The sequence below is a fragment of the Corvus hawaiiensis genome, chromosome 7 (assembly GCF_020740725.1).
Source record: "Corvus hawaiiensis isolate bCorHaw1 chromosome 7, bCorHaw1.pri.cur, whole genome shotgun sequence".
NCBI classification, from domain to species: domain Eukaryota; kingdom Metazoa; phylum Chordata; class Aves; order Passeriformes; family Corvidae; genus Corvus; species Corvus hawaiiensis.
In genome coordinates, this window is record NC_063219.1 from 31,313,842 (window position 1) to 31,519,460 (window position 205,619).

Consider the following 205,619-nt stretch of genomic DNA (forward strand, 5'->3'; position numbering starts at 1 on the left):
CATGAAAAACAAATCTTGTCAAATTAATTCTCATTTTAAGAGATCACAGTTTCCTTGATGGAGCAATAGTATTAATGCAGCAATCCACCACATCACAGCTCTCCTCACTCCGGTTGGGCCAGTCCTGCTCTGAATCAGAAAGCCAGCCTAGCATTCCTTAAAATAAACTAAAATCTGGTCAAAGGCTTCAGGATGCAACTGGAAATGGGAACTCTTTGGGGAAGCAGGGTCCTGCTGTGTTCTCCCATTGGCTCTGTACTGGTCAGAGTCTTTACTGACAGCCTGGGCAGTAAGAGCATTACTGAAATGGAGGTGGAAAGGATTAGGGAGCCACTGGAAGAAGAGGAGGCTGTGCTACTGGGAAGCAGTGATGAATCACCTGATGGAAGCAAGGAGCAGGTCAGTGGTAGGCCCTGCACGGCTCCAGGCAGCCCCAGTGTGGTCAGGCTGGGGGAAGAGCCACTCTGAACACAGCAGGAACACCAGAGGTAGCTTGAAATGAGCAGCATGACCTCGGTGGCTAACAAAATCCACAGAGGAGTGCAGGGAATGTCACACAGGAGTGGGAATGCTGCTGTGGCTGTTGCAATGCCCACTCCAGGTTGGCAGATGCCAGAGGAGGGGGATGTACAGCTCTGTCATGTGGCCTAGGAGGGACCTTGCTGCAGCTCAAGGAGCCCACAGCTCTTCCCTACTGCCCTCTGAGCATCTAGTATCTGTGGGGCCATCAGAGGTGAGCAGGCAGAAGCCACCAGCACCTCACTTGGAACATAATCAAAACAAAAGAGACTGGAAATAAAGTCCGTCCTTTTGGCCCCAGAAACAACCATCATGAGACTTTGCCTCTCTGCCACCAGAGAACACACACTTCAGGAAAACCTCATTCAAAGCAGCACTGGGGCAGGGTGACTTTGCCATCTCTTACACAGGACTGCAGCTTGCACAAGTGGTCATGGATCATTCCTTCTGACCATGCAGCTGGCACCACATCCAAGCAGTTATTAAAAATAAATAAATTTTTAGAAATACTGCTAGCTCAGAAACCTCTGTGTCCAACTCACGGCAGTGTTTGTGCAGTGTGAAAGGCACTCAAGCTGCAAATCACAGTGTTACACACTGTGTTATTAACAGCAACCTACAGCAGGACACGAGCTCAGCACTAAATCCTGCATGGAAAACTGCTCCAGATCACCCATCCCTTTGTATTTAGGCTCCCATTACACCATGGCTGTTGCACTGCTCCCATATCTCCGCAGGCCAGGAGGAGAGAAGGTGGCCTTGACCTCCCTCCCGCAGCGGGATCCCGGATCCCGGGCCCTGCGAGCTCCTGCTGGAGACCCACCAGAGGGCGGTCGGGGTTGCCTTTTCCCTCCGACGACATCATTTTCCACCTTTGCAGCCCGGGGAGCCTCACCACAACGTCGCTTTTTATCTTCTGCGGCCACTTACAGCTGCTTTCCGAAGAGAATATAATTGGTGTTATCACATGCCACAGATAGGTACAGATAGCAGAACTGGCTACAGATGAAGAAGCTATTTATTATTTGGAGTCCCTAGGATGATGGTGGTACATGGGACAGCCTCTTTTAGAGCTGCATCAGACAGCAGGCCCCCACATCCCATGGTTAATTATGCTGGTGTTTATAGGACTGGAGTGCCCACAAAGTTTGTGCTGGGTTTTTGAAGTCTGAAGCTTCTTCTCCTGTTTTATTTATTCAGAAAGGTGAAAAATACGATATTAAATATAGATACAAGATATTAGACAAAATAATATCTCCTTCTGAGCTATATTACACCATAATCAGTGTTGATCTCAGCTGCAGGACCACAGCCATCATGACAAGTTTCAGTCAGATCATTATCATTATACTACCATTAGTATTATATAGCTGCCTTTGACAGCTCTTGAAACCTCCTTTACCTCCTGCTTTCATCTTCCTTACTTCTCCAAAACAAGGACAACAGTGCTGCTTTTTCCTTCTCCTGCACAGCCCAGCCTGCAGGGACAGAAGCTTTCCATCTGTTCTTCTCTCCAGTTCCATCACCCATCCCATCTCTGCTGTCCTTCTTCCCTGCCTCATCTCCTTACCTCCTCACCCTCTTGTGTTTCTCTCCTCAAAACCTGTCTGCCCTTGTGTGCAGCTTAACCCCATCCTTACCTGTCCGAGCAGGGCACCATCTCTCCTTACCTCCAAATACTCTGTACTTCCACTATCCGAAGCTGTTTTCCTCCAAAACAACCCCAAATCCTTTCCAATTTGTCTTGTTTCATGTTTTAGGTATGTTCTACAACCAGTCAGAGCAAAAGATTCTTTTTGAAGAAAACACAGCATTAGGAAGGCCAGTCTAGGTAAGCCATTCAAAAGCAACCAAAAGGCAACCAGAAAAAAAAAAAAAAAAACAAAAAAAAACAAACAAAAAAAAAAAAAACACCAAAACACCAACCCCAAAAATGTTTCTCCTCTGCATTGGACCTTCAGAAAGCCAGAATCACAAAATCACTTTGGTAACACTGTATCACACCAGGAAGCATCAGAACACAGCAGCCAGAGAGTCACAATCCTTTGCTTACACAGGAACTTGAGGTTCTCCAGACTGCACAAGGTACCCGTGGCAGTGCTATTGTGAAGGGGACACAGGTGACCCCCCTGTTTCAGCTGGAGGGACAACCAAGCCTCTGCCACTCAAGAGAGACATCTCTCTGCTCACGGCTGAAGTCAGCATCCTGCCTGCCCCAGGGGCCGCCCACAGAGGGAAGCGGCTCACACCACTTTCTGTCCTGCACTGCCAAGGGTCTCTCAGGAGATGGGATCCTTAGGGAGAAGCCCCTGTCCCAGGAAACACAGCTCTGCTGGGGAAGCAGGTGGGAGCACGCCAGGCAGGAGCAGACAGGAACTCATGGCAGCAGCAAAGCGAGTGCTTACAAAGGCAACTGCTTTTACTGGTGACACACAAGTACTTGGATTTCACACCAAGGCCTGTGCTCCAAGTTTCCCAGCTCCCATTCCACTTGCTTCCTCTCTTTGCATTATTTCTAGAGCAGCCCTGTGTGGGGATTTTCATTACACATTGTGCCTCCCCACAGAGCTCTGCAGGCAAATACAAGACAGAGGCACCAGGGAAGGGCAGAACAGGAGGCATAAGGAAACGTGGATTAGAGCCCAGCCCTGCCCTGCCACTGTGTGACAAGCACAGGGCATTCCCTGTAATCCTTTAGGCAACATTAGAAAGTGTTTCTTAGTTCTTGAACCAAGATGAACAAAGGAATTTCAGTGGTAGGGAGAGTGATACAGGAAGATATCCTGAGCTGCAGTGCTTCCAGCCCAGCCAGCTGCTCTGGGACTGCAGCCTTGCTCTGCTGGCTCTGCTGCGTGTTTGGCCACAGCCAACACTTTCCTCTGGCTCACCTGCACAATGCAAGCTCCTCAGTGTGGCTCGAGCTCCAAGATTTGCTCTGCGCCTGCCAAGGCAGTCCCTGCACACGGCTGCCAGGTTAACAGTGCTTGGGCTGACGTGCCAGATACTGAAATAATACATTAAAAAAAGAGAGTTCATGAAACTCTATCTTTCCATTGCAGTTGGCTCCCTCACCCCTGCTACATTTCAGGAACAGATAACAGTAGCAACTAAAATGCACCGACAAGACAAGGTCCTGCTAGCAATGGGGAAGGTCAGAGATAGCATGAGCAGTGATAATCCACCCAGCAAAGCTTCCTGCAAGAAGCAACAGAATCAGCAGATCTGATGATCCAGGCAGGTGAACATTTTCATATACAAGTGTTTTGTCAAGATTAAGTTAAAATGTTCTTCCTACCTGCTACTATTCTCAAGGCCTTCCACCAATTTTTGATGTTTACTGGATAACTGGTGAAGTGGAACAAGTTACAGGAGTTAAATCCACACTGTAACTGGAAAAAGGCACACTTTGCAAGTGTACATCTGTCATGTGGGCTCTGTTACCCACATGGAAACAGCCAGTAACTGACTGGTTTCACCTTAAAATGTTGAAAAGCTAAAAGAGGAGAAGCCTTCACTGGTTGCTATGATCCCCAAGTACACAGACCACATGCAATGCTTTTCTGGAAAGACAGAAGTACAAGAAACAAAGTTATTGCAAATTACCCTTAATTTGCTTTTCATATAATTTCTGTCAAATAGTGCAAACTGTTTTCAAAAGCATCTTCTCTTAACCAGACGGAGACACACACAAAATTCAGACAGCTGACTGGTAGCAAGGATCTAATTTTGGCCTTAAGCACTATGTTCCTCACCTAAAGGGAAAGCTGTGCACAATTCACCGAATTTTAAACCAAAATTTGGAGGCTGCTTGAGAGCTAAGATGGACAAGAACCACAAGAAATCAAACAGCACTTTTCAGAATAGGAAAGACAGAGTTTTTTACAAAAAAAACCCAACATAACAAAAATATCAAAGAGCAATTTTATTTATCTTATTTGGCACAAAACTTACAAGAACTGTTTTGTTCCCTTCTTAAATTTAGTAGAACTAGCAAGGAAAAAAAAGGCATACTAATACATTTAAATGAGCTGTACAGCAAGTGACATGTGGAAGGAGGCACCAGAAAGATCTACCAAAAATCAAAGTGCATGAAAAATACCTACTCTGAGCGCCTCATGGTATTGTATTAAGGCACCACTCTTTTAGAAGGTTTACTGAATACATCAAGTGTGCAACTTCTTGGTTTGGAATGTAAGAGTCCTTCAGCCTGTATCAGGACCAGATACTGCAACCTCTGAATGGAACAATGTTTCTCCTTGCAGATGTTAAAGAAAGAGACCTCTTTGTGCCCAACATCATCTCTCAGCTAGGCATGTCACTGTCATATGCTTTGAAAGAGCCAACACAGGTTATCAGAGTACCAGCATTTTACTTCAGAGTTTTAAGCTGTAGTGTGCACCAGACCTATGCATTCTTTACAATGGTTTTATAGAAAAGAAAGGTTGAAGAGACAAAAGTAACATACGACATACCAGTAAATACATTTAGATAGTTTTATCAAAAGAACATTTAAGGACTTTCTGGAGTATCTCTTAAAAAAAAAAAAATCTGAGTAGTGTTATAATCCAAAATAATTAAATACACTTTTCAACAGATTATTACAAAGCTTCCTTCAGGACTAGCCATCAAGTCTGACAAATTCCACAAGACTTCAGGAACTTTCAGTAAGGATGTAGAAAAAGCCCAATATTAGACAGTGGTAAGAGATTTTCATAATTGGAAACATTTAATGCAAACCCTGTAACTGCAAATCATGTTATACAGGTGTGTATATACATACACACATACACACACACTCACACACACTGAAACATCATTACAAGGGCCAAACAGACACCCTGGTTCATTGTGGGTTCTGCACATCACCACTCTGAAGTATGACAGAAGCTGCACTAGGTTTGTTATTTCAGCACCTTCATTAAGAACTATTTGTTTAAGAACCAAACCACTTCAGTTACAAGCTGCCACAGGCCAGATTCACACCAAGTGTAAACAGGTTCCAACTGCATCTGCTTCTTATCAGCTTTGACTTTGGTTTTTCTGCTCAGCTGGATCACCAGTCTCCTTTACTTGCAGGAAGTAGTTTAGTAAGAAATCAATGCCCATATCAAAACTGAAGTGGGAACCAGTAAATGCAGAATATTGTTATCAAACCACTGTACAACACCTCTACTGTAGAGAGTTTCAAACATCTCAGGAGTTTGAGACTGCTTAACCTGAACTCTGGAAAAACATATTTCTCTATGGACATGCAAAGGCATTTAAATATGAACTCTAGGCATTACAATATTTCATTTTTTGCCCTCTTATGGTGTAGACCTCGAGAACACGACTGTGTGCCCCATTATAAAACCAAAGCACCCTTGAGCATTAAAAATTCTAACAGTAAGGGTTGGAAAGAAGGGCATCTGGAAGTGATCTACACATTACAGAGCATGGTGTTTCACAAGTCTCAGAACAGTTTAGTTCATACTTTCTGAGATAACTTTCCCAATACCTTTGTCCCAATACAGAGCTGTAGTTTTCAGTAACTCTTTTACCCCTGCATTATTTGCTACCACATATAAAACATGCCACAGAACTGGCAGTCAGGGCTAAACATTTAACAACATGTCCTTTTCATCCTTTATTAACAATTACATTTATTTCATGATTTGTATGTAAGTCATGTAGCAATATAACATTGGTGTTATACACTGTGCTTCCGTTCTCTGGCACTTGGAGGAGGAATTCATTTCCAGATAGTCACATCTTGCTGAAGCATTCCTTTGCATTTGTCCAAACCTGAATTCCCTTTTAAAAGAACAGTTAAAAATCAATGGGCGGGAATATATTCTATCTGCAAACCTCATCCACAACTTTCTTCAACAGAAGACTCTACAAAGAAGTCAAATAGAACTTCACAGAAGAATAAGGCAGAGACCACATTGAAATTGGACCACACTGTCTATTTTATATCTATATCTACATATATCTCAACATTAACATGTCACTGAGTTCAAGTAGGATGGAGTATGTGGGAGGCTTTATGCTAGTGACTTCCAATCTTCTGTGACTGCCATGTTCCCAGTTACTGACAGGCTGCATCTCCCCACAGGACAAATACACTGGGCCAGCCTTATCCAAGCCACACGTACCTTTTTGCACATGCTAATCTGCATAACAGCGTAGCTTATAAGTGCCTCCTTCAAATCATGATTCTTCTGCTCTTTAAACCGTTCAATGTCAGCCCAGGCACTTTTCACAAAGTCTCTGAAATTAAAAGCAATTATTTCTGTTAGGAAGTGTTAGACAGTGTTGCACCCCCAGCTCTGGACACTCAGCAGAGAAGCTATGTATGACAGAGTGCTCCATCTTTCAGTCAGTAAATCCAGTCCTGCAATTATTATGCATCCCTCAGTGTCCTCATTTTACAACTGGCACCGCTACCTAATTCCCCACCTTCTTTTTAAGGTTTTTAACCTAGAGAATCAGTTTCACAGGATACATTAGGATGTTTGTTTGGTTTGGTGTTTTTTCCTGAGGAAGCATCACTGCCATAGAACTAGCATAAGTCAGAATATACTTTTTTCCTCCAGATTCTGCTGGTGTAACTAATTATCTCTATGCCAACATTCAGCACACAACACTGCGTGTTTCTCCTTCAATTGTCAAGCCAGAATCTTCATGTCTTCAGCATGAAAACTCACTTGTCAGGATGTGAGACAGTCAAGCACAATCAACATTTACAATGTAAATTTAACTTGGACAATTAATTCACTTCAGAAATTAATTTTGCTGGTTTGGTGATGTGTAGTCAGGTCTCCTTAACTAAAATGGATGCATGTATCTGTAATTCATGCTTTGATTCGTGCTGGACTAGCATTCACTCGGAAATTGCTTCCAGAGCTACAAAAGCACATCTCCAATACATCTGCCAAAATTATTAAGATACTGCATTTACTGAATGTCTTGTTGTTTTGAACTAGTCATGAACTAGTCTTATCTTTCCAGCTCTAATGCTAACATATCCGGAGATACCACGTTTACCCTTTGTGTTATATGACAGACATGCTTTGACAAAATCCCATTGCTTTAAGAACTTTAGTTCCTATTTTTCATTTTTGCACACCTAAAGAAAATTTCATTAGAGTACCAAGAAGCAGTTACTCAAACACAACACCCCAGACCTTCTAATCTCTTTCAAACAGGAGTAAGGTGTCCCCCATATGAGAAGCTGCAGAATATGGGCTCAGGACCCTTATACATAAACCAAACCGAATACTGTATTTGAAGCAAATCAGCTTTTGTGTCTCAGCCTATTCAGCTGCAGACCTCCAAGCCCACCTGCTAAATATATTACTAGTGGAACATAAAAGCATGCAAGTCAGCTATTAGAGTGGGCTCAGGAACTGGGAAAGTCATCAGGTTTTACATAAGCCATTCACTCAGACCAGAAGCTAACTGCATGTACTGCACTTTATTTCACAACTTGCAGCTGACAGGAGCTTTTATAGACAGCTCATAAACACCAAGAATATATTAAAAACACTTATAAAATGCAAACACCTTCAAGAGCATCCAGTCAAGGACTTTTGCTAAGACAAGCCCTGTGTTTTCTTTGAAACAGTCAAGCCCATTTACCTGCCCTCCAGATTTTTAGACTTCAGTTGCTCTTCTCCTTCCTGTATCTGCTCTTCTAGAACCTTTATCTTGGCTTCCCTCTGCTCAGGGGTCTCTTGCCCAAAGAGCTTGCTGGTCATCCCCTTCAGGGAGAAGGTTCTCACAGTCTACAAAAAACAAGGATACTCTAGGTTTGGGATTCCTGAGCACAGCCACAGGACATCAGGTGACATTTATCGGCATTTGTGCTTATTTGGCTGATTTTTTGCTTTAACTTCCATTTCATTAAATGATAAGTAGCTCTGGTGACTCAGGTTAGACTAAGCAAAGTGGGGGGGGAGGTAATTTGATGTTCGAATGCTTTAAGGCTGACAAGGGTGAACTTTCAGAGCAGCCTTCCTAGTGAAGTAGGAAAGAAACAAAGAGAAACAAAAGCCATAAAGGTGTTCCATAAAGAACACCAATAGATCCAAGAGCAACATTAAAAATTCTAAAACTGTCAGTTACCATTTTCAGATAATATTTTAGGTAATGTTATCTCCCATATAAAATGGGCTAACACAACGTATCAATAACACCCACTGTTCAAAAGGCAAAGGAAGCCTTTCAGAATTCCCAAAATTTTCATCTTTAGGATAGAGTTGTCTGTGTTATTCTGTTCCAGTCATATTTACTGCAACTCTTTACTTGCTCAGTATTCAATAAAAGAAGTTTGGCACAAACAGCTTATGTCACCAAGAACCAAGTTACTTTAAACCTCACATGTCTCCAGCTCACATGATACCACTTCTCAAAAGCAGCAGCCAGCATGCTGGTGCCATTTCAATATCATTCTAAGTAACTTGGCTCAAGTAAAAAATAAATTCAAAAAGAGGCATCTTGGAGAAGAAAGTGGAAAAAGACTCACTCCTGTTGCCAGCTCCTCACACTGCTGTTTCTTAGATGTTAAGTCCTGTGCAGCCATTTCCAAATCATATTGCATTAGTTCATGCTTCCTGCAAACTGCCCTGAAAAGTAAGTAATGAAAGATCTGTCATGTAATACTTTGCTTTGCTACATTTCCTTCCATTCACACTTTACAAATAGCATCATGTTTTGTTTGTTTTTGACAGGAAGCACCTCCAGTTATTCATCTAGCCCAAATTCAACAGCCCTATCACAGACTCCATAACTCTGCAAATGCCATAGTTAAACAAGTTTGGATCAAAGTATAAATAAAGTTCTTGGTACAGCAGCATTCTTCTCCTCTTTTTAGACTCATTCTGAGATACACTCAGCAATACAAGCCCTACCATCTCCTTAAGGACACCACTGTAAAATAGTTTAATTCAAAATACATTACAGAAATATCACAGCTTTAACAAAAGATACCTGGAGATGGTACCTGTCACAGCAGCAATCTATCAGTCAATCATAAAATTCATCACATTTTCTTTTTTAAACAATGAAACAAGAAACTGTTTCTAGATTCATACAGTGCCTTTCATCTGGAAAAGAGGAGTTTCCTCTGACCACCTGCAGTAAGTCCCAGTCCTGTGTGGGCTGATGATGCTACATCCGTACTCCACAGCCGGAGGCACATTCACCTCCCAGAAGAGGCTACCAGTGCTCCAGGTTCCCACACAGCAGCCCTCACACTTGCCAACCCAATCCTTTACTGGACCTCTCCAAGAGGTTCAGAGCCAGCCCTTGCAAAGCACAACAGCTTTAGGTACAGTCTTACAGTATAAAGCAATTTGCTTTTTTGTCCATGCTTGTAAGGGGTGACTGACAAAGACTAACGTAAAACAAACCAAAAAGTTGGTATTTAACTGTGTAACACTGTGCAGCCGATGGAAGTTATACTGGGCACTTTGAAAGCTCCTGGGATTTATAAGGGCTGGAGCAGCTCTGTTTGGCCCATTGCATTTGAACGCTGGAGCTCTTAGCACATTGGGGCACTATTACACCAAAAGCCAAGGAAACAGTGGAACCAAAGGAATAAATAGCATTTTCTCCCATAGTATACAGATTTTAACATTTCTGTCTTTTCACTTCTGATCAGACCAGCTCTAATTTGTACTGCCGCTCACACAGCAATCAAATACAAGTAAGCAGTATAAGAAACAAGAACATGGAGACCCCACAACACTGAAATTTTCCCTTCTCAGAGAACAGAAGAGGATAACAGACTAAATTAAGCATCAGCACCACATTAGAGAAAAGGACTACAGCTTCCTTTTGAGCTTAGACTTCTGCACATACCGCAGTGCTTCTGCATAGAAGAGATATTCCTTCAGCTGATCTGCATAGTGTTCCTCTTCTTCCAGTATGTCATCAATAGAAGCTGCATATCTAGTGAAAAACAGCCACAGTTAAATGTAAAGCTGATTAATTTAACCTTTAAGGATACACATCCAGTAACAAGGGAGACCTGTTTGACAGAAACACCCATGGACAAACAGCAAAGAGCTTCCAAACTTGCAAAAAGGTTTTTTCCTTTGTTTTTAATTAAACTCTGAATCAGCTAATGTCAACATGCCCGTGGGCCTGCTTCTTTGGTTGTTACTACAATGAATCTTTCAACAAATACAAAACCTATCGTAAGTCTCCTGCTGAAGAGGAGGCAGCTTTTGTTACAGGAAAAAAACCCCAATTTATTCCTTTTCTTCAGTAGGCAGTCAATAGGCAGCACCAAGACAAAAAAAAGACATAGTGCAGAAGGAATCCTTCAAGGCTGAAAGCACTAAGGCCCAGGAATGTGAACATCACACCTTCTGAGAAGCAGAGGCTGCTTTCATGGCTCATTATTCAGCATGAGTACAAGATAACTCACAGTGGTGCCCTGAACACCACAACATTAAGTCCCTTCAGCTCCTTCAAAGTCTATAGCTTTGTCTACTGTGTAAGTCAAACATATTAATTCAGAGCAACAGCAAGTTTAACCCTCTTTTTAGGGAGAAATCTGAAGTACAAGGGCTTGGACCAAATCTGCAGCTCTTGCATTCAGTAAGAGTTTTGTTATTTAGACTGATGTCTCCTACAAATGGCAAAAAGCACTTTATTTTTCTAGTTGATACTGCTTATTTGACAGTATTTAGTATGTTTGTGCTGATCAAGGTGACTGTCTGGGACACATTTGCAGGGACAGCCTACAGCTAAGAGGTAACTGCTCATCTCACTTGGCACAGGTACAGAAATCAGATTCCACTTTAGCCCGGCACTCAGGGCATGTGCCACTGGAGATAACCAGGATGAATGACATCCCACACAAATACCTTCATCTATTCTGCTAACTCAGTCTGGATTCTCAGCTATGTGGCAATCTCTCACACATCTGCAGGCTCTCTGAAGTGAGCATATGTCCATTCTTCTCTAGCAACCAGCACAATGTGACCCAAATGCTAATTATGGTACCTCTTGGCTTTCAAGTTTTTGCAAAATCTTTGCATTTTTCCTTTTCCTGGAGAGGATATGCCTCTCCAGTAATTGGCTCTATAGAAGAAGTGGCAGAGTCCCAAGCTGAAAGGGAACTGGTAACATGAATTTGGGAAGCTTGAAATTATGATGAGTTGTTTTGATGCTCTGTGAAATCAAAGACATGGCACATCCAGGAAAAGCCCTATCAAGGCTCTTGGTGATGAATAAATATAACATATGAAGTGGTCAGCAACAGCAGACCAGTTTAAGTAGAAGGGATAAAAGAACAGAGAGAACAAGAATTCACACCATGAATCAAAGGAATAAGTCAAAACTGTTGAAAAATACACTTGTTCCGAAAAAACCCTGCAGCCACACAGGTCATAAATGGCTTACCCTATTTTAAGTTCTGCAGTGCAGTAATTTTAGTATAGTGGTTAGATTTCTCAGGGCAGCAGATGGACTACATTTCATTTTCAAGTAAAATCTAAGTTTAGAGCAGTGCTAGAGCTCATCTGTGGCAGATGACTCTCAGAAAAAAAAACCAAAACCAAACAACCAAAAAATCTCACCAAACAAAATGCTACCTCTTACCTAGACAGTTTTTTAAACTGAGTTTAATTTGGGAAAAAAAAAATATTATTAAGACAAGCTACATTTCTGACTGCCTAACTTAGGTAAACTAGGAAAAGTGTTAAAGAGAAACATTGCAGTAACTTCTAAAGGCACCTGACATGTTCTCACTCTTTGTGTAAGCTGTCAACTAAACCTTTGTTTTGGTTTAGACTGGTTCAATATATAATGACAGTCTAGTTGATGCAGAGATAAAGGGTCACTCATTAATGGAAAAAAGGACAGAAGTCAAAGGTCTGGCATTATTTTCTTTCATCTTTTAAGTGCTAGTTAAAGCCATTCACTCCAACTTTCTCAGCATACTCTGTCACTTTAGCAAGCCTCATCTTGTAACACAGCCCACACCCAGAGAAGCTTTGGGATGTCTTCTCCAAACATTTAGCAGTTATAGATCATACTAACCAATAACAACTCAAAAGCTTAAATAAACATCTAGTAAAGACTACAGCATATGGGGCAGATAGAGAATAATTAAATTAGTTTTGAAGTTTAACATCTATATTAGGCAACCTTCTAGAAGTAGCTTTATGTTGCAATAAATTCCTGCCTGATATTATGGGAATGGTAACTGAACTGGTAAGTTGTACTTTAAAGAGATTATAGATATGAACCTTATTGGTAGGAGACCACATGGGTCACTGAATGAGTTCCTGAATCTCACAACTGCTGCTTCCTGCTTGGTGGTCATCACTGAGGGATTACTGTTGTACAAGAGTGCCAGAGCAGAGGAGATGACAATGAAAGCTTCATGCAGTGGTTAAAATTACCCAGAATAGCAGTTACCCACTGCTATTACTCTGGATCTTTAAGCCCTAACTGTGTTACAGACAGAAATATAAATATTAAGAGTGTGTGAGAAGGTTCGACCTCCCAATTGAGAAGTGAGACAAGTTTCTTTTAATTGGTTATGCATTTCCAGGTGTTTGACATCATGGCGTGGTGTATCTGAACCACTGAAAACCTACTTGCAATTCCTTAACTCCACTATATTATACCAAGTTTTCATAATCTCTTCAATTCCTGCCTGCCGCAGAAGGTGCTTAACACCGTATTCCACCCCTACTTCAATTATTTTTCTTCTGAAAGCAGAGTGCATTCTCCATTGCTTTATTCTCACCAGAGCCCTCTGCCTTGAAAATATTACAGCTTTTCTTGGATGGAAGCCACCCCATGAGCCAAAACACAGAAATGTGAATAAATTATTCAGAGGGGGTCAAATTCTTAAAGATTTGATAAAACCAGAATTACTCTGAAGAAGATGAGGGCATGGCTCTTCAAACCCTTCCACTTGACAAGGCCAGTAACAATTGACAACCTGTTAACTTGACAACACCAAAACAATCAGGCAGCAGTACATATGTAAATCTGTCCTATAAACTAAACCTGAGAACTTTATTTCCACACCAATTACACCTTATTGGTAAAAATATTGCATGAAGTGTCAAACACCTTCCATCTCTTGCTGGAGTTGTTACTTATCTGTTGTGTGGGATCACAGAAGAGGAATCAGAGTGGTAAGAAATGCTGTTTCACTTGCTATATATGACTACCTGAAAAGCAGAAGTCATGAGCCTAGAATACCACTTCTGTGAGCACTCTCAAGTGCTAGACTCTTATTTTGAAGGCTGTGCTTCACATACTCTGCCAAATGACTCTAAAGATGCAAAGAGAGGATTCTTTACTTTATTATATCCAGTCACCGTTTGTTTCAAGAATCCACTGGAGTTTTGGTGCCGATTAATTAAATTTCTTAACTCCCTGTAATTAAGTCCAAATCTGTGTACCATCTACTGCATGGTACAAAATGCTGCTATCAAAACCAAATGGATCTCATCAGGTCTGCAGCACATTAAAGTTGTATTCCACCAGTTTCTGGCATAGTAGCTTAAAAAAAACCTGGAAGGATTCCAAACACTTCTACGATTTCAAAATAATAATAAAAAAAGAAACCCCTCTGGTTCTCCTGAGGCTTTTTGAGCTACTTAATACAGTATATGGATGCTAAAACTGTGCCTGCATCCAAGTCACAGAAACACTGTATACTTAAAAACAATGCACCCCCAACTTTCTCGGTACTCATATGTACTTTGGGGTTGAGGGAAAAGAGAGGAAAGAGGGAGAGTTCCACATCTGGCTTACATCAAACTATCAGATATTCAGTCAGTACTTACACATCCATGTGGTGGCCAGCACTCTGCAACCCATCCCCCATCTCCTTTTCTATTGCACTCCACTCACTGTAGGAAAAACAAATGAGAAACAACATCACACATGAAGGGTAAGGAAAGTTAATAAGCTGCATCCTGTATAGTTTCTTTCCAGGTGACACCTGAATGGAAACTGCCTCCAAGTTAGACTTGGTCAAACTGTTTTCTTTCTTTAAGGAACAGCACTAACAATGTGACAAGGCCATTTATGGCACTCTGTAATACAAACAATTGTCCCTAAACTCATCATCACAAATATATGTAGTTTGGGATGGGTTTTGAGCATAATCTTGTTTAAATAGCTGAAACTCTATTTAAAACAAAATCAAACAAACAAAACCAAACCACCTAGCACTTAATATAAATGAGACAATGACAATGATGAACCTTCTGAAAGAGATTTTGGTCTCACCAAGAAGAAACTAAGCTTTCCAGATTTACAGGATATCAGATAGAAGCCTCTCATTCCAAAAACCAAAGGGTGGGATTTGACTTCTGTAAGCATTTTACTTCTCCTGAAACTATTTGATGTATGTAGCTTTATGTTTTCATAGTAGACTGCTGTTTAGTTCTAGTCATGAAAAAAATACCTACTTGCAATTGTCTCAACTACCTATTTACATTAGGGGGATTATTTAGATAAAGAAAGAAAGAGAGCTACAAAAAAGATAGCAACAGACTTGTTCTGGACATCCTGGTATGTACACTGCCATTTTAATTGTGTTCTTAGCTTTGAGAAACCTTATGAGAATTCTTAGTTACAAGAATTACACCCACAACTCCTTTTACAACAAAAAAAGAGGTTCCCCTTATATTTCACATGATTTATGTGTAATGCATCTATTCTGTCCTTTACTTTTTCATACACATTCCACTCTGCTGATGTTGATATTTGTCTTTGTGTTATTACAGAACTGCACCTAATTTCATTTAAAAAACCCCAATGAGAAAGACATCTGCAATCCATTAACCCAGAGAATTAAATTTAGCACTTGAACAGTGTGTAGAAGCAGGAGGTTTCCCTTAACCAGAAGTTTAGATTCTTGAATTCTCCAGTGAGATGGAAAACTTGAGCATGCAATTCCCTCATATAAATCAAAAAAATTATTGGCAAATTCACTTACAAAAGATACTAAAATTGGATAGATATAATTGTTGACTTTTATCCATTAAAAGGACCTAGAAGCTTTTCAGAGACAACTGCATGAAGAACAGTGAGTTACTTTCTGAAGAAACAAAATGCCAACGCAGCAGCAGAAGGCCCGAAGGTCTGGCATACAAAGCAAAGCTGAAGTCTTCCACTAGAGACTAAGCTCAGCAGATCCAGAGATCTCTGCATGCAGCACAGAAATCTCATTAGCACTACAATACAGAGTTTTTCAAGATAGACAATGAAATGTTTCAGATATACTTTTCAAAAGCATAAAAACATAACCAAGAAATTCCCTTCTCTCTCCCCATAACTGTCTATGTATGTATTTCAAAACTAGATGAACTCTTACCTGAATACTCTTCCGTAGTTGCCATGGACTTTATAGACACCATAAAGCCGGTCTGCTACCCTCTAAAACATTTTAGAGACAGGTTTTGGTCATCAACATTAAGTGTAATTGCCTTGTGAAAACCCACACACACAATCCAAGTTAAAGCCCTAATGTTCTTACACAGGTAAACAAGATTAAGCCTAAATCTAACCTAAGCCACTACTGAAAGAAAAAAAAAAAAAAATCAACAGCTTTAAGTCCTGGAAGACTGAAGTCACAATCAAGGCTATGTTGAAAATTAGCATTTCAAATCTATCTTTGGAAGTGCTCATTGATAGGATATGTCTGTGGAGACCATAATCAAGTTCCTTTCAGTTTTTGATAACCAAATATAAGGCATTCTTCATCCAAATAATGCCAAATTTATGCACACACTTGTTTATTTAATTTAGAGATGGCAAGCCAGAAGTCCATCTTGACATCAAGATTGTAGGGAAATCTTTAGTAAAATTCTAACAAGTGATCCGATTTTTCCACCCAGCTGAGTGAACTGAGGGAAAGGAAATGAGCTATCCATTGCAGAACTCATTGCTCAAGCTAGAGGTCATTTCAGCTGCTTGGAGTGCCAGTATCTGCTGCAGCCAGCACTACAAAGCTGGCAAAACCTCAGAAAAAAAGACACGTGTACACTCTGAAGTGTGAGTTGTAATCCAGATAATGCCCTTGCAATCATGATGTACCAAAGAATGAGAGTGAAGTTCTGCAAGAGCTACCATTATTATTATTATGTCTGTCACAGCAGTAGTAAAAAGGAAACATAAACAAATTGCCCAACAGATCTCACACACACAACCCTGAGAAAACAGGACTGTCTGTAGAACACCACTCTTCAGAGTGATTAATTCTCTCAAGAACCTGAGTTTAGCAGGGCAATCCATTACCTCTCTGCCGCACAGGTCCATCAAAAATTAAATCCCTGTTGAACATACTAAAAAGAAGTATCATGCTCTCATTATTGGAATTTAAATTTCCTATTACCTTTTTGTGTCTTTAAAAAAATAACAACCTTCCACTCTCAACCCACAGAGTATCTTAATGCACAACATAATTGTTGCCATCATTAAAAAGACTATTATTCATTGCAGATCAATGAACAAGCCAAAAAAGAAAACACATACTGGAAAGCATAAAGGATTCATACTACAAGCTCAGGAAAACAATTTATTATATGTCTGACCAGAAAACTGTGTTGAGGCCCTTCCCAAACCAAACATCCAGCAAAAGTAACTTGTCTGCTGAGCAGAGAGAAGCAGTCACCCCAGTCCTCTTTAAAATACCTCCCTGCGGTACGTGACCATCACAGGACAGGGCCGATTAGCAACATGCACTGTCAACTCAACCATCATATCTGGAACTCTTTCCCCCTCCCTAATCTCTACAAAGTCAGTGCCCTCACCTCTTGCTGTCTCCTGCTCCACACTCCAGAGACAGACTCCCTCAGGCAAAACCGCCCTTATTCTAGAACACATATACCACTTCTCTTGACTAAACAAGAAATACTGCCTTATAAATAAATCATACTATTTGTCACGACACACATGGGAAATACTTACAGCTCTGACTCGCAGAAGGTGTGATATGACGGACTGCAGTTCATCGCTGTAGTGTTTTAGCTCAGTAAATCTCCTGGGAGCAGGAAACAGATAGTACATCATTAGCCATCATGAAAGCAAGCTTTCACAGCATGCACAATAGAGCCACAGCCCTGCGGCCAGCGAGACGGAGCCTGGGCTGTGTTGGAGTGGAATTAGCTGAAGACTCCTGAAGAAGTGACTGCTGAGTTTAATTTCCCCAAAGTGAACAAACACCCCAACACTTGCATGTCTGCTGGTTTTCTAAATGCAAATGTTGAAGGCTCAGATCAAATTAAGAGATAAAATTTTATGAAATGAAAGTAGTTAGCTGAAGTTATTACATCACTGGTTTGTTGTTTGGGTTTTATAATGGGATTTATAAAAGCAAGGGTTAGTGAATATGAAAGCTTCAAATAAAAACAAAGCCAAAATCTGCTGAAGCATATTTCTTAATAAAAGCATGTTTGCATTTCTGACCTGACAAAGATACTTCACTTTCAAGTTGCCTCTATCCAGTTTTGGGCACAGCTTTTCAGGGATTCAAGGAAGCATTCACAATTCCAATTCCCCTAAGGCTAATCCTTGTACAGTAACATTACATGTGAAATCCTACTGAGACTTGTACCTGCACAGGAGCCATGCATGGCTGAAGGCCATCAAATCACTACACCTCAACAAGGTACCAGACAGGGAAGCCACTGCAAGTGACATGTGCACACTGCTGGCTTGTCACTTCTGGAGAAGAGGCATTTTATCAGCCAGCCCAGTTAGGTTTCAAAGGCAATTTAAACTGACACCTTTAGCTCTTGCTAATAACAAAGGTGAATCGTTTGCCACAGCTTTGCTACTGACAGGTAACCAATTAAACCACAGCAACAGCCTCTTGTGTGCACATAAATCCTCCCTACTACAAACAAGTCTAGCTCATGACCTACTTTGGTACACAAGAATGTATTTATTTCATCCAGATGGGAAGCCAGAAACAGCTTTACCTAAATGACTAAACAACGACCTGAAAATAAACACAGAAGAATGCAACTAGAATTAAGGAACTGGAGACTGAGATTAGTGTTTCAGGTTGATGTTCAAGAATGAAAAAAAATTTCATCCCTCCTCCCACCACAGGCACACAGTCAGGCTTTGTATTTCAGAATAGCTTGTACCCAAGAGGTCTTACTGAAATGAGTCGGGTCACTTGTTTTGGGTGACCAAGTATGAAATTCCAGGGTTTTTCATTTAACACTTCTTCCTCCCCTGCCAGGAAGTCTTCCCCTAAAATATTCCCATTCTTACATTCAAGAAGTAGAAGCTTTGTTATGACTTCTAATATTTTTGATTTCCAAGAAGCATTTTTTATAGTATTATGACACACACAGGGTTAAAGTACATAAAAAGATTTAAAAGTTAGCAGAGAAACTGTATGGGGAAAAAGAAATGTAGTTGCTGATCTGCATAGTGGGATTTAGAGAGCAATCTTTTCAGTTTACACTTCATAAAATATGCACCAGGGCTGCATGTCAGACAGCTGCAGACACGTACAGTGAAGATATTTGAAATAATTGAAGTAAAAACAAAAGATTAAAAAGTATGCCTCCAGCTCAGGAAGACTCCCCTTTCCACTCCAGAAATTTATAATGGGAAGTTTTATTTATCCTGTTTTGCCACAAGAAATCTTTTAGGAATGCTGTACTCCCTGAAGGCAAGAGTCAGGAACCTAGGAGGACTTTCAGTATCCTGGCCTCCAGCAGCAATACATCTTCTCCCAGACCAATTCCTCCTCAATTAAAAAAAAAATTTTTAAAAATTACTACTTCAGAATCAAGCTCTCTTCTATTTTGTCTCATAAAAGCATAAACCAAAGTGCTGCTATTTTTTTCCCAGTCTTCTGTAAAAGTTGATAAATTTACAAATATAAATTTCAGGAAAAACTGTTTTTAAGAGACCAGTGGTGTTACAGATCAAAAGTTTATTTCTCAAGTATTTGCTTAAATCCTACTCATTGCTCATGTAAAATAAAGTTACATAATTATAAAGTAATTTCCAAACAGAGCTCAGTGACGCACACAAAGGGATGTTTACTTTCCAGTGTATCCTAAGAGTAGAAGTGTAAAACAAGACACAGTTTCAGCACTCAGTAATTGAGGCTTTTTTAACTAGCACTTTTCACTTGGTTTTACTCGTTCTGCAACATTACCAACAGTCTAGATACTTAGCTGAGTTATTAAATAGAACTTGAGACACAAATGAAGGACTGCTTGGGTCACATTGGTGTAGGAACACCAGAAGGTCTCTCAAAAATATCTATTATGATACAGGCAAAGAAAAAATTTTCCTTTACAGTAGACAACATTGCAAAGTAAGTTGTTTACTCTGTGCATTTTACACAGCAGTACTCCTCCCTGCATCAGGGGGTGGCAGTGCCAGTCTCCTGTTTTGTGAAGGGAGATACTACAAGAACAGAACTCTTCACTAAAAAACAAGCCACTTGTCTGAATAACCAGACAAAAAAAACCCAGAGAGCTACTTTAAAAAAAAAAAAACTGCCTTAGGAAAGAATTTAGTATTCTCTAAAGAAATCTTTCACCAAAAACCAAAAGCTATGGTTTTGATTAAAGCCCAGAGAGAGAAAGAAAGGATGAGTGCCATGAGGCCAAATCAGAGAGGTCTGCAGTAGATAAAAATTCACCTCTGAGTACCAGAATACCGTATTTTTATCACCATTTAATTCCACCATTGAAACTATAAATTGCTTCCCACAGGAGAAGGTTTAGTTTTCAGTCTACATTTGACCTCAAAGAGCAGCCTTGTTTCAGCTGTATGAAGCTCCTCACGTTGCCAAGCTGAAGGATGCAGCTCCATGGCACCGCAAGGCAATCCCAGCTGGGAGCTGCAGCTCTTCCTCGCCTGTACCTCCGCTGGCCCAGGAACCCAAAAGCCTACACTCCACACAGCAGTCACACCTTTTGTTTCAGCAAGGTGAGCTTGCTGAACCACTTCACCAGCCAGCCACATAAAAGCACCAAAGGTAAAGCAGAGAGGCCAGGCATCACATTCCAGGCAGCTCAAGCACAAGTGTGCTGGGCAGAGCAAGGCACTGTCCCTCCTGTTAGAGCCACACATGCTACAGTGAAAGGCAAACAAACAACTCCTGCTCATCAGTTATTTATTAAACAATTTGTATCCCCAAGTTCAATTTGGAAGTTATGTAGCTGGCAGAATACAACAGAAAACATGTGCCATCTCTCACGTGGCTCTACCAAGGCACACACACTCAAGGACTGTTTTTGTTAGAAGCCCTTTGCTCATGTTTTCCTTGTATTAACTCTTTTCCTGCTTTTTAACAAGCTACTTCTCACAACAGCTTTGCTTTCTGAAACATTGTTACCTCAAAAGATAACAAGGATGCTCCTTAAACAGTCTTGCCCACCTGTGCCTACAGTCAGACTTCTGGCAGTTTCCCTGCTGTGAGAGCAGGAAAAGATAACTCCTACTGGCCACAGAGGAAGATGACTGAGGATGAAGCAGTCAAACAAGGGACCATTTTCACCTGCAGATACAGAGAATTGCTGTCTTCCAATCTCATTCATGAATGTTAGCCTTTATATTAAACCCTGGCTAAAAGCTTCCTGGCCACCAGAGAAGGCCCTAAAAACAAGCACGATAAAAAAGGAGAGACTGGGCCAATTCACAGGTTAAGTCTTTGAAGAGGTTCAGAAAGGTATGTACCCTCTAACACCGTTAATACAATACCCACAGATCCTATGGAAGTACAAAGGGAACAGACAACAGAAAGCAGTCTGGCACAGCATCCCCTAGGGCCACTGCTGGAGAGCAGGTGCACCCAGAAGGGCACTTTGCACAGGTCTCCATGGCCTGTGGATGGCAAACAGCAACACCTCTTGGCCCCATCGCTGCACACTGATGCTTCTAACTACTGCACAAGTAGAAACACCCATTTTACCCTTCCCACATCACCAAGGGTGTGATGAACCTCCCACTATACACACTTACAATTCTGAGCAGTTTTTCCATCCAGCAGACTGCTCTAGTGCCTGTCCCAGAGCTCTGTAAACCACAACAGAGCTGAACTGACCTCTGGACCTCCAATAGCATCTGTGAAAATTGGCAGCTTGGAGAGAACTATGAACTGCAACACCAGGGTGCATGCATCCAGAACTGTACACTAGCAGACTTTTGGAAAGACCTACTATCAATCTGTACTCTGTTCATGCTTGAAAAGATTTCCTGAAAACAAATATTAAGAGGTTCTTTTTCTGAGTCTGGTTTTGGGGGTGTTTTGTCCCTTTGTGTTAGTCTAGCTAAAATGGAATACTTGTTTTACATAAAGTGATGGAATTTTTCTGAATGTTTCCTGCTTTTAGAAGCAGGATTTATCAAATCTTTTCACACTACCTCTTTACTGAGCTTCTGTTAAGATTTGAAGTGCAGAAAGATAATTTTTCTTTTCTGAATTTATACTAAAGAGATAGAATATTCTGTCACCTGAAGTAATAGCTGTAACTGAAAAAGGGAAAGGGAGGGAAGAAGGATGTGGAATCTTACTTGTCTGGGTTTTTCACTCTGAATGTTGCATTAAGAGCTTTTAATCTGGAATCTGCCTGAAAAAGGGGAAAAAAAGCTTTGTTAATTTAATGCAATTAAATTTCAGTGACAAAAAAAATCTCAGCCTTCTGGCAGCACCATTAGAAAAAAGTCCTGCCTTCATGGAGTATTTATATCTTCAAACATTGAACAAGTTGACACCAGCTGCCCTGAATGTCAGATATTTTTATTAAAAAGTCAAAAAACTAAGCTATTTTTGTGAATATGATGTAAACAGTAACCACTAAAATAAAGCTGGTATAATCCACGTCCCACAAAAATAGCCCCTTCTTAAAATGCTGCACAAATCATGGAGTTAAGATACACAACCCCACATTCTTTTTAGATGAAGCAATTAGGTAACTTAAGACCATATGGACAAGCTATTTTATATTTTTCAAACCAAATAAAACCAGTGGTAGAGTGACCTCTATATGCTCTTTATTACCAGGAACAGTTCCCCAGTGAAATCAAAATCTTATATATGGTGTTCTCTTATTTTATGACTTGCTTTACAGAAAATATGTAATTTGTATATCAGAATAGAGCCCTTTTTAATGCAATGTTCTTCTCTATAGTAGAGCATATATAAATCTCTACAGAATAAAGTTCAATACCTAATTAAAAAGCTAATTGACTGTTTTAGTTTTTGAGATGTTGGTTTACCAATTACTGCAACAGTAGCATTGAACATTTCTAAGGAGATGGAGGGGGTTTTTTTCCAATTTTTTGAATATTAAACTGTGCAATGGGTATTTACTCCTAATAAGACACCAACAGATGAGAGAACCCAGCCTCATCCACAGAGGTCCACATCATTACAACTCTTCATTTCTATAATGCATTTTACACACAGCTCGCTCAGGGCTCATCTATACTAAAGAAAAACTCCAATTGTGGGTAAATGGCTGGAGTTTACTTTTGATCAAAACATCCTTCTCTTCAGTAAAAGGAAAATAAATCAGCACACCTTGCAAGGTGTAGAGATTTCCTATAGTGTACCCCTTTAGCTAACAGGCTGTGCCACAGCTGCAAGCAGTAAGTTACTTCAGCAGTACTTGTTAGTGCTGGTGTAAGACAAGAGAATATTTTGTGCCCTGTTACAGAAAACTCAGAGCTTGAAGAGCTATTTTGAACTTGTCAGTGAAGAGAACACAGTGTTTTCCCAAAACAAGGAGAGAGTCCTTCCTTTGGGGCCCTTGCAACAGCCTCTACAGATAAGACTGGCACAGTCTGAGACTCTTTCACCTCCCACTGCATTTGGGCTGAGTAGAAGATGCCCCAAACAGCCTGGAGAAAAGGAGGCTCAGGGGAGACCTTACTGCTCTCCACAATTACCTGAAAAGAGGTTGTAGTGAGGTGGAGGTTGGTCTCTTCTCCCACATAACAAGCAATAGGACAAAGTTGCATCAGGGGAAGTTCAGATTGGATGCTAGGAAAAAATCTCTTTACCAAAAGGATTATCAGGCTGCCCACAGAAGTGATGGAGTCACCATCCCTGGATGTGTTTAACAGATATGCTGATGTGGCACTCCAGGTCATGGCTTAGTGGTGGACTGGTAGCAGAGTCAGGTTAACTTTAGCTGTTCTTCCAATGACCAAACCACCAAAACAAAACATAACCCACAAAGCAAAAGGTAAGGGAACAAAACCCTCCACATTATAGTAGGAGAAAGCAGGTTCATTGCCACCACTGCATGTGACACTTCTCTAAGAATATCTTGCAAAGGGAAGACAAGGCAGCATGGGGAAGCATGTCCCAGATAGCACAAGAAACATAAAACACTGCAGGAGCTCTAAGTCCCAACCTTTACGCTTATTCAGAGCACTTCTGAGGCTTGTACAGTCTTGAATCTCCACTGCTATACCCCAACAAGTCAATACACAAGCCAGTTACATTTTGGGCTGTTCGCAAACACCTGCAGGTACTCCTCACACATTCTCACAGTACAAACATCATCTAGATACACTGACATTATCAGAGTCCTTCCTTCTAAGCAGCTATTTCACAAAACACTGTATTTATGTTGAAACAGCAGGCACCAAAGCCATTTGAGTCTGTTGGGGCAGCATGCACATCCAACAGCTTTACACTTGGAAAGGACCACTTCCTACCCTACAGTTACAGGACAACTTTTCGTCTTTTGTCACAGGCACACGCAGTGCTCTGAAGAAAGAGTTCAGTAAATTCACACAAGCACTATCAGGCAGGAAGCATGAGCCTGACAATGCTCAACCATGTCATTAGAGCTATTTCCTTCTTGCCAGTTGTAGCACAGTAACTCTCACACACCGCTTCTGAGCATTTACACCAGAGTTAGGCTTCTTGAGAAACATCTGTCCAATCTTAGAATTGATTTAAGAGTAATACGCACAAGCATTTTAGAGAAGAACCACCTATCAAATGAGGTACAGCTGAGGAGTTTTCAGACAGTTAATGCCTACTATGATCCTATAATCATTTATGTAAACTAAAGAGAGATGGGAATTTTCTCTTTCCTACAGGAAGGGTTAAAATCCCAAGTGACAAATCCCTTAAATATAAAATTAAGTGCTGGGATTGGGAGGGAGGAAAGGCATGATTTAATGATACAGCTGGCAGAATAAACAAAGTCTCCAACATCAACATTCAGCTACAGCATGCTACACTGCATTAATTCCTAATTTAAATTTTAGTTAGAGGGTTCAAACACTCTCAGACAAAAGACACGTCCTGCTTAAATGCAGCAGAGGCAGCAGAAACATAAACAAATGGTCTGATTCTAGTCTAAAACATGCACTAAATAGAAGTTTTCCTTCCAGTGTAGTGCTAAGTATTGAGGGTTTATATTTCAGATGTAGAATAAATGGAAGATTCTTTTCACCAGGCTTTTGAAAAAGTTATTTTTCTTTCCTAAGGAAACTGGAACTGTAAAAGGGAAAACATACACAATCAAATCTAGAGGGAAAACAAGACTTGCTCATCTCTCATTTGATCTACAATGTGGTTTCAGGGAGGCAAATATTCTCAGCACTCTGCTATGAGTTTTCTTCCATAAACACACTACTGTGTGCTCTCCTGAAAACACCCTGCCAGTACAAACTTTCTGAACTCCTATGAGTGTATGCAGCTTCAGAGCTTTACATTGTTTGCACTGTGAATACTAGGAGTATGCAAACCCAGCTGTGATGGAAGAGAATTATTGTCAACTTAAGTTACCAACAGTAAGTGTCAGTATCAAAGCCCCTTGGACACTGAGGATAAGAGCACCAGGGATTTTCTTTAGCTCTCAGTATTTAGAATAATTCTTCATAATCCACCTAGTTTTCAGTTGTGATTTCATGAGAGCAGATCACATTACAATGAAACAAAAAGCTCAGTATTTGTCCCCATACAGTAATTCTTCCAGACACAGCCCAGCAATCTATCAGCTTCTCAGATTCTTGACCTGTACAGACACACGACCTTTGATCATTTATTCCTGCAAGTCTTCCACCAGTTTACCCAGCCATGAACTCGCTGATGTCAATGGGGATAGGATTACTTCAAGACACATTCTGTTAAACAGTTAAGGGGCACCAAATCCATCTGTCTTAGTCCCTTTCACCAACTGCTCCTTGCAAAGAAGTCCTACAATTCAGACCTCTTTGCTTACCCTTTTTTGACACCTTGCACCTCTTACCAGACTAAATCTGACACCCACCTTTAAAAATGCTAAACTAAACTGAAACACAAAAACCCACTGGTATGGCCTCAAGTTCATTACTTTTAAAGCTTATAAGGATCATACTTCTCATTACCAGCAGAATTACATAGGCACGTAACAAGCCTGCTAGAGAACTTAACTGCAATCCTACCTATCACATGCCAAGAACATGGTTTTTGTAATAACAAGTAACCATAAAGAAATGCCTTTGACCCATTCTTACAGCAAACATCCTTTCATAAATAGCCTAAAACATGTTTGCTGGAGTATGTCTGTGTCACAGCAAGCATGAGACAAACAATTACAGTCATTACCTTCAACTGAAATCCAGTCTCATTCACCATTTCTTTCCATCCACCTTCCTAAAAATACAGGAGAAGAATGTTCAGTTAGAGTGATTTAAGAGTGCTGCAGCTTTTGCAAGCCCCCACAAAAGCCTGTATCAAAGGAGCTTCTCCAGTATGCCTGGCTTCTGCCTCAGTTACCCTCCCTATGTCTTTTCAAGAAGATGGGTTAAGAATAACCAATCATTATGTTGTGCTTACATACTAATCTCCCCCCAAAAACTCTCTTCTCTTCAGTACTTAATTACCTCAATCTATTGGCCAGGGGCAGAAGCCACACAGCTTTGTCTAAAGACGTAGCTTAGGTCTTTAGAGAGAAGAGTAGCTATCATCTGTTGCCTATGAGATTACCAGCACCTCCAAGGGCCTGTGTGGCTCAAGGCAGAGAGCAGACAACACACAGGTGACAACAGTTTGCAGTGCACATGCCATCACCCAGCTCAGGTGTACTGGCTGATTTTCCACTATTTTCAGGTCCCATACATTGGTTCACCTACACACTGTACTGTGCCATGGCAAACACAGCTGCTCAGTCCAGTATTTGGGAATCTCTCATCCAAGTACAGAAAAAAGAACCATCCAATATCTCCTAAAGTTGAAAGCTGCAGAATGAAATGCTTCAGCTCACAACTGGACCACAACTTTCATGACAACGTATTGTACTGGTTTTGGACCACGACACATGAATGGATCATGATCCAAACCACAAGGCTGAAGAAACCATGGATATCCAAAGAGTGAACTGGAAGCCAGTGCTGTCTGTGCAGTCAGCTTTAGTCCTATAGAAGCTTTTCCAACCAGCATGCATTAGGTTCCCAAAAGGCTGTTCGAAGAGGTGGAAATTCTCTCTTAGGAGCCTTACAACTTGACTGGAAAAAAGTCGTAAGGTACATTAGAAGGGCAACTGTACAACTGCAGTGTGCTGTTAAGAAGCTTCACATTGTCTACCCTTCCTCCTGACATAGAGCAAGCTATGGGTCAACAGAAAGGAAGAAGATCAAAAGGACATTATCTTAAATAAATAATCACTAAATAATGTATTTAGAAATAACTTTACTATACCTGCGTTAAAAAAGCATAGAAGATTTTGTCTTGGCAAAGAACAGGATGTGAAGCCACACGTAACAAGAAGTTTTCCAAACCAATTCTTCTTCTTTCCACAAAATCTGGATCCATATTATCTGCTGATAGCTTATGCCAAACAAAGTCAGCCTAGTTAAACAGAAGAGTGTCAAGAGTAAATTAAAAAACAAACAAAACAAAGCAAGCCACAGTTCCGGTTTCCTTACCCTTTTTTCTGGCAAAGGTGGAACAACAATATGTGGGTAGGTAACTGACAAATAATTCCTCAGCAACTCAAATTCACTGTAACGTCGCCACAGGGAGTCCACAGGGGCACATTGTCCCTCGCTCTGGGACTCAACAGCTCTGAAAGATAAAGCAGCAGATTTGAACATTAGTGAGCTACCACCTACTCCCTCAAACCATCAGTGCAATTATAGCAAAGGCCCCAGGAATAGTAGTGATTACTGCATGACTTGACCATAACCTAAAGCAACCTTAATTCATTTCATGTCTACATACTTAATTTAAAAATATTTATAGTTTCTGCCTGATAGCACTCAAATTTTCTAGGAACACAGGAAAAGTCAACGCACTTACACATCAAAAACAAACAGGTGGGTCACAATTAAGTAAAGAGTCACACACGTGACTTAGTCTGCACCATTATAGAAACAGCCCAATTTCTCTTGAAACAGTGTTAGGTTCAAAGTCAGTAAAATTTCATGAGTACCTGAAGGATACAGAGTATTGTAAGAAGAAATTTACTGTTCAGTGGGAAAGTCTGCACTTCAAAGGACAAAAATTGTCTTGCATACAACAGTTGATACAGTTACAAATATAACTTTAAAATATCTTAATATTTTTAAAGGATATTTTTAGAAAAAGAGCAAATTTCAAAGCACTTCCAATTTTCTTTTTGTTCAAAGTGACATATTTAAGGACAAAAAAATGTAACAAACTAGCCAGAGCAAATGGGTACAAAATTGAGATGCATCTCAAAAATTCATTGAAGACTTAAAACCAACATCACCTAGCAAGGTAATAAAGGATTTTATGTTACTATAAAAGGAGAAATCATTGAATATTGTAGGATTGGAAAGTAATACAAAAACTTGACGAGAAAAATAATTTTTCATACAAGACATTCAAAGCAACAGAATCATAAATCAAAAAATCAATATCATAAAATAAGCATTGGGTAGTAACACTTCTTGGCAGTTAGCATTTGCCAGAATACAGAGAGAGAATTCACACAAGACACTTAACAGAAAACAGTGATGTCTATATCTACTTTAGTTCTTCATTGAAGTGACTAATTAGCATAAAAGCACTGGTATAAACCTACACGGAACAGTACTGACTGCTGAGTTTGGAAGGCACCTCTGCATGTCTGTGATCCAACTCCCTTGCTCAAAGCAGGCTGCTCTGAGCCACATCCAGCTGGGTTTTGAGTATCTCCAAGGACAGAGACTCTACCACCACACTGAGCAACCCATTCCCATGTTTGACAAACCTCACAATAAAAAGGGTTTCTTACTTTTAAATGGAATTTCCCATGTTTGAATTTGTAGCCACTGCCTTTTGCCCTCTCTCTGCATGACAGGAGTCTGACTCCATCTTCTTTACCTCTCCACCAGAGAAAAAAAAAAATCAGCTGTCTCTTGCACAGGCTGAACAAGACCATCTCTCTCAGACTCTCCAATCAGAGGTCAGACAATCCAAGTCCATAATCATCCTCATGGCCCTTCACTGGACTTGCTTCACTAAGTCCACATGCTTCTGGTGCTGGAGAACTCAGAACTGGGCACAATAAGTTATGAACTACAATTAAGTTACTCATGTGGTACTTAGTAGAATAGAGTGCTACATTCTTTTTTCCAGCAAAAGTCAGGCTTTACAGTTCCTGAATTCATAAGAACTTTCTGAAGTTTTAAAACATCTAAGTAGTACACAAATTATTGATAATTTTAAGCTATACTTAACCTACAAGGTCGGATTTCTAATGATCTAACTGAAAAACAATCCCCTCCAAAGCGGCCTCAATTATTTGATACATTTAAACAAAATATGAAATGCCTCTATTTGTGAACTCTCATTAGAGAGGAACAGTCTTGATATATACTTTGGTTTAGTTACATCTTAAGGTGGAAATAATATCACATAGAAGAATGCAAAAGATACTTTTTTAACTTAGTAAGCTGGAACATTTTTTATGTATCTACCCATGCCTTGGAGAAAGAACATTTATTCCAGGTGACTGAATTTTTAGGGAAAAAGAAACTTCACAACTAAGAAGAAAACAGGATAAATTCATAGCATTTAACACAAACTGCTAGAGATTAAAACTATTTGAGAGCGACTCAAGAGAAAAAGGCGAGCACACTGCTGACAGCCACTATTCACACTGCCAGCATCCTGCAGAATTCTTCCCTATTAGAGTATTTTAATTCAATGAAGCTGCACCTGCAAATACTGAGTTCTGAACAGGGTAAGCTCAGCCTAGCCTGCAATGACAGGCTGTGAAGCATTCCTCCCCACACTAACTGCTGCACCATTTAAATATTTCAAGAACACTTCGGCTCAAAGCAGGTATCTAGTGATTGAACTATTGATGAGTAGAGGTAAATTTGAATAGATAAGGAATTGAGCTACTATGCCTCAAAAGATGAATTGTTTAGTCGAAAGCTGAAGGCACAAACATTGCATTCCTAGAGCAGAAACTCCCAGCAGGTTTGGTAAACAATCTGGCCATTCAAGACACATGAAAGTACTTCAGAATTACAGATTCTTTTTATCTTCAGCTTCAGCAGCTGTGCTGATTTACACCATGGGATTCAAGAGCACTACTTTCACATGGGTTATCATCACCCCTTAAGCAAGACTGCTACCATCCATACATGATAGTATTATGGGGACCCTGCCTGAGAACAGGCTGCAAAAGCAAACGTAAGCAAGAAGGCAAGAAAAACACAGGTCAGGACTGTCCTGAGAACCCAGCCACGTCCCAGGAGGACCCATCTGTGCTGCAGATACAGATGGTGCTGTGCCAGCCTTCTGACAGGAGAATGGTCCACTCTAAATTATGCTTTTAATGCTCTGAAATTGTTTTGCAGAGTTAATTAGAAAGTAGGAGCAGCAAAGACCATGGTTGAGCCTTAACTGCCAAAAAAAAGAAGCCCTTTCTAAACATGCCTGCTTATCAGCTATTTGTTACAATTAATAAGAATCCATCAGTTATTTTAAAAAAACCCATAGTAGTAACATCTCAGTCTACACACATTAAGCAGAAAACTAAATTTTAATCAAAAATTTTAAAAGGTCACTTGGGAGCACAGCACTTCAGCAAGAAAGGACCACAGCTTTATAGAGAAGCCTAGTCCTACATCAGCACAAACCACTACCTTGTTACTTGAAATTTTATGCCCGCACAGGGCCTCAAGAACTCCAGGAGGAAGGAAGCAGACTGCCAGACCAGTTCATACCACTCACTGCATCTTTCCTGCCCACACTGAAGACACTAAGGAAGTTTACTACATCTAAAGCCTACTGTCAATTTATTCTGACAAAGCAGATCTGTGGACAACAGCTAGGCTTTCCTCAGTCTAAGTTAATCATGCTTTACAACCCTTGTGAGGGACACAAAACCTCACACTATACCCTGAAGAAAAAGATTAAATTACTACCAGAGGATCTTGAAGGTCAAACCTGCCTGTGTAGTTTATTCTTTCTTAACTAGACAGCATCTGATACAACTCCTCACTGTAGTCTGTGTTAAGCAGCCTGACATTATTCTCATCTCAGATCATACTTGTTTCCTTTATTCTAACATGCATTTATTCTCACTGTCTCAGAAGCGCAAACACTGCCTTTTACAGCTTTTATCTTCATCAGAAGGGCACCTATGTAGCACCTAACAAAGAAACCATGCTTCTTTAATTAATTGGCTTGAATACATTTAAGACATTTTGAAATTATTAATATCAGTTTCAGATTCCCCCTTACACCCAGGCTCACAGTAAAGCTCCCAGATTGTGCTTTCTAGAGCACACAATGCTGCAGAGTTGGGTAAAGGAGGGGAGCAGCAAAGTTCTTTGCAAAGCTGCGGTGGGAAAGCATTGCACAGCCCTCAGTTAGGAGCCTGTGTCAGCACCATTACCTTTTAAACGAGGTAATAAGAGTTTGAAACTGCACGGATGGATTTGGGACAAGCAACCAAGATGAGAGAAATCTTTTTTTTAAATCACACCAAAAATGTCTCCACCTGGTTACATATGAGGTCATAAAATACCACCAATTACAAGAGCATTTCTCCCCAGGAACACCATTTCAGAACGGAAGTAGAAATCCACAAAGGCACTCATTACACTTAATACCTTCACTACCATCTAATTTTTTAGACCACATTATGAACTCCCCCATTAAATGCAAGTATTGCAGACCAGTTTCAATTAAGATTATAATCACTTGTTGACATTCAGTCAAACTTCTCAATTTGTTTTGGTTCTAAAAACACAATATAATACTTGTGCAGTCTTCAGGCAGGAAAACCATATGTTTCCCCTTTAAGTACACTTTTAACAATGCAAGTTATTCATTGAATGAACCAACCTGCCTGAAAAAATTAAAAAGACAAAATTGAAACCTTCAGCTTTTACATTTATAACTGATGTTATCATAACCAATTCAAAGATTACATTACTCCATGTCTCATTTATTTGCCTTAACTCAAAGTGTCAGTGTGAAAACTTTAGTCCATCTAATTAACCTCTTCTCACTTCCCATTTAAGACTAATTATCTTAAATGAGCCATTAAACAATTCTGAAAGCAATAAAAAGACGAATGGCTGCAGAGTACTAAATCAGACAAGAAGGAAATACACAGGTTTATTTCCTTGTAAAAGCAATCACCTCTTCAACGGGAGAGGCAGTAACTTTGCTTTCAGCCTTTGACCTTCCAGTGTACGAGAAGTGACACTTCCTAGAGCGGGCAAGGTTCACTCCCTGTGCAGAGGAACACCATTTTAGAGGGATGGGCAACTTTTTCCACCAGCTATTTAGAAATAGTTTCTGTATTCAGGCCTCTCAGACAGCTGATGTCTAATAATTGCTCTTCACCTGGCAAGCTGTATGACAAGGAGGCACTTCTCTTGCCAGAAGATTTTTCACAGCCAGGTGATTCTTTGGTTTTTTTACACTGTCACACAGTTTACTGTATTTAACTAAAACATACATTTGTTAGGCAGATGAATGATTCACAGTATCAATCAAGCAAAAACCAACAGAAAACTAAGTTCTCAAATCCTCTGTCTTCTTTCACCTCCCAACTCTCGCCTGTTTAAAGCTCAGGCTGAATTTAGACTTTTTCCCCTCATACCTCCTTCGGAGTACTTTGGACAAATCTTCCTGACTCCCATTTGCCAAAATCTGCCTTTTGCTGTTTTATCAGAACACAACATACCTCTGTGGGCATTCATCCTCTGCCTCTTCCAAGGAAACCCATGCCTGGGCTTTCCACCTAATCCAGTGTGAAATAGGAAATGTTGAGAAGGGGATTAAACAAAAGCAACAAAGGAAAAACTCCTGAAATCCCACAATGCAGCACTGCTATCACTGAACTGTGGCCTGGCCAGCTACTAATTTCCAAGTTCATTTCTTGCACAGAAACTTTCTTTAGAAGTTCTCACACATTGGATGGGCAAACCAAGGTCTTAGCAGAGAAGCAGGTATCACTCGTGTAACAATTTAACTTTTGGAAAACTTTCCAAATACTGAAAACAGAAATACGACTAGTAACTTCCCAGCCATATTGGGGAAGTAAAAAGGAAATTAACTGAGCCCCCTTGTCAAATTACTGCAAGAGGAAGTGAAGACTAGTAGGGCTGGAAACTAGGGATCCTGCTATTAAGTGGTCAGATACCAGGCTGCACAAACTTATGCTACTTTTTCCTAAAGCCACATTTAAAACAGAACAAAAAAAATACACTCTAGTCATCATATTGTTTGATCAGGAAGAACAGGATAGAGACCTTATAGTCAGCAGGGATGAAAGGAAAGTGAACTAAATGGAAGTGTCCTACTACTACAGAGGAAATTGTTTACTTTAAAGGAGACCACGAAAAAAAAGGCATTCCCTGTATGTTCTGTAATTAAAAGTGCAATACTACAGAGCACTGTAGAGTCTGATTGACTTTCAGCTCTGTCATGAAAAATACCAGGTACAAGGCCAGGAGTCAGATTCAGGGGTTTATTCTACCTGAGTTCTTGTAGTTTCATGCAGACTCTGATATACAACAAAGCTGCCGAAAATTCTAAGAAGTAAGTCTGGGTTTAAGTGATGTCCTGAATATTTGCTACTTCCCTTATAGAAAGCAAGTGATATGCTGAGCACATCTCATGAAGGAATATTTAGCTACACATCCTAAGAATTTGTACTTGCCTTAATGCCATTTCCCACAAATAGGTAGAAGTGAACTCTGTTCTCACCGGGGGAATATAAAAATTGATTTATTTTTAAATAACTGTATCATTTAACAGAAGCTGTGAAACAAACCGACATCACGACGGGTTGAATGGAAATAGCTCACCATAAAAATCGAATTAGCTAATGCAGAAAGGTGTACACCAAGAAGACTCTTTCAGGAAGCACAGCCTTTGGAATTGGCTGAGGCTCTGCAGTCTACAGCAGTGAAGTTTGTTTTGTCTCCAAGAAATATATCTACATCAAGGTATAATATCACATTAAAAAAAAAAATCAACAAAAGTCACACAAAAATGTGAGCATAGTAATAAATCTTTTCATTTTAAAAAGCAACAACATCACTTGCATTTTGAAAACATTTTCACCAGCACCAGTGAAACCTACGTGTTAAAGGTTTAAGCACTCAGCTCCTACTCTATAACAAATATACTATGGTCGTAATTGTATCCATCTTGTGTCTCTTACTCACCCAGATAGAATTCCTCAATTCAAACTGAAATTAAATGCTAGATAGCAATAATGGTGGAACCCCAGTTCACATAAACATAATGCAACTATTATTAAGTGGTCTTCCCTTTATATTACTACAAACAGTTTCATTCTTCAGCTACAAAATATCTTATTACCCACAGACAAATTACTGTGAAGCCCACCTACAGCTACAGGCCCAGCAGGAAGCACATTTAATAGCCACCAATTATATTTATGCAAGAAATTTTGCCTTCTCAGCAAAAGGAATAGAGAACCTATTTTATTAGAGATGTGACAAACCCACATTTTCAATAGCTCTGTGACAAACATGTAATTGGTCTTGGTATTTGCTGACTACAGAGTAAAATAAATCTTAATGAAAGAACACAATCTGGCCAGCAAAGTACAGTTTTGCCACTACGAAAGAACAACTGGGAAAGACCAGTGGGAGCAAATCTAAAGTAATGCAAGGATGACTGGAAAAGGAGATGCAGTCAGCATGTTCTGGGGCTGCATAAATCTGCCCCCAGAGTACACTTCATATCACAGTTAGGCCCCACTGATTACAATTTTCTTCTCTTTTCCTTCAGAAATACCATTACAATAAAAATAACACTACTTACATGAGAGGGTGTGATCTTTAATATCAATACGCTGTAGAAGGATTTTTAAGCATCTGCGCAACTGTCAAAGAGTTACAATATTTGAAAAGTACATGTCTATTTTGGATTTCATTCTTTAAGTTCAGCGGAAATATAATAAACTTATCCCAGCAGGCCTGCAGTCGGTGTGACTGGTGTGTCCATCAGTTAAACAAGCGAAGAAGCCTTTTAACTAGCAGATAGAAGGCTTACGTGACAGTATTACAATTTGAACTGCTCAGAGCCTTTGCAAAATGAAACTGCTTCATTTCAGAAGGTTTTCTTTGTACAGCAGATCATTCCAAAGGCAAGGCCCAAAAGTTAAAACTAGTAATATAAAGAAGAGCAAAACAAAACTCCCAATAAAGTCTAATTCTGAAATTCTTGTTTCTAATTCTGAAAATCTGAGTAACATGATCCTGCTTAACAGGAATTATCTGTGACTGTTTGGGAGGTAACGATACGTTAGAAGAGATTTTAAAGCTTTGCTCACTACTCAATACTTGAAGTTTTGTGTTTGTGGTACTGAGAATGTTTATCATACCAGTAGTATTAATCTTGTTAACACAAGAACACTGGGAGCAGTAAGTTCCCCAGTGAAAGTTCAAGCTAGTATGAAGAAAGGAAATAATTAACTCTAACCCTTAAACCATCTACAAGGAGTATGTGGTAATCAGATCAAGCAAAACACTTAAAATATAAACTGAGCAGTAAATTTTGACCACATGACACAAGTCACAAGACTTCTTTCTTGTCATCTCAAGCAAGCCTAACCGTTACATTAAACCTCTCTCAAACACAATCTCACAAATACACATATAAATTTGTCCAGCTTATGTCCAAAAAATAACCAAGCAGTTGCTGACACTATATTAACGCAACAACTTTCAAACACACATTTTTCCACCTAGCCCCAAATGAAGAATCACAGTACACAGTTACACAACACCAGCGCTAGTACTGGAGATCAGCTGCCAAATTTTCACAGGAAAAGATCCTCCAGAGTGGGTTGATAACCACATAACAAAGCACAAAACAGCTAAATCCTCTCATCAGCTGTACCTGATTATTTTTAGGGGTGGAAGGAAGGAAAATCTGTTTAGAGTGGCACATCCATGTACTCTTGAGAGTGAGCTCTCATCACCCACCTAGTCTCAATGAGGTAAGCAGTATACGTTTCTTGTATGTTCATGGCATTCCTCCCAGTCCGTTTTTCAGCTTCTGAAACCGTGATTTCCATTTTCTTTGCCAAACAGTCTTCCATCTTTTTAGAAGAGGAAAATAAAGATTCATGTAACATTAACCACACAAGGCAAAGGCTACTAACCCTGCCTTCCCTTCTCCTACACCACATTCGTTCAAATAAGACAGGTCTCTGTGGGATAAAGGCCTTGACAGGGCTTTGCTTTATACCTATGTTCTGTATCATATTTTCAAGTGAAAACTGGAAACCTGCTTTAGGGGGAAAACAGAAAGTCAACAAACTGACAGCTTCAGGTACCAAAAACCACCCTGAGCCGGGAGGATACAGAAAAAAAAATATTTTTCTTTACAGGTAACAAAGTAACCGTTTTAAAAAGCCAAACTAAGCCGAGTACTTTCTATCCAAACACTTCCCAAATACCAGCGAATTCCTCCTCAGGACACCCGGGACACATGTAGTCACCTCTCCCCTTTCACAGGAAACAGAATATATCCGGACCAAGATGTTTTTCTTTTAATCTCTCAGAGGAGGATCGTTATCTTTTATACACTGGCCGCCAGAAATCAGTAAGGACCACACGCCCACCACGGAAAGGCAAAGCTGCACTGACCAGGGAGGGGGAGTCACTTGTGAAGTTAAGAGGGGAGGGGGAGACAAAAAGATATTTGATAATTATAAATAATAATCTGACACTAGGGACGAGGATAGAGGGTGCACAAAGCTCTCTGACAGCGGCCAGAACGGGGCTGCAAAGAGAATCCCGCAGTTCAGAGAGTCGTGGTGCACAGCTCTGCCCCGCACTCCACCGAGCAGGGCTCGGCCCCAGGCAGCGGAGGAAGGGCTCGTCCCACCTGTAGCCCCTTCCCGCCGCGGCGGCCAGCGCTGGGCGAGCGCCCGGCCCGGCCCCCCCGAGCCCCGCCGCGCTCCCCGCCCGGCCCGGGCACCGCGCTCAGGAAAGCCCGGTGCTCGCCCGGCGGAGCAGGCCGTGAGCCCGGGGAGGGGGACGCCGCCCCTCCGCCGCCGCCCCCCGCACCCTCACCGCGGCCAAGGGCTGCTCCGGGGGCGCGAGGGCGCCGTCGTCTTCCTCCTCTTCTTCTTCCTCCTCTTCCTCCTCTTCCTCCTCCTCCTCCTCCACCGGGCGGCTGTCGCTCGGCTCAGGCTCGGTGCTCTCCATGGGGCTCGGGGGCTCGGCCGCGGCGCTCCGCGCAGGCGCTAAGCCGGGCTCCGGGCAAACCCATGGCCGGTCCTAGAGCTGGGCCGGGCCGGGGTGTGTCCGCGGGGCGCGGGGCTGCGGGCGGGGGCGAGGCGAGGCGGCCCCGGCCCCGGCCCCGGCCCCCGCCCTCGCCACCCTCCGCCGCCGCCGCCCGTGCCCATGGAGAGGGTCGATCCGGGCGTGCTGAGGGCGTCCTGCCTACCCTGTGCCCAAAAGAGGCTCGTTCGTGCCCCTGTGCACGGACACCCCTCGCTGTGACAGTGCTCCGCTCGCCCACAGGCAGCCTTGAGCCTGCTGTCCCTGTCTGGGACAAAGCTTCCCCCGGCCCCTCACCCGCACTCTTACAGCTGGAAATGTTTATTTCTAGGATTTGTTTGTGGTGTTGTTCCCCTCTTAGTTCTCAGGTCACCGAAGAGTTTCTTGTGCCATGCTTGGCACACCTTTCCTGCTTGTTTGTTTGGGTTTTTTTGACACCCTGTGTTATTATAACAAATAGCACACCTTAAACAAAAAATACATTCCATATTAACGGGAAATATTTCAGATATTTTCTCCTCTTTCGTCTATAGTAGGATTTGTCACTTTCCTTTATTGAGCCTCTTTCAGCAGCCATTAACTTTCCCACAGGATGTTTGTTAGCATTAAGCAGCTCGGGTTATTTTTTTAAAGCCCACCAGTCCATTATTGTCCCACTCACTCCTTCACTCGTAGTGAACGACTCAGTCGTGCTGTGCTCCTTTTGCCTTACCCTCCTGGCTGCCAGCCTTTTCCACCAGCTCCCTCCAACACCAACAGTGGCTGGACATCCAGAAGTGCATTTTCCTGCCCACCATCTCTGCTGAGCAACACCCAAGGATGTCCCATCCTGCCACACTTCCTCAGGAGGGAATGGAGCAGGTAAAATCTGCCAAGTTCATCTCTGGGGAAGCCTCTGACATTATATAATGAAAACTCCAGCCGTCCCATCTCTTTTCACTGAACAGGAACAAACCTCCCTGTGCATTTCTGTCAATCCTTATCTGTCGTTTTAGAGACATTCAGCAAGTCCACCCTGCAGCCCCTACAGAACATCCCCGCACTATATATATACATATACATATACATATATACACACACACACCCCTTCACTGTTGGGTTTATTCCCTCATGATCCCATGGTGCCTACACAGACCCTGTGGGACTGGCAAACTGGACAAAGAGGTTGCTCCTCTTTATTTCTCATTCTCCAAATGCCATTTTGGACACTCAGGAACAGTGCCATTGTTCCCTGGTTTACATATCACATCAGCCCTTGAGATTTCCCATTTTTGCACCAGATTCATGTCCCTTGATTCAGGCACTACATTCCTTATTATTCTTATGTAGCTTTTTTTCTTTTCCTACTCTTTTCAAACCCAGGTTAAAGGCCACTTTGGGGGATTACAGAGTTGATATTACAGGTTTCTTTGCTTTGCTTTTTTCTGCTTTGTGTAGGAAATGGGGTTTTTTTAGTGTTGACCAGAGATGAATTTGCATACATTTTTCATCCAAAAATTAATCTTTTTCTTTCAACAACAATTAAAAAAAACTCAAAATCCCCTTTGAAGACCCCATGAATTAATATTTGGCGTCTGGTTTCTATTCTGTTGTCTTCAATGTTTATTCAACTTTTTCCTCAGATTGTTTGAACTGATACCTCAATCTGTCCTTTCCCACCCCTCCACCACTGTAGCTGGATGGAGTTTCCCAAGCTTTTCCACAAAAGGCTTTCCTAAAACAAAAGTTTTTTACAAGTATGTGAACTGTGATTTGTCCTCTGAATAGGACTGATTTAAGATTTGTTTTCTAAACCCGAGGTCCAGTTTAGATGTAAAAGCACGATTGCACATTGTAAGACACAGTCTGTTTTTCATTAAGCTATGGTTTTCTTATGTTTATTCAAGATGTACATTAAGATACATACCTTGTATCAATTACACTTGCATTTGCAGCATGTGCATACTGAAATTTTTCTGATCCATATCAGTGATATAATGGAAATATTTATGTGGAACTCATGCAGGATATCATAATTTGTACTAAATATTTTTATTATGGAAACAATATTATCAATAAAGTACAGTAATATATTGTTGGTCTAACATTCTATAATTTCAAAAACTATTTTCACCTTTGAATTTTCTTCATACTACTAAAAGATGTGGAGAAGAGTTAAAACATTACATATATAGGATGAGGGTAGTGATAGAAGTGCCCAAATCAAGATGACTGGGACCCTGGGTAGCCTTCACGTACATTACAGCCTGGAGAGTTTAGAGGAGAGTGAGATGTCTTGAAAAAACCAGTGTGCAATGGAGAGATCTTCCATAAGCACCAAAGTCTCCAGCAAAGTGCTCTTCCTGAGCCACGTCTCCCTTCCTCAGCCTGCAAAGAGGGATAACAGTATTTTCTCACAGCACAGTGCTGCTCTCAGGAGAACTTGTGCTACTTTGGTCAAAATAAGCTGTAGTGCTTCCCCCCTCACTAGGCACAACCATTCATGCAGCCAGGGTCTCCCTGTACCCCCTCTTGTCAGGATGTGAGTCCAATTTCCTGCAGGTCAATCTGGCCAGGACACTCTCCTGCTCTTCAGCATCTTCACTAGGCAGCATGTCTCATATTCTTCAACTTTAAGAAGGCAAACTCTACTCAACTTCCTACCTACAAGTCACTTCAGTCTCTGAAGCCACCCTGACTCCAGCTGCAGTCTCTAGAAAACAGGGAATTTCATATTTTCTATTCTGTAAGTCTATTTGTTTTAATCCTACTGTTACACTGGATAAACTCCTTTTTGATGGAAAAAAGCTAAGCAAGGTATATTACCTTATAAACTGGCTTCTTGGTGGTTTTTGTAATGTTGTGTGTTCTTATTGGATCTTTCAACAGCCTGTGTTGCTCTAGCAAATAAAACACCTTGAAAAAAATGTATGCCATATTAATGGGAAATATTTCAGTTCTTTTCCCCTTTTTCACAACATTATTTATCAGTATCTTCATTTAGAGTTCCTAAATGAACATCCTTCAACTTCTTAGAAGTAGTTAGATTTAAAAGATAATAAAACCACCAACAACAACCATTGTGCTACTGAGAACTAGAATGAAAACACCTAAAGCAGTGGCTCTGCTTTGCATCTATCCTGCAACACCCGCAGCATTTCAGTAACCTCAGGAAGAGAGAGTAAACCAGCCAATATTCCTGCTGACTGCATATCCTGTGCAGGATCTGGCTGTGCCAGTGCTCGAAAGCAGGGAGGTTCAGGACAAAGTAGATTCATGGAGTGACATCCTGGAGCTGTGGACCCACCATCCACATCATACATATTTTAGCTGATAATTTTTAGGGTGCCTCTAGCCCACTCCCAGGGACTGACCACCCTTCACACCTTCCAGTTTAGCTGCTATTGAAAAAGAACACCGTGTATGCCTGCCTTAAGACTGCCTTGTAACACAAGCCAAAGCAGGAAGGCCAGGAGTTTCTCTTCAAAAGCACATTCCTGATCCATGGTTCAGGCTCCTGGATCCTATCATAGTTTCACTACCAGTAATAATAATACAAAGATCATGAGTTAGGCTGTCAAACTGCTCCTACTTCCCTCTACAGAGTAATTCCTTCAGAACTGAAGGTATTTGCTTTCCAGAGGCATCCGGCAGCCAAAGTGATGCCAGGTTGTGCTGTTGGTCTTCAAAGGCTGATCCTCACTGAAGACCCTAGCATCTGATCTGTCTGTATGTGATGTCCTTGGTGTGATGGATGCCGCAGAAAACAGTGCTTGCTTAGGATCCCTAAGAAAATACAGAAGAGGAATTAATGTCAAGGAACTGTCAGTAAAATGCTTGAGTAGCTGCTTCAGCACGGCAGAGTGCAGGAGGAAAAGTAGATGAGTTCAGACTGGTCATAGACATATTTCTATCATCTAAATATCTGAGTGAAATAATCACTAAAGAGCAGGAAAATCCGCATTTTGTTAATTTTCCAGAGAAAGAGTGGAAAAGAGATATGGGTGACTTTTGGGGTGGGGAAAATCATTCAATTTCACTCAGTCTGAAATTGGTAGCAGTGGTTTCCATCCATTTCAGCAACAGCATATCTCAGTCCACAAATAAAAACAAGAAAACCAAAATTAATCCACTTTTTTGAAAGAATCTGTACAAAACAGTATGAATGTAAATGTTTTGAAAGTGGCTTCAAAAGCGGCTCAAAGTGAACCATGAGAAAACTTCAAAGGAAGAAAGCCAGACGATTTGGGACAGAATTGAAGAGAAAAACACAACAAGCCAACTCAACAACATTGTAAATGGTAGAGATGGATAGACCTTTAATCTTGATGCAGCTTTGGTCAAGGAACCTGTTACACACAGTCTGTGAGAAGTTAGAACTCAGGCCAGTGTATCTGGACTATGCAAAGACTCCAGTAAAAGTCAAGCATCACTTAGAAAATGCAATTATCCTGTGTGGCTACTGAAACAAGCATTAGCTGAAAGGCTGGAGAACAGGGCTGAGGAGAAGAGGTTGTGGCAAAGCAGACAAGGCCACCTGTGCCCAAAGAAGGTATGGCTGTGTCCCTCAGGATGCAGTGCTGGATTTGATTGCACTGCTCATGCCATCGGATCATCAAAGGTTACCACTCCACCACTGGGACAAGCTGTAGCTAGAGAATGGAAAATGCCAAAGGCCACCATGGTATTTTTCCTGAGTTTGTAGCAGGGATCACAAGCCATAGCATCACATCCAAGATCTCAAACATCAACCCAGTGAAACTGAGACAGTGCAAGGTAATGAGAACTTTCCCCAGAGAGTGATGGGCACCCTCGGTGCCACCAGGTGATGTTTGAATTTAGTCGACACTCCCAGGACTGGAGCCAGTGTCCTTGTGAATGCAGGGTGGAGGCAGTGGCTGGATTGGATCCACACTGCAGGGTGCACATCTTTCTCAGGCAGCTGTTGCTGATGGCACAGTGAAACCAAGGTCATGCTTATAAGACTCAGAAGAGATGACATTCCTGGGGTTTAATTAACTGCCAGGAAAACTTGGGGTTAGTTCAATATAAGCACACAACATAAAAACAAATCCATACTCATAGATTTGTGCTCACTAGTAGAAGCTAAGTCCTGATCCTACCAGGTAGATATTTTCCTTAGACCTGTCATTTAATACGTCAAAGTATGAAACAGATTCTCCTAACAACAAAAACCCTCATGGATCTCATCTGAAGCCCAACATCACTACTGATATAAACAGATTAAAAAAGAGCAATGCAGATGCAACAGATATTAGTCCAGTCATGTATTGTGTGGGCAATCAAGAGGGCCAAGGGGATATATCCTGATTGAACAAGTAAACCTAACACCTTTTGTTGTAGGCAGTCATTTTAAACTCGGTGCCCCTGCTAGCATCTCTGGGGCCTAGAAAGCACGGAGGAGGTCCAGTGAAGCTCAGGAGCATTGGCCCTTGCATTAGCACTGTCTGGGGCATGGTTACATGGTTCCCTTCTCTCTCTCCTTTCACATTCCCTGTCCCATGAAGGTGATCTTCACCTCAGGGAATAATAGCAGGTTTGACTCACCTGGGCCTGGCACATGTTCATCATGAAGTTATTCTGTGCAGGGGTATTTAGTGCCTATCTTGGGAGCTTCAAATCTATTGCTTGATTGCTGAGCCTTGCCTCCCACAGTGGAAACCCAGGCTGCTTGAAAATTTCGTTTAAACATATGCTATATTGTTTCAGGTGTCCAAAGTTTTATTTTACTTCTCTAGTAAATATCTTCCAGCTCCTAAACGAGAACTTTGGGAAAACTGCTCCCACAATGCAACTTAAAAATCACCCTGTAGAGACCCTACGTTCCTCAGCTTAAATCCAGCCTTCAGTGTGTCTTGAGTTATGAGGCTGTCCAGACCACTAATAGAGGAGCAGGGGAATTTACACCGAAAGGAATAAACAAGCCAACAATAAAAATAACCATTTATCTCTTCTTCCTCCCCAGTGTCTTACTCAAAAGGTCACTGTGTTCTTTCATGGAAGCAAAGCTCGGTAATATGAGTTTAGGCACTTTAGGCTAAACCCCAGAGTTCTTACTCACTTTTCTCTAAGTAACTTTGGTGGATTTTTAATTTGAATTTTTTCCTTAGATAAGGTCTAAGAAATAACCAGGTTCTCCAGAACAGAGCTGGCAGTCAGAGAAAAGCCTGTCTCAGTGGGACACATGCTAAGGGGCTCCCCAGTTGACCTCGGGTGACTCATGGCGTAGTGTTAAGAAACAAGATCCCAGCCTCACTTCTGTTCTTCAGATGAGGTTTGCTTACAATAGCTTCAGCTCAGTGGACTACAAATGCAGGTTGCAGGAGGATACATCTAGCTCTGTGCAATCTTACGCAGGGGCTGAACAGACAGGCAGGTTCCCCTTGCACAGAAAGCAGCCGGCAGTGCCCAGTGGCCAGTTTAGGAAAGCAAACCCCTGCCCATGTCATCATGGCAGCTTGTTTTGCCAAGCAGAAGGTCTAACACCATCTAAAATTATGTACAACCATTTAGGAAGAGCAGGACATGCATTGCTCCCCAAAAGTTTCCTCTTGCACAGCTTCCTGTAGACATCCAACTGCCTTGTAGAGATGCCATTGCATGGGACAGCTACTGCCTTTGCTCTCATTTCAGTGAGATCTGGCCCCAAATGTATCCATAAGATTATTCTGCAGACAGGACAAAGCATTTTATAGGGTTCAGTCTGGCTCAGAAGTTGTTTGGGATTGCCTGGAATTTTGGAAAATGCAGATCCTGCAGCTCAGGGTCCCTGGCTACAGTGACACTGTGCAGGCTTCCTGCTGCCTTCCCAGGTTCTGCTGCTAAAAAAAATAATACTCCATGCTTCCCTTGCACTTCCAAATCACACAGCATGTTTTGTCAATGTCCACCATTGTTTAAAGCCCCTCTGGGCTCCTGCTGGGGACATTATTTCTCTCCAAGTTTCATAGGCAGCAGGGGTTCCTTCCTGGTTTTAAAGAGGGCTCCCATGGATCATGAATAATCTGTGATGTTGCTAACACAAGCCTTATCCAGTTGTCTTGTAACACACACAAGAGTTCACATCTGAAAATCCAACTGGCAGTCTGAGAAATCCATGGGCATTTTGAAATTCTCTGAATCTGAGAGAGTTGGCAGATCACCCCAAGAAATCACCATGCACAAAGCAGTTCCAGTATGAGCAGTTCCACTATGTTTATTGGAAAATAACATCTTTCTGAAAGTTTGCTGGACATTTGGTCATTCTTAGTCCTCAAAGGCCATATTTGGTCTAGGACATGCAGGCATTTCCCCATGGAAGACATGCTGAGCTGATTTGCATCTGGGCAGCCTGAAGCAAGTCAGAGCAGACCAAGCAACCCTCTGCAGAGTCATGTGTGTGTCACCATGGCATAAGAGACACACTTTATGTTTATCAGCTGTGTCTGTACCACATCTCACATCTCGCCTTTTTCCTTTTTAAAAGAAGAAGGGAAAAGAGATACCATAATTTAACACCCTAACAGAATAATTTATATAAATAGTTTCCAAAACAAGTGGGGACACATTATCAGCAAGATGGATACAAAGAAAGGGCCTTCAATTCCGATGGAGCAAAACATTCACTGTAATGAATACACACACAGGCATACATTGGTACACCACATATCCACCTCAAACTGATTAATGAACCAAAAAATTCATTGTAAAATGGGGTAAACAAAAAGCTGGAGATTCACTGAATTAGAGTACAGTGTATGCATTAAAAATTAGTCAATATATTTATCAGTAACTATAAAATATTATCTTATTTTTTGGCTGCAAAAAGCCTTAATAACAACATCTCTTTCTCTGCCACACTCAAATACATCGATCTGAATGATTGGGGTAGATCATAGGGCAAGAGTTGGAGGATTTTACTCCTCCTTTTGCCACTGATTGATTGCGTTAACCACCAAGGCAAGTCAGAATTCTGCTACATTTCACAGTTTCCCTTTTGTAAGTGGGATAATATTTCTTACAAGTTTTTGCAGAGCAGTTCGAGATCTTGGGGAGAAAGCAGATATTTAAATGCTCTATGTTATTATTTTAGGCCCTGATTCAGGAAAACATATAAGTATATGTTCAAATCCTGCTGCTTTAATGGGTCGCAAGCACCTATTTTAGGCTAAGCTCACACTGATGTGGTCTTTCTGAAAAAGCTGCCCTAAAACTTCTAATTATCCCAATTAAAAATATAGCTCATTGAAGCTTATTTAAAAGATAATTTCTAAAATAGAGGGGGGAAGCAGTGAATTAATGGCAGCTCAGCATATTGAGGCATTACCTTTCGTGCTTTATTCAGATGAAAGACTCATGCAGGAGTACCCATGCCTTTTTGATTAGATGCATGCAGCAGGCTTTAGGTCCCCTTCAAAGATCCTCGGGCCGTATGGAGCCAGGAGCAGCTCCGCACTGACATCGGGGGGAAAAAAAAAATCAAACTCTTTTTCTCAGAGCCTGACTTCTTCCCCCAGCTCCCCCCTCTCATATTTGTATATATTTCGAGAGGAGAGTCAGGCTTAGTTTGTTCATAAACTGCAGTTCCTGGGCGGACCCCACGCACAGCTGGGCTTTAGCGGCTGGATCCGCCTTCCCGGCAAGCCTGAGCCGGGAGCCTCGCAAAGAGGGGCTCCGGGCTTGACAGCAGAAACGCAGGAGACTGGCTCCACCGAGGGAGGATGACTTGGTCAACGCCGTGAAGCCGGGCTTCTGGTTGCCAGTGGGATCCAGAAATGGGGTACTGGAGGAGACCGGGTCTGCTTTCCTTACTGCTGCTCTCCTTGTGTGAGTAGAAAAACATTTCTGGTTAGGCAATGTTAAGCAACATACTCAGAGAGGTGGTTTATTTTTCCTTCCTCCAGCAAAACAGCTAATCTTTGATTTCTCCCCTGACAGCAATTAGCCAGAGGATTGGAAATAGCAGAGGGTTTAGTAGAATACTCTGCTACGACTGCATGAGCTGCGTATTTCTTATGGCGAAGGGCGAGCGATTGCTTGGTGGAAAGTGCTGCGTGCTCACTTGGAGCTGCTCACAGATGTCAGTGTTTACAGTGCAAAAATATATATAGGTCAGCATTACTTGTTGGAAATTTTTATTTTATTGAGGGAGATTAAAAGCAACTGAAGTGCACCGCTGAACGATCTGGCTTCGACAGTGTCCAGATGTGGTGAAGTTTGCAGCTTAGAACTTTTATCAGCCCTGGTTTATGCGCAGAATTAATCGAACTATTAAAGAAGGAAAGAAGTGGGGAGAGGGGGAGGAGAAGTGTCTTTGCAACAACATCTGGTTATTCAGCAAACCTTTCCAGCACTTACGTAAAGATTTCTTTGTAATAAGTGCCCTGTTTCAGTTTTGATAGCACTTCTTCAATACTGTAGATAAAACCCTCCAGCAGCACTTGAAAATGTGCCCATCCATGGTTTAACTTTTTCTTGTTTATATCTTGATGATTGTTTCATAACAGGGAATGGATTTGTATATAAGTGAGTGTTATATACACATCTCCTAAGTATGTGTGTGTGTCTTTCTGTATATGCAGAGCCTATGTATGTGTATACATGCATATATCCCTACAAAGCACGTATTTATATATTTGCGTGGACACTGCTTTTTAAAGTGAACTCTTACAAACACAGACCTCTTGCCCTTGCTGTAGAAATTTCAGTGCAACTAAAATCACTCTTTGCTCAAAGTGATGAAGGAGGATTATAACTCCAGTATTTTTGCATCCAAATGAAACAACTGGGGGCAAGGATCTGTATCTGCATTCACTTTACATGGGTCCCCCTATCTACAAGACTAGGGAATAAAAGAATGATCGGTCAGTAATCTGTGTGTAGGCAAACAAAACCATGGGTGCAACTGTTGGAACAGAGATGAACCAGATGGGGAGATTTAAGACATAGAATATTACTGATTTTTCAAAAAGTTAGGGAAATCTACAGTATTCATTTTTTTAGATAATACCCTAAAGTGTGGTTTGAAATGTAGGATGTTATACTGATAACATCCTGCTAACTTAATCACATTTGGAGCAGGAATTACTACAAGTTATTATTTAAAGCACAGTCTTGGGTTGTTTTCAGTAAAGAAAGAAGACCACTAATTATCCTTCAGAAATACCTAATTTTGGAGTTATTTAACTTACGGTTTCCTTTTTCTGAAAGGCAAGGTTTTAATCTGAAAGAAACCAAACCAAAACATATCATGATTACTAAGTTCATCTGAAAGGTTATGTGAGTGATATGATGACAAAATTTGCCTCAGCACAGGGTAAAAAAAATAAGCCAGGGCTTGCTCTCTGTGATTCAGCTCATCAGTGATAGATGTTTCCTGGGACTACATCCACTTCCTTTGCATTTGGTGTTAAGATCGACCCTACAGTCATTCTGAGAAAGTAAAGGTACCCAAGGAGCCCACTTTCCACTGACATTAAAAGAGAAAGGAAGAGCTAGTTCCCCAAATTCCCCAAATTGACAGAATATGCACATTCAGCTGTTCTTCAAGCAACAAATTGTACCACTCATCCAGCCTCTCTTTAAAGAGTGACAGCACTGGCTTGGTGACAGCAGCAAAATTGCTCCTCTTAGCACAGAGATTTAAGACTTGCCACAGAGAACATGGCCCAGACTGTGGCTCTGTTACCTCAGAATAACTCCAGCTGAGCGTTTGTAGGGACCTTGCTGCTGTCCCTAGGAGTTTACCCCAGGGCAGCAGAGACCCCAGTCTGTGCTCCATGCTGCCTGTGTCTTTAATCCCCAACATGACTGAATGGCCATCACACAGCACATCCAACCATTTCAGTTCATATGCAGTGGAAAAATGGGCTCTGACAGACCACTGAAATTCAGCTACTGGATTTTCCTAATTCTCCATGGCCAGCCCTACCAAGGCTTCAAAATATCTTCCCTTAAACTTCTCCTCAGTGGCAGTGCCTGCTGGAGGGCAGCATTTTTACATGGCTTTCTCAGCAGAAGGTGCAGACAGGAGCTGTAGTTTCACCACTGCTAACACAAACTCTCACACAGGTGAGCAGAGAATCCTTCCAGGACAGAGAGCTGGGGCAGCCCTGGATTTTAACTAGACTGGGACAAGAAAATACAAGGATCATTCAGAATTGGAAAACTGTCTTACAGGATGGGGAAATGAAGGCTTTCAGTGCCTTTAGTTTGACCAGGAGAGAGCTGAGAAGTGAGCTGGCCATCTACAGCTGGGTCCTGGGAAGATGTTTTCTGGCAGAGGGCTTCCTCTTCTATGGAACAGAGATAAAACAAGATGTACACACTGGAAGCCAAAATGAGGCACTTTTGTGTTAGAGCACCACACAGTAAAGTTGTTCCAGCAGGTAATTACTCAGGCTTGGGATGTGGTGGATATTTGTTGCTCAAAGCCTTCAAGATTGCAAGACTACCTGCTTGGACCTCTATAACCTAAACAGAAACAGACTTGATATCAGGATTACTGTATTGTGCACATGGAAACACTTTGGCCTTAAAATTAAGAATTAGGAGTTTTCCTGCCATTTTCTACTAATATTGGGAAATTATCCCTTGTGCTCCATCTGTCAGGAACAGGGCTCACATCTGGACAAACAGGCATGGGGCTGAGCACTGTCTCATCTCACAGAGAGGACCTCAAGAATGTGAGTGTCACTGGTGTGACAACAGCTCTCAGGGCTGTGAACAGCCCCAGGAGCCAAGCAGAGTCTTTGTGCATCCAGCCTCCAAAAGAGGACATGAAGCTCCAGATCTGCCAAGGCACATAGCACTTACCAAGGGAGAGCAAGATATACCCCTTGGGCTCTGATGAGGCTCCAAAGAAAGAGAAAGAAGATTTTTGAAATGAGGTGAGGTTGCAGGTCTGCTACCCTAAGTCCAGACCTCCCACTTCCTGGGGTTTGAGTGTGCTTCCCCAAAACTTGGTCTTCTGTTAAAAATGCTGGTCTGCTAAAATATCCTGATATTTTTACCAAGTCTCCTGGGCTCCTTTTGCCATGGTTGATGGCTCTACAGAGAGTGCTTTTGAGGGGTTATCTCCTGGTAGACAGTGGCTTTCTGAAGTCACATTCTCTTTCCTGCTTGCAAAAACTGTTCCCCCAGTGAGCCTCTTCAGCTAAATATATAGAGCGTATAGAATTCATAAATCAGGACAGGGAGCTCCAGGGCTGTCAGAAAAGCATCTCTGGCTTTTGATCTGCTCAAGAAATCTCTGACCTATCCCAGGCTCCTCAGGCAGATTGTTCAAGAAGTTGGCCTCTTATTTCTGAGGTCACCGGAGCTAAAATCAGGGGCTGTAGTGCCACCAAAATGCTTGCCCACTCCTCAGGCAGGGGAGATATTGGGATTGCACCCCAATACCAGTGGACACACAATTCAGGAAAACAGGTCAAGCCTGAGCTGGTGAGAGGATGAGAGAAGGAAAAAGACAAAGGAAGAGTGATGCTCCATTTTACAGGCATTTGTAGAAAAGAGCTTTTCTGGTCCAAGGATGAGCCAGAGCAGCCAACAAACCTCTCCTCTCAGGCTATGCAGCATGTGGAGGTGGGCACTGCCCACCCCAGAACACAGGTCTGTGGGGCTGGTTATAGCAATCCATCTCAAGTAGCACCATGTTTTGCTCTAGTATTGATTTAAGACACCAAAACACCAAGGAAGAAATTACCACCCTCAAAAAACTCCAACAGGCTACAAGAGCCCTACATCAGCTCAGTGTAGGTAGCTGCATTGGCAGAAGGCACAGCATCCCACTGCATGAGGGAGAAACTTGTGCATCCTACCATGAGGCTCAATAAGAACAAAGCTGCAACAATTTCTCCAGTTAGGAAATAAAAAGGGAAAACACGAGAAAAACCCTGACAATGCAGAGCTGGAGTCCTCTGCAATGTTGCAAGTGCCATGAGACTCAGCAAGAAAAGTGATGGCTTATTTTCCATTCACCTTTACCCATCTCCAAATCTAATGCTATGGTTTCAGTCCTTGGTGTAAATTAGATAACCTGAAGGTTAAGAAGAGTGGCAGTGTACAGCTATGTCAGAAGAATGAAAACTGGTATTTCCTCTCCCCTTGCACCTCCAGCTTTGCTCAAACTTGAGACAGTCTAGTCATCAGTAAAGCTTCACTCTATATTTTAATTGAGGGCTTTGTTGAAAGAGGTACTTTTTTTAGATATTCCATACAACTTGAAATTAAGACACATAATTTTCTAACAAAAAAACCCAAACAACAAACACAAAACTGATGTTTACTGGTATTTTACTGGTTTTATCACTATTTAATGATGGTCAGAAAGACATTTTTGTGTACTAGTAGTAAATAAGTTCAGCCAGCTGCAATCATGATACTTGTTACTCCCATTAGAGACAGAGTTCTGGGCAGATGTATCCCACGCATTCACTGAATATGCAGAAAGCAAACACTGGCATTAAAAACAGGTGACTGGGGGCTTTTATTCTGAGAAAGAATTCTGCTCTACTGCCTGTACTCCACAGCTTTATATTGCTCCACGATTTGCTCTGTTGAGTTTATTTCCTCAGGACATTGTTTTCCTCTCCCCTTAGTGATAACTCTTTGCAATAACATTTGCTTTCAGCCAGGCTCCACAGTGTTGCAACTTGCCATAAACTAATGAACTCTCCCATAGATTGTCGTGTTTTCAAGGAAGCGCAACATCTGATCCTTTTATTAAAAAAAAACAGTCCCACCAAGGAGACAAAATCAGCAGCTCCCACACACTCTGCTCTTTTCACATCCCCAGTTTAGTGCTGTGTGCCAAGTGAAAGCCTCACACTGGAAGGGGCCTCTGTGCAGAAGGGAGATAACACCACTGATGGCTGCCTGCCCTATCAAACCTTCATTATGTCTGTGCTGGATCCCAACTGTGGGATAACATTTCCTTAGGGATCTTCAGGGGGAAGTGAAGGAGTGGCTGAAAGCTGTCTTGGCCCTGTTTGCATGCACATCCCTGAATTCAGAGTCAACTGTTGTGATCCTGCCTCTGGAAAGGATCTGTAGCATCCATCAGGGTCATATTTCTTCTTCTTCAGTTGGTTCATCTTTTTGTTACAGCCCATGTAGGGTTGAAACTCTGCTGCCAGCTTCTGGTAACTGTCAAAATTTTAGGAGAAGTAGGAGAGCCTGCTTATCATGCAATCCCCTCTGCAGCCTGTGCTCCTACCAATTAAGTGGCTCCAGAACTTAACCTTTCATGGAGCTGTTCCACGGCAGTGTTTTCCTTCCCATTGATAAGCCAGGAACAAATGACAGCTGATTTATACTACAGCAAATGTGTTGTGGCATGTGGGTCATTAATGTGTCCAGCTGTGACTGCAGTCTGCCAGGCTGTGCTGGACAGAGGGCTATGGCCCATGTGGACTCTAGCAGCCCAAGGACATGCCTACATCCAGCTGCTACCCTGGACTGCACAGGGTCATTTGGATTCAAGATTAATTTGGTTTTTAAAGGACATTTTCACTATTTGTGCTGAGTGATTTGAGGCAATCAGCCTGAGCATGCTGTAGATGGGGGGCTGATGTGCAGTTCCAGCTGTAGTGGGGGGCTGAGGTGTGGTTCCACCAGTGGCAGCTGCAGAGTATCACTTTGCAGGGTCTTGTGCTCCATTTCCACCCATTCCACTCTCAAAGTGGGCCACAACTCTCAAAGTAGTTGAAGCAGCATCATATTGGACACATACTGCCTGCAGGAAGATCTCTCAGCTTCCCACACTGTGGGTGGAGATGTTCCCTTTAGCTCCAAGTCAGTTACTCTCCGCTGGACCTAAAACTCCAGTCTTTCTGGATAAGTAGGTGTCCAAACAAAGCTGTCCCCAGCAGCTTCTACCACAGCTCCAGACTCAGTTCTGATGAGGCCTGAAGGTTTCTGAAGGAAATTCCAGACTGCCTTCACTCAGCCTGCAAAGAGCTGTTGTCCTGCCCCTGCAGCACATGATGGCAGGTCCTCTGGCCATGCCTTGGAGCTGGAGAGTTCAGCCCTGCAGGGCCATCACACACCCTCTAATGCATGCCCTGCAGGCAAAGCAGCACAGATGTGTTTGTGCCAGCAGTGGGAACCAGCACAGCCATGGCAGCCAGCAAACAGGGCTGGTTTATCACCTTGCTCTGGGGTCCAGGCAGGGCAGAGCGCTGAAGCAATCACCTGAGGTGACACCCACTGATGTCTGATACTGCCCCAATATCCAAATCTCTCCTAACCTCCTCAGTTCCTCCAACACCCCTGTGACAATGTTCCCTCTGGGAAAAACCCACTTACATCTTTGCACCTGGAAGGCGCAGAGACATCTGCTGAAGTTCCTGGCCACTAAGAAGGGCCTTTTCCTTAGATCAACAGTGCAAAAACTTGGGATTTTGATACTGATCCCTTCTCACTTCAGGCATCCCAAACCAGAGTGCTTAGCTGTATCTTACATAGCCATAGTTCACCAAGTACTCCACCAGAAAGATGCTGTTGCCAATGGGGATTCATACCGTGCCCAGCAGTGAAAATCCAGAGAAAAATTTCTTTGTTTTTCCTGCAAAATCAGTAACTCAGGCCCCTTCCTGGCAACAGTTTTTGTGAGTGCCGTGATTACAAGTGCTTCTGGTGCATTTACAATGAACACTGGTACAGATATTTCTTTTAAAAGATCCTTTGCTGTTTCCAGGTGGAGCATTTAATAAACTGTCGTCCATGCAGAATGAACATCTGTGTCCTCCTCAAGTGTTTGACTGAGCAAGTTGCCAGTCAGTGCAGCTGGAACACGATGAGGAACATCTGTTTGATGTTGCTTGATAAAACTTCCTTCCTTGGACATTCTAAGCACCAGCATCCAGCATGGAAGAAACTGAATTAGCCACTGTCTTGCTGTGTAAAGCATTTTTTCCATGCTAGGTCTATACCAAAATTAGCCCCAACCAACCAACCCATGATAGCAAAGAAGACCCTTCTTCTTACAATGGGAAGTGACACACAGAGCCATAAGCTCCAGCAATTGAATGAATCATCCTTCTTCAAATAGACCCAGGGTACAAGCATCCACAGAAATAAGACCAAAGGATCCCCTGGGATCTCAATTCCTGCCATGTCTTTAGTATGTCAAGAGGCACTCAGTGAAAGAAAATGCAGACATTCCCACCAGAGGCAGAAGCCATTAGCTTGGGAGTGAGACCTCAGCAAACATTTACTGTGGTTTTGTATATGTGCCCTGTGCTCACCTGTTTGTAGAACAGCATCATCACATCTGAGCCTTCCTTTCACCCTTGCCAGGGCTATCAGCTTGGCAACAGGCTGTGGCTTGGGAGGCAGCTCTTGTGCAGAAGTGCTGCTTAGCATTTCCAGACCATGGCATGTCTCAGGAGGTGTCCAGAGGCGGGATGCTGAGGTGAAAAGACAAGCAGCTACTGCAAAATGATGAGATCTTGGAGCAGGAGATGGTGAACAGAGAACATTCCCAGCTTTGCCATTTCTTCCATGTTGGAAGAGCAGCTTTGCTCCCTGAACCCCATCTCCTCCAGCTGCCGAGTCTCCCTGGAGCTGTGCTGCAGCTCTGCCCCGGGGCTGGGACTTGTGGGAACCTTCTCCTTCTCCTGCAAGGGGGATCTCTTGAGAGGCACTGCAAAGACACACAAGCTCCCATTACTTCCACTTGCAGAGAAAATGCACTTCAGGCTCTGTCAACAGGACTCTTGGTTCTGTTCCTGAAAAAAATTCCTTTCCAAAACCCTGCTCCCGTGCCCTCCTCCCATAGCTCTCTTCTGCTTTAAAAAATGGAAAATCAATTTGAATTCAACCCTATTGGGCAGTGCTTTTTGGTAGGTTACAACACAAGCTCCTTAACAGATATTTTTTAAGAGATGAAGAAGGGCATGAAAGAGAAGAACACACCATCTATTTATGCGCTAAACATGGGACACTTCAGGAGAAGGGGCAAAGTTCTTAGCATCTGTAACCCAGGCTAGCCTCAAGTTCCCTCTAACAGCACAACTTACTTACTGTTAGATCTGGCCTAAACGAGGGCAAAATCTAATTCTACATAATAATTTTAGCAGAGAAGCTCTGGCATTGTTGAAAGCACATGGATGGAGAATTCACAGAACATCTCTGCCCCAGCTGCTTATCGCACAGTCCTTGCAAGCCCTTTTTCTCTTTGGGAATCAAAGTAATACAAATGCAAAAAAATACACACTGGTCAATCGTGAGAAGTCCAGCCAGAGACAAAGAGCAGCAGCTCCAGTCTAGTGTCTCTTTGTGGGCTCATCAAAGACCTTCTAGCAGATGGAAAACCGAATGTGTGCCAGGAATTTCAAACACTCCTCAGGAAGTTCATCTAAATCATCAGTAACCCATTTGCACTTAAAACAGAGCAAACCCTGTTGCCCAAATGTGACCCAGATAATGTTTCTGACGTGTTTACCTACTTGGATGGTATCCTTAAATTTCCATTCCGTCTATTCACGGACATCCAGGGTTCATGCAGAGCCTGAAAAATATACAGAAAATTGAATTCCAGAGCATAATATGATGAATAGTAAAAAAACCCTGACTGCTGCACAGTAGTTTTACTTGAACGGCAGTAGTTTAGACAGAGCAATGTCTGCTACCGACTTGCAGCTCACGTGCTTTTGCTGCTTGGTTCATTGCTGTTGCTGCCTTTCCTGTGTAAAAGGGGGAGACTCATGGCTGCTGCATCTGAGAATGAGCTGCAGAAGCTGCAGTTAATTGGGATACAGGAGAGACTGTTGATGCCTCTGCAGAAACAAGAGCAACAAAAATTATAGCAACAGCATTGTGGAGTCGGTTGAATCTTGCCTTCTGCCATTCAGCTCCCAGTCCTAAAAGTACTCTAAAATCCTCAGCAATTTCTGCAGCAACTTGCAATAAGATGAGCTCAAACCACCCATGCATGGCCAGGCAGTGACTCCTGCTCCCAGGCAGTGTGGGAGGTGGGAGAAGGGATTTGTTTTTAAGACAAGAATTTCGTTGAAACCAGATCACTGCAAAGTGCTCTTCAAAGGGCTGAAATCTCAGAAAACATGGCATGCAAATCCCCAGTCATCAGAAGGCAACTTCCACTGGGGATGTGCCAGCTTAGCCCTCTGCAAACCCCACTGGCAACCCACGGGCCCCAGAACGTGATGCGCCGATAATGCATTGCCTCACCCTGCAAGGCCCCAGATAAGCAGAGGTGCTGGCAGAGCTGCTAAAATTACTTATGAACTGCTAAAACTCAGCATTTCCCCACCTCCTTAGACCTTGAATAAGTTGCTTTGCTTTCCATCTCACCAAGAGGAGTGGCACGTTCTCCTCGCGTGCTGTCTGGGCTGGTGGGAGTTGCTGTGGCGGTGGGGCCATGATGCTGGTGCAGGTCACCACACTGTATCCATGGTTTTCTCTTGGGCTGACCCCTGGCTGTGGGGTTTTTTTCCCTCCCAGACACTTCAGGCTGTGCTGCTGGCTTAGCTTGCTCTCTCAGGGCTTTTCCAATACAACACAGGGTAGAAAGGACAGCACAATATAGGAACAAGAAAGAAATGGGGACATAGGTGCAATAAAAGGGACTTGTTTCCAGACAAGGTTGCACCCTCAGACACAGGATGGCTGCAGAAGTTGATTTGTGTCATAGCTCCTCACATCTGACATTCATAGCCCCCTACTTATCCAGTGGCTGACAAATGCCTAAAGGGATAAGTACGGGTATTACCAGGCAAACTCACACCTGCTTTTGTCTGCCAGGGAAGCTTTTGCCTGGCCTGGTAATGGCTCTGGAGGTACTGGCTGTAATTACACAGTGACCCACAACATCCAGCAGGCATGGAGTGAAAAAACCTCACTGTTAAGCTGCTGTCCTGGGCAATGTGAGGGATTCCTGTGCTAACCCTCTGTTCTAATTCTCAGCCCTCCCTCAAGCCATCTTTTTAAAGAAGGATACAGAGCATCCCTGCTCATCTCACAAAGGAATAAACCAGAAGAGGGGACAACCCCCTAACTTGTGAGTTTTCTCCTTGTTTTAGGACAGCTTTCCTCATCTAGCAAGTCAGGACAAGGCTAGGAGCAGTGGTGACACCCACATAGAGCTGTGAACTTGCCCACCAGCATTGCCTTCAGGGCTGTCCCATCCTGCCCCTTCACCACCATCATCTGTCCCTGGATCACGGCTTGGTGCCACCCTTTTGTTCAAATTGCAGCCCAGCAATTGACAAATGATGTTACATGATCCATGAGCCCAGCCAGGTCTAACACAGCATTTCAGCTTAATTGCACTTAGCTTCTTACCCAGGTGAAGCTGGTGCTTGGCTGCCTCAGGGACTTAGTGAAAAATAATGCAAATAACATGCAACTAGGTAACCCCCAACCACCAACTTCACTGATATTTCAATGAAGTGTGTCAGTGAAATGGATCCAGAAATACACACAACATTTTCAGGCATTGCTGAAAGTTTCAGAGACACTGAGAAAAACAAATGAAATAGTGCGAGGCCACTGCTCTTTTATCCATTCCACATTCCCCCATCCTCAGCTCAATGTCTCTGAATGCAAACTGGTATTACTGGGAAGGATGTTGTCCATGACACCAGAAAGAAAGTGTTCCTGAAAGAGCTTGAGTTCAGAGTCTAATGGGGGTGTATTTTTTTGCCTCACCTGATACCTACAGTTCTTCCAAAGCTCAGCAAGGGCAGAACATCTTCCTTGTCATGTTGGGCTGGGTCCTGCTGGGCTTCAGGACCTCAGGACTGCAGGGCTGGCTTGCCTGATTTTTCAAACTTCAATGCCAAACTTTCTTTGGCGAGTAATTTTCACATTTGAAGGAATTCCCCAGCTAAAAGACAAAAAATAGGCAAGTGTTATACATTTCAAGGAACAGCAGAAATCAACAAACTTGCTTAAAAATATTTGAGTAAAATAAACTTCATCTTAATAATTTTTCCTCATAACACACTGTCACGTCCTATGTGCAATTTTTCCATAACTCCTTTCTAACGGGTTCCATGAGAGCTTGAATGCAAATTAACCACGAGGAGATGGGAGAGATCCTCCAGGAATTGCTCTGCATGTGGAAATGAATTTCAGCTCAGCCACTTCAGAGCAATTTTTTTGTTTACTTTCCACTGACATGAAATCAGCCACGATTGCATCGCATGCGGGATTGGTTAGCCAGTTACATAATGCTTAATAAATCCAAGAGAAATAATATAAAACACATCACCCAGCCTGGGAAGAGGAACAGTATCTCAGTCAGTGTCACCAACCCACCCGGGCCAGGCATCAGTGAAGCATCTGATCCAATGCTGGGGAGATGAAGGGTTGTGCTGTTGCATGATAAATGTGATTAGGAAAAATGCTTGTGGCATGTGTGGAGGCCTTGAAGACAGACAGATTGCGTGTGATGGTAAGGGTCTATCAAGAAGCAGAGCTCACACCCTCTCGGGGAGGGCAGCTCACCCCGTCCCTCGGGGCAGAGCAGGCACGTGTTCGCACGCCCGGCTCCAGCTGGAGCTGCTGCTGTGTAAGGTATTACCTCACCCTAATAATGTTCCTCGGAGTACTTCGTAAAATCATAACGGCCCTGTAAACAGAAAGAGCAAGATTAGGTGATTAATTATTTACCACAGATTATTTCTGCAGTGGCGTGTGGAGGAGAGGGAACGTTTTGCTGGTGGCCCCAAGGGGGTGAGAAGGAAGGGAGGTGACCCAGAACGGGGCTGCCAGGCTAAACACAAAACGGTGGTGCTGATTTAAACCCCCAAAAAGGGGGGGGGGCGTGTAGGAGGACTGAAGATACCTCTGGCCCTGCAGTGCCAGAACCCTGGCTCTCCCAGGAAAGCTGCCGGGCCCATGGGTGTATTGCTCCAGGCACTCACCACTGCTCTGCCTGCAGCAGCTCTTGGCCTCCTTTCCCACATTTCCCTGCCTGCTCTGCTCCCCTGCTTTGCTCCTAGTCCCAGAGACCTGCTGATGTCTTCACCCACGCCGTGGCTAACTTCCAACAGAGGAAAAGCTAGGGATGAAGGGGTTAATTACTACAGGCACAGCACAAGCCAAGCCTGTAAGTGACTCCCTATTGCTATTTCGAAAAGAGGCTGCCTAGAAAGGGAAAGGAAAAAAAAAAAGAGAGGTTTACTTTACAATCATCATTATTTCATCTGCAGAGTTTATACAATGGAAAATAAAAGCCAGGGTACGCGAAGTCAAATAATTTCTGTTTCATTAATGGTATGGAAATCGTTTTGTTTTTATAGGGGAAAAACAAATGTGAACTTGATGTGTGTGTGTGTGTGAGAGAGAGAGAGAGAGAGCGAGCATACAACTCCCTTCATTGCAAAGGGCAGAGCAGTGAAATCCAGAAATAAAAAATGACTCAGAGGCCGTAGGATCTATGAGTCAGTTTAGCTGTTGTTGTTTTTAAACACAAGTGAGAGCACAATATGGCAAATAATTGCCCCTGCAACCCCCCTGCCACAGGCGTCCCCGCTGGCCCAGCCGTCCCGTGGCACAGGCTGCTCCCTGCCAGCCCCTGTGCCGGACACCAGCACCCAGACCCCCAGGGGCCCAAAGGGATGGAGTGGGGTGGTCCCAGCAGAAGCAGCTTTGGGGGTCAGAAAGTGAAATCTGTGAAGGAAACTTGAGATCCTGCCATAGTGGATGGGGGAGACAAGTGGCTGTGAGGGCAGACAGAGGAGCGCAGGCCCAGGTGCACTCCCCTGTCCTCACCCAGACATCAACTGACCAAAATCAAAGAGAAACTGCTCTGGCCAAATTCTCCCTGTCCAATGCCAGGCATCTCCTCACTGGCCCCTGGCATTCCAGCTTGCCTGGACTCTGCTGGCTTTGTTGGGGCACAACCCTGGGGTACCTCAGTATGAAACATCCCCACACCCCAAAAGCGGAGTCTTTGCACTGATGCACAGAAAACTTGTGAAGGCACCCGAGAATACTGGAGATTACCAAAGCAGAAGGACAGACAGTAATCTGCAGAGCTTGCCCCTCCCGTGGGTGAAGTTAGATCATGATGTAATTTAAGCATCTGAAAGAGACCGGAGAAGCCTGCTGGTATGATCCATACCCAATTTATTTTGTTATGGGACTAAGCAGTATTTGCTAAACACTGAATTTAAAGGGATATTTTCACAAAGGAAAAAGTAGTAGAATAAATCAGTTACCAGCCTGTTTGAAGAAGGTCCAAGCAAACCAGAAATGTATACTGCATGTCTTCCTGGCACTGGAAGCACTGGTGTCTAACACAATCAAAATCAGTCCTTTTTTATGCACTAGGAAACATTTCTGGCTCATTCCTTGCTCCATACTGTACTCTGCCAAATGCACTATTTATTATGCAGGACTATGTGGGACCACATACCTGAGGGTGGAGCCTGGGTCCCCTGATCCGAATGCAGCCTGGGCACTGATGGATTTCCTGGGGGAGCCAGTGGCTTTTGCCTTGCAGAGGCAAAAACTGGGATAATAAGTTTTTTCAGCTTCATTTGGTCTGCTCTACCTCTCCTATGAAGATACAGTGTAAAACACATGGATGGAGGAGAGCAGCCTGACACTAAAAACCTCTTTGGTTCAGCAGCTGAAAGCATCACCAGACCCCATCACTGGAGAACAGGAGTCTGCTGGAGGAAACTGAGCTGCGTCCAAAATAGAAGTACAACATTTTGAGGTCTGGTTCTGGGGAGATCCTGTAGCACAGCAGGATGCTGCAACGACACCAGGCATTTTTGGCAGGGCAGACCTACCTCCAGCTGACTGCAAGAAATCCAGGATCCCTGTTACACAGGTAGTGCTGAACAACTGTGTGGGAACTTCTGACCCTACACAGAATCTCCTGGAAATCAGGGCATAGGAATTACCCTGATGCCCATCTGTGGCACTGGTTGTTGCATCATGGAGAAGGCAGCTCGGGAGTAACCTGGTGATGGGGATCACCTGGTGCTCTCACATGGGTCAGCGAGAGAGCAGAACCCATCAACTCTGCTGTTGGATTAATCTTAAAAACAAAGTACTGCATATAAAAGGGAAGGAATTTGTTTGTTCTCATAATAATTTTATGAGAGGCTCTGTTATTGCGGAGTTGTGTCATTAACCATGGATAAAAGCCCAAAGCAAAACCTAATCCTAAACTTGGCGGCAGGCGCAGGACTCACCGCGGAGCCCAGGCTCACCCAGGTGGGAAAGCAGGTCCCAGTGCAGGTTGTGTTTCCATCAGGGCACATATCTGGAGGTTTCCAGGAATAACAGGGCTGCAGGGTTGAGTTAGAGCTGCTCCCCAGTCCCGTGTTTAAGTGCTGTTTAGGGAAAGCATATTTAGGGAAAGCTGCTGATTAGGAAAAGCAAAGAGCATCTCAACTAATCTCCCTGGCCTTAGTGTCTGCCAGTGCAAAGCCTAGGGACTACAGGTTGATTGACCTGCATGGAAAAGATGATGCAGGAAGCTCCCAGAGCCACTACAGTAACAGCAAGCTGGGCAGCCCTCTGTGACAGCTGAAATAGCCTCAGCCCCATCCCAGGGTGCTTGGAGATACGCGGAAAGGAGGGGATAGACCTCACCGTAGAGCATTTGTGACCTAAAAATTATCAATTTTTCTTTGTCCTTGAGAAATACCAGCAATGTAAGGACAGTTATCACTGCAAGACAAAGCATGATCTGAAGGTCCTATAATGGAGGTCCTATGCAGCAGAGGCCTTGGTGCACTTCCACCTTGGGAAGGGCAGAGCTGGGAACAGGGATAAGAGCCCCAGCATCTCACTCCAAACATGTTCCCTTAAGCCCATCTGGTGTTTAGCTGTCCCAAAGCAGCATGTCAGGGAGAATACTTGAGAACTCTGCCCCTCAGTGAAAATGCATTGCCTGCCATCGCTTGGGCTACAAGGTGCTTTCTCCTTGCCTGTAACAAATGTGCTGTGCCTGCACCCCCAGGCACCCCCAGCTTGCTCCTTAGTGGTTCCCCCTCCTTGGGGACCACAGCGTGGAGAAAGCTGGAGCCAGAGTTAGGTGCTGGATGACCCACCTGCTCTCTGGGGCTGCAGTGATAGAGAGGGGCTCACAAAATCCCCCTCCGTGTTCCTCCAGCCGCAGTCCCTGCTGGCAGAAAGCTCATCTGCTGGGGAGGCTGCTTCTGCGGCTGCAGCGATGGGACTGGGGTGAAATTCTCTTGCAGAGCTGTTTTCAATGACTCCAGTATGGGGAAGAGGGTGAGTTATTGACTACAGCAGTGGTGTTTCCATGGGTCTTGCAGGTGGCCAAGCTGAGGTTGTGGATGCCCTGTGGACAATGAGAGGCTGGGGGGCTGCTCTGGCACGCGTTAAAAAATATCCCGGTGTCCTTGGGTGGTGGTATCACCCCTGCTGCTATTGCAGGAGAGACACAGGCACTTCTGGCATCATTTTCCCTTTATTCCCTGACTTGAAAATCATCTCATATTCTCTCAGTAACCTCTCTGGGGTCCCAGTTATAGATACCAGAAGATTTGATCCCACTCTCATGCACAGGAGAACAAGCCTTCCTATTGATGGGAAGCCAAGCTTGCTGTGAGCCCACCTATCGGTGGCTTCAAACCATCCCTCCAACTGTCGTTCCACAATAACTTTGACTAACTGTACTATTTATTGGCTCACATCACATCCTTATGGCTTCAATTTATTTTTGGAAAACTCAACCCACATTTAATTAGTTTACAGTTTGTTCCAAGTTTTGCTTATCCAGCTTTTTTTTTTTTAGCTTTTTTTTTTTTTAAGTTTGTATTTTGATGTTTAGCATTTGCCTTGGCAACATCTGGAACCCGTTTATGGAAGTGTATTGTTACTTTTACTGCTTGTGCAGCTTTATTAAATCATCCGACTATTAATATTGAAAGTGTTCATCTGGGTCTAATCAGGGCCAAGATGAGTGATGTGGCAGTTAAATTGTACCTACGAGCTGATGGGTCAAGGACACACAGTCCTGAAGAAACTTGCAGTGGGCTTTGTGCTCTTCTTTTTAGCTCCCTAGGACAAGAAGGAGTTGAAGAGGGGGGAGAAAAAAGAGATATTCCTGCTCTGACCTTTCTTGCAGAGCAGATAACAGAATCACAGCCTGAGTTAGTTTAGAACAATTTGTCTCCAAAGAATTTTGTCCGGTTACCGCTATATTTCTGGATCTTGTTTCCATATTTAACTCCTTCATCTGTCCTGGCTTCCTCCCTGCACAGCGCAGCCAAGTCAAGATCCCCACCACACACACCAGTGCAATACTGGCAAGTCTGATGTTCTGCTCTGAGATCTCAAGCAAACCCTTGACACAAATAAGTAAATAACATACCTGGTGGGTACCAGCAGCATCCACAACCTGGATTTGTCCTTTTGCTGCTCCTCTGCAGGGCCTCCAGGTATCCCTGGAGTGATGGTGCTGAGCCAATCCCACATGAGCCTGTGTGAGTACAGCATGAACCGCGGCATGGATGGGTTGAGTTGAAGAGGTGAAAGAGGAACTATGGCAGTGACACCACCAGAGCACAGGCCTGGGTGTGGTAGGGCTTGGCTTTGGGGCAAGAAACCAGTTTACCTTCAGTTCTCTGTTCCCACGAAATAACGCAAATGGAGTTTGTAGGGTGTGGTGGCTGTTGCTGTAGGTTGAAGGCTGCACACAAAAAATGCTGGGCTACATTTCTGTTCCACACCCAAACCTCTCATCCTCCAGTGGAGTTTTGCCTGAGATTCTGCAAGCCCTGCCCCAGCCGAGCAAGGCAGGGAGGTGAGGGTAGCTCATACTCGCTGCAGGTGCTTCAAATCCCAGCTGAGGCCATGGTTTCAGTAGCTACACCTTGGATGGACGTGGGTCATTGGATCTGTTGAGATCACCCACAAAATCTCAGGGTAGCCCAGCAGGGCCAGAGCAGCCCGATGGATGGGGAGGATGCTGAGCAAGAGGTTGTGGGCAACATCTTCACCTACCCTGCTCCCAGCTACCCCAAAACCTGACACAACACAATCCCTGCTGAAATGCATTTTAAGCCTGACATGGGTCATTTAAACCAAAATTTCCTCCTTCCAGCCTTCAGATGCAACAGGCTTTTCCTCTGCACCCAGGTCTCCCCCCCTACATACAAGGCCATGGGAGCTTGTAAATGGTTTATTTCTGTGTGGGAGCCTTCCAGCAGCTCTTTACGACTGTCGCAGGGAGGGGGGTCTGGGCCAGTGAGGGAAGCAGAGCCCGCACGTGGGATGCTGTCAGAGCAGGCTGCATGCCCTGGATTTGGGGAGCAGAGAAATTAAAAACCCCTTTTTGCTGTTGGGACAGTACATGCATTTAAAAGGGTCCATGGGCTTGGCTGTGGAACACGGGCGGGTCACAGAGGTGACCACAAAGAACGTAACAGTTCCTGCATGTTGCTGACAGACCTGGGGTGCCCATGGGTGTGCTGGATCAGCAGGGCCTTGTTTGCAGGGGCTGAGGCTTCCCAAGCCACAGTCAGGGATTTTGCAATTTTTTTTTCTTCAGACTAACAGCTGGTGATGGAAAACTCTGTGAGGGCTGTGGCAGCACAGTGAGCCATGACTGCCATGGGGGCTGGGTGGTTCGGGCACATGGCAGCCAGAGAATCACAGACAGCTCAAAATTTAAAAAAATTAGCTACTGTAGTTTGAGTTCATACCTGAACACTTTAGAGTACACATATTTACATAAAAAAAGTATAAATATATATTTCAACATAAGCCACTCAGTGACTTTTTTTTTTTAAGCCATTTAGCAGCCTTAAGACAGGAAGTTTAAATTTAGCTGGGATTTATCCCTTAACCAAGCATGGTTCATGCACCCTTTCTATAAAAATAGAGATAATGCTATGCCTGTGAGATACAGGCAGAGCAGCTCCCCACAGGCAGCAGTTATTCCTGCTGCTGTGGCAGATCCTGGCCTCCAGAGGTGGGAGAGCATCTCATGCTGGGATGGGGCACAGCGGGCAATGAAGCCCTGGAGGGAGCAGCCCCTGTTGCCACAGAGCTTGAGAATTCTCAGCCCATCCTTTACTGCAAATACACAGATGCTTGGGGAGTGGGTAGCAAACACATTTCCCAGCTTGGCCTCATTGAATAGGAAGAGGGAGGTCAAGGAGACAGCAGGAGAGGAAGGAGCTGTCCCTGCCTGGCCATACATCCCTCCCCAGCACCTCTCTTCCTGCTGGGAGGGGAATAAATGAATTCTTCAGGCACACAGAGACTGGAGATGTCCCATTTCCAGCACCAAATGTACTTGGGATGAGGGGAAATGCCAATTTGAGCCTAGGTTGTAGAGGAAGAAGTAAATTTCCCCTTGATGATAAATGCTACGGCAAACACAGAGGGAAAACGTGGTTCTCTGCAGTTTCCCAGGCTCTTGTCTGGCAGGACCTGCCTGATGGGAGCACCCTCCCATCTCCTCTAGGCTTTGGAATAACACAAAGCACAATTGACTGGGCAAAGGAGAGCAAAAAAACCTTTAAAAAAAAAACCGCATGGAGAAATAGGGTCAATTGAGGCTCCTTCTCCCCTGGCTGTGTGAATCACTTGGAATGGTGGTTGTTCTTCCACGCTCACCCACAGCCCCTCTCTGCTCCCCAGCCTGCAGCGCCGGCGCCCGCCGAAGCCTCAAGACCAACCTGTGCAAGTGGTGCGACTCCACACCGCCGGCCTGCGAGGAGAAGGTGTGCTACAGCAACTGCAACCTCAACTCCTACTGCGAGGACCCCTATGAGATCTGCGTGGCCATATGGTGAGAGAAAATTCCCTCCCCAAGGGGAGACGGGGGGAGGAAGGGGTTCAAGTGTGTACACCTGTGCTTGGATTACTGATCACTGCAGTAATTCAGCATTTCTCTTCCTCTTTCCTTGACTCCACTGTAATTAAAATTACAAGGCACAGTAAAAAAATCATTTGGTCTGCCCTGTAATTAGTACCAGTTTATTTTCTAAATAAATTAAGCTTTTGAGTGCCTGACACAAAGAGTAGCAAGTTTGCTGCAGGACCTATAAACTCCCATAAACCTCTGAATTTAGCTTTACAAGCTGAACCCAAGGGCAAACCAGCAACCCTGACCTCCAAACCTATGATGTCCTCTTGCATCAGGCAGGTGAATCCTCAGTTCACATGCAGGGGTGCAGCCAAGGTCAGTCCCCATCCAGAACATGGATATCTGAGCTGGCACCACACTGGGGTTAACCCACTGGGTTTATCCCACCTCTTTCCCATCCCCTGGAAAAAGCCCTTTTCTGCTCCTGCGAGAGGTGCCTGGACAGGAAACGCGATCTTGCCTTTCAGGCCAAGCACACACTGCCTGGTTTGGCCCGGAAGAGTGCCTCCCCCAGCTTTTTGGTCCCCATGAGCAAAACTTAAAAAACATCCATTTGGGTCTGCCCAAAGTGATTTCCCTCCACTTTCCCTTTTAATTTGGCTGCCAAAGTGAAAGCCAGCCAAGCACTTATCGCTAGGCTTTATCTCAACCTGCTAATTAGCGTGAATGCTGTATGCCAGCTTTCAGTAGGAGTTCGCCTCAACATAATTGTTGCATTATGGACTTTTAAAAAAGCCAAACACAACAAGAAACCTAAACAAACAAACAACAAAATCCACCCCCTGCCCCAAATTCTCCTACACACACTTGGAGAAGCCACCTTAAATCCTGGGTAAGCAATCTAGCATGTTGCTGGGTTTTTCCCATTAACAGCTTACATTTACAGGAAAAAGCAAGGTCCCTGCAGCAGGAATCCCCCTGCCAGGGAAGCAATCCCACTGCACAGGATGGGGCTGCACCCTGCATCATGTACCAGACGGGGTGAGGCACCTACGCAGTCACAAATAACCTGCCAACCCCTCCCAGCATCTCCCATCCCATTCTAAGATTCATCCAGAGAATAAGATCCCTGCAGGCAGGGCTCACCTCCAGGCCAGCCTTGCTGCTTGCTGCTCACTCTGCTTGCTGCAGAGACTTATGTGGATCATCCAAACTTGTCCTGAGTGGGTATCTCAGTCACAGCAGCAGCTTTGGCCCCACGCTCATGTCCTCCAGGTGCCCAGCCTTGGCAGCTCATGGAGAAGGGATCTCACCTTCCAAGGACTCTTCAGCTGGAGCTCCTCTGTCAAATTACCTGGTAGCCCCAAGAAAATGTGGGGAGCACTGAAACCAGGGGACTTCACCAGGGAGAGGGTGACAAATTTAGGTTCTTTCCTTGGCTTTTATGTCTGATTGCCCAGCTGACCTCAAAGACATTGTGAAATCTCTCCATACCTTCATCCTCCCGCTTTGCACCACCAGGTCATGAAGCAGAGGCTGTCCCTGGAAAAGTAATTAATTGTAACAAAAAGTAATTAATGGTTGTAATTTCCTTTGAACGCACCCAGGAGTAGCTGCAATGCTGTAGCCTGTGCAGGGCCAGTCATCCCCCATCACCGGTCCTGTAAGTACATGTAAGTAGAATTATACCAGAGCCACAGCAAACAAGTCATTCCCTACATACCTTGAAAGAAATGATCTTAGAATCGGGTTTAAGGTGACACACAGGCTGAGCTGCCAGGCCAATGCTGTGTCGGTTCATTTGTCACACGCAGGAGACAGGACAATGAGAGCATCAGGATCAGCACGCTCTGCCACAACCCCCACCGCCCCATTGAAAACCTCATGGTCCCCAACTACAACACCTCACGCTGCATCATGAGCCACCAGCCCAGCGAGGATGGCATCATCTACATCTGTGGCTGTGTGGACGAGCAGGAGTGCAACGACAAACTCATCTTTGAAAACCACACTAATGGTGAGTGCTTTTTTTAATGCTATTTATGGGGGGAGCAGCACCCAGTGCCAATGACAAATCCTTTGTGTTTCCTGTGGAGTAGGAGATGCAATGGCAGAAGAGGCTCTTTCACCATCTTCTTTGACCCCCCTCTATAAAAGCCAGTTAAAATCGCTACCCTGTTACTGAGCTCAGCATTTTGTCTATGGCCAAAGTGTTCCTCCCAGCAATACCTCCAGCCTTTGCCTGGAAGCATTAAGTGACGGAAGATCCACCATATCTCTCAGTGGGCTGTGCCTTCAGCACAGGGTAAATCAGCTGGGGAACCCAGGAGCTGATGTAACCAAGTGTGAGTCAAAAGCTCTGAAAGCTTTAAATAAATTGCGCCGGAGGAAATCCTGCCCCAGAACACACCCACGGGAACTGCTGGCACCCCTCGAAGCTGTAACCTGAAGAGGTGGAGGCGCTGGGGTGCAGGGCTTGGCATGCAGGAATGCCTTCTCTGCTGCTCTCCTGGGAATTCTTGCAGTTTCTCCCGGGAAGGGGCAGCTGGAGCTGCCCCGGTGCTGAGCACACACGTGAGCGTGGCTTGGCTCGCTGCTGCACATGGCTGGAGATCCAACGGGAGCTGTAAATCCATAGGAGGGAAAACTAAGAGGCAGCTTATTTCTGTACCTCAGGAGGGTCGTATACTTTGGAAACATTTCCAACCAGACCCTGAGCCTTTGGGGGTTTGTCCAAACCTCCTCAACTCCAAGTGGACCAGGTTTATCCAAGTGTCCATCAAGAATGTGATCTGTAACAAAAGCAAAGTGAAACACCTCCAATTTTCCATAATCACAGAACAAGGAGAGACTGAAGATGAGTCTAAGCAGAACCTGCATGCCAGTAGCATAGCTTCTCCTGCAACATAAGGAAAAAAGAAAAACATCACATGAAATGTAAATTCTCTGAACAAACAAGCCACTTTAATGGAGGCAAATGATGCTAAATTTGGCGGTTCTTTGCTGCTTCCCCAGCCAAACATAACAGGTACACACACTTCTAGAGAGAGATAGTCAAATCCCAAAGCTGATGCTGGGATATGTAATTTCACACAAAAATGACAACTGGCTCATTGGAAATGCCGCCCCCAGTGAAGGCTCCATATCCAGCCTCCTCCTGTCAGCCGGCGCAGAAAGTGCTGGAAGTCGGAGCAAGAGCAGTGCAGGTCTTTGACAACTCTCTCCTCTTAGATATGGGCCACAGGACCAGCTTAGGCAAGCCCCAGGCTCACACACCCCATTGTTTACCTCCTTTTCTTCTGCTTTAAGGGATCATTTGCATTCTAAATATTTACTTGTGGTCATATTCAATGGTATAGACAATTCCTGAGCAGAGAAACATCTAACAGAGACAAGCACTTCTCCAGCAGCGGAAGCAGGCAGATTTTTTCCTGTTTCTTGATTCCTTAAGTTCTGCTTTCAGGTCTGGGCTGCTGGGTGGCATTGCCCTCACACTGGGGCTGCAGGGGACTCCATCAGAGCTCAGAGATCACAGTAATGAACACACAGAGCCATCATTTCCTAAAGCTGTGCACACAGGATCCCAGTGGACACCTTGGGAAGATGCTGGGTAGGGTGGATCATGCCAAGTTCTTTCCACCTCTACCCCAGCTGAGCCTGGCCCTGGAGGTCCATGTCCCCTCCACAGGGATGGATAGACCCAGGCAGCAATGCTCAACACGATGTGGGTTTACAGACCTGTGGTCATTGCCAGAGCAACTACATTTGCTCTCTGTAGAAGGGGTCTAAATCCTGCTACAGCCCCTGTATTGTATTAAATGACTTCCATAAGGAAGGGGCATCCTCATGAAGGAATTTCCTGGAGTTGTGTTAACTTCCCCTTTTTGGGACTTGTGCACGCAACTCCCTTAAAAATATCTTCTCTTTCTTCAGTTTCAAAGATGGGATCCAAAGCATCGGGTAAATCCATTAAAGCAGTAGGTGATATCCAAGCCCAACACTTTCCAAAATAAACATATTCCTGAGTTAGTTATTGATTTATATCAGTTTAGGTTGATCTTGTGGTTTAAACCTGATGCCTATTTTAGAAACGCTTTCACAGCCTCGCAGAAATTAGCTGCAGCACATTTTTTTGAAATTTGCCAAGGAAAATAGCTAAATGCTCTGTTTTTCCAGAACCTGAATTATGATCTCCACACACTGAGGTCAAGCAGCGAGAGTTTTGCTTATGGAATGATTCTTATCCCTCTTCCCCTGGGTTATTATACTTGGCAGAAAAACCTCTGAGTAAGATTTTACTTGAATATCTCTACTGAAGTCAGCATGTTTATTCCAGGAATCGCGAACATCAAAGGATCAGACAATTATATGTTGTGTGAGGGTTATGGCTTTGTGTGCATGTCCTCCCCCCAGCAATCTGAAGGCCAACAGGGGGTTTAACAGAAACAAAACAAATGCAGCCATGCCCTGGTGATTTTTGGGGTTGCTGTTGTAACGGGCTGAGGAAGGAGATGCCAGAACTAGCAGACAAGTGCTGAAATGATGCTCCTGTGTGCTAATTATCCTGCAAAGCGTCCCAGCACTCCCCTGGGCTGGTGGTCCTGCACACTGCCCACCCCCAGCATCCCTCCTGGCTCTCTGTGTACCACAGGAGTCCAGCAAAGCTCCAGCCCCAAGCCCTCTCAGAGATTTGCTGTGTTCAAGCCTTGCCTTGGATTTATCACTGTTCTTTCCAGCCCAGCTCCCCTTGCCATGAGCACAAACAGCACGTGGGACCCCCAAAAGGCCCTTTGCAGTCTCTTGTGCCACAGTACCCCATCCAAATGATGCTGGCCTGTGTCTTCTGTTGATAAATGGAGCTGAATTTGAGACCAAAACCAGTCAGCCCCCCCTCTTGCTAAGTGCCTACATCTGGGTTCTGTGCCGGGATGGGCCCTTGTGCGGCCCCACAAAGGGCTGCGCTCCATTAACAGCTTTGCATATTTTCCTCCTCCGCGTGATGAAAACGAGCTGCGGCAGACCCGCAGCAGCAGCATCTCGCCTTTGCTTTCCTCCCCTCAGGCTACTCCATGCTGCAGAGCAAAGAGGTGATCCCAGTGGCTGCCATCAGCCTCCTGCCCCCGCTGCTGGTGGCGGTGATGATCACGGTGATATTTTACCTCTGCCGCACGCAGAAGCGACTCAAGAGGGCCAAGGCGTGGGGTGGGAAACAGGGACAGCCCCCGGCGCTGCCAGAGCCGGGGAAGGCAACCGAGCGGGAGGAGAAGTTGTCCGTGCTGATGGATGAGAGCCCAGCCGGCACCAGCCCCGGCTGCGCCAGCAGCCGCCCCGCTGAGCTGCTCCCCATCGAGCTGGACGAGATGGTGGGCAAAGGGCAGTTCGCGGAGGTGTGGAGGGCCAAGCTGAGCCACAGCCGCTCAGGGCAGTACGAGACGGTGGCCGTGAAGATCTTCCCCTGCGAGGAATACTCCTCCTGGAAGAACGAGAGCCAGATCTTCACTGACACCAGCCTGAGGCATGACAGCGTCCTGCAGTTCCTCACTGCCGAGGACCGGGGCACGGGGCCCCGCCGGGAGTACTGGCTCATCACCGCCTACCACAGCCGCGGCAACCTCAAGGACTACCTCTCCCGCCACGTGCTGAGCTGGATGGACCTGCAGAAGATGGCTGGGTCCCTGGTGAGCGGGGTGGCCCACCTCCACAGCGACTACACCGCCTGCGGCCGCCCAAAAATCCCCATCGCCCACCGTGACATCAAGAGCACAAACGTCCTGGTGAAGAACGAGCAGGAGTGCGTGCTCTGCGACTTCGGCATCGCCATACGCCTCGACCCCTCCCTGACAGTGGATGACTTTGCCAATAGCGGGCAGGCAAGTATGACCCACCAACCCTCTCTGGAGGAGCCTTTGCCAGCCACGCCCCTGTCCTGTGGCCAAAGTCCTTATCCACCGCTGCTAACACCTCTCTCCTCTCTTCGGGCAGGTGGGCACCGCCAGGTACATGGCCCCAGAGGTCCTGGAGTCCAGAGTGAACCTGGAAGACCTGGAGTCTTTCAAGCAGATGGATGTCTACTCCATGGCCCTTGTTTTGTGGGAAATGGCCTCCAGATGTGAAGTAGTGGGAGGTAGGAGCACTGCACCATGGTTGTTGTGTGCCTTTTTACTCCCTTACTGCCACATACCAACTGATGGCACAAGACGTGACTTGGGGTGGCCGAGGTCTCTGCAGGGCTGCCAAGAGTTGGTGACAGTTTCCCCTGCTCTGTGTGCCATGGCTTAAGGGGGGTGGTTCAGTGGTCAAGGAGCAGGACAGGACCCCATGGGGACATCCGGTCCAGCCCCTGCTCAAAGCTGCCGAGCTGCCGAGCCCCATGGAGCCTGTGCTGGTGATAAAAAGCAAACCAAGCAGGAAGAGCCAAAGGTGTCTCTGCCTCCTCAAAACCATTTTCTTCTTCAGACCATACCAGAGTGCTTATGTTGCAATGGGGACTCACAAACCCCAGCCCCTGACAGTGTGACATCCCCTGTCATTTCCCAGAGTCACACTCTGGCATCTGAAATTGTGTGTAGCAAAACATTTAATTAACTGCCCTGGAGTTAGCCCCTGCCTGGCTTCTGCCTGCTCCCCTTTCCCTTCCTTCTCTATCCCAGCCACTCACAATACAAGCCCATAGAGCTGCAGAAACCTCCAACCCTTGGCCAGAAAGCTGCTCCAACTGCACTGCAAGCCCCATGGTTGGCCCTTGCCTGGCTCAGATGCCCCATGCATCCTTTGTTCCCAAGCCAGCATCCCAGGCCATCTCTCTCCACTTGTATCTCACCTGAATTCACATCTGGGCAAGACCTGGCAGAAACCAGGATGGCCTCTCACCTCTGCCAACAGCCAGCTTCTCCTTGGTCTCCCACGACATGGGGTTTCTCTTCTGGAAGGGCCACTTCTCCTCTAACCCATTCCATCCCTGCTGCAGAAATCCAGAAAATATCATATGATAGTCACCCCTCCCATCCTTCACCAGCACAATACTTTCTGCCTGCTCAAAATATGTCACACCCAAAGACAAACCATGTCCTTTGTACTGCATCTTTAGGGTTCAGGGAGAAGGTCAGATCGTTCCTCGGTGCTGTCTCTGAAAAGAACCTTTATGTGAAAACCCAGCACTACATTTCTGTGTTCAAATTCTCAATTGTTTCCAAATTAGCTTATTTTTTTGCAGACTGCTAAAAACAAATCCATTCTCATCCAGTGGGCCATATCAAAACAAAGCAGGGAATTCATTAGAAACATCCTGTGATGCTGCTGTTGCTTCCTTGCAGAGGTAAAGAATTATGAGCTGCCTTTTGGGTCGAAAGTCCAGGAGCAGCCTTGTGTGGACACCATGAGGGACATTGTGCTGCACGGCAGAGGCCGGCCCGAGATCCCAAGCAACTGGCTGGTGCACCAGGTAAGCTGGGAGCAACTGGTTCAGAAAAGAGCAACACACGTCCCTCCTCACTAACGCAGCCTGAAAAATTAAATTTATAGTCAAAGGAAAAGCAGGCAGAACTCCTGGGCTCTACTTCCAGCTCCATTGTGAATGGCTGGGCCCACACAAGTCCCACTGGACTCATTTCCTTGTTGCACAAAAGCCACCAGCCATGGTACATCAGCATTTGTTGATCAATAGCCATGGTCAGGAAGCTGTGAATGCCAGGTGATGGGTTTCAGCTACCCTAAGGATAACAGGAAAGTGGAGCACTTCAGTGCAGCTCTTCTCATGAAACAGTAAACCATTGGAGTTCACTTTGCTTCTCCCCTAAGCACCTTGTCTGGAACACTGAGGAAACACACAGCTCCTCACACACAGCCATTCGCAGCAGGCACAGAGGGCAAGAGAGCTGCATCCAGCCTTCTGCCTGCTTGGCTGTGGAGGTTTCAAGCTCCAAAGTACCTTTAACATGAAATTTCCATTTCTACAAGGAAGAGCAAACCAGGAAGCATGTCCTTCCTGTGAAACACTCAGGAAAAGGGTGTGAAGCTGAGAGCAGGGACTCCGCAAGGCTCGAGGCTTGTCAAGGGAGGTCTTTCACCAGCCTTCAGAGGGTCTGAAAGCAAAGTGTGTCAGCACAGAGGGCATAACCCAGTGTTCTAGAACAGGAATATTTCAGCAGTAACAAAATGTGCTCTACTAAAACCACCCACAAGCACACTCAGAGCAACCAGCTACAGAAACAGAGCTCCCTCCTGGCCCTGACAGGGTCCTCTGCCCCAGGCCAACACTTTCTGCCACACACTAAGGACACGAAGGGTAACAAGCATGGTGATTGTGATTTCCACATCTTGCCTGACTTTGGTACTTCCTGAATTTCACATGTCTCGTGGAAAAACACCATCCGCTGATCAACACTCCCATTCACCTGAAAATCAAGCTGGAACATTGAGCCTGCTGGCTTTCAGAGCCTTGCAGTGCTCAGTGCATCATTTTGCAATATCTACCCGTAAAACACACTGCCTCTGCTCCCACTCTGCCCTGCTGGCACACAGAGGAAGGCTTTGCAGAGGGAATGAGAAAATTTCTCGACCTTAGGAGGCCACACATCCCCTACAACGTCTCCTCTCAAAACCATATTTGTCCAAAGACTCACAGCTGACCTGACTGCCCAAAACTGCAAACAGCATCAAATGAATCCGTAGCTTCTGTGGGACCCCCGGGACGTTTATCAGTCAGTGAGTCCATTTCTGAAGCTCACCCAGCCCTTTACATTGACAAAGGCAAATACAGGAACTTCAATCAGCAGTGCCACATATTTCAAGCCTTTTGAGTAGTCACCTCAGACATTCACCTCCCAGGGTCTCCGAAAAACTTTGAAACCATAGAAAAAATATACAGAGGCTTGGGTTGTCAAAAATCCTACTTTGATAGAGCATGAGCATAACTGTGCTGTTCCCAGGGCTGAAGGGAGGCTGACTGCAGTCACCTCCCAGAAATAATGCTGCTGTAGTTGGACTGGTCTAGCAGGCAAACAGAGCAAAGCTTGTAAGGTGGGAACTTTTATTGGACCATCTGATGGTCACTGGGGAAGGGGAACAGCAAAGCCACGTTGTGTTGCTGAAAGTTTTTCTCTGACTAATCTCTGCTGGTGTAATAAACATCTCTTTACAAGCCTGGCTTTACAGCATTTTCCGGGCATTTTGCAACCGGTCTCCCTAGGATGAGGAATTGGGCAGCACCATCTGCTGGGAAGCAGCAGAAAACCACCGGCTTGTGCCACTCCGGGGGTCCAGGCTTCCCTTCCCGTGTGAGGAAGCATTGAGTGACACCGAGAAAGAGTGACAAGTCACTCACCTGAATGGGAGGCACCCACAGGTGTTCCCACCCATAAGTTTGCTGCAGAGCTCCAAATGCTATTTCCGCGTTTCAACCATCAGGATTGCTCTCAGTCAAGTGAAGACCATGGTTTGATTTTCAGCAAGTGTCAGCACTAATTTCCCTGACAGGCCTGACTCACCCAATAGCAGCTTCAGGGCATTTGCTTGCAAAGCCCCACAACAAAAGCCAGCCAAAGAAATTCATCCCCAGTTTCTCAGATAACTTACCTTGTTTCACACACTACCACACTAAAAAAAAAATTTTTTTTTAGGCCAGGTAAATTTCTGAATCTGGTTCACAAAGCAGCCGAACAGACTGATGTACTGGCACAACCAGAGGCTGGGGCAGGACAGGAAGGAGCAGTGGAAGCTTAAGTCAATATTGCCACTAAAAATACACTTGCACAACTCAGCATTCTTTGGAATCTTGGAAAAACAGATATCAAATATAAAAGCCAAACTAAGTCCATTTTGTAAGCCAAACAAGATGTTCCAGTTATACCATTCAAAAGAGCATCATCACTACAAGGCAAACTGCAAATAAATGTTATGATTTCAGGGAAAAATAAGTACAGAGAATCTTGGATGTCCTGTTGGAGAACAGGCTGACTTAAAAAGATTCACCTAAGCTAGCTCATTTTTGCATGTAATCAATTACCCTCAAATCCTTTCAACTAAGCTAGTAAGTGAGTGACGTCAGAGGTGCTGAAACACACCACCTGTCAGTTTTGCTGTACAATCCTGTTCTCTCCAATTTGTGTCCATTGTGGAAGATTTAATACAACAAACCTTAGCACAGAGTAGTGAGTTCTGAGTAAGGTGCAGAAGGGCAGATGGCACTGACCCTGTATCTCTGTAGGACTCGGATTTTCCCCGTGTGGGTCCACATGAGACTTTAGGGTTCTCTTAATTACAAATTATGAAATACATAAAACCCACTGAAAAACATGAAGCTTTATTTAGAATAATGATTTTTCCACTGTGTTCCAACTTTAGTTGACAATGATGCCAAGAGCAATAGCACATGATGGAATTACATGGGCGAGGGAAGGTTCAACACAGCTTCTGGTGCTAGCTGTGTTACTAGCTAAAGAGTGGGAAAAGCACCAGCTGAATACTACCATTTATTTTCTTTCTAAGCCCAAAATATTGTGGCTCTTTTCAGAACCCTACACAATTGGACAAAAAAAAATAGTTTTCTGGGAGACATAAGCATTGTAGCTGAGAGGAACTCTGTGTGCTCTGGAGCAAACTGGGAAGCACCTCATCCCATCTCAACCAAAAGGCTGTTTTGTGATCAGAGAACAAGGTTCAGCTGCACACTGCAATGAGTGTTTGGCACAGCACACCCTTCCAGAATGCCACTAAAACAAGAAGTCAGATTTAAGAAATTATTTCCAAACCTACCTTTGAAAACCACCTCCCCCAGATGTAACAGGCAGGGTGCAACTCAAACCCCAAGGCCTGGGCTCAGCCAGCAGCCTACAGGTCACCATCCACATCTCCCCTGCCCCTTGTGATTTTAGATTCTCTGATCCAAATGGGCAAGGTTGAGACAGGAAATAAATAGGGGCTGGATGGAAACAGGCTCTAAATCTCACAGCCAACACAAGCCAGTTTCCAGGGAGCATGGGGAATGTTTGGGAGCAGATGCCGGGGGAGCCGAGGCTGCTGCTCTAACACAAGCAGTGCCAGTGGAAGAAGCATCAGCACTTCCACAACTTACCGAGGCTGACTCCTCTTGTGCTTAAGCTTGGCCAAAACCAGCCTTTATGCAGGAGGCTGTCAGAAGTGTGGTAAACCACCGAGATTGTGTTAGATCCTCCTCTTCCTGCCTTCCAATCCTAATCTCAGCCCTTCCGACTGCAGGGAATGCGCTTCCTGTGCGACACCATCACGGAGTGCTGGGACCACGACCCCGAGGCTCGGCTCACCGCCCACTGCGTGGCTGAGCGCTTCAACCTGATGGCACAAATGGATTGTGATGACATCCTCAACAACAACACGGACAACGAGGCCAGCAAAACAGCTTCTCCAGGTGGGGAGCACCAGGACAGTGACGGGAGCAGAAACATTCAGTGATGCAGCAGGCAAAAGTCCTCATCACGAGGAACAAGAGGATAAGGGAGAAGCATTTAGCTCATGAGGGAAAAAAGCCTCACTGTTTTTCAAAATGGAACTAAGATCTAGTACATAAATTATTTATAAGATCTGTTTCCTCCCACAGATACAGTGAACTGTGGAATCAATATTTTGGTTAAAGTGCAACATTATTATATGAACTGACTTTGTACTTACTTAAAATGTATAATGATGCAAAGCATTCCTTTTATTATTTTTTAAAATAATAATGTTTAATCTTTTATTAATAAGCACCTGAATTCCATGTCTTTTTTTCCATGTCATTCCTTCCATATTGTCATCATGAGTTTTTTTCTAACTTATTCTGCAGTGATCAAAACAATTTTCCTTTTTTTAATGGCCTATACACACATACAAAATCTGTTGTAGCAGCAAAAAAAGACATCATGAGATATACCACACCCTCAATGGAAGAAATGCTGACATCCAAGAAAATCACTCATTCAACATTATGCAAAGATCCACAATAATCCAGTTTGTAAAAGCCTGATACAATGCAACTACAACATACCTTTCCTCACTGGGGAATTCCTGGGTTAATTGATAGTTCAGGTGGGTGTGTGATGCTTCTTTGAGAGAGAAAGAAGAAGTCACCAGTGTAGACATGGTTGCTTCACCCTAAAAACTCTCCATGCAGGATATGCAGGCAACCCTTTCCCCCATCAGACCAGTCTCCAGTCACCTCTAGCCAGACCTGTGCCACAGTAACAGTGTCAACACAAAGGGGTTGGCCAACTCTTCTTGCGACTCTCACACCCCCCTGCTGGGTTACCCCACCTGGGGAAACACGATCAGAATGAACTGAGACCTTAATTCCCATGATCACCACATCAACCCAGGCTGCCTCTATCCTGGAAAGCAGTTAAGGAAAGGTAAGTCACACCTCCCTCTGAACCCTGGTACTGTGCAAATCCCTCCACCCTTGGGATCAAAAACCTCAGGTGCTCCTAAGCCCTGCAAGCCCATACCTGACACCTACACAGAGCTGTATTTTTTGGGATGGCACCCGAGAGGAATATATTGCTTGCCACCACACAGCTGCATGCATCAGCCCAGAAAGAAAGGGAGCAAACCTTCCAAGTTTTCTACAGCCGAGGCTCCCCGATGTGGAGCAGGAAAGCAGACCTGCAGGGCTGGTTTGGTTTTCTAAAGTGCTCAGCTATGACAACACCAACCCATATAAAAACCTTTTCTTCTCTAGCTATTGTTTCCACCTCCTTGGACTGTTTTTACAGTTGCTAAATTAAAAGCCTAGAACCAAATTGTCTCTAAACACTTCAAAGAAGGACAGAAGGGGAATGAATTAGGTTGCATCAAATCTAAAAAACAAAAAATTTGCTTAGCTACCACTTATTACACCTGCAACTGTGACCACACCTGTCATTCTCAGTAATCTTCACCTGGCTGCTACCTCCTGACACCTTACAGTTTTTCAAGTTAACCCTTTTCTCTTGAAGCACACCCTCCTCAGTTCCCCACAAATACACATTTTCCACCCACCTGACTTCAGTCTCATTTCTTGACTGTAATAACCACTGCTCTGGCACAAGAGAAACAGAGCATGAGGCAGCTTTTCTGTCAGGGAGACAAAAATCTACAGGAAAACAAACCAAACTTCCCCTGCCACCAACTGCCCAATCTTTCATTCCCATAGTATTTTGTGCAGAATTTCCACACCAAGTTCTGCACCAAGTTGTTTGGACACACTGATGAATGTGTTCACTTGTTCTTCCAAGCTCAAAAGGATTTAAAAGACACTCTGACCTGTTCTTCCCACAGGTGACAGGGACAGAGGGGATCAGTCTGTGCAAACTAGACATTGAAGCCTGCATCTCTGACTCTGATGGCTGAAATCCAAATTCTCCAGGGTAGACAGACTTCATAATTGGCTTAAGTTCATATTATAAATATGCTGAAAAACTTTATCTTTTCCCCTACCCATGCCTAAAATCTTGAACAAGCTGATTTGCGTAGTGCATTTTTTTCCATCAATCCATCAGGATTACACACCTGAATGCCTGTGTTAAACAGGGGTGACTTGTCACACTCTGTTTTCCATGAGCAGCAGGCTGCACAGCACCTCTAAAGACAGCCACTTATTTAAGATCCAAGATCTGTTTATGATTCAGGGAGCCTAAAACCACTGAGATCAATGAGAATTCTGCTCTTAATTTCAGTGGGGCCCAATCAAGCCAAGAAGACAGAAGGTAACATAAGCCAATTTTGCCATGTTCCCTGTTGGAACACACTGTGGTTCTAGCAAGTATCTACACAGGAAGCAGCACTGAGCCCTTCCCTTTGCTCCAGAAGGTACAGGATGGAAACAACATCAGTTATGCAAGAGAATCAAATCTGGTCAGAGTTAAAAATACATTCATTAGTCCGCAGGGTGCTTGCCACTCTCAGAAGAATCACAATTACAATTTAAGCTGGATATTCAGTGGCTCATTTTTCTCTTTTTAAACTGTTTTCAACTATGTCCTTTGTTTCTAGAAGTAGAAATATGCATCATAACTAAATCCACATCAGGAACCATTCCAGTTCTGGTGATCACTTGAGCAAAGGAAGGTTTTATGTTCTTTTTTCCTAGAAACATCTTCATGTTGAAAGAAATCACTTCATGGATTTTATCAAAATATTGCTTCAGCATTTGGTCTATTTTTACACAACAAAATTAGTAACAGCTTTCTCAGTGTGAAACCACAAGCATACCAGATGAGAGAGGAAGAGAAATAACTTTACTAATAGTATTTTATAAGGAACACAAATGAGTCTATGATCAACGTGGGAGCTTTTCAGTCTCATTTACAGGCATCACCTTGACAAATTCCCAAATCAAAATTTTAAGGTGAGTTTAGTGACTGAGTCATAAGTCTCTATTTCAGTAAGCTTAACTTTGATCCCTGGAGTATGCTCAGCTGAAAAAGGTTTGGTTTTGCTCTGATCACTGCAATATTAAAAGCTGGACCTTGCACCACAGCCCTTGCTGTTCGTTTAAAGCAAATGTGCCATGTGACACAGGTAAAACAACCATGAAACGTATACAGTGTTAATCTGTTTCTCTACCAGCCCCAGTTTGGTGCAGGTACTGATGAACCGTGGAAGAATTCCACACATTGCCACCATGACTCCTACCCCAAATCCTGGAACTGGCCAAAGAGCACACCCCAAATGTGCTGCAGACCCAAAAACAAGGAGGAACTAATCCCACTGTTTCAGTTTTTATTTTTATTCCTGGTTAAACATGAAAATGCCCAATGGATATCCAAAACTATCACAACAGGATGGTTGTATAGAATATCACAAACAAGACAAGCAGGGCCTAAAACATTCTTCTGCTGGAGAATAGTTACCACTCAAGCACACAGTGCCAAAATATCCCACTTTTAGGACCAAGGAAAGCCCAGACAGATCTCCAGCATGAAAGAAAACAACCACCTACTCTTTCCTGGTCACCTGATCTCTAGGAAAGCAGACAGAACAAATGAATCATTTTGTAGCTTTATTATCCCCCCCCACTTCTCACAAATGGACTATGACTCGCCTTGAGATCTCAGTGCATTTCACAGCAAAAAAAAAAGTACAAGAGGATCAAAACAGCTGTGCATAAACCCAACTCTTTTTTTTTGTTGTTTTTTTGCATGATTTACAGTTTGTGTTGAAAGTTAACATGGGTATTTAAACCTTCTGATGCATTCTTACACTTGCATCCTCTCTATGGAAAACATCTTACCAGATCATACAGTTGTGAGTTCTCATGATGCTGGATCAGGTGCAGCCATTGCCATGGCTGGGAAGTGGCAGATAATGTTATATACACTGATTGGAAGACTACATCAGAAGAAAAAACAGATTAAGGCACCACTGTTGGAAAAATTAAGGTAGCTTGTAGTTACAACAATAACGAAAGCCATAGTAAGTACTATTCTTAATTGCCAGCAATTCTTAGACTTCAATAAAATAGTTATAAAAAGGAGAAAAAAAAAAAAGAAAAAAGGATGTTTGTACCTGAATACAGTTTCCTGATATCTGATTGTGTTTCAAATCAATACCCAGTCCTCAGCATAATCAGTTGTTTGTTTGGGTTTTTTTACGGTAACATGAAAAACCAGGACCTACAGTCCATGTATTCAAGGTCACATTTCACTGCTTTGCTCTGAACACCACCACAGGAGAAAAAACAAAATAACCCAAAGGACAGTTTGTAACACTGATACTTCATCTCTGAGACAATTAGATGGGCAGAGAAATTTAAATACAAAACTGTACGTTTTCTGTTCATTTTGAAAGCCTTAGTCCTCAAGAAGAGAAGTTGGAGGAGAAAAAACAGGCCAGATCTCATTACATTATAACTTGAGAAAAACCAGTCACTCAAAGAGATTTAATAAAATTAGAGCTGAAAAGTGTTCAAATTACTTTTCCAATTCAAGTCAATTATTTCAAGTATATTAAAATGTTTCAGAGGAAAAATTTCTCCATGGTTACACTTCTAATTGCTTTTATAAATCCATAAAAAAGAAAAGTAGTCTCTACGTACATCCCATACTCCTCCAATGCATGCACGCATTCTCTCCGAAGAAAAGGTCGTCATGATCCAGTTGTTTCTTAATACTGATTTCAGGCACATCTTCCAAACACCCTTCCAGTTTTCGCCAAGAAGGTTAATTACTGGGCATAAAAGCAGCAATTTTTTGTTGCTGTTGTCTACATGTGTACTGAGGAGGTTTCAGTGATTAAAGAGCTTGACACAGATTCCAAAAGAGTTCCTATGTCACTCCGAAATCCAACAGGTTCCTTCTTCTCTCAGGCAGCTTTTGCAATCTGATCTACTTAGAAGAATCTTACACAATGCAGGTAAAATCTCTTGGATCATAGAAAAAAACAAGTTGGTTGAATGTACCTGGCAAGTCTGTCTCTACAACTTGGATTTTTACCTTTTTTTTTAAATAGCTTTAAAGTGCCCTAGTATAGTTATTTCTTTATGCTCATTTAAACTTGCACAATTACATAAAAAGGGGAACTCAGTGTAATTACTGTGTTCAGAGAGACAGAGGAAAAGGAGAGGAAAATCAGAAAACTCAAAGCAGCTTTTTTCTAGTTACTGTCCGTTTGCTGAGTTTGTGCGGCAGACACTGTTTTCCAGAGGGGTTTATGATAAAGCCAGCCATCTCCCTGCAATTTAAAGAGAAAGTACAGTTATAATAAAGACACTGCCCTGGGAGAACTGCCTTCACAAAACTATTGGACTGATGGCTGTGAACAGCAGAGGGACAGAGCTGGTATCTTTACCTCCCACAGATTAAGGCACAGAGATCAGCACTGCAGGCTGCTGACACTGCTTCAGAACACGTGCAGGCTCCTGCCAAGCCACTGTGCTCTCTGGGAGCTGACTGCACTTATAATTAACCCAGTCAAAAAGCCACTCTTGTGAGGTGTATGATCCAAATTACTTGAAGAAGCCACATAAGCAGACAGCAGAGAGGCAGCTACCCAGGATTATCAGCTCTAACACAGCCCAACAGCTTACCCAGAAATGAAGTGCTCAGGATCACATTTAAACGTTTTCCGAGTACATCTGTATCTTGAACTAGCGACAGAACTTCATCTTTTGTAAATCTAACAATACTAATAATGCAACTACCTAACTTTGAGCTAATTATACTAACACAGCTTTAGAGAACAAAAACCATCATGGGAGCTAACTTGTCCTGAACTTCACAAAACAAACCTGGAAGATATCCAAGAAAAGGTAACTTTTTAGCTGGTGTTCTAAACCCTTCCCATCTCTGTGATCTAGTAAGAAGAGGGGGAATTACATTACTGCACTGTAACAGATAAAGCTTGCACTGTGAGGAGAATCTAAACTACAACAGCATAAATTTTACTCAAGAACTCTCCTGTTGCAAAGGCTCAGCAAAGGTCTCTACACTAGCAAGGTCTCACCACGTGGATCACAAGAAAAGCCTATTTCAAAGTTATCATAGCAGCATCCCCCAATCCTCCTGGGCAGGCTGTAGTTCACTTTGTTAAAAGTCTTACTATATTATTACTACTACTACTATTACTGAAGTACAGATTAAGACACTGAACAAATAAGCTCTAACCAAAATGTAATGTAGGAGAACAAAAGAAGTGTAAGTTGAGAATGAACTCTCATTCCTGCTGATGCCATGAAGATTTTTTGCCTTTTCTTTTATACCCCTGTTATATCTTTTTTACAACTTCTGTATTCTTAGTGCTTTTTGCCTACATTCTTGGACTGGTTTGTCAAGCTAAGAGACTAAACATTTTAGAAGCTTTGTAGCTAGGGATCAGTGTGCCCCAGACCCCAAGGCTCTCTCCAGAACACATTCTGTAAACTAAGATAGAACCATCCAGGGGAAGGTTCCTTGGGGAGGGGGGCTCACTTGAGCCTCTCATTGGGGAATTTTTGATTGATATGCTAATTAGTAAAACCTGTAATGTTATACCCGATCTTTTGGGGGTGTGCATTGCGGGGTGCATTTTGGTGCATTTGACCTGGACGTGTGCACCTAAGGATCCTTGAAATAAATACCAAGGTAAAATTCCTTTTCCCCTTCTAACCGTGTTTGACTCTTGATTTTAAGACCAGGAAAAGGCATCACTGTTTGCTAACAATAACATGTTGGGTACACACATACACACACACACCACCTCAGCAAAATTAGTACTACTGATTATTTGCTTTGAGCATTTACTGTTACAGTCTGCTTACATGTGTATATGCAAAGCTATTTTCCATGTGCCATTGAGGACTTGCTTGGTAAAAGAAACTGGACCAGAAAACTGGCAAACATTTTGATGCAAGGGCATCACAAAATCCAAGCATTTGGAAAGTGGAGAATGAAGTCATGCCTTTACATGCTTAAGAATTCTTATGTCACCTTACCCCTAAGGATCCCACAGAGCTAAACTGTAAGATCTAAGGCCAAATATTCTGACAGGACACAGACCCATATGTGCACCTGCTTGCTTATAACAGCTTTGCTTCTGCCTTCATTAACAGCAGCTAACTGCTTGAGAACTTACATCTTTAAGGAAATATTTAGTACACCAAGGTGTTTCTGTTTCAGCACGAAGTCTCTCTTCATTCCTCTGCCGTTCTTCCAGGGCTCGCTTGTGCTCTGTAGCCTTATCGATGTCTCCATCCCGCAGAGACTCTGTCACATGCTGCCACAGCCTCCTACAAAATAAACTGGTAACTTTACTGTTCCAAAGGTTTCCCAGCCTGCCACCTCGAACTGCAAGATCACTGCAGGCAGTTCTTGTGGAACAGGAGCACTCTCTCCACATACACATGACAAATCAGCCCAGGTCAGAGAATTGCAGCACAGGTGAGGGCTCATGGCCAAGTCTTACAGCTACACCAGCAACTGGGAGCATGTAGGAATGGCTCTGAGGTTCTGGCAGTGCCAATCTAATGTCTGTTTGCAAACCCTTTAAAACTGCCATGGAAGTGTTATTCAACAAGCAGTTTCTTGTGAGGATGTCAGGAGCTGCCCTGCTATGTAGCTGATGAGTAAAAACAAAACTAACAGGGAGCTTCTGCTCTGGAAAGCACTTTGTGAACTCAAAGAAACACCCTCTGCTCATAAATAGGAGACAAACACTCATGTGCCTGCACTTGGGTTGTGCACTTTTTACTATGCTCTTGACTTTTATTTTTAAAAAACATAAAAAATAAAGATCGGTGCTGCTAAGCGTTATCCACAAATACTATCTACATTTGCAGGTTTTCCTAAGGCACTCACCAGACTGCTTAGGACAAAAAGGGTCAGACAAGAGCAAACATATACTCTACCTAGATTCAAAGGGGCCTTGCTTCTCCAGGGGCCGGACTCGTTTTCTTGTCACGGAGAGCTTTGTCAAATCCACGTATTTGGTCTCCCCGTTGCTGTAGGTGAACTCAAGCACACTGTTCCACTCCCCCTGCACTCTGCACACCACCGTGTTCGTCATGTTCTGCTTCACTTCACCTGTGACTCTAGGAAAGAAATTTATTTTTAAAAAGCCATGGCTGAAGAAACCTGAGGACTGTTCCTTGCATAATCACTCAGTCCTGGATGAGTTTGCAAACTTGTCACACTGCCTAGAAAAATGTTAGTTATTTGAATTGCATTTGTGTGGAGAAGCTCAAAGAGCAAAGTGGCTTTCACTCGCTGCTCTAGTTCTCTTCAAGTTACCCAGGAAACTCCATTTTTGGGTTCAGCTTGTTTCAAGCCTCTTAAGGAAACTGAAAATGAAAAAGAAACTAACACAGGCGGATTCACATATAACAAGCAGTTGATCATTTCCACTTGAAGTATCACATCAGATACATAGTTCAGACTTAAAAAATAAAAATTAAACTTTCTAGCAAGAATATATCTCACTACCTGCTGGCACGTCATCTCGCATCTTTACATGTCAATATTCTCCTTATGTAGGTGGTCTCATTCGCATGTTGCTCTCATAAGCAGCAGACACAAAGGCAGAAAGCAAGGTAGGAAACTAGAAATCAGGAGAACTGCTTTTGCTCCCTGTCTCTTTCCCAGAAACCTCTACCAATAACAAGATAAGAAAAATGTCTTTCTAACATGCAGTATTTCATTCAAGGTGTAGCATAATGCTCAAGTATCACCACAATCGCACACACTGATGCATACTTTTCTTCTCAGCTTCAAGACCTGTACAAAGACCTCCACAAAGACCTCCTGACACCCACTTCATCCTGACCCAGTGTTTGAGCATGGCTTGGCAAGCAAATTGCCAGCCTTAAACAGACGGTTTCTCCTAGAAACAAAGAAACAAGAGTCTGTGCACTATGCAAACCAGACTTGAGAGATTCTTACTTGTAAGGTGCTGCAGGATTCACAAAAGATACTTTCTCCAGCTCCAATTAAACTGAAGTTATCTGTACACAACCTCCCTAAAACTCACCACTTTACAGCTCCCCTTCCTGCATTTCACCAGTGTTCACACAAAGCATAGGCTCATCTCCTTCCAGAATTCTATTGTGAGCAGCTGAGAACAGCTAACTTGCACACCACTGGCTTGCTCTGACGTCCTTTGAACAACTGCATCCAGGAGAGTGGAAAGCAGCACTTCTGGTGCCACACTCAGAGGAAAAGGGAGCACAGGACACAAGTGCCACTTCCCTTCTTCCACCCACACTAGTCACTTCCCACTGTGCCTGCACCTAACTGTCCTCCCCAGTCCTGGTATCAAAATAGAGAAATTTATCTCTCAGGCAATGAAACAAGTATCACAGGTCAGACCCGCCAGCACAGAGATACTGGATGCCAGCCAAAGCAGAGCTGCAGGGAATCTCCAGGGCAAGGGGGGAAAGCTCACAGCCAGCTCACAGCAGGAGGCAGCTGCCAGGACTTCTGTCACACTGTGATCCAGCAGCTCGAACCTAAATTAAACTCATGAGAAATATCTTAAAAAACCCAAATTGATAAGCATGCGCTGCTCACAGAGCACAGAGTTTTCCACTACAAAAATTTAACAGTTGTTGAAAAAAACAGGAGCAATAAAAGCACATTTACAATATTTTTTTTGTGGACTTTAAGAAGCACTAACAATTACTGAAAACAGCAGAAAGAGCAGCTGACAAGCAAGCAGCCTTAATTTTGTGCTGCTTCTCATCCTGTGACTTCCACACCTCACCAAAGCTATTACACATGGCAGAGTCCCTGTCCTCCTCCCAAGAGATCTCTGAACAGCCTGAATCCACAGGATGCCAGGGATCAGCCAGGTCAGACTCTGCAGTTACTTCCCCACAACTTTAACAGCTTGATTTTTTCCAAGCATTGTATGGTAACAAGACAGCACTGACATCCAGTATTTTAATATCAATCACAAAATTACTGCCTCTGCTCAGCTGAAAGTAAACAAAGTTATATCACTCACTACTGGGGTGCAGTATTGAATTGCTCCATTAAACTCTCATTACCTTTATTTCTCCAGGTTGCATTGCTCTGACACACAACCTCTGCCAGCACTGCAGACCACAGTAGCTGCCTGAACCACTATTAGTAATAAAAACCTGCTGGCACTTATTTGTAATCTTGGCATGACTGATACATGTCTAGCTGTTCGTTATCATTATCCTCTATTTCATCCAGCTAAAGAGGTACAGGACCAAGGAGCCAACATCCAGCTGAGGTCTAACAACAAGGGTCACTCTACAAAAAAATCCATACCATTGCCATAGCAACTCCCGTGCACTCTGGGTAACCATGACAACACTGCTGCTTCCCATCAAGAGATTCTTTTGGCAATGTCCAATCATCACCATGTCAAATTTTCAATAGTTACAGTACCTTGAACAGATCTCTCTTTAAAAAGCCTCTACGTCTGTGACTAACTTCAGAGACACAAATAACAACAGCTTCCAAAATTAAATCACTGAACTAAAACTACATCCTCTAACTTATCTTTTATGACGCAAGAGGAGCTATTGCAAAGTGGAAGATACATCATGAGCCATAGAAAAAACCCAAATGATGTGTCACTTTCAAACTGCACCAAGTGAAACAGAACTACTAATAAGCTTCAGTTCTCCAAATGCCATTGGGACAGGGAAGCTTTGCTTGCAACTTAAATTCAGACCCTTTATGGAAATTTAAAGAGCAAGGTGGATTTTTTTGTTTTCTTTGAGCAACAAATATGGCCTAATCCTACTGCTTCAGGAAAAGTCATTCAGAGAAAACAGCTGATTTTTGCAACCTGTGACAGCAACGCACATCTAGGAAATTCTGATGTTCTAGGCTGTTACATATTTCATTATGATCTGCGAGATATTTAATCTAAGAAACATTTAAATAAACTCTATTCAGTAAATAGCTGAGTGCAAAATGCTCAAAATGCTCTGCAAACATATTCTTTGTGAGACTACGACTTAATTTTCTCCTTCCTCAATTACTTGTCTATATTAGCATGAGGTTAATCTACAGCAGTCTTACTATAAAATGTCTGAAAAAAAACCAGTGCTCTTTTGCATCAACTGTGCATACTTCCTGGAATCTGCTAAAAGCAACCCCATGCAAACTTTCCCTGGATGTCCTTTACCTGTACCTATAAACATGCATACAGGTGAATAGCTACCACTATAAGAATTACCATTTTTGTCTTTACAAAAAGGTATTTTTACCTAGATATTTTCTGTAAGATGCTGAAACTTGATAGTGTTATATTTCTTATAGAGAAATCCAAAGACAATGATGCCAGCAGAGCACTTACAATGCACATTGCAAACAACACTCAACCCTTTAAGACAGTGAGATCGATCTCATTTCAAACAAACAAAAATGTTCTCACCGATGCAATTTGCCACCGTAGAAGGGCTTGGTGTGAAAGTTAATACTTGCAGAATACCCAGTTTTTGCACAGTTAATGTTGACTTTTCCTCCCAGCTCTACCCAGGGAACAGTTAAAATTGAGCGGGCATATGCGCAGGGCAGAGAGAATGTGTATTCTTCCCCGTGTTCCAAGAGGTGTAAGACACCTGTGTGAAGAAACACAAGAATCTGTATATCAGCACCACCTCAGAAAAGGCCAAACAAGTTGTTGAAACAAATAGCCAATACTACATCTGGTTACTTTTCCTCATAGCCCCTCACACAGAAAAAGAAAATTAAAAAAAAAAAAAAACAACAAACCCCAAAACCACAAAAGTGACATTTATTAGATTATAGGTAAAAACATTTTCCTGGAAGTACTAACTTAAGTAATGGGCATTTAAGCTTCTTTTGGGAAAAGACATTTATCCCAATAATATTGTTCCATAAAGTACAATACTGTGCCATGCACATACTTTTCAGCAGTACATATAAGGGCTGCTCACTCTCTTACTGATGGCTCTGGAGCACGGCAAGACAAGACTTATGCTGACAAAAGGAAGTAACAAATGAATCCCCTGAACTGCAGATCCTGAGGAAGGCTAATACTCCCGTTTTCCCTTCCTATAATACACCTTACCCAATCTCAAGACAGGTAGCAGAGACAATTCTCCTTACTGCATCTCTCTGCTAAGATAAACCCAATTCTTTCCTGACAGCAGTTCTTGCAATAAATGTCAGGAATCTCTTAAAATACTAGAATTTTTATTCAGCTTTCAGCTAAGTGGATTTGATTCCTATAAAGAACCCAAAAGCACAAGATCTGCCTTTTGCCCTCAGAAGAGCACAGCACAACGTCTGAATGCTGCCTGCCCCAGCCCGTGCCTCTGGAGCACAGTACCCCTGGGTGTCTGACATCAGCACAAACAACATGGGAAATTCTGAAAAAAGTTATGATCTGATTTGAGAAAGATCCTGCAAGAGATATCAGCTTCAGAGATTACCTGTACAGCCAAAGATGTGCCTTTGACATACCCTGGCATTCCCCTGGTCATTCCCTTGTTCAATGAGTAATTTACGTGCAAGTGCCTGGAATCCCCAGGTACTGGGCAATATACACAGGGGACACAGAGTGGGAGAGGCTGTCTCATCTTGTGCAGTAAATACACATAACTAAAGGGAAAGTACAGTTTGAGGGCAGTTACCCTTCTCTGTCCCTAAAGGATCCCATTTTTCTAGTTAAAGAAAATCGAAACATATATAGAAAGATTAAGTGCAATACATGGAAATGCAACAAGACTTCTATTTAATAAATGTATGATGCAAATTAATTCACAAATATCAGTTTACATTGCAGAAACTGACCTTAGGTTTAAAAGGCAAAATTTTACTTCCAAATATAATTCTGATTTTTGGCAAAGCATAAACCTAATTATTTTCTTCTCCCATAGGAAAAGTTGCTGTTTACAATGACAACTTGTATCTTCGGAATATAACATCAAATTTGCCATCAAATTAACAGTATTTTAACAAATTTCTAAAATGAACGAAGGACAGAATTTGCACTTACCCTCACCAACCATTGTCACTCCTATTGACATTCCCAGGAATTTACTTTTTGTCCAGACGTGGGCATTGACACACATCTTCCGCTCTACACACTCAGCATAAAACCCTGAGACAGGAGGATGGTGGGACACTTGCTCAGCTACAAATTTCACTGTGTAATAGTCCGGCTCTGCTTGGCCTTCTGGATCTTTAGGCAGAGTTACTTGCTCTGAGGGGGAGTGAGCAGAGGAGTTGGTGCCAGCTTCGGTGGCCACGTCACTCTTGGGCATCCTCCAGGAGCAGTGGAAGGTCTCCCCGATGATGGGATTGTAGGGCTTCTTGGCAATGGCTCCCTTGCGGCCCTCGTGGAAGGAGGTGAGGTAATACTCCACAAAGCGGATCATCCTCTCCTCGGGGCTGCCGCCGTTCGTGATGGCAACGAAGAGATCGGGGTGGGACATGAAGTCCGCGTACATCTCCAGCAACGACCGCTTCTCTAGAATGAAGGTGGGAAGAACCACCTGAAAATAAAAGAAAAGCCATGGGGCTCTAGTAAGGGAAACAGAGACAGGCATTTTATAAGGGAAGTCCTTGGGAGGAGGATTCTGTGCTGTTTGGGACACCACACTTTCAGAGTGCACTTTCTTGTCCTTCATGTAAGATGTGAGCAAAAGACAGTGGTCAGAAGTTCCAGAAAAGCAATTTACAAGGCAATAAAAGCCCAATGAGTATTATTAAGACTAAAGAGGTCGAAAGGGACTGAGCACCAGTTTAAAAAAAAAAAAACAAAACATACAAGAGTTGCAAAGAGATAATGTGTCCCATATGCCTGTGAAAGAGAAAACAAGCATGAAGGAACTCAAACTATAGCAAAGAAGGTTCAGAGCAGAAGTTAGGAAAGGTATGGTCTAATGGAGAAGAGAACAAGGAAGCTATACCAGCTCTGGAGAGCTTGGAGAATCTCTCTCAACACAGCAACTAGGACAAGCATCCATGAGAAGCAGCATAGTATGGGTTGAGCCTGTGCCTCTGAGCAGAGGTACCTTACACTCTCCCAGTTACATTCAACTCTATAAAAACCAACAATCCTGTCCTTCCTGAGCCAAGGGCAATGCCTTAGAGTGAAAGGCTGTGGATATCATCAGTGTTTTCCTTCTCTGCTGTGGGAACTAGCCTCACATAACTAACTAAACACACACAACTCACAGAACTAACTGCTGTAAACAGCAACACAGGGTGTCTCAGCCACGAGATCAAGACAATCCACTTAAATCAGCTGCATTCAAAGAGAAAAAGCACAGACATAAGACTTAATAGACATTCAAGTTAAACTGAATACACTTGCCATGTTGTTGCAACACCAACCTTGAGTACTAAGTGGTTTTTTACTTCAGTACATAATGAGTTAAGTACAATTCTAACAACTTCATTACCTGTTTTGAAGCCAGGTTAGTCCACTTCAGTGATTTGCCTGCTATATATAAAGACAATTCTCCCCACACAGCCAAAAGTCACAACTGGAAAACAGGCTTAACAACTTGTTCCAACTAAGAGAAAAAGATATCCTAAATCAAATCTTCAATGTAAGTGAAAGAGTAACTTCATCAGTTTCTGGTACAGCAGCAGCGGTTTAAGTCTGACTTGCAGACAGCAGGGCCTGTTCATATCACGTTTTTGTTTTCCCTCTCAAGTTGTGAAACATAAGCTGCACAATACAAGTTTCTAAGGGCTATGTAGCTCGTGCTCAAAAAACATAGGGTTAAAAAAATGTAATAATCCATAATTCCAAGAGAGAGTGTTTTTCTCATTCCATGCTACTGTAAAATCCATTTTCTGATTTCAAAGTGCCTAGTGCTTATGGCAAGAGGTCTTTACAGGAGTGAACTGAACATAAGCTGGTAGCAGCCTGCTCTTCCCAGATTTGCTGCCCAAGTTGTCTAATGGCACCTGAGCGTTAATTTTTCCAAGCTGCTTGCTTTTGAGTTCTGCACTCAAGTGTCAAATCCAATTCTCTCCAGTGCAACTTTGTTCCTGCTTGCTTGTGAACAAACACAGAAATGAGAATAGAAAAGAGGCTTAAACAGGCATCTAAAGGTAAGGGGGAACCAAAAGAAAACTTCTTTTCAGAAGCAGCATGCACACAGGTGTAGGGTTATACAAGCTGTGCGAAAAAGCATTATCAAGATAGAAAAGAAATCATGGAAGGAAAGAAGAAAGAGAAATACGAGAAGGCTGTAGAAAACAGCACAAAAAGACTAAGGTTCAAATACAGGAAAGAAAACAGGCCATTACAGGAAAGGCAACAAAAACACGGTAGAAAACACAAAGAGAAGGTAATAAAAAAGATAGGTTTAGGTGAAATGTGCTGACCATCTCAATCTGGGACATCAAATCTTGGGACCTGAAGTTGCTACTGGCCACAGTTTCATACTAAACTCCATACTGTTCAATACAGGAGCTGAGTTTTAAACGATACTTCACTTTTACTGCAGCCAGTCTTCACACTTCAGTTACTTACTCTTGTTAAGTCCATGCCAAGTTTCAGCTGAGACAAAAGGTGCAAGATAACACTGCGCTGCTCTTCCACTGCTCCTAGATCATCTTCTTTATCGTCACAGATATCCTCTAGCTCCTCATCTGGATTTATTTCTTCAGGTTCCTGCAATAAGAGCCATAGGCTTAGCTCAAAGATGGAACTGGCCAGACAATATTCAAAAAGGACTTAATATTGTATTTAACTGTCCATGTATGAAAAAGGCTAAATAAACCCCTGCAGAGGGCTACACAATGGAATCTACTCCCAAAATAAACAACAGCTGAAGAATTTGAATGGATATGAAGATAACTCAGTGCAGATTCCATCTGGAGGATTCAGGCTCAGATTTCTCACCCTCTCCCACACGGGTCATGGAAAAAAAGAAAAAAAGCTTAAAAGAAATTCCTGTAAGTTTTGTGAGTTCACAGAATGTCAAGCATCTAACACATACACAGAAACAGCAAAGCAAAAGCTAGCAGCAATTCCAACCACTTCAGTAACCCCTTTCACCTCCACACTACTTCAGCCTTTCCAGCGTTGCCATCACTACTCCAAAGGCTGTTATCAGACTGTAGTTCCACGTTCCTTGACTACCATCCTGCCTAGTATCTACAAGCTGCTCCTCACAAGCATTATCATGTTGCTGTGAGTGCAAATATATAACAGCAAAAGAAAAAAAGTAACTTGGAGTAGTTTCATAAAACAAAACCCCACACATACAAACACTGCAGGTGCCGGTGTCTGTGTAACTAAAGCAGACAGACTGGAAATTATATCAGCAACGATTTAACAACTACCACATCACAAGCAGAAAGTCAAACACTTCAGGCAGAAGGGATGGTGGCATTCCTAGGGCTCTGAGCCGCATCCTCCTGGGGCAAGCAGCTGGAGGGAGGCAGATGCAGAAGGGAGAGGCACTGAATGCCACGGGAAGGCAGCAATATGCCTCTGCCTAAGCAAAGCCCTTTGTCCTGAAGCAGCTGCCCCGGCCCAAAGCAGATTTATGAACACTCAACCACCAAAAACAGGGGGCCAAGCCCTCACACAGAGCTCAAATCCTGATGACAATTGCAGTATCACAGAGGTGACTCCTTTCCAAGGATGCTATGCTGATCTGCTCTCAGAAATAAAAGTTGAAAATACCTACAGGGAGTGATAACACCATTCATACCTCAAACACACTAAGTACTCAAACTGTAGCTTGCTTAATTATTGAAAGGAAGGAATTAAGCGATTTAGTTGAAAGCTCCTAGTTTTGTTTCATCTTTTCTTTTTTTAACTTAATAGTAACTACTCTGACCCATTTAAAAATCTATAAACTATAGCAACTGAAAAAAATCTTTTCCATTTTGATTTTGCTCTAAGACAGCCCAGTGCTATTGCAGAGACCTAAACTAGCACATTATCTTTTCACAGTGACACAGTCTCAGCCAAACAACTGTTTGAAACCAACTAGCATAAAGAGGATGTGATTATGATTTTCTAGCTTAGTTAGGAAAACATGTTCTTCATCATAATCCCTGCTGGTTTTTTACTTCAGTGTTTTGCAATTCAAATCCATTTTGTCAGCTATAATGATACAGACTGTAGCTGATAATGATACAGACTGTAACTGCATTTCAAATGCATTAAGCCATCCTGCAGTCAAATAATGAGAGTTGCTCAGATTAAGAAAAACAGATGCAACAAGACCTAGAAAGAAAGGGAGATGTAATAGCTGAAAGACCAGCAATTTCGTCTTTTGTCTACTTAGGCAGTTCTTCTTGGGCCTATTTTGAGAGTGTCATGAATTTCAGTTAGGCAGTATTCCCTTGCATTTTATTTTAGATAAGTAAATAATGAAGTGCAAAAAACCTATTTCAATGCCTTGCATTACCACCCCAATTGCCTCCCTCCACTTGACAGCAAGTTACATAAAGCAGCAAAAATTTCTTGAATAAACAAGGTAGAGAGTTTCATCTACTGCAACTGTCCTCACTTCTCCTCCTACACAGCTAACCAATAGTATGAGAATAGCTGTCACTAAATAATTTTCACATAATACGATTGAAACATTTACAGGTATTCCTCCGAATAATTCCCCACAGAAATGGGATGTTCACATTACCTTACCCTTGTTAGCTGGCAGGGCTCTGCAATGGACTGCTCTTCTCTGACAGATGCTGGCTTGTTTATCTCTGCTGGGAAATTCTGAGCTGCTCCATTTTTGAAGTGGTTTGCCAGAGAGATCTTCGGTTCCAACCAACTGATCGTGGTTCCTGAAGCAAAGGAAAGTTTGCGCTGAAACTTGCTCATCCTCTCCAGGGTCAGTAAAAAGCAGTTTCCAAAAGAAGAGCTATTTTTAATGGAATAAGCTGAAAGCAGCCAATTCCTCCTGCAGCCAATGCCTCCAGCAGCCACTAAACAAAGGTGGTGCAATGAGACACCACCTTCAGTGATCATTAGCACAAACACTGGGATTGGTGAGCTGTAATACATGCAACTTGGACTGGAGAAACTAGTTGGTGTCATGAAAAGTGTAATCAGACACCAGAGGAGGAACCCAGTATCATGGGAATGTTAAGCAGCCCTTACACTTTTCTTTAACTGGTACCAAAATAAAAAAGGGCAGCTTTCCACTTATCAGCTTCTAAAACTCAGCTCTGTTCTAGACTAAAAAGACCTAAAGCAGAAGTTTTGTTGCCAGTGTGTTCTCTGGAGAGGGTGCTTGTCCTTTCTCAGCTGCAGAGAAGGCAGGCACACACTGTTGAATAAATAATAGCTGTCCAAAAAAAAAAAAAAAAAAAAAAAAAAAAGCTGCAGGGTTTGGAAAGCTATTATCCACCTGATGATTCCGGCATCTCTAGTTACTCCCAGTTAATTTATCAGAACAGGTCGGGTTCCTCATTAATAATACAAATGTTCCATTCTTTTTCAAAGGGTAATAATGTACAGGTGATTCCAATCAGTTTTTACTGAAGAATACACAAACTGACAAACCATCTTGGGTGGATTGCAAACACAGAAATTATTAGGAAATTCTGAATTTCTACCACCCAATAGCAGTTCCCTGTGCTATACTAAGACACCTATACTAAGGTGTCTGCTGTCTCTTCCCATATGATACACAATCCTTTATTACCAGACCCCTGTTACCTGCAACTAGGTCACATCCCCAACCACAACAGGCAGAGTAAGCTTAATTCAGATAAACAGCAGCATTTCTACCAGGAAGACAGTGGGGCAGGAAAAAAGTTACTATTGAGACAAGACAACTTTTCCACAGCAAGGTAGCTTATTTTCATCATCCATTACTCATTAATTCACTACATCCTAAGAAACAAGAATTCCTGACCACACTAAACTTAAGCTATTTAAACAGAAGTGTCAAAGAAGTCAAAAAGTAAGATGCTCAGAATGTCATTGTCACACCTTTTTGAAAAGGTTTTACTTGTCTTTAAAACCTCCTCATGACACCTGCTTTCTAAGCTGTAAATTTCAACACACTAATCTCTAACTGCATGTTCTAAATTGCATTTAATCCACACTCACTTGCCTCTGTACTATCTTGAATTTAACCCACAGCATCCCTTTTATATTTTCTATCAGAAACCTCTAGAATAACCTTATTTATTACATTCTCTGTTTACTTTTGCTGTTTGGAGGGTATTTTTGAAAGATTTGAGCTCCCAGCTGTGTTTTAGTCTTTGTGAATGGACAAGATACCACCTTAATACTTCTCTTCCACTGGAAAAGCATATACAAATCTGCTCTTAGCTATTTTGCATAGGCACAAGCCATTCTCTTTACTTGTGACCTCTTCCTCCCCTAAAGTCTTCACCCAAATTCTTTTTAAACAGTTGTCAGCACTTCCCCTCTGCTACAGGGCAGACCTCTTGAGTTTTCACTTCCTACATTTTTCTTCAAGAGTTGCAAATTGTTGTTGCACAGCACTTTTGACTTGAATTTAGGAAAAGTTAATGGGTGGAACTTTCTTGTTCATCTTTGTGATTCACAATACACTTTGATGTGTTGGGGCAGTATTTTCAGTCTTCTGCTTTTTTTCTTTATTTTGTTTGTTTGGGGGGGGAGCAGGGTTTGTCATTTAACGATCTATAGCAAACTGGCACTCTTACATAATTTCTAATCCTTGGTTTTTAAGCCTGGCTCCAGCAGCTGAACCAGAAGGATCCCTCCTGAGTCAAGAGGAGAAATCTAAGCTAAATGGATTTAAAAAAAAAAAATTTAAGAAGTTCTTGGCAGTCCTTGAAAGGAACAAATGTATTACAGTGTCTCTAGAAAGGCCACAGCAGGGGAGGAGATGGAAGGCTGCAGAAAGACACAAGCATTCTTTTAATGGTCTCTTTTTAACTCTGGCCCCAGTATCCAATCTGCTGATCCTCTCTTCTCCATCCATCTCCCTAGGATATCACTGGAAATCTTCAAGATTTGGACATGTTCAAGCAGTATTTTTAGATCTGTCCATTAACAAGCAGATACCAACTGAATAGCAATCAGTGAATTAAGCTTTTCCCTGCATGGTTTAAAAAACTAAAAACCTACACCACTTGTCAAAAAGACCCCAAACCAAAACTGTCTTCTTAAGTTATTACAGTGGTGCTCATTGGACCCTAGTTATGTCCCCAAACACAAGTCAAAAAGCCATCCTAGTAGTGCATATGTGAAAATGCCAAAACAAAGACACTTCTGATGTGCACCTCCCACAGTTATGCATTAACAGTCAAAAAATTCACAGAGAATAGGAAGAGTTCTTTCAGCATAACTTCAGAGTTCAGACAAACAGCTCAGGAGTTGCCATCCAGTTTTTTTGTTTTAAAATGAAATTTTGAACTGAAATACAGCAAAAAATTTAATTCAGTCTATTCACATATTCTCTTTTAATGCCTCTGGTGATTTTAAAATCACAAACACTTTTTATATCGTTTTAACACTTTTATATAACTTTTTTTTTCATCTTTGAAGCTAAATTAATTACAGCTCTGAAATAATATGCCCTGGAAAAGCAGGCACCACAAATATGAGAGGATTATGGGACAGATAAGGGGAGAGACAACTTCTGTGTGTACTTTGTTACCTACTTACTATATCTACTGACCAGTTGTGCAAGAGAAGCATTTGAAAATCCTGTAAAGCTCACAAAAAGCCACAAAGTGAACACATGAAAAAAAGGCACAATAAGATGCCAAAGAATTTACAAACAACCACAACCACATTCAGCTCCATACACTGACATGAATCAGGTAGAACAATTCCACTAAGCTCTTACTTGCATAGAAGTGATCAATTATGCAGACATGGCAACATACTTGTCTGCTGCCTGTGAATGCACAGATTCCACACACATGAGCAGTAGGGTTTGGGGGGGTTTTGTTTGTTTGTTGGGGTGGTCAGCTGTTTATTAAAAAGAGATTTTCTGTTTTTCTCAACCTTTAACCAATTTTCATTGGCTTACAAGTCCATTCTGGCCTCAGAATAGAATACACTTGTCTTTAGACCATGGTTTAGACTAAGACAGTAACTCAAAACAAGAATGCTGATATTTAAACAGTATTAGTAACAACCAGTGCAAATTTAGAGTATTGTATTTTAATGCTTAACTAGAAATGGAAGCTACACACATGTAAATACTTAGAATAGGTATTTAGTGTGCAAAAAAATGATCAAAAAAGCATGACATTTGACAGAGATGTAGTGGACACTACATGTCCTAGAATCTGCAATCCCCTAAATTCCCCCTCCACTATTACTGTTCCTGAGTAGCCAGTTACATCCCAAAGGCAGCCTTCTTGTTGGGGTGCCTTATGTAGTTTATTCTGTTGTGAGATGTTGTACAACAATTAGATGTTACATTTATACAGCTGCTGACACAGACTTCTTGATAGAATAAATGATTTTTAAAAATATATACAACATGAACAGAGTTCCACCCAACACAAACAAGTTGGTCTCTGGAAAAATTCACAAGCAACCAGGCAGTCAGCAGTTTCCTTTGCCCATGTGAAATTGCATTTGTGGAACGAACATTTTTGCAAGAAGGAAGGGGTTTGTATTTGTTACAGAGTTCTGCTCTCTGTGAGCACCTATACCCACCTGCTGGTAAGGATCCCTTTTGTTGAGAAGCATGTTGTAACTGGAGAATATGGAAACAGTCATTTAAGCAGTTCATGGTCGCCATGGAAGTTGCTTTGAGCATCAATAGGTCTTGATCCAAGGATGTAAGGTGACCGGAGGCAGGAAGGCATTCTATGCTCCTGATCAAGTCTCTCTGTTGGCCCTCAGCCTGAGACATCATCTGTCAAACAAAACAGTCACTTATCAGGTGGTAGAAGTGTTGTGTGATACGTGTTCAGCTGTGTACACAGAGGATCCCAAATGATTTTAGGACAATAATAAAACTACAAGGCAACAGATGTATGTAAAATTAACTGTACTTACGAGAACTACTACTACTAGAGAGTCATTAAATGAACGATGAATTTACCCACGAAAATACATGGCACTTTATTAACAAGCCAACGAATATCAAAGCGACTTCAAAATAAAAAGCAAAGAGGAATTGGAACATGATACTTGTTGCAGTAAATATCAAACGGTTTCATGCCTAGTTGATAGGGATGGGGGGGAACCCTACATGCACTCTGTGTGAGAAGTAATTAAGCTCTGTGCTCTGCACAGCCTGGAACAGGATCTACTGTCTGTGTGTATCAATATTTTTTCACTCCCTGTGAGCAGAGGTGCAGCACTCTAACAGAAAAGACCTCTATTCCTCATTTTGGCTCAAACCATACAGGATCCTCATTTATTATCTGCACTGACACCACACTGATTATCACTATCTCAGCATTTACTTTGCAGGGAGGGAAGAAAAGCCAGCAGGATTTTCACTTTCATTATGTGTTCAGATTGCAGCTGTCCTGCCCTGTTGTCATTGTTACACTTGCTCTCCCCCAAACTCCTTTCCTCCTTCACACAGAGCTCCACACCCCTAAATCACAGAATCTGCAACAGCACATCTGCCCACATGAGGTACAGGGGGGCAAAGCACAACAGCCATCAAGCAGCACCTTCCTCTTTATACTCACAGAAACAAAATATTACCTGATTTTGAATCACAGGGATGAAGGTAAATTCCTACATATACTAATCCCCCTTTCTGGGGAGGAACAACAAACAGCATCCATCTAACTGGACAGCACTACTCTGCAACCATTATGTGTTCTGGCAGTTAGGTAAATGTAAGGACAGGTTGATTTAGCAGAGCAGCAGCAGAATTTCTTTAAAGAATCCTTAAAGAATAATGCATTTAACTGCTATGGCACTACGTAGCTTTTTCGCTACAATTATTTAATTCCCAATCCTAGCAGTATCTGACTGACTCTTTTTTTCAGTACTACTACCTGCAATCCCTTCCAGGAACTGCTTTTAAGATTTTATGCAATACTTAAGGAACATGTATTCATCCAAGTTCATAGTATGTGATCTTTGGAACTGTTAAGGGCTTGGCTCCATGAAGGTGTGAATTCACAGAGCATTGGCTCTTTAAAAGTGGTGTTAACTGTGCAGAGCCAGCCTTAGCATATCCCAAGAGCAACAGGACAGAAAGCTACTAAAACATTTAGTTATATATAGCCTTGCCTATGCAAACACATCAGCTGCTATCACAACATGTGTCTCATTTTTCTCCAGTCACAAATGTGATAAAAGCCTTTGAGCGCAGTTTTTTTCCAACTTTGAAAAAGTGTGTTGGCTTAGAAAAAACCCCACACAAAACCCCCACAGATAATTAGTTGACAAATCACCACAATCCTTCTGGTGACCTTTACTGTTAGTAATTCACCGTATGGTAGGCCCCAAGCACTTCATTCCAGGATCAGGCCAGTCAATAGGACAAGCCATGCTATGCTTATCTATGAAGTTCAAATAGGCACATCTTCTCTTTCAAAGAACACATTTTCAACAGTCCTAAGGCTTTTCATATTTATACACTCAGCTTTGGAAAATAAACAAAAATAGTCCCAGGAGAAGAAAAGCACAGTAACTAAAAATTCAGAATCTAGGAAAAATACACAGGCTATTGTTCTCACTTTGCAAACACACACACACGTGCATTTAGTGCAAGTTAGCAAAAAGATCTTCTTAAACCTCCTGCTTTGCATGGTAACCACGTCAGCATCATGACACACATTCAGCCAAGAACAAGGGGCAGTCAAAGGGAAAGGGACTGACAGAAGACCCAGTATAGTGCAATTCATGGGGAAATCAAAAAAGGTCACAATGTAGCAGATCCTTTGAAAAAAGTTGCTCTTCCCACAGCTTTTCAAAAAGAATTTTTAAGTATTCGAGCTGTGTGATGCTCAGGGGTAACAGGCACGTCCCTGCTCTTCAGTATTTTAACCATATCTAAAAAAAGGTAGGCATTCTATCTAATGAGCATTTTAACTTTAAAAAGGCAAGCAAACTAACATTCAGAAAAGCCAGTACTACTGAGGATTCTTCATCTGTACAGGTCAAAAGTTTTTAAGTTCATAAATAATCATGCAGCAGCAATCAAAAGAGCATGAATAGCTTCCTGTGCTCTTTGCAATGCCAAGAAAAGTCATTCCACTTCATCCCAATTAGAGGATGCAAGCCACTGCTTCAGTGCTCCAGCTCACACATACTCCTCTTTCCTCCCGGAAATTCTGAATGCCATAATGATGTTTGAAAATTCAAAAAGTGAAAAAGCCATTTCTGAAACATTTTTATTTTCCTGAGTACCTGGCAGGACTTCACATGTCTCTGCATTAGCACTATAGGAGACTTTACTGCTCTAAGAGGATAAAAACAGGATGGCAGCAATTACCCTTTTGCAAGACATCTGCAAGAACAGTCTGCTGTGGAGAGAGATTCAGAGACTCTAAGGTTTAAAGAGGCAGTCACCTTGTGTAAACTACTGAATAATTACACCTTATCATTGTTCCTGATACGAATCAAGGAACAATGACAGCATGCCATACCAGTGAAAGTATCTGCAACACCCATTTACCTGGGAACTTACTGGAGTGCTCAGCCACATATTTTAAGGTTAATGAGACTCACAATACACAGCACTCTTCTATGCTAGTTTGTCAAAGTTCAGTTTCTAGCAATTCGTCAATAGAACTCCACACTTCCTACATCTTTATTTGCTAAATTAAAAAGCCCTCCATCTGGAACTTATTTTTTCCAAGACATGTATCACACCACACTAATTACAGTTAACATTAAAATGCTTATTAACATCAAGGCTACCACTAAGTAACACAGGTTTGCAATGTACTCTTTAGATAGGCAAGATCCATCCTGGAAATATTTGCAAGTTAAAATCAACCAGTAGTCAGTCTGTTCTGTCAGTCAAGATGGAAAGGTAATTATTTCTGGGTTTTTCTCCTAAAACACACTGCACCTGAACATACAGTGAAAAAAAACCAGGCTTCTGAATTGCTCTCTGTTCAGTCACACCCATCCCTAGACAATTTGTCTAAATGAATCAACATACCAGAAAGTGGTATTAGCATTCTGAAACACCAGTCATGACCAACTTCTCCTTTGTAATAAGGGATACAAGCACAGCTTAGTCAGTTCTTCTATAGCTTGACGTGGGAAGAAAAGTGTGTAATAGTATCATAGTACGTGATGTTATATCCCTTAAGGATATTCCCTTGTCACCTGTAGCGCTACGACTTGCAAGGATGAGAGCATGGTTCTACCTTCAGCACCAGGATACTACTGCAGAGTACAAAAATCACAGAATATACACCATGTACTTCTACAATCAGCCAGGGCAAGTTACTTTTCCTCACACAGCTGCGCTAACAATAGCTAAGGACATGATACTGACAATTTACCCAACTAAGAACAGCAGGTTTCTCCACAACCTTACAAATACCACCATGGCTCTCTCAAAAAACTGTAAGGCAAATCAAAGCATACAAACCTCTCTAACATCTACAAGGTGATCTGGCTGCATAATGGGAACTCTTTTTCCAGTTGGCAATCTGTGATGTCCAACATTGAAGAAGGAAACTGCATTTTGACTGGGTCTTCTCTGCACACCAGGAGAGTTGGCACTTCCTTGGGATGCAAGAGAGAAGCTGCGAGATTTCAGAGGAGGGTTGTTCTAGTGAATAAATAAGCATATTAAGAAATGTTTACAATTAATTCTAATAACCAGCAAATGTTCTAATGTGAAAGATATAGCAGAACAGTTCCATTTCTAATTTTTTATAGAGCAAGGAAAGATGGCAAAGCCCTAATAATGCACTAGTAGCAACTGCTAAATATTGTGCACTGTCTGCTTCTACCTGCCCTGTTTTACAGTCTAATTAAGAACAATCTGTGAAATTAGATTGATCAGTAAGTATCACTTCTCTGACTTAAAGATGAGTCCTTGATTTGCAACAGTACCAGAAACTGACTCCTAACAGATCCTGCAAGGATAGAGCTGACATTTAAGAGAACGGAATTTCACTTAGAGCTATTAATTCAACTTATCTCTTACGACAAAGCCAGCTACAAGATGTTGATTGTAACTTAAAAGCAAGATTTTAATCAGGTATCAGAACAGGTGTTATGGGAACCAGGAGGTTCTATAAAATACACTATATGCATACCCACCACATGGCTAGCAAATGGAAACAACAGTACTCAGATATAGTGTTGAGGACTTGCTTCTCAAAGCTGGGAACTCATCCTAAATTTATCTCTGGGCTGCTGAGTGGTTTTTAGAAAAAAAGCAAGGGGTTAAAAAAAAGGGAAAAAAAGGGAAAAAAAAAGTAAAGCTCCCAAAATGGAAGGGCTTCAATAACACTGAAATTGTATTGCAACTACTTCTACCACCAGCCTAAATGATTTTTGCCCATAAGAGCATCAGTCATACCTTTCCAATAGCTTCTGTGTGATGCTGTGTGCATATCTGTAGCCTGCTAACCCAGTGCTGCCGCTCTTTAGCATCAGTAGCTAATAAAAGCAAACCAAACGGATTCTGTTAATGAAGACATTACAAAGTATGGGCAAAAAAGGCTGCTTAATTCTTAAAAAGCACAAGACTTTAACAGTGCAAAGTAATTTATTTTTAATCTAAAACTTGTTTGCCTGTAATAACTACAACATCAAATCAAGTTGAACATAAATAGTGTACACTTTTTTCATTCTGTATGCTATTTTTAGTATTACGAAACTGATTTTAAAACATCAACAAACCATAATTGCTCTCACAAATACTGTAATCTAACAACATGAAACGTTTTCCTGGAATAAGAGTAAGGTATCCCAAATTAGAAAATTACAGCAAGTCTTCAAGGGAAGAAACACTCAAAGTTATTAGCCTAGATTTCTGCAGCCTACAAAATCAGAGAATGGGCTTTTATAACCACCATAAGGTGGCTAACAAACCGAATGTTAGGAATAATTAAGTTCTCTGTGAGCATCACCACAGTATTGCTATCTACAATGATTTAGAAAACTTTGAATCAGTACAATTTAAGGACACCATATATGAAGATTAAACCCCATTCTACACATATGAAGTTCATAGTCTTCTGAAGGTCATCAAACCCAAACATTATGGAACTATCCATAAGTACAGACCGTTTCTAGCTGAACAGTGCAATGGAAGTTTTGCACATAATTTTCATGGCAGCACTTTGCCAACCAGGTTCTCTCTCTTTGGCCCTGCAGCCAAGCCAAGCCCCAGGTGAGAGCCAGGACTGTCCTCTAGTGGAAGGATCCCCTGCCCAAGAATCCAGGTCCTACCTCTTAGTTTATACTGCTCCCCACTGGCAGCATTGACTGTGAAGGTGTGAGAATCTTCATCACTGGGTGAAATGACAGCCCCAGCCAGCTGCAGGGTACCTCTGGGCTTCAGATGTCTAGACTGCTCATTCACAAAGTACTCCAGCAGGCCAGCATCATTGTTTAACACAAAAAACCTGCAAGGATAACAAAGCAAATACACTAAATAATACCAGCTCCTTTTCCTTTTTTCGGGCAGGTGGTGGTACTGGGAGAATTCAATACTTTCATTACAAGTTGGCACAGATGGGATTGGGACTGAAAGACTTGTGTCAGGACAACCCTAAACATATGAATTATGTCCCCAAGATGGCACAAAAATTAATTTCTTGGCATTTTTTTTTCCCAGAGAGCAGGGACTGCACAACAGAATAATGTGTCCACAGAAGAACACTATCGCAAGATTTTGGGAATCAGAAATGATGCCCTGAATCATTAAGGCTTAATAAATCCTTAAACTACATACAGTAGAACAGCCCCAGATACAAAAGAGTTGAGATGCAAAACCATGAAACTGAAGCAATTCCAGATTTTTTTCTCAAAAAGGGACGTGGACATTATGCTTCAACTTTCACTTGAGTTTGATGATGAGAATATTGACACGAGTCACCCCACGCCAGAGGCGGCACAGGGTGGTACACTATGGGCTTGTCACTCCAATATTAATTTGGTTGCACTGTGCTGCTCTAGGAACAGCATTAAACAAGAAACCTGACCAGAGAATTTCACCTGACAGAAAATCAACTTATTCCAGGGGAGACGACATCCTGGGGAAAGGGAGAAGCCTGCTTGAGTTTGAATTTACAGTAATGAAGTCTTAATTTTTTTAAGTGATAGCATTATTTGGCACCAAGGGGAAGACTCATCAGAAAACACAAAGACAGTATTTTTTAATGGAAAAGGAGAAAAAAACTAATGTTTTTCACACATGCAAACATAGTGATAAGCCACTATATGAGTTAAGTGCTTTATATTGCCTGTGCCTTTTCTATATTCATGTCTTAATACAAATACTATTCATCTACATATTAGCTTAATCTATACTGAGAAAAGCATAAGATTCTTGCATAAAGTTTGTCTACTAGAAGAAGGGAAATCGAAGCATTATTAAAAAAACTGAAGCATGTTCATTTGGATGCTGCAGAAACCAACATTACTAAAGAGCACTATAAAAGACTTACCGGTATTGCCAACCAGTGACAAGATTGGTGTATTTCATCAGGTAGCCATAAATATTTTCCATGTGATCGCTATCAAAAGAGAGAAAAAAGCAATCAGACCATACCAAACACATTTTAGATCTTCCCAGCTTCTGACCATCTTTATCTAGTCTCAGAAGATTAATTTTCATGTTCATTTTTAGAATGGCACTATCAATTTAATAAAGCTACACTTAAAAGATTTTCCAGCTTTGTTCCTAATACAATTTCTTACAAAAATTTAATCAGACTTACTGAATTCCAAATAATTTCAAACCATAATTAGCTGCACCGATTCAACAGGCACTTCTGGACACATTTTTACAAGTTTCAGGTAATTAAAGACTTAGAATGCACGCTGCTTCTGGTTCCTGCTCGGTCCTCAAAACAAACTTTGTACTCCTGAACAAAATTCATTTTCACTAGCTTATTAAGAGACCCTTGATCACAGTCACCAACCTAAACAGTCTGTAGCTACTCCTACATCAGTGTGGTATTAATCCTTCCTGTCCAGCACCCTTCCCCCTACACAGTCATGCTCCTGAACAGATGTTCTACAGAACACAACATCCAAGTGCAGCTCACATCACCATATTCTGAAATCTAAACCAGAAGCCAAAACATCTCCTCCTCTGGCCTGACACAAAAATCCAGTAGTTTCTCCTTCAAAGATTCAACTTGCAGCAACCACCAAAAATGAGAATCCATCAAAGGCATTTGGCATGGAAACTTAATATCACTATAGGCAAAATACACTACCACTTCTGAAAATCAATTGCCCTAAATAAGGCTTACAAGTACTATGGCTACAAATTACTCACTTTAAGACCACAGTTTAAAGACCCACTTTATGATGTACATTCCCATAAATCTAGAAATGTCACCTCAATGCCCTCACCTCTTCCAGTAGGGCATAATCCTACACTGAAGAACACACTCTTGATAGACAATTCAGGTCCAGCACAAGGAAAAAAGCTCCTATTATTACAATGAAGAATTGAAACAATGACCCAAATATCAGACACTATTTGCCTCTTTCAAAGAAATTTGTGTCTAATCTCATTGAGATTTTAAATTAAAAATTCTGTAGGTTGTAGTATGTTGAAGATTAAATGAAATTATTCAAAGTTCATTGGAGCAGCAGCAACCTGTCTTGGTTGTTAAATGGACAAAGCAGGCCCATGTCAGCAAAAGGGGAAAGGTGGGGCAAACAGGACTGTGAGAGCCAAGGGATCATCCCCATCAGTGGGTTTTGGTTGCAAACATAATTGGGCTAAGTATTGGGGTAAATTCCAAATAAAACCTGAAGCTGCTGTCTACACCTCATTTATAGATACTATCACCAGATTAATCAGAAATCGGACAGTTTGATAAATACAACATTTTACACTGTTTCATCCTAAAGGAAGCCATTTAGGGTGACACTAATGAAAACAGCCACAGAGTAAATCACTGCCTTTCAGTGATACAAGAATGTACATTTTTTGAAGAAAAAAACCCAAGGTACTGATTTTTAATGTTACTTTTAAAAGCAAAAATATGTATTCTAGCTATTACAGCAGCAATCAGTATTGCAGTAATATCCTGCAATGGAGAGCAGCCAGCAGGACTATCTAGGAATTTAATTTCTAATAGCTCATTAAGTGGTGCTACAGATAAAAATAAAACCAAGGAGAGCAGAGGGTGTCGTATATTTTAAACGTACAGACAGAGAAGCTAAAGGAGACATAATCAAACTCATCCTCTGCAGACGCCTCTCATTTGTTATTATTGGCATACAAGGGAAGTACAGTTTAGACTTGCTCACTGTCTTAATTTAGCTGAAAATTATGAGATTGCACAGTCATAAAAATGTATGAGCTTGGGTTTTAATGATCTGCAAATTGTCCCTAGTCACAGCTAATTGTTTTTCAGCTCTAGCGAATGCAAGCCTCACCCTTGCTTTTCAGTGAGACACTGTACATAGCCCTGCACATTTAGGCTACAGCCACTGCACTCTCCCATTAACTAATGTGCATAAATCACAGACACCTTTAACAGAACCAAAGAAAAACCAGAAAGGTAAGTTCAGACTGCAGTGAATGCAGCAGGCCTATGTGTACGACCTACGGAAGTCCATTCATCTGACAAGGGTAAATTAAACAGCCTCCAATTAAAATAATTTGACCTTTTTTTTTTTTTTTTGGTGTGACAGATGAAATAGCTAATTTTGTCATCCAGAAAAAGGCACTGTAGAAGGGAGCGCAGCTCTTCTGGTGATGTAGTTCCACATCCAATGACCATCACATTTTGCCATCATCTGCATGTTCCTTTCCACTTGGATTTTCACTTTGTCTAGTGAAAAAACTTCTCCAAATGCCTCCTCTTCAATAATTTATATCTCTAGTCTCACCAGTCCCAAAAGTTGAGGGGTTCAATTGAAAGGCTTTGAGAACAGCGCCCCATGGAAGTCTGAGAAAGTGACTGAGAATTAATATTTCAACATTTGAACTAAGGTTTATTTTTAAAAAAATGAAAATTATATACACTAAAGAAATCTAAACCCACTGCAAACTGCAATGCACAAAAAGGTAAATTCTATAACTGTACATAAATCCATGACAGAACTACAGTTAGACTCCTAATCTTCTTCTGCATGTATGAATACAGAAAAATATTCTCAGTATTTTTTATGAACAAGGCCAGGGACTGTAATTAAAGCATTTCTTCAAGATTTTAAGATTAGTGCCTCCACAGCAAGAGTTAAACCAAGATACCTGTTGTTGCTAAAGCAGTGATATAAAGCAGTTAATACAAAAATCAAAAAAAAAAAAAAAAAAAAAAAAAAACCCCAAACAAACAAACAAAAAAAAAAAACCAAAAACACCACAACAAACCCAACCCAATAGAAAACCCACTAATATTTCACTAGTATGGAACTAACAGCCAAGCTCTACAGAGCACTACAGAAAACTTGTAAAATGGTAGACTTTGAGAACAAGAGGTTGAGGTTCAAGCACTGGCTCTGCTCACAGATAACCACAATTCATAAAATATGAGTAAGTCCTTACTGTTGTTTCATTGGAAACAGTGCTGGCAAAACTTGTCTCAAAGTCACCAGTGTACTTCAAAAGTCCCCAAAATTTCCCACACGGGTTTTTGACTTGTAGAAAACAGATTTCAGACGTGAACTGGACACAAAACACTGAGCAACTTAACACTGACAGTGAGGCCTGGCTCCCTTGGGATCTTTCTGCTTTTCAGAATCCCTTTGCATTCACACTGCTGCCTACGTGCACGTACTTGTACCTATGGGTACGTGTGTCTTTCCATAGCCAAGATGCTGTTGTTGCTATTTAAAATGCTCACCACAGTCTCAGATTGTCAAAGGAATAGCAACAGCTCAGCAACAATGAGTCAACAATCCCTAAAGGCCCTATTTCTGTTGAAATTCACATGTCCTGTCAAAAAAAGGAAATGTTGCAACAGACACATCACAGTCTTAAGGACGTAAAAATAAAATTGATTTTAATTTTTGCTGGACTACTTTAAGTGAGGATACTATACAAGTCATGATCCAGAAAAAAATTATGCAGAACACATGATAGGACACCTGAACTCTAGCCCAGCACACCTACCACCTCCCAAAACCTGGGTTATTTTCCCAAAGGCTGAACACCTTTGAACTTGACTGTCCATTTATCACAATTTTTTAGTTTCTAAATACTGTGAGATGGACTGAAACTGTCCACGTAAGCAAATGACAGGCCTCTGTGAACAATTACATATCAGTTCATATTCTTCCCACAAAATTATCCCTCCCCTACATCAAAGATGTTTACCACAAGCCAGAGTTACGCATATCTACATGCTACTAAAAAAAAAAAAGGAATAAAAGATTTACAAAGGATCATTGTTAGCTTATTTATCCTTCTCTAGTTTTATTTGTCCTTTCCTAAGTTGCAGCAGCTGTCAGTGTCTTGCAGGGTGGTCTCCTGTCCTGGGGAAGAAAGAAGACAGTGACAATCAGGCCAAATTCCCCTGTATCCTGTTTATGTGCAGCACCCGAGCCTTGGACGCAGATACTGAGGAACAGTAGTCCCATAATGACGTCTTTCAGGAGCTTCTGCCAAGAAACCCAGGCTCACACCTGACAAGTGCTGGGCCAACATTTTCTCTGAGAAGCAGCAACAACGCAAAAGGCTTCACCATCCCTTTTTCATACCCCTCACGTGTAGATCTCCGTGAAAGCCCTACCCCAAAAAAAACCCACTGCTAGCAGTGGCAGAAAATTACACCCATCTGGAAAGCAGTTACAGAACAGTTCCAAGGCTGCCCTTCAGATGATTCTAATTTTGCTAGGACCCAGACAGCACCACGTGGGATGCTTTGAGCAGCCAAGTCTCTGAAGACCCAACAGCTGTCTGAAGAGCAAACGCAGCTGCCAAAGGCATCCCCACAGACTTGCGTAAGGCCTGACTTCAAGCGGCAGCTGAGTATGTGTGGATTTGCTGCCAGCAGGAAGGATGACCAGGAGTCTGGAGCCCATGAAGATGTCAGAGAGGGCTCCTGAAGGGGGATTCAGCCTCCAGAACTGCCACCACCGTTATGACAGTGCCTTTGGTTCCTGGCCAAGGGAAGACGCTCCCTTCTACTGAGCTCACAGCAAGATGCAAACCCCCAGTGAAAGAGACTGTCTTCGTATTAAAAGCTAGCAAAGTGTAAAGAAAGAGAAAATAAAGAAATGAGGATTATAAGAGTGCAAACCAATGAGTGATTTCAACTATACAGTTTAGAAAAAGCAGAGACCATTTTCACTGAACTTGTTCATCTCTATTTGCCCACAGGTTCACTGTTGGCAATGGCTTGCTTTTTCCTCATGGGCACTGCAAAGTGCTTATCTACAGTGAACTGACTGCCCTTTTCCTCACACGAGGGCTAGGCAGTGGAGAAGAGAAAGTGGAAAAAAAACCCGAACAGCTATGTCAGCACTGAACACTTTGGGCATATCTTCTGCAACTGCAAGAAACCACCACCAAGTTAAGCACACTCCAGTTCCACAGCTCTGTGGTGCAGGAGCAGGTTCCCCAGTAAACCCAACAAGGTAAGGCAGAAGCATCAGTTGCTTACAGAGTATCTGCATCCATAAATTACTTTTGCTTTTCCAAATAGCTTTTGGAAGAAAGGAAAAAAACTGTCCTTGCTGTACAACTCACCAGCAGCGTCCTATAGTCAACTGCGAAGTGGAAGCAAAGCTCCTGCTCTTCAGCTCATGTGTTTGTCTGCTCAATTATAAATTTAGAAAACAAGAACAAGTGCAAGGAAGAGAGGTCCAACACCATGACAAGAACATCAACAGCAGACCCCAAGCATACTTCAGAACACCACTTGGCTCCAAGTATGCTAGCAACACACACCCCCTCATTAGATATAAAAATTTCTCTTCACATGCACTCCTGTAAATCCTTGGGAGTACAGACAAGCATTGGAAGAGCAGCACAGGCTTGCCACAAAGAAAAGGTGTGGCACAGCCAAAATAAGCCATCACCAGTCTGTGATTCCAGCACGATGCAGCCCCACCTCCCTACCCCAGGGGTAAGGGGCTCTCCCACGGCCCACCCTCCTCAACCCCTGCTCTCAACACAGTAATTGTGTTGGTACCTCAAGTTCTATCAATACTAGTTCTCAAGGGAAATGATATATCAAGCTAGCAGGGTTTCTTTAAAAACCACCTTCACTAAATCCGTATTCCATTCTCCTCTTTTGAGCAGTAATGGCAGAGGTCAATTACACACAAATGAAACTACTGTAACACTTTTGCAGTGTAGCAAGTAGAAGAAGACAGATAATATTTAATTAATGTAGCAAAACACTGTTCTCACATAATCACTATAAAACTGATTATTTAACCACTTTATAATTTACAGAGCTCTCCAGCTCTCACAATACATCTGCCTAGAAAAAATTGCAGTGACATTCAGCTCAGCAACTTGTCTCACACACAGGTGAACACCTCAAGTCAGCAAGAACTCCACTCAGGGACAATTTATTTGTGGATTTGCGTCAGCAGAACAGAACTGAAGCTGCACCCAAGAGTCAGTAGCCAACCCAACAGATTTTGCTGCAAGGGTATCAGTGGAAAACAAACTGTAGATTTAGCTAACAACATTTTAGAGGTGGAACATAAAAAAAACAAGCACCCCAAAAGGTCTGAACTCTCCCCTTAATGCCTCTGGAGAGGTTGCCTGCAGCTTTGCTACCATTTATGTTACCAGTTTACATCAGCACACCATAATGCACAGTTTCACACATTACTGTTAACCCAAAACTCTCTCATCTAGTTTCAGAAAGTTCAAGCAGTCAAATTAAAGCTGCTCTGCCCAGTGAACAGTACTGATATACAAGGCAAACACTGATGGATGAGCATCTTTGCAGTTTTGGACAATCTGCTGCCTATGATATCTGGGAAAGCAGTGGATCCTGGTTAGCATTATCCACAGAGACTGGTGGAGCAAACCTCTGCATTGTTTAGTCACTCTTTGGCACAGTTCAGTGTGGTTCAGCTTACTACACACTCCATCCCAAGGCATTCTGCTCTCCTACTCTCATAGCTCTTATCCTATCAGAAAGATGCAGATATGTTCCTGCAGTTTTGAGATGTATTGGTGATTATGAATTTTGAAAGATTATATTAACAATTACACATTCCCATTCTAGACTCTGCAGCAATGAAACACTGAAATGGAGCGTAAATACACTGATCAGCTACCTCAGATGAGCCTCTTGCTTTTTAATTATTTTTGAAATATTATTTGCAACATTTCAGGTTAAATATTGAAGATAATAATTATTATCACCTTTCAAGTAAGTAAGAACACACTTAAATTGTCTTTGTCAATTAATGCTATTTAAATATTCATAAATACAAGCAGAAACCTGTATGGACCACCAGACTCAAGAAGCAATGGCCAGTAGTTTGAAGTCTAGCTGGCAAACAATTAAAAGTGGTGCAATTCAGCAGCCCTGAATGACATCTTCTAACTCTGAAGCTTTGAGCAGGAGGCTGGATTAGAGATTTACCAGAGGCCCATCTCAACCCAAATTATTCTATAAATCTTGGACACAGAGAAGTTAGGCAAAATTATTCTTACATTAAAATTGAGGCATAAGTCACCAGGAAGATTTTAATTCTAAATAAGAAAGCACACACGTTAACTACCTATGACTATGACCATATATAAAGAGAGCAGGACTACTTTCTTGTTTGGTGCTTTAAGGGAACAGTGATTCCCAGACAAGGAATTATTCAAAAGTGCTCCTCATCATTGCACAATGAGGATGAGGTATTATTCATTTGGCACTCATGTGCTAACAATGAGTTCCCTCGTGGTTTTCTTGTGTTTGCTGTGGACATTTATGAAGGAGTCATGTAATGAACAGTAAGAGGACAAAAACATTTTCATTCCATTTGCATACAGGGAACAGAGGCACAATGAATTTTCTGACTCTCTAATTTTGAGACAGATACAGTCCAATTTTTATTTTATTTTATTCATACATTCAAATCATGGCTTCTGCTGATTTCAGCTGCAACTGTGACCCTGCAAAAGTTTCGCAAAATCAGAGCCAACTGTTCCAAAACCAGTCCTCCAAGAGAAAGACGAACACAGTTAGTGATCATGCGGGAAAACAAGTTAGAATAATACATGACTATTAGCACAAAGGAAGTCAGAGCCAGGGTCAGAAACCAGCTCCCTTATACAGCATCCAGCAGTTCTGTCCAGCAGATCTCTTGCTTTCTGATACATCTCCATGCAATGCAAGTAACCAACCTTCTCAGTGCAAAGCAGGCTCTCTGGGAAACTAATTTGACAACACCTAAAAATTAACCAAGATTTTAAATACTTCCAGCCTCCTTGAAAACTCTGGAATTTACAACTGAAAGCAAAAAAGAAAAAATGCTTACCCATAACAAAAAGCTCCAAAGCAGGCTGTCAAATACAAGATTGGCAGCTTAAGACACATGAAGAAACAGCATTTCTCCTACCCAACTTCAGCCTGCCCTGCCCTCCCATTTCAGCATTAAACACACAGAAGGGGAAATCTGAAAAGGTACAAGCTTTGAAAGCACCCTAAGAAGAAAGTTGTCTGGCAGCATTGCCAGCAGGCAGCGATCCCCTACAAGAATTCATCAGCACTGGCAGGTGATCAGAGGGCACGTCAAGGCAAGGTCTGTAAGTAAACAGGGGTCACTGCACTTCTGCCTTAATTTTCACAGTACAATGAGGACAGCACAGGAACCTTCCCAGAGTAACATAACAGCAGCAGCTGCTGCTTTCTGCTTCTGCAGTAAGCAATGTGATTAGGTCAGGCACATGCAGTTTGTTTTTCATCTTCTCTCTGGGGAGAGAACGTGTGTGGCAGAGCAGGATGTTAATGTTGTACTCGAGTTAATTAACACTCTGCTACATAATTACATTAGAAAAGGTGAAGTTGAAAAATACTGATTGCACTTAGTGAAGGATAGACACTTGTAACAGCCATTAACTCCAGCAGAAATCTATTCCATGGACAGAACAAATTATTTCATCTTTAGACACTACCCAAAAGTTGGTGCTTCTTCATTTTACCTTAATTTGAACTCTAAACGAGCATCCCACTATGAACACAAGTACACTGGATGCCAGAACCAACTCCCACATGCGACACCCCTGTTTGTCCAACATGGAGAGGCTTTGAGAAGCAAGAGAGGGACAACACTCTTGATAGTCACTCACTGAGGAGCCACAGGGCTGGAGAAGGGAAACCAAACCTTGTCACCTGGTTTAGGAACTCTCACACTCCCTACTAGAACATCAGTCAACATGAAGCTCCTGTTGAAATTACCCCCAACTGCACCCACTTACTACCCCTCACACCAAGATTTACCTCTCTTAATTTACAACACATCTGCTCCAAGAGCAGTGTTCCAAGTTTAAATACATGTATGAACACGAAGGGCTCACCTGCCTTTCGAGAAGTGCCTGAGGCTTTAGCAACTGTAAAATCAGTTTGGTAAAGGATGACCTTAATATTTTAATAACACAGAATGCATCCTGAGATGGACGTAACTGGCTGATCATTTTAAATGTGAGCTTCTTGTCTATTCTAATGAGCAAATTATGTGAAGGGCAGAATTTCTAAATTAGTGTTAGGAACATGATATACTCTTTAAGCAAAAAGTCACATGAGGATAAAGAAATTCAGGCACCAGGTTTTTCAGCCAGTTCCCTCCAGCATATCAAACAAGTGTGACAGCACTTCTAATCTGATTTCTAGCAATAAAAAGGAACACACAAATTGCAGAAATAAATTTTGAATTTCACAGCAACCACTTGAGAAAATCATCTTTTCAGCACCCCATATCATATCTCAAAAGACCAGTGACAAGTCAGAAAGTGAGCAGCATGGGCTTTCTGAATGTCACACCATGCTGAGGTATCTCCACACATCACCAGAAACAGAAGCAAGGAAGATCAGGACTCACTTTGACACAGGCTTGGCATTAGAGCCACCAGCCAACCCAAAAGATGCCAGCAAAGCATCATCTCCCTTGGGAGCTAGCACCTCAATGTGACAATGCCAGCAGGTTCTTATGACAGTGGGATACTGAGGAAGTGAGGTGGGCTGCAAGAGCAGGGGGAAATCAAAATAGGAGCAGCCCTTGCCAGACCTCCCACCTGGGAGTGACACCACTAAATTACAGCCTCTCTCTCTCCCTGCAGCTGTGCACACCACAAAGAAGGGAGTTACAGTTATTGATTCCATCAAATATACGCAAATTCCACCTAGAATCCCAAAGAATTTTGTTTCAAGCAATGCAAAAAGAAAATCCAGAACAAGGGAGATGGGTAATAAAAAGGAAGCATTAGGGGTACCAGCGTTAAGTGAGAACCGTCCTAGGATGACACTAACATTTACAGGAAGGTTTGGCAAGTTTCTTTTCTTCTACTTATCAAGCAACAGGGAGCGTAGCTAAAATTCTGGCCTGCTCACAGGAGCCAGTTGATTAGGTCAGCTCACACACCCTACTGGAGCCTCAGCAAGGATTTGATGCCGGGACAAGAACAGAAGACCAGCAAAGGAGAGGTTTCCAAGTGTTGTTGAACACTGAGCTGCCATTACCTCCTGTATCTGTTTCTACCAAGCTGGTTCCAGCTTTAAAGACCAACCAGATGAAGTTTATCCTCCCAAGATCAAACACTTCTTGGAATGTGAGCAGAAACATAGAGAAAGGAGGAACACTCGGTTGTCTCCTGCAACTAAGACTGACATGGTGACACCCCCAACACAAGGATCAGTATTGTATCAGTTTCAAGACACTTCCCTTTACTACTGCTAATTAGATCATTTTTTCAGGACAGCACGAAGGAAAATCAAACACTTCCACAGCCCAGCTCAGTTTCACATGCTTTGCTTCTACATGTTTGAAGTGCAAAGCATTGTTAGTCATCCTCAACAGTAACTGGGATCAAACTTAGAAATGAGCATTGCCTCTAAAACACACTTCCCATTGGATCATTTTATGAAAAAGTGTTCATGATCATCTCAAAATGCAGACTTAAAATATATTCATGTGTTCCAGTTACCAGTTCTTCTGCTACATTGTCACATGCTGGCCTGCTCAAACACAGGAGATTGAATTAAGGTCAGTAATTGTTTACTACCTTTTTTTAGTATTTATGAAGATGCTTGCATAGTGTCAACTGAAAAACCTCTAAAAGCCACAAAACTGGCAACCATTTCACTTGTTTAAAATTTGTCATCCATTTGCATTCGATACCAAAAAGTATTTAGTGTTACCCTTTGGCAAAACTCTCTCTGCTCTTCTCAGCCTCTCACTCCAGCCCAAAGCCACACGGAGTAATTCTGCAAGAGGATCTGTCTTAACTTAAAAAACTAATTAATGACAAGCAGAAGCCACCCAGCATGAGGAACTGTCTTACTGGCCATTGTCACACCTAGCAAGGAAAAAAAAAAGTAAAAGAAAAAAAAATACTACCAGTCTAGGAAGTTTACTCCTTGAAGCTACTTTCATCCAAATGGTTTACTATACTAACTGACAACTGTGAATAACCCTGCAGCATTCAGGTAAACTCTCAGGAACAGCTAACTAAAGGTAACTTGCTTCCTTAAACAAAGAGCGAAAGACACAATCTGTAGCATTTTATAACTATACATGGCTAAATCCATAGTGAGCAGATGCTAAAACCATTTGAGAAATAAGGAACAGAGGCAGCTATCTAGAAAAACACAAGCAGAACTGAAAAAGCAAATAGGTTTTGAAAGCTTGTAAGCTTCAAAATCAGCAATCATTTGGGAAATTCATGAACATTTTACATGTATTTCTACCAGCACGGGAAGAAATGCTGGGAATACTTTCAATAGCAGCTGAATTGATTTATGTATTTGAGAGCAGAACCACTAAGAAAAATATAAGAAGACAGCACATTAGCATGTGCTTTTCCAACTGGGAAAGACAATCTTGTTTCTCTAGTCAACCACAGTACTTTGAACACTTCATTTTGTAGATAAATAAGAACCAGTGATTGCAAGTCACTTCTCTCAAAATTATCTGAAAGCCCCTCAAGCCAGGCTGACAGGACTTGTTACACTTCTCTGGCACATATTCTGGTCAGCTCTCCATTCAGCTCACAGAGACACTGCCTTCTGGTTGTGTAATTTTTATGTTATTTGAATGACTACAAATCACATGTCACAGAGGTACTGGCCCAAACTGTCTCCTTTCTCTCACTACTTTGAAACCACTCTTGTTCATTTAACCCAGAGCAAGGCAAAAACCAAATGAAGATGGTCACGAGTTAAGGCAGAATTGCTGACTGAAAGTAATTCTTTTTATAGGTAAGGCTGTGCTTACTTCATAGCTTGGTTACTGATAAAAATAATTAAAATGTTACAATCTTAAACTATTTTATCAAGTAATCTTTTAATAATCTGAAGTTATTCAGACGTCTTACCTCCTGGTAACTGTTTCTCTAAATGAAGACAGGGTTAAAGAATTTAGCGTGCAGCACAGGCTCTGAGGGTCCCTTTATCTACTTCAATGCAAGTTAACATTCAGGCTGTTCCTGACCCCAGTGAGGAAAATGAAGCCAATGGTTAGTCATTCTCAGACACACTGACCTGATAATACATTGACAAGAAAACAAGATCATTTCCTGTCAGATGACTAGAGGAGCAGCTTCTCAAGAACTCTTAACTTCTATTAAGTAAAAAAAATAAACTCTTCCTACCCTCAGAAGAAACCAATCCCTTACAAATATCAGAAGAGGCACTGCTATACTGGCTGCCTAAACTCACCAGGACACTGCTACAAGCAGGAAGTCTGACAGGAGATTCAGCTGTATCTCCACATCATCTGAAGCATCTGGCAGCCTCTGGTTGTCCTTCTCCACTATGATAGACATCTGATCTAACTCTATCATGGCTACTTAAAAATCTCCCTATTACTCCCCTACAGAAATATAAAGTCAGACTTCCTGCTTCATTTTTTATTTTCTAGATACTCAATTTGTGCCAAGGATCTGTGACCTTGCACCTCTTTGAGAGATTCAGTTTTCATTAGTTCAGGTTCCAGCAGTCTTGGAGGTTTATTTTTTTATCCATAATCTTAATTCCCTACTTGGAGCATTAGAGTATCAAGTACCTGTCATCCCACTGTCTGACAACTCTGCTATAGCTGTTTTGACCAGATGCTTCACCAAACAGTGAGCTAAACTTCTGTACCAGATGTGGTCTATGGAGAGCAAGTACTTCAGGACCCTACTCCTGCCAATCTGTGGGACCACACATTGCTCACACTGTGCTGTATGAAACTTAAAGATCAAACTTCCACCAAAAGTTCCCAGAAAATCTGTTTCTAAAACCCATATGTTAGACACTGATTGGGGAGTTTGTCTTTTGTCAAAAACATTTCAGCACAGAAGTAATTTCACAAAGAGAAAGCTAAGCTACAGCATCTCGTTCAGGAGGGCTTCCTAGGGAGACAGGGGAAAGGTGATATTTTATGGGTAATTAGATAGAGAGACAAATGTAGGAGTAAATAATTGATTCCCAACAAAGCAGGATTAACAGTGAGGTATCTCAAGTGTCCACAATAATAGAATAAATACATTAAGTTTCTCCAAATGATCTAGAATGAAAAAGAAAAATAGCACCAAAGTGGTAGGGCAAATTAAACAAGATATTGATAGCTACAAGGAATAATAAGGACAAGTCCCACTTAGAGCTGTCAAGCCACAAAATGGCTAACACTCAGACACGGTTAAATTTTTGTCATACAAGCCACAGCACTGAAAAAAGAAACAAAACAGTTGGATGGATAATTTTAAAAAGTGGCATTTCACTGCACAGCACTGACCAGTGACCACCGTCCCAAACACAGCATAGCTGAAAAGACATCCAGGCAAATCAGGCACCTCATCCCAAGACTGCCTCCAATTCCACATAAAAATATAAAATATATCTATTTTGATTGCATAAACTAACTCTTGTGTTTCACATGCAAAGTATACGGACAATAAAAGCGTGCTTGGTTACAGTAATAGCAACTTTCATTAGAAAATTCAGTCCTACTTGAATCCAGAGTTTAAAAAAAAAAAAAAAAAAAGTTTAAAAAGCAGCTGGGAACAGTGGTTAAAACAGCCGATAGCTATACCTGACAATTAGCTTTCCCGACTTAACAGCCTGAGATATTCACCCTGAAATCACCACCTCTCTTTCTGGCACTAGTCACCAGAAAAGTAAATTACTCATGACCCAGATTCTCAGCGATGACCGAGCTGTTCGCTCCCTGTTAAAAGCACCGGGGCGCTCGGTGCCTGCGCATCCCAGGCCTGGGTGCTCGTGTCCCGAGCCGTCCCCGTCCCTCCGTCCGTCTGTAGCACGCTCCGGCTCTGCGGTCTCCACACGCAGGGAACAGCAAGCCAGTCCATCTGGGCTGGCAGATGACGGCTCTGGAGAGTCTCCATTTGAAGGAGAAGTGTGCAAACTTCACAGAACAGCAGCATTTTCAACAGCAACATGGCAGAACTCCAGCCAAGGAGGAGAGACCCGGGAGCAGAAATCCGGAAATCTCTCAAGTGATGCTGTAGAGCCCGCTACCAGCGTGTGAGTGGGAATGTGTTCAAACAGAAAGCACAGCAGAAAAAAAAGCATATGGAAACCCTCAAGTCTCCCGAACACACAGGCAAATAATTCAAACTAATGCCGTGTGCTCGGCTTCTCCGGCTTTCTCTGCTCCCTTCTGCTGACTTGCTGAACCTGAGTAATCACCCTGATTTATGCTAAGCATAGACGTTCTTAAAACAAGTTAGATAAGACTGAAACTCCGTGCACACTCAGTTTTGCTAACAGCAACTAACAGAAAGCACCAATAAAAAAAATTAATGACTGCCATTAAGTTCTTAAAGAAGATCTAGAACTCGGCACAAAGTTCGGCTTTTTTTGGAAAGGCTGGAAAGCGGCGAAGCGCCTTCAACAACTTTAAACCGGTCTCCACGTTCTGCGAGGGGAAAAGAGGATCTGAAAGGCAGGAGCAAAGGTACATCATCCCCCAGCAGCTTTGCGCTGATACAGGAGAACGGGAGCCGCCCGCCCTCGGGCACCACAGGGATGGAGGGCACAGGGAGAGAGGGAGCCGTGTCCCCCGTGCCGCACCCCGGCGGTGCCGGGGGGGTTCCAGCGCTGCTGCAGCCGGGGCAGCCGCGCCGCCCACCCGCGCTGGGGCACCTCGGGGCCCGCCGCCCCCTCACCGCGCCTCACGCCCACCTGTACTGCCAGCCCTTGCTGCCGCCGCGGCCGCCGCCGCTCCTGCCGCCGCTCTGCCCCGCCGCCGCCGGCAGCGGCTCCGTCTTGCCCTCGCCCTCCGGCCCCTTCATGGCCGCCGCGGGGTCCGCGCCCTGCATGGCGCCGCGGCTCCCGCCCCTCAGCGGCGCCCCCGGCCCCGGCGCACCGAGCGAGCCCGCCCCATGCGGGCTGCGATGGCGGCGGCCGCCGGCACCCCCGCGCCCCGCTCGGCTGGGCCGGGCTGGCCGCGCTGGGCTGGCCGAGCTCCCGCACGGCCGCGCCGGGATGGGCGGTCCCGCCCTCCCGCTCCCTCACCCGGCCCGGCCCCGCCGCCCCTTCCGGGTCAGCACGGCCGCCATCTTTAGTACGGGCAGCGCTCGCAAGGCTTCGGAATCGTCTGAAAGTCGCGTGTCACGTGAAAAAGGGGCGATTTCCTCACAACGTTAATGTTTCGTAAGGCTGTCAGCGCCCTGGGAAGACTCGCGTTAACAGGTTAAGGAATAACAATAAAATTGTGGCACGTTAAGGGTCGAGGATTGCCGGTGATAGTATCTGACCGCAAAAGTGCTCAAAGCAGTAACCCTAATTCAAAGCAACATGCTAACAAGCTTTAATCCCTAACCAAAGTTAGGTCGAGATAATCATTCAGCGCTCACAGAGTACGGTTCTTACCCTATAGGTGTTCCGGAGGGGGTGAAGGCAGGTGCACCGATCGACATTGTAACTTCTGGTACGCCCAGAAGTTACAATGGAGTCTTCCCTAACTTCTCCCTATTTCTTAACTTGTATACTTATATTTATATTCCTACCTTATATAACTTTTACACTATTTCTTCACATTCAGGTGGAGCTTGAGTGACTTTAGTCATAGGTCTCAGTGAGGGGTGGTCGTACCTTGGGGTGGGTATCAGGATAGCACCAGCGATAACCTCGGGATGGAGATAAGTTTCAGTCCAAGGAGAGTGATTTCACCACGGTTGCTGATTCAACAGTGGGATATCTTCCTTTATCTCCCTTGGTTTTCAACTAGAAAGTGCCACGAAGTTCCCTCCTCTGCAAGGGTTTTGCCAGAGCCTGGCCGCAGTGTCTCCCTCCCGCAGCCCCTCCACCCTCAATTTAGTCCTCCTTAGTTTGTGTGTGGGAGAGACCGGGGATGCTCACCACATTCCATCCGGGGAGTAGCAACCATATTTTCCACTATAATTTCCATACAGTTATCTTCTTATCTCCAGTCATCTTCCCACATAAGAGCTACAGGAATTCTCCCTGCAAAGTAAGAGCAGGCTGAGAGGAGTGAGGGATCCGAGCTGTGTCATACAGGAGCAGGGATGTGACAGCTGGGATCTTACTGTCACAGAGACCCACAGAGCAGGGTCAAACCACCACTTTGTGCACTGAGCAATGCCCCATCATGGCCTCGAGAAGAAACACATTTTTTCCTCCTATTCTTTCTCCAATAACTGCATTTTTTCTGTCATGGAATGCCGACATATCTAACTGGGAGAGATTGGTCTGGCTCTATGAAATCTTTCAGGCCAGGCATGGCTTTTGGCCAACCCCAACTTCACTGACTGCAGCTGCATTATTTCTTAAAATCAGGGGCAGAGGATCCTCATTTTGACTTTAATCAATCTGCACGTGAAGAAGAGGAAGGCAGAACCAGACATGACTGTGGTTAGTGAGGCCACTCCACGTCTCATCCAAACTCCCTCCTCCGCTCTCCAGCTCTTATTATACACTTACAATGCTGTAAACAACTGTGTTGCAGAAGATGCTAAAAATTCCCTATGTGAGAATCATACATAGAAGCAAAAATTTAAAGGAGAACATATTTCAGACAAATAATTTATTTACTTACAGTACTCCTCTGGTAGCAGCTTTTTACCCCATGAAAGCTGCCCTGGCTTTCCTATCTCCTACCAGCATGTTACAGCTTCACAGTGACATTCAAAATGCCTTTGCCTTTGGCCAGCAAATGGTGATGGCACATTATGAGCATTGTGTCTTTAAAATATATTTATAACATTTAATCTGGTTCTAAATTATCACATATCCATCTCTCCCTGCCAAGCATACACACAATCTCCACCAGCAGACCAGTGTAGATTGCCTGTTGCATCTACACCTAGAATCTCTCTTACAGGGACAGGAGATATTACCAGTGCACAGACATAAAACTGACCACTTCTGCCTTTTTTAGGAGCATGCTTGTCACTGAAGGAAAAAAAAAGGTGGTTTTTTTTCCCTGCATTTTTCTCCTATGGACACACAGGTGAACAGATCAGCAGAGTAACATAGTCTATCAAAGACAATTTTGGCCAAAACTGCACTCTTCTTGCCCTCCAGACAAGTTACTTCTGACTCTGCCAATCACTTGAAACTTTAATTGAAATGTAACATAATTGCATGGTATCATAATGTATGCCAATAACCCTGAAATTTTCCTGGGAAAATTTGAAGCAAAAGCAACTCAGGCAAGAGTTCCACTTGTGTGCTTTATTTCCCCCCTGCTCAAGGACAACCAGTCCCAGCAGAGACACAGCTTCACCCGTGCTAGACCTTTGTAAGCATCACAGATGGTCAGTAGGATGTTCCTCCACGCAGAACATCTCCAACACCCCAGACAAGCCAGCAATCCTTAGTGCATATTTCTGCAGCCCCTCATTTAGTCCCTGAGCACGGTGAGCTCAGGTTTGCTTCCCCCATGCATTTGCTTTTTTCTCTTTAAAAAGGTGCTGCATGTGCAGTACCAGAGGCTCTCGTAAGATGGCATTGACAAAATGCTGAAGAGCACAGAAAGGCTGACAGCTCAACTATGTTTGCTAAGGGCTTACACAGTTCCAGCTGCCTTTTCTCTTTAGTTTAGGGTGTTACTAATTATAACTTGTGCTCAGTTCGTTGCTCTCAGTCTCCTTCCCCGGTTATCATTTAGTGGCTCAAAATGACACAGATCCCACGCTGGCCCTTGGGAGAGCAGCAGGAGGTGAGTGCTGGGACTCCACAGCTGTGCCCTGCCTGCAGCCTGCCAGAGCCTCGCCACTGCCTGGGATTCCTGGGTCTGGAGGAGGAGATGAGGAAGAGCTGCAGATCTGGAGGGGGAACACATGAATAGGATAGCAAATGTTTATTGACATTTGTCAAATCGAATCCTTGTAGGCCTGAATATGGCTACAAGCTGAAGTAGATTTTATTTTATACTCAAGCAAATTTCCCACAACTAATCATTCTGTTAATTTCAGTAAACCGCCCAGGATCTGATCAACACCAAAACAAATCTTGTTTTTTCTTTCAAAGTTTATAGTCTGGCTATACATAGAATTGTAGAATGGCCTGGGTTAGAAGCAACCTTAAAGATACCTTTTTCCACCCCACTGCCATGGGCAGGGACACCTTCCATTAGATCAGGTTGCTCAGAGCTCCAGCCAACCTGGCCTTGGACACTTTCAGGGGATGGGGCATCCACAGCTTCTCTGGATAACTTCTGCCAGTGTCTCACTACTCTCTCAGTCAAGAACTTCTTTCTAATACCTAATCTAAACCTATTCTCTTTCAGTTTAAAGCCATTTAACATGCTTAAAATTTCTTCAGATGAGTATTGTGTCTTCAGAGCAGCAAAGTTCAAAGAGTAAAAGCTCTGAATTTCAGCATTGTTTTCATCACCTGCATCTTAAAATAAAAGTGCAAATTTAAAAAATATATATATATAACAATACAAGTTTTTTATCACTCTCTTGTTGGTCTAATTCAGGATTTTTTTTTCCTGACTTAGTAGTATCTTAGGATGAGACCAAGTTTAACCGTCTTAAATCTGGATCTGCCTCTGGTAGCTGGGCCACAGAAGACAAAATTATTACTGCTCCTGTCTGCTAAGGGAACTACATCCTCTACAGGCATACGGGGGAATGACATCAGTCCTAGGAAAGGAAAGTCAGAAGTGCAGCCTGCTTTTACTGCATGAGAAGTGCCACTTCTCATAATCATTGCTGAACTGGGGGAGCTGCCAGGCAATGAGGGAATGACAGAAAAGTAACGTTGCTGATGGAGCTTCATATCTGCATTTTTTAATCGTACAATTGTTCTTGGGGTTAGATTCTTTCTCAAGGCAATTGATACTTTACGAATAGCCTGGGAAACAATGTTTCTGTCTGGTCTCTTCTGGATAATGAACATGAAAGAACTTCCTATTCTTACTAAGTATAAACAATACCTACCTAATAAAAGTGTAGATTCCATGACACAAGAACAAGAAAGGAAATCTGGTTAAAATAAACAGCCTTTCTCCTTCAACACATTGAGCACATAGCTGTATTCTCCTGATCATAGGTGAAAATGGCCAGTAAGGTCAGGTAAATGTAACACAAACTATTTCACCCACCAGAGCACTTCACACTGTGAATATATTTTGACAGAATGTCTTAATTTTGGAGCTTTAGAGGCATCACTGAGTCCCTGGGTCTCTGGTTTTGCTATTTAACGTGTATGAAGCACTGGTGCTTGCTTTGAACAGTTATTCATCCAATCTTAAGGAGTCTAAATGAGTCAAAATCTTTTTTCAATCACTGTCAGTCATCCCCTAATTTCCTTGCTCTTCTCTATCAGTGCCTATGCGTCATATCCTGCTGTAATGCAGGTCCAGCTGAAAGCAACACACTCATACATGACAGCAGCATACATTGCTTACAAAGTTTCCATCCCTGTCCACAACCCACTCACGTTCTTCACACTCACATTTGGCACCGTTTTGAGCAGCACTCAGTGTGACTTTATACTGAGTCATGCTCCAGGGTCCAGCATTACCTCAACCCTACACAATCCTGACGTGGAAATGGAAACTGGGGCAGCAGCAAAGGCTCGGTCTGGCTGGAAGCTGGGAGTGTAATCCCAGTAGCTTCCCCTCTGTGAGACACCCTCTGAGGAAACAACTGTGTCCTGGGAACTCAGTGAAGAACAGGAGTGAAGGATAGGAGCCTCCGGAGAGGCTTCTTTGGAGTTACTGCCTGTGTAATTTTTCTTTAATGCTTCTGTGTGCAGAGCAGCTTGCCACAGCTTGGAGCTGTCATCCTCATCACGCAGCCACTGAGCTGCAAAAGTGTCAGAAGCAACACTGCTCTGCAGCCACCACACGAGAGCGAAGCCCACGCCACCCCATCCCTCTCCACACTGGCAAACTGCAATCACACACTCACACTGCCTTTTATCTTTTAGAGCTCAACAGCCACTGGTTCTGCCCACCACCCAGCCCCGCCACCTGGAACCCTCAGAGCACTTGTCTTGGAGGACTTCCAACTCCCCACACAGACTAAAAAAGCTTGTTCTAGAGATGCAGCTCAGCAGCAGTAGCAGGAGATAACCATGTTACAGAGTTTGAGACATTTCCATAGCCCCACCATTGATGAACTCCACATTTCAATCCCTTTTCCTGCCCTTGAATCCCTTCTGGCAGTGTGATGGAGCTGCTGCTGACAACTGGATGTGTGTCCTGGGTCTTTTCCAGGTGCCAACCCTCTGCTTGCTCAAACCCTGCTCACACAGGGATGCCTCCTTGCCCTTTTCTCTCCAACTTGTGAGCAGGAAGGGAGCTCAGGGTGTTGCCTCACAGGCCACTGTGGCTGAGTGCAGGCTGTTCCAGCACAAAGGGCAGCAGCTGGACCCTGTCACCTCTGTCTGGTTCTTCTGAACCATGGAAGGGTTTGCCTTCTGCCTTGCCTCAACAACCCCTGGGTGACTCCTCTCCCTGAGTTCAAGATCTTTTCTGCCGTGTCATTCACCCCAACAGAGTAAAAGAGGAGCTCGCTCCAGATATTCCCCTACTCAAGCTCTTTGTGTGGGGAATTCTGGAATTAAAACCACACATTCGTCTGCTTAGGGCCTGATTTCTTCAGGAAATGTTGCCACATGTGAGTCCCTCACAGAGGAGTCAGCTCTGAAGCACTGTGGGACTGCCCAAGAGGTTCTCTGCAGGGGAGAGAGTGAGCAGGCACCGAATGAGCCAAGCTGGGTTACCTTCCATGGACTTGCTGCTGGGAGAGGAGTCCAAGAAATGCACGTGCCCTTATCACCCCCCTGGGTCCGGGTGTGCTCATCAGGCACAGGGGGGCATGTGCTGTGGTTCTGGTTGAGGGTCTTCCCAGCTTTTTCATCCATCTCGTGGCCATCTCCAGCCTTTCTCTACAGACTTTTTCTGCTCCACACTATGGCACAACATGGCACTGCTGCCTTCAGCTGTTCTGCAGCTCACTGTTAGGACTCCTTTCCTCTGTGATTCTCTATATCCTGAAAAACTACTGTTTTTATTAATGTGTCATCTAACCTTAAGAGCTGCTGAGTAAGTTCAGCTCTCAGCCCTTTCTCCCAGATGCTTTTCTGTGCCATGCTTTACTCCTACACACTTTTCCTGCATGGTTTCTATGGCAACATGTGAATCTCTCCATCTGCTGTAGATATCCATTATCATGTTTTGATGCTTGTTATCCCAGTCACAAATGCCATTTCCAGGTGAATCGATGTTAACAAGTTCAGTTTGGAAACCAAGCCAAAGCACTTGGTAATTTTTATAGGCAAACCTACATCATCCCTAATTTGACTGCTGTGTTTTCATTTGAGCTCTGTTTGAGGGATACTGATTCCGAGCTGTTCTCATCACCAGATCTTCTACCTGCACACTCTAGCCAATTCAGGATTTACTTCCTAATTTCCAGATTATATCCTTCCTTTTTATTGCAGCCTGTGCTGCCTACAGAGTGCATATATTTGGATTCTGGAAAGTCTTTGTTGGTCTGTTGCCTGGGGTTTGATATCTGTTTTATAGAAATTTAACTCCAAGTTACCAATACTGTTTCTCTTCTGTCAAATGCATTTTTCAGTTCTGCTATAGTCCTTTCTCTGAAAGCTTTCTCTGTTGGATTACAGAAAGCCCTAAAGAGTACAGATGGTTTACAACTGGCCTCTCAGTCTGTTCTGCTTGAATTCCTTACATTGCTTGGAATTATGTAGATTTCTATACGGCTAAAATCCAGTCTCATTTTCTGCCAAGTACCATGTTGGAGAACTAACTTAAGTGTGAAAAAAAGAAAGTTCTTCCTATATAATCTGATCAGAACCTGCAGCAGAAAATTCAACTAAATGAAATGAGTGGAGTCAAAACTTCACTGTTGATATGTTTTCTAGATCCCATGAATGAGTAAAAACACACTGCAAGAAGTCCATGTGGAAGCTGTAAATCTGTAAGCAATTTAGGCTGTCAACTTTTAGGGATGCAAACTGACATTGTTTATTTGTACCTAATATCCTGGAAGAGTCTTTTTGAGATATTATATGCTACCTCAGTATAAATGGCTATTATTTACTACCTATAATTAAAAGTAATTAAGCTTAATAATTTAGTGTTTATATATGCATTTAAAACCATGCAAGTCTGTTTAGAACATAATTCAGGGAGAGCTTAGGTGCAAAAATTTTCCAGAGGAAAATGAAAAGGCCCATGATATCCGAGTAATCCCAATGCCAATTAAGTCCACCAGGCTGTCTAGTGTAAGGTGAAGGTCAGGCATGGCACTTACATTTTGGGTAGCGCTGAAGTGATAGGTTTTTAATGGCCTGCAGGCCCCAACCAGGGGAAACTTTCTCTGGACACTCACAGCAGGTGGGCTCCTCTCACATAGCAAGGCTGATATTGGGAGCCCTTGTTCTACACCCCAGACCTACCCCAAACTTAACTCGACCTGTAGCTTCACAGGTGAGAAAACTGAACGTGTGAGTCCTGCTGACATCAGCCCACAAGGCTTGGAAAAATGAAAACACAAACCTCAATTTTCAGCTCCTCTTTCCCTAAACTCCAAAGCCTGCATTCCTTAAGATGCCAAGGAGCAATGCTATCTGATCATCACCCTAGGGAGTGCAATATTCATATTCTGCTTTGCTTTCAAGTAGTCACAAGACAGAAGAGGCTCCTTAAATCTTACTTCTCTCCAAAGAGATCAGATGAAATAAGGCTGAATATTACCAGTAGCTCCAGATGCTTGCATAGGATGTGAACTGTGATGCAGACAGTGCAGGACATCTCAGGAATATGCAGAAAATCTAGTGAAAAAAAGGAGACAGGACCGATATGCAGAAAAAACTATCATTCAAATATCCAAATTAAAGGTACGACTCAAAATCCAAACAAACCAGACCTGCACAGGGAAAGAAAACAAGGACATAAAGGGTTTACTGCATGATTGCAAAGGAAATGAAGAAAAGCATTGCCCACAACAGCAGCAGGTCAGATACCTAAAAGCTAAAGGAATATATTGCTTCAGACTCCATAAAGAAAAAAATGTAACTAACCCCAGAGAGCAGAGTCAGCACACTTAAGAGGCTAAAGGGCGTGGATATGGAAATTATTGTGTAACACAGCCACAAAACTTGAGGGCTCTTTACCCTTCACTTCTGAATACGGAATAATCTCTATCAATGATATCTTTAGGCTTTTTAGAGCAAATGTTAGCCATGAGTAAAAAAAGACATGAACGGAAGCAGAAAATGTGTTAAAGTGTAGATTAGGCACATTATATGTAGACTAGCTCAATGTCTTTCGTTGATAAGATAATAGCATATCAGAACAAATGAAAAATAATAAATCTTATCAACCTGGATTTTGGTAACGCATTTGATTCGGTATTACCTAGATAATCATTAGTTAAACTCAAGAAGATGAGGATTAACATAAACACTATAAAATGATGAAAGAACAGAATTGAGAATGAAAACTGCCGATGGGTCTGAGAGCAAAATTGTAGGACTGGAGTAATCATTAAATCTGAGTAATTTCATTAGTTAGCTTGATGCAAAAAAATTATGAGTGAGGTAATGAAATTGCTAACAACAAAGTTAGGAGATATTTTCAATAGAGAGGAAATCCTAAAGGAAGAATTATATCATTATTATGCCCTAATAACAGATATGGGAAGAAATGTAACAGCATATAGTAGAGGGACATGTACTGAGAGATTGGTAACATTTCTGCTGTAAATTAGAATTTATCCACTATGAGCAACAGAAGAGGAAGAACCATGTGTGCGGTGTAGTTATTAGAATGGAGTCTTACATGTAGCAAGCCCTGTATTTTCGGGAACAATAAACAGATACAAAACACTGGGTAAAATTCAGCTGAAATTTTTGGGCATCATTCAGGTTATCGGTGCTCAGCAAGCCTGAATTCGTCCTGGAACAGGTACAAAGAAGTGACATCCAGATAACCAGAGGAATAGCTAAGCGAGTATGTCTTGCTGAGCTTGGCAAAATGAACAGTGAGGTGGGATCTGATTCCTCTCTGTAAATACATTTGAGGTTTTAGTCAGGCAGAGAGGGAGAATAAGCAGCAGGGAAGAAGAATCGTTCACATTTATAGACAGCACTTGTGCTAGAGCAGATGGGCACAAGTTGGATACGAAACAGGAAAAAGGGCTCTCACTGTGAGAGGAGTAATGGTCTCAAAACAGCTTCTCAGTAGAAGAGGGGGCAAAACCTCTAACCAGTCTTAAGAGCGATATTGAGTTTGGCATTTCTCAGTCACATTTTTTGGGATGTTCAAAGACTGCATTGCCACCATAGGAAGAGCCACACCTGGCTCAGCAAAAACTCCTGTCGCTGCCCTGGCTTTGCTGCACTGACAGTGAGGTTTTCCTGTTTGCAGGGGAAAACAGTTCAGCTGTGTCATCTCTGGGTCTTGTGCATGACCCATTAGGTATGGAAGATCAGGTGAGCTTGGGTGGGGGTGGCCTTCAGAGGGTTGTCTTCAGCCTCCCTTTTATGCAGACTGAGCTTTTATGTCTGTTATGTACCAATGACTCACACATCAGAGCTAGCAGTCCCAGGCTTATGTGAAAAACAAACATGAAGCCTCCATGGGAAAGAGGAGATCCTTCCCATTGCCTGATAAAACAACAGTCGTCAGCACCCGCCAGTGTGTGCTCTGTGGCTTCGGGGCTCTGGAATCTGACAAAGGACCCATTTCTCGGGGCCTCACACAACACTGCCACTGAGACAGCCTTGACAGCTGAACCTGACGGCTAAAACTGCCTGCAGACCACCTGAAACGGTCCTTGGGGAGTGAATGCTTCCCTATCCATCTCCATGGAGCAGTGAGCACACAAATCCAGAGGAGAGCTCAGCAGCAGCACAAGTTATATACTTCCACAGCCAATTAGTGTCACAGATGGATAAGCTAATGTGTGCATTCACAGTCCAGACTGTGTCCTCTGCTCTTCACAAGAGTATCCATCTGCCTGCTCATCCCCTGCCAGTTTATCTGCACCCACCAAACGGTCATTGTAACTGCAATGTGGAGGCCACATAAGTCAAACTGATACAGTTCTTTGTAATTAAAATCTTCCACGTTTTAGAAAAAAACCCACTAAACGGTTTGCAATACTTATGTATTATATAGACCACTGATGTTTTCTGTGGCATGCACTAGTTGCAGAAGCCAGTGCTTCAGTGAGTGTGTCCCCCCCTTGGGGCCTGAGGACTCACCAGGACAGAAGAGCTTGCAACAAGCAGAGGAACAAGGCAAGAAGGATGATGGCTACTCTTCACCTCCACTTTAGATCTTCTATTCAAGGCAAAGGTGAGTTAAAGGGAGAAGAGAATGAAGGGACACAGAGAGGAAAAAGCAAATTATGGTGAACAAGCAGGATACTGAAGGAAATGTACCTGGAACTGGAGAAAGGCTCTTGTGCCTTGGCTGTGCTCAAATTGTGCTTGCAGGTAATGCACCATCTTGCAGAATCCCCATCAGGCTTCATACATGCCTAGGGTCCCAGCTACACCTTCCTTTACAGCGACCTATCCTGGTTATTTTCTCAAAATATTATTTTGCAGGATTTTTCCCTGGTTTTTTTTTGTAAAGTCCAAAAACAGTCATCACTGTGAGGATGCACCAAATAATTGAGCCAATGGAGCTGACAGCAGGTGAGATGAACATATGTGTACCTCCAGAAACACCCACAGGCTTCTCCATGGCTGGCAGCCAGCCTCCCTCTAGGAATCACAGGGTCAGGTGTCCACATCTCAGGGAGCCAGGAACCCACTGAGCCAAACTCTGGGGCAAGGGCAGCAGATGTGGTCACTGCTGAGCCCCCAGGCCCCCAGCAGAGAAGGGAGCCTGGGCACAGCAGGATGAGGGGAAACAGGAGTCCAAGAGCAGGAAAGGTGGCAAATGCAGTACTTTGGCTCAAAAATGAGAGAGAAGGATGCTTTGAAAAGGAGACAGGGTGTACTAGAGGGCTGAGAGGTAAAATGTGGTCATTTGTAGGGTGTTATGCATGATTAAACAATGTAGGAGAAAAGGACCAACACTCCTTTTTGTCCTTCCTTGCAGACAGCTTATATTTGATGTCCCATATTAAGAGCTGTGATATAGTTCAGGATTTATCAGCTGAATCTGGCTCTGCAAATGCACTCATAGCCTTTTCTTGGTGTGTTCCTTATGTGATCAGAGGATTTAAACCATTACTATTTGTGGGGCAGGGCAGGTGGGACCTTGAGATGTCCCTCACTGTCCCGCAGGGCCAGCTTGTGTCCCTCACAGACTCTGCCACGTTACCCATCCTACCGAAACCCTTGGGGCTGCCGGTGGGCAGGAAGGTCCCACCCCACAAGAAGCGTACGGCTTCCCGCTTTCCCCACGCAGGTCCTTATCCCCGTACATTTCGGAGATGGCACCATTTTCCCCATTCCCCCTTCCAGGGCACCGAATCCCCCCGCTCCCAGCCGACGCTCGCAGAGCAGCCCTCGGCGCAAGGACCGACCCGGGCAGAGCATCCCGCGGGGCCGCAGGCGGGGCCGGGGCGGACCTTCCCGCATGGCCAGGGGCCGGGCCGGGCGGCAGGGGCGGTGCTGGCGGGCGGGCGGCACCGAGCCCGCCGAGCCGAGCCCCGCGGACGGGACACAGCTCGCAGGATGCCGCCGCTCCGCGTCTGCATCGTCGGCTCGGGGAACTGGTGAGTGCCGCAGCGCGGGGGGGCTCTCTCTTTGCCCGCCTCCCATTTTTTCCTCATGTCTTTCCCTTTTTCTGCTCTTTCCCCCCTTCCTTCCTCGGTTTTTCCTCCCGCCGCGGCGGCCGGGGGCTTCGCAACAGGTGCGGTGCGGGGAGCGGGGGGGCCGGGGGCGCGGAGCGTCTCCACGGTCCTGAAACCGCGACCCCGGCCCCCTCCTGCCGCGGCTTCTGGGCGCCTGGGCAGGGACCAGCGCCCCCGAGAGATGCACCAGTCAGTGAGAACTGGAAAGGCATGAGGCTCCCGAACCACCCCAGGTGTGTGCGCCGCTTAAATCCTGGCGACGGAATCCAGAGAGGCCCGGAGCTGCAGCTATCGCTGTGTGTGCCTGCGGCAGGGCCCCGGCAGTTCAGGTTGAAGCATTCAGCAGTGAGGAGGGCGGTGATGCTGTTTGTGTTCCTCTGAAGGAACAGGAGCACAGGCTTCTTTTAAAGCCACGATGTATTGGCACCTTTCACTTCCATCCTCCTCAGTGTGTCCTTTTGCATCTTGGTGCAGACACAGCATTGTGTTCATGTCTCCTATTTATCCTCATTCTTAAGAATATGTTTGCTGCTGCTCAGTCCTTTCGAGCCTGGACAAAAGTGTGGGTCTCCAGCGCTCCTTGAGCCTGACAGACCCCAGTAAGACCAGTAAACCCATCTCACAGGACTTTGCATCTTACTTTTCTTACGCTTTCTGTACTCTGAGCACAAACAAACAGACCAACATGCATGTGCATGCATTTGGGATTAGCAAACCCAGCCTGCAGGTAGTTCTGGCGATTGTTTTTGTACAAGGAGAGCAAGCTCCTGAAGATTTAAAAAATATCTGACAGCTAGGTGGAAGGAATGCCAGAAGAGTCAGTAAGCGAGGGAGTGGTTACTTCTGAGCTGCTGAGAACACAGCAGAGTAAAAGCACAGCTCTCTGCCTTCCTGCCTTGTAAAAACATGCATTCTCTTTGTGCATGACATCTCTCAGATACAGCCTTTCACATGGAACTGCACAGCCAAGTCTTCTGGACCTCATTGTCACACTTCTGGCTTTCTCTGGCCCCATCACTTGTTTCCTCAACTGCTGCTTTCACCATGTTATTTCAGGGAAGGCATCCCTCTCCCTGCCACTTTCTCTTCCCTCACCTTCCTGTGCAGGCAGCTCATTGTCCCTTCCAAGCCATCAACAGCCATGACTGCATGTTTGGGAGTCAATTTTTTTTAACATTTGGTCAGCCCACAGTCACAAACTTCATCATTCTCTTGCTGCATCCTCAAGCAGGGACCTCCTGCTTTTCCCAGGCTGTCCCTTTCCCATGAGACATCATTTAAAGTCACTTAGTTGTATTCAGATCTGTACTTGAGAAAGTTCTGTTTTTCCACATGCACCTACAAACTTGGAAAGAGCTATACCACAGAGATACTGAGGTCCCAGCCCATTCAATACCATCTCCTTACTCATTCTGCCTGTCTGCCTGGGCCCTATCTCTTACTTCCTACCATATACATCAACTTTAAAATCCTCAGGGAGGACATAAACATTGTGCTCTGATGTTTGAATCACATCTATTCAGAGCCTTGGTGGCAGAACAGGTTGTTTTAGTGCTACAGAGAAATACAATGTTTACCTTTGGCAAACATTTTTTTTCTTATGTTCCTCATGAATATTTGGGTGGCAGTTCAGATCCGTGCTCTTGAGGCTTTCCTGCAGCTCAGAATTGTGGTTGACACGTGACACAGCAATGTTGCAAAAGCTCATGTCAGCTGCAGAAGTTCAGCAGGTCACGGGGACTTGCTAAGTCAACACTGCCAGGGGGCTCATGAGTGATATGGTTGAGCGAAGCAAGTGCTGCACTGCATTTTGTGGTTGCCTGTAGGTGCAGGAGGGTTTGTGTTTACATTAATCATGGTTCAGTTATCTGCTTTTAAAAACAGAGGTTTAATTCACTGCCTGGCCCCTCAGTATTCAAAAGCTCTCCCAGTCTTAGATTCATTTGGACTGTGCAGTTCTCAGCAAAGATCCAGCTTGAACTGGGTTCTGGTCCTCAACATGGACAGATAGCCAGGCTTTTTATGAAGGTGCATGGAAGGAAAGCAAGAGCCAGTGGTCATAAATTGAACCAGAGAAGGTTCTGACTCAATATATAAAGAGAGGAGAAAAGAAAAATCTCTATGAGAACAATAAAGCATTGGGGCAGGTTGCCCAGAGAGGAGGTGGTCATTAGGGAGTTTTCAAGACTCAACTGCATAAAGCCCTGAGCAACCCATCAGTGATGTTCCTCCATTGGAGGCCTCTCACGGTCCCTTCCAATCTGAGCAATACTATAACTTTTAAAAAATTGGGTGGTTGGCTGCGATTGAAAAAAGACATAATCTTCAAGCATCTAAAGGAGAACAACAATATTCCACCCTTCTTGAACAGAAATGGGCTTAACTGTGGTAAGAAAGACTTGGGTTAAACTTGAGGGGGATCTTTCTATGTTAAGGATAGCAAAGTCCTGGGATGGGCTAATTGGGGAACGGAAGAGACCTGCAACCACCAAGGTCTTTAAGACCTCCTCAGAAAAGCTATTAGGAATGGTGTAACTATATTTTCCTACCCTTTACAGAGGGAAGAGACCAGCTGCTTCCTAGGCTCCACTAAGCTCTATTTTTCAACAGATCTGATGTATGCTACAAACAGTTTCATTCACAAATGTAAATAATGGGTCTTATTTAAGTTATTCTGTATATAAAGACAAAGCTTTTTTTTCCCCCTTAGCCATAAGTAGATCCCTTCCAACATGAATTAACACAATTGGGAAAAAATATCTGATTGGCAATTTTCACTTGGTTTTTAAAATTATCTAAGTGGAGTTCTTTACCTTCCATTAATCTTCACTGAATTGGTTTTTGGAAAAAATAAATCATGATAAAATCTTTGTGTGAGCATCCTTGGTTTTGCTTGCAGAAACAGCCCTCTTTTGCCAAGCCTGTGTAGTTACCAAACACTGCCTTCACAGACAAAGCTGTTCATCTTCCTGAGGCTGACCAGCAGTGACTGAATTCTAAATGGACTAAATAAAACAGAGCATCAGGTTTTGAACAGTTTGATGGTTTTGTGGCAAGGTATTTTCCCTGATGACTGCTCAATGCCTTTTAAACATTAAATCCTTTCTCCCCCAAATCTTCATTCATCTAAAGAGAAACCAAAGGAAAATACTATTAGTGGAGCTACTTTTATGCCTGAGATGTCTTCACTGATAACTTATATATAAGTAAAGATTTGGGGGGCAACATCCAAGCACAATGGCAATGACAGCTCTGCCAGAAGATCAGATTTATCTACTGAGAGTTGCAAGTCCCATTCAGGATTTCAGGGATTAGAGCTAGAGCCTGCATCTTCCAACAGAAAATCATATGGTCTTGGTACTTAGCTAGTAAAGTTATTTTTATGGGTAGGCTTGAGGTCGAAGGTCATCATCTGGGTTGTGCTGGACAACCCGGACAATGAATTTGTATCTCAAGTTTAGGAAAAAACCAAACCTTTTTCTTATTAATACACACTTCTTGTATGGAGCCAAAATTCATCCTCAGCTCAAGCTTTGAATGTGCTCTCTGTTGATAGCAGGGCAAGAGAACCAGAGTATAAGCAATTTTATAAATAATATGAATGTATGATATAACTGCATGCCTTTCTTTCAAAACAGCAGAACTCTTACAGTAAAGGTTCACCCTTAAAACATTTCCCTAAATATTGTAAAGGACCAAACCAAATAATCCCTTACAAAATAAAACAAAAACCACAAACCAACCAAAAAACCCCAAACTAAATTACTAAATAAAAAAGCACTACAGCAGCTCAGAATAGAGCATATAACCAACAGTGAGTAAAGTGAAACCTCATCTCAGTGGGGGTTCTTTATCATTAAAGATTAAGACCTTAATTACCTATTTAGAAGACCTTATTAGTTATTGAGCAATTTAACCTTATGTAAACCTGTTACATGAAAAATATGGGTAAGCCAAGGAGTGTCAGTTACAGTGTGGTTTCCCTTTGAATCATTAACAGCACAGACCTACCTGGACTTTGTATTTGATATCTCCAAGAACTTTATCAGTTCCAGAACACGTAACACACCTAAATCCTATTCATGCTCCTTGTTACAAGTGCGTCAGAGGACAAGAGTGCTGCAACTGGGGCTTCTCTTTCACCTGTATTAATAAAATGGCCAATGCTTGAGAGATCAAAGTAGCATTAAAATGGAGAGAAGGAAGAGAGGAGTAAAAATAATCACCCCTCTTGCCCAAATAATTTAAAGAGCATTAGCAACACTTCCAATATTTTCTGTGGGGTTTTTAATTCTCCCCTGCCATGTGAGTGCTTGAAAGGCTGCAATGATGATGGGGAAATAGAACTATTGTCTGACCTGAAATTAAAAATGCTCAACATGACTCAAGATGAGTAAACTGGATGGTTAAAATATCCTCAGGTCCTGTTACAGTGCTAATTAGAACAATAAGTAAAGAGAAACCACCAGCTTGAAGGGTTGTTTGTTTTTTTTCCAAGGATTTAGCTCTTACGTAAAATCCTTATTGCAAGTGTTTGGTTATGGATAGGAAAGTGGGATGCATCTATTTTACATGAGATGCACAAAGACTATCACAGCAAGATTGCTCAGCACTTATTTACCACCTGGATTATTTTACATTTATTGATCTTGACAAAAACCAGAATGATCTGAGGACCAAGAGAGATTTCAATCTCAGGTAATGTATTTTTAGTGTTGTTGATGGTACATCACATTCCTGCTCTATAACCTTTGATATTACTTCAGATCCATTATTGCAATTATATTTTCCCCCTGTTCTACTGTCTCTGTTTTTAAACTTGAGGGGCTCTTGATGGAGGGTAGTGGATAAAGCTTTCTGATAAATGTCATAAGCACCTAGACAGCTTTATAGCACAGGCTTTTTATGAGTTATGATGTTTAAAGTAACTTGTGTTTCCAATTCACAATAAAAGTACTTTTCCCCTTTTAGTTATTTAAATTTTTTTTTTATTTCTAAAGGGGATCAGCCATAGCAAGAATCATTGGCCAAAATGTCCAGAATTCCAACAGATTTGATCCCACTGTCAAGATGTGGGTGTTTGAAGAGATCATTAATGGAAGAAAACTCTCAGAAATCATCAACCAGGAACATGAAAATGTTAAATATCTGCCTGGATACAAGATACCCCACAATGTGGTAAGTTGAAAAAAAATTAAAAATCACTGAATTTGTTTAATTTTTTTATAAGGGAGGCAATATCTGGAAAAAAAAAAAATAGGAAGCAATTCACTGTTTTGTTCTGATTTGTCACTTAACTCACTCCATTACAACTCCCTGGAATATAATTCTGTGATTTCTGCTTGTCTCTTATGTCACGTGCAACTTCAAACACCAACTGTGTCTGTGCTGGTATCACACCATCCTCCTCCCTGGCAGAGATCAGCACAACTCTAGAAATGGCAGGCAGAGATCTGTCTACACAGAGCTGACATATTTCAAACTCACAGCATCTTCTGGAAAAACAGGCAAAGCTACTGTTCTCCTTTCTTCTGAAAGAGATATCAAAAGCACAGGCTGTGGCTTACAGGGAGATGAATAATGAGCTATGAGCTCATGGGTGATTTCAGGATAGCTGTAGTTAATAATGCTGTAAATTCCATCAAAAAATATAAGGTATTTATTTTCATGCACCTTTAAAATAGCAAGTTACACATCTCTACTTAAATTAATCGTCTTAGATAATTTATTGCTACTGAAGCAAGCGAGGTGAGGGGGTTTGGCTGTTCAAGATTTTGCCAAATGCTACTGTTTCGTGAGTAGTGCCACATTTTTGGAACAGTTGCAGTTTTAAAGGGAAGTTAAAATGCTGCACGTGGTAGGTCTCCTTGCTTGGGGAGTGGCTATATTTAGTATTCCATTTTGTGCTGTGATTGCACATTTGCACTCCTGGTGTTTGAACTTGGCACACAGTTCTCCTGAGTTACAACTGACTTGTCACTGCTATTTTTACAGCCCTCTCACAGACCAACAGGTTTGCCATAACCCCTTGAGGCCAGCCTCACACTGTCTAGAGCAAAGCCTGAGGATTCACCAGCAGAAATCAGCTGGTTGCAGTAGAGCCTGGAGGGATCCTCAGACCATTTCCAACTGAGAAAAAAAAAAAAACCAAACAAGCTCAGCTTTTCCTTGTATTGCTCTGCAGCACTATAGAGAGACAGGAGCACGGCCTGTGCAGTGCTGCCAGCCTCTGCCCTGCTCCCACTTTGCTGTTTTCCCAGAGAAGCAGCCTGGCTGGCAGCAGCTCTGATTTTCTTGCTGGGAATCCCACTTACTTAAGGGTGTGTGCTCCAAGGCTGCATCCAAGAGTGACGTTTTCTCCTATTGTAAACTGCTTCTAGCAGGCTCAAGTTCACTTGCTGTTGCCTCTGTAGCCTGGCTTGAGTTATTGTTCTGAACAATGTCAGCATTTGGAGGAAGATACAGCTAGGTAGTCTTTAAGAATGTTGCATAGGTTTTTGTAACTCTTGGGAAAATTACTGTATATTTAAAACAAAGACACATACCTGCCCAAAGATGATGATAATCTCTGCCTTTTGATATAGTTTACTCCTCAGTAACTCAGCTGGCAACCTATGGAAACTGAAGTCTTTCAGAAGAACCTCTGTCTCACCACCCTGGTTTTCTTCTGTGCTCCCCAGTGCTACCACTCATTCCAGAAGAACCATATGGGGTTGGTCAGTTATCATCAGAAATCAGATAATGAAGCTGAACTAGCAAAGGGGCTTCCCAGGACACTGCAAATTTATAAAGTATATAATCTTCCACAGATTATCCACACAGGGTTAAATAATAAAAAAAATTATAAAAAATCCAACCCTAAAACAGTTCAGCTGCTTTGGATATTTCAGGAGAGATCTGTAGCTGCTCGCATGGAGAGCTGGCAGCTATGCCACAGGGCCAGCTAAAATTAAGGACATTTTCATTGCATATGCCATGTCTTTGGCATGATGGTGTCATGCAAGGACTGAAGATTCCTAACTTGGGCTCATTTTGGTTGTCACTCTTGTCCCACCAGGTGGCTGTGCCAGACGTGGCTGAAGCAGCAAACGGGGCAGATATTTTAGTGTTTGTTCTGCCACATCAATTTATTGGACGAATCTGTGAGCAGATTGCAGGACAGATAAAACCTGGGACATTTGGGATTTCCCTGATCAAGGTAAGTTGTTGTCTACACAGAACCCAATCAATATGGAGTAAATAAACAGCTCCAACTTAAGGGTACGAGCTGCAGCCCTCAGCTGCATGCTCTGCATAAACATGAGCATTTCTTTCTGCAAGAGTTAAAACCTGCCCAGCTTTGCCAGCCCTTCTGCTGGTCTCATGGCCATGGAGAGGGAAGGATGGGGCAACCTATCCAGGCTACGAGTATCTGTCCTTGCCAGTCATGTTTAGTCTGGATCAGCTCCCACTTGGACTAGCATGGAGGTGAAAATGAGTAGAGGGAGGGATGCATAAAGATCTGGTGCTGCTGCCAGAAAAAATACTCAGCAGACTACAGCCTCAGTTAACTCTTAACTGAGAACTCGGAGTCAAAGTGCCTCTTCCAAGTACACGCTAAAGCTGCTCTTGGCAGCATTAAAAATGGCATAATAACATTAATGATTTTGCAAAACTGAAGCAATTTCAATTTGGCAGGAACTGAGGAATCTCTTTTTAAGGTTAGAGAGGTACCAGATTATCATAATCTTAAAAGGAATTAATATTTTAAGAGATTGTCAAACTAAAAGCCAGAGGCAAAGCATAAGAATATAGTCTTATCACTTCTTCTTTTGATTGCATTACAGGAGATATCCCACTTAAAATTGTAATGAGAGAAATGTAATTCAAGATTTCAGACTTCAATACCAGCTCTTCCCCTCTATAAAAATGGTCTCATAAGCAACAGTAAGCAGGACAGAGGAAGGTGGGAGAGGAAAGAAATTTCTGCAACTTTAGCTTAAAAAAACCCAAGAGACTTCAGAATACTCCTTAACACCAAAAAAGCACTCTGATTAATACTTAGATCTTGCAAAAAAGCTACTTCTTATAGACTTAATTTTAAAGGTCTGATCCTGTACTACAGAAATTTAACTGAAAGGAAAAATACAACATCAGAGAAAGAAAGCCTCAGGACAGCACCACTGGATGTGAGGCCTCTTGCAGGATTACCTTGACTGTCACCCCTTCTCCCTGAGCTTGCCTTGAATTTGCAGTTACCAAAGTACAAACCCAGAGCATTTGTATTAATGGCTAAGACTAGTGATTATAAGACCCTTTTTTTTCCAATTAAAACCAGAGAGCTGCAGGCAATAGAACACTTTCTGCTTTACCAGTGCTCTGCTGGTGTCATTTTCCTCTTCTAATACCCTGGTTTTGACTATCATCTTTTCAGGGGATTGATGAGGGTCCTGATGGCCTGAAGCTCATCTCTGACCTCATTCGAGAGCAACTGAAAATAGAGATCAGTGTGCTGATGGGGGCCAACATAGCCAAAGAAGTGGCTGATGAGAAGTTCTGTGAAACCACCATTGGTAACTATTGCAAAGAGCCAATCAGAGCTGGGGCTGGGCAACAGGATAACCTCTGGAAGAAGCAGGGGCATGTGACTGGTCCCAGGTGGTTCCTGAGTGGAGCAGTGCCGGCTGAGCTCCTTCAGGGAGCCAGGATTATTTTCTGAGAGTTCAGTGCTGAAAGAGTCAGATTCAAACTGACAGTGGGTTTTAGTGTTGAGAGCTAATTTAATCCATTGAAAATATCACATCTTAATCCTGTTTCTGTAGGAGTTGGTATGGGCCACCTTTTGTGTCTGCAGAGCTCAACACAGAGCACATCAGCAGATGATACACTATCCAGTCTAGATAGAGAAGTGTAACCAGAAGCTCCTATGTGCTCACACTCCCAGAGGTGTATTTCTCCATCTTCAAATTTCTTTGTTTGGAAAAGAAAAGCCAGAAACATTCTGTTCCTCCCGCCCATTTGAACTGCTTGCCAAGACACAGCCTCAGATCCTCCTAGGACTGGGTCTGACCTAATTTGGCAAGTTCATTCAGCAGTTTTTAAAACTCAGAGATTTTTAAAGTCAGTCAAAAGTAAAGTTACATACTTCCATAGCTAGGGAAGGCAAAAGAAAAATAAATTGCGTTGCAATAATGTTCCTTTGCCTTGCAAATGTTACAGTAATGGTGCAAACTGTACCAGCTGGGCATTATTTACTGGAAGAGCAACTAGGCACAAATGGGACTAGACATGATTAGGAGACTTGAACTATGTTAATTCTCCTGGGGGGAATTTAACTTCTGCTGGCCTGGTTTGCAGCCATGCTGTGATGATGACTGTGCAAAGAGCTTTGCCCCTTACCTTTGTCCTCATGGAAAGCCACATAGTCCAGAAACAGCCACCTCAAAGAGAAACGGTGTTGTGAACAAGAACAAGAAGCAAACCTAAAGTTTCTCATGAGATGGCGAGAAACGTCCCAGCTACCAGAGTGTGGTGTCCCAGGCTAGTAAAACTCACACCTGAGCTCCCCCTGAAGGAAACCAAGCTACCTTGCACAAAACTTAAGTGAAACTCCATTCAAAGGCCTTTGCCCAGCTGGCCATGGCCTCTCTGGGCCAAGGCAAACCTCAGTCCCCTTTGCACTAAGGGCTCTCCTTGGCTGAGCACCGTAACAACATGATACATGAACTCTGTAGAATTGGTAGGAAAAAGGTTTTAGCAGTGCCAACCTTCAATTTCATCATCTGTGGATCCCCCTGTAACTGGGAATTAATTGGGCAATAGTCATATGTGCCCCATAATAGCACTTAGCAGTGACACAGGTTTACATATTCAAAGCAGAAATTATACCACTGTCCTGCAGGAAATGGTTTGTAAATAATGCCTTTTGCAAGGTCTGTGGTTGTACACGCTTTCTCAGGCAGAAAGATTCATTAGGGGGTATCCACTTTGAAGAGCTTAAAAGTGTCATTAAGCAATGTTGATCAGTGCCCTGGAGATGCCTACACTTAATACTGGCATCGAGCAGCAGGACCTGCTGTTGCACAAATCTCTGGTTTAGCAACACCCTGGGACTGGGATCACAAAAGCTGAAGTGGCTCCTGGAACCTTATTTCAGGTTAATTGCGTGCACTGAAATACTGTAAAAATGGTCTAACTTTCATCCTTCCTTCCCACAGGGTGCAAAAATGAAACACAAGGGGAAATCTTTAAAGAACTAATGCAGACCCCCAATTTCAGAATTACTGTGGTGCCTGACTCTGATACAGTGGAGCTTTGCGGAGCCTTGAAAGTGAGTGTTCCTAAGCCAATGTTTTATTAGGGCCAAATTCTAACCTCACCTGAGTCCTCTGTATGCCATGGGGTCTAATTTGAGTCATGTCACCATGCTTTGGCCACAGACTAAAACTGGTGGCAGGAACAGATGGGAGAGAGGTTTTTTTCTGCTTTGTGATAAATCATTGTTCTTTTTGAAATCATTGGTTTGGTTTTGCCTTTGCTAAAAAAACCCTAAAAAAGATAAACATTTGCACTGGGGTATATACATGTCTGGAGCAAACATGCCAATGGTAGCACTAGGTGGCATATTATTCATATACAGTGAACTACACTTATTTAGGGACTTATTTAGGAGCTGGGAACTGGAAGGTGGGAAGGGAAGCGTGCAGAACAGTGGAGAGGAGTTGTGACAATGTTTAGGATCCTGAGAGATTTGTTTAGAGCTGTAGACCAAGGCAGTTCTACTGATGTTTGTAGGTCAGCCTAAAATTTGATTTACTGCAGCATCTACATAGAATCCATGCCTGCTCAAATCAGAGACCCACAAAGAAAACCTAGAAAGTTATGACTCTGTGTGGGATATTTAAAATAGTTAAATAGAAAGGTCAGTGAGATCCAACTTGGAACTAGCAGAAAAACAAGACACATTGCATACATGCTACGTGGTGACAATATTAGTGTCTGAAACAAGCTGCTTGGCTTTTCCCATGGGAGTAACAGTAGATACTTTATAAAAATCTTACAAAAGTCCAGTGACTTTTGTTTGACATTATCTGACCTGTTTTTTTATAAGATAAACTCATGGCCATAGGAAATTGACCCTTGTTCTGATGAAGAGAGATTTATGGGGTTTCCTTAGAGCTTGGTGCACGCTGATGAGCTGCACACCTTGGCTGACCATTTCCTTCCCTCTCCTGTATTTTGCACTGGCCCATTTTTAGAACATCGTGGCAGTGGGTGCGGGGTTCTGCGATGGACTGAGTTTCGGTGACAACACCAAGGCAGCAGTGATACGCCTGGGCCTCATGGAGATGGTGGCCTTTGCCAAGATGTTCTGCAAGGGACCAGTGTCAATAGCCACCTTTTTGGAAAGCTGTGGGGTCGCTGATCTCATCACCACCTGCTACGGGGGACGCAACAGAAAAGTAGCGGAAGCCTTTGCTCGCACAGGAAAAGTGAGGATTTTGAAATATTTTACTCTAATGCATGAAGAAGTCCTTCTGTATTTTACAAAGGCATCATTATTTTGTTTACCTTCTTGATAATTGCTGGTATCACAGCAGTATCCCCTCTGATCCAAGTAATTGGTCTTCTCTCTTCTAGTCCATTGAGGAGCTGGAAAATGAGATGCTGAATGGACAAAAGCTGCAAGGTCCTCAGACCTCAGCCGAAGTCTACAAGATTCTGAAACAGAAAAATATGCTTGATAAGTAAGTGCTTTGATTTAAAAAAACAACTAAATCAACAGCAAATTATGAGTGATTCATAACCTCTTTAACAGTACTCCTGTTTAATTATCTTGTTCATTTCTGCAACAACTGGTTTCTACATCTTGGGCCACTGCTAGAGCTTGGCCTGACTCCTCATAGCCAGGGTCAGTTGAATGGGATGAAGGCTGAGCAGTATTAGAAGAAACAAACCACAGACAGAGTTGGTTCAGGGGATACTGTTAGTACCTAATAGAAGACAGAGCAATGTGAGATCACATATTGGAACAGCAAGGAGAACAGTCACAGAATATTCTGAGTTGGAAGGGACCCAAAGAGATTATCACCAACTCTTAACTGAATGGCCCATACACAGGAAAAAAGAGAAATTATAATATAAAGAAGCCTCCCAGACATCCCCATCCCTCAAACAACATTGAAGGCCATACACAGAATCAACTTGCAGACATGATTTATGGGCCAAAGGGTTTCTTGTTCTCAGTATATCACCACTGCAGCTTGCAGCAGTCCTGCTCTCAGTGCAAACCTGAACTTGGTTATCTCAGTACAAATTTCAGGATCATATTTGTAATCAAAGATTTTTACATGCATTGAACAGGTAACATGTGCTGGTATCAATGCTTTAGTGCCACAAATACTGCTGAGGTAAAAAGTACTTCTAATTGTTTGGGATGATGTAAGATTATAATTTCAAATCTTTGCTTCAACTTACACAACAGAAAAGCTAAACTTCCCTCCATCCCATTCCCTCTCATACATCAGTAGTACTGAGAAGTCAAACACTGCTAAATGAATTAGAAACTTATTAGAATTGGAGCAGATACAGAAGATTCAAGTGGTATTATCTTTCAAAAATGAGAGAGAAAAGGAAAGCTCATTTTGACAGTAGCTTTAAATCACAGCTTGATCTAATAATTATCCTATAATTGCATTTGGTTACATGCTCAGCTCCGAGTCATTCAGTGGACTCATTTTTTACCACATAATGACTAAGACAGCTTGTAAAAGGAAAAGAATCCTTTAAGCCAAGGAAAGAAAATTATTAGACACTTTCATTCTTTTTAGTCCTTTAAATACCAGTAATGACTGCAAATAATATATCCATTTTGCACACAGCAGGAAAAGAAGATATGCAATTCAAGATTGTTTTTAAATAAAAAATACTGGATAGGATTTCTGTCTCCAAAACAGCTTTTCTCTGCTGTTGCTCCCATGATTTGCCCCTCTTTAGATCCTCTTCATTGCCCTACATAGTCTTCCAGTAAAGGCACCTCCAAGCTAAAATTATATTGCAAAGAGAGACAAAATCTTTCCACTTTCAACAAAACAAAAAAAAATTCTTTCCATTAAAATGGAATAGAAATGTGTATATAAACTTTATAAACTATTTTAATTACTACATGCTTCTTTCAGGTTTCCATTATTTACAACAGTCTACAAGATCTGCTACAAGGGTCAATCAATCCAGGATTTCATCATATGCCTGCAGAACCACCCAGAGCACATGTAGAGATCCCTTCTCCTCACCTGGCTGAATTCTCACCTTCCTGGGACTTCTGTCCACTCCCTGGCAATTGAAGTAAAGAAACAGGTCATGTCACACTTGCTGTAAAAGCAGCAAAGAATGTATTTCATTCCCCTTGTCCTGGGGATAAAAAAATCTGCCTTTAATTCCAACGTTATATCTAAGGAATAGGAAACAAATGTAAAACTTAACAGTATTTGATTTGAGTTAGTAACATGGGTATTTCCCAATAATTCTTTTCTTGTTGACTGAAAACAGTTCCCCTTGTAACCTTGTAATTTCCACAACAGAACTCAATAGCTCATGTAAACCTCAACATTTTGCCTGCTGTTACTTACAGAATGGCACAAAAAGCAGAAAAATCAAAGAACTAATCCAAATAGATAAATAATAGTAAAAAAAAAAAAAAAAAAAATCCAAGAGCAGTTAGATGCAATCACATGGGCAAATGTCAGGTTTCCATAATTCCCCTCAAACACAAATAATGTTTTGTATTTTGTGACATTTAGGCCTTCCTTTATTTCCCAGTATAAGCTTCTTTGGAAAAACAGGTACTATTACTGTGCTCAGACACACACGAATGTTCATCAGATGTATAAATAAAAGTTTCAGGGGTGGGGGAAAAGGAGAAGAGGTTTGGGATGGGTGTATTGTTTGTTTCAAATCTGGGACACTAGGAATCCTCAGTAGTAATCTGACTAAACTTACTGTATTCCTTTAAAATACAGGAAAAAACAAAATCTGGAATAACCAAAGAAATTTTGTTAGCATCAGATTTTCTCAGCAAATCCTTGTCATTAATTGGTACCAGCTGAGAGGGGAGAAATGGAGGTTGACAGGGAGATGTATCCAGGGTTCAGCTTACAGCTCGTGCACTTGCTGATATTTTGAGGGGGCAACAAGTAAGGGTGACAAAACCTCTGTGATACTTGACTTTTTACACACGTATGGACACGACCGCTACGGACGCACAGAACTCCTGTAAACTGGCATTTCAAACAAGGCTGCATTTTAGCGGCACTGGGAAACTCCACTGGTCTGACACCAGTGCAGCTCCCCACGCCTTTCCAGACTGCAGTCATGTCCTGATCCTGCTCAAACAGCACATCTTACACTCCAGGAGAGAGATCTCCATCTAGTTCTGAATTTTAAACACAAACTGGGTTCATAGACCAGGGTTTTTTTATTGTGCTACCAGTGGCATACATTTTAGAAACACTGAAGTTTTTAAACCGTATAGCTGTACTTGGGTAGCTTTATGTACCTGATGTTTTTCAGAGTTAAAACCATCTACAAAATGAACAGTGGCACATTTTATAAGCTTTAATACCCTTTTGAAAGAAGGCAAACAAAAAGGAAGAGTAACCTACTTTTGCTGTGCTTTATCTGATTTTCTGAAATAGCAGAGAGGAAGGCAAGTTTTTTAAACCTATGTACTTACTGTCATAGCGCTTAGAGGAAAAAAAATGAGCTAATTATAAACTAATTTCAACACGTTTTAGAGGAATGATAGGTCTTTCACATTTACCAGAGTAATATATATATAGTAATGTATTGTAATTACAAATATATTTAAAAATCTCAGTCTCACAGTTAGCAAAGCTAGCTCAGGTACCAAAACCAGCGGCTGCAGTATCCCTGATCCTGCTGAACAGCAGCAAAGGTAGCTCAGCTCCTCCTGCTCAGATTCCAGTCACAGCCAACAGCTCGGGGCTCTGCGGAGGAACACCAACATTCCTTCCACTAAAATGGGAATTGTGGCCAAATCCTTCACACAAAGCAGGGAATTAACATCTTCAAGTGAAAAAATACTTACATATTGCACAGTTTTGAAGTACCAAATACATGAGGATGGGATAGAGAATTCAGGAACCTCCTTCCTTCACCATCAGGCTGAATTTCTCATAAGTCATGTATGAGTTAATAATAACATAGAATATTTTACATTCAAAGTGTATCAAATAACAGTTTAATAAAGTGATCAATATGCAGACTTGATACAATGTCATTTTTCAACGTTCTCACAAAATAAATGACTGTTGTAATAGTGGTCCTTTATTGCACTTACTCTTGCAGTTAATCATCATCAACTCTCAAAGAAAAGGACAAGAAGAATTAATTTTCTACAGATATTTTATTGAAGAACAGTTTTTTCTTCTGTTGCATGACATACCTTTTTTAAACAGTAAAATAAGGAAATTTTTGCTCCATAAATAACACAAGTTAGCCCTTATAGCTCAATCCAGCCAAAATGTGTGTAAAATAGTTAGTTCTATATTTACATTCTGTACCAAAATAGGAGACACATGTTCAAGGTCAGACACTTCTCTGAAAACAGTTGTTTTATCTCCAAGGTAAGCTTCACACTAAAAAGGCAACATTTGCACTTTGGAAGTCTGGTAGTATAAGATCACGCTATTCAGTGCACAAACAGCCCCAAATCCTGAAGAGCAGTACATACATGCAAGCAGGCACTCACGCATCCAGACAAGCAAAAACCAGGGGTTAATCTTGCAGGGAAAAGACCTTGAGCTGCTCAGCTGGCTGAAAGTCACTCCTTGGAAATGCAGGGAAGGAAGGACATACACCTCCCTCTCTACTGAATATCCTCAAGCAGAAAGACTTGCAGGACAGGAAGATTTAAAACCAGCTGGCCCTCATAAGGGATTGTGGATACGTCTGCTCTCAGACATCAGTCTCCCCAGTTTACTAGTGCTCAGCAGAAAGAATGAGCTGCGTTGGACTGACAGTCGATTATTGGGGGATATGATTCCCTTTCTGTAATTAACCTACATGGGGCCGTGACAGTCTCCCAAGACCTCAACTTACTTTAGGAGGAATGAATTGCTGCTTTTCAATGTGATTTTACTTGCTGCATTCTCCAGCCAGAAGTTATCCTTCCTCCTTATAATTGCAACACTAGAAAAATGTGTTCCTAAAGTATGACTTGCCTCAACTTCTAATTGAAATGATTTGAAGTACTGGGATCAAAAAAGACTGCAAGACTCATTTACTTCCCTAAGCAAACATGGAATGCTTTTAAAAAGTTAAGAAGTTAGAACTGTGGACACTATACACTGAAAATATTTCTGCTACAGATGAGCAAACTCATGCATCTCAGCACAACTTCCAGGGCTCCTGCTGCCCACGTTTCCTGGTGGAAACACAAAGGCTTAAATGGGCTGTAGTTCCAAGTTTTCACACTTAAGAGATGCAACAGGAGGGACTCACCATGTGTGGTCAGGACATCTAACACAGCAAACTTTGCGTTTATTTAAAAGAATTCTGAATTTTACGGCAGAAACTACACTTAAGGCTACATAACTGATCTGTTTAAGCTACAATTTTAGCTGTGTTCTATACTAAAAAATGGCTTATGCTTCCTACTGTAGTAATTTTACTCTTAAAAACCTGAGACATGACTTTACTTAATTCATGTTAAGATCTGGAAGTTCACAGCAGGCTAAAAGCTGAATGCAAAGACAAACAGAACTGAGGTAGTTAACGTTGCTCAAATATTCTGTATGACAGCTACCAATTCATTGCCACTTTAAGTTGACACATTCCTTGGCAGTTCCCACAAGGCTACAGCCACTTGCAGCTGCTAACCCACTGGTGGGATAGAAGATGTTGCATTTTTCCAACTAAAGTACCTTCCATGCCCGACCCCCCCAAAGTCATGTCCAGTTCTGCAGTTCACAGGCAGCTGAAGGGCTGCACAACAAAGAAATTACAACTGAAATCTCAGATTATTAAGGCAGTAGCAGTTTTACTTCACTGGATTCACTGATGCAGCTACTCAGCAGATACTGGTGAACCTGACCACAAGAGCTCCAACAGGCCGATTGATTTTTCCCTGTCAATACAAAGCACTATATCCCTGTTCTTTAATTAATGCACACAGTTCAGACATAGGTAAGCATCAACTTCCTAAGCCGTCTTTCAGTTAATTCTCAGGAAGAGAGATTAAAAGAAGAAAAGCCATCAAGATAAACAACCGTGTAGAAGATAAAAATATTCAATTAAATATGACAAATCTCACACTTAGACAGGAGACCAGCATATCAAATACTGAGCACAATAAATTAACACTAGTTAAAAAGTTTAACAGTTATAAAGTTAACCAGAAAGTTCAGACAGTGCAAACATTTCACAGTAAGAGAAAAATAACCAGTAATTTCTTTTCAAGTATCAAAAGCATTGCTGTTGAGTGATACCATTTCAAACTGTATTATTGCACAACAGACGAAAAATACAGTATCAACCTCTGGGACCTAAGATGTATTCTCAAACCTTTATGTTTTCCAGGTATCAGTTTAGATTGACTGTTTTGTGGATATATTAAAATAATTATCACTTATCAATCTGAGTGCTTCATAATTCAATTTGTACAATTTTAAAGCATTTGAGTCCTGACTTGTATTGCTTCTCAGAGAGACCGATTTAAGGCTAGCCTAGGCCTAATTCACAGCAAACTTAACCTGCAGTTAAGAAGGAGAACTGTGCAAGGTGCTCTCAACTGTGATGTCTTCAGACAGTTTAAGGTTGCACCTCACTTGCCTCAGCAGTGCCATAAGAGTTTCTTTAAATAAAAAAAAAAACCAACAAACAAGTCCAGTAGGCACAAAGAATCCCTTACAATCATGATGGAAGTCCTATTATTAAAGTATAATTTTAGGTATATAAGTTTTACTCCATCTCCCTACCTTCCATTTAGGAAAGAGATCCAGTCACTGACAATTCTAATATCACAGAACATTTAATAAGCAGAGTAACATCACCTTTCTCCCTATATCTGCATTTTTTAGTGCACTGGGCATGTCTGCTCCCATAAATTGAACAGTTTTCCAGCAGTGAAAATGGTTCTAAAAGGACAGACACTGGACTGAACCACAAAGAGTTTCTTTACCTCTGAACAGGATTATTTGTTACACATTATAGTCAGAAATGAATAAAAACATCCATGCAAGGGTCCTATGGAGCAGCTTGACAGATTTTACTTACTCCTTACCTTGACAGATTTTGCTCATTTCCTTCATCTTATATGTTTTGTCATCAAGTGATTAATTTGTAGCAAGGTGTGCCCTCATGCACCTCAAACCATTTGATTCTCAACTTATTACAAATACTCAAATAATCCATAGTATTTCCATGTCCAAGAAAGAGGAGAGGAAAAAAAAAGGCAAACAGATTAGACTTTCCTTACACATTCAATATAGTTTTTGGTCTAGAGACATCAGTATGATCCTGTAAGATTATAGCTGCCATTGCTACTGGTTTGCTCTTCAACAACAAGTGAGAACATCTGCAGTAATATTCATAACTAGTTTTGAAACAATAATGCCATTACTCATTATTTGAAAAACAAACCAACAAAATAAAATATAATCATAAATCCTATCCCAAATTTACAGTCTGTAAATTTGGGATAGTATCAGTACTGAAAGGCATTTGCTTAGCAAACTCTTGAGAATATTCAAACATGATGCATTAAATTTCACAGTAGAACTGGCACATGCTAAATGAAAATGGGATTTCTAGACAGTTGTCCTGGTTACCAGTCTGAAATTCCATTTTGTGCATGTAGGAAGATGTAATGAAACCCAAGAATTAGCTGCTTTACCTAGTATGAATTCTGAGGGGGCTCAAAGCTGCAGAATCCAGTTGTGGATGCAACTGTAAACCACTGGTCTATCCCATTACATTCTTTCCTCCCCCATAAATTGTAAGAATTGACAAAACAAATTACCAGCCTCTTCAGGCCTGGGTTATCAGCAGTGATGACAACTGATTTTTACATGGCTTTTGACTAAACCACTGAGGTATATTTCCAATTTGAGGATGCTTTGCTACCAATCACACAACAGACATAACAAAAAAACCCAGCCCTCAGTCCTATTACAGAAGAGTTCTCATTTCAAATCTTGACTGAGTTGCCAGGTAGTCTAATACAGTTGGCAAAGTGGATCTTGTTACTGCGTCAAAAAAACCATAGGTTGCAATTCAGGAAAATACTGGCACTTACTGAGATGACAAGGTAAATTTTCCTCCTCTCAAAACTCTGTCTGCTTTTGTCAGCACCTCCCTGACTACTGTGTGCAGCGATACTTGCCAGAGAAGATGAGGTTCAGCAGGTGAGCACTGCCTGCAGAGATAAAACCCCTGTGCTCCACAGCAAGGAGTGCAGAATGAGGGGTATCATCTCAGAACAACTTCTTGCCCCAAGCTCAAGTTTATGCGCAGAGAAACAATCCTGTTAGCAGGGGAACTAAGTTGGCCACCAGCAGCCAAAGGGTTACAACCAGGCTGGATGAGCAGGAGCACAAGTCTAAAATGAAAAAAAAAAAAAAAAAAATTATAAATGCTACGTTTAAAGACAAGATAAAATAACAAAGGGAACACTAAAAATCACCAAAGAGTTAAACTTCTTGACAAAACATTAACTGGTATTTAGTGAATTAGACTTTTTACCTACCTGAAAAAGAAAACTGAATCTGATTTTTCTGCGTTACAACATAAACATTATCAGTAAGAGGTTATACAAGTGAGAACTCACTTTCCACCAAGGTGACAATTTTTAAGATTATGATAATGATATGGCCTTCAAAACACAGGTCAGATTTCCTGCTAAGTTCCCAGGCCAAAGCCGGATTTCTGGGATGATTACCAGAAGGAGACATGAAACGAAGGAGTTATGTTTCAGACACATTTCTCCTGTGTTAGTCACTATTCTGCATGACTGCACAGCAAAAAGCAGGGTACCTTTGCTATTTTCCTTTACCTCCTAAACCTGGGATCTTAAAATAGCCATGGCCTTCCCTTCCTATTCCTGACAGTCAGAGCTGACACAAACCTTGGACGTTTTCAGATATTTAATACTGAAGTTTCACTTCAGCAAATAAGGCAACCTACCAATGGGTGCAGCTCTTGTTAAGTTAGAAGCTGGAGGATCTCGCTCTGGGGGACAGGAGTCACAGAAGTCTGAACAGGCTGGGCAAATCAGATTGCCAACGTGTATCCAGCCATTCATCTGAATGCTCACAGTCAGTACCTGGCCTGAGCGGCTGCACAAGTACGCAGTGTCCTTGACCCACACATGCAGCCCTTGTGGAGAACATGAAACCTTAAAATAAAAGAGTCAAGTCTGTATTATGATTTATCATAAGCACAGATTAACTGCAAGTATTTTAATGCAGTCTGAGCAACTACTAGATTCAGGAATGCTTTAAAGCACTGACTATACTCTTTTTGTGCAATCATGCAAATCATCAGCTGAGAATGAGTAAAACTTGGCTTCTGCTAATGACTACTTCTGTAGAGTTGTGCAGTTACTGAACATGACACCATTAGTGAGACAGTCCCAAAGAAAATGAGGATAATGGGAAATAAGTGACATGTGCACAGTGCTTCCCACCTCTGAAAAATCAGTGAGTAATTAACATTAAGCTTCAACAACAGAACATTCCCTGGAAGTATTCCTTAGCTGAGGATAAAGTGTCACAGGAGTAAGATGAAGAATGTCCCTAGTGAGACTGGCAGCCATCCCAGCAGTCACACACTTATCCAAATTACAGGCTTATGGTTGGAAGATAATTGTTTTCAAAGTATGTTATATGATCTACAGATTTAAAGCAGAGAAAATCATGTCCAGTGTGCAGGTGCAAAGTTCTCACAGTCACACCCTACATTTTAAGCCCAACTTTTGCTTTAGGGTTATTAAAAAAAAAACCACCAAAAACCCAGCACATACTCACTTGATAACATCCACTACCCCAGTCAGGGTAACTGAGTTTCCTCCTGCACTGTTCCATAACAAAAGCGGATTTCTGAATAAGACACACAGAGTTTGGTCCGTATTTCTCTGCACCATAGTTTTTGGTAGGATCTAAGGTAGAAGGAATATACTGAATTGCAGCTTAACTAGAGGAACAGAAAACCCACATCAAATTAAAAGGCTATCTAATCAATGTTCCCACGTGCAATTCCAAGTTTGCTTCTGGAATATTTCAGACCCTTAATTATTATCAATTTGGGAATTATACCGTCTTGAAAAAAATGTGGGAATAAACACAAGATTTAAAAAACAAAGAAGTCAGCTAACCACAAAAAAAAAACCCCAACAAATAAGCACTTTGCATCAGAATTATGTAGGTATGTTTGCTCCGAGGGAATGCCTGCTGTGATTGCTGGCTTGAGGGCAGAGTGTGTTTGTTTGGTTGGTTTTGGGACAACTGCACAGACAGGTAATATCCTATAGCATCCTGGAGCTCTGCAGTACTGAACATCCATGCATTACTAAGAGACAAACCCATGTTGTGATAACTGGAAAAGCTCCTGGCCTTCAACAAAAAACCTATAAAGGTGGAAAGTGGAATTATGTTTCAGAGACTCAATAAACAACCTCCCCATCCTTTGTCTTGTATTTGGATCATTTGGGGTAAGTATCTGTTAATTTCTTTTGCAATTCTTGCATTAGATATGTGAGTTTGCCTCAGGTGTACAGAGTAGTTGTGCTATGCTTCTCACCATAGCACCGTGTTTACACACCTGGTGGTGTGAAACTTCACTAGTGAAGAAACACTCATGCAATTAGTTTGAATATGCAATCTCTGCAATACCACCCTGAAGTCCTGAATACTGACCTGGCTGGTTTTCAATTATTCTACAGTCTGAACTGCGTTGAAATTCACCACTTAAATGCCAGCTGAATTCCTGACTGAAGGGACAATAGTCAGCAATTTCTACTGAGCCACCATAGTAAGGTAATTCTTCTGCTGGTACTCCATTAAGATTGTCAAAGTACTGCAAAACAAAACATAGTAGTGAAGCAGTTTGTGCAAAGGCAAATGTACAACTGTGTTTTAAATAGAACAAATCACTACAGCTGCAAGAACATCAGCTGTTACTACTCAGGAATGCTATTAACAGCACCTCACAATACCCACGAACCAGATGAGCCAGGAATATTTAAGAATACGCAAATAATGCAGAGGTTCACATCTGCATATATCACTCCCAGCTTCTGCTCCCGATTCCCCTTTGTAATAATTTCATTCTTTGGGATGTAAACAGAACAGATTTCTTAGTGTGCAGTGACACAGGGCAGCAGACTGGGGGAAAAAATACCTCAGACAAGACATTCTGAGGGATTTCTGTTACACGGCAACATTTCTATCTGGCATTTGGCCAGATCCAACATCATTTTCTTTTATTAAGATCACAAAGGGTTTTTACCACTCTTCAGACTCCTTGAAATAAACTAGGCAGACATTTTTCACAGTATCTACTGTCATATGCTAGTTCAGAAGAAAAAAAAACCCAAAACAAATATAATCATCAGGCTGCAAAGCTCAACAATGAAAACGCTTCAGTTACTTGTAAAGTAGGGTCCATTATACCTGATATTCCTGAGGTAACTGCTTTGGAAATTTCTGCAAGTTGCACACTGCTACTGCTCTTTGGTCCTGTCTGCAGGTTAACTGCAAAGGATTACTCCTCAAAGTGTCGCAGTATGGACTTATTAATTGCTTCCTCAAAAACAAAAAGCAAACAAAAAAAACCAGAATAAAAATCACATCAAATCAATTAAACTGTTTTACATAAGCAGCCTGTCAAGACTGTTCCCATTCTCCCCTACACTCAGTCAATCACACGAAGAAACACCGACCTCGTCTCTGGAGGCTAGTTTTTCTTATTTGTCTGGTTATGACCTTTCTGATTTAAAGAATATCAAGCCAGCAAACAAAGTTACAATGCACTCACCTATTTAGTTTTAATGATACTGCTTTGTAAACTTCAAAGAAAAAACCATACAAGCAAAACAGGCCCACTATGCAGCTGTGTCCTAGAAATGTATGAGGATTGTAAAGAACAAACAAGGTTGTAAGGAACAAACAAGGTAGGCTTGGTCTTGAAGATGGCTATCATCTCCTTCAGTTGCTTTAAGTACAGTCCAGTAATGCTAAATGACACAGGCTGCATTTCCAATTAAAAGGGACAAAGCAAGAAGGCAAACACTTTTAGAGTAAGTCCTACCCATCCTCTTTAAAGCACAGCTTTCTCATAGTGTAAATGCATTCTACACCCTAAGATGTTTGCCTCCATATTTATTGTATTGGGGGGGATGCAGGGCAGCCTTCCTTGTTCATCTCCATCTACCTCTACTTCTTGTTACTGAGTTACAATTGAAGGACAACTGTAAGCAAGCATCAGGGTTTCCTCTTTATTTTTTTTTAAAGACTGTATTCTTACTTTTGTCTCTTCTGGTCAATCCAGAATTTGCAGCTCTTCATTACAAAGTCACAGCCTTTATTGCGTCCCCAATCTAATTTCTCTGCCATGCTGTAATTAGCTTTATACCATCTGTAAAGGTATTTTGAAATGAGAATATAGTTACTTCAAAAATTACTGTTCTGATTAATAAAACAGCAGTTCAAAGAATTTCATATTATGCCTTAGGGTTTTCAAATTAAGAAAAGGGAAACGAGATCCCTTTCTGCCTATCAGAAAACATATTATGATTTCCCTATTTTTCAAGTCACAATGAACTAGAAGAAAATGTTGTGATCTGCAAAGGAACAATGCACACGAAGATGAAATTTTAGGCAATTTCTGCTTTCTATCTGCAAGAAGAGCTGAAAATAATAATCAATATGTACTGCATGCAACTGAAAGAAGACTTACCTTAAGACAAAAAGTAAACATATGCTACAAACAGCATTGCAATGCCTGGCTTTTAAAGGCTAGATTAAGAATGGGTTTTGAAACACATGAAGAAAAAACATATGAAGAAAAAATAACATACTAGGTATGACTCCTTGTCTAAAGTAATGCTAATTTATGATGACCATCTACTCTGCTGCAGAGGGTTAAGTACAAGTGCATCAACTTGAAATAAAATCAAGTACAATGAAAACCAAACACAAGTAAACCAAAACCCGCTCCCCCCACTCTTAATTCTTACCCTGTGTCTTCCATTAATGCTAAGGTGATCCTGGAAAAGACTCGATTCTGAGTGTGGGATCCAGTCATTGCTTCATTCTGAAAGTTATCAGGTATGATTGGTAAGCTGCTCAAAATCATTGTTGTAGGAAAATGCTTCTTGTGAAAAAGCATTTTATTTCTGGTCTCTTTTTACTGTTGACACTCAAATCCCATACTCTGTCATTAAAGGACTGTCCTGAAGCATTACCCTTCTTGTTTACCTCACTGCATAAAACAACCACTAGAAAAAGTACCTCTGCCAAAAATACCACACAGCACAAAGTTACAAATAAAAACTAGCTTAAATGTCAAGAGAGAAATAAGTGTTTCCTTAATCAGGCATGGTTCTAGAGGAGACATGGCAAAAGTTAAACCCAGGGCACATGAATAAAGACAAAGTCCTGGTAATGAATAGAATGATCAAGTATTTAAGAGGCAGAGGGCAACAAAACTCAAAGGAATACCCCCTTTGCCCCAAAAAGGGAGCAAACCCTCTCAAAAGGGTAAATGGCAGACAGGAGTAAGAGACATTTAGCTTTTCAGTAATCACCTGATTTCAAACTCATACTCTGAGACTTAGCAAGAAGGCTAAAAGACAGATGTATCTAGAAATTGAACATCTAAGTATTTAATTGGACTATTAAATTGGACATTTAAGTATTAAGTACTGTTTGTGATGTATCTCAGTGAGGTTTGGTACCCCTGTATTTTCAAGGCTCCAATAAGTACCACAATAAACCTAAAAATAAAGGCATGGGGAGCAGACATTCCCACATCCCCTTCCATTCCTACTATCAGCACAAACCTCCAACAACCTCTTCTCCCAGTGATTGAGCTCAGTACCCATGCCACCTTGATTTTCAAGCTCCATTCCCTCTAGAATTGGACAATTAAAATGTTTTCGGGCTTCTTCCTAAAAAGAAAACATTTCAACACAACTCTCAAAACACTGAGATGGATACCCACATGCAGTCCTAGTGCTCTAGAATTATCTATTAAAAGTATTTCAGTATTTCTTTTTCTATCATTTTGTTTTCTACTCAAAGGCTAAGTAAGCACCCCAACAGCAAGCCTATCACACTATCTATTCATCTCCTTGAAAGAAATGAGCAAAACCAGGGGTAATTAATCCATGTTTGCTCTATACACTCTGTTACATTCAAAACAAAAAGATTATTTGTGGCCAAATGTGATTAACACTATGACTTATTTCCAAATCCAATTTGTTACACATGAGCATATGTTCTGTTGGGGGCACAAAGAGAGAGTCTGAGGCATGGGAAGCAAGAAAGACTTCCAAAAATCCTTGAGGAATTTCTTTTTAAACATGACAAAATATTAATATTAAAGGAGCAGGAGGTGTCTTAAACCTGTAGGAAAACATCTAAAGAGTACGACTAAGGAACTTCTTCAACATCAGTTTTGCTTAACCTTGAATAATTTACTTTCCAGTCCCTTCATTGTCTCTTACTTTGTCAATTATTTATTTCATACTGTCTGTCACCCATTTTCCACTTTATTTCAGGTACACCCTCTCAGTTACACAGTGTTAATGGCATAGGCTTTGGATCAAACTTTCAGGGAAGAATATTCAATGTTAGGCTATTACTTCTTCAAGGATAAGAAATATTTATGACTTAAGAACATGATGGTAACCTGGGCATACAAAGCTTGAAAGGTAATGCACACGTACCACTACCCGAGGTGTCACCAGAAGATGAACAGCATGGCGCAGCATTTTACCACCACGTATGTCCCACAACCTCACTGCTTTATGAACGACTTTATTGCTCCACTGATACAAACCTAGGCTGCAAGGAGACGGTTTGGTTACAAATCTTTCCCACAGAGACACATTACTGTGCAAAGATCTATCTCCATAAGAAACAGAATCATAGATAATCTTTATACTCCCTCGTGCTTCCTAAAGTTAAAAATTTTATTATGCAGCATTTCTCCTTTTTAAGATATGTGTTTATTATACACACAACTCTGATTTAACAAGGCAGAGTAAGATTATTAAAAATACAATCTATAGACTCAAGACGTATTTTCTATAGTTACCAAAACTGTAAAAAATTAAATAAAAATCCTCAGTATTGCTATCATAAAAAACCAAAGCTCTCTACCCTTCCACCTCCTAAAAGAACATCTACAATACCAACTAAACAAAGAAAAAAGAATGCAAACTGCTCATTCTGTAAAAAATCAGAAAATTCACACAGCAGATTACACACAGTGTCAGTTCTGCATAACCATAAACTTTGAATGATACAAGTCTTAAAAATGAACTGCACTGATATTGGACAGCACAGGTAATTGTAATGCTTAACGTCAAGCCTTCTGATAAATGAAATCCTGTCTTAGTTTGTGGATATGTGGACAATACAAGTGCTCCATGGCAATGTAAAGAAAGATTAGAAAACCACCACACACCACTGTTTGAACATAACAAAGGAAAGTAATTCAAATAATGGAATGAAGTTGGGTTTTCAACAGGCAAGAATACGTCCTAAAAAAGCAACACAAAAACATCCTTCAGTGGGACTACCAAGAGGTCCAAAAAATATGTAATACCTTTCATTAAAAGGAGGAAGTCCATCTGCAAATCTTGGAGTCAAAGGTTTTCCATCATCATCACGATAAAATGCAAACAGTCCAGCAGAGAAACCCTTGAAGTTAAAAAACAAACACACAGAAACCTTTGGTAAGACATTCATATACACAGTCAAACACCATGAAAGAGTTCCCACACCCACCACTGTCACGCTGGAAGTACAACACTCCAAGGCAATTAGCACAAATTGAAGGAGGCAAAGCAAGAGCTTTCCTCCACCAAACATTCTTCTGTGGCAACAAGCTGGAGGCATGTGAGGAAGGAGGCACCAATCTCAAGGCAACATTTTATCAACCCTTACCAGTGCATGGATTATCTCGTGCTTCACTGTAGACAACATGCCAACAAATTCCTGAGCTTGTGTTGAAATCATGTTTGGACACAAGTTAGCATATCCTGCTATTGGCCTGGAAGACAGTTTCAAAATTAAATGGTTTTCAGTAAAATACTACAAAACTCAAATCATTATTCACTTGAAGCAGCACAAGATTCAAAGAAGATATAGACTAATGTAAAAATATGTCCTTCCTAATCATTTATAAATATCTGTTAACAATACAGTGACTAGTTTACTGGTGGGATGGGGTCAATCAATCTCTATATTCAGTATTCTGCACAGATGTCAGTGACAATAATGCAAGAGACCTCAATTTTAGGTAAGATCCTAGTGAGGTACAAAGTCTGTAACAGTGACTGCAACTGAAATGGAAACAAAAGCCATGTAAGTAGGAACTTGCACTCTAAGTTTGTGAAATCATGACATTCACCTCAACAGAAACAGGATCTTGAGGTAAAGTTTAGCATTAACAGCAGAGGATCAGCTTTGAGTCATGTGCCTCAACTTTGCTGAGTTAAGCACTATTTGATGGGTTTGTTGATTTTACATAAATGCAGTGCTTGTCTAAGTCAATAATGACTCCTGCTTTGTTATACAAAAAAGGCAAACCATCAAATTCCACACCTGAACAATTAAAAAACTTCAAAGTTTAATGAAAAAGAGATTTGCAACAGAGGGAATACTTGCCTGTCCATTTCAGCTTCCAGTTGGCAGTAGGCTGCATATGCAATGATATTTTCATGGCCACACCTTTCAGTAGTGAGAGCACTAACGTAGAGCAAAAAGTCAGCATCTCGAACCCCTTCCTGCTCAGGTGAGCCTGTGGGCCTGCGGTGCCAGTCATTGTCATTGTACACCCTGCATTGCTTTACAATGTTCAAATGGAACAATTAAAATACTTATGACCAAAATTTTGCATGACACAATTCAATTAGCTTGAATCCAAGAAGAAATCCTGCTGCAAGACAGCAGAAGAGAAGAAAATGCCCTGTGAAGAACAGTAAACAAAGCGAGAGCCAAGGAATAACTTTCAAATGACTAGCTCTTTTTATTTATCACACACAAGGAAGGTGGCAGCTTAAAACAAAACAAAACAAAAGCCTGCCAAGCTTCCCAGAATTAGCACCCTGTACTTCCTATAAATTAAAAAAAATATATTGTCTCACAAAACTAGTATACATAAGTAGCAATAGCATTTCTCATGTAATCTGCTATGTTTTTAATGATATAGTTGAAATTTCCAAGTTAAAGAAAAGAAAACCAGAAATCTACTGATCACATACTGTAGTTGAATCAAAAAGTCAGGCAAGAAAACAAGTCTGAAGCATTTCTTGCACCATGCTCCTGAGTCAGTGGATAACCTCTTCAAACATGGTCTTCAAAAATCAACTACCAACTCGTGAAAATCCAACTCATTGACCAAGGTGAATAACAAAGTGACTAGTGGCAACTTAGCAAGCTCCAAATCTCATCCTCTCTGTACAGGCCATTAAAACACAGGCTCAGAAGATAGTAACCAGTTTTATCTGAATTTTGATTCAACAACACAAACTACAGAAACTCACACTAATTTAAGTTGATCCATTCTTTCATTCAGACTTAGAGATCTCCAGCAAACAGGTTACTTATGCACAGTTACCAACATTCACTTTTTCATTAATTACCATAAATAGTAATATTTCAAAGATTAGGAAACACTTGGATAGCTGAGCTTACCTGGAGGTGTTTCTCAGGAACTATAACTGGCCCACACCTTGTATAGTCTGCACAGGCTTTTTGGCAATATCTGTGAGGGTCAGCTTTCCTCCTTAAATATTGGTTTGTCACACATTGCCTTCAATGAAACATGGGACAGTCAACACTTTTATTATTAAAAGAGAACTATAGAATAGTCTTACAGCACTATATTGGTACTTAATATAACTTGCACAGTGAAAATTGTTAATTACCCTGCCAGGGAAGACATAATGCTTCCAGTTGTTAGTGGAGTATCCACAGGTTCAAAGAGAGATTAGGAAAAGGTTCATAAATGAGGGTACACATAAAAGAGAACTGGCAGCATGTATAGCTTTGAACATCTTTGCTATAACAAATGCAGGTTTTCATACATGAAATCCCTAATTGTGCTTGGTCTTTGCATATTAAGTGCTTTAATTAATTAATTCTGAGTTAAATATTTTTAAATTGAATGTTAAAATTAACCCATCAGCCCAGGTACAAAAATCAAGTTCCATTATCAGTGTTTTCAATTGTTCAAAGTAGTTTATTAAGAGAGTTGCACCCTTCCCAGTTAAAAATTCCCCAGTTAAAAATCCCAACTTACGCTCCCCTTTCAAACTTCAAACCACCTGTACACCATAAGAGTTATCTTTCCTGTGTTTACTGTAGACTTTTACAAGTGTTTTAAGATGTGTTGGATGTATTTTAAAACTTTTTTTAGGTGTTTTTACTTGCACTTTGGTTCCAAGGCTAACTCCAAAAAAAACCCCAGTTCTAACAGCCAGCAGCTATTTTTAGCCCCATAACCCTTACCCTGGAGGCAAGCTCCGTGGCAACCTGAATTTTAATGACGGCATTTTAGCACCCTTATCTCAACTAATACCACCCCTCTGACAACGATGAACCATTGGTGGACGGAGATGATCAGTCAAAGGGAAAGCACCGATCACTTTAAAATGAAGGGGCAGGCTGTGGGCGGGCCGTGGGCAGGCTCTGGGCGGACTGGGGCGGAGCAAAGGCACTATAAAATAACGAGACAGCGAAGCGCCCTATCTCGCTCTCTGCAGGCTAGCGGGGTGGGTGCCAGTGGTGGGCATTAAAAGCCTTACTCCTATTAAGGAGCCTTTAATAATTTTTTTTCCTGACTTTTGGACCAGCTAAAAGTCAGCCCAGCACTGCAAGTCCTTTTCTCTACCTGAGGTCCAGTGCTGTCTAAGCCAGATCTCAAATCCCTGTGCTCCTGGAGCATACCATCTACCGAGCCATAGGATCCCAAATTTTTATATTTTTCTAATTTCTGTAATTTTTCAATTTTTCTGTTTTCAATAAATTATTTTAATTTTTTTTTTAACTAAGAGTTGTCTCATTTCTCACAACTATTAGAAGAGAACTATAGAATAGTCTTACAGCACTATATTGGTACTTAATATAACTTGCACAGTGAAAATTGTTGAGTACCCTGCCAGGGAAGACATAATGCTTCCAGTTGTTAGTGGAGCATCCACAGGTTCAAAGAGAGATTAGGAAAAGGTTCATAAATGAGGGAACACATAAAAGAGAACTGGCAGCATGTATAGCTTTGAACATCTTTGCTATAACAAATGCAGGTGTTGCTTGGGGAAGGTTGGCAGATTCGTAAAAAAGCATCTGCCACCCCCACTGGATCAGATGGGTCACCGATCAGATTCAGCAGGGCACTTCTTACTCTTACTCTAATATTCTTTTAAAGGCTATGCAGCACAACATTAAATATCAAACATAGCAAGTGATTTTCAGCACACTTTCACATACCTGCTCAGCAATATAGCACCTACAGATTTGCGCACTTGAAACGTCTTCTCCAAATAAGATATAGCTTGTGGGAAGAGTTTGTTCTGAAAAGAACAGAAATCAGAGTCACCCAGCAGCAGTGCAGACACAACTCACCCCAAAGGCATTAACTACCAAGTTACATGAAACTTGCTAGATATTGTGGTATAGCAGAATAGGGGAAAGCCTGGCTCTCTAAGAAGTTCAATTATTATCAACATATTTACAAGACATTTTGTTTCAGTATTCCCATATTTTGTTGTTGGAATGACAAAATGGGAAGGAAATCAGTACTAATCAGAATGTACAGCTTCAAAGAGGCTTTTAACAACTATATACACATTTCTCACTGGTATCTTCGCACGTTGGGAAATAGCAAACACCTGTCGAACAACATGCAGCAGAACTCTGGAATCATTTGTAGTGGAGGTATAATCTATACACAAAGCTTTGGTTTTCTGGACTAGAGGAATATTAAATTGCTGGCATTCAAGGTTTTAGTTAAACTAGCCTTAGACTTCATCCATGTAGTAAATTATATACAAACAAAAAGGGAAAGGAAACATAACGTACCTTTATAAGCTGTCTTTTCTCAGGCAGCAAACTATATTTAAAAACAAAACATACGAGCTTTAGTTAATAAGGTTTCCGTTCTCAGCCATGGAGGAAAAAAAATTTGCCATAACATTATACTCACTCCTCAACGCTTCTGTCATATACAGTCTTTATTCTTAGCTGTTGATCCACGTTTCTCTTCGAGACGTGATTTTCCTTGAGAGGAACTTGATAGACAACCTGGCAGGGAGAGGCATGAGGCGCTGGATGAGGCAGCTCGCCCGGACAGACACAGCACCCCACGGCCCCGGGCCCTCGGCTCCCTCTCGCCACAGCAGCACCGCTCGGTGCCAGCCACTTCCAGCCCTTCCCTCACCGGCAATGGGACGCTCTGCGCCCCCTGCCGTCATTAGCGCCCACAGACGAGGCGGCGGGGCCAGACCCGGCACAGCCCGGCCCGGGAAAGCCGAGAAGGGACGGGAAAGCCGAGAAGGGACGGATCCAAGAGCGGGAACGGCCAACGGGGGAGCCTCTGCTCCCCAACACCCCTCGGAGCCACCTGAAGACCCCCGGCCGCCCCACCTGGTCGCTGCTGGGTACGCGGTGGTCACAGGAGGAAGAGGCAGAAGCTGAGGGAGGCAGCGGCAGGACCAGCAGGAGCCCAGCGGTGAAGGCGGCGAGCGGCGGGCGCCAGCATCGGGTGAACCGGGCGCGCCCGCCGCCCGGCTCGGCGGCCATTTTGGAGTGCCCCTCCGCCGCGTCGCCATGGAGTCAGCCCCGGGGGAGTGGCCTCCGCCAATGGGCGGGCAGAGAGGGCGGGGCGGGAGCGGCGGGCGCTTCTGATTGGGCGTGGAGCCGCGAGGGGCGGGGTCAGGGGCTGAGGGGGAGGGAGCGGCGGCGGCGGGTGCGAGCGGTGCGGCCCAGAGGCGGAGGGGCACGGCGGGGGGAAAGAGCGGCCGGATAACCGAGGCCGAGCGCTGACCCAGCACCGCCAAGGCCACCATTAAAGCATCTCCCCAAGCGCTACCTCTACGCGGTTTTTGAACGCTTCCACCGCCTCCCTGGGCAGCTCACTCCAATGCTCGACCACCCTTTCTGTGAAGGAGTTTTTCCTAATGTGCAACCTAAACCCTGGAGGCCATTTCCTCTTATCCTATCGCTTATAACCTGGGAGAAGAGCCCGACCCTAGGCTGGCTACAACCTCCTGTCAGGGAGTTGTAGAGAGCTCCCCCCAGCTCCCTCAGCTGCTCCTCATCAGACTCGTGCTCCAGACCCTTTCCCAGCTCTGTTCCCTTCTCTGGACATGCTCCAGCACCTCAATGTCTTCGTCATGATGGGCCCAAAATTAAACACAGAGTTTGAGGTGCTTCACAGTGCCCAACACAGGGAACGGTCACTGCCCTGGTCCTGTGGCCACGCTATTGCTGGTACAAGCCAGGAGGATGTCATTAGCCTTCTTGGCCACCTGGGCACACACTGGCTCATATACAGCCATCTGTCAAACAGCACCCCCAACTCCTTTTGAGCCTGGGATTTCATTTTTCGTACACAACACGGCCTTCTTCCAGCTTCTCAGTCCACAAACACAGTACAACAGGGTATCCCCAAGTTTCCAGTAGGGAAACAACTAGAGAAACTTTTACCACCACCACCACTGATAAAAGGTATCTGGGTTTTTGTAGTCTTTCATCTTGCAGCTCCTCCTGCTTTCCAAGGTGTTCAGGTATAAAGAGGGCCACACAAATAGAAAGCACTGTGTCCTGGCTCACCCAGCTGCTTGGTGACAGCAAGCGGAGAAGCTGGTGGATAGCTGGTGCTTTCAGCTAAACCTAGTTACTCTGGCTGCTGAAGTGTCTCCATGACACAGAAAAGCACCTAAAAAGCAGAGAAAGGAGAAAAGCATCCTCACCTTTACAAAGGGAGCAAAATCTATTAAAGCAGGAGTGGATAAACTCTGCTTTAAATGGGATTTTATGCAGGACATTCATCTGAAGTGCTGCATGGGCACTTGCTGTGAAAACCAGAAATTTTTTACATTGCAATCTACAGATGCTGTAAACCCTTTTCTTCTTTGCAGGCAATGAGAACATCATGGTGAAGTTTTAAGACATTGTGGCAGCTGGTTGCAGCACGGGTCTTTTTTCGACCAAGGCAAAATAATTTCACCTGGAATTTGTACGCACAAATCATGTCACTCAGACAATACAAGAAAACCATTTTGTCTTCAAAGTCTTTATTGCATCAACGTAACATACTCCAAATGTGAAGCAACACTTCTAAGTGAAGCGTGTTCCTGTTGTAAACAACTCAGCTCTTTGAAACTTTTATTAAACAGTGCATAGCATATGGCTTTTGATTGGCAATTTTAAGATTGCAAGGTGATTAAAAGTACAGCTTGCAAAGATGTAAAAGTGCCATTAAGAACTTCAAAAATTTTCAAATTGTTTAAGCATGTGAGCTGAGTTATGCCTCTGTAGAGTAGTTGACTCTGCAAATTGGTGATTCTACAGAAGGGTTAATGCTTCAGTAATGAAAAGAAAAAATTAAAAGTCCCTCTTTACAGTCTTGAAAGTTGCAAAAGCAATGACTTTGTGGAAGCTGGAAGTAGTAGGGGGGACTGTAGAGAATTCCCCTAAGAAATGGGTATGAATTCAGTAATTTATACCTAGGAAATAACCAAAGTATGCCAGGGTAACCAACATATAGGTAAGGGGGTTGAAACAATAAATACAAAGTGCATGCTCATATGGGAATTCTTTTTCTTCCAGACTTTTAGCACCAACAAGGCTGAGTGGATACCTAAGGATGACTGAAAACTCTGCTGGTAGGTGAGGTTATTAGAATCACAGCACTGCTTTGATTGAAAAAACCTTTTGGATTCCCTCAGCACAGAACATTTTAAATAAATTCTCACAAGAAGGTGCTTTATGGTGAATACTGGAAATAGGAACACGCACAGGTGCTCTGACCTACCCCACACTTCTTACTGCTGGCCACGGGTAAGGCAGAACAGGCTCCCTCTCCTACCGCTCCCCTCTGCCTTGTGTAGGAAGAAGTCAGAGCTGTTCTCACAGCTCTTGCCTGCATCTCTGCATAACTGAACTTGAAATGTGAGTACTGAAATAACATGTTCTAAAATATTTGCTTGTGTTAGTCCTTGTGTTCATAATTTGAAGACATATTTAAACACGTTGATAGATCAATAAAGAAGAAACCTAGATGTAAAAAAAGAATTTAAAAATTGCCCTGTAAATTCTTACATGTAAAAGGCACTAACACTTTCTAGGCTATTAAGATCATTCTAGTATTTGAAAGTAATAAGGTATTGTGGATATGCCTGAATGTCATTAAATATGACAAACACTGTTGGATTAAACTCATCATCAACCACGCTGTCGTACAGGTCAGTAGGATCTGCTGGGCTCCTTGGTGGTGGAGCCTTTAGTCCTTCTCTCCCATTACAGTATTGCCCAGTTAGGACCCGAGCCAAGTACATGTGTTTTTGGCCTTTCACATCTGGAATGGAGTAAGTATCCCGAGCAGAGTAAGATGCATGAACAGCAAAGTAGGTTCCATTTCCAATGGCTGCAGCTGTTAGGAAAGACAACATTTTCAAATACAGTTAGTGTTCTTATTCTCCTAAGAATCTCTACTAAAACTTCTTTTTTTTTTTTTAACACTGCAGAGGCTAAAAATGTGGTTAGAGTTCAAACACAAAATTCTAGTAATAATCCTTTGTATCAGAATCAAATATGAACCCACATAGATACCAGGTAAGTATCAACACGCAGGTTTTTACTTCCCTTTCCTATGGAGAAAAGGGCTCCTCTGTTTAGCATGGTTTAGCCTGCCATCGATCAAACTGCAATTCTTCAGAGACTTTTGGACTTAAAATGACTATGTAATTATAGTTTTCTAGTCACACTTCCCAGCAAGTTAGAGGAATCACATGTCTTTGTTCAAGAGAGATTTCTTTTTTCTGACATTGCTAAAAAGCTGTTCAAGCCAGACAGGTCCTTCCTATCTGTCTGCCCTGATCCTTGGATACTTTTCCTTGGCTACATAGCCTGACAGAAGGGGAGTGTACCTTCCCAATTGTTAATCACAGCTGAGATGAAAAGGTGTCAATATCCACCAGCAGAGAGAAGACATGGGGATCTAGGGCTCTTGCTTCCTGAGTAAATCCAACCTCCTGACACTACCAAAGAGCAGGAAAGCGAAACTACATCTCTGGTCATGTTTTAAAAAGAAGTTGTGGCTGCCATTCCTACCTGTGCACAACCTGATATATTTTGTGTATGCTGGGCTTCATTTATTCAAGAAAATCTCAGTTCAAGTACCCTCCAGAGTATCCAGACAGAGAAAGGTCTACTTCTGGATCCAGACCACACTGAAGTGTCAACTAGATCTGAGTTAAGCTGCCCAGCTCTCTCAAGATCAAATCAGCCCTAGGCATGTACAATTCTGTCTTAAGGAAGAAAACATTAAGAGCAAAAATTAAGGACTTTTGAAGTGAGGTTACATGGCCACTAAAATCAACTAGCATCTCAATTCAGTTCACGTTCCACTTCTTCGGATCCTGTCTTTCATCTTTGAATGCTGCCAAATAATACACATAGCATGACTGTACTAGAGGAAGTGGACAAAACAAGCTTTGAACTAATGCAGAAAATCTTTATGCTAAATATTTAAGTTGTCTCTAACAACTATTAAAGGCTAAGAATTAAATCATGAATCTCATCGATTTTGTGAGCATAAAATTGATAAGGATGTGGCATCTTATGCTGTCCTAATCTTTGGAGGCAACAGGAGAAGTATCTGCACTTCTGCTTTGCTACCTGTCTTTGACTGAGAGGAGAGGAGATACCATCAGCTAGTAGCTGTTACCTCAGCAGAGGATGTTGAACAGTGTTCCTTGTTCCTTTCTCTAGGTAAATGATACAAAACAATTCCCAAAAGTTGCCCAGGCTTCATTTCAGAGTAGGTGAACTCTTTGATATCCTTTACATGGTGGCATCCAGCAACAAGGGATTAAGTGAACAAGGTAATTCCTCTTTCCATACAGATTAATCTCAGGAGATGTTAATTACTGTGTTCTCTAATTTCATTCAGGTTCCATGTTGTGCTGACAGCACTGTAACACTGACATCCTGTAGCACTCATACATGTCTAGGAAATTAACTGATTCGGATAATGACTCACCATTCTTTCCAGCATACCCACGATTAAATCCATAGTAGTTAATTGAGTTCAATGAGGATGCAGCTGTCCCATGAAATAGCAACTTCTCATTATTTTCACTTTTGTTCTTTTTACAGAGAAATTTTTTTTTTAATTGGTATGTCTGCCAGAGGACGCGATTTTGTACTCTTTCAATCTGCAAAATTACAAAATTAACTATATTTATACTAGGGATAAATAGGATAGGGATGAATATTTATCATGGTAGGAAAGCATTAAAATGAAATCAAACTGAAAGAATTACAGCAATTTTCACTATGTTCTGTTAGCGTGAGGTTTGGGTAGAAGAACTGAATATGTAAGCCTCCTGAAAAATCAGAAACCAAAGCAGCTTATAAGAGAGTTTCAAGCTTTGTAATTTTGGGTAAACATTTGTCTTGCCTAGTATACCAGGTACCCAGCAGTCATGGTAGCTGTGCATTGTCATTTCTAGAAAGAGGCAGCTGTACCACTGCTAGAGGCAATGACATAAGATGCTTTCTATACATCCTAATCATCTTTACTGATGATTTTCTCACTAAAGGATACACTGTAGCAATAGCATTATGTTGAGTTTAAGTTTCTCTTCTAGATCTAAGCTTGCAAGTCAAAATTGCTTCCTCTAATGTGTAGCTTAGCAACCCGTAAGAAAGTACTATATAAAAATCACTTGGTGGGAGGATGGATGTTGCTGGCTCCCTATGCCAAGAATGTGAATACAGCTTAAGGGGAAGCAGTGTCTCTGCATCAAAGTATAATCTTAAAGGCATTGCTGTAACTGCTTTCCATTTTTTAACAGAAAAAGACATAATGTCATTACTTGATTTTTTTCTATAGTACACTAATGTTTTGTTCTCTTTGTGTGTTTTCATGCCCATGCTCATCGAAGCTTGTGATGGAAGAAAAATTTTAAACACATTATTCTTACTCCTAATTTGATTGTATGTTCTACTGTTTATCTCTTGTCTTGATTCAGAACAATTCCATCTTCTCCCTGGCAATTAAATCTCTGTGCATTGTGTTGCAGACTTCTAAATAAGCAGGATCAAATATTGACACTGGTTAAAACTGCCAGCCAAGACTGAAAAGCTCTGGGATGATAGGGAAGAAGGTGTAAATTAGTCCAAAGCTTTACGTCAGTCTACCAGGATTTTGTTGGGGTTTTTTTCCTGTATTCTGAATGCATTTACTCATGCCTCCATTTCAATACAGAATTTCCTAATTAGAAATACCACATTAACTAGTGAGTACCACATTAGTCGAACAAAGAGTTAGCCTGAAGACTGACAGTCACTGGTTTTGCACCATTAGATGGCAGAAATAGCAGAACAGCTCTGAGGAAACTTGCTTTGATTTATATCCATCCTGTACAGTGCTGGGGACACTGACATACAAAAGGTGTATTGGGTTTCAGACACCTTATAAGCAAATATTTAGAAAGTATATTAAAGTTTCTTGCCCAAGCATTGACATTTGCCCCCCTCCCCACCCCATATGATATCACCTGCTCTATATTAAAGTTCGGACATGTTTTCCTAAACATCTTCTCAACTGTTCTATATTCGGGATGTGATGGCTTGAGATTCACCAGTTTGACATGTTCATTTTGCATGTCTGTCCACTCCTTAGGGAGCTCTATCGACTGCATATCTGCAAAACAGAGGTTGCATTATTATGACAGAGAACTAGCTCAGCTTCACAGGCCACATCTTACAAACCACCTGCACAGAGAAGGCTAAGAGGACAGGACCTTCTGCAATATTTCATTTAACGAGTACTCTTGCTCTTCCAAACATTGCTGTCTTTGTAATGCACTATTAAGGCTTTACATTTTGTCTAATTATCCCCATACCAATATCTAACTAAAACAAGCTTTAAAACCCCAGAAGAATTTTATGTATTCTTCATACACCACTTCCTTTGTAAGATTTAAGCATGAAATCTATGCTCACCAGTCACATTTGTACAGATAATGTTTGCACTTAAACTGATGTTCTGACTTCACTCATACTTGGCACTGATTATGAAACTCAAAACTGCTGGTGAAGGAAAAAAACAAAAAAAATAAAAAGGGAAAAAAGCTATGGACTACCTTACTCCTTTGGGATACCCGAGTTTGCATTTATCCGAATCATCATTCAATAATCACAATTCAAGCTCTTTTATTTAACAAAAATGTCATTTACCTTCATCCTTTGCCACACGTTGGAGGTTTATAGCTTTTCCTTGGTCATCAGTAGCCTTTAGAGTATTCAGATCCACCTTGTAGTTCTTCTTGTTAATTTTGACATTCAGATATGGTTTTTTAAATAGTTTGGCATGCTCCAGCTGCGTATTTGTCAGTTTATCAAAAGCAACAAAGCTATCATTCCTTCCTGGATACCTCCATTCTACCAGGTTATAAAGAAGTTCTGCCTTGGATTGTTCTTCTTCAGTAGACTTAATTTGTTGGATCATTCTTTGAACTTCTAGAGAAACGGAATAGACATCCCTGCTAATACCAGAAATTTTAATTTGAGGGGGAGAAAGCTTATTTTCAAGCTGAATGGTGACTTGCTTTCTTCTCTGGAGATCTTCCAAAATGGTAATTTGTGTCTCATCAAAACTTTCAATTGCCTCATCTGCAACAGTATTTTCAAGGTGTTCCTTTAAAATTAAATCCTTTATCCAGGACTCAGTTGCATCCACCTTTTCTTGGCTTTCTCCACAAATTTGAAATGTAACTAAATGAACTTTCTTCTCCAAAACCATTAACTTTTTATTCTCAGAAGATTGTTTTTTGCCCCAAAAAAAGGCTGTGGATAAATATATGACAATTAGTAGTTGTAAATAAAAGAACTTCAGTTTTATTTGCCCACACACACAGAAAACACACCAACTTACATTTAAATGTAGATAACAATGATTCCATTGTGGATGAAGCTGCATGTTCTCTTTTCTTCATGCTTTCATAAAAGTCTGTGAGCATATTTAGCTGGAAGACGACTATTTTAATTGTCTGTAAATGCTGTACTGATTTTTGTCTTGCAAATTCCACTATAGCACCCAACATTTCATCAGCTACCTTGGCTGGACTCTGTCCTGCTTGACCTAAACAAAAATAAAAGGCACATATCAGTGAACAGTTTTTGTGCAAGTCTACTGTTACTCGTATTAAGTTTGTCTGTTTCTGAACTACCCCCATCACAGCCCTCACTGCTTTCCCAAGAAAACACAAACCTGTTCCAATAGCTGGCAAGGCAACAGATTTGTACATCCTTTGTTCACACTCATGAAGCACTTGGGAGACCTGACTCTTCACCTGGTTATCAGTAATCAAATGGATGATTTTACTGCACAACAGATTCCCACCCTGTGTAGTAATAAAGCCACTTTGATACCGCCCAGCTGCAAGAGAGAAGATAAAGAAGGAGACATAACATTTACAAAGTTGCAATCTCTTCTGGTAATATTGATTTGTTATATTGGTGCTACAAGAGAAGTGGAAAAAGTGGAGAGAAATACACTGTGAACTATTTTATTGTGGGTTTACTTGTTCTGGTTTTCTCTGTAAATACTCTGCAGGGTTTCTTTGAGAAATCAATTCACGTACATGTGTTTTCTAATTTCCTAAGATCTCTGCTACAAAATATTTCCCTATTACATGCAATTTAAGAATTTATGATGACTTTGAATACATCTCACTTTTATTTAAAAGCATTCCAAATTAATTTATATGTGAAAACCTTTCTTATGCCACTTATTCCTTGAAAGCCCAAATTTTTATTCTGCAGAAGAGCTGAGTGCTAAACATAGTATCATTAAGATTATGTCCAACTGATCTAAGAATGGTATGGAATTTTAAAAAAGATGTTTGTGATTTCTCAGAGCACTCATGTTTGCTTACAAAATGCAGTCATATTGTGAGGATGAATGGATTGATGAGCACAGAGTTCCAGACCACCTCACAGATCACAAAGGTAATGACTGTGAGATGCTCTGCAAGCACTGAGATCAGGCTGATAAATTCACTTTGATAAAAAGGTTTATCTGCCAGGTGATTTTCTTATGACTCTCAGGGTTTTCTGAATAATATTTTGTACATTAAATTAAAATGTAATTTGGATCATTGTAATGGGGTTTTAAGTTCCTGAAAACATTATCGTTTCTTTGCTTAGTCCATTCCAACAAAAACAGAAAAAAAAAAAGCACTGGCACAAAGAGTTTTATTTTAAGTTGAGGGTAAGGAGTATTTCATAGTAGTATGTTGATATGGCCTTGCTCTGTGATGGAGTTTCCTTGGGAAACAAGCAGGGTGTAGCTCTGCACAGGAATGCAGATATGAGCATATTTACCAAACAAGTTGGAGCCAAGCCTTTTATCTTGTCCTGTACAGAATAGTTTGGAAATCAGAAAGACATAAAAGTGGCTGTTTGAAATGAAAGAAAAGGAAAATCAATGTAATAGTTCTGAGAACAGAGATATTTGCTTGATTTGAAGTTAATGATATATGTGTGTTTGTACAAAAGTTCCTACAGAGCAAAAGGCTGGGAAAAAAATCCAGGAAACTCCATCTTGAAAGACAATTTCCAGACTTAGAGCAGGCACATTTTGTTTATGCATCTAAAATGTCCCTTTCTATGCTTGTAGTGGCCAACCACAGTGAGCTGGAATTTTACTGCTCTACTGGTCTGGCAGAATGCAGACTACAGAGTAACTTAGGATCAGGGTTGTCCTGATTTCAGCTGGGATACAGTTAATTTTCTTCTTAGTAGCCAGTACAGGCCTATGTTTTGGATCCAGTATGAGAATAAAGTGCAGAACACGTTGATGTTTTAGTTGCTGCTAAACAACTGTGATTAGAAAAATTTTCAATGTATGTGTCAAAACGAGAACAGGGATTTTCAAAGTTCCTAAAAGTGAAAGCTGTGTTTTTCAGATAAAATAATTATGTCATCAGAGTAGAGAATTACAAAACAACTTCAAGTTTTCAGAGAGAATGATAATAAAAAAAGAATAGTATGCTTTAACATACCATATTGAGCACATTCATCTGCTACCTGGGAACCAGCAGCATCCATAATTGCTTTGAAGACCCCTTAAATCACACAAGAAAAGCACACATGTTCACTAAGTCACCTTAACTATCTCTACTTAAAACTCTACCCAACTTCTGTACTCTACACATACCCTAAATTCTTGTATGGCAAGATACCACAAAGTTCAAAACCTTGACAGTTTCCCTAAGTACTGTCCATGACACACTGCACTAGCTGCAGAGAGAACATTTCCTTCACTGCTGAATACAAGTCATTAAGAACAACTCCTACTTCATAGTTTCACTAGCCAAACCTGTATGCCCTTCACCAAACTCTCCAATGGCTTTGAACTATATCATTTGGTATCTTTCATGCTTATAATTCACCATGTCAAAACCCTCTGCTTCTTACAGAGCACTTTACTTAACCAGGGCTTTGTCTTACAGTGAAACATTTTAGGATAAGAGCATTTTTTCGGAATTATACTTAATCTAAAAATTCCCTTTTATTTAAACATTTTTTGGTTTTAAGCAAGAAAAACCTGGTCAGATGCCTTCTGTTTGGAAATGAAATCAAATATACAGGACGTGTAAAAAAACCTGTTTAAGATCTATTTCCTGGCTAATCACAACTCTTTATCTGTCATCTGAAAAACACTTCATAAAAGTTTCCCTTGTGGACAATTCTTTCCTGTGATGCCTTAAGAGGACTCCTAGAAACAGAGACTAGACAGGAGTAAGGGAATAAAAGTAGGTATTTGTTTGAAAGGCCTTCAAAGGTACACCCTGGGGCCAGAGGCTACTGCCAAGGTGGACCTCAAGATGGACCACAAGTCACGAGTTCTTTACCCTTTTATAGGTTTGGTTCATTTGCATAGCAGGGTTAATTCTCCAATTAAAGCTTCAGTTTTCCCCTCAGCTTAACCCCCCTTAGCGGCTCTCTGGTTTATACTTTTGCCCTAGGACAGTCTTGGTGTCCTTGGAGAGCAGGCCCAGAGAGGCTTTGTTATGTCTACCTAGCATGAGAGAGCAGAAATTAACAGGCTACAAGAAACTTCAGAGTCACACACCAAGCAGTGCAGAATTTGAAAAATATAAAGGTTAAAACCTAAGGCATCATCTGTACCCCTTTCTAAAAAGTAGCCCAGATTTATTGCTAAGGAACTACGTATTCAATAGAATACCTGTTTTGGCATCAAATGATGAATTTGCTAAGTTTACAATAACCTCTGTATCTTCCATGGTAATATCTCCCCCAATTACTTGGAGTGTGATGGAACCAATCTTCATTTCATTAGCTCCCAATATTTCAGTAGGAACAGGCTTAATGAAATCTGCAAGGGGAAGAAAAATACATTAAATCACTTCTCCTTCAGTTTGGAGTATTATTCTCTTCCACTGATCAAAACTTCTACTTATCCTTTTAAGGAATATGCTCTAGATCAGTTTGATGGATGTAGAGTGTCTCTGCTTTTCTCTTTATTCCCTTTCTGAAAGCTGGGAGGCACAGTATTCTTCCTGTTTAAATCGTGTGGAAGTGAAACCATTTCTACTCCTGTAAATTTATGCAATATGAATTCAGAGAACGCCTTCAGGGTTTATCTGATCTGACCAGCTCTGTAACAGAGCTTCCTAAACTAATTCTTACAAGAAATGGAGCATCCAGTTAAAGTGTTGCCAGTAATGGAGATCAGATCACATCCCTTTTGTAAGTTATTTCATATTTGCCTTCATGGATACAAAACTGTTCATTTCTTCTAGTCTAAACTTATCTAACTCATGTTTTATCTGCCCACTCTTAACTTCATCTCTCTGATACTCAGCAACTGAGGCAGAAGAGCTTTATATCCTTACAAATAAGCCTCTGCCCTTGATGCAGTACACTCACATTTTGGCTATTGTGTCCCACTATTGTCAATTAACTAATGGAAAGGAAATGATCCACTATATATATGTGTGTGTATATATATGTAGGAGATTAAAGGTACAAAAATACATTTGGCCAAGTGAGAGCAAGATCTTATATCCTTTGAGCAGGACAAACTACTGTGTCTCCTATCAGAACACCCTCTTTGTTATGATAAGACTGGCCTCACTGAGAGTTGACCATGCCCTCAACAAAAGAAATTCCTCCCTGAGAATTTTACAAATGACATTTAAGAATGCAAGTCCATTAGGAGGAAAAAAAATGCCCTCTTCCCTGATGGTATTTCTTCTGTTTCCTGATACATATAAAACCACTTAACAGCATTTACATTCTCCCCCATGTCCCACCTCCTATCCCTACAAAACTTACTTGGCTGTGCTGCTGTGGCATTGCAACTTTCATCTGCCCTATGTTCTAGTTCAGTGGTAAAAGCCTAAGGAGAGAAAAAAAGTACCCAAGATAGTATTTCACAGTATTTACACTGAATGTTTCTATAATTAACGTTGTCATGTAGCTCTTGCTGAGGCACCTGACACACTTTACAGTCATATTTAAGTGTCATTAATAACAGTGAAAGACCCAGTGGTGGACAGTGTGATAAAAGATATCTCTGCATTGCTAGAACTCCTCTGTCAAAAGATAAGGGAGCATCTACAAGCATTTACAGTGCCAGCAGCAAGGCCAATTTTGTCTGCAGCTTCTGCTTGCTGAGAGTTTGTATTTCAGAGACACTGGAAAGACATCTCATTGTCACTGGCCCACTGCAGTAAGAAAGTGCCAAATTATTCCCGTAGAAAGCAGTTAAGTAAAATAGATTATTAAAGTGTAACTACAGCAGTATGTTACAAAGACAGCTTTGTCTTGAGAAGAACTACCTGAATGCAATCAAGATCTTTTGGGTTCAAGAGAAAATGAACTTCCTGGAGATTCTTGCAAGTGTGACTACTACTGAACCTGAATACCACATCAAACATCAACTTAGAAACAATTATTTTAGGAAATCCAAATCCTCCAGCCCCAATAGCTGGGAAAGTGATCGATTTCAGTCCAAGTTCTTCAGTTTTCTTCAAGCAGAAATTGATTACATCTTCTAGGACCTGTAAAACACAGCAAAGACACTTTTTTTCTAAAGGCATCATTTATTATTAGTTCCAAAGAAACTGGTATGACAAGCAGCTCTGAGTTCATCAAGGCATCTTTAAGGTCACTCCAACAGAAGAAAATGGAGTCAAGTCATCTAAAATAACTATGTTAAAACCTGAAATTTCAGGGCAGATCCCAAATAAGTATGTAGCTGCGGGTGGGTTAATAATTAAAATATACCTTCTCTGACTGTCCTCCATCCCACTTGGGTAGTATGGCATGAAACACAGCCTTGCAGGCCATAGCACATCCACTGGTGCAGACTACAGGACCAGCAACCTGACTTTGTGTTTTGGTGTCAAACTCATCTTGGAGAGCTGGTCCAGCTCTTTCCAGCAAGGCTTTGCAAAGAGGCCCCACGCCAAACTTCAGATCTGTGCCAACGCTGTTGACGACAACATCCGTCTGCAACAAGATTACAAAGAAAATAGCTACAGCCAGAATTCAACCAAAAATATGCACCAAGATTAAAAGCCCTACCAAAGCAACACACAGCAAAAGGAACAAGATGCCAGTAGATACCCAAAGCAGCAGCCCAGACAGGTACCCATTTCCCCTAATATCCAACCAAGATAGCTACAGATCATACAAGTACTGTTAGGAAGTACTTTAGAATTTCTCCTTTAGGAAAAAAAAGCAAAATCTTTTACATATTGGCCTTGGATCTGGAAAACGAACAAGACCTAGCTGGGAATGAAACACCCTGAAATTCACAGCTGCCCTCTAGAAATGGCTGCAGTGACAGATCTCACTCTACACTCAAGTTTTGCAAGCTTGCGTCCTTGTTTAGCTAGCACACAGCTGATCTTTCCTTATGTAGCAAGTGCTTGTAAAACCTACTGTCCCATCCTTTTTCATTTAAATTGAAAGAACTGAAAGATCTTACCATCAAGTTAGAAAGGAGTCAGAAAAGGAAAGACCTACCATGGCTTCCTGAACATTTTTCTTCTCCACTTGGATGCGAAGTCCTTCTTTTGTTATAACCATGTTCAGATCCCCTTTTCTCTTCTCCTGGCTTTTTTTTTGCTTCAGCCATTGTGGGGAGAATGATTTAGCTGAAAATACTTTTTTTACTGTCTCACTCAGAACCTGAATGATTTCTTCTGCATTACTCACAAGATGAACCTCCTTCAAACTGCTGTCCTCCATGAATTCTTCCAAGGTCTCCTTGATGGATGATGCAATTGAATCTGCACACATCTGCGGTGGAAAGCCATAAATCCCTCCGCTTATAGCAGGCAGAGCTATGGAACGATGATTGTATATTTCAGCTAGTTGTAGACATTTTTTCACTGTCTTTTTTAACAACCACGTGCACTTTTGTGATTCCTCATTGCTCCACCTGGGCCCAACAGCGTGAATGACGTTCTTGCAGGGCAGTTTCCCGGCGCCCGTGATCACTGCGCAGCCGGGCTGCAAATTCCCGTGCTTCCTCACCAGCTCATCGCACTCCTCCTGCAGTGCTGGGCCAGCCGCTCTTGACAGCACATCAGCAAGGCCACCGATGTGTTTTAGGTTTTCATTAGATGCATTCACCACAACATCAACAGGGTAATTGCACAAGTTACCTTTATACACTCCTACCACAATTCCACCTGGCAGGTTTTTTTCATAGTAGACCTTTCTTTTCACTTTATCACCAACTTCTCCATCCTTCTGTTCTTCTTCTTCCTTAATCCTAATGAAACAGCTAAACTTCTGCTTTGCCTCTAAAATACATAAATCTTGCCTCTCAGTGAAGAACTCTTTTGCACCTGGTTTATCAATTGGCACATTCTTTGAGTAAAGGGATGAGACAAATTTTTCAAACATGGTGAATGCTTCTAGCACTTTTGTTCTTGGTCCCCTCAGGGAAATACATGGTGTCTTGGTGTCAAAACATACTGTCACACCTTTCTTCTTCAATTCTTCACAAACACCAGATTTCTCCCTCTCTACAAACTGCACTATCACCACTGAATTAGCTAGGATTACTTTTTCCATGATTGTGTTTCTATCTACAAAATCATTAAGTCTCTCATAAACCTCTGTTACAGCCTTAGAAAAGCCAGCAATAATCATTTTATTTTCTTTTCCAACAGTTTGCCAAGTGATGACAATTTCCTGGGAAGAATTATATTTCTTGAGCAAGGAGAGAAGAAGACTCTTCCACTGATCCTTTTTAATGACTTCACCATCTTCCACATTGATGCACTCGTATTTTAAACCTGTTTTTATTTGCTTTTCTGCTTCTAGAAGATCTTTGGGAGCATCTCCATATAGCAAGACAGTATCATCCTGAAGTTCATAAAAAGTATTAATTTTTTCCCTAATGAATAACATATCTGACATTTTTTTATTATCTACACACCGTAGATAGTGGAAAACATGGGGATCAATGGTAACTGATGTACATGGCATACTCAATACCTTTTCCAGTAAGTCAGCTTTGATTTTATATACTTCTGCAGGTAATCCGCACAGCTGAACAGTCTTTTTTTGGTCATCATAAAAGATCTTTAGGCATGGATATTCCTTCTGAATATTCTCTTCTAACCCAGCATTGTGCAGCACAGCATACTTCCCTGGAATCACTGACACAGAAATTTCTATGCTCTGTTTTTCCCTTTCACTTTGCTTCATGCATTCCCTCACTTCTTTCTCTGCATTGTCCACTGCTGCTCTGTTTCCTGCAATCACCACCATCTCCTCAGAAATATCAGTTATGACCAGAGCACCATCTTTCAACAACCTGTTTTTCACACCTTCCCAACCCGATGAATTGACTTTACATTTTATAGCTATGTAACGTGCCATGATACGCGAGAACTCAGTGGAAGCATCTTGCTGCCATGTCTTGAGCAACTTCATCATTGGATTTTTCTGCTTGCAGAGAGATGGTGATGGGCACAACATAACTTCTGGGTTTGCACAGTCTGCCTGGGGCCATTTGAGCTCACAATGGCAAACTGCCATTTCCTGGTTTATGTCTTGGGTCAGATTGGCATGCCTTTGTAAAAACTGCCATACATATGGGTCTAGTGGCACCCTAACGGGGTCTGGCATCTTGACAGCTGGTCTTTCTTTTCCATAGAGAGCCATTCCCAGGGAGTGATAATATGGATGCACAGAAATCAGCATCTGTTCCAGTAAATGTTGCTTTCCCAGGACCGTGGTTAGATCTAGAAGTTAGTGCAAACATACACATAACATTAGCTTCAAATCAAGCAAATGTCTTTGTTCTCAGAACTATTACACTGATTTTCCTTTTCTTTTTCTTTCTCTTCAAAATGCTATTTTTACATCTTTCTGATTTCCAAACTATTCTGTACAGGACAAGATAAAAGGCTTGGCTCCAACTTGTTTGGTAAATATGCTCATATCTGCATTCCTGTGCAGAGCTACACCCTGCTTGTTTCCCAAGGAAACTCCATCACAGAGCAAGGCCATATCAACATACTACTATGAAATACTCCTTACCCTCAACTTAAAATAAAACTCTTTGTGCCAGTGCATTTTTTTTTCTGTTTTTGTTGGAATGGACTAAGCAAAGAAACGATAATGTTTTCAGGAACTTAAAACCCCATTACAATGATCCAAATGACATTTTAAAACTTTTATCTCAAAGTAAATTTACTAAGCCAGGAGTCTCCAAACACAGGTATTTACCAGAAGTTGCACTGGCACAAAAACTGGAGAGTAATTCAAGGAATGCAAGGAATAGTAACAAGATTGTTCTTTAGCTCTGTTCTTCCCTGACAATGAAGATATTTGACCTTAGTTTCTGAAAGTTAACTGTGCAAGCTGAAGTCACTGACAGATCCTCTACCTACAAGTACAACTAATCTGGTATTGCAGATAAAATCCACTGCAAATGGAGAAAAAACACCAGTGAGAAGAACCCATGCACAAGGCAGGTATTAAAATGAATCTCTGGTAACAGAAGAAAATAAACAAACAAAACAAAAGCCCCAATAGTTTCTGAAGTCCTAGACATGCAGCAGTATTTCTACACCCAGAGAACTTCCCAGGAACAGGACAGTGTACACTGACTTCAGTGAGAGAAAGCCAGGCTTCTCCTAATGCCCACATTTGCAGTAACTTTCTTGTGGGTCATCTGCCTGTGAGCACCTTGGTCAGGCAAAGGACAGTGTTACCTTTGTGGTCACAGAAAGTAACGATGGCCGAGTTTTCTGTGGGGAAGAGCTGGACATCTGACACGGGCCCCCCTCCGCTCCGCGCACTCTCAAAGTACACTGTGAGGTAGTCTGTGGAAATGCTGTCTGGTAGGTTTTCAGCCTTGATGGCCTGTGTCAATTCAAGAAGCCTGGCAGTCATTTTGAATTCTCTAACTCTCTTGTCTTGTGAATATTTTTGGACAAATTCCTTAGTATCTGTAAGCAGAAGAGCAGTATGAATGGACTGTATTTTCCTGTGTCATTATTAGCCCTGGTTATCACTTCAGGCAGAGACATGAGCAGAGTCTACTCCCTGTATTTGGAACAAAATGGTCTCTGGTGCCACATAACTTTGTGTTGTAATAAAAAAGGTGAAAAGCACACAACCATGTTACTCTCTGCTATTCACTACCAGTATGTTTCTGTTCCCATCTCATAAGTGTATGTCTTCTCTAAAGGAGACTTTATATAATCTCCAAACTCAGTGCACTTCTACTTCTTCATCTAACCCAAAACAAGACAGAAACAACAAAGTATTCTTATCCAATTTCAATAAAGATGCCAGATTTTTCCTTTTTCAGTGTAACATTTGGATCACGGGCACTTTTGTGGAGCTGTATACAAGGCATCTTTCTTGAGAGACTGCAATCTGGGTACTTTTTTAAAACAGTCTGGATCTCTAATGGGAGAGGAATCAAGCTCTGAAAGCTATTACTCATACATATACATGGAAATTAATAATGGTGTCATCCTGTCTTACCAATACTTTTTATAAAGGTAGCTACAGCAACATTTATTTCAGGTATCAGTTCAACAGTAAAGTCAGCATCTACACTCAAGCCGCTGATGTTCTCCACCAGCATCTGTAAGCAGTTTGGACTGCATGTCTTTATGTTCTCAAACACCACTGAAGGTGAGGCCTCTGCAGAGTCAGCTTCCTCCTGGAGTTCACTGTTTGGAACAAAACTCTCTGCTTTCTTCAAGGCTTTTGTATCATCTGCAGCAGAAAGATAAATAAGCCACATAAAATGTTAGTACACATTTCCTGGAATAAACAGATTCTTCTTACCCTTTCTCTCCTTTCCTTCCCCAAGAAAAGAGATTGGTAACCAAACAAATACTGCAGGGTACCTCTGGACATTTTGAGATCCAAACCAACCCAGATGCAATATTCTGCAGGCAGCTTCTTTGGGGCACAAGAATAGGGATGAGTAAACACGTCCAAGGTCACTGGTATGTCTCTGAGTCAGAGACTAAACTAAACCAAACTAAAATCCATTGAGATAAGAGGCCACAGCTGCTCAGGTGTCAGTAAGGGCTGGGAGAGACCTTGCAGCCTCTGCATCTGTTTCTTAGCCCAGGTGCAGGCAAAACAAGCCTGAACATAGCTCAGGACATCCATAGGCACCATAGGCCACCAGTAGCTCTGCATTACTTGAGGTAAAGCCTCCTGATGACCACTGTGCCCTGCCATCAGTGCAGCATGACAGCGCTGGAGGGCCCACGTGCACAGAGGGTTGACAGGGATGCAACAAAATTTTGCAAACAGAAAATATAACAGAGGTGCCCACTGAGTACCCCAGAAGTCCAGTGTCTGCCAGAGGCAAGCACATCTCCAGCTTTGAAGAGAGATGAGGGTGGAGGTGTGAGAGAACCTCTGAACTGGAATGAGCAACAGGCTGGCTCTGCCTGCTCACCAAGATACAACAACTGATACCAAACCCATAACATTTCCAGAAGATAGCTGCCTTTGAAGGCCTACCACCATAAACAAGAAGAAAACGAAACAAGAAGCAAGAGCTCTGCAGATGTTAGTTACTAATTTCTAGATTGCTGCAGGAATCATCTGTTCCACTCTGTCCAATGAAGAAAATACCGAAAGCCAGGCTGACCCAACGAAGCAATTGAGAGCAGCATCTGAAGATTTTCAGGTTCCTCTCTAGTATAACTAAAAAATATATATGACAACTTGGAGAACTGGAGCCATGTGTGGAGAAAAGCACCAACATTTTTGTTTTATGAAGAATCAGCACACAGAGTGATGGATAACATTTTACCTTTTGTTTGAAGGTTGCTCATGGCATCCAAAGCCTAAAATAAAATAATAGCCAAATATCAGTGACAGATTAGACACTCTCACCACTATTTCAAAGCTCTGGTTAGGATTACAATTTTTGTTCACCTTTGTGGGAACCGATTTTTCTTCAAATGTCTCCACTCCAGTAGCTAGTGCTGTTTCAGGCTCTGTGACAATCAACCTCAATTTTCTTTCTCCTCCCAAATGCAACTGATGAGAATGTCTCGCAAGAACTCGTTGCTTGACTAAATAAAACCAAAAAAGCCCTGAGAAAATCTGAATGGAAAACCAGCTTTACATGGCATGGCACTTTCCCACCACTACATTATGACACCGTCGCGGTTTGGGAATGGTAGTCTGCAATTTACTGTTTCCATTGAAACACGCCAGACCTCGCCGCTTGCTCACTTCCCTTCTCCCCTTCTCCCTTCCTCCCCCCTCCCCGCGCCGTGGCAGGATGGAGAGAACTGAAGGCACGTAAACGTTAAGGATTACAGGATGAGATGAGAACAATTGACTACAAACAGCAACGAAGTAAGAAAAACGAGCATGAACAACACCAGTACTGATAACAACAGACTGTGCAACACAGGCGAGCGATTCACGGTGCTCATCCGACCCCACACTAAGCAAAACTCCGGAAGAACTCCCTCTCCTTCCGTGCCCGCAGCGCATGGCTGGAGCGGGATCGAATATCCCCAGGCAGCTGGCTGTGCTCCTCCTGCCTCCTGGAGAAGTTAACCTCGCCTTGGTCGGAACAAGGATGTACAGATACACTGTCCCGCGAAATGAAAGAGCTTTAAACTCATAACACTGACACAGTATGCACAGGCGTTTTTCCTTAAAAAAATCCCGGAAGAACAGGAGAGGACAGTACTCCTGCGAAAACCCGCCAGAGATGCAAAACTCGGCTCTAGCATGTGTTTCATAGCGGTACCCGGGGAGTCCCGGTACCAGCCCCACGCCTTGAACATCCTCTTCCTGACAGTGCCGAAATGGCTTGGGTCTGTATGTCCTGAACTTACCAGCCGGGAGAGCCAGCAACTGGGAAGCATGTTAAAGCAAGAAAAAGAAAAATTGTATATAGGTATGTGGGTGTATCTCTGTGTTTCTGCATATACGTGCCTGTGTACATATACATTTAACCCAACTGCAGCTAAATCCTTTCCACTCTGCTGCAAGTTTATAAAAATATGTGCATGTTATAGATGTAATATTTTTATATATATATCTGTAACTAATCTAATTGTTAGATTAACATAAGCTTTACTATTCCGAGTGCAGTCTAGAGAATACTACTGTGCATCAAGATGAATATGTATGTATATGTTCCTCCTGGGATATATTTACTAGCTTACAGCCTTTATGCCAAACATAATCCAGAAGCTAGTACTAAGCATCAAATCTAAGCATACATTTAAGTAAATACCATATCCTGAGTTAGAAAGGACCCAAAAAGATAATCGAATCTAAGTTTTGGAGCTGCACAGGACATCCGCATGAATCACACCATGTTAACATACTATCTACTCTATATTGCACAGTAGGGGATGTATACAACATATTACATACTATAGATACTGCACATCACGTACTAGGCGGGATATATTATTACATCGTATGCAACAGCTAAGTTAGTACGTATCTTTTAATTTGCAGGAAGTTTAGACGTGTGAGTTACGACCCCAGCACCCCCGCAGAGAGCCCACACACTAATCCATGTCCCGGCCCCTGCCGTCGCCGGGTCCCCTCACCCCGACCCCCCCGGCCCGGCCGCTCACCCTCGGGGCGGGCGAAGCAGACGAGGATGTGCCCAGTCCCGATCCCGGTGCCGGCCCGCAGCTCGCACTCGCCGCCGCCCGAGCGCTTCTGGCTCTGGAAGTAGCAGAGCAGCTTCTTCCTGAGCGCAGGCGGCGGCTCGGCGGGGCCCCAGTCCCCTCGCACCAGCAGCGGGAAGGCGCACGGGCGCTGCCCCTCCATGGCTGCCCCGACGGCTCCTCTCCCCGCTACGTTATCGCTTTCGATTCCCCTGCACCAGGGGCGCGGCTTTTCCCGGCAGGCACGGGGCTGTTGTGTCTGCCGCCTATCGCCACACACCTACCCCAGGCCGCCTCCTCGGGCCTTCCGGGCACAGCTTCACACCTGCGCCCTTACGCTCCTCTCCCCCGAGGACATCCAAAGCACATCCATCACCTCCTCAAATGCCCTGGCTGCTCCTGTGCCGGGGGCTGGCAGCCCGTCTCGCTGTTGTCCCAAGAGAGGTTCTTCCACCCTGTGCGCAAGAGGCCAATCCACACACACAGTCGGGGCATTTGATTCATCCACAGTTCTGCACAGAAAGGGGGGCTGGGTGGCAAATCCACAAAGCCAGCACGGCGACTGCCATAACTTTTTCACTCTTTGTACATTTTAGCGAAAAAGAAGGCATTAGTGTTCATTGGCTACATGTAACTTAGTTCTCTTATTAATTAGTATTCTATCTTTCAACACACTTGCTGAGTTGTCTTTGTTAGTTTCTTCCTTATCTTGGGGTTTTTGCCGAATGTCCTTGTGGCCTGTAAATTCTGCATTCTTTGTGTCTGCTATCAGTGGTAAATCCTTCTTCCCAAGCTTTGTTAACCTCCCCCTAAGTCTCAAATCACAGAAACATGCTGAGCCCTAAATCTTAACAAGGCAATTCTACTAACAAGTAATTTGTCTAACACCTGGACATCGGTTAGAGCTTACTTGCTAGCTGCTGTTTCTGAATCTGCTATTCATGGATGAAATCTCCTTTCTTGTTGATTGCACTTGAACGTGTACAAAGATCAAACATGGTTCCTTAAGAAAATTTTTGCATATTCCACGTTTTGCATCATTGCTGCCAGAGGAACAAGATTGAAGTGGAACAAGTTGTGTCAGGGGAGATTTAGGTTTGATATTAGGAAAAAGTTCTTCAGTCAGAGGGTGGCTGTGCACAGGCTCCCCAAGGAAGTGGTCACAGCACCAAGCCTGACAGCATTCAGGAAGCATCTGGACAATGCTCTCAAGCACATGGTGTGACGCTGAGGGATGTCCTATGCAGGGTCAGGAACTGGACTTGATGATCCTTGTGGGTCCCTTCCAATTCAGCCTATTCAATGATTCTTGGTCCCCTTGTATGCTCCTAGCTCTGGCCTTTGCTTGTTAGAATAAACCCATTTGGAAAGCAACATCTCACTCACAGCCTGCACATAGCCCAGGGCTACAGATTTCTGCTCCATGCTTGATGCCCTTGGCACCTCTAATGCAAGCACTGGTGAAAAAACACCTTGGTGTCCTCTGCAGCTTCTTGTGGTGCTGGGGAGGCTGAGACCTGATGCAGTACTGGCTCTGGGGGAGAATGGTCAGACTGGTACCAGTGGTCCATCAGCTGCAGTGAAGCACCTGGAGCCATCTCCTCTGGCTTCTGGCACGCTGATAAACCACTGGCCACAGGTATTTGTTATGGGGATTTAATAAGTTTATTCATTGTACAAGTGAAACTTAAGACTTTTGTCCCCCATACCAATATCTTGATTTCCAGCTCTGGGTTAAATTGATTTCAACGCACTTGATTTCAGCGATTTTCAGTGGTTAGAAAACTGAGACAGTAAAAAGCAAAAAAGCCCAAAGGGAGCATTCCAGTGCTGTCACAGAGGCAGTGATGGGATGGGTGCAAATGCATAGCCTGAGGTTTATGGCTCTATTGAGATACTTGACTTGCAGATTCATGTTATTTCACACCACCCTCCCTAGAGAAGGTGTCCCTTGGCCACAGTTACCCTGCAGTAGTTATTGCTCTCATGGACACACCAACCCACAGTAAAACTTCAACAGTAACCTAACTCTGTAAAGAAAGCATTGGAAGATTTTTTTTCTCAATCATACAACCAACCAAGTCAAACCCAATACATTCAGAGGAGCCAAGGGCTCTTTAAAGTTGGAGGTGCTGCAAAGCAGCAGGATTACTGTATTAAAACCAAGTAAATTCGTATCTGTAATGTCAAGTCCAGTGAAGTTCACTGGTTGAAAGCCAATGCTAAATGTCTGAAGAGGTTTAGACAAACACAAGCCATTAAGTACAACTGGTTCATTTATTGAAAACTGCTCTAACATAATACAATATGAGATTGTAATTTACAGAGTGTAAGAAGGCATCAGAAATGCAACACTGAATAGTCCATGGCTGCATTATCACTGCATTATCATCATCATTCATATTCCCCACCAGCACTTAGGAAGGTCCTAAGGCTGTATGGGAAAGCTGATACAGTACAAAGGCCCATGATGTAATCTGAAAGGTTTGCAGTAAAATATTGTGCTCAAGTGTTAATATGCTCAGCTGCTCCAAGTATAAACAAGCTTCAGGGGGATCAGAAATTGCCTGAGATTGCTTGAATGGAAACAGAAATGAATTTGATGCAACCCTTTATTGTTTTTGTTGTGTGTTTTTTACAGGTGTTTCCATCCTACATAAAGACTGAAAGACATGCAGTTGTGGCTGCAATCAAAATACTTATCTAGTGAAAGTGATAAGGTATTCTGGATAAGCTTGAATGTCATTAAAAATTATGAACATGGATGGCTGGCTCACGTTATCAGTTGAACTGTCATACAGATCTACGGAGTTGCCAGCATTTTTTGCTGCTGGAGTAATTGCTCCTCTTATCCCCTGAGAATATTCTCCAACAAGGACTCGAGCCAAGTACATGTACTTCCTCCCATTCACATCTGGTTTAGAGTAGGTGTCGTGGGCAGAATAGCTGGCATTAACAGCAAAGTATGTTCCATTTCCAAAATTTGCAGCTGTAGTCAGAAAAAAAAAAACGTTTGTGAGTGTTTCAGTAGCAGCAATTCTTTATCTGCCATGTTCAGAGCCTGTGAATCTCTGGACAACTCTGCTTTTTATTTGCCATAGGGAGACACAACAAAATAAGTAATTTTGCATACAAGGCAGGATTATACAGATGGCATGGAAAGTCAGTCCTAGCCCTATTCAGGAAAACAAGAGTTGTTTTGAAAGTTACATTACCGTGCATTCCAGCATAGCTCCGGTTAAATCCATGTTTGTTAATTAAGGTTAATGACTCCTTACTCGTCCCATGGAACAGCTTCTTCTCATTCTTTCTGCTGCCATTTTTTTTATCCATCTCACACTTTTTTATTTGGTAGGCCTTCCAAAAATATGGGTTCTGTACCCTTTCAATCTGTGAAGTTTGATAGCAAGACAGAAAGAAAGAAAGTGGGTAGGTTGCTGTGATGAAAAAAGTTAGCCTATCAATTATTCAACCTGCTTCCAAGATTCCTCTCCTAGCTCCAATGCACATATACCAGATGATTCCAAACTCTGGCATGGCAGATAGCAGAACCCAGCCCAAACCATGAGACAAACACTCCCTGGGAAACAATACAGGAGGCATTTGCAGGTTTCCAGGCCATAGATGCCTGCTGGGCCTGCACAGCACAAGTGCCTTATGTGGGCAAAAGATATGTTCTGCTACAGCAAAAACCATTCCAAAGAAGGGCACTCTCCCCTGGAGCTGAAGAAGTGACTACTTAAGAGCTGCTCCAAATACCTCAACTGCAACATTAAACTGATTAGTGACAGCCAAAAAGAGTTGTCCAACTTCAGAAATCTCAGGGGAATTATTTTTCTGGTTTTATTAGTAACCATCATCACTTGCCATCAAGGTGTTTATGCTCAGAAATGATGACTTGCTTTTACCTTTTCAATTTTGAATGACTGACAGGTCCGCAGAAACCTTTCCTGCACGTCTTTATACTCTTTTGAGTTTGGTTTTAGTTCCACTATTTTGGGTTGCTCATTTTCCATAGGGTCCCACGTAGGAGGGAGCATCGTTGACTTTTGATCTGCAAAAGAAACATGATCAATCATATTCACCCAGATCCCCTGCTTAAAATGAAATATGCCCTGCTATAAATCCTTCTGGAAGTCCATACATCTTGCTTATGGATGAGTCAGAAAGAGGTATCTCCTTGAAAAGGACCAGTAGTAAATGGAAGAGGGTATGTCTCAAGAACAGAAGTGAGCCGAGAGCCAGAATGACAACTGCTACAAGAAAATTATTGCTAGTAAGCCTGTTAAGAACATCAGAACACATTACTCTCCTTTCAAAATATTTTAAATAGCTGCAAGGTTCTTTTATTTCCCAATTTGGTTCCTTTCTACATTCTCCAGAAAAGCACCTGCACAAAGCTCCTAACAGTATTTTAAATATTCTCATCATTCCCTTCTCCTAACTGGATACAACCCAGGTTTTCACATAGGAACATCAGTCTGTCAAGATGCTTTTACTTACCTTCAGATTTGTCAACACGTATAATGGATATCTCTGTTCCTTGGGCATCCACAGCAGTCTTACGTTCCATATCCACTGTGTATGTTTGCTCACCAATGGTGACTTCAATAATTTTCTGCTTTCTCATGTAAGCATTTTCCAACTCCACATTTGTGAGACTGTTGAAGGGCACATAAGAACCCTTTGCAAAATATTTCCATTCGATTAAATTTTGTAGAAGTTTTGCCTGGATCTCTTTCTCTTTAGCAGCTTTTACCCTGAGGATCATTTTATGAACAGCTAAAGAAGCCATGCAGACATCTTTTGTAACCCCTGAAATTTCAATAGAGGTACCCTTCAAATGAAGAACAATTTTTAATCTCTCTTCTAGGTCATCCAGTTCTTCACTCTCTTCTTCACCGAAATGAGAGATAGACTCATCTACAATTTCTGTTTGAGATTGTTCTTTTGAAATTGCACCTCTCAGCCACTTTTCAGCTTCTTCCACTTCTTTTTTATTTTCACCACAAATCTGTACAACAGCCAGGTCAATTTTCTTTTCCAGAACCACTTTGGCTTTTTTCTTTGGGGGACGTTTCTCAGAGCTCCAGAGTGCTACATTGAAATACATAAAGATTGTAATCAATATTAATCTTTATTAGCTGGTGCTAAATGGATTGAACTATAAACTGCACTTAGGTGACATCTACTTACATTTAGTCATGTGAAATGCCTTGGAAATCAACGATTTGAATACTGTTGCAGCAGACTTTTCTCTTTTCTGCATGCTTGCATGGAACACACTCATCAGATGTGGCTGAAAGATGACAACTTTAATACTTTTCACAGACGAAGCAGAATTCCATTTTGCAAAGTCAGTTACTGCATCTATCATGTTGTCAGCTACCTCAGCTGGATTGCGGCCTGCCTCTCCTGAAAAAAGTAGCAGATATTTTGCTCTAAAAAGTGTTAATAACTGTCACAAATTATTAAAATATCTTTAAAAGAACAGCTATGAACATGCACAATCACCTGGATCATAAACAGTTCAAGAATAACGTCAGGCTGGCAATTAGGAAAGGTTTCTATTTATCAGGCAAAGAAAGTTGGGGGAAAATGGAAGGGAAAAATGGAAGTTTCCTTTTGTTAGCATGGCAACCAATCAGGTTATGATGGAGATAATATGTCTTGGGTAACTAATAGGCCACAGGCCTGCTGCTCAGTGGCCCAAGTAGTCCATTCCTTGCTCAAAATGCAAGCCTAGTTTTATTCATGCAAGAGGTTCCCACATGCATAGGGTGCATTTCTGGATTCTCCCACTCCAGGGATTTCTACCAAACTAACTGAAAATAACAAGAGAAGAAAAAGGGACAATCTGGGCTTTCTGACAGGTTCATGTTCCATCCTTATCAACCCTACTTGTGCAGCTGCTGGCCAGAGATGCATCATCAACTAATTTCAGCAACAGAGAACTAGGTCCCTGGCTATTCTCTGATGAGCTGCTCACACATACGAGGCTGCAGGTTCTTCAGGAAGCACAGACTTACCTTTGAATCCCTGTCAGCAATGAAGTGCTGGCTTTAGAACACTCTTGCTCGTTATGTACTGGAGCACTGCAAGGAGTGAAGCTTTCTAGCTTTCATAAGCCTCTAATAACATTTTTAAAGACTGCAGTTTCCAAATGTATTTTCACCAAATAACAACCTCTCCAGATAAATCATATTTATCACTTGAGCCCTGAGATCAGCAGAATCACATGCACTGAACCCTTTTCAGAAAAGGGAGACACAGACCTGTTCCAATTGCTGGGAAGGCAACAGAGGTATACTGCTGTAGTTCACACTCCTGGAGCACCTGGGAGACCAGCAACTTGATATCATTTTGGGCAACAAAATGAATGATTTTTTTGCATGGCAGGTTTCCTGCCTGGGTGATGATATAGTTCTTGTTAGTTTGCTGGGCTGAAACATAAGTAGAAGAAAATAATCAACAATTATCCCCAACACAGATATGTACTAGTCCTCATTAGAAAAAATAAATAGTGACAAATATACCCCAGGATAAGCTTCGTGTCTCCTTCCATAAAGTGAGCAACCCCTCTCTCAATTTTCACTTTCAAGGCACAAGAACTCAATTTATGTTTGGAAAATATTTGCCTTGTTTGGCAAATAAATAAATTTAGTGTGTGCCTTTAGTTGCCAGGTTTGCTCTATAAACTTGGAGAACTTCATGCAGACTATCACTCTGTCTTCACACACACACACACGTGTGCCATCCACCCCCAGGCCACCTAACCCAAAATACCTTCTTGGCCTATGCAAGAGAAGCCTGTTTACCTCTCATCTCTTCCATGTAATTCTTTTCCTTTGGTTGGTCTTCCAAGCTGACCTCCACACCTGCATATTTCCCCCTTCCCTTATTTTCTGGGGTTTTAAATCACATACTCATCCATCTTTGCTCCTCTTTCATTATAGTTGTTGTCCACTAGCTGAATTTGGCCTACAAATAAAAGCCTCTTCTGAGGCAGGAACCCAGCTTCACGCTACTGAAGTAGTCACCCACAGGATGTGGCAGTGAGTTACTAGTTAGGCCAACAGCACACATCTCACCAAGAAATAACAAAAGGAGTTGCAGCTACACAGTTGTTTCCAGTGAGAGATGGCTTCTCTATTAACATTTTTGCCAACATCACCCCTTGCTCATGGCTCTGTTCAATGTTGACTCTGTTTTTATCACAGAAATCTTGATTGGAATAAGAGGATGCAATAACTAAGAGATTTAGATCTTCATGTATTCTTAGAAGCAGTCTCCTCTTGAAGATTTTACTTTTCCTTCCCTCATTAGATGTTTTCCATGTATCACATTAACTGATTGAAAACTAGTTGCTGTAACACAGTGCATAATACAGATGGAACTTCAGTAGTCAGTACTGAGAAAGTATTCCAAGAGATTCCCTGCCACGCATTAACACCTTTGGAAAGGTCAGAAATGTTGTACCATACCTAGTACACCACATTCATCTTCAACTGCTTTTCCAGCACCATTCAGAATTGCTCTGGAGACGCCTTAAATGAGAAGAGGCACATGAATCCACTGTTAACTGCTGTTAAAATCCTATCTGAGGCAGAATTGTATGCCTCATCACATCTAAAATATCTCAATTCTGATAACATTACAGATTATTAATGAACAACACTGTAGCCAAAATTTTAGCCTTATATGCTTCTCAATTCAAATTGATGTTGAAAATACCTAGCAAGTTTCACTAAGGTCAAAACCTCATTGAGGTTTGTCTTCTCCTTTAGTCTGACAGGTGTTCTATAAAAAGATTATATATATTAAAAAAATTATTAGTTTCCCTTTCTTCAAGACAGTCTTAAACATGCCATCCTGTAACACAGATTAACAAGAGATAAATAAAGTTTCAGATGCTTCCTAATTGAACTTTTGTACCCTAAGAAGCAAAACAGAAACTACATTGTGAAACAAAAAAAAAAAAAGGTTTCAAGTATTGAAGAAAGTACTTCCTCCTCTTCTTTCCCAGCCCTTCCAAGCACACACACTTTTTTCACACATAATATCAACTGAAATACCTATTTTGAGGTTGAAGGTTTGGTTTGTTATGTTTACAATGACATCTGCCTCCTCCTTGGTAATATCACCTTCTGCCACCTGGAACACGATGGAGCCGATTGTCACTTCAAGCACATTATGTGCTGAGGTTGAAGAGATGGCAGAAAAATCTGCAAGGAAAGAAACACAGACCCTGAGCAGAAGGGAGTGATGATGTAAAAGATAAGGGACCTTTTCATGGGTACAATGCCTACAGAGACCACAGTTTGGCTACACACTCAGCCTGTAAAAAGGATTGCCTGCCATGCTAACTGAAAATCATTCCTTCTCACAGAGTCTGTACTCAACCTGCACTCATTCTCATCATTTCTGTTCATGGTAGGATGGCAGGGAAAATGTGTTTTGCTGCACACCTGGTATGCAGACACTACTTAGAGACATTTTTTACTGTTGTAAAACTCTAATGTAAGAGAAAGCAAACTTTCCAAGTCTCACTCCCTTGCTCCTGTATCTCATAGTTTCCAGGCAGGTTCTCTACTGCTTGAAAAGGTGGAACTTTTTACCCATGTGTTACTTGTAAAATCATAATTAAGTTTTCAACATGTAACTCACTTTTTTACAGGCTGCAGCTCCATTAAGATGGATAACACCAAAGATATTTCTGTTTGGTTTTGCTATTCATCTGAACATGTAAAAGACTTAAGAGTATTTCAAAGAGGCCACTTTAACACACATAATCAGGAACTCACTTGCCTTCCCAGGGCAGAGGAAGACACTGACTTGTTCACAGTTTAATCTACTGCTGCAGCAATAAAGAAGAAGCCCTGCTTACACCTTTGACACCTTATAGCTTCTGCTGTTCTAATTCGTAGGGGCACTATCCAGATAAGGAATCACAGATACACTTTTTTTCTCAGCATCTCTAACACTAGTTCAGACATAACAGACACTCAGCCTGAAAATACTACCTTTACAGCAGCCACTCAATTTTGGGAATGCTCACCAAACAAGTACTTAAAACATCCATAATAAATGCATTCCCTGGAATACTTTAAAATTTTTTTTAAAAATCAGTAGGCACACAGCTTCTGTGAAACAAGCTTACCTGTGCTTTGGCTAGCCTCATTTGGAGAAAGCTGCTGCACTTTAACAGCTGCAGACCTCTTTTCAAGTTCATCTGAAAATTCCTAGAGAAGGAAATGACAATCAACCCCTGTAGAAGTCTTTACACAGTAGAAATAAAGGTTTGAAAAGCTAAAAAGCATTTAGAAAGAGCTGAACACAAATTACTTTACGCCATCTGCCCCAATGCTGATGGCCAGTCCTGACACGTTGTTCTCACAGAGCAAGGCTATTCAGTGTGAGCAACACACAGAACTGCAAATAACTGAGCCAAAGCTCTAGTTACCATTCCACAGGGATACAGCAGCAGAAGGCATCCTTATACTGAGTGAGTAGTTTACACTAACTCAGCTCTTACAGGTAATGCCACCATTCTCTATGCACAACAGCTCCGGCTTTGAGGCAGTAGCCTTCAAGTTTAGCCTTTCAAAATGTATTAGCTCTTGCACAAAGTACAGAAGGCAACAAATACAGAAACACTTATCTGGACATCAATTCACAGTGTGACTGCTCTTTTTGGGTGTGAAATGAGTAACGTGAGCATGGATATAAATTTATGCTAATGTAACACTGAAGAAAGGGGGATGCAGAATACTGATGTTTCTACTGCAGAAGTTTACCAGCACAGCAATCCTAGCACAATTTTATTCCTCCTAAAAAGACACCAGCATTCCATTAAAAGCACACCTTTTTTCCAAGGATACAGGCACTGATGCAGGAGTTACAGCAAACTTGTCTGATCTACAGACTGAAGAATTAAGTGAGTTCATGAGATAAAGAGTAATTACACTTTCGTCTGTATTATTCCCAGGGAACAGAAAAGGACAGGAAGGGAGCAGGACTGTACTGGATAGGTGGGAGGTAGAATCAAAAAGAGAACTGTCAGTATAGACGAGAGACTGTCAGCAAACCTTTTCTTTAGGATAAGAACAAGCACCTTGTGGATTCTTTGAAGATCATCATCTAGCCAAGTATCATGAGAGAGACCCAAATAAACCAGCATATAATAGAGAGAGGAAACCACAGTAACTCACCTGAATATTAGCCGTGTCTTTTGGATGCAACAGAAAGTGAACTTCTTCAAGAGAATTTACTCTATTTTTACTACTGAATTCAAATACTTTGTCAAACAATAATTTAGCAACAACAGATCTTGGGAATTCTAATTTCCCTGTCCCAATTGCTGGGAAAGTAATTGATTTCAAAGACAGTTCTTCAGCAATCTCCAGGCATTTCGTGATTATGTCACCCAAGACCTGTAAAGCACAATTATTTTTTCAGTTACTGGAGGTAATTTTTTTCCCGATATGTGCAATGTAACACTTTCCCTTTTAGCTGTCTCTTGGTATTAAAATACAATTAATTCCATACACATGGAATTCACAAGGAATTTATTGGCCAACAAGGAATCAGCTCCACAGTTAAAAAGAACGAGTCAAACTCTCTCAATCTTCTATGACACTGTCCCCCATTTCAAAGGAAAAGTGGCATTAAACACACTATAAATCCCAGACAAAGTCAGGCAAATAAAAACCCTTATACCTTTGAAGGTGTGTCTTTCTGGGACCACATAGGTACGACAGCATGAAGCACAACACTGCAAGCTAGATTGTAACCTTTTGTTTTCAACACAGATCCTTCATCAGGTGTTCTTCCTCCGCCTTCTTTTTTCAAGCCTGTCTGAAGCATTGGCCCTGCCTTGCTTAGCAAAGCTCTACCAAGTGGCCCTTTATCAAGCTGGAGATCTTTGCCAACACTGACGACAACAATGGATGTCTGAAAAACACACAAGCAAAAACTCTAGCTTGTAAGTATCAAATTTAAATTTTGCATTGGATAATCAAATACAGCCTGCCTGATGGTTTAAAAGGTAAATTTTTGGGACAGCAACCAGAGACAACAAAGTTTTGGAATAAACCAGAAATTATGCTCAATTCTAATATCATAAGCCTGCCCAAAGAAACACAAAACTGAGTTAACAATGAAATTTATTTCAGCCCAATGGGAGAAATGTAACAATTCTGCATTCCTGGTTTATGCATTCTACCTCCATTTGAAAAACATTTATGCACGTTTGTTCTCAAAGAGAGGCTTGCAGACCAAAATCTGAGTTCACTGAGGTAGGCAGGGCCTCCATGCATGGCTGGTTTAGGGGGACAAGAAGACGTTAAAGACAAACAAGACTGGGGGTAATCTAAGGAGAAAGAAGTGAGAAAAGCAGTAACTTAGGAATGAGAGAAATACAAAGGGCACTGAACATTGTGTCAAGCCCTATATTTAGCTCCTCAGGAAGGGCCCCTATACACATAACATATATTCTGCCCTGGCCAACTGGAGGAGCTGCATGCACAAGCTGTGGGAGGCATCCACTCCTCAGAGATTTTGCAGGCCAATATGGGAAGGGTCCTGGATAGAGTTGCTTCCAGTATTGGCAATTGCACTAAAGTATCTATCAGCCAGCTAAGAGAAATTCAGTGCAGGAGGCAACTGGAAGTCAATTAGTGCCACTGGTTCTCCACAGGAAGTGCAGTACCAGCTGCATGTTTCACGCCAGTGTTCACCAGTGACATAACAAAGACCAATATCCCACGCATGCAGGGAGAACATGCCTGGCTGTGGGCCTGGCCTCAGATGTTTGTGTCAGTGCTACCTTGAGAGCACCTGGAAGCACCAGCTACTCTCCCACAGCAAGGCACTTGCTTTAACCAACATTGAGCACCCTCTTTTGCTTTTGCACTAGTACCACCCTCCCAGAATCAAGATTTCTGAAAAGATCAAGGCTGCCTGAAGATGGTTCCTGCCCAGCAAAGAAGGGTCAGGAGGGTTTGGAGCCCAGAACAATTCCTGCTGACCGCCATCGCTTCTGCTAAACTGTTATGTACCACGTACCACAGGGATCTCTGGAAATATTCAAAAGCTATCTGGACACACAACCCGCTCACTAGGGAACCCTACTTGTACAGGGCGGTTGGACTAGATGACCTCCAACCTTAACCTGCCTGTGACTCTGTAATCTGCATGCCTCTACATCAGTAGATGACAAAATGCAGTGATGCATAGCCATCTGTACCCCCCATGTAAGACAGTAATAGCAATTCTTGCTACCAGCAGTGATAGCCGATTTCAGTAACATGTAAACATGTAACATTGCCAGTTACAGACTATGGTCTACAGCTGGTTGTTTATTGGTTTTGTGTTTGTTAGTTTTAAAAAAAAGACACTAAAGAACCCACTTGGAATTTCAATAGATGATAATTTAGAACACTTACTGTAGCATCTTCAACACTTCCTGTTTGCACCACAATGTTAAGGCCTTCCTCAGTTGTTATGAATGGGAAGTTCTTGATATACTGAGAAATTTTCCTCTGCTTAGGTTGAGGAGCTGTACTGGCCTGATGCAGTGACATGTGGGAAGGTGAAAAATCTGGGAACACTTTTCTAAATGCCTTGCTGAAAGCCTGAATGTTATCCTGTGCAAAAGCCACAAGATGAACCTCCTTCAAGCTGCAGGTGCCCCTGGATTCTTCCAAGGTCTCCTTGACGGAGGATACAATTGAATAAGTACACAGTTCCAGCGGGAAGCCAAAGATCCCTCCGCTTATAGCAGGCAGAGCTATGGAACGATGATTGTATATTTCAGCTAGTTGTAGACATTTTTTCACTGTCTTTTTTAACAACCACGTGCACTTTTGTGATTCCTCATTGCTCCACCTGGGCCCAACAGCGTGAATGACGTTCTTGCAGGGCAGTTTCCCGGCGCCCGTGATCACTGCGCAGCCGGGCTGCAAATTCCCGTGCTTCCTCACCAGCTCATCGCACTCCTCCTGCAGTGCTGGGCCAGCCACTCTTGACAGCGCATCAGCAAGGCCACCGATGTGTTTTAGGTTTTCATTAGATGCATTCACCACAACATCAACAGGGTAATTGCACAAGTCAGCTTCATAAAGCGCTATCACAGTCTCATCCATGGTCACCTGCATATAGGGCTTGCCTCTGTTACTGTGTTCTTTCTGTTCTCCCAGCTGCTCTTCCAGTAGGACTAAACACTTGAACACTTGTTTTGCATGTGCAGCCAAAAGGTGTTCTTCCTCTTTTATATATGCCTTAGCTCCTGGTGAGTCAATTACCACACGCTTAAAATGCAGGCCAGACAGAATTCGCTCAACTAAGCTGACTCCCTCCAGCACCATTGTCTTTGGTCCACTCAAGGATATAACCTCACCGTTTTTCTGAGGGCTGAAGTCAACTTTCACACCTTTTTCTTGTAAGACAGCCCAATCACTGGCCTTCTCTTTCTCAAAAAACTTTAGAACTGCAATGGGCTTTCCTCCAATGACCCTTTCCACCTGTGTGTTTTCATCTATAAATTTGGAAAGTTCCTCAAAGGCTTTTGCTACTGCTTGAGTGAAACCAGCAATCATGACCTGACTCTCTGCCTGAGTGACTGTGACAGCTTCATTAGAGCAGTTTTCCTTGGTTAGCATGTACCATTCCTCCTTCTGGAGGACTGACTCATCCTCCAAATCAATGCTTTTGTAATCCAGTTTCTTCTTTATTTCTTCCTCTGCTTTGAGGAGATCCTCAGGAGCACTCCCTTTCAGGATGATATCTCCCATGCCAAGCTCATAAAAGGCACTAATTTGTTTTGACATAAACAGGCTCTGAAACAGCGTTTCATTATCAGTATTCTCTAAAAACTGAAAAATGCAAGGGTGGACATTAATTGTTTTCTTTACCATTTTGTGTACATGATCGAGTATTTCCCCTTTTACTTTATAAACTTCCTCAGGCACTCCAGATAGGTTAATAACCTTCTGCAAATGATCATAAGTTATTTGCAGGCCGGGGAACTCCGTACAGAACTTTTCTTCGAGACCAGTACTCTGTAAAATTCCATATTCCCCTGGATTCACTCTCTTTACTTGCAGTTCAGTTCTTTGCTTTTCTCTTTCAATTTCTCTGGTGGTCTTTTTGATCAGCAGCTTCAGTTCTTGTTCAACCTTCTTCACAACTTCTTTTTCACCGACTAGAACATGTAAATCATCGGAAACGTGTGGGATCATCAGAACTTTATCATGGGGAAAGCTGTTTCTAATGGCTTCCCACACCTCTGTGCTTACTTGACATTGAATTGCTTCGTATTTTGATATGCTGTGAGAAAATGCTGTGGAAACGTTTTCTTTCCATGCCTTGACCAATCGAAATACTGACCTCTTCTGCTCAGAAAAAATAGCTGAAGGATGCAAAGTAACTTTTGGGTCTGCACAGAGGGGTTCAGGCCACATGGGCACACAATTACACTTTGCCATTTCATGATCTATTGCCTCCATTAAGGTACTATTTCCTTGCAAATAATTCCAGATATAGGGATCCAGAGGCAATGTAACTGGATCTGGCTTCTTTATCTGTGGCCCTTCCTTTCCATATAGAGCTGTTTCCAGCGAGGTGTAGTAAGGATAGACAGAGATTGGTGTTTTGTTGAGTGAATGCTTCTTTGCCAGGATATTTGTTACATCTAAAACGAACAAACAACCCCCCAAATTATTAATGTCAGCACTTAAGACCTTACATTTTGTTTTGTTTTTTTTCCATTGTTTGGGGTTTTTTAAACTGTATTTTCTATATAATAATGTTTGTTATTTTTAAGAACATTTTTAGATTAATTTCCTCCCCTTCCCAGATAGAAATAACTCCAAATTTTTGAAGAATTACTTATTTTAAATGCCAGAAAATAAGCTGAAGAGAGACAGTCAAGCACAACAGCATCCACCTCTGGGAGGAGGTGTGCACAGTCTCTGCCTCCACTTCTCTTATAGGCTGTACTTGTAGTGCCCAGCTCCACAGTTGTTTGGGCTATTACTCAGCCGTTCAAACCACAGCTGCTCTGTTTCCCCCCAAAAGACCATCTCTTTCCTTCAACTTCCCTTCATCTTTCCCCTTCACAGCAATGCCTCCAGCTTCTCCCTTGTCCTACACCTTCCACAGTCAGTCATCTTCCTGCCACTGACTGGACAACCCACAGCACTTCCTCTCCAGCCAAAGAGCTGCCCAAGAAACTGTCCTGAGATGAGCCAGACAGCACATGTTGCCATGGGCAGCTGGTGGCCAAGGTGGCAGGTGGGGGGGAAGTCCCCTGTGCCTGTGGGGCTGTGCATTCTCCACAGAACTCAAACTGCAACCTGAACTCTGTAAGGACCAAGGCCTGGGTGAAATAAACTGTTCAGAAAATGAAAGAATTCTATGCCCTATGCCCAGCTGGTCCAAAACTGAAGCTTGCACTCCAGTTAACAAACAAAACAAAACACCATATCTGCCGTTTTACAAAGGCAAAACACCAGATCTGCCGTTTTACAAAGGCAAAGGAGGCATTTCTCTAGAAAATCCACATTTTGGTCTTTAAATGAGAGGTTCTCAAAGAAATAAGGGCTCTGCATTTCTGCATTACCTTTTTGGTCACCAAATGTAATGATAGCTGCATCTTCATCAGGCACCTGTTGAACATCCACCACTTGTGCACCTCCGTACTTCTTATTTTCAAAGTAGACAGTTATATAGTCACTGGGTGTGTTGGGTGGTATATTTTCAGCCCTAACACTTCTTGTTTGCTCAAGGCACCGTGCAGTAATGTGTTGTTTCCTTGCTCTGTGGTTTTGATTAAGCATTTGAACAAATTCCTCTGCATCTACAAAGAGAAAGGAGGAGAAAAAAGAAAAGATAAAACTCGGAGCTTGCTTTTCTACCATGATCTTAGCAGACTATCACTGTGTGCACTGATCAAAGCACTGGACTATAAAATAAGCTCAGAGGTGCCCACAAAGCTATTTCTTTCCACATACTCAGTATCTGTCCCTTAGTATTCCCCTCATTTGTTGACTACAATGACGACAGCCAGAATTTGCCACTAGTTTTCCTACTGACTACCACCAGGTCTCTTTAACCTCAGCAGAAAACAAGATCAGGTTCATATTTGGGTATGGCTTTGTACTAGTACAGCTAGTAAGACACAAGTTAACAGTTCAAATTCTCTCTCTGTTTTATGATAAATACATTCTCATTTTGGCTACTTCCCCCCTGTTATCCTCACAATGAAAGACAGTCAAATCACTTTTCTATCTATCAAGGAAAAACAATTAAGTTTCTTAAAAGATCTACTTATTTCCTGAAGGCTACCCCAAAAATTTAGGACTGGAGCATGATGTGAGAGACAAATCATTTCTAAGGCAGAAAAACCTACATCTTCTCAGAAGGACAGCTTTAGGCAAGGACAGCTTTTACCATCAATCTGTTCTCAGACCAAGTACATCCTTCATTGCTTGTTTTAAGTTATAGTTTGGTTTTAGTCCTACCTGTTGTGTTAACTATCCAAACCAGAGCTAGCTTTCTTTCTGACTTGCATTGGCCTCTACACCTCACAGATAAAGGTTATGGCATTAACTTTAGCAGAGTAAATCCTCCTTTAAAAGGACACAGTATCAGATCAAACCTTAAAAATATGAAAGAAAATACTCCCAGCTTAATCTCACACACATGCATGCAAACATGTAGCTAATAAGAAAGAGCTTCAACTCTGACTCCTCCTTACCAGTATCTCCAGTAAAAGTAACTACAGCAGCACATAACTCAGGTATCATTTCCACACTGAAGTCACCATCATCCTCTGACAAGCCACTGATATTCTCTACCAGCATAATTAACATGCAATCTTTTGTTGTCTCCTTCACATTTTCCAGCACAACTGCGGTGGGAAGCAGGGATCCTTCAGAGTTCTCCACTTGGCACGACTCCCAGGAAGTCTTCACTTGCCATGGTTTCACAACCAGATCAATTTTATTCAAGTGATGCTTTCTTTGCAAAACTTCTTGGGCATCTAGTCCCACAGAAAAACAGAACTGTCACAGCAGAGCAGCATGTTAAATAATAGCAATAGTACATTACTTCTGCTTGGAGCAATACCCACAAAGAGATCCTGCACCAGCAAAGGCCTATTTTTAAAAGGGAGCTTAAGCAGTGTAACACCCATAACATACAATCATACCTTGCTCATCCTGAAAGGTGATGATCACTTGCTGATCCTTTTTGACAAAGGACTCAATGGTCCCCCCACCAGACTTCCTTTTATTTTCAAAGTACATTTCCACAATCTCATCTTCTATTTCCTCCCCGAAGGCAGTGGTTACTACTACAACAGAATTCCTAGAGGTTGCTTTCTCTGCTTCCAGTTTCTCACATGATTCTGAAATAAAAGATCATACCCTAATGCCTTAGGCAAAAGTTAAGAAAAAAACCAAGCTTCTCATCTTCAAAGCTTTCATGCCAATTATTGTTCAGATCACACTTAAGGTCAGGGAAAGAATAGGGTAAGAATCCCAAACAAGTTAAGCTATCACTAGTGGGAATTGTCTATCAACATGTGAGGAGGAAACACTTCAGATCATCACCAGGCAAGGACAGCAGAAGTAAAAGACACAAAAGCTTCTTCACAAACCCACAATGAGGGGAACCAGTGCTCTTCTGCCTGCACATGCTCTCCATTCACAGTTCCAGACATTGCTGTGGGTCACCTGGGGTCTATACCAGCTGGCTGCCACGGCTGCTCAGGTGTACCTGGGGTACACAGCTCCCAATGTTCCAGCACAGGTCGCCCCAGCAAGGCTGGCAGCAGCTGGGAAGGTCTGGGTAGGGACAGCCTTAGCCAGAACAAAGGCCAGCATCCACTGCTGTTCCCTAAGGAACTGACCTACCTGAGGCAGCCAGTGAAGTGCAGGCTCTAAAGGGACTCATAGAAAGGAAAAAATACATTTATTTCTTTTAGCCTGGGATCACAATTCCTACACTACATTACACAAACAACACAAGCCCCGAGGGTGAGAAGGGCACTACTGCAGCAAGAAAGTCCAGAAAACCAAAGGAGCAAGAATATAATGGTCACCACTGGGTGACTCACTCACCTGTCTTCTCCTGCTGAGTACACACCGGAGTTTCCTTATTCTGGCAGATGGGAAGAGACACCTGGGGTTCATTAACTAGAGGTAAATGACAATGATTTCTCAGTTGCTGGGTACTTCAAGAAGAAAACAGACACATTCATGTACACCCAGGAGCTAACAAAGCCTGAATTAAGTTTCATTTGACACTGTCAGAATCACAGACTTTCACAGACTCCTCTTTTTAAACCATATGGTGAATTGGGTTACAGAAACACTCTGAGTTCAAGAAGTCTTGGGCATAATGTTAGCACACAGTCATGCTGCATGAACCACCGTGAGCAGGTCCTGCCATGGACTACAGCACTTTCCTCACACAAAAACAAAAAACCAAAAAAAAAAAAAAAAAAAAAAAAAACAAACCAACAAAAAAATTGAACATGAGAAGTGCTGAGGACATCCGCCCTTGGGAGGGAAGTGTCTTTGAAAACTGTGACCTCTGGAAGAGCCTCTGTCATGATGTGTTTGGCTCAGCATGACTGCTCAACTTCCTCGTTTAGAACAAGAGGAAATGCAGCTACATTAGAAAACAAAAGATAGTGGAAAGATTGACCAAACTACTTTTCCAGCCTGTGCCCTCAGCCCTCACCTGTGCAATCATCCTGCTACGCACAAGCAGGTACTTTGAAAGCAGAGCTCAGCGGTCTTTGTATTAGCCCTGTGTGTATGGATTACTTCTGTGTATACGGATAATCATGTATTGATTAGCTGTGCATTGGCCATGTATGTGTATTGATTAGTCCTATGTGTGTGTATTAGCCAGAAGTGTATTGAGTAGCTGTGCGTGCATTGATTGTGCAGCGTATGTGTGTATTAGCCGTGATACCGCGGTCGGTCTGTGCAGTGCCTGGGAAGTGGCTCGGGGGCAGCACCTTAGGAATTCCATCGTGTTTGGGATTTGGGAAATGAAGGGGGGCGCTGGGGAGGAGAATCAAAGCGCTAGAGCGCCATTCGCACGGCCCGGCCACGCAGGGGTCTCCGCCTCCTTCCCCATCCCCGCTCCTCCGCCCGGGCTCCCCGGGCCAGTGCCCCTCCAGCCCCGGAGCCCCGCCTGTCGCAGCTCTTACCTGGCGCCTCGGCCCCGCCGGCCGCTCCCGCGTCCTGCAAGGGAACGAGAGGAGAGCGGTCACCCGCGGTCCCTGCCCAGCCCGCCCCGCGCCCGCTCACCTGCGGCCGCCTCACCTGCGCGGGGTCGTTGTCCGCGGGCAGCGCGGTGACCTGCAGCGACAGCTGCCCTCCGGGCCCCCACACCAGCTCATGGACCGGCCGGCGCAGCACCCGCTGCCTCACTGCCAACAGAACAGGCACCAGTCAGGGGGATGCGGCCGACCCCGGCCGTCGGAGCCGCGGGCATCGCCATCAGCGCCCCCCGCCCCGGCCCGGCCGCTCACCCTCGGGGCGGGCGAAGCAGACGAGGATGTGCCCAGTCCCGATCCCGGTGCCGGCCCGCAGCTCGCACTCGCCGCCGCCCGAGCGCTTCTGGCTCTGGAAGTAGCAGAGCAGCTTCTTCCTGAGCGCAGGCGGCGGCTCGGCGGGGCCCCAGTCCCCTCGCACCAGCAGCGGGAAGGCGCACGGGCGCTGCCCCTCCATGGCTGCCCCGACGGCTCCTCTCCCCGCCGCTTTCGGTTTCACTTCTTGACGGGCAAACCTGAGGCGCCTGGGGCTCCGCCCAGTGCCGGGAACACGCCTCCTCCTCCGGGCCCATCGGGGCGGCCAGGGGCCCCGGTCCCCGCCGCGCCTTCTCATGGGGGCAGGACACGCCTCTCACCGCCCTCGGAGCGCGCCCGGGCTGCACAGCCTATTGTGCCTACGCAGACTCGCACAAGAACCGGCTGTCACAGTGTTTTTCAGCCCCTGAGCTTATAATGGTTAACCACTGGCTAACACTTGCTCTCCCTGCCTTAGCCTTTGAAATGAAGTCATGATGCAAAGTAAAATTACTATTTTTATCATTCTTCGTCAGAGATGCTTCCACAACCGTAGAAGGTTGCAATGAGTGTTTATTTCAGACCAACTTGTCAGCTAGCTAAGTGCTCAGGACTTTCCCTTGTAAAGCTGTTTTCAGCTATTTGATGCTGTATATTTTACCCTTATGGCCAAATATGGGACACTAAAATAGCCGATACATGAAGTTTTTTCCCCTAACTTCACTGAACATTCATTCAGGAAATGGATAAATAACCAAATGTCATTAAAAATTGACATGCATCATCAGGTATCTACGTGTCATCACTCTGCTGAGTGACCCATGGAGATGCCTTTGTTTCTTGGTGGGCGACTGATTTATCTGTTACTTCCTAATGCACTGTTCTCCCCACAACCAGCCCAGGGTCTCCTCCCCTGCTGTAACCCTCAAAAAATTCCTGACTGTGATTGCAAATTGAGTACATTTAATCCTAAACTGTACAGCTAAGATTAGAAAGTAACAGTCTGTACAGCTGGTCATAGGATAAAGGCTTCAGGAGATTTCTGTAACAATCACCAGGACTCTGCTCCACAATTCAGCCTGCAAACTTTGGCACAGACAAAATGGGAGCCAGTGAGTTAGTTACCCGATGGGGGTCTGACATCAGTGAACTGGCCTGCTGGGACAGAGAGACCAAAAGTGGCTGAGATGATTTGATCGTCACAGCTGTCTTGGTCTGGGACAGAGGCATTTTCCTCTTGGTAGCTGCTTGTGCTGTGGACTCAGTGTGAGAACAATGTTGACAACGCGCTGATGGTTTAGTTGTTGCTGAGGAGCGTTTACCCCAAGCTGAGCACTTTTCAGCTTCCCATGCTCTGCAAGCAGGCAGATGCACAGGAAGGCGGGAAGGAGCATGGCCAGGACAGGTGACCCAAAGTGGCCAAAGGGATGTTCCATACCACAGAGCATCCTGCTCAGTACAGAAACTGGGGGGAGTCAGCTGAGGGGGAGGATTGCTGCTCAGTGACAGGCTGAGCATCGCTCAGCGGGTAGTGAACAACTGGACTGTGCATCACTTGTTTCTTGTGGGTTTTATTACCCCGTCTCTCTCTCTTTTT

The 205,619-nt window shown here is 42.5% G+C and overlaps 8 protein-coding genes and 1 long non-coding RNA gene across 32 annotated transcripts; 3 read left to right on the plus strand and 6 right to left on the minus strand.

Moving 5' to 3' along the window:
- Positions 1–4,428: 4,428 nt before the first annotated feature.
- On the minus strand, positions 4,429–37,221 carry SNX4 (sorting nexin 4). 2 transcript variants are annotated; one of them, XM_048309639.1, is made up of 14 exons: positions 37,009–37,221; positions 35,914–36,029; positions 27,400–27,538; positions 27,173–27,301; positions 26,081–26,128; positions 22,042–22,097; positions 17,458–17,530; positions 15,863–15,924; positions 14,325–14,390; positions 10,366–10,455; positions 9,029–9,128; positions 8,143–8,288; positions 6,657–6,771; positions 4,429–6,312 (listed from the first exon to the last, which is right to left on the minus strand). In XM_048309639.1, the coding sequence occupies exons 1-14, from the start codon at positions 37,141–37,143 to the stop codon at positions 6,265–6,267; spliced, it is 1,323 nt and encodes a 440-aa protein (XP_048165596.1). In that variant the 5' UTR covers positions 37,144–37,221; the 3' UTR covers positions 4,429–6,264. The 2 variants fall into 2 exon arrangements, with proteins under 2 accessions (XP_048165596.1, XP_048165595.1); XM_048309638.1 differs by having other exon boundaries at positions 27,173–27,322; positions 37,009–37,219.
- A 1,868-nt stretch (positions 37,222–39,089) lies between these two features.
- Positions 39,090–63,188, minus strand: LOC125328332. Of its 18 annotated transcripts, XM_048308795.1 has the most exons (6): positions 62,528–63,186; positions 57,746–57,793; positions 55,513–57,046; positions 54,648–54,709; positions 53,445–53,842; positions 39,090–40,983 (listed from the first exon to the last, which is right to left on the minus strand). In XM_048308795.1, exons 3-6 carry the CDS (start codon positions 55,579–55,581, stop codon positions 40,883–40,885), a joined length of 630 nt encoding a protein of 209 aa, XP_048164752.1. In that variant the 5' UTR covers positions 55,582–57,046; positions 57,746–57,793; positions 62,528–63,186; the 3' UTR covers positions 39,090–40,882. The 18 variants fall into 18 exon arrangements, 2 of the variants coding, with proteins under 2 accessions (XP_048164752.1, XP_048164751.1); XM_048308794.1 differs by having other exon boundaries at positions 55,513–57,793; XR_007204658.1 differs by adding an exon at positions 45,524–46,018 and having other exon boundaries at positions 54,648–63,183.
- Positions 45,942–76,698, plus strand: LOC125328330 (TGF-beta receptor type-2-like). 2 transcript variants are annotated; one of them, XM_048308792.1, is made up of 8 exons: positions 45,942–46,023; positions 64,804–64,954; positions 66,580–66,645; positions 66,787–66,989; positions 70,034–70,842; positions 70,955–71,096; positions 72,286–72,413; positions 76,187–76,698. In XM_048308792.1, the coding sequence occupies exons 1-8, from the start codon at positions 45,972–45,974 to the stop codon at positions 76,397–76,399; spliced, it is 1,764 nt and encodes a 587-aa protein (XP_048164749.1). In that variant the 5' UTR covers positions 45,942–45,971; the 3' UTR covers positions 76,400–76,698. The 2 variants fall into 2 exon arrangements, with proteins under 2 accessions (XP_048164749.1, XP_048164750.1); XM_048308793.1 differs by lacking the exon at positions 66,580–66,645.
- A 2,969-nt stretch (positions 76,699–79,667) lies between these two features.
- On the minus strand, positions 79,668–119,863 carry OSBPL11 (oxysterol binding protein like 11). The gene is made up of 13 exons (XM_048308791.1): positions 119,707–119,863; positions 104,881–104,949; positions 103,661–103,836; positions 102,786–102,865; positions 101,844–102,026; positions 97,979–98,180; positions 94,001–94,146; positions 91,871–92,011; positions 89,375–89,873; positions 87,785–87,971; positions 84,282–84,464; positions 83,510–83,663; positions 79,668–81,631 (listed from the first exon to the last, which is right to left on the minus strand). The coding sequence occupies exons 1-13, from the start codon at positions 119,841–119,843 to the stop codon at positions 81,554–81,556; spliced, it is 2,235 nt and encodes a 744-aa protein (XP_048164748.1). The 5' UTR covers positions 119,844–119,863; the 3' UTR covers positions 79,668–81,553.
- Positions 119,864–131,238: 11,375 nt separating this feature from the next.
- LOC125328440 (glycerol-3-phosphate dehydrogenase 1-like protein) lies at positions 131,239–147,053 on the plus strand. The gene is made up of 8 exons (XM_048309111.1): positions 131,239–131,708; positions 136,787–136,964; positions 138,844–138,984; positions 140,200–140,338; positions 141,983–142,095; positions 143,024–143,257; positions 143,406–143,512; positions 144,944–147,053. The coding sequence occupies exons 1-8, from the start codon at positions 131,254–131,256 to the stop codon at positions 145,038–145,040; spliced, it is 1,464 nt and encodes a 487-aa protein (XP_048165068.1). The 5' UTR covers positions 131,239–131,253; the 3' UTR covers positions 145,041–147,053.
- A 117-nt stretch (positions 147,054–147,170) lies between these two features.
- Positions 147,171–163,832, minus strand: LMLN (leishmanolysin like peptidase). The gene is made up of 17 exons (XM_048309110.1): positions 163,658–163,832; positions 163,218–163,315; positions 163,094–163,124; positions 162,503–162,585; positions 160,709–160,826; positions 159,680–159,858; positions 158,957–159,062; positions 158,616–158,710; positions 157,732–157,849; positions 156,844–156,951; positions 156,019–156,095; positions 155,307–155,417; positions 154,454–154,586; positions 153,698–153,857; positions 152,810–152,940; positions 151,968–152,178; positions 147,171–151,383 (listed from the first exon to the last, which is right to left on the minus strand). Exons 1-17 carry the CDS (start codon positions 163,811–163,813, stop codon positions 151,289–151,291), a joined length of 2,010 nt encoding a protein of 669 aa, XP_048165067.1. The 5' UTR covers positions 163,814–163,832; the 3' UTR covers positions 147,171–151,288.
- A 1,458-nt stretch (positions 163,833–165,290) lies between these two features.
- LOC125328385 (protein mono-ADP-ribosyltransferase PARP14-like) lies at positions 165,291–184,776 on the minus strand. 5 transcript variants are annotated; one of them, XM_048308972.1, is made up of 17 exons: positions 184,715–184,776; positions 182,723–182,862; positions 182,598–182,631; positions 181,301–181,537; positions 180,520–180,756; positions 177,308–179,544; positions 176,564–176,788; positions 176,116–176,337; positions 175,610–175,673; positions 174,498–174,647; positions 173,311–173,373; positions 171,516–171,683; positions 171,180–171,386; positions 170,483–171,091; positions 169,801–169,946; positions 168,279–168,453; positions 165,291–166,667 (listed from the first exon to the last, which is right to left on the minus strand). In XM_048308972.1, exons 3-17 carry the CDS (start codon positions 182,617–182,619, stop codon positions 166,378–166,380), a joined length of 5,052 nt encoding a protein of 1,683 aa, XP_048164929.1. In that variant the 5' UTR covers positions 182,620–182,631; positions 182,723–182,862; positions 184,715–184,776; the 3' UTR covers positions 165,291–166,377. The 5 variants fall into 5 exon arrangements, with proteins under 5 accessions (XP_048164929.1, XP_048164927.1, XP_048164925.1 ...); XM_048308970.1 differs by lacking the exon at positions 184,715–184,776 and adding an exon at positions 184,399–184,657; XM_048308968.1 differs by lacking the exon at positions 184,715–184,776 and adding an exon at positions 183,198–183,251.
- On the plus strand, positions 183,064–187,199 carry LOC125328392. Its single transcript, XR_007204690.1, has 3 exons — positions 183,064–183,704; positions 185,924–186,073; positions 187,076–187,199. It is a non-coding gene; the product is annotated as an uncharacterized LOC125328392 (long non-coding RNA).
- LOC125328383 (protein mono-ADP-ribosyltransferase PARP14-like) lies at positions 186,693–204,315 on the minus strand. The gene is given in 20 exon segments (XM_048308966.1): positions 186,693–187,423; positions 187,650–187,824; positions 188,343–188,488; positions 188,938–189,531; positions 189,631–189,849; positions 190,710–190,877; positions 191,919–191,981; positions 192,510–192,659; positions 193,595–193,676; positions 194,646–194,867; positions 195,154–195,387; positions 196,881–199,126; positions 200,057–200,293; positions 201,194–201,478; positions 201,647–201,844; positions 202,560–202,634; positions 203,663–203,696; positions 203,778–203,884; positions 203,987–204,191; positions 204,193–204,315. Coding segments are annotated over 20 exon segments (5,838 nt in total). The 5' UTR covers positions 204,301–204,315; the 3' UTR covers positions 186,693–187,133.
- Between the last annotated feature and the right edge of the window lie 1,304 nt (positions 204,316–205,619).

Bases quoted from the DNA above. Each gene is read 5' to 3' on its own strand.
- SNX4 (XM_048309638.1), bottom strand. From the start codon at position 37,143: ATGGAGAGCACCGAGCCTGAGCCGAGCGACAGCCGCCCGGTGGAGGAG. The intron at 14,391-15,862 runs GTAAGAGTTCAT...TTTTTCCTACAG, and splicing joins AACTACGGAAGAGTATTCAG to TGAGTGGAGTGCAATAGAAA. The intron at 9,129-10,365 runs GTATGTGCAGAA...CTTACTTTTCAG, and splicing joins TTCTATGCAGAAGCACTGCG to GGCAGTTTGCAGGAAGCATG.
- LOC125328330 (XM_048308792.1), top strand. From the start codon at position 45,972: ATGGGGTACTGGAGGAGACCGGGTCTGCTTTCCTTACTGCTGCTCTCC. The intron at 64,955-66,579 runs GTGAGAGAAAAT...GAACGCACCCAG, and splicing joins GAGATCTGCGTGGCCATATG to GAGTAGCTGCAATGCTGTAG. The intron at 70,843-70,954 runs GCAAGTATGACC...CTCTTCGGGCAG, and splicing joins ACTTTGCCAATAGCGGGCAG to GTGGGCACCGCCAGGTACAT.
- LOC125328332 (XM_048308795.1), bottom strand. From the start codon at position 55,581: ATGGCCCCACCGCCACAGCAACTCCCACCAGCCCAGACAGCACGCGAG. The intron at 54,710-55,512 runs GTGAGATGGAAA...TATATTTTTCAG, and splicing joins AGAACGTGCCACTCCTCTTG to GCTCTGCATGAACCCTGGAT. The intron at 53,843-54,647 runs GTAGGTAAACAC...GTGTCTTTGCAG, and splicing joins AATTTAAGGATACCATCCAA to TGCCTCTCAAGAGATCCCCC.
- OSBPL11 (XM_048308791.1), bottom strand. From the start codon at position 119,843: ATGCAGGGCGCGGACCCCGCGGCGGCCATGAAGGGGCCGGAGGGCGAG. The intron at 94,147-97,978 runs GTGGGTATAGGT...CCTTTGCTTCAG, and splicing joins AAAGGGATCCTTACCAGCAG to GAACCACGATCAGTTGGTTG. The intron at 81,632-83,509 runs GTAAGTTCTCAA...TTTAAATTGCAG, and splicing joins CTAAATATTTCCTTAAAGAT to GGAGATGGCTGGCTTTATCA.
- LOC125328440 (XM_048309111.1), top strand. From the start codon at position 131,254: ATGTCCCTCACTGTCCCGCAGGGCCAGCTTGTGTCCCTCACAGACTCT. The intron at 131,709-136,786 runs GTGAGTGCCGCA...TTATTTCTAAAG, and splicing joins ATCGTCGGCTCGGGGAACTG to GGGATCAGCCATAGCAAGAA. The intron at 138,985-140,199 runs GTAAGTTGTTGT...TCATCTTTTCAG, and splicing joins TTGGGATTTCCCTGATCAAG to GGGATTGATGAGGGTCCTGA.
- LMLN (XM_048309110.1), bottom strand. From the start codon at position 163,813: ATGGCCGCCGAGCCGGGCGGCGGGCGCGCCCGGTTCACCCGATGCTGG. The intron at 162,586-163,093 runs GTACGTTATGTT...TGTTCTTTTCAG, and splicing joins AGAAAAGACAGCTTATAAAG to AACAAACTCTTCCCACAAGC. The intron at 158,711-158,956 runs GTAAGGGTTGAT...TTTAACTTCAAG, and splicing joins ACGAGATAATCCATGCACTG to GGTTTCTCTGCTGGACTGTT.
- LOC125328385 (XM_048308970.1), bottom strand. From the start codon at position 184,597: ATGGAGGGGCAGCGCCCGTGCGCCTTCCCGCTGCTGGTGCGAGGGGAC. The intron at 182,632-182,722 runs GTGAACAAAAAT...ATTTTATTTTAG, and splicing joins AAAAATCGGTTCCCACAAAG to GCTTTGGATGCCATGAGCAA. The intron at 175,674-176,115 runs GTAGTTCTTCTC...TTCTCTCCTTAG, and splicing joins AAGATCTTGATTGCATTCAG to GCTTTTACCACTGAACTAGA.